Source organism: Macaca fascicularis, chromosome 8 (genome assembly GCF_037993035.2).
Source record: "Macaca fascicularis isolate 582-1 chromosome 8, T2T-MFA8v1.1".
Lineage (NCBI taxonomy): Eukaryota > Metazoa > Chordata > Mammalia > Primates > Cercopithecidae > Macaca > Macaca fascicularis.
This window is the reverse complement of record NC_088382.1, coordinates 31168952-31445783: the sequence shown is the minus strand read 5'-3', so window position 1 is coordinate 31445783 and position 276832 is coordinate 31168952. Positions and strand designations below refer to the sequence as shown.

General features: G+C 42.6%; 2 protein-coding genes and 1 long non-coding RNA gene across 14 annotated transcripts; 1 reads left to right on the top strand and 2 right to left on the bottom strand.

The window, feature by feature from the left end:
• Positions 1–78091: 78091 nt before the first annotated feature.
• On the bottom strand, positions 78092–182408 carry ELP3 (elongator acetyltransferase complex subunit 3). Of its 3 annotated transcripts, none has more exons than XM_005562939.5 (15): positions 182175–182408; positions 178274–178373; positions 175894–176032; positions 169099–169169; positions 167904–167967; positions 165479–165547; positions 162764–162918; positions 146370–146531; positions 143663–143789; positions 138163–138356; positions 113526–113616; positions 110903–110968; positions 109075–109302; positions 107463–107544; positions 78092–79546 (listed from the first exon to the last, which is right to left on the bottom strand). In XM_005562939.5, the coding sequence occupies exons 2-15, from the start codon at positions 178348–178350 to the stop codon at positions 79470–79472; spliced, it is 1602 nt and encodes a 533-aa protein (XP_005562996.1). In that variant the 5' UTR covers positions 178351–178373; positions 182175–182408; the 3' UTR covers positions 78092–79469. The 3 variants fall into 3 exon arrangements, with proteins under 3 accessions (XP_005562996.1, XP_005562995.1, XP_073856672.1); XM_005562938.5 differs by having other exon boundaries at positions 182301–182408; XM_074000571.1 differs by lacking the exon at positions 178274–178373 and having other exon boundaries at positions 182301–182408.
• An 80-nt stretch (positions 182409–182488) lies between these two features.
• On the top strand, positions 182489–248534 carry NUGGC (nuclear GTPase, germinal center associated). 10 transcript variants are annotated; one of them, XM_074000566.1, is made up of 20 exons: positions 182489–182531; positions 183364–183499; positions 198042–198130; positions 202253–202357; positions 202959–203067; positions 204206–204428; positions 204945–205175; positions 207638–207847; positions 211770–211945; positions 214088–214106; positions 215900–215989; positions 221627–221732; positions 223854–223987; positions 228312–228476; positions 235835–235992; positions 237847–237985; positions 238806–238914; positions 239852–239988; positions 242523–242613; positions 246084–247895. In XM_074000566.1, exons 3-20 carry the CDS (start codon positions 198088–198090, stop codon positions 246227–246229), a joined length of 2391 nt encoding a protein of 796 aa, XP_073856667.1. In that variant the 5' UTR covers positions 182489–182531; positions 183364–183499; positions 198042–198087; the 3' UTR covers positions 246230–247895. The 10 variants fall into 10 exon arrangements, 9 of the variants coding, with proteins under 9 accessions (XP_073856667.1, XP_065375089.1, XP_073856668.1 ...); XM_065519017.2 differs by having other exon boundaries at positions 207437–207847; XM_074000567.1 differs by lacking the exon at positions 183364–183499.
• On the bottom strand, positions 205469–207669 carry LOC123575171 (uncharacterized). Its single transcript, XR_006700324.3, has 2 exons — positions 207557–207669; positions 205469–205645 (listed from the first exon to the last, which is right to left on the bottom strand). It is a non-coding gene; the product is annotated as an uncharacterized lncRNA (long non-coding RNA).
• Positions 248535–276832: the final 28298 nt, after the last annotated feature.

Here is a 276832-nt window from a genome sequence, read left to right as displayed (position 1 = left end):
GTGCTCAGCTCTCCAGATGGAAGGCTCTGCCCTGGCCCCTCCAGGCCTTGCATCTCCAGGCCCAGGGAGTCTCCTCCATTAGCTCCTTGGCCTCAGACACCCTCTCCATGCTGGGGACCGGGGCTATTTTATTAAACTGGAAAGCACAGGGGTTTACAGGAATGTGCCTTGTCCCATCTTAGATCTGAATGAAAGCTCCAAAGATGTTCATCTTCCATTCAATGGCCCCAAGAAGTAGGATCTGGATGGAGAGTACAGGATTTCACCTTATCAAAAAGAAATTTCCAACAGAGCCAGCCAAAGATAGAATGGCCACACCTGAGGGAGGCTAATGTTGGCAAGGGGCAAGAGTTCATTGGGAAAGTTGTTGGAAGGACTCTGGCATTAAGTAAACAATAGGGCAAGGTGTCTTTAAGATTGCATTCTATTCTAAGACTCTGTGTCTGTGAAAGCCATGTGGCTCAGTGGGGCACCATTGTTTATTTTGTTTACTTGTTTTTTACACCTTTAAATAAGTTATAGTAGTCTTTTCCCATCTTAGAGCACAAAACCACAAACAATAGCATGAGCAATCTGTGCCTTAAGGACATTCTCCTGCTGCAGATAACTAGCCAGACCCATCCCTTTATTTTGGCCCATTCCTTCTTTTCCCATAACAGATACTTTTAGTTAATCTAATATCTATAGAAACAATGCTAATGACTGGTTTGCTGTTAATAAACACATGGGTAAATCTCTGTTCAGGGCTCTCAGCTCTGAAGTCTGTGAGACCCCTGAGCACGTTTGAGTTTTATGGCAGCAAAGCCCAGTAAGGATTCTGATTCTTGGTCCCTCCCTCCTGCCTGATTACCTCCTTCCTCACTACATTAGCCTTTCTTCTGAAGGACCCATCATTCATTCACCCATCATTCATTCAGCAGACACCAATCATCTGCTGTGAGTCAGGGCAGGGCTAGGCTCAGAGGAGGAAATAATCTGGATGAGATGTGCTTCCTGCCTTCAAGGATATTTCATTCTGGGATAGGCAGACAGACACACAGAACAGAGAAAAGAATTTCGTCTGTAAAAGAATTCATTCTTTGTTTGGAAATTTAATTTTCTTAATTTGTAAGCATTCAAATGCTATTAAAAGTACCTAATAAAGAAAATAGACATCATCTGAAATCCTGGCCACTCTGAGATAACCAACTTTGTGTACATAAAAAGTAAAGTAGAGGTTCCTCTTCAAAGAGACTTTCCTCCCGTCTAATTAGGAATAAATAGTAACTTCTCTTAGAAGCAAAATTTATTCAGAGACCTGTGCTAACATTCTTAGATATCTGCTAGCCATAATAAAAAAATCAATGTGCTTTGTGTTCTTAGCTCCCACAATGTAGCCTAAATATTTGCCCTGGCATGCTTTTACTGGTCCAAGCAAGCATTAGGTCATAGCCTATTCCTCTTCCTTATTTGAAGGTGTTTTTACCTTTTTATCTTCCTCAGCATTCCACAAGTTACTCCCTCCTGCCAAGACCAGCTCGGTCGGGGAGACCCTAACCCAGTGGTGCTAGAGGAATTAAAGACACACACATGGAAATATAGAGGTGTGAAGTGAGAAATCAGGGGTCTCACAGACTTCAGAGCTGAGAGCCCTGAACAGAGATTTACCCATGTATTGTTTCTATAGATATTAGATTAACTAAAAGTATCCGTTATGGGAAACGAAGGGATGGGCCAAAATCAAGGGATGGATCTGGCTAGTTATCTGCAGCAGCAGAATGTCCTTAAGGCACAGATCACTCATGCTATTGTTTATGGTTTAAGAATGCCTTTAAGCGGTTTTCCATCCTGGGTGGGCCAGGTGTTCCTTGCCCTCATTCCGGTAAACCCACAACCTTCCAGTGTGGGCATTATGGCCATCACGAACATGTCACAGTGCTGCAGAGATTTTGTTTATGGCCAGTTTTGGGGCCAGTTTATGGCCAGATTTTGGGGAGCCTGTTCCCAACACCCTCCTCCCTTTGTTCTCCTCTACGTTTGCCTCTTTTAAAAAGTTCCAATTGCTAGCCAATCAGGACAAATACAGAATGTGAGGTCCCATTCTAGCCAGTGGAAGCCGGACACAGCAGTAGGGTGGATGTGTCAGGTTATAAATAACCCTGTCTCCTTTGTTCAGTGTACTCTCATGGCAAAACTGCTGGTGAGTGTACCCTTTCTGCAGAAAGTAAAGATGGCCTTGCTGAGAAAATTAAATTTATGTTCAAGTGCTATTTCTTTGCAGCACCGGGGAACAAGCATTTAAAACATGTATCAATTATATAAACATATGACAAAATAGATATAAGCAAAATGATGGGGTGATGCTGAGTACTGAAAACAGAAGATTTCTATTGGATATGGAAAGAGTAGTGATAGATAAAAACATAGGGTATTATGGGAGTCCAGAATTAGATTGGGGGTGGGATGTGTCCTTTCAGAATCTGAAAACATTCTAGATCCTTTTTCTTCCCTCTTTCTGCCATCCCAGTGCTTTTTTCTTTTTTTCTTTTTTTGAGACAGGATGTCACTCTGTCACCCTGGCTTGAGTGCAGTGGCATGATCTTGATGTCCTGGGCTCAGGTGATCCTCCTGCCTCGGCCTCTAGAGTAGCTGGGATCACAGGCACACACCACCACATCCAGCTAATTTTTTAAATTATCTGTAGAGGTGGGGTCTTGCTATATTGCCCAGGCTGCATCCCAGTTCTGCAGTTTCCAGCCTAGTTATTCTGGTTCCCTCATTGCTGTTTCTATTGTCCCTGCTTAGAAAAATGAACTTGCCTTTTCCCACTCAAATCAAAGAGGAAATTTATTGCTTGAAGCAATAAATGTTTGAAACATACAGATAAAAGTAAAGAATAAAGCAATAAATGTTTGAAACAAACAGATAAGAATAAAGAATAAAAACTCACATACCCATTATCCAGCTTCATCAAATCTTAATATTAAGCCATATTTGCCAGAGAATTCTTGAAAAGAAATTACACATGACAGATACAATTGAGGCCTCCTGTATACCCTTCTTGGATCTTTTCCTCTCCCTCCCTCTCCCGCCAGAGGGGATCATTCTCATAAATTCAGCCTTCATCATTTCCATTCACATTTTTATATTTTTGCCACATAGGCTGTATATCCGTAAAAATTATAAAGCAGTGTTTTGCCTGTTTAAAAAATTTATATAAATGGTATCTTTGTTGTAAATATGTCCCACTGTATCTTGGTGTTTTTTTGTTTTTGTTTTTTGGGTTTTTTTCTCACCATTCTTTCTGGGATTTATTCAAAGTTGATAGATGTAGCTCTCGTTCTTTCATTTTAAAATGCCATATGGTGTTCCAATGTCTGAATATAACACAGTTGACTTATCCATTCTTCTGAGGTGGGCATTAGGTTATTTCCATTTGGGGGGACTTGTTTTGTTCTGTTTCTGTTATGTACAATCAACATTCTTGTACATGTCTTTTTAGGCTTACATGTAATAATTTCTTCAGGCCATTTACAGATTTTAAACTGGCAGATCAGAGTATGCACATTTGCAGCTGAACTGGATGTTGCCAACTTGCTTTGCAAAGTCCTACAAATTTATACTCTGATATGCAGTATGGGATTTCCTGTTTCTCTTCATCTTTCCCAATCTTTGCCTGATGAGTGTTTTGATGTTTTGCCAATCTGATGGGTCTGAGTGTGTCCAGAGCTGGTTCCTTCCGGTGGTCTCGCTGACTTCAAGAATGAAGCCGTGGACCTTCACAGTGAATATTACATCCCTTAAAGATGGCACAGACCCATAGAGTGAGCAGTAGCAAGGTTTATTGTGAAGAGTGAAAGAACAAAGCTTCCACAGCGTGGAAGGGGACCCACGAAGGTTGCTGCTGCTGGCTGGGGTTGCCAGCTTTTATTCCCCTTATTTGTCCCCACTCATGTTCCATTTTTGTCCTATCAGAGTGCGATTTTTTCAATCCTCCCTGCGATTGGCTACTTTTAGGATCCTACTGATGGGTACATTTTACGGAGCGCTGATTGGTGCATTTTACGATGCCCTTGCTAGCTACAGAGTGCTGATTGCTGCATTTTTACAGAGCACTGATTGGTGCATTTTACAATCCTCTTGTAAGGTAGAAAAGTTCTCAAAGTCCCCACTCAACCCAGGACGTCCAATTGGCCTCACCTCTCATAAGAACATCTCATTGTTGTTTTACTTTGTATTTTGCTCATTGCCAGAGACATTGCACATCTTTTCATGTGTCTGTTAGCTACCTGCGTTTTCTCTCCTGGGAACTGCTCTTCCTGTTGAGACAGCCAGGTGGGAGACGGTTCCTGGAGAAAATCCAACCAGCCTGCCCACTGGGGTGGAGATTTGGGAAGTTTGATCCATTTGCAGCAGGGAGGAGCCTGGTCCCTCCTCTTCCTGTGTAGAACCTGGAATTCAAGCTGCATCAGGAAGTGTTCTAGCAGGGACTCTGGCCTTGCACAGTCCCTGTTCCCCACCCCTTTTTTTTTCTCCTTTTCACCCAATAAAACCCTGCCTTACTCACCATTCAAATTGTCTGCAAGCCTGAATTTTCATGGCCATGGGACAAAGAACCCCATCTTTAGCTGAACTAAGGAAAAGTCCTGCAACACTGTCTCTGCCCATTTTTCCTACAAATGTCACTGGCATCTTTCCCGTGAGAAGGAGAGAGCAGTCCCTGACATCCGAGAGCTGGCTTGGGACTGTCAGCAAGGCCTGTTGAACAACAAATTTCATACAGCATCAACATCAGATAAGGCCACGCTGGGACCACTACAGATTAAGACAAAAACAAGACCCCTCCCTAATCATGCTGGAACATAGATGATACAGGAACATTGCCCAAGTCACAGAATACCAGGCATACCCCTGTGGTAGGTAGAATTGTAAGCTGCCCGCAAGATTCCTGGCCGCTGGTGTACCCGCACCTACCCCTAGTTACTTAGCAAACATTACTCTAGCTACTGCTGTGAAGGGAATTGACAGATATAATTAACATCCCAAATCAATTGACCTTAACACAGGGAAATTAGGCCAGGTATGGTGGCCCATGCCTGTAATCCTAGCACGTTGGGAGGCTGAGTGGGAGGATTGCTTGAGCCCAGGAGTCCGAGACCAGCCTGAGCAGCAAAAGAATACAAAGAAAAAACTAGCCAGGCATGGTGGCACTTGCCTGTAGTCCCAGCTACTGGGTAGGCTGAAGTGGGAGGATCACCTGAGTCCAGCAAGGTTGAGGCTGCAGTGAGCTGTAATGAGCCACTGGGCGGCAGCAAAAAAAAAAAAAAAAAAAAAAAAAAGGGAAATTATCCAGGTGGGCCTGACCTAATTATATGAGCCCTTTAAAAACACAGTTTTCTCCAGCTGGCCACAGAAGAGGAAGTTAGAGAGACACACGCGGGCTGGCCCGAAAGAAAGCAAACTCCATCCTGGGAACTGTTAACGGGGGCCAAGCAGCAACAACTGCAGGGAGCTTCTAGGAGCTGACAGCAGGCCCTGGCCTTCAGCTAGAAGGAAAATGGGGACATCATCAGTCCCATAGCTGCTAGGAAATGAATTCTGCCAGCAGCCAGTGTGCCTGGAAAAGGATCCAGGGCCCAGAAGACAATGGCAGCCCCAGCCCAGTGAGAGCCTGAGAGAGAATCCAGCCATGCCACTGCTAGACTTCAGTCCTGTAGTATCTTCAGAAATGGAGCGAACACTTCGGTGGTGTTTTATGGCACTAAGTTTGTGGTCATTTGCTACAAAGCAATAGAGGACGAATCAGCTTTCTCCCAGACAACGGGGCTGTGTCTTGGCCACTTACAGCTTTAGCCTGAGTGCAGTTTCCCTCCTCCTAGGTAAGAGGTATTAAGATAGCGAGTCACAGTGTTCCCCTTGCTTCCTGACAGCATCCAATCTGGAGCATCGCCTTCCTCAAACCACCTAACACATGCCCAAACCCTTGACTAAGTCCTTTAGAACACCTTCTTACTGGGACACTCCACGCTCCCCGATGGAGTGTGCTTTCCTTGGCTGCAATGCGTGATAAACCGGACTTGTCCAGCTGCAGGTGTGTTCCTGTGGTCTCTGACTGGAGGATGAGGACATCCTACAAGGTGGGTAACGCAGGCCCCGGGAGACAAATAATTGAACTGGTGATTTGAGCTTTACAACTAGCTTCGGCACTCACTGGCCATGTTATACAACGGAGTCACCTACTTTTTGGGATCTTAGTTTTGTCATCAGTAGAATGAGAAGGTGGGGCTGGGTGATCTTTAAGGAAGCTGCGTGGTGGAGTGGAAAGACTTCCGGAGTCAGCCAGTCCTGGTTTAATCTCCGTTCTGCCCTCACCAGCAACGTGGCTTTGGGTAAACATTCCTTTTCCCGAGTCTCAGTTGCTTCGTCTCTTAATTGGGACCAAGGAACCAAACAGGTTTAGTGTGAGGATTAAATATCCATTTCTTGAATTATACAAATGGTCCTAATAATATCTAAATAAGCAATTTAAAGACACACAAATTCATAACTTAAAAAATATTTTGACCAGAGTGTGCTAATGCTAACTAGTGCTTGTTTATTTTGTTTGTTTTGTTTTTCTTTTTTTTTTTTTTTTGAGACAGTATCTTGCTCTGTCAGCCAGGCTGTAGTGCAGTGGCCCAGTCATAATTCACTATAACCTGGAACTCCTGGGCTCAAAACATCCTCCTGCTTCAGCTTCTGGAGTAGCTGGGACTATAGGTGTGTGCTACCATGCCTCCAATATTTTATTTTTTTTTGTAGAGATGGGGTCTTGCTATGTTGCCCAGGCTGGTCTCAGACTCCTGGCCTCACGTGATCCTTCTGCCTTAGCTTCCCAAAGCGTTGGAATTACAGACACAAGCCACTATGCCCTGTCCTAATGCTTGCTTTGATTACCTTAAGGCATCAACAGTTCAAAATATGTACCACCGGCATGACATTACCCATGATGTGACGGTGGCAGCTGATATGAATTATCACCACCTAAAGGTCAACACATCTCTTTCCATCAGGACACTCTGTAGAAGATTCTCAGCGAATGTTTCTTCTCTCCCTTTTTCTTCCCCAAGGATTCCAGCTCTTAGGTTTAGGATTCTACACCATCACCCTTGTGGGTATGCATTCAAGTGACTGCGAAATTTTACATCACCAATATCATGCAAACACATACAGAAGCTCACCAGCCTCCAAACTCCAGGGGATCTCATTAGCATTAATACCTACACCTCCATCAGCTGCGGTGGCTCACACCTGTAATCCCAGCACTCTGGGAGGCCGAGGTGGGCGGATCACCTGAGGTCAGTTTAAGACCAGCCTGGCCAACATGGTGAAAGCTCATCTCCACTGAAAATACAAAAATTAGCTGGGCATGGTGGTGCATGCCTGTAGTCCCAGCTACTCCGGAGGCTGAGGCAGGAGAATTGCTTGAACCTGGGAGGCAGAAGTTGCAGTGAGCTGAGATCTCACCACTGTACTCTAGACTGGGCAACAGAGCGAGAGTCCATCTTAAAAAAAAAAAAAAAAACTTACACCTCATTAACCTCCACTTGTTGGCTTCCCCTTCATAAGTCCCCTTTCCTTCAGGTCTTTCTGGGAATTCCCAGTGAGTGTCTTGGGGCTCTCACATGAGTAGAGAGGCTTCCCGCCCGTGCTGGACTGTGACTTCCAGTCCTGTAGCCCTGGGCTGGAGCCTGCCGCTCAGAGCTCTGCCTGGCTGGCTGTTCCGCCGTCTTTCTCAGATCAAAGCAGTACTTCTCCCAGGCCTCAGTTTTACACGTGCCTTGTGTTGTCTGTGAAAGAAGACTAACAGGAGGGTCTCCTAGCAATGCTGTTGGGATCTCAAGGGGTGACAGCAATTGCAACTGCAATCCTGCAGTTCACCCATACCCCTTTCTCCCAGGTGGCCCACTTCAGCTGGACTTGAGGAGAAGTCCCACCACTCCTCTCCACCCTTTAGTTCTGTACCTGTGCCAAGTTCAACTCATCTTGTCTAAACTTGTATTCGCTAGTTTCTCCAGAGCAACGGAATGAGGTTTCTGAGGAGTCAGAGATTGATTGATTGGAATTAGCTTACACAACTAGGGAAACTAAGAAGTCACAGGATCTGTGGTTGGCAAGATAAAGACCCAGGAGAGCTGATGGTTTAGTTCTAGTACAAGTCTGAAGGTTTGAGAAGCAGGAGAGCTGATGGTGTAAATCCTGTAAACTCTAGTCCAGTGGCTGGAGAAGACTCATGTTCCAGCTCAAGTGGTCAGGCAGAGAGAGCGAAAGCAAGCGAGAGAGAGAGAGAGAGACAGAGAGAGAGAGAGATTCTCTGTTTCCTACTTTGTGTTCCACTGAGACCCTCGGTGGATTGGATGATGCCATCCACACCGGGGAGGGCTGTCCACTCCACTCAGTCTCCTGTCTCAAATGTTCATCTCTTCCAGAAACATCTTCACAGAAACACCCAGAGTAATATTTAACCAAATATCTGTCTGTCCTGTGGCCCAGTCAAGTTGACACATAGAATTAACCACCACACAGCTCTTCTTCAGGGACGACATTTCTGTCTGGCCCTGAAATCTCTCTGCTCCCCCAAAAGTTGCCTTCAGTTGAGCCATTGTAGTTCTCTAGACATATTTATACATATTTGAATCTAAATCACCAGTAACTCGTTATCTTGACACCTGTCCTTGAGCACCCCACTGCGTCATGCCTGATGCCATGTGCTGGTGATAGGATGGGGATGAAGGGAGTGAACTCTGCTGCTGCCAGGAGACCCTCATGACAGAGGCCACCAGTGAGTGAGTACAAGGATAAATAATAATAGAATCACAGAGTGTGACTGATGCCAGGAAGGAAATAAACAGAGGTAGAAGGGGAGTGGTGGTGGGGCACTCACTATAGAGCTGTGGGCCAGGTGGGACCTTCTGGAAAGCAGGCAGCTGCAGGGACAGCAGGGGTGCCCCACTCGCAGAAACTGCGTCATACGGTATCCTTGTATTCATCCACTTGGCTGCCATCACAAAGTACCACAGCCTGGGCAGCTTCACCAACAATTTACTTTCTCACTGTTCTGGAGGCTGGAAGTTCAAGATCAAGGTGCCAGCAGGGCTGGTTTCTCCTGAGGCCTCTCTGCCTGGCTTGTGGATGGCTGTCTTCTCCGCATGTCCTCACCTGGCCTTTCCTCTATGTGTGTCTGTGTCTTCGTAGGAGGACACCAGTCCTCTTGGGTAAAGATCCACCCTAACAGCCTCCTTTTAACTTAATCACCTCTTTAAAAAGCCTGTATCCAAATGAGATAGGTTAGATAGACTGGCGATAGACTCCCTTAAAGGAGAAAAAAAACTTGCCAAATAGGAGGAGGGAACAAACCACCTGACAGTGTGCAAACTGCAGCCTGGGCTCAGATCCCAGCAATGTTGGGATCTCAAGGGGTGATAGCTAGAACATCCTGCAACAAGGAGGGAGAAGGACAGAGGGGAAAATCCTCGAATTTATTTATTTATTTATTTATTTATTTATTTATTTATTTAGGGACAGAGTCTTGCTCTGCTGCCCAGACTGGATTGCAATGGCGTGATCTCAGCTCACTGCAACCTCCACCTCTTGGGTTCAAATTATTCTCCCACCTCAGTCTCCCAAGTAGCTGGGATTACAGGCATTCGCCATCACGCCTGGCTAATTTTTATATTTTGAGTAGTGATGGGGTCTCATTATGTTGGCCAGGCTGGTCTTGAACGCCTGACCTCAGGTGATCCACCTGCCTCAGCCTCCCAAAGTGCTGGGATTATAGGAATGAGCCACTGAGCCGGGCTGAAAATCCCCAAATTCACGCAAGCACAGAAACCCATGCTCAGTGTCCTTGGGCTGATCTATGCTTGTTATAATAGCAACAAACACGCCCCAGATGGAGAGTTAAGATGCAAATGAGACGTGATGTATGTACTAGCATGTACAACAATAGCACATGTGCATCCAGGGGACCACCTAAAACATGCTTCACGGCAATGCCTGTTCCTGCCCCTTCATGAATAACCTTGTAAGCCTCCCATGAAGGGATTTCCCCATGTCAGTCAGTGTTGTCTCGCCTTTGCGGGGCCCACTCTCATCAGCTGTCAGAGGGAACTTTCACATTGCAAGAAACTCTCTTGCCGACTTTGACTTTGGTCTTGTTCTCAAATTCTTTTGTGAGGTGAAGTCAAGAATCTGTACCGACCCACTGGCAACACAAATACTGTCCTATCCTGAGGTCCTGGGGGTTAGGGCTTCACCATAGGAATATTCCAGAAAACACAATTCCTCCTATAACAGCCCTGTAGGGCTTGGTCTAGATGGTGCTGGAGTTCATCCTAAGCATAACTGATCTGAGAAAATTGAGCTCTGTAGATTAACTGAGCTATGAGGAGTAAAGGCTAGGCCAATGTAACAAGGTGACCCAATGACATTTAGTGACTTTAAGAACACAGAAGTTTATTCTTTTTTTTTTTTTTTTTTGAGACATGGTCTTGCTCTGTTGTCCAGGCTAGAGTATAGTGGTGCCGTCATAACTCACTGCAGCCTCCACTTCCCAGATTCAAGTAATCCTCCCACCTCAGCCTCCTGAGTGCCTGGGATTACAGGTGCACATCACCATGCCTGACTAATTTTTTTTTTTTATTGTTTTGTACAGACAGGGTTTCACCATAGTGCCCAGGCTAGTCTCAAACTCCTGAGCTCAAGTGATCCGCTTTGGCATCTCAGTGCTAGGATTACAGGTGTGAGCCACTGTGCCTGGCCAGAAGTGCTAGGATTACAGGTGTGAGCCACTGCGCCTGGCCAGAAGTTTATTCTCTCAAATTTATTTCCAGGCTTCTGTCTTATGACCTCACCCAGGAGCCCGGACTAGTGGGTGCCATCCTCAACAAGTGACCTGAGAGTTGCACATGTCACTTTCAACTACAACCCATAGGTTAGAGCTGAGTCCCACAGACACACCTGGCTGTAGGAAAATTTGAGAGATTTTGCCTCTAGTTGTTCAATCCTGCATCCAAAAAGCAGGAAGAAGAAACTGGAGTCCATCTGACTTGGCAGAGTCTGCCCTGAGTAGCTGGGATTACAGACACGTGCCACCATGCCCAGCTAATTTTTGTATTTTTAGTAGAGACAGGGTTTCACCGCGTTGGCCAGGCTGGTCTGGATCTCCTGACCTTGTGATCCACCCGCCTCGGCCTCCCAAAGTGCTGGGATTACAGGGGTGAGCCACCGTGTCCGGCCGCCATCTGATTCTTTAGCAATCCTAGAGAAAAGTACACCTTGGTTAAGTTTCATATGATTTCCTCTACTAATTTATTAACTTTTTCATTTGCTCCCAGGAGTCAGCTATGAAAGATAAATGTATCCCATTCTTCGAGGAGAGCCTTGGTTGGAGATTGAGGCTATCGGTGGGAGGGGACTTGCCAGGAGACAGAGCTGAAAACCCTGGCTCTGCTACCGAGGGCTGGAAGTTAATTGAGCAGAAACATGAGTTAGTCAATTGTCATTCGAGTCAGACCACGCGGCGGCCACACTATATCATCAAAGCCGAGGCATTCTGGGAAAGACTATGATTACCTCCATTCATTATGCTGGGAGTCTTTAGACACTTCAAACACGCTAGATTACAAAGTTGCTGGGGCGGAACCTGGAAAAGATAAAGTTATAATTGAAAGCTACTTACGTGATATATTTTAAATGACTTCGACTTTCTACTTCTAGGCATGTTAAGAAATCTCAAATAATTGTTTTTGGCCACAGCTAAATTTAGACCCTCTGAGATGGATGGCTGTGTCGTGCTCTTGCTCAAGGAATGTTAATGGTTTCCTGTTGTTTCCTAAGTGCTGTCACTTAGAAAACATGGCACCTACTGTGTGCGTGCCTCTGACAGGCCCTTGGAATCATTTTCTTTAATCCCCGTGATACCCTCAGATAAGGCTGTCAGATTTAGCAAATAAAATACAGGATGCTCCATTACATTTGAATTTCATATAAACAATACATTTGTAAAGTAAAAGTAATCCCAGTGCTTTGGGAGGCTGAGGAAGGAGGATCACTTGAGGCCAGGAGTTTGAGACCTGCCTGGGCATCACAGCAAGACCCCATCTCTACAACAATAAAATAAAATAAAATAAAATAAAATAAAATAAAATAAAATAAATAAAAGCCAGGCATGACGGCAGGCACCTGTAGTCCCAGCTACTCAGGAGGCTGAGCAGGGAGGATCTTGTAAGCCCAGGAGGTCGAGGTTGCAGTGAGCTGTGATCATGCCACTGTACTCCAGCCTGGGCATCAGAGTGAGACTCTGTTTCTCTAAAGAAACAACAACAAAAAGTAAAAGTATGTCATGAATATTGCACTGGACTTGGGCTAAAAAAAATTATTTGTCTGAAATTCAGACCCATCTGGGTATCCTGCATTTCATCTGGCACCCCTACCTGGGAAGTAGGTGGTACCATCCGCGTTTTTCAGACGAGGAAATGGAGAGTCAGGGAGTCTTACCTGGGGTCATGCAGCCAGTAATGGCACAGCAGAGTGAAACATGGTCTTTTGGATCTGGAAGGCCGTGGTCTCGCCAGCATACTGTGCTGCCACTCAGTGGCATGTGCAGACCATACCATCGTCTCCAGCCTGCGCTTCTCAACCCTCCTGACCTGGCCCTAACATGCCTCCCCAATTTCCTCTCCTTTGCTCTGCTCACCTCATCCAGGACGCTTTGCTGGCAGTGAAGGTGGCGTTCTGATTCTCAAGAAGCTTCTGACCCACACTTTGGGTCCATATGTGCTGACCCAATGTGGAAACACCATTCACCAAAACTAAGACTTGCCGAGTGCCTGCTGTATACTTACAGCCAGCTCAGCCTTTGCCACGTGATATCTGGCCACCAGCAAGTGATGCAAAAATTTTAGGTAGAACAAGGTCGAATGTTCTTAAAATAGCAGTGTGTTTGTCTTAATGAGTCATAGGAAAATCATAAGTTCCCTACCGGCCTGCACGCATCGGGGTTCGTGGCTGATTGCTCAGGAGGAGGAACTGATTGAGTCTGGCAGAATCAGACGGATGGCCCACAGGTGACCCAAGCTGGTAGAAAATCCTGCATTCCTGCCCTTGAGGCCTCTGGACCTCAGCATTATCCTCTATAGAATAAGGGGGCTGAACTCATGGTAATGAGGTGCCTGGCTCATGTTTATGGAGCATTTTCGTGGCTCCAGACACTCTTATACGTGACACTCATGTACCCGTTTTGCAGCAGAGAAAATGGAATGGATGGGTGTAGCAGCAAGTCCAACCTGCTGGATTTGGCCTTAGCTCTGTTTGATTTCACACCTCCCACTCCAAAACAGTGCTCTCACCAGAAGGGGATCCTTGGTAATGTCTCAAGATATGTTTGGTGTTCCAAACCGGGAGGTGCTACTGGCATCTAGTGTGTGGCAGCCAGGAATGCTGTTTAATATACTATAATGCCTGGAATGGCCCCCACTACAGAGAATAATCCAGTCCCAGATGTTGTTCATGCAAGGCAGAGAACCCCACTCTAAACCTGAGAGAGGAAGAGGGGCAACTGCCCCAGGACACAGTGCCTTCTTCCAGCCACCCACCATCCTGCTCTCACATAGGCATGCCCTGCTCAAGAACACTCAATGGATCCCTAGTACCCATGGTCTGACCTTATGTTCAAATTCAGGGCTTTGGAGAAGGGTGTGGCTGGTGCTGTCCCACAGGCCAGAGACACTGGGCTTGAGCTTCCTATTCCCATCACTCCTGACCTCCAGATCACCTTAAGAAATTAAAAATCTACTTTTCATTAAAAAAGCACAAGGTCCTGTTCAATAGAGATCAGACAGGTATGCAAGTTATTATAGTTGTATATATATCAAGTGATAAGCGTGGGGAGTTGAGGAAATAATTGACTCTTCCTGCGAGGGCTGGCGATGCCTCATGGGACAGCTGACGGTCGAGCTAGGTCTAGGAAAACACGCAGGCATCAGCAGGCTTGTTCCAGGCAGAGGGCAGGAAATGACGTGCTCCGTTGAGGAATGGTGAGCCTCCGGGGGCTCTGAAGCTGTGGTGCTCAGGCTTTTGTGAACCTGAACATCACCTGGTGAATGTGTTTTCAATTCTGTCTAGATCTGTGTGTGGGTTCGGGAGTTTACACTTAAAGCAGTGTGCAGGGTGATCTTCATTCTCTGTTTCTCTCTTTTCCTTCCTTCCCTCCCTCCCTCCCTCCCTCTCTCCTCCCTCCCTCCCTCCCTTCCTTCCTTCCTTCCTTCCTTCCTTCCTTCCTTCCTTCCTTCCTTCCTTCCTTCCTTCCTTCCTTCCTCCCTCCCTCCCTCCCTCCCTTCCTCCCTTCCTTCCTTTTCCTCCCTACTTCCCCCTCTCCTCTTCCTCTCCTCTCCCCTCCCCTCTCTTCCCCTCTCTTTCCTCTCTCTCTCTCCTCTCTTTCCTCTCTCTCCTCTCTTTCCTCTCTTTCTCCCCACCCCCATTTTTTTCTGAGGCAGGCCCTCATTCTGTTGCCCAGGCTGGAGTGCAGTGGCATGAACATGGCTCACTGAAGCCTCGACCTGGGCTCAGTTGATCCTCCCGCCTTAGCCCCCTGGGTAGCTGGGACTACAGGCTCACACCATCATGCCTGCCGAATTTTTGTATTTTTGGTAGAGATGGGGTTTTGCCATGTTGTCCAGGCTGGCCTATGAACTCCTGGGCTCAAGTAGTCTTTCCGCCTTCGCCTCTCAAAATGCTGGGATTACAGGTGTGAGCCACCGCACCCGGCCCTCAGGTGATTCTGATGCAGGTGCTCTACCGACAACTCTGAGAAACAGGCTTCCAGGGAACACCCAGATAAGAAGCTGAAAGTGCAGGCTAGACGAGGGGAACGGTTTGTATGCTCGGTTGAGGAGTTATGATCTTATTTTAACTTAAAGACAACCTTAGACTCTCTTAAGGAAAGGTCAAGACATAGTCTCCCAAAATAGAAATAGAGGTGTTTCTGGAAGTTTAACTTTGAAAAGATTTCAAATAATGAAATTAGAGCGATTTTAGCTGGATCGCCTGAGCCCAGGAGTTTGACACAAGCCTGGGCAGCATGATAAAACTCCATCTATACAAAAAATACAAAAAAAAAAAAAAAAAAAAAAAAAAGCCGGGTGTGGTGGCACACACCTGTGGTCCCAGCTACTTGAGGGGCTGAGGCAGGAAGATTGCTTGAGCCCAGGCATTCGATGATGCAATGAGCTATGATTGTGCCACTGCACTACAGACTGGGCGACAGAGCAAGACCCTGTCAAAGAGAACAAAATTAGAGTCATTTTGACAATTCAACTAGATGGGATGTGATGGGAGAATTTCATCTATAAATTTGGGACTGAGATTAAATTCCAAGGATCAGCTGGAGACAAGGAAGCTGGTCAGCTGGGCGTGTGGGTTGATGGGCTTTCAGATGCTTAACTTCCATCTATCGCAGAGCTGGACCAAGCATCATTTTTCCCTCTTCGGCGGAATACTTAGCTGATAGCATCAGGAAACTGGTAAATGATTCAGGCTGAAGAAACAAGTATATCTGCTTTCAGAGCACTTTGAAAGAAAGTATCCAGTGGACATAATGTCATAAATGATAATATGATTTCTGTTTTCTGAGTTACTCATGTAAAAATTTATTGTTATTGTAAAATGAGCACACATTTATTTACAAAATATAGGAAAACACTGAAGAGTAGAAGGAAAAACATCATTCCTATCCTTATTTTCCAGACAAAATCCATTACTTTTCTAGTTTTGAAATAGAAAATTATTTGTCATTTGATGTTACTTTCAGTTTGGACTGACTTGATATGCAAGTGACCCCAGCTTATCTCAGAAAAGGTGACTTTTTTTTTTTTTTTTCCTGGCACAGACCTGAATGAATGACCTAGTTTAAATTACATTCAATTTGACAAATATCATTGAATGCCTGCCATGTGCGTGGTGCTGAGTTAGAGCCTGTGGTGGTTAAAAAGATTAATAAGACCCAGCACTTGACGCGAGCAGGTTATAAACTAGCAAGAGAGGCAGACCTGTGTAGAACAAGATAGGAGGATAACCCCAAGGTCAGCAAAGACAGAAGCTCATTCCATGGGCTGTTGATATGGAGGGTGGGAGTGAGAAGCATGAAAAAAATGTTTTGAGAATGTGGCATTTGAGCTGGAACAGAAAGGGCTCCTTGGCGTTGGACCGTAGAATCTGCAGGGAAAAAAAATGAAGAGGGGAAATACATGGAACTTGGCAAGGGTGGCTATTGTGGTTTGAATATGTAATAAATGGAGAATTGATTCATCAGAATTCCAAGTAGCTGCTCTCCACAAAGGAAGAGGACTTAGAGAAGAAGAGGGGGCTTTAGGAAATAAGGAGGGTCACTGCAACACAGATGACAGTCAGTGATGGAAGAGGAAGTGTGGGTAGAGCAACATGGCAGGGAGGTAGGGAATTGTGTGTGTGCATACATGCACGTGTATGTGCATAGGCACATGAGTACGTGTGGATGCATGTTCGTGTGTGGATGCATGTACATGAGTGTACGTGTGTGCATGTGGATGCACGTATGTGAGTGTATGTGCGTGCGTGTGTGTATGTGTGCATTTGTATATATGTGAACATGTGTATATGCATGTCTCTGTGTGTGTGCAAGTGCATTTGTATATGTGTGATATGATTTGGATATCTATTCCCGTAAATCTCATGTTGAAATGTAATCTCCAGTGTTGGAGGTGGGGCCTGGTGGGAGGTGATTGGATCATAGGGGTGGATTGCTCATGAATGTCTTAGCACTATGTCCTTGGTGCCGCCTTTGTGATAGTGAGTGAATTGTCATGAGATCTGGTAGTTTAAAAGTGTGTAGCATGCCCCCCGCCCAACCTCTTGTTCTTGCTCTGGTCATGTGAAGTGCCTGCTCCCGTTTCACCTTCCACCACAAGTAAAATCTCCCTGAGGCCTCCCCAAAAGCTAAGCAGATGCCTGTACCATGCTTGCTGTACAGCCTGCAGAACCATGAGCCAATTTAACCTCTTTTCTTTATATATTAACCAGGCTCAGGTATTTCTGTATAGCAGTGCAAGAACAGCCTAATATGATGTGTGTACATGTGCACCTGTGTGTGTCTGTGTGCTCATGCATGTGTGCATATGTGTATATGTGTGAAGACAGAGAAGGGGAGAGACTGATTTTGGAAGTTGCTGTTACTGACAAGTAATTGATAAAGAGAGAGTGCAAAGAGGATTCTAGAAAGCCCTTTGTATGACACACCTTGTAAAATTCATAAGCCGTTCTCTCTCATCTTTAAGATTATCCTTCAAGAATTTGCTGTTGGATTTTGCTTTTTTTTTTTTTTTTTTGAGATGGAGTCTCACTCTGTCACCAGGCTGGAGTGCAGTGGTGTGATCTCGGCTTACTGCAACCTCTGCCTCCTGGGTTCAAGCAATTCTCCTGCCTCAGCCTCCCAAGTAGCTGGGACTACAGACACACACCACCATGCCCAACTAATTTTTTTTTTTTGTATTTTTAGTAGAGACTGGGTTTCAGCATATTCACCAGGATGGTCTCGATCTCTTGACCTTGTGATCTGCCTGCCTCGGCCTCCCAAAGTGCTGGGATTACAGGTGTGAGCCACCATGCCCAGCTGGATTTTGCTTTTTTTTGGATGAGTTGACAGACAGAGTCAGATGGCCCAATTATAGTCTGACTTCCTGTCTAATTTTTAATAGTGGGTCCTGCAAACTTTTCAATTAATTGAGATGTATTTTTGTTTCCTTGTTCTATCAGCCTGTATCAGTTATCTGTTGCTGGGTCCAAAGCACCCGGAACTCTAGCTAATCAGAACTATTTTATGGCTTATGACTCTATGGGTCAGGCATTTAGGCAGGGCTCAGTGGGTTCAGCTCTCCGCTCCAAGTGTTATCAGCAGGATCAACTGGGTCGGAGGACCTAGTATGACCTCACTCACATAGATGGAGCCTTGGTACTGACTGTCCGCTGCGGTGTCATGCATGGGTCTCTTTCCTATGGCGTCTTCCTCCCTACGGTCTCTCATCCTGCAGGTCTCACTCTCCGTGTGGCTCTTCCCTCCAGCAGGAGAGCCTGGACCTCTTTACAAGGTAGTTGGGTAAAAAAGGATGAGGAAATGGAAGGTGCAGTCCTCTTAGTTCTGGAACACAGACAATGCTGCTTGTACCACATTCAGGAGACCACAGCGAGTATCAAGACCTGCCCAGACTAAAGAGGCAGAGAACTAGATACCTCCTCCTGGCAGGAGATGCTTGAGAATGTTGTAGCCATGATTTCTAATCTACCAAACATCCCAATGACATTCCCAGGGTTCTTTTAGGTCCCTGACCCTGCCCTCTCTGGGCAAGTCTCCCTGCCCTAAAACACCCAGCCTTTCTGGGCTCCATGCCTGCACCACAGCCAGCCTGAGTCCCCTGTGGATGGGCTAGGGCACAGGGTTGGGGCCATGCATTATCAGTCTCCATGGACCGCCTCTCTCCATCCAGGTAAAAATTCAATTTCCCAGAGAATTGAAGTATTCACTGGGGTGTAGTTCAACGGTAACTTCCTTCCAGTCTGAGACTGGAAATGAGAAAAGTGCTCCAAGTACATGAAACACAGCAGGTGGAGAGATTCGAAAGCCAAAACTACAGAGGATCTTCAGGTCTCTAAACACATCAGTAGAAAAATCATCCATGACTCTTCTTCTTAAATGGGAAAGGTCTTCACATTTCCATTTTTAATTTGCCAATATACATTTTTCTCATATATTTTACAAAGTTTATGTTTTCTGATTCTAGAAATAATCTGTTATTGTTTGAAAAGAACTTAGAACATTCAGAAACTTATATGGGAGAAGGAAATCATGCCTAAATCTTACTACCTTGAAATGGCCACTGTTACTATTGAAACTATCAGATGGAATATTAGATAACAGGAAGTGATATTTTAAACTACATATTGGCTATGACACATAATAAAACAAACACTTGTGAGACTACCACCCAACTTAACAACTAGGACATTGTTACATATTATGTGCTCTGTATTAGGAGTCCCCAGCCCCGGGCCACAGACCGGTATTGGTCTGTGGCCTGTTAGTTACCAGGCTACACAGAAAGAGGTAAGCGTGTGAGCACAACTTTTTGGCATTTACAGCCACTCCCCATCGCTTGTATTACTGCCCAAGCTCCGCCTCCTGTCAGATCAGGGGCGGGGTTAGATTCTCATAGGAGCGAAAACCCTGTTGTGAACTGTGTGTGCGAGGCATCTAGCTTGCATACTCCTTCTAAGAATCTAACTAATGACTGTTGATCTGTCACTGTCTCTCATCACTCCCAGATGGGACCGTCTAGCTGCAGGAAAACAAGCTCAGGGCTCCCACTGATTCTATATTATGATGAGTTATATAATTATTTCATTACATATCACAATGTAATAAGAACAGAAATAAAGTACATAATAAATGTAATGTGCTTGAATCATCTGGAAACCATCACACTCCGCTGTCCATAGAAAAATTGTCTTTCTGCCGGGCACGGTGGCTCACGCCTGTAATCCCAGCACTTTCGGAGGGTAAGGCAGTTGGATCACCTGAGGTCAGGAGCTCGAGATCAGCCTGGCCAACACGGTGAAACCCTGTCTCTACTAAAAGTACAAAACATTAGCCAGGCATGGTGGCGGGTGCCTGTAATCTCAGTTACTCAGGAGGCTGAGGCAGGAGAATCCCTTGAACTCGGGAGGCAGAGGTTGCAGTGAGTCGAGATCGCATCATTGCATTCCAGTCTGGGCCACAGGAGCAAAACTCCATCTCAAAAAAAGAAAAGAAAAAAAAAAGAAAAGAAAAATTGTCTTCCATGAAACTGGTCACTGGTGCCAAAAAGGTTGGGGACCACTTGTGTATATTATATGTGTATAAACATATGTGTGATATATATTAATAATATAGATGACATATAATATGTATATATTATCTACAATGGATATGTAGATTATATATTACTATGTTATCATATTCCTATATTACATATACTATGTATATATTACATAATACATGGTATATACAGTAGATTGTCTTTTATGCATATACAGGTGTCGAGGTGGGACTAACCCAGGAAGATGCTACCAACATAAGATGGTCAAGTGTGGCGTCTCTCAGTTGAGAGTCCACGGGTATCAGCTGGCAGAAGCATACCCAATGGCATGGAAACTTTCAGCGGCTTCTCACAGATTCCATCCCCTGGCCTCCCTGCAAGAGGCTGACGTCATTGTGAATTTTGTGTTTGTTACTCCCTATGTACAGGCATCCTAAATACCATTTTGCTCGGTTGATATTTATATTTGCTATTTTAAGTTTCATAAATCACAGGCAGCAAGCCTGCCTGTCCTTCGTTCCAGGAGATGTGGTTTTCATGATAGTGGACAGCACGTGCACCTGACTTGCTCTGGAAGGAGATACTCTGTCTACCACAGGTTTTCACCATACAGACATCCTTGAAAAGATACCCCAGAAGTAACAGCTCTTTCTCAAGATGTGCAGGAACTTGAGCAGCTCATGGGTAAGTGTCTCTCAACAGGAATTCATCAGCGAGCTACAAAGGCCTGACCTCTTCTGCTCTCTGCAACCTGACATTTTAGTTGGGGAGACAGGACTTTGCATAAACAAACACATTTGTTTTGAGGGTTTGGTTTGGATCAGACCTATAGGTTTTGTGGCGGATGAAGGTCAACAGGTCATGATGGGGCCACTCCCAAGCTGGGAATTTCTTGGAGGGCTCCCATTGAACTCAAAATATGTACCAAAACTGTCTTTGGTGCACTGAAGGAGATACACAAGCATCAAGGTGAGACTAATCCAGGAAAACATGACTGAGATGGGATGGTTGAGTGAGGCCTCTCTCAGTGGAGAGGTAAGCAAAAGTTACCAGCAGGCAGAAGCATGCCTCAGGCAGTGGGAACCGCCCGCAGCTGTTCAAAGGCACAGGAAGTGTGGTGTGTGTGGGAGCTGAAAGGCTGATGGGTCTGGAAAGCAGCGAGCTGGGGTAAAAAGAGGCTTGAGGCCCAGAAGCCATGGTGAGCAGTCTGAGGTTTATTGTGAGTGGGTATGGAAGGGTTTTACACAGGGGACTGATAACAATCTGATTTGCATTTTTGCCAGGCTCACTTTGCTGCCCACGCAGAAGGGATTAGAGGGGCATTTGAAATCATTGACAAGTCTCTACTGTTGCTGATTGAATTTTTAATCTATTCATTCAATCTGACGTCAGATGGGCTTTGACTTCCACATTCTCAGAATTAAAACTGACTTTTAAATGTTATCACGGGTTTGTCTGTAGCTTCTCATACAAGCACTTCACTTTTACTTATCTCCCTCTGCTCTCTTCTTGGCACTTACGTGCACTCCCTCTAGTTGGTTCAGAGAGGTGCAAAGACCCCAGCCAATGTGGGGCTGCAGCTTCCTTTAGGATGGAAAGAAAAGGGAAGGAAGTGGCAGCAGTTTGAACTTCCTCACGGTATGCAGCCTTCACCCAAGGGAACGGGAGATGGCATTCAGCTTGAAAGCTGTATTGAGCAGGTAGCCTCTGGGGAAAACAGCCAATGATTTCATGCTTTGAAATCAAGCAGACTGAAGTCCGTGTGCCTGGATCCTACACATTTGCTTTGAGGGCTGCGTTGGGATCAGACCGACAGGATTTGTGGCGGATGAAGGTGAACAGGTCATAATGGGGCCAGTCCCAAGCAGGGGATTTCTTGGAGGGCTCCTATTGAATTCCAAATATGTACAGATTTCCACACTTTGAGCCATAGCGTGTCCATGTTTTAATATCAGCATGGTTTAAGCCGGGTCTCTGGAGTACAATTGGTCCTGTTGGCCTTTGGCTTTGTGTACATGGACTCAGGGTCGTGTATGCCCCGGCCTGGACTTCTGTCGGTTCTCGGCTTAACCTCACATCTTCCCTGAAGCCTTTGCTTCACCCCAACCCACTCCTGCCTCTCACAAGTTCCTGGGATCTCCTGCACTTCTCCTTCATAAGACGACACAGTCCTGCTGGTTTATCTTATTCTATTCTATTTTATCTTACTATTTTTTCAGGGATTGACAGTAGATGGAAATTGTGCTGATATAATGTCTGTCTTCCTCACTAGGAAAAGCTCCGGGAGGGCGGGAAGTTTTGTTCATCTTGATCATTCTCTGAAGGTGCCCTTTCCTAAAACAAAAGTATTGACCTGTTTACCTTTATCTTTGTGTATTGTCTTAGAGCCTTGTCTGTCTCACTGATCTTCAGACCCCAGCATGGAGTCGTCACCTCATGACCTTGTGAACAAGGGCACAGGTGTCATGGAAGGGGCAGGTGAGGGACTCATGTGCTTGTGCGTGGGTCTCAGCTCCCCCTCTCACAATGGGGGGGACCTTGGCCGAGTCTCTTGGAGCCTTAGTTTCTTTATGTGTAAAAAATAAAGATAGTCTAATGATGCTTTGGGGCATCAATGTGGGAATGAAGCATGTTAGTAATTTTGAAGTGCATGGTTGCTTTCATTGTCTTGCAGCAGCCGAGGCTCTCCTTCTCCCATCTTAAGGTTTGTGGGGCTCCTTGTTTGGAGGGTGTAATAGCAATACTCCTGTCCTCGTCCTGCAGAGAGGCGTCACCTGCCAGAATCCAATTCCTTCTTCATCAGGGACCTCACGATTGGCCACTGTCTCTCAGCCCGTATTTTCCCCTGAGGGGTCTAATTTTCATATCTTTCAAAGACGTGAAAATTACTTCCCTACGATTTGGGCGACCCCTACATGAAGTCCTGTGTTTTCACAACCAAAGAGGATTATTTTCCCTGTGGGAGGTGTCCTAGGAGCTGCCTTGAAAATAGCACTGAGCTAGTTGGGCACGGTGGCTCATGCCTGTAATCCCAGCACTTTGGGAGGCTGAGACAGGTGGATCCCTTGAGGTCAGGAGTTTGAGACCAGCCTGGCCAAAATGGCGAAACGCTGTCTCTACTAAAAATACAAAAATTAACTGGGCATGGTGGCGTGGGCCTGTAATCCCAGCTACTCGTGAGGCTGAGGCAGGAGAATCGCTTGAACCCTGAGGGCAGAGGTTGCAGTGAGCCGAGATCATGCCACTGCACTGCAGCCTGGGTGACAGAGCGAGACTCTGTCTCAAAAAAAAAAAGAAAAGAAAAAAGAAAATCAGAAAATAGCTCTGAGCTATAAAGAGCCACTGGCTTCAGTATTTATTCATTTAGTATTCTGGCTCAGGAAGCACGTGGCGGTCGATATAGTGCTTACATTCACCCTGTGAGCCTCGGGTCAAAATTATCTTCATTTTACAAATGAGAACATATGTTGTCCTTGTTCTTTCCAGAGGCCAGAAATCGAGGGAACCAGGCCTTCTGCCCCCAAAGCCCTGGCTCTACGCTAAACAATGTTTCATTGATCGTGAAACATTGGCCTGATGACCCCTGGGGCTCACAAAGGTGAACTGGCCTCATTCCAAATTCATTGATTGACCCACAAAAAGCGTCCATGGTTTCATTCTGGACTTTTGATGCCCTGCCTGATTTTTTTCTGATAGTTTGCTTGGGCAGTGATTCTGGTGGATGGCTCCTACTTCTGAAAAGCCTGGTGTTCAGGGCCATCCCATGAACTCAGAAGGCTCCTATTGCCTTTGGGAAAGTGAGGCAGGGATGGAGTGAACTGGAGTTCTCAGCCACAGTTTTCCTCATCTGTTGGAGCTTCTCTGCTGTCCAGGCCACTCTATGCACAACTGTTTCCTTCTTGGCTCAAGATGCTAGAAGATTGTATCAGTCAGGGTTCTCTAAAGAAACAACCAACAAAAGATACTTATCTTTCTCTCTCTTTTCCTCTCGCATCTATCCGTCTATCATCTATCATCCGTCTATCTATATATTTATCACCTATCTCTCTACCTGCCTACCTATCTACCTGCCTACATTTATTTTAAGGAATTGGCTCCCACAGTTGTGGTGCTGGCAAGTCTGAAGCCGGCAGGGGAGATTGACAGGCTGCAAATTCAGATAAGAGTTGATGTTGCAGTCCTGAGCATGAATTCTGCAAAACAGGTTGGCAACTCAGGTAAGGTTTCTCTGCTGCAATCTTCAGGAGAATTTCTTCTTCTCTGGGAAACCTTGATCTTTGCACTTAAGGTCTCCAAGTGATTGGATGAGACCCACCCACATCGTGACAGGTAGTCTGCTTTACTGGAAGTTTACTGACTTAAATGTAATCACATCTAAGAAATAACTTCATGGCAACATCTAGACTGGTGTTTGGTCAAACAACTGGGCACCGGGACCCAGCCAGGTTGACGTGTCACATTAACCATCTCACAGCGAATGTGGGACTCAGCCACCTCAGTATCTGTGGCCACTGCCCATGTTGGTCCTCCTGTCCCCCTGCCACCTGCCAAAAAATTCACTAATGTTTGGATGACTCTTTACTTTCTCTTCTCCTTCCAGAATAATTCTGGGCACTGTCTCAGGCTTCCATGCTTTTCTTGCCACCTCTACTTGCCCACCTGTCACCTATGAGGCTCCGAGGCTGTTCTAAGTTGGACCAAGTATTCTAAGATGAATCACTCTCTTTGCTACATCTGTTCAAACTTTCTCTGTGGACGTTTTTAGAAAACCTGGACCTTGCAAATCATCCTCACAAAACTTGTCCAAATGCCAAGAAGGCAAGGAAAATAAGTATTCACTCAATGTTTACAATGATAGCTAATGTGTTCATAGTAGATAACATTTATGATAGTACATTTGATAGTAGAATTGTACATTCATGTGTTTATTAGTATACAATGGAACCTCTCTTTTAATTAACAGGTATGGTATATTTATGCCAATTCTTGCATAGGTTTTTCTTGTAAGTAATTTAAGAACTGATTTATAGATGGTGATATGGTTTGGATTTGTGTCCCCACCCAAATCTCCTGTTGAATTGGAGGAGGGGCCTGGTGGTGTTACCAGATGGAAGGTCTTGACTGTGAGTTGTCCAGGTTCTTGGCGTGTTGAACAAATAATCGAACAAAAAGCACAAACAGAGCAACAAAAGAATAAAGCAAAGAAAGCACAGATTTATGAAGTACAAGTGCACTCCACAGAGTGGGAACAGGCTGGAGCAAGCAGATGAAGAGCCCCCGAGTTGCATTGTTGTTTAGGGTTTGTATTAGGCTAAAAGAATTTGGTAACACTCCGAGGTGCCCTTGAGAGGCCTTCAATTGGTTACACCCTGTGAAGGATTGGCCCATGACCAATCAGAGGCTGAAGTGGAAACTCCTGTCTTGTTATCATAGGCGCCAGGATGTGGCCTGTGTGCTGCCCAATCTTGCCTGGAACTGGCTGCACCTGCGTCTGCCTTAACACATGGTTACCCTAATTCCCTATTCTCCTGCCTCAGTGGGAGGTGATTGGATCATGGGAACGGATTTCCCCCTTGCTGTTCTCACGATAATGAGTGAGCTCTCACGAGATCTGCACATTTAACAATGTGTGGCGCCTCCCGCTTCGCTCTTCTGCTGCCATGGGAAGATGTGCTCGCTTCCCCTTTGCCTTCTGCCATGATTGTGAGTTTCCTGAGACCTCCTAGTCATACTTCCTGTTGAGCCTGCAGAACTGTGAGTCAATTAAACCTCTTTTCTTTATAAATTACCCAGTCTCAGGTAGTCGTTTATAGCAGTGGGAAAATAGACTAATACAGATGGGATGTCTTTGCTTTCAGTATATTTATGGTGCTGAATCGGTTTCCAGTTACAATATTATTTCCATGAGGGAACCAAAGGCTGTTTTATGATCTGCTTTTATGAAATAGTTCTCCAGAGTTCATCTTGGCCAGTGTGAAGGTGCCTAGTGACCTTTGACCCCTGACCTTTCCCCTCCCCTCCGCCTTTTGCTCAGCTGTGCCCCAGTGTTGCTGGAGGGTGGCACCCAGTTACCTCTGGTGTTGAGAGAGAAGTACAGATGTCTATTCTTAGGTCTACATCCTGAGGATCTGATTAGATCCAATAAAACGGAATGTTTGCCTTGTAAGAAGGAATTTGTGTGTGTGTGTGTGTGTGTGTGTCTTGAGCTAACATCCCTGCTTATTTTTGAATGAAAAAGAGTCTTCAAACATATTCTGTCATTTGACTTTCCAGCAAAAGCCCCAGGTCCTGGCTTACTGATTTATTTGGAAAGTTTTCCAGGGGGAAGTGATTGTGGCAGGGTGGGAGCTGCTGAGTCCTGGGGGGTGGGGGCAGGGCGGGGGACCAGTTGAGGTCAATTGATTAATGAAATAGGGGCACAGAGGGTTGGGAAATGGGGGAGTTGCTGTTGTCTGGGAGGCTTCGGAGTGGAATAAAATTGGCCTTGAATAGGCAAGGTGGTTATAGAACTGAACTGGGGTCCGCTTGCCCCGTGCAGAAAGTCCAGAAATCCCCACTGAGGTCGTAGGGATAGAAAGGAAGGCGTTTATTTGCGGGGCGCCAAGCAAGGCAGACCAGGGAGCTATTGCTTAAACCCTGACCTAGGGCTTAATTTCAGGAAAATTCAGGGTTTAATTTCAGGAAAACAAAAGCTATAGGCAAAATTGCAAATCAATACCTGGAGTTTACACGTTGGATTTGGCCTAAATGGGTGAGATGTCTTTAAGTGGGGGCTTTCAGGTCGTAGAGTCAAAGATTATCTGATTTACAATTGGTTAAGGAAGAAAAGCTTTGTTTAAAAATTTGTGGCCAGATTAAAAAAATGTTAACTGGCTCCAGATGTGACTCCCTCCAAGCCCCTCAGGAAGAAATTAGAGCAAAGAATGACGGTCAGAGTTGAGTCCTCAGTTTCCCTGTATCTGAGGTCTACATGTCAGCGGGTCTGTACATACATGGGGTTCCTTGGTGGGGGGATCCAGGGACATTTGTTAAGATATATCTTGGTTCATCTAGGGAAAACAAACATCTCTGAATTCCAAATTCCCTTGCCTATAATTTTAGGCTACTATGATCTTCTTATAAAGTTGCATATTTGCCTCTGGGCTAGTGAGCTGCTTGGAGCTTCCCTTTGAAGGAACTTAGAATTTTCCTTTTTTTCCCATGGTTGGGGCAATAGAGGTCGGGGCATGGGCCCTAAAAAAGGGGGTCCTTGGCTGGGCACAGTGGCTCACACCTGTAATCCCAGCACTTTGGGTGAGGCGGGTAGATCACGAGGTCAGGAGTTTGAGACCAGCCTGGCCAAGATGGTGAAACCTCATCTCTACTAAAAATACAAAAAGTAGCCAGGTGTGGTGGTGCGTGCCTGTAATCCCAGCTACTCAGGAGGCTGAGGCAGAAGAATTGTTTGAACCTGGGAGGCGGAGGTTGTGATGAGCCAAGATCATGCCATTGCATTCCAGCCTGGGTAACAAGAGCGAAAACTTCCTCAAAAAAAAATAAAGAGGGGGTTGGGCAGTCCCTGCTGGTCTCAAGCTTAGTTTGCATGGAGAGGAGGGGAGGGAGGGAGGGTGAGAGCAGAGGCCTGAAGGTGAAAGTGAGTGTGGCCAAAGGGTGAGCTGGGAGGTGAGCCCCGCAAGGTGGAGGGGGGTTGTTAGAAGGGCTGGACAAGGAGCTGGAGGCTGACCACGTGGGGAGGTGATGGTCAGACGGAACAAGTTGGATGCAATTTCTTTCCAACATCAGGGAAGAAGAGTAAGAGAAGGATCTTAGATAGCAAAGGAACAGAATGAAGTTTGTGTTTGGGAAGAACGAATCTGGATGGATTTGGGGGGCAGGGATACCCTTTATTTAAATTAGAAAAATTACTTCTGTCCCTTCCATACACATTGTTGATGAAAAGAGCCACACTCTGTAAAATACCTGAAGAGATTTATTAGCCAAATATGAGTGACCGTGGCCTGTGACACAGCCTCCAACAAGAGAAGTTCTTATCCTGCATGGGGTTAGCCTCTTTCCACTCTAGGAGTTTCCATATTTCTGGTCAAAGAAAAGCCAGGAAGCCTGGATTTTGGACTCTTCTACCATTTAGCTCTGTATTTTGTCCAAATCATTTAGGTTTCTCTGTTTACCAGTTTTTTTGTTTGTTTGGTTGGTTTTATTTTGAGACAGGGTCTGGCTCTGTTGCCCAGGCTGGAGTACAGTGGCACAATCACAGCTCACTGAAGCCTTGACCTCCCAGGCCCAAGCTGTCCTCCCAGCTAAGCTCCCCAAGTAGCTAGGGCTACAGGCATGTGCCACCATGCCTGGTTAATTTTATTTTTTTGTAGAGAAGGAGTCTCACTATGTTGTCCAGGCTGGTCTTGAGCTCCTGGGCTCAAGCAATCCTCCTGCCTTAGTTTCCCAATGTGCTGGGATTGCAGGCATGAACCACAGCACTCAGCCCACTCTTCTTATCTAAACCAAAGACTGGTTAAGTTGAAAATCATATGAAAATGTGAACATGTGTAAAAGTACCAGGGACTCTATGAGTGAAGATGGTATCGATTTATCTGGGGATGCACAATCCTTAAGATAAGGAAGGAAAGCTAATACACACAGTGCCTTGTATGGGTAAGGCCTTCATAAGCATCCCCTCATTTAATCCAGTCTCACTGCATCCTTATTTAACCCTGGGAGGAAGGAACCACCTTTAATACGTGATGAACCTAAAGTCCAGAGGCGGAAGTCATTTCCCCAAGTCACACAGCTCACAAGTGGCAGACACAGAATTGTAGCCAAGGGAGATTTGATTCCAAGGCCAGGTTACATCCATGTTAGTATGCTGTGGGACCCTTTGTTGGACATAGCTCGCTAACAGTCAAACCTTTAATGGAGGATTCAAGGTCGATGTATTAGTTTGCCTGGCTGCCATCACAAAGTACCACGTACTGGATGGCTTCGACAATAGATACTTATCCTTGCACAGCTCTGGAGACTGAAGTCCAAGACCAATGAGCCATCAGGGTTGGTTTCTCCTGAGGCCTCTCTCCTTGACTTGGAAATGGCCATCTCCTCCCTGTGTCCTTACATGGTTGTGCATGTCTATGTCGTAATCTTCCTATAAGGACACCAGTCATATTGGATTAGGGCCCACCCTAATAAATTTGTTTAACCTCAGTTACCTCTTTAAGAACCCTGTGTTCAAGCACAATCCCATTCTGAGGAACTAAAGGTCAGGGCTTAAACACATGAATTTCAGGGAGACGCAACTTGGCCCATAACACTAGATAAATTTAATTCCTTGCTTCAGTCAATTTTAGTTGATGAAACTCTGCACATTGGCTATCTAACACGGGGGACCACTTTGCAGTTGCGTACTACCTTGGCTTTACAATGGCTTTTCAGATTGGAAGCACCTTACCATTTTGAGCCTCATTTAACAATGCGGTGAGGCAGATGGAAGAGATGTTATTGATCTTCCAAAGAAACCAAGGCTTAGAGATTTTATATGACTCATTGATGGACAGATTAAGTTGGGTGTACTTTTTGTTCCCTTGGCAACAAAAATTGAAACCTGGTATTGTACATGTTGGTAAAAAAATATTGAAACAGTCGGCACAATGCTGTCCCAAAGACCTTAGACAAATTATAAAAGACGCAATGAAAGAATAATGGTTTTAAATTTTAGGAAACTAAATTCTCTATAATTATACTCTAAAGAATTTTCAGTTTGTATGCTCTTTCCCTACTGTGCCCATATTTTTACATAGTTGCAATTATTGTATATATCCTCTTGTAGTCCGTTTCTACTGTATTTTTTTTATTTTGAGATAATTGTGATTGACAGGCAGTTGTAAATAATACAGAAGGATCCCATGTTCCCTTTACTTAGTTTCCCCCAATGGTCACATTTTATGAAACTGCAATATTACAGTACAATATTAGAAGTGCAATATTACAACCAGAATATTGACACTGAAATAGTCCAGATACAGAACATTTCCATCACTACAAGGATCCCTCATGTACCCCTTTTATAACCACCCCCATCCTCACTAATCTCCATTTCTATAGTTTTTATGATTTCAAGAATATTATATAAATAGAACTATACAGTACATAAGCCTTTGAGTTAGCTTCTTCCACTTAGCATCATGCTCTGATGATTTATCCAGATTGTTATTGATATCTATCAATTGTTATTAATAGTTTGTTCCTTTTCATTGTTGAGTAGAATTCCATTGTGTAGATGTACCACAGTGTGTTTAACCATTCGCCTCCTGAAAGACATCTGAGTTGTTTGAAATTTTGTGCTGTTACAAATAAAGCTGCTTATAAACATTGCGTGCAAATTTTTGTGCACATATGTTTCATTTCCCTGGGGTAAGTGCCCAGGAATGTAGTTGTTGAGTTGTATGGTGGTCGTGTGTTTAGTTTTTTTAAGAAACTACCAAGCTGTCTGCTAGAATAGCTGTGTTACTTTTCATTCCCACCAGTAATGTATGAATGATCCAATTTCTCTACATCCTTATTAGCATTTGGTATTGTGACTACTATTTTTAAGTCATTCTCATAGGTATGTAGGGATATCTCACTGTGGTTTTAGTTTGCATTTCCCTAATGACTAATGTTGATGAACATCTTTTCATGTGCATATTTGCCACGTGTACATCCTCTTCAGTGAAATGTCTTTTTATGTCTTTTACCCATTTTCTAATTGGATTGCTTGGTTTTTACTGTTGAGTTTTAAGAATTCTTTATGTATTCTAGTTACTAGTTCTTTGTTGGATATATGGTTTGCAAACATTTTCTCCCATCCTCTTAATGGGATCTTTTGCAAGTGCAAGTTTTACATTTTGATGAAGTTCAATTTACAATTTTTGTAAATAGATTGTGGTTTTGGTGTCAAGCCTAAAATCTTTGTCTAGATCCTGATGATTTTCTTATATTTTTCTAAAAGTTTAATAGTTTTGTGTCTTATATTTAAGTCCGTGATCCACTTTAAATAAACTTTGTATGAAATGTGAGGCTTTGGTCAAGGTTCTTTTTTTTTTTTTTTTTTTTTTTTTAACCTATGGTTGTCCAATTGCTCCAGCACCATTTGTTGAAAAAGCTGTCTTTTCTCCATTATATTGCTTTTGCACTTTTGTCAAAAAATAGTTGGGCATATGTGGGTTTATTTCTGAGTTCTCTATTCTGTTTCAGTCATCTGTGTGTCTATTCCTCCACTAATACCATACAGTCTTGATTACAGTTGCTGAATAATAATCTGACTCCTTCAAATTTATTCTTTTTTTCAAAATTGTTTTAGCTCCTTTGCCTTTTATATATAAATTTTAGATTGTTCTCTAAAAAAGTCTTACTGGGATTTTAATAGGAAGTACATTAAACCTGCATATTAATTTGGGGATAATTGATAGTTTCATTATGTTGAGTCTTACAATCCACAAACATAGTATTCTTGGATTATTGGTATGTATCTTCATTTATTTAGATCTTTGATTTCTTTTTTCGGCATTTTGGAATTTTCAGCATATAAAACCTGAATGTGTTTTGTTAAATCTATACCTAAGCATTTCCTTTTTTTTTTTTTGAGTGATTGCAATGGTATTGTAATTTAAATTTTTGTGACGCTGTGTTTGTTGATTGCCATGGACAGAAGGAATAGAAAGAGGTAGACAGAGGGCAGGCAGTTGGAGAGGGCTAAGCTACAACTATACATTGCGCATGTGGGCAGAGTTCTGGTGGTGCCAATCCTGGAGGCAGGTTAGCGTGGACTCTATAGCCCTAGGACATACTTTTCCCTTGATTTCTTCAGGTGCTCCTCATCCAGGTCTTGTATGAACTCGGCGTCTATGAGGTGGACAAGGATGCTGAAGGAACGTGACTGGCCTGTCCCAAGCTGTGGTGGCCAGTCCTTGGTGTTCTCCATCAGCCACTGCTTGCTGGCATCTGGGACCAGCAGTTGGAGCAGCTGTCCATTCTGCTGTGGTGCACTGCCAGCAGGTGGGGGTGACCTGAAGGGCCAGGCTGTCTTGTTGAGGAAGGTGCTGGGTGCAAGCGTGAACTGCAGGGGGTTTGTGGCAGGAGCCAGAACCTCCTGTGGTTTGCTGTGAACTGGCTGAGACCTGCTGAGACTCAGCTGAGGCACTTTATGCAGGTTCAGATCATTCGCATCCAGGAGTGAGCCAGGAAATGGAGAAGGGCACATTGAGGTCCTTGCCCCCTTGCGCTGGAAGCCTCAAGGTGCTGACCTCTCCAGCAGTGCTTTGAAGAAATCCATGATGCCAGCCCCTGCTTAGCCCACTGGGGAGCTGCTTGGCATCAGGCTCCAGGGAGCCGCATCAGGATTGGCTACTATGTTCTTAAATTATTTTAGATTTGCTGAAGTTTGTTTTATGGCCCATGATATGATCTATCTTGGTATATGTTCTATGGGCACATGAAAAGAATGTGTATTCTATTGAATATAGTGCTCTACAAATGTTAGATCCTGTATTGTCTGATATTTCTATCTCCTTCCCGATTTTCTGTGTAGTTCTATCAATTTTTGAGAGAAGAGTGTAATTATGAATTTATCTATTTCAATTTTCAGTTTTTGCTTCATACGTTTTGAAGCTCTGGTGTATTCACTTTCAAGGTGCTATGTCTTGGTAGATTGACACTTATTATGTAATGTTTCTCTCTGCATCTAATAATTTTCTTGCTCTAAAACCTATTTTATCTGATGTTAATACAGCAAATCCTGCTTTCTTTTGATTAATATTTGTATCATATATTGTTTTTCATCTTTTTACTTTCAACCTGCTTACATTATTATATGTATATAGATGGATAGAATTTTTTTTTTTTTTTTTTTTTTTTTGAGACGGAGTCTCGCTCTGTCTCCCAGGCTGGAGTGCAGTGGTGTGATCTTGGCTCACTGCAACCTCTGCCTCTTGGGTTCAAGCAATTCTCCCTGCCTCAGCCTCCTGAATAACTGGGATTACAGGGGCCTGCCACCATGCCCAGCTAATTTTTGTATTTTTAGTAGACCCAGGGTTTCACCATTACATCGTTATATTTGATGTGAGTATCCTGTAGACATCATATAATTGGATCATTTTTTAAATTAACTCTGACAATCCCTGTCTTTTGATTGGTGCATCTAGATCATTTATATTTAATGTAATTATTGCACTAATTAGGGCTTACATCTTTCATTTTATTTTTTGTTTTCTGTTCTGTTTTTGGTTTCTCTGTTATTTTTCCTTCCTTCATGTGGGTCACTTGAACTTTTTTTAGAATTTCATTTTGATTTATCTATATCATTTGGAGTATATTTATATCATTTCTTTAGTGATTGCTTAGCTATTATATTGTATATATACAACTTACCACAGTCTTTTGCCATCCACATTTTACCAGTTCATGAATTGTAGAAATAATCTCCCTTTATAGTCCTTTACCCTCTCTGTTTACAACATAATTCTTTAATATTTCCTCTACATACATGCAGAACCACAGCAGATGGTGGTTTTTTTTTTGAGATGGAGTCTTGCTCTGTCGCCTAGGCTGAGATGATGTTATTTTTGCTTCAACCCCATTGAACGTAATTTAGAAAACTTAAGTAGAGTCTATTATATTTAATCCTATTTTTGTTTATCATGTTCTTTACTTCCTGATGTTCCAAAGTTTAAGTTGTTTCCTTTCTGTCTAGAGAACTTCATTTAGCTATGAGAAATCCCTTGTAATTTGAATTGTTTCTCATTAAAGTAAGGTGTCATATTTTTCTTGTTGCTTTCAAGATTTTAAGTTCTTAGAAATTTGGCTATGATACTCTTTGGTGAGGATTCTTCTGAGTTTATCCTATTTGGGGTTTCTTAGGTTCTTGAATCTGTAGGCTGTCTTTTGCCAAATTTGGAAAGTTTTCAGCTAGTATTTCTTCAAGTAGTTTTTTAATCCAATCCTTTTTCTCTTCTCCTTCTGAGACCCCAGTGATACAAATGGTTAATTTGTTTTAGTACCATAGGTTCCTGAGGCTCTGTTCATTTTTATTTTCAGTTGAATTTCTCTTTGTTGTTCAGACTGGGTAGCTTCTGTTGTCCTATCTTCAAGTTCACAGATTCTTTCCTCTGTCCCCTCTCTTCTGTTGTTGAGCCCATCCATTGAGTTTTAAATTTGGTTATTTCATTTTCAGTTCTAAAAGTTTTGTTTTTATTCTTCTTTATATCTCCTATTTTTTGCTGAGATTTTCTATATTTTCATTTTTCTAATGTGTATTCATAATCACTAGTTGAATCATTTTCACCATGATTGTTTCAAAATCTTTTTTTTTTTTTTTTTTTTTTTGAGACGGAGTCTCGCTCTGTCACCTGGGCTGGAGTGCAGTGGCCGGATCTCAGCTCACTGCAAGCTCCGCCTCCCGGGTTTACACCATTCTCCTGCCTCAGCCTCCCAAGTAGCTGGGACTACAGGCGCCTGCCACCTCGCCGGGCTAGTTTTTTTGTAGTTTTTTTTAGTAGAGATGGGGTTTCACCGTGTCAGCCAGGATGGTCTCGATCTCCTGACCTCGTGATCCGCCCGTCTTGGCCTCCCAAAGTGCTGGGATTACAGGCTTGAGCCACCGTGCCTGGCCAATTTCAACATCTTTGTCAGGTAATTGTAACATCCCTGTTATCTCAGTGTTGTCATCTATTTTCTTTTTAAAGTCAGTTTGAGATCTTCATAGTTCTTGGTATGATGAATGGTTTTTTTAGCTGAAAGTTGGACATTTTGGACATTATGTTATGAGACTCTGAATTTTTGTAAACCTTCTGTTTTAGCTGGCTTTGTCTGACACCCCCACAGCAGAAGAAGGGAGGATACTGTGTTGCTATTGCCAGGTGAAGGTAAAGGTCCAGGTTCCTCTCTCAGCCTCTGTTGATACCTCAGTGGGGAGTGGAAGGGGTTCCTTGTTACTGCTGGATAGATGTAAGAATTACTAAGCTTCCACTAATGCCAACTTGACTGGGAGGGGATTGAGTAGCCTGTTGTTGCTCCTCATGTAGTCGCCACTAATACTTTTTATTTTCTGGGGGAGGGGAAGCTGGTTTTGTTACTGCTGCTTGGTGGTGAAAGACTTTTCATCAGGCAACCTCTGACACCACCCCACTGGGGTGAGGAAAGGCTACCTCATGACTACCCCAGGTGGGGGTAGAAGTCCAGGCTCCCCATGTGGTCTCCACTGACACTACAGGGAGGTGGTGGTGATAAAAAATCATTATCACCTGGAAGGTGCTTAAAATCTTGATCTGTCCTCAGCTTTCTCTGACACCATCTGGTTTGGAGGGCATTGGGGGCACGTTGTGGTAGCTTGATGAGCTCTCCACTTGGCCCTTGCTGTCATGGGTGAGGTTGGAGTCATAGTGTCTTTCTTTGGTGTTTGACTGGAGTAGAGTGGTTACTGTCTTCTTGGCTATCCCGTTCCTGTCGTTTTGCCCCAGAGCAGGCTTTGGTTGGGGCTTTCTTGGTTGACATCCATTTGTGTTTCTGGGTTGGCAGTTTCTTCAGTCCCAAGTCAGCAACGTGTGGAGCAAAAAAAAAAAAAAAAAAAAAACCCAGGGAGCTCACCACCAGGTTACTTGGAAACCACAGTCCCTAGTTGGTCTTCTTTTCTCCAACTCCTAGTGTCTTCTGTTTATTTTACCTTCACTGTCCAGAGTTTAGTAGTACCTAGCAGAGGGATAAGGAAAAGTGTGTCTACTCCATCAGCACAGAAGTAGAGGTGCCCACTGCACATTATATCACATAATAGTTTATCTTTCCATGTGTCTTCATAACCTGAACTTATCTATTCCCTAATTTTCAGTTCTGATTATACTTATTTCACTGTAATTGTTTCAATACACTAAACTAAGGCATTACATATTACAGTAGTCCCCCCTTATCTTCAGTTTTGGTCTTTGTGGTTTCAGTTATTCATAGTCAACTTCAGTCTGAAAGCATAAGTGGAAAATTCTAGAAATAATTCACAAGTTTTAAGTTGCACATTGTTCTGAGTAGCACGATGAAATCCATGCCATCCTGCTCTACCCCTTCTTCCTCACAGAAAGAAGGGTGACTATCGTACAATAAGATAGTTTGAGAGGGGGAGAAGAGATAGAGACCACATTCATATACATTTTATTACAGTATATCGTTATAATTGTCTTATTTTATTATTATTATTGTTTATCTCTTACTGTGCCTAATTTATAAATTAAACATTATCACAGATGTGTATATATAGGAAAAAAAGTAGGATATATGAGGGTTTGGTGCTATCTGCAGTTTCAGGCACCTGCTAGAAGTCTTAGCATGTATCCCCTACGGATAAGGGGGACTACTGTAATGAAAACTTAGTTATAACATAGTTATGGTTCTAAAGAATCCTTTTCAACTTCAGATTTATAATGGTCTGAGGAGCTGAGATAAGTTAATTCTGTTCTGGGGACTGACCCTGGATGTTACAAAAGCTGAAGTCTGTCCAGTGTGAATTTCCGTACGGACTTCTCCTCAAATAATTCTTTACATTTTATACATTTTACAAGCATTTTTATATCCCATCTCGCCTCTCTTTGTATATGCTTTCTTTAGCATGAAAGTTTCTTTCTCACAATTGGGTTAAAGTTTCTCCTGCCACCTGTCCCTGGCAGTCGCCTCTTCCTGCTGGGCTGCCGTGTGGGTCTGCATCTGTGTCCTGTTGCGCCCACTGTTCCTGCTTTGTCATTTCTGTAATTCACATTTCTCCTTCTAGACTTCATGCCCCTTCAAGGTAGAGACAACTGTGCCCTATTTGTCTCCCTGTGCCCCATATATATTACTGGTTAAACATAGACATAACCTGATTTTTTTTTTTTTTTTTTTTTTTTGAGATGGATTCTCACTCTGCCAGCTAGGCTGGAGAGCAGTATGCGCTCTCGGCTCACTGCAACCTCTGTCTCTCAGGTTCGAGCAATTCTTCTGCCTCAGCCTCCCAAGTAGCTGGGATTACAGGCACCCGCCACCATGCCTGGCAAATTTTTGTATTTTTAGTAGAGACGGGGTTTCGCCATGTTGGTCAGGCTGGTCTCGAACTCCTGACCTCAGCTGATCCACCTGCCTCGGCCTCCCAAAGTGCTGAGATTACTTGTGTGAGCCACTACTCCCGGCCTAACCTGATATATGAACAAATTAATTATTTTATTTGACTGCCCCCCATATCTCACGGGTTGTGAGGTAATACGGCTTTCTCTCCCAAGGGGGTGCCTACACACTCCTTATTATTTACATATCTATTTGACTTTGGGGAAATGTGGTAGAGTTCAAGGGGCAGGACATTAGGAGTCAGGTTTGTTTTCCAGTCCTCGCTTTGTGTCTTACTGTGACCTCAAGTCCTTCAACTTCTTGGAACCTCACTTGCCTCATCTATAAAATGGGAACAATAACACTCAACCCTCAGGATTGTTCAGAGGGTTAAGTGGTATATCATTTATTCCTTTCTGCCTGTTCACTTTTCAACCTTCACACTGAATACTTTGCCATCACTTGGGAGATTTCTGGAAGACTTTAAAAAACTAATTCTTTATTCATTTCTTCCACTTTCCCCCAAACTCCCCAGAGAGGAGATGGTGAGATTTGGGGCTCCTAAATAGCCCCCATGAGGTTCCTGAGCCTGACAGATAAGGCAGAGTCTTTCTATATATTCCCAGAGGGCAGAGATAACAATGGCTCTGTTCACAATGCTACTGTCAAAACGGTGTGTTGTGAAATGAATTTCCTTGTTACTCTAAGAGAAAGAACAGTGCCTCTCCTTGACTTTCTAAGTGTCCCCTTCCCTATTCCGACATCCTTGCCAAGTGTATCAGCACATTTTTTTACAGTGGAAAACAGGATTTCTTCTCTTTAGAGGATTTGATTCCCAGCTTGGTGCTAACCAGTTGCATGTCATCCTGATAAATGGGTTACTTTTTATTTTATTAGCAAAATGCAAGTGAGATCAATTCTTTGCTCTAAGACTGTCTATTGGATTTTAAGTTGTTTGACCTTGAGCATAGCTCTGGCTGAAATAGGCTCAAGATGTAAATATCCACACACCCGCTGCCTCTGCGCTCTCTCAGGAGAGAAGCTGTAATTCATATCCACAGGCAGATCAATACTCCTGTGTCCACAGCCGCGGGCAATGTTTCCACAACATGGTACCCGCAGTGCTTATACACGGGGAAGTCTGGTTATTGCCACTGTCTCTTTGGCTAGTTGAGGATTGTAAAGCTGTATACTTTCAAAACGGTCCTGGATGTGTTCTGATGCTGAAGGTGTGATGACATATTAGTGACTGCTGCAACAAATTATCATAAACTTGGTGGTTTAACACTACAGAAGTTTATCCTTTCACAGTTCTGGAGGCCAGAGGTCTGAGATCCAGTGACCTGCAGTCCCTGTGGGGGCGTTAGGGGAGAACCCCTTCCCTGCCTCTCCCAGCGTCTTCTCCTGGCATTCCTGGGCCTAAGGCTGCATGGCTCCACTCTCTACCTCTTCACATCGCCTCCTCTCCTGTGTGTGGGTGTCTTCTCTTCTGTCTCAAATCTCCCTCACCTCTCTCTTACAAGGACATTTGTCACTGAATTTAGGGCTGACCTGGATAATCCTTCTCTCAAGAACTTTAACTCAGTCACATCTGCAAAAAGCCTTTTCCAAATAAGGTCACATCCGCAGGTTCCAGAGATTTGATGTGGATATCATTTTTGGGGAGGGTGCCTTTTGGTCTACTACCAGAGGAATAAGAATGACTTCTAATGGGATGACTTGCAGATATGTTCTCTCTAGTTCCATGCCTTGATGTTTGGAAACACAGAAAGATTTTTGTAGACTGGCATATTAGACGGTTTTAGGGAACAATATAGAAATGGTTATGTGCCTATATGGGTGCTATAATTCTGATGATTTAATTCCAATAATGAAATCTCACTGATTTTAGATATTTTGCAGTGGATCTGATTTCTAAGACTCAGATACACAAAAACAAAGCCCTTAATTGTGTCCCTATAATTTCTATCTCAAGCTTCATTTGCTTGAATAAGTAAAAAAAAAAAAAAAAAAAAGTGAGTAAAAAAAGTCACTTTTTTTTTTGAGTGGGGGACAGAGTTCACTCTTTTGCCCAGGCTGGAGTGCAGTAGCATGATCTCAGCTCAATGCAACCTCCGCCTCCTGGGTTCAAGCGATTCTCCTGCTTCAGCCTCCCAAGTAACTGGGATTACAGGCATGTGCCACCACCAGCTAATTTTTGTATTTCTAGTAGAGACGGGGTTTCACCATGTTGCCCAGGCTAGTCTCGAACTCCTGATGTCAGGTGATCCACCCGCCTCAGCCTTCCAAAATGCTGGGATTACAGGTGTGAGCCACTGTGCCTGGCCTCAAGTCACTTTTAAGCAGTCTTTAATAATTCGAGTCCTGGGCCTGGCGCGGTGGCTCACGCCTGAAATGCCAGCACTTTGGGAGGCCAAGGCTGTTGGATCACAAGGTCAGGAGATCGAGACTGTCCTGGCTAATATGGTGAAACCCCATCTCTACTAAAAATATGAAAAATTAGCTGGGTGTGGTGGCAGGCACCTGTAATCCCAGCTACTCAGGAGGCTGAGGCAGGGGAATTGCTTGAACCTAGGAGGTGGAGGTTACAGTGAGCTGAGATCACGTCACTGCACTCCAGCCTGGGCAACAGAGTGAGATTTCGTCTCAAAAAAAAAAAAAATTTTTTTTTTTTTTTTTTTTTTTTTTTTTTTTAGGTTTAGGGTCAGAGATTTCCCCTATGCCTCAACCTTTTCATGGAGTTCTAAGCTCCCGGTTTAAGTGGACTGCATAGTGCAATGGTTACAAGTGAGCCCTCCAACCTACGTGGCTTGCATTGAAAACCACCTCCTCTACTTTTTACTTCCTAATGGGTGATCTTAGCATTGCAAGTTGCCTTCTTAGGAAGCAGAGTATGAAATGCAGCATGTTGGCCAAGGAGTGTCCTTGGGATCAGCTCCTGCAGAAGGAGCAGGAAGGCGTCCAACTGTGATGCAGGTCCAGTGACAGCCTTGGCCCACCCGACGGGAGCTCTGGAGCTAGGATGACCCTTCGGAGTTGTCCCACGTTGGGTTGCCCTGAGAACTGATGTGATCTTGGCAAGGCAGTTCTCTGCCTTGAGGCAATCCCTTAAGGGACTGACAGCTGGAGGCCATCTGCTAATAGCCCCTGGCAGCAGTGGATCTGGGTGGTGCATCCCTGTGTCCACTACACTGTACCGTCACGCTGTTTGGATTCGCTCCTTCATCTTATGTTCTGGGAGCAGCGACTCCAGGATTTTTGTAGAACAGGCCAGTGCCCCTGTTCTTCCGGGGGGAAATGTGGAAGAGGAGGGTTTGTGGGATGAGCTGCAGTGCTCACTTCTGCAGCTGTTCTCCTGGCTACCCGAGGACTCATCTTCCTCTTCCAGTCCCCATTCAGGATCTCTTTCCGCCTCGGCTAGCACCTTTGCTGGTCCCGGTGGCTAACGTGGCCTAACACAGGCTGTCACCTCTGAGGCGGTCTGAATCCTGAGCACCACCCCCTGCTCAGGCTGACACTCCTGCCATTCCTGGTCCATTTGCTGTCAAACTGGATAAGGGAGTGCCGAGAGGTGACCCCCGTCCTATCCCCATTTTGTCACAGCAGCCCTACCTCCTCCTGATGACCCAGGTCAATTGGCCCTGCTGGGTTGGTATCTCTCCTTATTGCCTCCTGGTCCCTTGGCACGAGATGCTAAAGTACCCAGGAGGCAGTCACAGCTTAAACTTCAATGGAAGTTGCTGTGTCCACTGGAAGAAGGGTTCTTCATCTGGGAGCCATGAGTTGCAGAGCCCAGAGCTGTGATAACAGAAAACATAAATTCCCCATTGGCCGCTGAGAGGGATGGCACACGGGACACCCCTTGGCTCCAGGTCATGAATCCTTCCCTTCTGGTCTAGCACCATATAACAGTTTCCATTCAAAATGGAAATGCACTGGGGTACCCATCATCTGAAAGGATTACTGTCAAGCTTTGATGTCTTAGTTGTTATTGATCCTGGCGCTATTCCCAGCCCTGTGTGATCCTGGCCTGTGTTCCCTTTAATCCTCTCCGTGGTTCTTCCCCTAGCCCTGGATAGTTTTATCACAGGTGTGTATTGACTAATGCGTGCTGAATACTGAAATCCAGAGTTCTCCTGCTGTGCAGTTCTCCTTCAAACCCCAGCCGCCTTGGTACCTCCAAAGTCTGGGATTTATCTCCCCAACTTAAGGGGTTTACCAGGTTCCTTCTGTTGCCATGCGACTCTCCTAGACACCCTCCCCAGGCCTTGCCTGAGGCCAGCACAGGCTGGCTCTGTTTGCTTCTCATCTCTCAGGGATCAAGTCCTTCACCACTTTACTGCCAGTCTCCTGAAAACCACTTCCCATATATTTTGTCCAGTCGTTGATTCTTTCAGCATAGAGGGTAAATCCCTGTGGCAAAGCAGCATTTGTGCTGGGGCTTTTGAAACCTAAAGGTAATTTTTTTTTTTCTCCTCCTTCAGTTTCTCCCTGACCTCTTTCCTTTTGGGGCAATGACAGCCTGGAACTTCCTGGCCTGAAAAGCAAAGGGTCACAGGTTGAAGTAACGACAGGAAAAGCAAAACCAAAAATAAATATTCCTTCGCAATGTCCCTTTCGTTCTGCCAACATTGCAAGTCGCACCATTTCTTTCACCCTGATCAAGTTTTATTGTCTTGACTGAGGAAGAAACACAGAAGGTTCTGTTGGTGTCTGAAGTTTATTCTTGATTTTATTTTGTGGGGAAATTGCCCACCTAAGCACATGAGTCCTCTGAAAAACAAAAGTGCCCCATTTCAGAAACTTTAAAAGCAGCTTAAGTCAAGCCCAGTGTGCCCCACAGACTTCTCCCCACGGTGGCTAAGATCCATTTCTGCTCGCTTTAATGTTGATGGACTTTGCTTTCGCTGGTGCATCTGGGTCTCTAAAGCCAAGCCTCCGTCTCTGCACTAGCGCAGGTTCTTGGCCGACACGCCTTGCTGGTTGCGGGGGTGGCGGCAGGGAGAGAAACATGGTCTCTCCCTGCAGGGTCCCCATAAATCCTGTTCGCTGTGGGCACCCTGGGGAAAGTGGAGGCAAGAACTCGGGGATTTAGACCCCTTTCAGCATCTAGCTCTGTAGTGTCTGACTTAGGAAGGAAGGTCTCAGCTGCTCTAAATTAACTTTGGAGGCGTGTGGGGACTTGGGTTAAGTGGTCTCCACTGAGGTACGCTGAATATTTATTGCGGCTGATCTCCAAATGGCAAAATGTTAACATTTAACATTCAGCTGAAGCTGAATTGAAGGTCAATTATCACCATCAAAGGAAAAACAGGTACAAGAATGAATCTGACATTTTATTAAGAACTAAATTTGTTGCTGTTACTTACAGTGGAAAACACACCTTTACTATGCATGGCCTCCAACACAGCCATATAAAAAGTCTTGGCATCTTGGTTAGACATGTATATACTTTCTACACAATTATAATTGTGTATAACATAATTTAGCTTTTGAGAGTACATTTTTAAAAATTCAACAAGTATGAGTAAGACTGTATAGGATTCAGCACTGTCTAATTCAGGTAAAACAGTACCTAATTTAGGTACAACAGTAAAAATTAAAAATGAGTAATCCAGCTTGTAGTGATAGTTCTATTTCATCCTTTTATACTGTGATCACCCAGGGCTGCTTTTTTTGATGGTGAAATTTTAAAGCAAGCTCACCTCAGTACCCAGGTATCTCCTGATATAAAGACAATGAAAAACAAAAACATGATAAATACTATCAGTGTGATTAATGGCTTAGTTTATTAGCTGTTTTAAGAACATACTTTATAGTGAAAATAATATACTGGAAATAGCTTTTTATTTTTTGAGACGGAGTCTTGCCCTGTTGCCAGGCTGGAGTATGGTGGTGCGATCTCAGCTCACTGCAACCTCTGCCTCCTGGGTTCAAGCGATTCTCCTGCCTCAGCCTCCCAAGTAGCTGGGACCACAGGCACACACCACCATGCCCAGAATTTTTGTATTTTTAGTGGATACAGGGTTTCACCATGTTGGCCAGGATGGTCTCAATCTCTTGACCTCATGATCTGCCTGCCTTGGCCTCCCAAAGTTCTGGGATTACAGGCATGGGCCATCATGCCCGGCTGGAAGTAGCTTTTAAAAAGCATTTTTAATGGTATGCTTACAAAATGACAGATGTAGGTGAAAAAAAAACTTCAGCAATGACAATATAATGAACCAGTCTCCTGGGAGCAAAGCTGAACACTACAGAGACAGGCTGGCTGCTTAAAGTCAAATTAGTTTCTTAATACCATGGAAATCCTACTTGGAGATTGTACCAAGGTGGTTTCTAAGTATCACTGGTCTTAGTTTAATAATGTAAAAATTTCACCTTATCAGCTCTTTTAAAGTTTCTGAGAAAAATTCCTTTGGTTCTAATGGCGTTGACTCTAGTACTACCTCCCCTTTCTGATGGACCTTCCTTCTCAAGGAAGGTCTTATTGTATCACCCAATGTAAAACCACACAGTTCTTTCATCCAATAATTGTCATGGAGGAAGTTGTCATCTTCCTCACTAGTAAAAGGCTCTTCCCAGGAATGTTGGGGAAATCTTGATGTTCATTCTGAGAAACCACATCGAGGGTAAGTAAATTCAGGGGCCCACAATACCAGTATGTTTCATGTTAATACAGAAATTTTCTTGGTCACTTTCTCAGCTGGGGACCTCTGGCTGGCAATGCCCCTACCTGGGCCTTGCTGGGGCATGCTACCTGCTATAGGAGGCATCCCCAACCCGACTCAGCTCACCCAGGCTGGCTCTGGCTTGTGCACTGGCTCAGCCCTTGGCCGGGCTGGGTGTGGTGCCCTAGACCATCTGTGTTATAGCTTGTACCTGCATTCGGGAGTTCCTGAGCTCTTGTCCCACATCCAAGAAGGAGGAGAGGATATGCCAACAGCTGAAGGATGAGGAGGGTGGAGAAGAATTTTATTGAACAATGGAACAGTTCTCAGCAGAGAGGGGATGTAGGGGTGGTCCCCTATCCCCACAATCAGGTGGTTTCTTCCTCAGTGTGACTGAGTCTGGGGCTTTTACGGGCTCAGAATAGGGGAGTGCATGCTAATTGGTTTGTGAGTGTGCAAAGAAAGGCTGAAGCAAAGGCACCACTCAAAGGTGGGCATAGCAGTGTAGAAAACCAATTAGGAAAGGGTAGGGATCAGTTGGAGGAAAGCATGCCAAATGTGAAGACAGGTTCTCAATCTGGTCCGTGGATTTGACTTGTAGCTTGATTTTCAGGCTTTAAGTTGTCTTCATCTTTGGACCTGGGGTTTCACTGGGGACCCGCCCCATCTGCCTAGGCATTTGGCTACCTCCTGTCACTCCCAATGTCCCTTTAAGAGCATGTAAAGTTCAACTATAAGATGTCCAGAAATCGGATGCAAATCTAGAACAGGTAAGGATACTAGTAATGTGTAAACTAAAGATTGAATTTCCAAACATAGTAAGTTGTGTCAAAAGTGACTTGGGTCACAGTATTGATAATTTTTAGATAAGAGATTGGTTTGGGGTTCATGAGCAGAGGTTGAAAGGCATAAAAGAGAGGCTGAAAAATAACCCATATTAACTCTCTGAAAATGGTACAAATGGCTAGACCTCAAAATCAGTAGGAATATCTACATGAATGCCATCACCTCTGAGCTATCAGTGATTGTTCCATGTGATACCTCTTAATGGAAATCAAATGTAGAACCCCAAGAGGAAGACTGGCAAACATTTTAAACCGTAATTCCACATAGCTTTGTAGTAGCCAAAGGTGTTATTTTGGGAAACCTCATGAATAGCCAGAGTCATAGAGTGGTTAATGTAGCTATCAAAGGCATTTGCCCAAAATATGACCCATTTCCAGTCCAAGTTTTTTATTAAATAAAACACAACCAGCTGGGTGAGAACCATCGTAATTACAGTTCACACCAGGTTGGGATCAGGTTTCATTTAGGATTTTATCTCTGGGTACCTTGCCAGGACCAATTAATGTGGGCTGTGGGTATAGATAGTCCCTATAGAAGTCTTCTGTGTGACCTGGTTCCCCATAAGAGTGGTGGCTCACAGCTTCTGATTAGATGTTGTTTAGATGCATCATGAGTTCTATTAAACATAAGCATGCATTTTCAAATCCAACACTTGAGATGTACAATGTCCCTGTACACAGCCGAGCTGATGATGCCAAGATGGGCTTTAGTAAAAGGTGTTAGAACCGTTGCTGAAATTCTGGATTTTGTACAGTGGTTCCATCTTCTACTTTGACACCTACAAAGCCGTTAAGACACTGAAATTTAGGAAGTAAAGGCCAGGTCACATTCATTTAGCTGCTGAATCAAATGTGTAATACCACTATAGTACAAAAAACCTGTAAGTGTTCCAAAATACGCCTCAATACAGAATTTTCCAGCCTTGGGAACAGAAAGGAGAAAGATCCCTGCTGAGTATATTTGTTTTTCTTTGTGAGTTTCATATGAGGAAAATCACTAAATTATTTTGCCTGTTCTCCCTAATGATGATAATTTCAGAAAGCCCCAAAATAAACAGAGCTTCCCATTTACTGGCTCCAGGTGATATTTGATCCTCGTGGGTGCTGGTTCAGGCTATGTGTGGTGGCAACAGCATGGATCTTTGTGCAAAACACATTTGTGTGCTCTGATCAAGGTCTTCTATGCAAGCTCTACTAGGCATTTACAAACACATTTTTGGCTACATTTCATTCCAAAAAGAGATTTTGGCCGGGCGCGGGTAGCTCACACCTGTATTCCCAGCAATTTGGGAGACCGAGGTGGAAGGATGGCTTGAACTCAGGAGTTCAAGACCAGTCTGAGCAACATAGTGAGACCTTGTCTCTACTAAAAAAAAAGAAAATTAGTGGGGTGTGGTGCATATTTGTAGTCCCAGCTACTCAGGAAACTGAGGCAGGAAGATCACTTGAGCCTGAGAGATGGAGGCTGCAGTGAGCTATGATCTGGCCACTGCACTCCAGCCTGTGTGACAGAGTGAGACCTTGTCACGAAAACAAAAACAAAAGTAACCCCAGAGAGATTTTATGTGACTGCAGCTTTAAATTATACTTAGTAGTAAAATGAACTATACTCCTGCAGCTAAATACCTGATTGAAACACCTCTTTCAATTATCTGAGTAAACTATATAATACAAATGAAAGTTATTTCTATGAAAATATCTGGAGGGCAAAGAAAAACAATCAAACTATATTCCCAAATAAATATTTTAAAGGGAAATAAGTTGACCAACCTCTGAAGGTCAGACAATGTTTGCTAGCTGTAATCCTGTTCCCCACGAGGCTGGAGTTGGGCCACAACATTGTTTTTGTTTCCTGTGTCAGCACTGTCAGAATGTTCCCCATGGGCTGAGGACTTTTTCTTGTTCTGATGAGAGAAGGATTCCCACAGAGACCCAAATGACTAGTGTGTTAATCTGCTAGGGTTGCCATAACAAAGTACAGATATTGTAACAAATACAGAGATTTTAAACAACAGAATGTATTGTTTCACATCCTAAAGGCTAGAAGTCCAAGATCAAGGTGTCAGATTTCTTCTGAAGCCTCTCCTTGACTTGTAGACAGCCACTTTCTCCCTGGGTCCTCATATGATCTTCCCTCTGTGTGTGTCCCAAAACAATAGAATATACATTCTTCTTATCTGCACATGGCACATATTATAAAATCAACCACACAATTGTCCGTAAAACATTTCTCAACTAATTCAAAGAACCTGAAATCATGTCAAACATACTCTCAGACCACAGCATAATAAAAATATAAATTAATACTAAGAAAATCATTCAAAATCATACAGTTACATGGTAATTAAATAACCTGCTCCTGAATGACTTTTGGGTAAACAATGAAATTAAGGCAGAAATCAAGACATTCTTTGAAATGAATGAGAACAAAGATACAACATACTAGAATCTCTGTGACACAGCTAAAGCAGTGTTAAGAGGAAAGTTTATAGCACTAAATACCCACATCAAAAAGTTAGAAATATATCAAATTAACAACCAAACAAAACACCTAGAGGAACTATAGGAACAAATGCAAATCAACCTCAAAGCTAGAAGACAAGAAATAACCAAAATCAGAGCTGAACTAGAGGAAATTGAAATGCAAAAAACCATGCAAAAGATCAACAAATCCAGGAGTTTGAGAGAAAAAATAAGATTGATAGACTGCTAGACTAATAAAAAGACCCAAATAAACACAATCAGAAATGACAAAGGGGACATTACCACTGACTCCTCAGAAATACAAAAAACCCTCAGAGACTACTACAGACACTTCTATGCCTGCAAACTAGAAAACCTAGAAGAAATGGACAAATTCCTAGAAACATACAATCTCCCAAGATTGAGCCAGGGGCAAATTTAATCCCTGAACAGACCAATAATGACTTCTGAAATGGAATCAGTAACAAAAAGCCTACCAACCAGAAAAAGTCTAGGACTGGACAATTCACAGTTGAATTCCACCAGTTGTGTAAAAAAGAGCTGATATCATTCCTATTGAAACTATTCCAAAACATTGAGAAGGAGGTACTCCTTCCTAACTCATTCTATGAGGCCAGAATTATCCTGATACCAAAACCTGGCAGAGACAAAATTTAAAGAAGGCTTAAGGCCAATATCCTTGATGAACGTAGATGCAAAAAATCCTCAGTAAAATACTAACAAATCATATCCAGCAGTGCATCAAAAATCTAATCTACCACAATCAAGTAGGCTTTATTCCTGGAATGCAAGGTTGGTTCCACATACTCATATCAATAATTGTAATTCACTACATAAACAGAACTAAAACAAAAAAGCATATAGTCATCTCGATGCCAAAAATACTTTGATAAAATTCAGTATCTTTTCACGTTAGCCCTCAAAAAACTAGGCATTGAAGGAACATACCTCAAAATAATAGCGCCATGGCCAACATCATACTGAATGTACAAAAACTGGAAACATTCCCCTTGAGAACCAGAGTAAGATGAGGATGCCCACTCTCGCCACTCCTATTCAACATTGTATTGGAAGTCCTAGCCAGACCAATCAGGCAAGAGAAAGAAATAAAAGGCATTCAAACAGGAAGAGAAGTCAAACTATCTCTCTTTGTAGATGATTTTATACCTAGAAAACCCCATAAACTCTGCCCAAAAGCTCCTAGAACTAATGAACAACTTCAGCAAAGTTTCAAGATACAAAATCAATGTATGGAAATCAGTAGCATTTCTATACACCATTAACATCCAAGCTGAGAGTCAAATCAAGAACACAATCCCATTTACCATAGTCATACACAAAAAATAAAATACCTAGGAATAGAGCTAACCAAGCAGGTGAAAGATCTCTACAATGACAATTACAAAACACTGCTCAAAGAAATCAAAGATGACATAAATCAATAGGAAGAATCAGTATTGTTAAAATGCCCGTACTTCCCAAAGCAGTCTACAGATTCAGTGCTATTACTATCGAACTACCAGTGACATTCTTCACAGAATTAGAAAAAACTATTTTAAAATTCATATGGAAGCAAAAAGGAGTTCAGATAGCCAAGGCAATCCTAAGCAAAAAAGAACAAAGCTAGAGGCATAACGTTACCTAACTTCAAACTATACAAGGCTACAGTAACAAAAGCAGCATGGGACTGGCACAAAAACAGGCATATAAACCAATGGAACAAAATAGAGAGCCCAGAAATAAAGCCATACACCTACAACCATCCGATCTTTGACAAAGTTGACAAAAACAAGCAATGGGGAAAGAACTTCCTATTCAATAAATGGTGCTGAGATAACTAACTAGTCACATGCAGAAGACTGAAGATGGATCCCTTCCTTATACCATATACAAAAATCAATGCAGGATGGATTACAGACTTAAACGTAAAACCTAAAGCTATAAAAACCCTAGAAGATAACCTAGGAAATATCATTCTGGACATAGGAACTGGCAAAAGCTTCATGATGAAGACGCCAAAAGCAATTGCAACAAAAGCAAAAATTGACAAATGGAACCTAATTAAACTAAAGAGCTTCTGCACAGCAAAAGAAACTATCAACAGAGTAAACAGATGACCTACAGAATGGGAGAAAATTTTTCAAACTACGCATCTGACAAAGTCCTAATATTCAGAATCTATAAGGAACTTAAATTAACAAGCAAAAAACCCTATTAAAAAGTGGGCAAAGGACATAAATAGACACTTCTCAAAAGAAGACATACATGTTACTAACAAGCATATGAAAAAATGCTCAGTATCGCTAATCATCAGAGAAATGCAAATCAAAGCCACAATGAGATACCATCTCACACCAGTCGGGATGATTATTACTAAAAAGTGAAGAACAGATGCTGGCGAGGTTGTGGAGAAAAAGGAATGCCTATACACTGTTGGTGGGAGTGTAAATCATTCACCATTGTGGAAGACAGCGTGGCAATTTCTCAAAGACTTAAAAACAGAACTGCTATTTGACCCAGCAATCCCATTACTGGGTATATACCCAAAGGAATAGAAGTCATTCTATCATAAAGTTACATACACACGTCTGTTCATTGCAGAACTATTCACAATAGCAAAGACATGGAATCAACCCAAAAGCCATCTATGGTAGACTGGATGAAGAAAATGTGGTACATACACACCATGGAATATTATGGAGCCATTAAAAAGAATGAAATTCTGTCCTTTGCAGGGACATGGATGGGGCTGGAAGCCATAATCCCAAGCGACCTGACAAAGGAACAGAAAATCAAATACTGCAAGTTCTAACTTATAAGTGGGAGCTAAACATTGAGTACACATGGACACAAAGAAGGGAACAATAGACAATGGGGCTTACTGAAGGATGGAGGTTGGGAGAAAGGAGAGGATCAAAAATACTACCTACTGGGGCAGGGTGCAGTGGCTCATGGCTGTAATCCCAGCACTTCGGGAGGCCAAGAGGTTAGGAGTTCAAGATCAGGCTGGCCAACGTGGCGTAACCCCGTCTCTACTAAAAATACAAAAATTACCCAGGTGTGGCGGCTCACGCCTGTAGTCCCAGCTACTTGAGAGGCTGAGGCAGGAGAATCGCTTGAACTTGGGAGGCAGAGGTTGCAGTGAGTGGAGATTGCGCCATTGCACTCTAGCCTGGGTGACAGAGCAAGACTCTGTCTCAAAACAAAAAACAAAAAACAAAACAAAAAAAAAACAAAACTACCTATTGGGTGCCATGCTTATTACCTAGGCGACAAAATAATCTGTGCACCAAACCCCTGTGACATCCAATTTACCCATATAACAAGCCTGCACATGTACCCCTAAACCTAAAATGAAAGAAAGAAAAGAAAATTTAGAACATTTTACGAGTATGCCACTTTCATAAAGGAATAATATTGCCACATGCTCAGCAATTAGATTGTTCTTGCTATTGCTATATTGTACATGTGCAATACCAAATAGTGCTTGCTTTTAATGGTACACTAAAGAAATATAATTAATTCTCTGTGCAGAGCACAAAATAGTATTTTAACTAGCATGTATTCTAGATGTACCTGGGTACCAAGGTTTCAAAGCCTGGGCAGATCTGAAAGCCCTTTCAGCAATCTTTAATTGCTGCAAACAGCATTCTACAACAAACATATCTACATGCTCTTTGTTTAAACTTTAAGCTCCTTATAGATTCAAAAGTATAAGGAATTATCTTAAAGTATTCTTAAGTCTATTGTTTTGAATTTGATTAGTAAAAACGAAATGTGTTTTGGGTATCTCATTTTTCTCTGTCACGTTCCTAATGTCTTATGTTTTACATGCTTTATGTCTGAATTGAAGGTGATTTATCATAAATATTTAGTACAGAATGTGTTGGTTTTTTAAATACATAAGGTCTCGCTCTGTGGCCCAGGCTATAGTGCAGAGGCACGATCACAGTTCACTGTAGCCTGAACTCCTGGGCTCAAGCGATCCTCCTGCCTCAGCCTCCCAAGAAGCTAGGACTACAGGTGTGCACCACTGTGCCCAATGAACTTTTTATTTTTTGTTTTTACAGATGTAGGATCTCGCCATGCTTCCCAGGCTGGTCTCAAACTCCTGGCCTCAAGTGAGCCTCCCACCTCAGCCTCCCAAAGTGTTGGGATTACAAGCATGAGTCACCATGCCTGGCCCAAGTATTTGGTTTTGAAGTTTGCCTTCTTAAGAAGTTTTGAGAGCCCAGAATCTGAACCACGTATGTGTGGAAATTTCTTGCAGACTCAGGTTTGGGAGTCTAAATTTGTTTTTACAGTCATAGGCTCTTAAGGCTAGGCCTGAATTTTTTTTCTCCTGGTGGCAATACAATCCAAAATTATTGATGAGCTATTTTACATTCGTTTCATACCAAGTCTTTGAAACCTGGTGTTGATTTTACTCTTAGAGCACGTTGAAATTCAGGCTAGCCGCAGCTCTGCTGCTCAACCACCACCTGAATTGGACGGCGTAGTTCTGGACATAATTCTCAAACCTGCCTTCTTTGTTTCCTTCCTCACACTCAAGGGTTTCTTTTTCAATTGAATGAGAGCTACCTTGTGAACAGCATTCTCATCCCATCCTTGTTGCAGTGCTGAATCCCTGAGTAATTAAGAAACTGATGGATCGTTTAAACTCCTATCCCCAACTTTTATGCTCTATTTCCTTGTCTCTGTTTTCAAACCAGGCGTTTTTGTCTGTGCCCAGTTCTGTGTAATACCTGCTAGATGCTGCAAATCAAAACTGACACACACTAACACTCTGGCTAGCCCCCCATTTTCCTTAGAACTATGGGGTCAAGCAAGTCTTCCTGCCAAGTTATCACGTGTGACAGTTTTACCTAACGATTTGCCACATGCTGGTTTCGCCTACAAAAATCTATTTTCTTACAGCTTGCCACTGCCAAGCTATGGTCACTTTTTGGATTTTCTTATGGCAGCAACACACTTCAAAATATCAGTCTCTGAGGAAGGATAATCCTAGCTTCCGTAACAAAATAAACCCTCCAAATTTCCATGGTTTTCCACAACTGGAGTTTATTTTCTGCCCATCAAATAATCCAGTTGGTGGTGATCAGGTTCCTTCTGTCTTGTGGATCTTGCAACCCTCTGCATCCAGCCAGTGGACAGGGAAAAAGAGTGTAAGGGAAATTTGAGGGCTCATTAAAAAAGCATTGGACTGAACTTGCACACATCACCTCTGCTCACATTTCATTAGTTAGATGTGGTCCTCCGGTCACACAAACCACAAGCAGGGCTGAGAAATATAATTTATGTGCCCAGGAAAAAAGGGGAGTATGAATTTTGTTGAACAGCACACATTCCTACCATATATATATATATATATATTTTTCTTTTTAGACGGAGTCTCACTCTGTTGTCGCCCAGGCTGGAGTGCAGTGGCGCAATCTCGGCTCACCATAAGCTCTGCCTCTCCGGTTCACACCATTCTCCTGCCTCAGCCTCCTGAGTAGCTGGGACTGCAGGCGCCCGCCACCACACCCAGTTATTTTTTTTGTATTTTTTTTTAGTAGAGATGGGGTTTCACCGTGTTAGGCAGAATGGTCTCAATCTCCTGACCTTGCGTTCCACCCATCTCAGCCTCCCAATGTGTTGGGATTATAGCCGTGAGCTACTGCGCCCAGCCCCTGCCATAGTTTGTAGTAATATTAATATCAATATTTGAGTGGGATTGGCCTGTAACTTTCCTTTTGAATATATTTCTTGTCTGATGTTTGATATTAATGTTAAACTCGGTTACGCTAGTTACAAAAAGATATAAATTGGGGAGTATTTCTCCTTTTACCTTCTTGGAAGTGTTTGGGTAAGACTGAAATTTATTCCTGAAATGATGAGTAGATTTTTCCATTAAAGTTGTATGACTGCTTCTTCGTGGAAAGATTTTTAACCGTTGATTCAGTTTGTTCAGCAGTTATGAGATGATTCAGCTGTTCTATTTATTTTCATTTTGGTAGACTCCACTTTTTAAGGAAATTGATCCATTTCAAGTAAGTTTTCAAATTTAGCAAACTTATTTATAATATAGTCCCCGTATCTTTTTTATTTCTGCATTGGCAGTTATGTTCCCTTTTTTGTTTCTAATATTATCTACCTTTCTTAGGAAGTTACTTGAGGATGTTTTCCAGCAAATCCAGAGGGTAAGCCAGGAAAGGGGAAAACATGGAAATCATAGATTTCAGCTCTAGAAGACAGGGCAGGAAAGTTCTGAGAGACAACTGTGTGGGAGACTTTGAAAGTCCCAGCTGACAAGGCAGAAGACAACCAGAGGTAGAATGAGAGTATGACTACAAGGTTGGGAAATAATTGAGAATATAAAGACAAATAATTAAAGAAAGAAAGGAAAGGAAATCAGAAATTTCAGGGAAAAAAAACTACACAAGAAACATATAAGCCAACATAAAATGTGACTTTTTATAAGGAGCCTTATAAGGTGGCATTTTAAGGAGCTGATGGGATGTCAAAGCAGAGAATATGTTTGTCCTTGATGCTAGAGATATTCTCTTTAAAGTGGTCTAGTGTTGTGAAATTGAATCCATAGAGAAATGTAATTCCAATACATTATGCAGCCCAGCATGGAATACTATTTGCATAGTCAAAGTAATAAAATATTTTCTATTGGTTTTAAATTTCAGAGTGATCATATGAGTGGAAAACATTTAGTTGAAGGACAGAGGTGAAATTTAATAAGCCTTGAAAATATAAAAACATGAACATACAACCATCATCATAACATATATCTTTATACAGCTTTCAAAAAGGCACAGAGATATGAAAATCCCAACCCGACCAGCCTGCCCTATAGAGAGTAAGTTAGGAGCCTTTTGGAAACTCATCTGCCAGGACTGAGAAACAGAAATGAAACAACCCCTTTCTCCTTGTTTGCCAAATATATTAAGAGACAAGGATCATCCTTATTTGCTTTGTAATGTTCCCAAATGAAGCAGCAAGGTTTTGTTTGGATATTTTTGTGTTGTCATTGATGCTCTTAAATTTCACTTTAACATCTTTCTTTAGCCTCACTTTTGCTGAACAATCAGTTGATAACCCAGAACCCCCACTGGCCGTGCCTGTTCCTTCATGCAGTGAGAGCATTCAGCTGGTTAATTTAGAACTGTTAATGACTTAAAAATCTATATGAAACATATGCTCCATCAGTCTATGCTACCCGATTGCCCCCAGCATGGGGAAAAAAGGAACTCTGTAAAGCCATTTAGATCTAGGCTTGACACGTCAACACCGGATATCACCAGGGGCTCCGGCACCCCTGGAAGTCTGGCTGAACTTAACCCAAACTCCTTTCCACCGCCTGAGACATTAAGCTTCCTCATTCTGGCTGCCCTGGCTTTTCTGGTCTTTCCCATGTTCCTACTTCCATATCAGCAGCTCTGATCCACAGGCCTCTGGTCAATTTGGTGACTAAAAATTCATGGGGAGCAATCATCTCAGGCCCTGGCTCGCTTTCTGACCTGGCTGTTGTCTCCTCTACTTCCTGCCACCTTCTCCCGCTCACACAAGTGATCCCCCATCATCAGGGCTTGGAAAGGGCACCCCCTCCAGGCTCTTGCAGGATCTCTTGCCAGGAACAACCCTTCATTCTATCAGTCTGCCTATCCCATCCTTGCCGAGATCCTGGTGGATTAAAATGTCTCCATCTTGGATTAAAGACTTAAATGTAAAACCCAAAACTATAAAAACCCTGGATGATCACCTAGACAATACCATCCTGGACACAGGAACAGGCAAAGATTTCATGACGAAGATGCCAAAAGCAATTGCAACAAAAGCAGGAATTGACAAATGCAATCTAATTAAATTAAAGAGCTTCTGCGCAGCACAAGAAACTACCAACAGGGTAAACAGACAACCTACAGAATGGGAAAAAACTTTTTCAAACTATGTATCTGACAAAGGTCTAATACCTAGCATCTATAAGGAATGTAAACATTTACAAGAAAAAAACCAAACAACCTCATTAAAAAGTAGGCAAAGGACATGAACACTTTTCAAAAGAAGATATACATGTGGCCAAAAAGGGTATGAAAAGAAATCTCAACATCGCTGATCATTAGAGAAATGCAAATTAAAACCACAATGAGATACCGTCTCCCACCAGTCAGAATGGCTATTAATAAAAAGTCACAAAAGAACAGATGTTGGTGAGGTTGCAGAGAAAAAGGAAAGCTTACACATTGTTGGTAGGAGTGGAAATTAGTTCAACCATTGTGGAAAACAGTGTGGCAATTCCTCAAAAACCTAAAACCAGAACTACCATTTGACCCAGCAATCCTATTCCTGGGGTATATACCCAAAGGAATACAAATTGTTCTATCATAAAGATACTTGCACACATATGTTCACTGCAGCACTATTCACAATAGCAAAGTCATAGAATCAACCTAAATGCCCATCAGTGGTAGAATGGATAAAGAAAGTGTGGTACATTTACACTACGGAATACTATGCAGCCATATAAAAGAAAGGGAGCATGTCCTTTGCAGCAACATAGACGAAACTAGAGGCCATTATTTTTAGCAAACTAATGCAGGAACAGAAAATAAAATCCTGCATGTTCTCACTTATGAGTGAGAGCTAAATGCTGAGAACATGGACACATAGAAGGGAACAACACACACTGGGGCCTGTCAGGGTGGAGGGTGGGAGGAGGGAGAGGATCAGGAGAAATAACTAATGGGTACTAGGCTTCATACCTGGGTGATGAAATAATCTGTACAACAAAACATGCATGACACAAATTTACCTATATAACCTGCAAATGTACCCTTTAACTTAAAAGTTAAAGTCTCCATCTTGTTATTGTATCTCATTATTTGATCAGAAATCACCTGAGTGATGGTTTCTTCTGTATTTCAGCTTGGCAAGCTGTGGCACCCAGTTATTTGATCAGCTATGAATTTAGGTGTTGCTGGGAGGGTACTTTGTAGATGTAGTTAACACCTACAGTCAGGTGACTTTATAAGTAAACGAAATTACCTTAGATAATCCCGGGGGTTGGGGGGGGGGGGTCTTATCCATTCAGTTGAAGGCCTTAAGATGAGAAACAGGTTCCTCTGGGCAGAAGAAATTCTGCCTCAAGACTGCCTGAGCTTCCAGGCTGCTGTCTTGTTATGTGAATTGCAGATTGGCTAGCCCCGCAATCAGTTTAGCCTGATATATATCTGCACATATATATACACACACACACGCACGCACACACACATACTCACATGTATATATACACATAATACACATATAAATATACAGGTATATATCCTGTTGGTTCTGTTTATATATATCTACACAGGTTGAGTATCTCTAATCTGAAAACTGCAATGCTTCAAAACCTGAAGCTTTCTGAGCATTAACATGCCACAAGTGGAACATTTCACACCTGACCTCATGTGGTGCATCACTGTCAAAAATGCGGGGGTACAACCCACAGTCCCCAAGGGAATAAAGGCCCTTCCAGCCCCCTTCATCTGAGCTTTGTCTTTTCCTCAAATGCCCAGGCTCAGTGACGCAAGCACACCCACAAAGGGCAATACAATGGCCCATGTGCAGGCTGGATATGCACAAAATTATTTAAAATATTGTATAAAATTACCTTCAGGCTATGTGTATAAGATGTATATGAAACATAAATGAATTTTCCATTTAGACTTGGGTCCCACTCCCAACTTATCTACTTGTTATGTATATGCAAATATTGCAAAATTCCCCAAAATATGAAATCCAAAACACTTCTGGTCCCAAGCATTTCAGGCAAGAGGTATCCAACCTGTATATCCCATTGTCTCTCTGTGTAAGTGTGTGTCTCTGTGTGTGTGTGTGTGTCTATCTGTCTGTCTCTTACTGGCTCTGTTTCTCTGGAGAACCTTGACTTACATATCCTATATATTTGTTTGAATTATACAAATAAGGCATGCATATTATAGAAAATTAGAAATTGCCAGCCAAAAGAAAAATCTTAAGAGCAATTTCACCACCATAAAATAATCACTATTAACCTTTCAAGAGGTGTGTGTAGGTATATATATTTCAAAAAGATACACTCAAATGTTTTTGTAAGTAGATGTTCCACTTAAGGTGTTATTAATAGCTGTGTCAGTCAGAACAGATCTGCATAATTTTACCCTTTTCTTTTTTTTCTTTTTTTTTTGAGACAGTGTTTCATTCTGTTGCCCAGGCTGGAGTGCAGTGGCGTCATGATCATGGCTCACCGTAGCCTCGAATTCATGGGCTCAAGGGATCCTCCCGCCTCAGCCTCCCAAGTAGCTGGGACTACAGGTGCATGCCATCATGTCGGGCTGATTTTTGTATTTTTTGTAGAGATGAGTTTGGGCTCAAGCAATCCTCCTGCTTTGACCTCCCACAGTGCTGAGATTCCAGGCATGAGCCACTGCGCCTGGCCAGATCTGCATAATTTTAAATGACTACCAAATATTACATCCTTTGATTATGCCATAATTTGTATAATCCTTCCCCTACTGTTGGAAAATCACATTGTTTCTGTATTTCATGACTGTAAGCAATGCTACAAAGAACATCCTAGCCCACGTCTTTGTGCCTGTGTCAATTGTTTCATGGGGATAAGTTCTGCCTCCCTCATACAATCTCTCACTCTCCTACACACAAAAGATATTTTCCACAAAACAGTAATTTCCTTGGGCTGTTAGCCTCTGTAAGTGGGGTTCCTGGATTGCTAAAGCTGGAAAGACTAAGGTTCTAATCAAATCTTATCATTCTACACATAAATGCAGGCAGGAGAGGGAAAGTAATTTTCCCAACTTAGCCAATTGAGAGCAGATCAAGGCTGAGAACCTAGCACTCATGACTGTGCTTTCAGATGAATAGATTCCACTTTATTTAATTGCTGATTTTATCTCAAGAAAGCATTACACCCTGCCCAGGTAATATCCTTCAGTTTGGTGAAAGTTGACAGTAAATGCTGGTAGCATTTTTGCCCCTCTGAAGTCAGCCCAGTGATAGATGAAAGAGAACAATCTGAGCCCGCAATTTCTTTGACTTTTTGATGAGGTGAGCTATCCTCATCAGGCAAGATAGCTGGTTGCTGCTAAACCAATATTTAGAGAAATTGAACGGAGAAGTTATAATTATTCACGGCAATGAAATGTCTCTTTTATTTAAAAAAAGGTTTTACATTATGAAAGTAATATATAGTCTTTAAAGCTGGACATTTTGAACAGTAGGAAGAGAAACTATTCATAGTTGTATTATGCGAAGATGGCCACTGTCCATTGCTTTATTGAAAGGGAAGGATTGAACCCTTTAAGTCACAAAAAGAACAATCCTCCTTGCATCAAACTCTATTAAAGACACGATGATGCTTTGACTGGATGTCTGACAGTGGTGCCCAGAGAGAATCTCAGTCTTTTTTTTTTAAGTGAAGAATGTTTCTAGTTGGCTGTTGCTTCATAGCAAACCCAGAATCTCCATGGTATACAACAACAAACATTACTTTTTCTCCCTTCTGGGTCTGTGAATCAGCTTGGGTAGCTGTGCTTCAGGTCTGCAGGTGTTGAACTGGGCTCTGGACTGTCGGTTGGAATCAGTTCTGCTCCATGTGTATTTTCATCTTCCTTGGACCAGCGGCTACCTGGAGTTTGTTCTTTGTTTTTTTCTTAATCTTACTTTTTCAACTTTTATTTTACATTCTGGGGTCCCTGTGCAGGATACGTAGGTTTGTTCATAGGTAAACGTGTGCCATGGTGGTTTGCTGCACAGATCAATGCATCACCTAGGTATTAAGCCCAGCATCCATTAGCTATTCTTCCTGTTGTTCTCTCTCCCCCTGCCCTCCCACAACTGGCCCCAGTGTGTGTTGTTCCCCACCATGTGTTCGCATCATTTAGTTCCCACTTATAAGTGAGAACATGCAGTATTTGGGTTTCTGTTCCTATATAAGTTTGCTGAGGATAACGGCCATGTCCCAGCAAAAACATGATCTCATTCCTTTTCATGGCTGCATAGTATTCCATGGTATATATGTACCACATTTGCTTTATCTGGTCTATCATTGATGGACATTTGGGTTGTTTCCACTTTGTTGTTGTGGATAGTGCTGCAATGAACATACACGTGCATCTCTAATAGAATGATTTCTATTCCTTTGGGTACATACCCAGTAATGGGTTTGCTGGTTGAATGGTATTTCTGCCTCTAGATCTTTGAGGACTCACCACACTGCCTTCCACAACGGCTGAACTAATTTACACTCCCACCAACAGTGTAAAAGTGTTCCTTTTTCTCTGAAACCTCGCTAGCATCTGTTGTTTCTTGACTCTTTAATAATCACCATTCTGACTGGTGTGAGATGGTATCTTATTGTGGTTTTGATTTGCATTTCTTTAATCAGTAATGTTGAGCTTCTTTTCATATGTTTGTTGACTGCATGAATGTCATCTTCTGAGAAGTGTCTGTTCATGCGTTCATGTCCTTTGCCTACTTCTTAATTTTTTTTCTTGTATATTTAAGTTCCTTGTCAGCTTTGGATATTAGACCTTTGTCAGATGGATAGGTTGCAAACATTTTCTGTAGGTTGTTTCTTTTGCTGTGCAGAGGCTCTTAAGTTTAATCAGATCCCATTTGTCAATTTTTGCTTTTGTTGCAATAGCTTTTGGTGTTTTCATCATAAAATGTTTGCCCATGCCTATGTCCTGAATGATATTGCCTAGATTTTCTTCTAGGGTTTTTATAGTTGGGGGTTTTACATTTAAGTATTTAATCCATCTTGGATTAGTTTTTGTATAAGGTGTAAGGAAGGGGTCCAGTTTCAATTTCCTGCATATGACTGGCCAGTTCTTCCAGCACCATTTATTAAGTAGGGAATCCTTTTTCCATTGCTTGTTTTTGTTATATTTGTCAAAGATCAGATGGTTGTAGGTGTGTAGTCTTATTTCTGAGTTCTCTATTCTGTTCCATTGGTCTGTGTGTCTGCTTTTGTACCAGTACTGTGCTGTTTTGGTTACCGTAGGCTTATAGTAGATTATAGTTTAAAGTCAACATAGCATGATGCCTCCAGCTTTGTTCTTTTGGTTTAGGATCACCTTGGCTATTCAGGTTCTTTTTTGCTTCCATATGAATTAAAATTTTTTTTTCTAGTTCTGTGAAGAATGTCAATGGTAGTTTAATGGGAATAGCATTGAATCTATAAATTACTTTGGGCAGTATGACCATTTTCCTATTCATGAGCATGAAATGCTTTTCCATTTGTTTGTGTCCTCTCTGATTTTTTTGAGAAGTGGTTTGTAGTTCTCCTTAAAGACGTCCTTCTCTTCCCTTGTTAGCTGTATTCCTAGGTATTTTATTCTCTTTGTAGCGATTGTGAATGGGAGTTCATTCATAATTTGGCTCTCTGCTTGCTTGTTGTTTGTTTGTAGGAATGCTGGCGATTTTTGCACATTGATTTGGTATCCTGAGACTGCTGAAATTGCTTACCAGCTTAAGAAGCTTTTGAACTGAGACAATGGGGTTTTCTAGTTACAGGATCATGTCATCTGCAAACAACAATAATTTGACTTCCTCTCTTCCTATTTGAATATCCTTTATTTCTTTCTCTTGCCTGATTGCTCTGGCTGGAACTTCCAACACTATGTTAGGTTGTTGATTTGAGATCTTTCTAGCTTTTTCATGTGGGCACTTAGTGCTATAAATTTCCCTCTTAACACTGCTTTAGCTGCATCCCAGAGATTCTGGTACATTGTCTCTTTGTTCTCATTAGTTTCAAAGAACTTCTCGATTTCTGTGTTAATTTCATTATTTACCCAGGAGTCATTCAGGAGCAGGTTGTTCAATTTCCACATAGTTGTGTGACTTTGAGTGAGTTTCTTAATCTTGAGTTCTAATTTGATTGTGCTGTGGTCTGAAAGACGGTTATGATTTCAGTTCCTTTGCATTTGCTGAGTGTTTTACTTCTGATTATGTGATTCAATATTAGAGTAAGTGTCATGTGGTGATGAGAAGAATGTATATTCTGTTGTTTTGGGGTGGAGCATTCTATAGATGTCTATCAGGTCTGCTGGATCCAGAGCTGAGTTCAGGTTCTGGAATCTCAGTCTTTACTCTGAGTCTTCAAATGACATAAGAACGACAGAACTTGTAGTTAAGGACAACAGAGCAATGCAAGGCAGCAGCACAGTCCAAAATAGGCATGTCTTCTTGCTGAAGTCACTGTAGTGGGGGACATAAAATTTAAGGAACCTCTGGGTCTTACTAACTGATGTGGCCAATTGGACTAAAAACAATAACCATTAAGAAAAAATGGACTCAACCACAAGCAACTCAGTTAAAAAATAGGCAAAGAACTTGAAGAGGCATTTTTCTAAAGAAGCCAACAGGCATATGAAAAGATGCTCAACATCATTAGACATCAGGGAAACACGGATCAAAATCAAAATGAGATACCAGTTTATACCGACTAAGGTGGCTATAATAAACATCATAATAATGAAGGATATTAACAAGTATTGGTGAGGATGTGGAGAAATGGAACCCATTGCTAGTAGGAATATAAAATAGTTCAGCCACTGTGGAAAACAGTTTGGTGGTTCCCCAGAAAGCTAAGCATAGAGTTACCAGAGAACCTAGCAATTCAACTTCTAGGTACATACCTCAAAGAATTGAAAACGTAGATTCTAGCAGATACTTGTACACCAATATTCATTGTGGCATTATTCATGATAGCCAAAAGGAAAAACAACTCAAGTGTCCATCAAACTATAAATGTATAAACAATGTGGTATATTCCTAGAGGGGAATATTATTCAGCCTTAAAAAGGAATGAAGTACTGGCACATGCTACAAAGGTGGATGAGCCTCAGAAACATGCTGAGTGAAAGAAGCCAATAATAAAAGACCATGTATTACATGATTCCATTATATGAAATGTCCAGGACATTCAAATCTATAGAGACAGAAAGTAGATTAGTGATTGCTTATGGCTGGCAGGGATAAGGGGATGATGGCTAAAGGGTTTTTGTTTGTGGAGGTGAAAAATTTTAAAACTTGTGATGGTTGCACAAGCCTATGAAGATACTGAAAACCATTGAATTGTGTACTTTAAATGGATGAATTGTATGGTGTTTGGATTATATCCCAATAAAGCTGTTTTTTTTTTTTAAAAAAAGACAAAGTTAGTATAAATATATTTATAGCTTACATTCCAGATTCAGATGTCTAGAACAAATCCAGGATAATTATTAGTGTGGAACTCTGTGTATAATTTTACAAGAATAAGTAACAACAATAAGGAAACAGAACAAAAAGTTATGTTCACAACTTGTCATCCAAAAAAGCATACCACCTGGCATTACATTGCAATCATTTTTCTTATTAATATTAATATGATAATGATGAAAACTTAAAATTTTATTTTGCATTTTGGCTAAAGGTACATACCCTAGAGGCCTTTTTCTGATCATTTCCTGTATACATGTGTGTCCATGAGTATGTATCTACATGTATTATGCATATACTTTATGCATAATAAATACCTGAGATGCATGCAAATATGTACACACATGTTTGACTGCATATTTTAGTTATTCACATGCAGAGATCTGTGCAAGTTGCTGGTCAGGTCCTTGTTCATTCTGTGATGGCTGCACTTGCTCTCTTCACTTAGCCTTGGATGTGTGAGTAATCTGTGCCTGATCCTGTCGAGATGTGTGGCTGCCCAGGTGATTCAAATGTGCAGCTGGAGTTGGGAGCCTCTGACCCCGGGTGCCCATCAAGACATGAGCAACTGATGGACCTGGTGCGGAGCCTTCTTCGGCTCAGCATCTAACTCCTGGGTTTCATCTTCTGTCTCCCTGATGTCTTTTACAGTCTAGCCAATCCACTTGTTAATTCAAGCAAAAAAAACTTGTGATAAAAGTTTACATCCTGAGACTAAGCATGGAGCCTATTAGAATGGGGAAAGAACAAGAGAAAAATACAAGCAGATGGCCCATTTTTTTAAAAAAGCACTGACTGTGCTACATGTTGATGGTTTGGTCTCAAAGGCTGAGGCAGAACATATGTACATTCCAACAGGGGCAAAGACAGAGTCCAGACTAGAGCCTGGTCTGCATGGGGGATGGCTTCACTGGGCCTGGACCTGGGCCTGAGGGAGCCCTGTGGTCATCTATTGCTGGGATGTGCATTTGGGGTTTTGTTGGAAATACCAAGGACTGCTCAGGAACTCTCATTCTCATAAACCTGGCAATTTTGCTGTTAAATTAATTGAACATGGTAAAGCAAACAGGAATCTTGATCAGCCCCTCCTGCACCTGTATCAGCCCCTCCCCTTTCCAACTCCTTTATCCACTGAGTATCTTATTTTTTTTTTCCCACATGACCTTGAGTATTAATTTATTCTTCTTTTTTTTTTTTTGGAGATGGAGTTTTGCTCTTATTGCCCAGGCCGAAGTATAATGGCGTGATTTTGGCTCAGTGCAACCTCTGCCTCCTGGGTTCACGTGATTCTTCTGCCTCAGCCTTCCTGAGTAACTGGGATTACTGGCATGCACCACCACACCTGGCTAATTTTGTATTTTTAGTAGAGACAGGGTTTCTCCATGTTGGTCCGGTTGGTCTCGAACTCCTGACCTCAGGTCATCTGCCCTCCTCGGCCTCCCAAATTGCTGGAATTATAGGCATAAGCCACTGCGCCCAGCCTTTATTCTTTTTTTTTTTTTTTTTTGAGACAGGATCTTGCTCTGTTACTCAGACTGGAATGTAGTGATGCACAGATAAGGGGGCAAGCATAAGGGGGTGATGACAAAAGGGAATAGGATTTCTAACTCACCACAGCCTCTGTCTACTGGGCTCAAGTCATCCTCCCACCTCAGCCTCCTGAGTACCTGGGACTACAGGTGCGTGTGCCACCACACCGGGCTAATTGTTTTGACTTTTAGTAAAGATGAGATCTCCTTATGTTGCTCAGGCTGGTCCCAAACTCCTGAGCTCAAGTGATCCTCCCACTTGGGGCCCCCAAAGTGCTGGGATTACAGGTGTAAGCCACTGTACCCAGCCTAATTTATTCCTAAAATATTTTCCCTTAGGATTTTAAAAATAGATTTCATTTTTTAGAGCAGCTTTAGGTTCACAGCAAAATTGAGCAGAAAGTACAGAGAGTTTCCATGTTTCCCCAGCCCTACACCCCGGCAGCCTTCCGCATTATCAGCATCCCGCACCAGAGTGGTGCATTTGCTGTAAATGATGAATCTACATTGACACATTATCACCAGATTCCATGGTTTACATTAGGAATCACACGTGGTGTTGCAGATTCTATGAGTTTAGACAAATATATAATGACCTGTTTCCACCACTGCAGTATCATACAGAGGAGTTTCCCTACCTTAAAAAGCCTCTGTGCTCCACCTGTTCATCCCTCTCTTCCTGGTAACTTTTGGCAACCACTGATCTTTTCACTGTCTCCATACTTTTGCTTTCTCCAGAATATCATACAGTTGGAATAATACTATGTAGCCTTTTCAGATTGGCTTCTTCTACTCAGCAATATGCATTGAAGTTTCCTCCATGTCTTCTCATCGCTTGATAGCTCATTTCTTTTTAGCACTGAATAATATTCCACTGTCAGATATACTGCAGTTTATTTATCCATTCACCTACTGAAGGACATTTTGGTAGCTTCCAGTTTTTGGCAACAATAAAGAAAGGTGCTATAAGTATTCATGAGCAGACTTTTGTATGGACATAAGTTTTCATCTCATTTGGGTAAATACCAAGGGTACGACTGCGGGGAAGGTATGGTCAGAATGATGTTTGGTTTTGCATTCCCACCAGCAATGAATGGGAGTTCCCGCTGCTCCACATCCTCATCAGCATTCGGTGCTGTTCACGTCCTGGACTTCAGCCATTCTAATAGGTAGAGATCTTATGGCTGTAAATTTCATTTCTCTAAAGACGTCATGTGGAGCGTCTTTCCACATGCTTGCTTATCATGTATATCTCTTCTTTAATGACGTGTCTGTTTAGGTTTTTGGCCCCCTTTTATTCAAGACAGGGTCTCACTGTCACCCATGCTGGAGTGCAGTGGTGCGATCATGGCTCATTGCAACCTTGACCTTCCAGGCTCAGGTGATCCTCCCACCTCAGCCTCCTGAGTAACTGGGACTACAGGCATGTGCCATTATACCTGGCTAGTTTTTCATAATTTTTTGTAGAGATGGGGTTTCACCGTATTGCCCAGGCTGGTCTCAAACTCCTGGGCTCAAGTGATTCACCTACCTTGGCCTATTAAAGTACTGGGATTACAGGTGTAAGCCACCATGTGCAGCCTGGCCCATTTTAAAAATCAGGTTGTTTATTTTCTTACCGTTGAGTTTTAAGAGCTCTTTGTATGTTTTGAATATACATCTTTTATCAGGTATGTCTTTTGCAATATTTTCTTCCAGTCTGTGGCTTTTCTTCTTACTCTCTTGATAGTGTCTTTCACAGAGCTCAAGTTTTTTATTTTAATCAAGTTCAGTTAATCAATGGGTTCTTTCATGGATCTTTGTCTTTGGTATTGTGTCTAAAAAGTCTTTGCCATTCTCAGTCATCAAAATGTTCTCCTGTGTCATCTTCTAGGAGGTTTACAGTTGTGTTTTACATTTAGGTCTGTGATCTATTTTGAGTTAATTTTTGTGACAGGTGTAAGGTCTGTCTCTAGTTTCTAGTTTCAATTTCTTTCTTTCTTTCTTTTTTTTTTTTTTGCATGTCAATTGCTGGGCATTTCTTTCAGACAAAAACATTCATATGTCTTAAAGGAGTGTTGCATTTTCCCTTTGTGGTGGCCTTTTCAAAGTCACACTATTCATAATTATTCTTAAACAATTTTCAAAACCCATTAGAGAAAGGTTTCCTCACAGCCTCAGTCAGGGGCATGAACTTCTTATCATTTGGAAACAGCGTGGGCTTCAGCCAAGCACAAATCTGTTCTCTTGTTGATCTGATTTTCTTTTCTTTTTCACCGTGGTTAGTAGCCAGGCAAGGCAAGGCATTTATCAGTGACAGCCAGTCTCAGGTAAACAATGAGTTGGGGAAAAGGTTACTGCTAACTTCGGTTTAGCCGGCAGCCATCGTATGGGGCCACGGCCACAGAAACAGATCCAAAATTGTCTCTGGAAGGGAAAACACAAGCTGAAACTACTAAGCGGGGTAGGAGGGGGCATCGGTGATTCAGTGCTTTATGGCTCCTTCCCTGTGAGTCATCAGAGAAGCAATTTTCTCTCAGGGATGGTAAGGACGGTTAGAGACCCGGGCCTGGTAAGTCGAGCTGAGTCTAATTCTGTAAAGTGAATAAACCACAGGGAAAGTGAGCTAAGCTGCAGCCCCTTGGCCTCGGGTGGTCAGGCTTGGATGAATGGGTACCCCAGCAGCAGGTGGATTGGGGACTTTCCCCACAGTGGGCTGTCAAGGGCTGATCAGTGCCTTGGTGGATAGGGGAGGAGAGTGCCAGGTAAGCATTGCCATTCCCTCTTCCCCATTGCTTCCACTTTTCCCTCCTGGGCTCACTCCATGTCTCCCCTCTCTACTCCCAGCTCTTCCCTCTCCACCACTCACTTGGTTCCTGCCCTCATTCTAGACCAGGGTTTTGTCTGAGCTTTCTTCAAATCATATCATTGAGTGTCTGCTCTGAGCCCAGACCCTGGACCAGTACTGGGCCCGGGGGGCATGGAGAGATTGGAGAGCAGAGGCACAGGATGTGTAAGACTTCATCCCTTTTACAAAGAGCTGGAGGGGAAGCGCAGGACACGTCAATGTCGCCATGTTAACATCAGGATACTTTTTAATATTTGTGTCTCGATCATCATCATGTCACAAAACACGAGTGCACTTTCACCTTTAAAAGTATCAGGCATCTGTACTGATATGCCTGACATTCACTGGATATGTACGCTCTGAAAACATGAGTGGTTGCCTTTGGGAGGGGCTGGGTGGCAGGGGATGGGTATAAAGGAGACTTATTTTTCATGATATACCCTTTGTCCCTTCAGAATTTTGTCCCACATGGATGCATATCCTAGTTGAAAAACCAGAATAGAGAAAGAAAAGATCAAGCGATGCGCAACACAGACTGCTCCTCTATCCCCTGAGCATCTGCGGGGCTGAGAGCACTTGAGGGATAGGGTGAGGGTTAAGGAAGTCTATTATGGACATTTTATGCCAATTAAACATAAAATAAAACCTAAAAGGCAGTAGTGCATTTACATTTTGATATGACTGTTTGGATCCTGCCACCTTAAAACGTCTTCCATGCCGAAATAGTCCCATCAAGTCCATGTCCTATGTCAGCACATACACCCCCCCAAAAACAGGTACCCCTGTGGTGCTAAGGGGTAGCGTCGGCAATGCTCACAAGACCATGGTGAGCTCAGATGGCCCCGGAAGGGAGGTGGGAAGGGGGTAACTGAGTTGTGTTTTGGGGCACAGAAGAGGCGTGCACTGGGCATCTTGCTGACCTCAGTGTAGCTGAGCAGAGAGAGGGAGGTGGGGACATGGGAAGATGCAGTTCATTTTGTAGGCAATGCAGACCTCCTGGGTCATCCTCCGATGCCACATCCTAGCTGTGTGTTGTTGAGCAAGCTACTTAACCTATCTGTACCTCACGTTTTCTTATCTATAAAATAAGAGTAGGCCAGGCGTGGTGTCTCAGGCTTGTAATCCCAGCACTTTGGGAGGCCAAGGCAGGCGGATCGCTTGAGGTCACGAGTTTGAGACCAGCCTGGCCAACATGGGGAAACCCCGTCTTTACTGAAAATATAAAAATTAGCCAGGCGTGGTGGCGTGCTCCTGTAATCCCAGAGACTCGGGAGGCTGAGGCAGGAGAATCACTTGAACTGGGGAGGCGGAGGTTGCAGTGAGCTGGGATTGTACCACCGCACTCTAGCCTAGGTGACAGAGCAAGCCTTTGTCTCAAAAAAAAAAAAAAAAAAGTAACACGATGAGATTGATGTGAGTTTTGAACATATGCCTATATGTAGAGCTCTTAGAACTGGCTCGTAGCAAGTTTTGATAAATGCTAGCTCTTGTTGCTTTTATGATTGTTACAGGAAGGTTAATCTGACAAGTCGGATTAAAGGAGGGAGAAAATAGAGGCAGACAGATCAGTTAGGAAGAGCAGGGAGATATTTGTTAAAGCATACAGAATCCAGCTAGATAGGAGGAATGGCGTATTGTTCTGTAGCACTGTGGGATGACTTAGTTAACAATAATATATAGTTTGAAGTAGCTAGGAGGAGGATATTCAACACTCCCAACACAAAGAAATGATAGATGTTTGGGATGATGAATATGCTAATTACCCTCATCTGATCACTTACATTGTACGTATGGAAGCATCACTGTGTACCTCTAAATATTTTGACTATTGTGTGTCAAAGTGATCAAGGCAGTGAAAACTCAGATGAATGCTAGAGAAAAATTGAGGAAAGAGCTTAGTAATTAGCTACATATGCAGGGTGAGGAAGGGAGCAAAGTCCAAAGTAACTAAAAGCTTGGAGTCTGGGTGGTTAGGAGGATGCTGATGCCATTAACAGTGGTCCAAGTCAAGAAGGGCAGTGGTTTTGTGGGGGTGGAGGGAGAGGAGTTTAATTTTAGATGACTTTGAGGCAACAGTGGGACATGACAGCAGAAATGTCAACAGCGCAAGTGGAAATGGGTGACTGGTGCCCATGCAGAGGGGATACGGTTGTCACAACTCAGAGTGGAGTGTGTCTATGTAGGAAGGGGAGACGGGGAGGGAGGCTGGAGTGCGTAATGTTATACAAGCCAAAGGGAGGGAGGCGCCGTCACACCCCTGGGCAAAGGGGCCCAGGAGAATAAGCACTGGGAACAAGACCTGGAGGGTGAAGCAGGAGGTCGATATTGACATTTTAAAGCACAGAAAACTTTCTAGTTATGACATTTCAAGTAAAATATTAAAAGCAAGTTAGACAATATGAAGCTGCTTTGCTTACTTTTGTGTTGGGCAGGATAAATCATAAAGAGAAACAACACACAAGAAAACAACATGCCGGGCGTGGCGGCTCACGCCTGTAATCCCAGAACTTTGGGAGGCCGAGGAGGGCAGATCACAAGGTCAGAAGTTCAAGACCAGTCTGGCCAGCATAGTGAAACCCCATCTCTACTAAAAATACAAAAAATTAGCCAGGTGTGGTGGTGTGCACCTGTAATCCCAGCTACTCAGGAGGCTGAGGCAGGAGAATCACGTGAACCCAGGAGGCGGAAGTGGAGGTTGCAGTGAGCCGAAATCGTGCCATTGCACTCTAGCCCTGGTGACAGTGCAAGACTCTGTCTCAAAAAAAGAAAAAGGAAAAGAAAACATCAGTTGAACCACAGTATGTGCTGAATCAGTGTCTCTCAACTTCATTCCAATAGTTCCCCCATCTTAGACATTTTCTTCCGATCCTTCCCTTCTTGTCATTCTTCCAACAAAGATTTATGGAACACCTTCTGGGTGCCAGGCTCTGGGAACACAAGAACAGGTGAGGTCCCAGGCCTGGGGCAGCTCACAGGAGGAGAGTCCCAGGACCCTACCTCTTTATGCCACTGTGTCACTGTGGGATACTATCTTTGTTTAAAGGATATTGCGTTTGTTGCTGTTCCCCACTCCCCCACCCTTCCAGTCCACTTGCTGCTATAGTTTGAATCCTGATACTGAGTTCTCAGATGTTCTCTTGCCTTCACTCTTTTTTTTTTTTTTTTTTTTTTTGAGATAGGGTCTTGCTCTGTTGCCCAGGCTGGGGTGCAGTGGTGCAATCACAGCTCACTGCCTCAACCTCCCAAGCTCAAGTGATCCTCCTGCCTCAGCCTCCCAAGTAGCTGGGACTGAAGGCATGTACCACCACACCCAGCTAATTTTAAAATTTTTTGTAGACACAGGGTCTTGCTATGTTGGCCAGGCTAATCTGGAATTCCTGGGCTCAAGCAATCCTCCTGTGTCAGCCTGCTAAAGTTTTGGATTACAAGCATGAGTCACTGTGCCTGACTTGACTTCACTCTTATTTAGCCTATTTCTTTCTAGAACTGGTCTTTCCAACCTGATGTTGAGACACCTTCCCAGGCTGGGGCCTCCCTGCTACTCTGCCTGAAATTCTCTTTCCATGCCTGCTCCCCTGTTCCACTCCCACTCATCCGTCACAGCCCTTCCCCTAGGAAGTTTCCTGGATTCTTCTGACTGAGCAGGCTCCACTAGCACTCTGTGGATTTCCCTACTATCGTGGATTCTTGGTGATAAATGAATAGAGTCAATGAACCAGCTCACACAGTTACAGAATGTGGCTGAACTTGCTGTGCAACTTCCAGAGTCCATGAGTGACAAGAGGATTGAGATTTCAGGATGTGCCATGTGTGATTCACTGCCCTTCTCCATGCCTGGTGTGAGTTAAGCATGCATCTTCCAAATCAGTCCTATTTTCAAGTCGGTTAAGATTTTTTGAGTTCGGGTGTGGTGGTTCACGCCTGTCATCCCAGCACTTTGGGAGGCCGAGGTGGGAGGATCATTTGAGGCCAAGAATTTGACACCAGCCTGGGCAACATGGTGAGACCCTGTCTCTATTATATATATACATATATATATATATATATTTTTTTTTTTTTAAAAAAAGCTTTTAAAAATAAAATTTTCTTCAATGTTTTAAAACCACATTAATAAATTTATATAAATTCAATATCTTTATTTTCTTTTTATGTACTTTAAGTGCCCGACTAGGCAATTTATGACTTCAGCAAGCAAAAACCCTTCCAAGTAATTTTTTTTTTTTCTTCCTGAGACAGGGTCTCATTCTGTCATCTAGGCTGAAGTGCAGTGGCATGATCATGGCTCACAGCAGCCTCAACCTCCTGCTGGGCTCAAGCTATCCTCCCACCTCAGCTTCCTGAGTAGCCGGGACTACAGGTGCACGCCACCACACCCAGCTACATTTTGTATTTTTTGCAGAGATACGGTTTCACCATGTTGCCCAGGCTGGTCTTGAACTCCTAAGCTCAAATGATCTGCCCTCCTTGACCTCCTCAAGTGTGGGATTACAGGTGTGAGCTACGGTGCCCAGCCCCAAGTAACTTTACAAAAGTCTTACAAATCTAACACATTAAAAATTTAAATATAGCAAATCTCAAGATTTCTTAAACATTCTAGCATTGTTTGCAAATTTATTCAAATTCTCTCACATCTTTCCATTTAAAATCCTAAGTTTAAAAATCAACTGCCTGTTTTAGGTTGGAATCACAGCTGATCTGTCAAATAATCTGAAATGTCAAATTCTCTGAAAAGTGACACTTTAAACTCCAAATACAGAAAGGATCTCTAATCTTAACCCCAGAGTACTGACACTATGGGTTTCATTTCACTATAAACTCACCTGTGGCTGAAAACGGCCTCACCCTGTAAATAATCCCAGGCAGAAAAATCAAGGCTAAATCCTTTAGTTCCAGAGAAAGGTCAAACTCCACCTGTGGCGCCGACATCTTGGTACAGAAGAAAAAGTTTCTGTTTTCCAAGGGGGTAATAACTTATTAAAACAAAAGCGATCATTAAATATTTGTTTTGTTTTGTTTTGTTTCAATTTAAAATGGAAATCCAGTGTTGTCCACGTGCCTGCTAATTGAACAGACTGAGCTGGGAACACAATCAGAATGTTGCTGTTATTTGAACAAGCCCAGCTGATGGGAGGTTCTCAAAGGCCAACTATTATTTTCTTTCCCCAGCCCTGGGATGAAAACCTCAGCCTACCCTGACTTTTATGACTTGTCTTAGGTAACAGGTGTCCTTCCTTCTCTCTGAGCCTCTCAACACGACCTCAGTTCAACAATGAGAATGGCCCAGGCCATATGACATCCACATTTCCAGGGTGGAACTTCCATTCTTCCAGGGAGGGCCTGCCACAGGGGCACCAGCACTTCTTCCCTATTTCCTGGAGGAGGAAGGGCTGGGGTGCTGGGGGCAGAGGTGAAATAAGGGAGGCAGGGGCCTTATGAGCCTACATTGGCTCTGTGCCCACTGGGTCCCCACAGGGTTGAGTGGGGAAGGAGACTGCTCCCACCTGTAGTCTTGGCCACTTATTCCTCTGCAGCCCTAGGGATGTGGGGTAAGAGGGGACTTTCAGTTTCTCTGTGCTGGGACCTCTCTGCCCCTCTGTCAAGGCCTTTTGGACAAACCCTAGACACCCCATTCTGGCTTCCTCTCCTGCATGGCTCACTTGTCTCTTTTTCCACATCTGTAAGCATCAGGCAAACTTAGTCTTTTTTTTGTTTGTTTGTTTTGTTTTGGTGACAGATCTCACATTGTCACCCAGGTTGGAATGCAGTGGCTCAATCATAGCTCACTGCAGCCTCAAACTTCTGGGCTCCAGTGGTTCTCCTGCCTCAACCTCTCCCAAATCACTGGGACTACAGGTGTGTGCCATCACAGCCAGGTGTGAACCTGTCTGATTTTTAAAAACTTTTTGTAGCGATAGGGTCTTGCTATGTTGCCCAGGCTGGTCTCAAACTCCTGGGTTCAAGCAATCCTCCCATCTTGGCTTCCCCAAGTGTAGGGAGTCACTGTGAGTCACCGTGCTAGGCCCTCACCTCTCTTTAACATCAGTTAAAAGGGAGGATGGAATGCACACATCTAGCTCCAGGTGGAAGCAATACTAGGTGTGTGTGTTCCATCCTCCATTTTAACCCAGAAACTTCCATTCTTTTCTGTAACAGTAACTCCCAGAGTTACTTAGTTTCAATTTTCTATTTAAGCAGATTGATTTCCTGCTACTAGTTCATTCTTTCCATATTGTCCCTATTTACCAGTTTTTATTTGGATGTATCTGTTGTCTGTATATTTCAATCAAGGGGGTCTTTCAAGAGCCCATTGGCAGTTGTTGTGCTAAGAAGTGGCCTGGAACAGGGGGTGGGGGGCAAACGATGTCTGCCAGGCCACGTAGCTTCAAGATAAACCCTTCTTCAACCCAACTGCCAGCCAGAAACTTTGTTTTAGAAATTCTAGAGGAACCACTGCTCGTAAGTATGAATCTCTGCAAGTCTGCAAATGTCAATTTGTTGTGTGTGTGTGTGTGTTTTTTTTTTTGTTGTTGTTGTTGTTGTTGTTGTTGTTGTTTTTTTTTTTGAGACAGTGTCTTGCTGTCACCCAGGCTGGAGTACAGTGGCACAATCATGGCTCACTGCAGCCTCCAACGCCTGGGCTCAAGCGATCCTCCTGCCTCAGCCTCTGTAGCAGGTAGAACTGTAGGTGTGCACCACTACACCTGGCTAATTTTTTATAGAGAATCAAATTGCAGGGATTACAGGCACGAGCCACTGTATTGGGCCAGTCTGTCATCTTCACACTCATTTCTCTGACTAGCTCTGTGGCCTTGGTTAATTTACTGAGCTGTTTTGAGCCTGAGTTTCTCATTTGTAAAATGGGGACCTTAATTCCACCCTCAGAGGACCACTGTGGGGCAATACCAGGCATGACTGCTCAACACATTACTTCCCTTTCTTCCTCTCGCCAAAATGTTCCTGTACTTTCTTTCCTTCAGGTAGATGCAGGTGATCTTTGCTTGCTGCCTCAGCACCCTAGATATATGGTGACCCAGACCCTGTCCCTGCAGAGCTGGACAGAGGCGGAAGCAAGCCTGGCACCCAGGCATCTGCATGTCCTGCCATTCTTTTTGCGGGGGGGTCCAAGCGCTGAGAGCCCCTCTGCTGCCTGCCCTGATGGTGACAGCAGGTACCGTCAAGTCTCTCTGGTGGTCACATTTTCTAGCCTTGCAGACAAGATGACGAGCATCTCTGCAGGGCTACAGCTGGTGCAGGGATCTGACTTGACGCAGTCCCTTACATCAGGGGAAAAAAGATAAGGTACAGTCACCTCTCACTTCAGTAAAGGGTGTCACGCTCCAGTGCCTTCCAGTGAGCAGGCATCTTGACATTTCGTGTGATGGGACTTGTTCTTGATGGAATGTGCTGCTGCCCTCTGGATGAGAAAGGCCACACGCCAGCCAGGGAGGCCTTCCCCATTGTGAGTGAAGGACTGAAAGGCTTGGTGGCAGGACAACCAAAGTGGCGGGGGGTGGGGGCACAAAGGGGGCCAGCCATGAATGAGTGAGTGTTTGTAGAAAATAAAGAAGTAAATCTTGGTATTGAGTCAACAGATTGGTGCTTCTAGGTACTGTGATGATGAGAGTGTGAGATTAGAAAGGCCCACTGAAGGAGCCTGCAGTGAGCTGAGATCCGGCCACTGCACTCCAGCCTGGGCGGCAGAGCGAGACTCCATCTCAAAAAAAAAAAAAAAAAAAAGAAAGGCCCGCTGAAATCAACCGTGCACCTGCAGACAGGGGACCACTAGGTACTCACTGCAAAGGATAGAGTAGCTTGAGCCAGGGGTTTGAGAACCAGCATGGGCAACACAGGGAGACCTTGGCTCTACAAAAAAATAAATCAGCTGGGTGTGATGGTGTGCACCTGTAGTTCCAGCTACTTGGGAGGCTGAGGCAGGAGGATCATATGAACCCAAAAGTTGGAGGTTGCAGTGAGCCGAGATAGTACCACTGCACTCCAGCTTGGGTGACAGAGGGAGACCTTGTCTCAAAAGCAAAAAAAAAAAAAAAAAAAAAAAAAAATTCAAGTAGATCCATATTGAAATGGAAAGATGCTTACTTTACATCTTGTAGAGTAAAAAAGAAGCAACATGTACAATATGACTCTTTTATGTAAAACTGATTGTGTGTCTGTGTGTGTCTGTGTGTGTGTGTACAGAGAGGTGGCTGGAAGGACATTCATCACAACGTTAGCCACGGCTGGCACTGATGGTGGGATTTCAGGTTATTTTGTGCTTTTCTGTCTCATTTCCATTTGTTATAATGAGCATATATAATTTTTAGAGCCCCCAAGCGCTATTTTCATTTAAATGAAAAGAGTAGACTCTTTCTGTACTTTGCATTATCTCTTAAGGAAATCATCCACTTCCACTCCTGCCAGTTGGAACTGCTGGGATGCTGATAATAGGGCTTCTCTCACAGGCTGCCGTGAGGGTGAAATTCACATCTGAAGGCACAGGCTCGGTGCCCAGGTCTAACATAAGCTGACTGGCAACGCTTTCCTCTAAAAGAGGAAGAGTGGGGCTGGGTGGGGTGGGGAGGGCTGAGTCACTGGCTCAGTCTCGAAGCCTGCATCTTAGTATTTAGTGGCTGAGACCAGGGCCGCTGCACTGGGCCACGCCAGGGTCCCATTCAGAGTATAGTATACGCGATCCCCAGACATTTGGGGGATGGCACTGTGACTGCACCTGGGTGCCACAGTGGCTTCCTGTGATGCCAGGCTCAGAGGTGAAGACACCAGCCTGCCTTCCTTACTTAAGTAATGGAGACAAGGTCAGACGCAGTGGCTCACGCCTGTAATCCCAACACTTTGGGAGGCTGAGGAGGAAGGATCGCTTGAGCCCAGGAGTTCAAGACCAGCCTGGGCAACACGGCGAGACCCCTCCCGCCTCTATAAAAAATACAAAAATTAGCTGGGTGTAGTGGTGCATGCCTGTAGTCCCAGCTACTTGAGAGACTGAAATGGGAGGAGTGCTTGGGCCTGGGAGTTTGCACGGCTACAGTGAGCCATGACTACACCACTGCACTCCAGCCTGGACAACAGAGTGAGATCCTGTTTCAAAAACAAAAAAAAAAGTAGTGGAGACTCTTCACCTTACCTTATTAACCTTGAGGACGGCGGGGGTTGGAGGGATTTCCCAAGACGAAGAAGGTGAAAGGACCTGAGGCAGAGTCCAGGGCCTGGTGGAGGCTCAACAAATAGTCGTTTGTTCCCCTGAATGATGAGAAATTTTCCAGGTGGACAAGGTGGGAATCAGGCGTGTAGAGACAAAGGAGATAAAGCTGCACATCTGGGTAACGGCAATGAAGGCAGGATAGAGAAAAGCAGCCGAGTGGCAACTTTTTCACAGGCATGGATTTGTCTACATTAAAATAGGTTTCTTGAAACATCATTTTTGGAAATGCCTTCACAGAACGAAACACAAACGTATTGCTGGTGTACACAACTCCAATATATAGAAAGGTGTCCCCTCCCCGTCCCAACCCCTGCCACAAATGGCTGCCAGACTCCCTAGGTGGACACAGCCACCAGCTCACACAGGGGTCGGCAATGTGTGCTGATACTGGACACCTTTCCAGGAAGCCACTCCAAAGACAGCAGCATTTCAAAATGCTTTTTGCTGTTGCAATCTCAGCTAGGATCTTGGCCCTCAAGGAATGGATTTGACAATGTGCAACCCTAGACTTGTGTGAATAAAATAGACCAGAGGAGAAGGAGATAGGGTCTTAGAGCATTAGAGATACTATTCTTCTGACATGGGCTTCTAAGAAAAACTTAGATTGTAGCAAAGAATCAGAAATTCTATTGTCAGCAGAGAAGCTCCCTCATTGAAGAAAAAAATGGGCGGATGATTGCACTTGTTAGGTATTAGTAATCAGAGCTAGTGCTTCTATAGTACGCTTCCTGTTCTAAGAACCCTGCCTACACCTCACTCCCATTTTACAGATGAAACTTTGGAGGGTTGACTTGCCCAAGGTTACACATCAGCAGAGAAGCCACTTCACTGGGGGCAGCAACAACTATCGGTGTATGTCCTGGTTTATGCAGTGTCTCTCAAATGCCACATGTGATTCCTACGCTTGCCCCGAGCGACACACGTTTACAAATAGGGAAATGGTAGCTCAGAAACAGGGAGGGGCCTTGCTCAAAGCTTCATGGTTAATGAGGAAACCAGGTTTTCAGATGCCAGATCTTGTTTTTTTTTTTTTTTTTTCTTTGTAAACTCAGGGGTCTGTGAGTTCTAAAGGAACAAGATTTCCTTTTTTCAATGTGATAATCTTGAAAACAAAAAAGCGAAAAACGCACTGGCAATGAAAATTTGCAATCTGAAAGACGTTTTAGGGGAACAGGCGTTGGTTTTTGAGTTGTCTTTGTGGTACTTTTGGGTCTGCAGAGATGGAAAATGGAAAAGGGGTTTGCTTGTTCCCAAATGGAACAATGAGTTTTACCAGGCCCTTTCGCTTGGTGATAATGTATTTTAAAAATCTCATTTTCTGTTCAAATTTATTTTAGTCTGTTTTTGATATGACTTGAATTAAAAAAAGAAGAAGAAAAAAAAAACTCTTCAGGTGATGTCCCAGAAGTGGAGCTAAATGCAGAGCTTTCTGGGTTGGAGGTGGTTGCTAAGGAGTCCTTCCGTTCAGGTGGGATCAGGCTGCAGCTGTGATGGTTTCACACCGAGGCCAGCAGGATCGTGCCCAACTGAGCTTTCTTATGAAGTGGCCCCACAGGCCTCAGAGCAGCCAGACCAGCCGGACAGTGGAGGCGCCAAGCACCATCCATGCCGGAACAAGCCCTGGCAGTCACAAGAGAAGCGGAAGCTTCTGGTGGCAGAGGGAGGAGGCAGGAGCCCTGACACCCGGGGGAAGCTCCCCAACTGCTGCCATTTTGCACAGGCCACAAGATACGGCAAGGAAGGCCAGGGATGAGCTAGAAAGAGGGATTCTCGTGAATCCTGAGCAAAGGCTGACAGCCATCAGAAAGGTGCAAGTTCCTGTCATTTCGTTTCAAATTCCCTAAATTGTCATCTTTTGAAGTGAACTTTCCATGTGCAGGCCTTTTTACCATTTCACAAAAGCCCTTCTTGTAAGTTATGTGTGTCCATTTGGGCACCTAGCACAGATGAGAAGGTTGAGGCCCGCAGACTTTGTGCTCCAGGGCTGTGCGGCTGGTTCTGTCTCCAGCAACGCAGCTCTGACAGCCAGCGGGAGTATGCTTTATTAGTTTTATTTTTATAGGGTAAAAAAGCATAATTGAGAAGTAGCTAAGTCCCTAAACGACACTCATGGAAAGCCATGGTAGTTCCACAGTGAGCCCATAACAAAGCCACTGCCATTTGCCTCGTAGCAGTTTAATGAAATGGCAAACAGCACCCAGGAGGAAATGAACAGTGCCATAGGTTGGAAACTGAAACCTGCACATTCGTGGCAAATGTCACTGCATTTACAGGGAGAGAAAAAAAAAAACCACATGACTCTTCTTTGTATGTTAAGGACTTTTTATTTTCAGGCCCTTTCAGAGGAATCAATTCCTTTAAACCTTTGTAAAATGCCACAGGAGCCAAGGTTAAGCAATGCTCTTAACTTAGGAACTGACCCTCTCCAGGCAGTCTCCAAAGTAGATTACCTCGAAATCTCAAAAAGGTAGTTCTACAAGAGGAGCCTTTGAAGAAGCCAATCCTGTTTTCCATTGTTTTGCTTTCACACAAGTTGAACTTGAACTCTTACCTTTCTCCATTTATAACAACCAAAATCCACCTTAAAAAATTAAAGGCTGGGTGCAGTGGCTCATGCCTGTAATCCCAGCATTTAGGGAGGCCGAGGTGGATGGATCACCTGAGGTCAGGAGTTTGAGACCAGCCTGACCAATATGGTGAAACCCCATCTCTACTAAAAATAGAAAAATTAGCCAGGTGCAGTGGCGGGTGCCTGTAATCCCAGCTACTTGGGAGGCTGAGGATGCAGTGAGATCACACCACTGCACTCCAGCTTGGGTGACAGGGCGAGACTCTATCAAAAAAAAAAAAAAAAAAATGCAAGTAATGGCTTCTGTGGAAGCAAATCTTGATTTAGGGGCACACAATCTCAGACGCTCGGGATAGACAAACAGGAAAGCCAGACGCTCTCTGGGGACCACACTTGTGGCTGCCCACACTGCTCTGTAGTTGCCAAGAGGGTGGGAAGTCGAGACAACAAAGAACATGAAATGAAGCTCTTTGTCATTGCCGTCTCGGATGGTGGACTCCCGCCTGGGAGAGGCTGGTGGCCGGCTGCTGCCAGCTCACTCCCCCACAACTGCAATTCCTCTTTCCCGGTCACACTGCTATTTCTAAACATCGGCACTGTAATCAGAATGATTTCCATGAAAACAAAAGCTCATTTTCCTAACTTGCGCTCCAATGCGTACGTCGTTAGAGGCCTGAGATCAGAGTCTGGTGGTTTTCCTGTTTCAACCTGACTTTCTGTCCCTAGGGTATATAAATAACCTACTCCTAAGTTTGCTCCTCGAATGACAAGCAGTTTTATTTCATGAGTTATGGTGTCCAAATGAGTTAATTTGCTTTTGTCACCGTCTGAGTCAAAATAGGCCACCTGCAGGCCTCATGCAAAATTTAGAAACTGGATAGACGATTTAAGCCTCAAAAATGCAATGATTTTCTTTGGGTGCACACAGGAGAGGACGGATCTGGGGTGTGGTCAGCAGATGACCAGCCGTGGCCTTGAAGGTCTCTGCAGCTGCGGGATGAGGGTGAAGTCCCCTATTTGCTCTGCTCAGCCTCTCTGTTGAGTATTTAAGAAATCCTGATTCTCCGTGTTCTGCCAGGGAGGATACTGCAGAAAGGTGGACTGGTGTGGCCATTATTTCAGCATCTTCACCATGTACGGGCCTTGTAATCTGTAGCCGATCTTTCTATAATAATTCCTGGTGCCGACCCCTGCAGAAAAATTGAAGTAAAAAAAGGAGCATTCACTTTAGTAATTCTCAAAAGTCGGCATGTGCTTCCCTCAGCCTTATACCCTTCCCCCACCCAGAGACCAAATTCTCTCCCACATAAAATCTCAGTTTAATAAGTTTAGAACATTATTACTTTGAATTCAGGCTGCATTAAAATACAGAAACTGCTAAGTGGAGAGAAGTTACTCTTTCCCTGATTTTTAACATAAGCTCAGGATATGTGACACACACACTCACAGGCAACAGCAAATGTGCTCACCCATATGTTGGAGCCTGTGTATTCACTATCCTACAGGCAGCTCCAAGCACTACCTTAGGTGCTACAGGTGAACGGGAAGAGGGAGATTTACTGTCTGAGCTGCCTATGCTTCAGATGAGGCCAAACGACGGATGGTTTCCCAGAAGTTTTAAAGAGAGAAGAGTGGGGGGGAAATGGAATCTCCACTCAAGTAGCGAAGGTATCTTCCCCCAGTAGCGAAGGTACACTCGTGGCTACTGTCAGAAGTGTTGGGAGTATACAAGGCTTAACAGGAAAAAGTGTTTTCCTCATTAGTTGGCGTCAAAGAAGCAGGTTTGCTGGAATGGCCCTGGCTCATGAAGTGTGGTTTGTGAAGAGAAGTGTAGCTTTTTCACACCAAGCAACTGTCCAGTTCTCTGTTGACACCAACTGGGTGTTCTACAATTTAACTCAATTTGAACACGACCTACTCTGATGAGCACAAGGCCCCCTAGTTCCGAGCTCAGTCCAGATACTGCCCCGCAACTTCAGACACCAATTGCAAGCAGAGAGTCTGCAGGTTGCCTACAACTGCTGTCCGACTGGGCTACAAATGGAGGGTTCCTACAAGCCCCTCTTCAGATTTGATAATTTGTCATAATGGCTCATAGAGCTCAGGGCAACATTTACTTACGTTTACCAGTTTATTCCAGGATATGATAAAAGACACAAGTGAACGGCCAGGTGAAGAGGCACACAGGGTGAGGTCTGGGAGGGTCCTGAGCACAGGACTGTCTGTCCCCACTGTGCTGGGGTGCACCATGCTCCCAGAAAGTGGATGTGTTTGCCAAAATCAAAAGTTCTCTGAACGCCATCTTTTAGGGATTTTTATGGAGTTTCACCGTGTAGGTATGATCAATTACTAACTCCATTTCCAGCCCCCTTCCCTCCCTGGAGGATGAAGGGTGGGGCTGAAAGTCCAACCCTCTCATCATAGCTTGATCTTTCTGGTGACAGGTCCCCACCAAGAGTCACCATATTAGAACAAAAGATGCCCCCTGAACCCCTACAGCTCAGGAAATTACAAGGGTTTTAGAAGCTCTATGTCAGGAACCAGGAACAGAGACCAAATTATATTTTTTATGATGTCTCAGCATTCAAGGAACATGAACTAGTTGAAGTTGGTACGAAAGGTCCATTACCCCTGCATATTGGACGCATTCCTCAAAGAGCACGGCTGTCTGTATCTGGGAGTGAGACAGCTGAGGCTGGGCGGGGAGAGCTATCAGCAGCACCTGCCGCAGGCACTCCCTCACTCCCTCTCTGCATGTCCCTGCACTGGGCTTTGGAGAAGTGCATCTCCTGATTCTTCTCTAGCTCGCTGGCTGCTCTTCCTCAGTCTCCTTTGCTGGTTCCTCCTCGTATCCCTAACTGAAATCACTGCAATATGCAGCTCTTCTGTGCACGTGCTTCCTGTGACACAGCGTAAACCTGCGTATATACTGGCGACCCCTAAATCTGTCACTCAGAGCCGCAGATTCGTCCACAGGTGCTGCACGACCCACTTGAATGTCTAAATCGGCATGGGAGGTGTAGCAAGTCAAAAACCCAACTCCTGGTGCCCTGCCCCCACAAGCTCCCTCCCTCAGGAAGCTCCCTCTCTGTAAATGGCCACTCCACTGCCAGTTGTTCAGGCCAACTGATTGCCATCTTTCCTTCAAATTCCACATCAAGAGACTTGAAGAAAATGAAAGAGGAAGCCCTGAGGCTACAGGGGTGGGGACAGGATTCTAGGGAGCAGGAAAAACAAATGTGAAAGCCCTGAGATGGGCGTGCGTTCGTCCTTACTCAAGGAACAAAGAGGCACCATCATGCAGGTCTCCTAAGGAATCTGGCTTTTATTCTGAGTGGGATGGAAGAACGAGAGGATGCTGGTCAAAGGAGGGACACGATCTGATTGCTGTTTTGAGAACAGAATGAAGGCTCCAGGAGGGCAGGGGTTTTGTTTTGTTCACTGTAGAGCTGCGAGCACCCAGAGCGATGCGTGGCACATGTGAGGTACATGGTCAATATTTGCTCACTGAATGGATATGTGACCAAGGGCAGAAACAGGGAGACCAGATAGGAATCGATGACAATAATCCAGGTGGGAGATGGTGGTGGCTCAGGCTGAGTCACAGTGGTGAAAAGTAGCCGGAGCCTGGGCACATGTGGAAGGCAGAGCGAAAAGAATCTGCCGATGGATGTGGGGTGTGACAGGGGCCAAGGTGACGCCAAGGTCACCTTTAGCCTGAGTAAAGGAAAAGTCTGGAGAAATAGGAGCCACTGTTGCCTGGGAGTGAGGAGATGGTGGGAAGAGCTGCAAGGGGCATCAGGAGTGGGGCTCCAGTCAGGCTGCATGTGGAATGGCTGCTAGACATTCATGCCAAGATGCTGAACACTGATTTTGGAAGTGTTTCTTGTTCTTAAAGAGACACAGGGAGTGCTATGGGTTAGGTATTTGTCTGCTCTGAAACTCATGTTGAAACTTAATCCCTATTACTGAGAGGTGGGGCTATGAAGAGGTGACTAGAGTGTGAGGGCTCTGCTCTCATGAAAGGATTAATCTATTCATGGACTAATAGGATAATGAGTTCTGGTGGTTTTACAACAAGAGGAACAGGGTGCTGAGCTGGCATGTGCAGCCCTGCCACTGTGTGATGCCATGTGCTACCCTGTGCCACCGCAGGACTCCACAGAAAGTCCCCACCCTCAGGAAGGCCCTCACAAGATCCAGCCCTTCAACCTTGGACTTTTCAGCCTCCAAAACTGTAAGAAATAAATTCCTTTTCAGGTATTCTGTTAAAAGCAATTGAAAATGGACTTAGAGAGGGATGGTCTCTTTTCCTGGATGTTGCTTTGCAAGGTAATTTCGGAGTGGGGCAGTTGTCTTGCAAGGGGCTGAAGTGGCTGATGCAGAGTGAGAAGGCATAGCCACCTAGCTTCTTTTGGAAACTGTTGAACCCTAAATTAACCAGTCCCAAAGCTTCTCTATATATTTCTTATGAAATATTTTCCATTTGGTTTAAGCCATTTTGAGGATATTTTTGATTTTAGGTATACAGCTCAATGTTGCTAAATACATTCACATTGTGGTAAAACCATCACCCATCCATCTCCAGAACTCTTTATCTTGTAAAGCTGAAACTCCGTACTCACTAAACATCAACCCTACTCCCCCTCTTCCAGCCCCTGACAACCCCCATTCTACTTTCTGTCTGCATGAATTTGACTCCTGTAGATACCACATGGAAGTGGAATTATGCAGTGTTTGTCCTTTTATAACTGGCTTATTTCACTTAGCACAATGTCTTCAAGGTTCATGCATGTTGGGTACAAGCCACTGAGTTGAGTTTTCTGTGACTTGTAACTAAAAATATCATAACTGACAAGTAAGCTTGAGGACAGGAAGAGAAAAACAAACGAGGTCAAGCCACTATTTAAAATCAGAATTCAGAGTAATTCTGAACACACTGCTCTCCTGCTTAGAATCACTAATGATGGGTCCCAAGATAAAGTTCAAATTCCTTAGCCTGACCCACAAAGTCTTTCCTGCCCAGACTCTTCGACTTTAGTTCCTGGCACAGTTGACTAGGTCCAGAATCAGCAAACCAGGCCTGGCATCACCACCCGGGCTCAGCCACTGCCTCTGGGCGCTTCCCTCAGCAGCCGCCTACAAGGGCACTCCCAGCCACCCTCCCACTCATCCCCGAGGTCCCACCAGGAGACCTTTGCAGATACTTCCCCTATCTACAAAGCCAGAATTCACAGCACCCTCTCTCCAGGCTGGCTGTGTGCCTTAATTAGAGTTCCATTGTTTTACTAATCACACTGCACAGGTCTGTCTCCCTCCCTAGGATGTCAGCTCTTTAAAGTCAATGGCTTCTATCATCAGTGTCTGGCATATAAGCAAGATGCAATAAATGTTTGCAGATCTCTCATATGCTGGTCAGCTATTCTTATGTTGTGTATATACAAAGAAATGTGTTCCTGGAGGATGTACGTGAAAAAAAAAATGGCTCTATGTTGGGTGTTGGGTAATGGAATGATTCAATATACAAGAGCTGAAGGGCAGGACAACTTCTTAACCTAGGTACAAATTTCCTACCTTGTTGGCTGAGAGATTAAGAGGCACCTTCCTGACTTATATTATTATCTCTATCTAACAAAAACTGCCCCAAATCTTTCAGAAATATTTCTGGCTTTTTATATTTCTATTTTACTTTTACAAAACAGATACTGTTTTCCATGGACTTAAAACAATGTATCTTGGAGAATGTCAAACACACAAAAGTGCAGAAGACAGTGCACTGAACCTCCCTGCACCTATCACTCAGCTTTAGCAGGGACAATTCACCTACGAGACCTCTTTTTTTTTTTTTTGAGATGGACTCTTGTCACCCAGGCTGGAGTGCAATGGCACGGTCTTGGCTCACTGCAACCTCCGCCTCCCACCCAGGAGACTTCTAAGCTTCGAGCTTTCTACTCAGGTGAACTTAGAAAACATCTCTAACATTTCCTTTTGGTTCTGCTCAGCTCAGTTCTTGGAGACATGTTTAGTTTTGCTCTTTTATATGTCCTCTGTCAAATGAAAATGATGGCCTAATTTTCAGAAGAAAGATGTGTAATTGTTGGTCCAAGAGCTTCACTTCCAAAAATATGCATCAACCTATATTTGTCTACCATAAATGGCTGCAGAGGTGAGAGAGAAGAGTTCCTTACATCTAACACAGGACCAGACAGTCCTTGGATAACCAGAAAGTTCAACAATCAAGAGTGCCCTGATTTCTTAGGCATGCTGGTTGAAAGAGCTGCTTTACTGGGGTACATCTAAGCATTTCTCATCATGATTCCCACGGAGCTACAGGCTCCTTGGGCCTTCTACTTTTTCCTTTCAACAGGAGGTGTGCCCTAGAAATGATTACCACCTTGGGCAGGGGCACTCAGGCCTCACGATGGGCCTTTTGGAGGAAAGCTGTATATTGAAGCTCTTGTCCTTATTTTCAATAAGACGCGGCAGGCCTGAGATGGCGAGCTCAGCCCTGAGATGGAACACTGGCTCCGGGTCTTCTGAGAAGTGCTGGCATCCAGGGGAGGGAGCTTCACCTCTAGCCAGTCTGGACTCTAACCTCTGCTCACCTAAAGAGCTAAATTTCTTTCTGCCTCTTGTTTTTTGAAAGAAAAATTTCCTCCTGTTTCTATAACCTGCAGAACAGGTTGGGAAAGGCATTAGCCCTGCACTTAACTACCAGGGTTGGGGTGAGGGCCTTGCTCTGCTCTGATCCCCTCTCCATGTTCAGCAGGGCTCCCAGAAAGTCCTCTGTCATAGTAACTTTCCTTTTGTTAGCCAGCCAAGAAAAAGCAATCATCCTTCAGAGCTGACGTCAGCCACCCTCCTGGACTGACGTGCAGGCTGCCTGGACCGTCTCCGAGTCCTCAGCCTAACTGCTCTGCCTCCCCTAGAGAAGAGGCGCCCACAGGCTGTATGAGGAGCCAAGTGCTCCACCCGATGGCCTGCGTGGGGTTCTGCCAAATCCCTGGGATGGGGAATGAGCAGGAACTCACTCCATGTAGCAGCCTCAGGGTGCCCTGCTACAGAGCCAGCATTAAGAACAGCAGGAGTGGGGAGAGTCCAAATGCAGGCTTTGTTTTGTAGCACTTCGGAAGGCCGAGCAGGGTAGATCACCTGAGCTCAGGAGTTCGAGACCAGCCTGGGCAACATGGCAAAACCCTGTCTCTACTAAAAATACAAAAAATTAGCTGGGTGTGGTGGTGAGTGCCTGTAATCCCGGCTACTTAGGAGGCTGAGGTGTGAGAATTGCTTGAACCTAGGAGGCAGAGGTTGCAGTGAGCTGAGATCGCGCCACTGTACTCCAGCCTGGGGGACACAGTGAGATTCTATCTCAAGAAAGAATGGCAGGAGTTGGGGGAGTCCAAACACTGGCTTTGTTTTATCCTCCCAAGTTCTCTCATCTACACCCTGAGCTTTACTACATGACCTTTTTCCTACTCTGTAGGCAGGATAAATATTTTTATCTTCCCCACTCTACCAGCAATGATGATGAGATGAGTTAGGTGAAAAAAGAATACTTTGCAAAGTGCCTAGAGTGAACAGCTTCTGTGGTGGCCTCCCCTCTGCCTCTGCCCCAGGACATCCACCCCCTTTGGGAGAAGAAAAGCAGCCTGCTTATTTGTACATGAGTTTTACTATATATAAGTTATTAAAATGACTTCCACTGCACACTTCAGATCAATTACAGATAGACCCATGGAAAGGGGTTACATTAAAGGCAGAGGACACTGCTTGCTCTGGGATGGGCTGAGAGGAGTAGAGTCATTCAGCACTCAGTGGGAAAGCCCCTCTCCCAAGGATGACCTCTGGCTACTGCTCCAAGGTGGGCTGGCAAGAGCCCCTGGCCTCCCTGTGAATCTCCAACCCGGAGGAGACCCAGGGGTACCACGTCTCTCTGATCCTTTTCTGAACCAAATGTCCTCAAGCCCCTGATGATGAGAAAGAAATCCTCTGCTTTGATTCCATGTCCCTCTCCAAAAGATACGCACCATGTGGCTTAATCTGCTAACTCGAAGGATTTGGGAAAAGGGGGAATCACAGGCAATGCCTATGCTGGAGCCTGGGCCCCTGGCTACAGGAGCACGCTCATCCTGGGCTGCTCAATGCTCTTTAGTAAAAATGGGAAATCAAACCACACCACCTTAGACTAACCAAAGGCCAAAAAAAAAGAAAGAAAAGAAAAAAAAAATGCGGGGGTGGGGGGCAACAAACCCAGATGTGTTTTTCTTGTTTCTTTGTTTTTGAGACAAAGTCTCACTCTTGTCGCCCAGGCTGGAGTGCAATGGCACAATCTCAGCTCACTGCAACCTCTGCCTCCCAGGTTCAAAGGATTCTCCTGCCTCAGCCTCCAGAGTACCTGGGATTACAGACACCTGCCACCACGCCCAGCTAATTTTTGTATTTTTAGTGAAGATGGGGTTTCAACATGTTGGCCAGGCTGGTCTCGATCTCCTGACCTCAGGTGATTCACGCACCTCGGCCTCCCAACATGCTGGGATTACAGGCCTGGCCACAAACCCAGATGTTTACTTAAATTCTGCTGTGATTCTATTTTAGAGAGAAATTGTAGGGGAAAGAGTGGGGAGATGGAGTAAGCCAGTCTGTGTGGTACTTGAGTTTGTTGAAAACCAACTCTTTGTTCCTCCAAGTTACTGCAGCCTTTTGTTCTAAGGGGATAAATGCAATACCAGAGTAATGTCTTTGGACACTAAAAATAAGTACACCTTTCCTCTAAAAGGGAAAATAAATCACAAATCAAGAGTAGGAAATGAACTTAAGTGCTACCTAGCTTGTGATTCTAATTCCATCTCAAAACAAACAAACAAAAAAAACCACTTGGTAGAAGTTAGAGGGAGATTTAAATACCTGCCAGGCATTGGATTGCTAGAGGCTCTCCATGCACTAATTTCTTTAAAATGTAACAAGATTGCAATTATTGTCTTAGGAGAAAGGTGAGTTTCAGAATGGGTCATAACTCAAGGCCACAGGATAGGGAAGTAGAACTGTAACTGAGACCCAGCCTGCCCGACCCCATGGCCCAGAGCGTTTCTAATGCGCCTGGCACCTATGTGATGGGGTAGGCCCACCCAAATCCCCCGACTCTGGTCTTGGACCTTGAGTCAGAGTGGGTAAGCACATCCCTTCTTTTCTGGTAAAGAAAGGACTTGCCATTTGTCTTAATCACCTCACCTCCTGTATCTGTGTCCAGTTTTTCAATGTCCTTTTATAACTCATGAGATGAAACAAACATGGTGGCTATTTCCATTTTTAACAATATGGCTTAGTAAGAAACTGAAGAATAAATCACAGAAAAGGGTCTGATAACAGGCAATAAGAAACTTTGTACACAGATTCAGCTTACAAATGTGAGAATGGGAAGGGGGAAACTTTTCAGTAACAACTTGGTAAACTGCAGTCACCATTTCTAAAATGATAAGCACTACAACACAGAGTTTGGAGGAAAACAACAAAGAAGGCTCAATGATGGAAGCTAGAGCAGGGCAGAAGAGTCAGGAGTATTTAAGCTTAGCGAACAGATGACTTCAGGCTTGATTATGGCAGACAAAATTAAGAATAATACTCCAGCCAAAGACAATGAAAATATTGTGACAAAATTTAAAATGTTTCTGCTAGGAAAATATCAGAGACTATTAAGAGCTCTTAATTGTCAGGTCAAGAATAAGGAGAAAATGTGAGCTTCTAGAAGGGAGTAGAAGTGTTTGTGTCTCAGGGTGTGTGATCTAGGAAGGGCAGCTGAGATACCGGGGGCGCGGGGGCAGTGTCTCGTGGCCACCAGAAACAGAGAAGCAGTCATAACACTCCCCCAGCGCCCTGCTGTTTAGGAGGTGTGGAAGCAACTCTGCCTCTCAGTTGCTTCCACACCTCGAGGAGGCTTGAAGAGATGGAACATGGGTCTGAATTCAGAGCCTGGCACAGACAGGGACCCAAGCATAGCACCCTCTCTTCTGGATTGTATTCTGAAAGGCTCTGAATTGGGAGGAGGGACTGGTGTGGTGGGGATAGGAATCTTCTAGATAAACTACAGTCTTGGTCCTAGACAACTATGACTCTGAGATGCCTGGCTAAAGGAAACAGGTCTTCCTTGGAGGAAGCGAGCATCACCTAGGTCTTCGAGTATTCCCGAAAGCAAATTCTCATATCAAATGCCCAGCAAATGATGAGGTGCACTTTGAGACAGGACATGACAACAGCAGAAACTCCAGATGTCACATCACTAGACACAGACACAGACTGCAAACAGGTATGCTTACTATGTTCAATGTCTGAAAACAACTGGAAACATTAAAACATGACATCACAGAATGGAAAAAGATACCAGAAATTTAGGAAATGTTAAAGTGTGGGACCAATGCATCAATGGATGGGTCTAGCAGATCAGACAGAGCTAAATCAGTAACCTGAAAGATTAAGTCAGAAGAAATTATGGACAACAAAGCAACATTGGTGGGGAAGAGGGTATTAGACATAGTGGATACAATAAATAGGTCTAAAATATGTTTAACTGGAGTCCTAGGAAGAGAGGTGAGGGAGAATGGGAAAGAATCAATATGCATGTGTTAGAGGCTGCAAATCACACAGAACTGATTTTAAAACCCAGTTCACTGATTAAAGAAGCCCAAGGAAGCCCAAACGGGAAATCCATACCTAGAAATATCCTAGTAAAACTAGAGAAAAACCAAGACAGTGAAGACAGTCTGAAAGAATAAAAATAATATATATTTAAAAAAAAAACTACAGAAGTAGCCTGAGGGAATATCCTCAAAGACAGCTGATTTCTTACCTGCAACATTAAAAGCCAGAAAATAAGGGAAAGATAGATACAAAGTACTGAAAGAAAATACCTGCAAACCCAGAATTCTATACCTAGTAAAGACGACCTTTAAGACAAGGGTCCCCAACCGCCAGGCCACACAACATTTACAGCCACGCCCCATTGCTCGCGTTACTGCCTGACGAGCAGTAACCACCTCCCGTCAGATCAGCAGTGGCATTAGATTCTCAAAGGAGCACAAATCCTATTGTGAACTATGCATGCGAGGGACCTACGTTGTGTGCTCCTTTTAAGAATCTAATGCCTGATGATCTCTCACTGCCTCCCACCATCCCCAAATGGGATTGCTGAGTTGCAGGAAAATAAGCTTGGAGCTCCCACTGATTCATATAATTATTTCATTATATATTACAATGTAATAATAGAAATAAAGTGCATAATAAATGTAACACACTTGAATCCTGAAACCATCACCCCAACCCCTTTACTATCAGTGGAAAAACTGTCTTCCACAAAACCAGTCCCTGGTGCCGAAAAGGTTGGGGACCACTGCTTTAATAATAATGCAAAATAAAGACATTTGTATACAATCAAAACTGGAACAACTTGCTACCAACAGATAATAAATTCATAATAAAGGTATAAAGAAAATGTGTGCAAACTACCGAAATATCCATCAACAGTAAAACAGATAAGCTGTAGTACATCATGGAATCCTACATGTCAATGAAAATGAAGAAAATACTTTAAAGATATAGCAAAGATAGAAGAGCAAAGAAAGTGGTAAATATACAGTTGCCCTTGGTATATGTGGGGGGCTGGTTCCAGGACCACCTACCAAACTCTGCACATGTCTTGCAGTTGGCCCTGCAGAAGCTGCATCTATGAAAAGTCAGCCTTCTGTATACGCAGGTTTCACAGCCCACAAATACTGTGTTTTCAATCTGTGTTTGGTTGAAAGAAATTCGAGTATAAGTGGACCTGTGTTGTTTAAGGGTCACTTTTATCAGTAAATCTAAGTGAATACTAACTGTACATAATAATAATATCTTGGGGATTTTAGAAAAACTTGCACAGACATGTGCACACAGCAACTTCAGAAAGAGGATCTCCAAATGGCCAGTAAACACATGAAAAGGTAGTCAAAATCATCAGTTATCAGGTAATGCAAATTAAAACCACAAAGAAATGCCACTCATTTATCAGCATGGAACAAATGAAACTCATACATTTCCTGTAATAGTGAAAAATTGTAGAAGCACTTTAGAAAGCCACTTGGCAGAATCCTCAGCTAAATCTATGTACTCTCTACAACCCAGCAACTCTTAGGTGTACATTCTACAGAAATATGTCCTTATGTGTCCCAAAATACATATACAAGAATATTCATAAGTCTAACCTGGAAACCCAGCAAGAGTTAAGACAGATAAATTGTGAACTATCAGCATAATGGAATCCCATATATCAATGAAAAGGAATGAAATGCTGCTACTACAACGTTGGCTCAATCTCACAGCAATGTTGAGCAAAAGTAACCAGAACAAAAATATGCAACAACAAAACTAGACTATGTAGTTAAGGGATACATACTTAGGAAGAAAATACCAAAAAAGTTAGGATACTGGGAAGGAAGAGGGAGGGGCCAACAGAGGCACTTCTTGTATGCTAGTTATTGACCTGAGTGGGGGTTATAGAGTGCTATGGTCTGAATGTGTATCCCCCACAAAATTCGTATGTTGAAACTTAATCCCCAATGCAATAGTATTAAGAGGTGAGGTCTTTGGGTGACAATTAGGTCACGAGGCCTCTAGAACTATGAGAAGTTTCTCATTTATAAATTACCCAGTTTTGTTATAGTAGCCTGAGTGAGCTAAGACATATAGGTGTTATTTGACATTTTATAAACTCTGCTATTTGTTACAGCTTCCAGTAAACTTTTAAAACGAAAAAGAAGGCAAGATTAAATAATCTCAACTATGTGACTGCTTAAATGGGGAATGAAATAAATTCTTCACGTCTATAGAAAAACAAGTGAGCCAGGGTTGTGATTCCAACTGGACAAAGAATGAACATGGAATTATTAATGTGATTTAATAGAAGAAGAAATAATGAAGTTTAATTGATCAAGTATTTGCTTAGTATGTACTAGGAGCCTGGAAATTGAAGAGTTTTATCTCTTGGAATTCCTTAAGAAAAACCTTGGCTTAATAATTTAAATGTTTTCATGTCTGAAGCAGGAAAATGAATCAGTTATTACAGGCGCATTCTTGTTTTCTGATGCTTACTTGTTAGGACACAGGCCACCCTTCACTGCTAGTAATGTGTTCTTAGATGGAATTAAAATTGTGGCCACATCATATTCTCATAGCCAAACTTGTAAATCTATCCTTTAAAGTTTAAATTTCTGCTTTGATTAGATGCAAAACATTCAGTTGATTTATGATAGTTTAATTATAAGAAATCAGTGAAATAAAAACAAATTAAACTGTTTTAATTGCTTTTGGGTTCAATTAATCAACTATTGCCTACTTGATATGTCTACCAACATTAATACCAGGAAATATATTCATTAGTTTCATTCACTTGTTATTGAAATGAGACTTTATTATTTCTCATTGATCTCCTGCCAAGATGGCAATATTTTACTCTTCAACAATGCACACTGATATGAAAGTTGGGAAAAGGTTTTTATCCTGAATGTTTGAAAATGAACCAATTAACTATACGACCCTAAACCTTTCAGAATTTTCCCCCCATTCTATTAAAAAAAAATCATACAAAGGTTACCCATGAATAATCTTAGTTCTTCAAATTGGTTATTGCAGCTAACATAGTACACATTATTCTCCATCACTGTGGAAATACAGAGTATCTCAAGAGAGTCTCCTACCCAGCAGCCTAAAGGTTCTTCTACACATTTTGAAAAGACTACCAAGATAAGAACAAAGAAAAAAAACAGGTAATTTACAAAGGTTTTTTTTAATACACAAACTTTTTAAATTACAAACTGTAATTTATTTACAGAATCTAAATAGATACTACCATGGTAACTTACAGTTGGGTGATGCTGATGGGTCATCTCACAGCTTTAGAAAGTTTTTTTCTTTCAGGGAGTCTGGCCCATGATGTGACATAGGATGGCCCACAATCATCTGATTCAAAAATAGAGTGTCTCTGTTCCTATCAGTGCAGGATGTTTGCTATGTCACACATCATTCTCACTTCTTTACTCATGTCAGACTGTACCATCTTATAACCTGGTAGGAAGAGGGACCCCTTCAATTTATAGTCTCTTTAAATACAGACTTCAAAAGGGAAAATGGCAAGGTAGGAATTTTCAGAGATTCATCCTTCTGCTAATTAGACGATTAAGCTGGAAAAAAATAATTGGAACCAACTGTTTTGGAATGCTGGAATTTGGTAAGATATTTATAGCAACTAGGGGAGGTGAGGGGAGAGGATATAAAACTTCACTCAGGGAACAGCATGCTCAAGCCATCAACCATCCCCCCATTCCTTAGCTCCACCGTAGCCACAGGAACGGTAACTTATTTTCCTGGAGCAGCTGGCTGGAACTGGAGTGGGCAATAAGGACCTAGTCCTCCAAAAATTTGGGGCTGTGTATTGTGTTCACTTTGGAGGTTCCTGGAAGGACCAGTGCAGACCCTTGTCTTTGTTTTGACCCCATCTCGCTTCCTTCGTGGAGTGTATCAAAAGATTTGAAGAGATACATATCCTTTTTTTTTGAACCAGACATTTAAGAAAATCCCTCTCAGGTCACAGGCTGATCATAGAGATAAGGACAGAAATTTCAGTGACTACACACACAATGAAGAATACAGACTTTGCAAAAATAGTTTGGAAAAGTCACTAGACAGGGCCAGGTGCAGTGGCTCCTGCCTGTAATCCTAGCACTTTGGGAGGCTGAGGCGGGTAGATCACTTGAGGTCAGGAGTTTGAGACTAGCTTGGTCAACAAGATGAAACCCCGTCTCTAATGAAAATACAAAAAAATTAGCCAGACGTGGTGGCACGTGCCTGTAATCCCAGCTACTCAGGAGGCTGATGCAGGAGAATAGCTTGAACCCAGGAGGCGGAGGTTGCAGTGAGCTGAGATCATGCCACTGTACTCCAGCCTGGGTAACAGAGCAAGATTGACTCCATCTCAAGGAGGAAAAAAAAAAAAAAAAAAAAAAAAGTCACTAGACAAATGCATGATTACAGACCTCAAAAGCAATTCCTCAGAAAGAGAAGGATGATTTCCAGAGTTACCACATTACACTAATTGTGTAGTTCTCAGTAGTTCAATATAAAATTCTAAAGCATACAAAGAACAGGGAAGAATGGCTCATTCACAGAAAAAAAGAATTTAACAGGAATTATTCCTGAGGAAATCCAGACATTGAGATTACTACTCAAAGACATTAAATCAACTGCATTAAATATGCCTAAGGAGTTACAAGAAACCATGGAAAAAGAAAGGATATCAGGAGGATACTATTAAAAAGAAGGAATGTCAATAGACAGGAATTATATTAAAAAATAGAAATTCTGGTACAGAGATGTATGATAGTAAAAATAAAAAATTCACTAGAGGTGTTCAATGGCAGTTATGAGGAGACAGCAGACAGAATCAGTGAACTTTAAGATAACGCAATTGAATTTATCTAGTCTGAGGAGCAGAAAGAAAAAATGTAGAAAAATAAAAGACCTGGGGGATACCATCAAACATACCAATATATGCCTCACTGGAGTCTCAGAGGGAGATGAGATACATAAAGGGTAAAAAAAATTTAAAATGGCTGAATGCTTCCCAAATTTGACGAAAGACATGAATCTATACATTTAAGAAGCTCAGCAAATTCCAAGCAGGATAGACTCAAAGAGATCCACAATGATCACAATATGAGTCAAACTGTTGAAAACCTGAGAGAATCTTGAAAGCAGCAAGAGGGAAATGAGTCATCACATACAAGGAATTCTCAATTAGACTAGAAACTATGGAGGTCAGAAGGCAATGGGATGGCACATTTAAAGTACTGGCTGAAAGAAAAAAGTAAACCTGTCAATCATAAATTCTATATTCAACAAAACTATCCTTCAAGGATAAAACAGAAATTAGTACATTCCCAGATTAAGAAAAGCTAAAGAAGCTTATTACTACTAGAGCTGCCCTATAAGAAATGCTAAAGGAAGTCTTCAACCTGAAATGAAAGAATAGGCAGTAACTTGGAACCATATGAAGAAATAAAGAACACTAATAAAGATAATTACATAGGTAAACATAAAAGCTAGCATTATTGCACTTTTGGTTTGTAACTCCTCTTTTCTTCCTATATTATTTAAAAGGAAAATTCATTAAATAATAATTTTAAGTCTAGGTTAATGGATACCTAAGTATAAAGATGTAATCTGTGACAATAACAATACAAAGGGGAGGGACAGAGATGTATAGGAGCAGAGTGTTTGCATACTATTAAAACTAAGTTGGTATTATTCAAACTGAGTGACTGGAGGCTTAAAATGTTAATTATGATCCCCAAGGTAACCACTAAGAAAACAACTAATAACCAAAAGAATCATAGAGTGACTACATTAACAGACAAAACAAATTTTAAGTCAAAACGAGTTACAAGAGACAGAAGACCATTATATGGTGATAAATGTTCAATTTTCAGGAAGATTTATACAATTACCAACATATATGCACCTAACAACAGAGCTCTAAAATATATGAAGCAAAACTTGAGAGGACTTAAGAGAGAAATAAATAGTTCTACATTAAGACTTGGATACTTCAATATCCACTTTCAACAATTAATTTAAAAATTAAGATAAAAGATCAATAAGGAAAGAGAGAACTAGAACAACACTTTAAACCACTTAAATCTAACAGACATATATAGAACATGCTACCACTAATAGCAGAATGCACATTTTCCACAAGTGCACATGGAACATTTTCCAGGATAGATCATATGTCAGGTCAAGAAAACATGTCTTAATAAATTTAAAAAGAACTGAAATTATACAAAATGCCTTTTCTGATCACAAAGAAATGAAACTAGAATAACAGATGGAAACTGGAAAACTCATAAATATGCAGAAATTAACACATTCTTAAACAACCAATGGGCTAAAGAAGAAATCACAAGGAAAATTGGAAAACACCTTTAGCAAATGAAAGACAAAATGCAACATTCCAAAACTTATAGGATGCAGCAAAAACAGTGCTCAGAGGGAAACTTATAGCTGTAAATGCTCACATTAAAAAAGCAGATACATATGATCACATTTGGGATTTTAAAAGCAGATATATCTGAAATCAGTAACCTACTCTACACCTTAAGGAACTAGAGGGGAAAAAAAAAAAGAGCAAACAAAACCCAATGCTAGCAGAAGGAAGAAAAGAATAGAGTGAAGATAGAGAATTTAAAAAAAAGATCCAGGCATGGTGGCTTATGCCTGCAATCCCAGCACTTTGGGAGGCTGAGGCAGGCGGATCACGAGGTCAGATCGAGACAATCCTGGCTAACAAGGTGAAACCCTGTCTCTACTAAAAATACAAAAAAAAAAAAAAAAAAAAAAAAAAAAAAAAAAATTAGCCAGGCGTGGTGGCAGGTGCCAGTAGTTCCAGCTACTCCAAAGGCTGAGGCAGGAGAATGGCATGAACCCGGGAGGCGGAGCTTGCAGTGAGCTGAGATCGCACCACTGCACTCCAACCTGGGTGACAAAGCAAGACTCCATCTCAGTAAAAAAAAAAAAAGAGAAAAAAAAGAATAAAAAAAAAAAGTAAAAACCAAAAGTTCATTCTTCGAAAAGCTCAACTAGCAATGTTTACCTTTGATTGGGTTAAAAAAGAGAAGACTCAAATCACAAAAACAGAAATAAAGATGGGGCATAACTACTCACTGTACAGAAATAAGAATTCTATAAGAAAATACTGTGAACAACTGTATGCCAACATGTTGGATAACCTAGATGAAACAAATTTCTAGAAACATATAAAAACTGACTCATAAACAGAAAGTCTACATAAATCTGTAACAAGAAACTGAATCAGTAATAAAAAATGTCCCAATAAGAGAAAGCCCAAAATCAGATGGCTTTACTGGTAAATTCTATCAAACAATTGAAGAATTAATACTGACCCTTCTCAAATACTTGCAAAAAACTGAAGAGGAAGGACACTTTATAATTCATTTTATAAAGCCAGCATTACTCTGTTAGCAAGGCCAGATAAAGACACTACAAAGAAAACTTTAGACCATCATCCCCTTAAGAATACAGATGCCAAACTCCTCAACAAAATACTAGCAAACTGAATTCAGCAGCATATTAAAAGGATTATATACCAAAACCAAGTGGGATTTATCCCTGGAATGCCAAGATAGTTCAACACACAAAAATCAATGTAATACACCATAACAGAATTAAGTGGGGGAAAAAAAAATCATACAATCAGCTCAAATGCAGAAAAAGCCTTTGACAAAACCCACAAACCATTCATGATAAAAACACCCAATAAATTAGCATAGAAGGGAACTTCCTTAACATTGTAAAGGTCATATGTGAAAAACTCACAGATAATAATATGCTCAATGGTGAAAAACAGAAACCTCTCCCCCTACGATCAGAAGCCAGATAAGGTTGCCCTTTTTCACCACAGTACTTAAAGGTTCTAGTCAGAGAAATTAGGCAAGAATAAGAAATAAAAGGCACCCAAATTGGATAGGAATAAGTAAAACTATCTCTATTCAAGATGACATGATCTTATATGTAGACAATGCTAAAGAATCCACACACATACAAAATTATTGGAGCTAATAAATCTAGCAAAATTGCATAACACAAAATCAATATGGAAGAAAAATCAGTTTATTTCTATATGCTAATAATGAACAATTCAAAAACAAAAATTTAAAAATCTCACAATAGCATCAAAAGAATAAAATATCTAGGAATAAGTTTAAGCAAGGAGGTGCAAGACTGGCACATTGAAAACTACAAAACATTGCTAAAAGAAATTTAAAAAGACTAAATAAATGGAAGGCTATCCTGTGTTCATGGCCTGGAAAACTTAACGTTGTTAGATGATGATACCATCCAAAGCCATATAACGATTCAATGCAATCCTTATCAAAATCCCAATGGTGACTTTTGCTGAAATAAAAACAGCCATGTGAAAAATAATATGGAATTTCAAGGAACCCAGGATTGTCAAAAACAATCTTGAAAAAGAAGCACAAAGGTGGAGACTCATACTTCCCAATTACTACAAAGCTACAGTGATTCAAACAGTACAGTACTGATGTAAAGATGGACATATAGGCCAGCAAAATAGAACTGAGAGCCCAGAAATAAACTTTCACTTCTCTTTTCGACTGATTTCTGATAAGGGTGTCAAGAGCATTCAATGGAGAAAGAAAAGTCTCTCTCACAAGTGGTGCTAGAAAAACTGGATATCCACATGCAAAAGAATTAAATTAGACTCTTACCTTATATCGTATACAAAAATGAACTCAAAATAGGTCAAAGATCTAAATTTGAGAGCTACAACTTTATATAAAGCCCTTAGAAGAAAACATAGAGGAAAATCTTCATGTCCTTGACTTTGGCAATGGTTTTTTAAATATAACACCAAAGACACAAATAACAAAAGTAAGATAAACTGGACTTCATTAAAATTACAAACTTTTGTGCATCAAAGGAAAGTAGCAAGAAAGTGAAAAGGCAACCCACAGAATGGAAGAAAACATTTGCAAATCACATATTTTATGAAGGTCTAATATTCAGAAAATATGAAGAACCCCTACAACTCAACAACAAAAAGACAAACAATCCAATTAAAAAATGGGCAACAGACCCGAATAGACATCTCTCTAAAGAAGATAAAAATGACAAAGACATTCAACATCAGTAATCATTACAGAAATATAAGTCAAACCTCCTACAGAATGCCACTAGGCTGGCTATAAAAAAAAAAAAAAGGAAAAATCTTAAGTGTTGGCAAAGATGTAGAGAAACTGAAATCCTTGTGCACTGTGGCCACCGTGGAAATGAAAAACAGGGCAGTTACTGTGGAAAATAGTTTGGTGTTTCCTCAAAAAGTTAAACATAGAGTTACAATTTGACTTAGCAATTACACTTCTGGGTATATGTGCAAAAGAAATGAAAGTAGAACTCAAACAGGTATTTGTCCACCCTGCAATATTATTGACAATAGCCAAAAGGTAGAAACAACCGAAATGTCTATCGGACTGATGGATGATAAGCAAAATGTGGTATATACATGTAACGGAATATTACCGTGCCATAACAAGGAAGCAAATTCTGAGACATGCTACAGCACGGATGAGCACTGAAGACATCATGGTAAGTGAAATAACCCAGACATAAAAGAACAGATATTCTATGATTCCATTTCACAGAGACAGAAAATAGATTAGAGGACTGTGGGGGGAACTGGGAGTTACTGCTTAATGGATTCACAGTTTGTTTAGGGTGTTAAAAATTTTAGAAATAATGGTGATGGTCATACAACATTGCAAATGTAAATAATGCCACTGATTTATACACCTAAAAATGGTTAAAATGGCAAATTCTGCTTTACATATGATTTATCAATTCCCCAAATGAAAAAAAGTTTTCTTACAGTGCATAAAATTTCTCCATGTGTTTGTAGGGGGAGAATCAATATCTAAGGGTAGGAAAGCTCCAGAGGGAAACCATGTATCCTCAGCCCAAAAACAGGCTTCTATGTTCCATCATCTGGAACAAAAATATAAATGGCCAGCATGTGCACCTAAAGCATCAGGTATAAAATAGGGTTGCAAGGGGAAACAGAGAGGCATGTCCTCATGGAAGAGAGATGGCACACAAAGGGTCAGGTGCAGGCTGAGTTTTGTTGGGCCTGCCAAGCTCTGCCTAGGAAAGTGTGAGGTGTGATTGTGTTGCCATGCCTGACTATATGAAAATCTGATACTAGGGTTGGGACAAGAACTCTTGAATTTAGGTCTACCCAAAGGGTCTGTCTTTGGAGAAGGCATTAGAGGTACTGGATGCCTACTAATCACAAAGCAATGGAGATGTATTCCACCACTACAGTTGACAGCATCCAAAGATGGCTGCCTTCTCCCTTACAGAGATAGAATTCACTTCCTTTCCCCTTAAATCTGGCCTGGCCCAGTGATTCCAACCAACAGAACAGGGTAGAAGATACACTGTGGTAGGCGGTCTCTAAAATGACTCCCAAAGTTCACCCCCTAGGGTATTCACAGACTTGTGTAATCCCTTCCCCCTGAGGGTGAGCTGGACTCATTAACACTCTTCTGAGATTAGGTTATAAAAATACCATGGCTGCCATCTTGAATGGGCTCTCTCTCTGATCACTCCCACTGAGAGAGCAAGCTGTCACATCATGCGATAAGCAGCCCTACAAAGGGGCCCACGAAGCATGGCGAGGAACCACAGCCCCAAGACAAACAGCTTGTGAGGAACCGATGCCTGCCAAAAACTGCACAGTGAACTTGGGAGGGGATCCTTCAGCTGCAATGGACTCTTGAGATGATTATGGCCCCAGCTGACACCTTGACTGCAGCCTTGTGAGAGATGTTGAGCCAGAGGCACCCAGCTCAGTCACTCTCAGATTCCTGATCTACAGAAACCATGAGATAAGAAATGCTTGTTGTTTCAGCCACTAAGTTTTTGGGTAATTTATTACACAATGACAGATAACTAATATAGACATTCTAGGACTTCTAAGACCAGGCCTTTGCTCCTTCCTCTTAGAACCCAAGCTATTGTGCTATTAAGAAGCCCAAGCCACATGGAGCAGACACGTGGACAAGAACCAAGCTGCTCATGTGGACAGCCTCAGTCAGAACGGAAACTTCAGACACACCATCCCAGCCAACTGACTGCCATTTAAGCCACCCCAGCTGAGGCCCCTGACATCACAGAACAGAGATCCCCTCTATGCCCTGCTGAATTTCTGACCCACAGAATCATTAAGCAAATAAAATGGCTGTTGTTTGAAGCCACTAAAATTTGGGGTGGTATGTTATATAATAATAATCAGAACAAACACTAATTATTAGGATTTGCAGTGAGGCAACAGATCATACATGTAGAGATCTGGGGCATGTGGACTGCTTTACTGAACCCCAGCAATTTATTCATGAATAGTGGACAAGTGGACAGTGGTCTGCTTAGGGACTAGAGGATGGGGTGCATAAGGAAATGATCCCATGGCCACAAACTACCATTCGAAGTCTAACAGGCACTGTCTTAGAAATGTGAGTTGTTGGTCAGAGACAACAGCTTAAGGCAGGCCAACTAAAGAATAAGAAATTCCTTGCATGTGTTCTGTTGGAATCAGAAATCTCTAAACTAAAAGGCTCCACAAAACTAGTATCTTGGTTACTGCTAAGGAAGGCAGCACCAATACTTTCCAGCATTATTCAATAATACCTGTTCACCCAAAGAAGAACCTGCCAAATCCCTGCCTCTAACAGATCTAAAACAGAAAAGCTTTATCAAACTGAATGAATTAAGACAATGTCAAATATTTAGAGAAAAGAACAGTACTATTCATATTAAAGTTACATGGATAAGAAATCAACATTGCAACAAAATATTAAAACAGACTTTCTGAGAGACAGCTAGTAGTGTAGGGTAGGCTGCTTTTGGAGAGGGCTTGCTTCCTCAGAAAAAAGCCTGTGAAGTGTCTAATTTTAAATAAAGGTAGTCATTCATCTCAAAGCTCCCAGACCTTTCAGGAATGTTATTAGGAATCACATGATATAACCCTATTCCTCCTAAGCAAAAGCATAAGACCGTCATTCCCTATATCCATAAACTAAGAGGAACAAGAATGGGGAGAAAGTCTACAAATGTGTTGTGTGTCTACACTGGCAAGGCTGGACTACAAGATCTCAATGTACACACTCTGAAACGTAAGAGGATGGACTGCATGAACCTGGGATTAGCAACGGCATTTGCCAAATGCTGTTCTTCAAATGCCAATCAGCCACTCCAAATCAGTATCACTAGCTTCTGCCTGGGAAACGTCACAAAAATTCAGTTGCCTCCAAGATCCAAACAGTAGAAACTCGTTAGTGGCCTAGTCAATAATATTCAAAACATGTGTACTAATTAACATAGTCTGTGATGCCAAGTGAGAGATGGTCTGATGCACTTGATGTGTGGTGTACTACAAACTGGTACCTGACTCACCTTCAAATGAGTAAATGTCAAGTCATGGAATACAGATTCCTGGGCGGAGCTACGCAACAATGCTGCCACAGTGTGGCTGCAAGACACCAACTAGCAAACATCTGGCTAATTCATTATCTAGCAAAATAGCATTCCATGTCATCAATTCCAGTCTGATTAATAATGATGCTGAACTTGAGTTATTATAGTAAAGAAATACTTCATATTGTATCTATTGTCTTTAAAAAGATATTAATAATGATTTTAAAAATACTACTGGAACGTACACCAAAAAAGAAACATATGATCATTGTTAGAATACCGAAATGGAACGGAGGAATATACAAAACCCAGAAAATGTACATTTAATTAGGGGACATTTAGGGGATAATTTGTCACAAAGATAAATGATGTAAAGGACTAAAGCACAGAGTACAAAAGGGCAAACACTCTTTCCCTTCCTTTCTGAGAAGCCCTAGACTAACACGTGCAGGTGCCACAAACTGGTCTGCATTTGGCCGGCTTCCTGCGTCCATTAGCAAATAGATACACTACAATGAAGAAATGCTTTTCCGGGCATTTTGGTAAGGATTATGAGTCCATTTTCAGACAAACCTAGTTACAAATGTACCCTTCTTGTCAACCAGATTATAATGCAAGGAATAAAACTACCTTCACCTGAAACTGAGGGAGATGTGTAGTAGCCTGGGAGACAGGTGAAGATCTAATAAGTAGATCTCAACCATTTATAGTTTAAATGTTTCAACAAAACAACTGCTATTTTCTGCCCACATATGATTTTATTAATCAGTGGCTCTGGCAAACAAGACCATTAACTGCAGCCCTAGAAAGCCATATTGGATTGTATAAGGCACAAGTACATTTATTTTCTGACCAGGAGGCACTGTGATGTAGTTTTAGGATGATATAACTAAGACCTTCATGATTAAGGATGATTTCATCTCCATAGTGACTCGTTTAATCACTCTATATTTAAATTCTTCTCTCCTCTCCCCTTCTCTGGCTTTTTAATAGATTTAAACAAAATGGCTATCAGTCTCTGACTTCAGTGATTTCTGTCATCGACCATTCAGACATTTTCCTCATTTCTCACCATCACTGTGCGATCCATTGGCCTTGTACGATTCTTGGCCAATGGCCATATTAATTTTCTACTTGAAAGGACACAAATAGAATAGTGCTTATGATGAAGGTAGTCAGAGGAGCTTGGGGAATAGTTGGTCATCTTGCTGCATAGCAATTAGCTTGGCAAACTGAAAGAGTCACACGATTGGATCTGATACCTAGCCAAAATTGCCAGAAGAAAAAAACTCATTCTGTTGGGGGTGTTAAATGGCTTTTTAAATAGTGACTATCACAGTTATATTTGCCCTTTTGGAAATGGTACAGGCAGTGTGACATCAGAGATCTCCGTTTCCATGGTGATTATTAGTGATGGCATTTCAGATGTTGTGGTTAGCTTCTCTAGTATAATTCCTTGTACTTTACATCGTAAGAGAGGAGACACAAAAACTGCTCATGTTAACATTTTTAAAGGAAAGAATACTGATCATCCAAGTAGATAAACATCATGGTTTCTGAGTAAATATAATTTGTTAACCTTGAACAGATGTGTGTTGACAGAAGATATAGGGGTTAAGCTGGCAAATGATATCACTTGGAATTAATAGGGACTAATTAATTGCTTAGATATTTGGCAGCAATTAGCTGTTATTTTTTGCCTACACATTATTTTATAAACTGGTGGTTCTCATAACACTGATTTGTCCATTTTAATATGTAAAAAAAGAATATTTTCTTACTGTGAAGTAATTATTCTTAGTTACGAACTAATCTGCAGTCTAAGTAAGGAGAAAACTTATCTTCCTCTGCAGTCAAAGACAATCAATGAGGGGAAGGTGGGTGAGTTTCCTACAGCCCAACACGAACATTCACACAGGGCAGGGTGACATTTCACACGTCTTCTTTTTTCATATGTCTCTTCATTTCATATGTGACCCCTCAACACACGGTGATTTTGATGCTGATGAAACTGAACATTTCATTTTTACTTTAATTTTCACATTTAGAGTTGATGGTTCACTTTAAAACACAGTTCACTAAGAAAAAAACAGAATAAACCTAAAGGCCTCTCTTTCAAGAAATTGCTTTGTTTGATTTTGATACACGAGAAAGTTTTCCATTTTCTCATGTAGCCATAAAGGTAGTCATCTTTTTAAAAAGATAATCTGCTATAAAATACACAGTGTATACCTATAAACAAAGTCTATTGAAGTAGCACAGATAAAAAACCAATTTGTTTTTAAATACAGAAAAAAGAATACCCAGAGTCTTTCTATAGTGACTCAAATCAGATCTACTGTGTAGCTCATAATATTGTTTAGAGGCTGAATCCAAGATTATAAACCCAAGTTACAGAGACAATCTGCTGGCAAGATGAAGGGAAGTCATAATGAATCAAAATGCAATTAAAAAAAATTCTACCTAAATGCGTTACTCTTACACAAGAATAACCAAAATGATAAATGATTCTGTCTTTCCCTTACTCAAGCTTACTATTTATGCCAGGACAGAACATCTAGGCCACCACTGTGTACAACTTATACAAAAGCCTACATACCTGGAACAAGGATGGATTTACAAACTGAGGACAAGGTTGGGAAAAAAGTAAACACTTAGGTCAAACAGTATTGCCAGTTGTGACCTAAGTTAATAGGCATTCACAAAGCCTAGGATTAATTACCTATGGGAAACTATCAACATCTTTATCAGCAAACACCCAACTTACAATGAGACTGATATCTATTACTGATGAAATCAGAGTCTCTTAATATGGCACAGAAAAGGTCCTACCTACAATTTAATCAGGAAAACATAATTGGTCATGTTGAGAACTAAAGAAGATACTAAGGGGTAGAATTCTAGAGTCAGAACTGTAAAAGATAACCACATCCATTTTTTTAAAATAAGGAAATAAAGGCCCATGGAGAGCAAGTAAAATTATCCTAGATCACAAGAAGAGCTACTGGCAAAGCAGGAATGGAATCCTGGCCACCTGTCCTCCCCACCCCCATCCCCCCACCCAAATCAGTGCCTCTTCTCAGCTAATCCAATGAGGTAACATTGACAAAATGCAGCCCACAGACACCAGCACTATCATAAAGAGATTTTCATTCTAAGGATTAATTTATGGAGAATAACTGACTATTTACAAAAAACTAAAACACATGTATACACAACACTGTACTCATATCAGAGAAACCAAAGTCAAAATGCAAAAACCGGAAAAACACAACATTAAAAGCATGATATAATAACAAGCTCTTCACATTTGCCCTCCTTGAAGTTCTGAATAATGGACTAACTTCTCCAGCATCTGATTCAGAAACTTACACAGAACAGTAATAGATTACTCAATTGGAGAAATAAAAATGCATCATCCAGACAGCAAGTGTTCTTAGTTCTTTCATTTGAAGGGTGACCAGTGCTTAAGTCAAACAGAAAGTCCAGGCTTACATAGTTTTCCCTATAGAGAGCAATGGTGGGGCTTCCAGGCAGGGTGACAGGAAGTAATGCTTATGGCATCCTTCCTCCTGAACTCACTAGAGTCCCAAGAAGGCATTCCAGAACTGTTCCTACAGAAACCCACTGGCCAAAAGAAACCCCTTGTATAGAAATGAAGTAGATCGATCATACCAGCCAACAAGAGAAAGGTTCTTCCCTGTTAATTTGAGCAAGTCTCTTCTTGTTATTTGAGAAACTCTACATGCAGATGATCTGAAATTGAGCTATTATTTAGACTATGATAAAAAGCTAGGGAGATAGATATGCCAGAAAGAGGACAGATGCCGATTTCCACTTAGAAAATGGAAATCACCCTGCTCATAAAAAGCAGAAACTGAGGCTCTTATGAACAATTGGATATGACCTCAGGCAAGTCAGGGGTCCTCTCTGCATGCAACATTGTAAAAAGACACAGATGTCATGAAGGCAGATGAAATAATGCAGAGCAGTGATAGAATATGCCTGCTCTTCAGTTTTAACGTTGATTAGGTTCCCACAGACACCAGAAAGTTGCATGACTATTATCAGACTCCAGGAGTGCAGCACTGCCAGAATCGCAGAGCGTTATGATTATCTCAGTGACTGAAAAGAGAATACACTTGAAAGAGACTAAAGCCTTGCTTGTGTATAAAGTGTGGTCTGAAGACGGCGTAGGTATCACCTGGGAGCACAGGCCCCACCCAGGCCCACTGAGTCAGAGTCTGCATTTTAGCAAGATCTCCAGGTGATTTGTAAGCACACTGAAGTTTCACAAGCACTTTACTAGAACACTGACAGTGCTCTGACAAAAGGGGCCATGGAAATTTCAGGTGTTATCAACTCTACACAGATGCATGTGCAGAGGGGTTCCAAGTCAGTCTGGCCCTTGCCTGCTACATCTGATCAACCACAGGTTAAACAGTTGAGAAGTAAACCTTTTTTTATTACAGGTAACAGTACCAATCAAGTGAGCCTGGTTTAGTTACCTCTTCTTTCTGTGAAAGATAACAGAAAATAAATAAATAAATAAATAAAGCTGGACATGTTTTTAAAAAAAAAAAAAAAAAAAGCTTTTAGGAATCTGTCTGGATAATGCCAAAAACCTCAACCACACTAAATGATTATAAGTGAGCCTGAGTTACTACATTTTCATAATTAAAATCATTAAAACCCGAGCATGGGTATTGATTTACTGATTGGCAATGACTTATTATTATTTTTTAAAAAAAACCTAATTTCAACTTTCATTTTCAGAAGAGATGATGTTCTCAGAAGGCGTATTTGAGCTTTAGGAACGTTGTAGTATTCGAGTGGGAAAACAAACATGCTGGGTGAAAAATAACCTACATTTTGATCATGGCTCTTACCCTGTTAGCTTCTACTGGGAACAGTGATTTCTGTAAGGGTTCACTACGGAACAGCAGATGTGAAAGGGGTCTACGTCATTTCTTGCTCCACTCACACACGCTGTACTGGGTTTTCCTTTTCATGCCCACTTCCCCAGTGACCTGCTGTCCTAGATAAGAAATGGGGAAGCTCCTGATGGGGTTCAGAACACACTACCCCAAAAGACGGTGCCTTGGCATACTGAGTATCTTAAGGTGAAGGAATCAGAAAATGGCGTATGCAGGAAGGACCCTCTGGCTTTCCCCTTTCTTCTCCCGACACAGGTCATGAGATGCTTATGAGGGAGGTGCCCTCACACCACCTGGAGCAAACAAACATCTTCACCGCTGAAGGCAGAGGGGGTACCTTGAGGAATCTAAATGTACAGGCCTTGCTAAACATCCCCATTTCTCACCCTTAGCTCTTACTCCTGTGTCCTGTCATATTTTTTCATGACTTTGCACTCGTATAAAAACACTCAGGTTCAGCCATTTCTTAGGGTCTTTATTTCCTTATGAAGGCTTTCCTGTTCCATAAAATTTATATGCAATAAATGTGTATGCTTTTCCCCTGTTAATCTGCCTTTGTCAGTTTAATTTTCAGACCCAGCCAGGGACCCTAAGAGGGCTGGGGAAAATTTTTTTACTCCCAAACAGGGGAAAGCTGTTCCCCAGGATCGAAGTTACTGAGAAGAAAATTGAAAGAGCAAGAATTTGGCCTTTAAACAGCTTGTACTGGCAACTGAGGTTCTATTTTAATTTCTGAACAATAGTGATAATCTCCACAATAGTGAAAAACACTCAAATTCCATTTCCTTAGATAGAGTAACTAGGCACAGCACAGGGAGGAGGCAACCATGCTGACCAGTGTGACAGAGTGCAGAAGAGGGGTTATGGGTCACAGGTCCTGACTCTCAGAGTGCTCGGAAAGCTCTATTCCACTAAACTGCTTTTGTAAATTTTGTTTGAGCACAAGTCCTTCGCCAGTCAGCTCAGCTCCATTTTGAACGTAATAACCATCAACAGGGGCAAGAGGGTACCAACATAGTTTTCACTGTGGTGCCAAGTTCAAAATGGGAAGGAATCATGAACTTCACCCTCCCCCAGTTACCTGATATCACAGCGATTTTCCCAGATCCATGTTCTTCTCTAGCTATTCTTTCTGCTTCCTCCATCAGCAGCATGCCAAATCCCTGCACAGAGCAACAAAGAGGAGTGGGAATTAAAAAGGAAGGCAGTTCATTAAGAGGGGTCCATGAAACAAGAAGGCTATATACTTTAGTAGTTGCTAAAATCTGTTAAAATAAGAGTGAAAAAGCCCACTTATGGGAGTAAGGAATAAGAAACCATTCACTCATACCAAAGGTATACTGTAGTAGACAACTGAAAAAGGCGTAACTTTTGAACAAGAGCTACCAAAAGGCATTTTGTGAATGATGTAATCCATTCACAGGAAGACAGTAATTCCCTCTCAAATTCTGTCTCTTTTTAGGTAAGTTCTAGGCAATCTCTAAATGATGGAAGTCTGGGGCAATATGTCTTTAATTTCTTAGTCACCTTTCTACTTTTTTTTTTTTTTAAGATGGAATCTCCCGCTGTTGTCCAGCCTGGAGTGCAGTGGCTCACTGCACTGGGCAAGATCACTCTGACTCAATCTTGGCTTACTGCAACCTCTGCCTCCCAGGTTCAAGCGATTCTCCTGCCTCAGCCTCCCGAGTAGCTGCGACTACAGGCACGTGCCACCATGCCCAGCTAATTTTTGTATTTTTAGTAGAGACGGGGTTTCACCATGTTGGCCAGACTGGTCTTGAACTTGACCTCAGGTGATCCACCTGCCTCAGCCTCCCAAAGTACTGGAATTACAGGTGTGAGCCACCACTCCCGGCCACCTCTCTACTTTCTAAGAGTTGAGAAACCAGGCAAAATTCTTAAATCATCAATTTTGGAGCTTATATCATATCCACCATTAGATTTTAACACATTTTCTGGAAATTTTAAGAACTGAGTTATTAAGGTAGGTTGTCTGGGGTTAGAATAGGGTTCCCCTATGTATAATATGGCTTAACCTTAGGAAGTGTTTCATAAGTGCTTTCCCATCACCATCTAACCTGATTCCACAATAAGCTGACCCATATGAGACTGCCAGTATTAGACAATTTCTTACTTTCAAAAATACCAACTGCAGGCCGGGCACAGTAGCTCATGCCTGTAATCTCAGCACTTTGGGAGGTCAAAGTGGGTGGATCCCCTGAGGTCAGGAGTTCAAGACCAGCCTGGCCAACATGGTGAAACCCCGTCTCTACTAAAAATATAAAAATTAGTCAGGTATGGTGGTGCACACCTGTAATCGCAGCTACTAGGGAGGCTGAGGCAGGAGAATCACTTGAACCAGGGAGGCGGAGGTTGCAGTGAGCCAAGATCATGCCACTGCACTCCAGCATGGCTGACAAAGTGAGACTCTATCTCAAAAAAATACCAATTCCATGTGGTTCAATTTGTTATGTTCCAACTGACTGAATCTCAGTTTGTCCTTTCCTCCCAAAAGGATACAATCTGGGGAGAAAACATCTCTGAACAACTAAAACACTGGCTCGTCTGTTTCTATGCTTTTCTTTCCCCTCTCCTCCTCCTCTGGCTCTTCCTCCTCTCTTCACCCCATTCCTTTTCTCTTTTCCTACTTAGGCAGTTTCTTACAAGCCAAATAGAAATGGAATACAGGATACCTGATGCTGAAATTTGGTAGGATCCCGGCTGCTCACAGGGACCACACTTCCATACACATGCAGCTCTCGTACTATGGAGACACCTCCACCCAATTCGAAACGGAAAGTTTCTTCTGAACACTTGCGTAATCGTAGGAGGCCAATCAAAATGTCTTGATCTGGGTCTTCGTATGACAAGAATGTTTCCCAGCCACCATTTGCAACATAATCTCTCCTTACCAGTTCAACCTGTTTAGTAAAAAGCCACAAAAAATATTATTCAAAATTAAAGAACCAAATTCATTTTGTAATTGTATGTATTTATTTAGGTTAATATCTAGTTAGGGATAAGGAATGAATAATCACTAATTACATTTCTTTTTACTTGTCTACTCTCAAATAGCACCAAGATTAAAGTTCATACCTTGTTCATGGACTATTATAAAAGGAAAACAACTGTATAATTTCGCAAATACTTGAACTTCATTAACCTTGAGACTCTTACAGAGATCCAGCTCAGTAAAGGCTTCCACGCATTTGACTCCCCATGAAGAGTCTCTAATGTAAAATTTCAAAATCCGTCACATGCGTAGCTCTCAGGAGCACCCCTTTGTCTCAAAACTGTCAGGTGCTCAATGGTTTGGGTTTCACCTTCTAATCTTATCGCCTCCACTGAAACCTACCTTTGGGGAAGAAAAATGTGATGCTGGTCACTGGCACCGTGATGAAATTTCAAGGAAGTATGGCCTCCCACAGGGCACTTAAAATATTATGCATAATTTATGGGATAAAAATGTTAAAGAAAATTCAATCACGGAGGGTAGCTTTTGGGGGGAAGCTTTGTGGTAGCAGTCTGCACAGGCTTTTGGCTCTTCAGCTCATTGTACAAATGGCTCTTGTACTTTTCCTAAATAGAAGCCATATGTAACAATATGCATGCACAGAGAAAAGTATACACATGGACATGGCCACATGCAGAAACACTCGGTAGATGAGCAGATTGTACCCAGAGCAAGATGAACAATTCAGACTAACACATATTCCTTCTCAACAATGTTTGCTAAATAACTGAACTGCACAAGAATTTGGCAAATTGTGTTGGGTCTGCTTTTTCTCTCAAAAGGTCCTACATGTGAAAAATGTCAATTAACTAATTCATGCTGAGAACAGAAACATCAATGCAGAGATCATCTATTCCAGCCTTTCGCAAATGGGGCTCCACAAGAGAATCAAATCCTGCAGAAAAGTTGGCATACAGTTAGACATTATACAAGTATAAGAGAGAAGTTAATTCATTACATACCATGAATGCCTTAAGGCATTATGCTTAATTTTTGTGGAGCCTGTGGATAAGGGCTGATCTATTCATTTGCTTATCACCATTGGGCAACAGCTGAATAGTTACACACAAAGAGAGAAGCAGATCATACTACATTCTTCCCAAATGTAGCTTGTAGTCACAGGGGACTATTTACAATTGAATTAATCAAAATTAAATAAAATTAAAAATTTAGTTCCTCATTTGTACAAGCCACATTTCAAGGGCTCAACAGTCACCACCATATGGGATATTGGATAGCCCAGATCATAGAACATTTCCAACACTGCAGAAAGTTCCATTGAACAGTGCTAATCTAGAATGAGGTTCAGACTTTGTTTTCCTAACCTGGCTCTTCTAGAATTCTCCTATTTGGCTTTCATGGTTTGACACCGGTATCTAATCCTTGATTAGTCTCTGCTCTTAGTTATTCACTTCTGGGGCTCTGTCCTTGGTTAAGAACATGTGGGCGCAGGGTTGGCAAAGATCTAAGGACAGTACCTAGGCCCTCTGCGACATGAAGAGACTAACCTGGTATGGCCGTACTTTGTGATGAATTTCTTGGATTCCAACTTCTCTGGTTCTCACATCTCGACACTGTCAAGAAAAGTGGCGGGGCAGGGGGAGGGCACAAATATAAAACTGGTAACTCATTCAATCTTTATTTTTATTTAAACCTCTCCACCAAACCCTGGGCTCGAAATTAAGTTTGTACATAACTTATAATGAGATAAAAGAGCTGAATTTCAAAATAAAACCACCTTTAATCAATCTGAGGATAGGGGAAACCAGAGTAGGAATGTATGAAGTAGTACAGTATTGCTTTTAAAATAAATTTAGAATTCAAAAAAGATCAGTATACAATATAATCTTAGCAGTAAAGAATGTAAGTCATAAGAGTAAGAAACAGGTTTGCCTGGGGGATATAACTATCTGAAAGTACAATCCAGAAGTATGTATATAAAGAGTAAAAAGTAAATTCCTAAATGTTTAAAACCTTCTCCATTTTATGGCAGTTAACATTTTTAGCATCACCGTATTTGTATCATTTTAGGAATATCCAAAAAGTACATGTTGAAGATGGCTTTTTTTTTTTTTTTTTTTGTAAGAAGGGCGCTGTGGAAGAAAGGCAGGGAAAGAAGAAGAAAGGGAAGGAGGGAGGGAGAGATGGAGGGAAGGAAGGAATGAAGGAAGGAAGGAAGGGAGGGAGGGAGAAGGAACCTAGAGTCGTGTATTACATACTCTGAAGCACAACCACAAATGGCTCTTTGAATATCTGAGGAGGCATGGAGCTGCCTACAGACAATGCCAATGCAATGCCTGGTCTGCATGGCCAAGCATCTGTGATGTGGCTCTCACTTCTATTCTACGACCCACAGTGCATGCTACGCTACCAGACATTTACAATTACACAGTCCTTTTCATTATTATAAATCCTTGTAATTATTCAATTATATATCCTATGGTGTATTTCCCCCTTACAGAACAAACCATAAACATTTTCTTCCAGTGAGAAAAGATCACTGTGGGAAATTTGATGATGTCACGTAAGCTTTTCTACTAATAGTATATTTATGAAGGACTGCTATACATGTATATAATTCCAAGAGAAAAATAAGAGCTCATTATTCAGTTGTAGAAAATTAAAGCTACTTCCACAACCCAGGAACTAGCTCAAGATAATACTTTGCTAATGTGGAGTCCATGAATTCCAGTAAACAAAAACTGTATAGCAGACGAAGATGATCGATCTCTGTAATTATTAATCTACTGAATGTAGCTGCTGTCCTTTCACTACAGTAGTTCTATATAGTAGCTAGCATGGGAATGTATTACTGTTCCATGTTCTTAATGAACACCTGCATGCTGTTTCTTTATTTTTTTTTTTGGCATGCTTTTTTAAAGGCAGAGTTTGGTGTGTGCTTATTTTCTGCTCAAGATGTTGCCTCTAGGAACTAGATATATTTTGGCTATGACTGAATTCCAGCCTTTGGACTCAATCCTAGCTTACTTTAACAGAGGCTAACAAGGCTTATGAGGGGTGAGGGTTAAAGAAGATGGATGGACAACGAGATTGTTGGGATAACCAGGCCAGGTCAGTCAGCTTGACCTTCTTGAAGGTCAGTGGCCTTCTTGGAGGCGAGAAGAGATGGAGAACATGAACAGCTGGAGTCTGGGAGGCAAAGCAGGCACACAATTTTGTTTGGTGCCATTAATTACTATAAATGCATTTGCTATTTTTCTGGAACATAAAATTCTTCACTTTTTTTTTTTTGGTAGAATATGCCAATAATGTTCACAAACTCTCCCTTGAACAATCTGAAAAATTTTCTCCATAATAATTTGAGTGAGAGAATAAAATGTCTTAGGTAAGTCCACAAACACCATAGGCAATCCTTGGAATAATGTCTTTCAAAGTGTGGCCCACATCTGAACTGTGCATGAGAACCATGTACCTAGTGCTGGATAACAGATTGGTCCCATCCCAACCTACTGATCCAGAATCTCTGAAGGCAGAGCCCAGGAGTCGGCCCTTGGTCTCAACACCACTCTTGGTTTATTGCTTTAGCAGCTCTAAGAAGTTCCTGAGTACTGGAGTTTCAAACCTTCCTGTGACTTAAGAATTTCCCACAGAGACTGTTAAGTTGCAGGTTCTTGGGCTCTTTTTACATCCTGGGCCAGCACAGAGGGGATGCTTAGTAAATACCTGTGACCAAAGAAGGGATTTCAATGGCCAGAGGGATGGGAGACTGGTATATGTGGGGCAATAGCAGTTTTGGCAATTATTTCATGCCCATAATCCTTGTCTTTTCAAATGATTATACTTTCTTCTCAGGAATCACATCTTTTTCTTCAGTCTATAACTGAATTCCTAATACTTCAAAAGAAAAACTGTTTTTAAAAACTGGAATGGAGCACGCAGTTGGCAATCTGAGCAGGCAGAAGAGAGCAGAAGGGAATGAAGGAACAGGAGGCAGCCTCTGCACCACTGGCTTCAGCTCCGACATGGTCCAGTGACTATGCCTTCAACATCTGGGGACTTTCTGACCTGACCCGCATGTCTGGTTTTAGGGGTGATAGCAGCAAAGTCGTCTGCGTTTCAGATTCCTCTTTTTCTCAACAGCTGTGGCCTGACCACCATATTTGCTCTTACCTGTATTCCGAGGTCTTTCATTCTTGCAAGTGCCAGCTCTCTCAGGTTACCATGCTCTACTCCTGAGCTGACTAAAGGCATTGGAATATCCCTGTACACAGGAGAAAAACATAAGCTGTTGCAAAATAGAAATCATTCTCCACAGCAGTAAGGCAAGGATATTAAAAAAATAAAAAAGAACAAAAACAAAAAAGCAAGAAACTTATGAATCTGACCAGGAAATCAGAGGCAACGCCTCCGAACAAGGAGCTTCTCTACGCCTCAGCCTTCTCATCAAGGAAATTATGATTTCCCCTGACCTTCAGGGTTTCTGTGAAAGGCACCTGATTGAAATCACTTTATAAGACTACAGAGTGCTAAACAAATGTCTGAATGCCCAATAACCATTTGTAAAGATTTTTTGAGTAAAGAGACATTTGTACCAAATAAATCAAGACATAAATTTTTTCCTTTATGAAATTTGTTCAACAATGTAGCTTACACTTTCCCACACAGCTGCTGAATGACAAGTAACTGGGATGCTCAAAAGCCTGCCTTAGCCAACAACTGGTCTCAAAGAATAAATCTTTTTTCCTTGTTTCTCAAAAATCTAAGTTAAAAGTGACTATGTATTAGAGGAATAACAGCTTGCCTAAAGATACGAGGACATAAAATTTGTTTCCTGGCATTAATACAGCATAAAGTGCCAGGCATCAAGGAAACTTCCATCAAGAGCTGAAGTTATGAGTTCCATTTTAGTTGCTCCAACACTCTCCTCTAGACAAAAATCAGTATCTAAAGATAAAACAGTTAACAAAATCTGAAGTAAGAATATGCTCCGCACATCTGCTTCCTATTCAAAGACAAGTCTCTAATTTGTTTTGTCTCCTATGTGGTTGATCAGAGGAAAGATGTGGAGAATATGCCAATTATTTTTTCTTCTCATTCTGCTTTTGAATCAACTTGAGTCTTTTCCTCCTCTTTTCACTTATCCCTTCAAATGTTAAATGCAATTAGCTAATTCATCCATTTGATTTTAATAAGATATTCCTCCAGCAAAAGTATCAAAAGCCAATCAATTAGCTTTAAAAGCTATACAAATAAGTCTGTTAGGCTCTGGAAGCCAGGAGAGTTGCCATAAATATAAATCAAAGATAAGTCAAAATTCTTTAAGGCAAAGACACACTGGAGGGTTCAAAGTGAGAGTGACATAAAATGTATATATTACAGTGACCAGAGTTTGCATATATGGCTTACTTACAGTTTTTGGTCAAATAAATTTCTATCTTTGGAACTATAATTTTCTTAAAACCAAATACATTTTAAAATTAGTAATCAGGTGACGCTAAATGAAGGCTATTAAAGTAAAAAATATGGTTGATTTTGGCAAGGAACGTATGTATATTTTAAAAATTTTACTGTTTCAGATTGTACAAGCCAAACATAAAGTCTTCCAAATGCCCTTTTTTACCCTAAAACAATTTATAAAGAACTCACAAATATATAAATTATTAGATATATGGCTATACATTATATATATATACACATATAAGAAATACATAAAACTTAAAATTTAAAACATTATCATACATGGCACAAAATTAATCTGATAAAGTCACTGGCAACCAGTGTTAGTGCCCATTACATGACAAATACATTTAATTCTTGTTATCCATGATAGTTATGCTGTTGTGAATACTGAATTAGTGAATACTAAAGCATTGTCCACAGGGGATATACAGGGTTAGGTTCCTGTGAGCCCCTAAAACATCTTCAACTGATCAATGCATAACATTGTTTAATGCATGTTTCTGTTTAAAGGCACCTTATTTAACATATAGCTGATTCATTAACATTAAACTCATGGCCACAGCACTATAACTCATGGACAGCGCTATAACTCAAAGCAGCTTAACACATGCAATTTGTTTAAGGCACACAACAGCCTTCTTGCATTTAGGAACATGAGATAGCATCTCAGGACTACACCTGGGGCAGTGCTCCTCTCTATGTCCTTAGTTAATTAAGAAGAAAATGAATGAAGAGGTGTGGGATACCATGGATGGCTGGACATGGGAAGAGAGCAGAGGCCTAAGGTAGGGCCTCTGTGGGTTGAAGGATGACTGTATGCAGAAAACTGATCACTGAGAAGTTAATTACCCAATGCACCAAAAACCAATTAAAAAATCTCAAACCCTTAAAAGAAGCATCGATTAAACTCTCATCAGCTCTGTTACCATAGGTAGAAAACATGGTTTTAAAGAGTCTCCTTTGTAGAACGGACTCAGAGGAGATAATCCAGGACAACGATGTGTAAGAGACTTGCCCATGGAGCCTACCCAGCCCACAGAAGGGGCTGCAGAACCCATCTCTCAACCAACAGGACAACTTCCCTCCATTATTTCCCCAATCATAAACGATGCTCTGTTGTCCTGCTCTTATCCTATTGCCGTTTCCCTACATCCAAATTAAACTTCCCTCCCTACCTATAAAGAAACTGATTTGCTTATTAATCCATATGCACAACTTTATGCTTGCTCTTTGCACTAGCACACAGAATTCAAAGAACTGTTCTAATTTCTAAAAAGCATACTTTGAAACTTGATAGGGACAAATGTGGACAGGTATTAAACACACAGAATTCATTAATCTGATAAGTGGCAAAGGTAGAAAACGTTAATTAAAATTCATCTAGATAGACGATAATTTACAATCATAAAAAGATGAGGCACTTTGGAGCTTTAATTTGACATCAGGGAAAAAAATTAGGCCCTTCTTTGGTACTTTAAGTTCTCTGCTGGCAAATGACAATTTGGTTAGGCAGACCCTGAGTATGCCTCATTATGGAAATAACTAAAGCTTGCAAATGACATGTGAACTCCACAAGGATTTTCTAGGATATGACATCTGGTAAATCACCATAGTTGGAGCTACCTGGATGTTCAGTAATGGTTTCAAAACTAGGATCTAAGACCTACACATCAAAAATCATTTATGGTGCCAAGACAATTCTGTGAGAAAATAATGGTATTTTCAACAAATAGGCAAAAGAATGAAACTGGACCCCTACCTCATACCATATACAAAATTTATTCAAAATGGATCACAGACCTAAATGTAGTAAGAGCTAAAACTACACAACTGTTAGAATAAAACACAGAAGTAAACTTCATGCTGCTGAGCTTTTTTTTTTTTTTTTTTTTTTTTTTAGATGGAGTCTCGCTCTGTCACCCAGGCTGGAGTGCAGTGGCATGATCTCGGCTCACTGCAACCTCCACCTCCCAGATTCAAGTGATTCTCCTACCTCAGCCTCCCGAGTAGCTGGGATTACAGGTGCCTGCCACCACAACCGGCTAATTTTTGTATTTTTAGTAGAGAGATAGTTTTGTGATGTTGGCCAGGCTAGTCTTGAACTCCTGACCTCAGGTGATCTGCCCGCCTTGGCCTCCCAAAGTGCTGGGATTACAGGCAAGAGCCACTGTGCCCAGCCACTGCTGAGCTTCTTACACATGACGTCAAAGCACAAGTGACAAAGGAAAAAGATAGACTTCATCAAAATTAAAGACGTCTGTGCTGCAAATCATACCAATAAAAAAGTGAAAAAACTCACAGAATGAGAGAAAATATACGCACATCATATATCTGATAAGGGACTTGTATCTAGCATATATAACGAACTCTTACAACTCAGCAACAAAAAAACCTAAGTGAAAAGCAGGCAGAGGAGAAACTTCCAGTTTCTGGTTCTGCATTTAAGGAGCTTGAAAGTTGCTACTCCACTCGAACAAGTAAAAGGTCAACAGTCTGAAAAGTCAACAACTCTTATTGGACCTATAAGAGGGGAAGATACAAGGTAAACTACTGCCCCAGGGCTGGAGAGACAGACAGGAAAAAAGAGGGAGCTGTAGCTTCCCAGAGCAGAGACCACAGACTCCCTACTTGAAGGCATGGCTTAACAGAGCAGAGACTCCTGAGTGGAAACTGCTGTGAGAAACCAACTCTAAAGTAAGAAAACCTGAACTCTAACTGATGAACTGCTGGAGGCTCAGACAAGTCTGAGAGTTAAAAACTCCAGATGGACCCAGTCACAGGCCAACTCCTACAATATTGTGAGATTTACCTCCAGTAGCTTGGCCAGGTCCCCACATTAAATATCAGAGAAATAAACCCTTCTGCTTCTGGCTGGCAGAGGAGAAAAGAAACCATTTTGAAAAATGACCTAGCACTACTTTTCTTAACAAGGCCTTCCCGTAGGAGAAACTAGTTAACCAGAGCCTAACTGACCTGGGGGAAGGAAATATCCAACTCCTGCCCACTCTAGTCATCCTGTCCCATCTAACAGGGAAGGAAAAAACGAGAAACCCTTGTGAAGTTCACAGTCCAGGGGCATAGGCTCACTGAAAGACTAAGACCTAATCACAGGACTAGCGAACACTTCTCCTCCCCTGTCATCTTACCATCAGGTTACTATAAGCCTATTTACAGCAATTCCTTTTACCTAGAACATTACATGTCCGACTATGAAGAAAAAATTAGACGGCATACCAAAAGGCAAAAGACAGCTTGAAGAGACAGAGCAAGAATAAGGAACAGACATGGCAGGGATGTTGGAATGATCAGACCAGGAAGTTAAAACAACTATAATTAACACGCCGAAGGCTCAATAGAAAGGTAACTAGCATTTAAGGACAGAGGGGAATGTAAGCAGAAAGATGGAAATCCAAAGAAAAACTAAAAAGAAATGCTAGAGATCAAAAAATCACTGAAACAGAAATAAAGAATGCCTGTGATGGACTTATTAGTAGATAGACACAGCTGAGAAAAGAATCTCTAGGCTTGAGATATTATCAAGAGAAACTTCGAAAATGGAAAAGCAGACAACAAAGACTGAAAGAAATAGAACAGAATTTCCAAGAACTGTGAGACAATTACAAAATGTGTCACACAGGCCGGGTACGGTGGCTCACGCCTATAATCTCAGTACTCTGGAAGGCCGAGGCCCAGAAGTTCGTGAACAGCCTAGGCAACATAATAAGACCACATACCCTCAAAAAATGGAGGCACACGCCTGTAGTCCCGATTATGTGGGAGGCTGAGGTGGTAGAATGGCTTGGGCAAGAGTGAGACCCTGTCTCTAAAATAAATAAAAGGTGTAACATATGTATAATAAGAACATCAGAAAGAGAAGAAACAAAATAACATAGGAAATATTTGAAACAACAGTAACTGAGAAATTCCCAGAATTAATATCAGACATCAAACCACAGATCCAGGAAGCTCAGAGAACACCAAACAGGGTGAATGCCCCCAAAACCTACACGTAGGCATTTCATTTTCAAACTACAGAATATAAAAAGATAAAGAACATTCCTGAAAGAAGCTGGGGATGGGGGAAACACCTTATGTACAGAGAAAAATAAAAATTATATCCAACTTCCCCTAAGAAACCATGTAAGCAAGAAGAGAGTACAGTGAAGTATTTAAAGTGCTGATAGGAAAAAAAACACCCGCCACCAACCTAGAATGCTGTATCCTATGAAAGTATTCTTTCAAAGGATAATAAAGGAGAAAAAAAGGCTTTCTCAGACAAAAATTGAGGGTATTAGTTGCTAATAGATCTGCCTTGCAAGAAACGTTAAAGGAAATTCTTTAGAGAGAAGGAAAATGATACAGGTCAGAAACTCAGACCTACATAAAGAAAAATGTTGAACAAAAATAAAGGCAAAATAAAACCTTTCATTTTTCTTATTTTAAAATGATCCAACAGAGTTCATTCAATATAATAGCAAGGTATTCAATTATGTATGCTGCTATAGATAGCTTATGTGTGTGTATATACACACATATATACAAATGCTTACTTATGCATGTATTTAAGTGAAATGAATGACAGCAATGATACATGGGACAGGAAGGAGGAATTAGGATTATTTTGTTATTATAAGGTATCACATTACCTGTGAAGTGGTACAGTGTTATTTGAAAGTGAATTTAGATTAGTAGTAAATGCACATTGCAAATTCTAGGGCAACCACTGGAAAAAAAAAAAGTAAAAAAAGAAGAATAACTGATATGCTAAGAAAGGAGAGAAAACTGAATAATATATAATGCTTAATTAAAACCACAAAGAGCAGAAAAAGAATGGAAAACAAAAATAGAAACAAAGAACAAGGGCAACAAAAGCAGTGCTTAGAGGAAAATTTATAGCACTGAATGCCTATATTAGCAGAAAAATCTAAACTAAAAAAATCCAAATTTCCATCTTAGGAAACTATAAAATGAGTGAATTAAATCCAAAGTAAGCAGGAGAACATAAATAATAAGAATTAGAGTGGAAATTAATGAATTGAAACAGGAAATCAACAGAGAAACAAATCAATGACACCAAAAACTGGTTCTTTGAAAAGACCAATAGGCCGGGCGCGGTGGCTCAAGCCTGTAATCCCAGCACTTTGGGAGGCCGAGATAGGTGGATCACGAGGTCAGGAGATCGAGACCATCCTGACTAACACGGTGAAACCCCGTCTCTACTAAAAAATACAAAAAACTAGCCGGGTGAGGTGGCGGGCGCCTGCAGTCCCAGCTACTGGGGAGGCTGAGGCAGGAGAATGGCCTAAACCTGGGAGGCAGAGCTTGCAGTGAGCTGAGATCCAGCCACTGCACTCCAGCCTGGGCGACAGAGCGAGACTCTGTCTCAAAAACAAAAACAAAACAAAACAAACAAACAAAAAAAACCAATAAAGAGTTGATTAGCCCCAGCCAAGCTAACAAAAAAGAGAGGACGGAAATGCCTAGTACCAGAAGTGAAAGAGGAGACATCACTACAGAGCCCATGAACATTAAAAGGATAACAACGGCAGACTATGAACAACTCTATGCCCACAAATTTGATAACCTAGATGAAATGGACAAAGTCATTGAAAGATACAATCTGCCAAAACTCACAAGAAGAAATACACAATCTGAATAAGACTATATCACTACTGAATTCTACCAAACATTTAAGCAAGATTATACCAATTCTCTACAATCTCTTTCAGAGGACAGAAGCAGAGGGAATACTTCTTAGCACTTCTTAACTCATTCTATGAGGCCAGCATCCTTAATACCAAAACCAGACAAATAACTTACAAGAAAACTACTGTCTGAGTCTGTTTGAGCTGCTCTAACAAAATACCATAAACTGTTTAGCTTATGAACAACAGAAATTTATTTCTTTCAGTTCTGGTGGCCAAGATCAAGGTACTGGCATATTCAGTGTCTGGTGAGGGCCCACTTTCTCACAGATGGTGCCTTCTTGCTGTGTTTCATATGATGGAAGGAATGAGGCAGTTCTCTGGGGCCTCTTTTCTTGAGTAACTAATCCTATTCATGAGGGCTCTGCCTTATTAACCTAATCACATCCCAGAAGGTCCCACCTCCTGATGGTAAGGATTTCAACACATGAATTTTTATTTTTTCGTGGAGGAGGAACACTCAGATCACAGCAACTACAGACAACATCTGTCATGAACATAGATGGAAAAATTCTCAACAAAATATTAGCAAATTAAATCCAATGTATCAAATGCATAAAAAGAATATGTTGAAACCAAGTGTAATTTATCATAATTCATCACAACAGTGAGCTAAAGTAGAAAATCTCATGATATTAGTCGATGCAGAAAGTGCATGTGACAAAATCCAACACCCATTCATGATAAAAGCTCTCAGTAAACTAGGAATAAAAGGGAACTTCCACAACTTGATAAACAGTATCTAAAAATGCCTATCGCTAACACCATACTTAATGGTATCCAGTGAGAAAGTCTGTATTCTCACTGGAAGTGTCCAGTGTTTCCTTATGACCAGAGTCCATGAATTCTTGGCAGGAATACCACAGAAATGATGCCCCGTCTCAGTGAATCACATAGGCATGCTATATTGACCTGTTTCATCACAGGATGCCCTGATCAAGACTGTGTCTGCTGGTTATCTCCACCATGGTCACCATTTCCCCCTTTACATCTGAGTAATATTTCATGGGGAGAAATGTCAATGTCATGACAACACCCTGTTCCTCATCAAACCTACAACTACTAGTCTCACATTGACTGATGACTCCTGTTTCTATCACCTTTCCTATAATGGTTGCCAAATAGTGACTATTTCTACCATCCCTCCTGTATTTACTAGTTGACCTTGTATGTATTTTTGTATGTATGTATCTTTCGTATGTATATATCTTTCCTATTTATCTATTCATTTATGTATATCAGTATAAACTTATAGATTCCTATTTTATACAAGTTTTTAACTAATAATAACATTATTTATTTTGTTGCTGACATTAGATTTTGCCAGTGGGTACCTATTCAGGCTGGTTTCTGGGTCCTTCTGAATGACCCCATCATTCTTTGGTTATTTACTTACTCTCTGGAACAACAAGATGTTCTATGTTCATCCTGTATGTTTGCTGCCCCAGCCCTGGAAATGGTCATTTTTCCAAGCCCCGATTTCTTTTAGTGGAGAGTGGTATTTAGAAACTATGATCAGATCTGGAGCAAGATGGCCGAATAGGAACAGCTCCAGTCTCCAGCTCCCAGTGTGAGGGACACAGAAGACGGGTGATTTCTACATTTTCAACTGAGGTACCAGGTTCATCTCACTGGGGAGTGCCGGACAATTGGTGCTGGTCAGCTGGTGCAGCCTGACCAGCGATAGCTGAAGCAGGGCAAGGCATTGCCTCACCTGGGAAGCACAAGGGGTAAGGGAATCCCTTTAGAAACTGAGACACACAACACCTGGAAAATTGGGTAACTCCCACCCTAATACTGTACTTTACCAAGGGTCTTAGCAAACGGCACACCAGGAGATTATATACCACACCTGGCTGGGAGGGTCCCACACCCATGGAGCCTCCCTCATTCCTAGCACAGCAGTCTGAGATCTAACTGCAAGGCAGCAGCGAGGCTGGGGGAGGGGCACCCGCCATTGCTGAGACTTAAGTAAGTAAACAAAACCTCCGGGAAGCTTGAACTGGGTAGAGCCCACCACAGCTCAAGGAGGCCTGCCTGTCTCTGTAGACTCCACCTCTGGGGACAGGGCACAGCTAAACAAAAAGCAGCAGAAACCTCTGCAGATGTTAATGACCCTGTCTGACAGCTTTGAAGACAGCAGTGGATCTCCCAGCACGGAGGTTGAGATCTGAGAACGGACAGACTGCCTGCTCAAATGGGACCCTGACCCCTGAATAGCCTAACTGGGGGACATCCCCCAATAGATGCAGACCGACACCTCACACCTCACATGGCAGGGTACACCCCTGAGACGAAGCTTCCAGAGCAAGAATCAGACAGCAGCACTCGCTGTTCAGCAATATTCTATCTTCTGCAGCCTCTGCTGCTGATACTCAGGCAAACAGGGTCTGGAGTAGACCTCAAGCAATCTCCAACAGACCTACAGCTGAGGGTCCTGACTGTTAGAAGGACAACTAACAAACAGAAAGGACACCCACACCAAAACCCCATCAGTACGTCAGCAGCATCAAAGACCAAAGGCAGATAAAACCACAAAGATGGGAAAAAGCAGGGCAGAAAAGATGGAAATTCAAAAAATCAGAGCGCATCTCCCCCTCCAAAGTAACGCAGCTCATCGCCAGCAACGGATCAAAGCTGGACAGAGAATGACTTTGACAAGTTGAGAGAAGAAGGCTTCAGTCGATCAAACTTCTCAGAGCTAATGGAGGAACTACGTACCCAGTGCAAAGAAACTAAAAATCTTGAAAAAAGAATGGAATAAAGGAAAACTAGAATAATCAATGCAGAGAAGGCCATAAATGAACTGACAGAGATAAAAACCATGACATGAGAAATACGTGACAAATGCACAAGCTTCAGTAACTGACTCAATCAACTGGAAGAAAGAGTATCAATGACTGAAGATCAAATGAATGAAATGAAGCGAGAAGAGAAGTCTAGAGAAAAAAAAGGAAAAAGAAATGAACAAAGCCTCCAAGAAGTATGGGATTATGTGAAAAGACCAAATCTACATCTGATTGGTGTGCCTGAAAGTGACAGGGAAAATGGAACCAAGTTGGAAAACACTCTTCAGCATATCATCCAGGAGAACTTCCCCAACCATCATTAAACCAACATTCAAATTCAGGAAATACAAAGAACACCACAAAGATACTCCTCGAGAAGAGCAACTCCAAGACACATAATTGTCAGATTCACCAAAGTTGAAATGAAGGAAAAAATGTTAAGGGCAGCCAGAGAGAAAGGTTGGGTTACCCACAAAGGGAAGCCCATCAGACTAACAGCAGATCTCTTGGCAGAAACTCTCCAAGCCAGAAGAGAGTGGGGGCCAATATTCAACATTCTTAAAGAAAAGAACTTTCAACCCAGAATTTCATATCCAGCCAAACTAAGTTTCACCAGTGAAGGAGAAATAAAATCCTTTACAGACAAGCAAATGCTTAGAGATTTTGTCACCACCAGGCCTGCCCTACAAGAGATCCTGAAGGAAGCACTAAACATGGAAAGGAACAACCGGTATCAGCCATTGCAAAAACATGACAAAATGTAAAGACCATCGATGCTAGGAAGAAACTGCATCAACTAATGAGCAAAATAACCAGCTAATATCACAATGACAGGATCAAGTTCACACATACCAATATTAACCTTAAATGTAAATGGGCTAAATGGTCCAATTAAAAGACACAGACTGGCAAATCGGATAAAGAGTCAAGACCCATCAGTTTGCTGTATTCAGGAGACCCATCTCACATGCAGAGACACACATAGGCTCAAAATAGAGGGATGGAGGAAGATCTACCAAGCAAATGGAGAACAAAAAAAAGCTGGGGTTGCAATCCTAGTCTCTGATAAAACAGACTTTAAACCATCAAAGATCAAAAGAGACAAAGAAGGCCATTACATAATGGTAAAGGGATCAATTCAAGAGGAAGAGCTAACTATCCTAAATATATATGCGCCCAATACAGGAGCACCCAGATTCATAAAGCAAGTCCTTAGAGACTTACAAAGAGACTTAGACTCCCATACAATAATAATGGGAGACTTCAACACCCCACTGTCAACATTAGACAGATCAACGAGACAGAAAGTTAACAAGGATATCCAGGAATTGAACTCAACTCTGCACCAAACGGACCTAATAGACATCTACAGAACTCTCCACCCCAAATCAACAGAATATACATTCTTCTCAGCACCACATCGCACTTATTCGAAAATTGACCACCTAGTTGGAAGTAAAGCACTCCTCAGCAAATGTAAAAGAACAGAAACTATAACAAACTGTCTCTCAGACCACAGTGCAATCAAACTAGAACTCAGTACTAAGAAAATCAATCAAAACCGCTCAACTACATGGAAACTGAATAACCTGCTCCTGAATGACTACTGGGTACATAATGAAATGAAGGCAGAAATAAAGATGTTATTTGAAACCGATGAGAACAAAGATACAACATACCAGAATCTCTGGGACACATTTAAAGCAGTGTGTAGAGGGAAATTTATAGCACTAAATGCCCACAAGAGAAAGCAGGAAAGATCTAAAATTGACACCTAACATCACAATTAAAAGAACTAGAGAATCAAGAGCAAACACATTCAAAAGCTAGCAGAAGGCAACAAATAACTAAGATCAGAGCAGAACTGAAGGAGATAGAGACACAAAAAACCCTTCAAAAAATCAATGAATCCAGGGGCTGGTTTTTTGAAAAGATAACAAAATTGACAGACCACTAGCAAGACTAATAAAGAAGAAAAGAGAGAAGAATCAAATAGATGCAATAAAAAATGATAAAGGGGATATCACCACCGACCCCACAGAAATACAAACTACCATCAGAGAATACTATAAACACCTCTATGCAAATAAACTAGAAAACCTAGAAGAAATGGAAAATTTCCTGGACACTTATACTCTCCCAAGACTAAACCAGGAAGAAGTTGAATCCCTGAATAGACCAATAGCAGGTTCTGAAATTGAGGCAATAATTAACAGCCTACCAACCAAAAAAAGTCCAGGACCAGACAGATTCACAGTCGAATTCTACCAGAGGTACAAGGAGGAGCTGGTACCATTCCTTCTGAAACTATTCCAATCAATAGAAAAAGAGGGAATCCTCCCTAACTCATTTTATGAGGCCAACATCATCCTGATACCAAAGCCTGGCAGAGACACAACAAAAAAAGAGAATTTTAGACCAATATCCCTGATGAACATCGATGCAAAAATCTTCAATAAAATACTGGCAAATCGAATCCAGCAGCACATCAAAAAGTTTATCCATCATGATCAAGTGGGCTTCATCCCTCAATAAAATACTGGCAAATCGAATCCAGCAGCACATCAAAAAGCTTATCCATCATGATCAAGTGGGCTTCATCCCTGGGATGCACGGCTGGTTCAACATATGCAAATCAATAAACGTAATCCAGCATATAAAGAGAACCAAAGACAAAAACCACATGATTATCTCAATAGATGCAGAAAAGGCCTTTGACAAAATTCAGCAGCCCTTCATGCTAAAAACTCTCAATAAATTCGGTATTGATGGAACGTATCTCAAAATAATAAGAGCTATTTATGACAAACCCACAGCCAATATCATACTGAATGGGCAAAAACTGGAAGCATTCCCTTTGAAAACTGGCACAAGACAGGGATGCCCTCTTTCACCACTCCTATTCAACATAGTGTTGGAAGTTCTGGCTAGGGCAATCAGGCAAGAGAAAGAAATAAAGGGTATTCAGTTAGGAAAAGAAGAAGTCAAGTCCCTGTTTGCAGATGACATGATTGTATATTTAGAAAACCCCATCATCTCAGCCCAAAATCTCCTTAAGCTGATAAGCAACTTCAGCAAAGTCTCAGGATACAAAATCAATGTGCAAAAATCACAAGCATTCTTATATACCAGTAACAGACAAACAGAGCGCCAAATCATGAATGAACTTCCATTCACAATTGCTTCAAAGAGAATAAAATACCTAGGAATCCAACTTACAAGGGATGTAAAGGACCTCTTCAAGGAGAACTACAAACCACTGCTCTGTGAAATAAAAGAGGACACAAACAAATGGAAGAACATACCATGCTCATGGATAGGAAGAATCAGTATCGTGAAAATGGCCATACTGCCCAAGGTAATTTATAGATTCAATGCCATTCCCATCAAGCTACCAATGAGTTTCTTCACAGAATTGGAAAAAACTGCTTTAAAGTTCATATGGAACCAAAAAAGAGCCCGCATTGCCAAGACAATCCTAAGTCAAAAGAACAAAGCTGGAGGCATCATGCTACCTGACTTCAAACTGTACTACAAGGCTACAGTAACCAAAACAGCATGGTACTGGTACCAAAACAGATATAGACCAATGGAACAGAACAGAGCCCTCAGAAATAATCCCACACATCTACAGCCATCTGATCTTTGACAAACCTGACAAAAACAATAAATAGGGAAAGGATTCCCTATTTAATAAATGGTGCTGGGAAAATAGCCATAAGTAGAAAGCTGAAACTGGATCCTTTCCTTACTCCTTATACGAAAATTAATTCAAGATGGATTAGAGACTTAAATGTTAGACCTAAAACCATAAAAACCCTAGAAGAAAATCTAGGTAATACCATTCAGGACATAGGCATGGGCAGGGACTTCATGTCTAAAACACCAAAAGCAATGGCAGCAAAAGCCAAAATTGACAAATGGGATCTAATTAAACTAAAGAGCTTCTGCACAGCAAAAGAAACTACCATCAGAGTGAACAGGCAACCTACAGAATGGGAAAAATTTTTTGCAATCTACTCATCTGACAAAGGGCTAATATCCAGAACCTACAAAGAACTCAAACAAATTTACAAGAAAAAAACAAACAACCCCATCAAAAAGTGGGTAAAGGATATAAACCGACATTTCTCAAAAGAAGACATGCATACAGCCAACAGACACATGAAAAAATGCTCATCATCACTGGCCATCAGAGACATGCAAATCAAAACCACAATGAGATACCATCTCACACCAGTTAGAATGGCAATCATTAAAAAGTCAGGAAACAACAGGTGCTGGAGAGGATGTGGAGAAACAGGAACACTTTTACACTGTTGGTGGGATTGTAAACTGGTTCAACCATTGTGGAAAACAGTATGGCAATTCCTCAAGGATCTAGAACTAGAAGTACCATATGACCCAGCCATCCCATTACTGGATATATACCCAAAGGATTATAAATCATGCTGCTATAAAGACACATGCACACGTATGTTTATTGCGGCACTATTCACAATAGCAAAGACTTGGAATCAACCCAAATGTCCATCAGTGACAGACTGGATTAAGAAAATGTGGCACATATACACCATGGAATACTATGCAGCCATAAAAAAGGATGAGTTTGTGTCCTTTGTAGGGACATGGATGCAGCTGGAAACCATCATTCTCAGCAAACTATCACAAGAACAGAAAACCAAACACTGCATGTTCTCACTCATAGGTGGGAATTGAACAATGAGATCACTTGGACTCTGGAAGGGGAACATCACACACCAGGGCCTGTCATGGGGAGGGGGAAGGGGGGAGGGGGGATGAATGGCATTGGGAGTTATACCTGATGTAAATGACGAGTTGATGGGTGCTGACGAGTTGATGGGTGCAGCACACCAACATGGCACAAGTATACACATGTAACAAACCTGCACGTTGTGCACATGTACCCTAGAACTTAAAGTATTAAAAAAAAAAAAACAAAAAACTATGGTCTTGGAACTCACTGTGTTCATTACTGCTGGGGTGTCATTGCCTCTAGAACCTCTCAGTATACACTACTAAGAAAAATATGCATGCATACACACATACACACACACACACAGATATTTATATATATAGACATACATGCTATAACTCTCTCTCTCTATATATATATGTGTGTGTGTATATAAAACATTTTTAAACCCGTAAGTTCATACTGATAATTCCAATACTAACATGGTACCTTGGTGTTCTTTTCAGTTTTCACCTTTTAAATGTTTGTAAATCCCTTCAGGGAGTGAAAAAACTGCCTCTCCTTATCTTTAGGACATCTACCCGTTTGCTAAATCAAGTAACTTCTTTGCTCAATGTAACTAATCTCCCAAAAACTGCAGCTGCCATCTCTGCACTCCCTCCCCTTACCTTTGCATCAGTCAGGTGCCAGACATGCTTCTGGCCATACTTCGGGGGCAGTCTCCACAGGCAGTGGGAAGGGGAGATGGGAAGGCAAGGGGAGATGATCTCTACAAATACTTTTAATAACAAACTGGTACTTTTAAAAGACATTAAAATTTCAATAGATGTAAACTATCTATGGAAGGTTTTACATACAGTGTTGGTAGGCAGAAGTGCATGATAAAAAGACCCAGGAGGCTGCTACACAATCTGTGGGGCCCGGTGCAAAATGAGAACACGAGAGTCCTTGTGAAAAAAATTATTAATAATTTCAAGATGGTGAGAGCAGAGCATTAAGCCAAGTGCAAGACCCTATGAGACTGCATGGGTCACATATCCTTGAAGCTGGCCCTGATTACCAGAGAGCACACGTCAGTGAGGACCTGGTAACACAAGCATTTATGCTGATGCTAACAATTCACAAATGTCCTTAAATTTACGTCTGCCACTACAGGAATGCAACATGGATTCAATGGTCTTCGGTAGTATCGTGCCAGGAGTATACCAGATGTAAGTTCTTCCTCATTAAGGAACAGAAATGTGGTAATTGCCAGTTTCAGTGACAAAGTCTTTTTCACTGAAAATGAAAAGAGATAATTCTATGTATGCTGAGCATGTTCAATGGACAGAGTACTGCAGTTAGCAATCTGGACTATATAAGCAGGCATTGTTACAGTCTTCTAGGAGTTGAAAACCTAGATGAGATTACTGACCATCAGAGCTTGCTACATTCATCTAGGTAGGAGTTAAAATTATTTTTAGGTTTCTCCAATTTGATTCAATCGAGTTCCACTTTCTTGGCCTGAAGACTGATTACATACAAGAATATTCACTGTTCTATTTCAACAGGTAAGATTTCAAGATTAGAGGTGCTGATACTTGCAATTTGCTCATCAAAAACCTTTCAAGTGATGTCTAGGCCTTTTTTTGTCTGCAGTTGCTCATATTTCAGAAACATGTTTGGCTTGTGAATTGGTATTCCTATTCTACTGTTTCATCATGATTTAAATATCACATCAGCAGACAGCTGTCAAATAGCCTGAGGGCAGCAACAGTTTAATGTGGCTTCATCATGTGTCTGGACAGAATTTTACATTTAATCATTGACTGCACCCTTCAGGGCTAGAACAGAATCTTCTATTAGGATGCTGCTTCATAAAAACCCCCTGGAAGATGTTACTGACTCAACTGTCATAAAACTAAAAAATATAAATAGTTTTTTTTTTAAAAAGGTAATGGGTAGGGAGGGGTGGGGAAAATAACCAATTAAAAACATCAAGTAATGTATCAGTAAAATACAGTACAATTTTAAAAGTGTGAAACATTGTGTTCTCACTTAAATTATCTTCCTTTCCACCATTCTCCCTTCTGATACCTGCCTAAAAAGAGTTCCTTCTCGGCTGGGCATGGTGGCTCACACCTGTAATCCCAGCATTTTGGGAGGCCGAGGCAGGCGGATCACCTGAGGTCAGGAGTTCGAAACCAGCCTGGCCAACATGGCGAAACCCTGTGTCTACTAAAAGTATAAAAATTAGCTGGGCACGGTGATGGGAGCCTGTAATCCCAGCTACTCAAGAGGCTGAGGCAGGAGGATCGCTTGAACCTGTGAGGCGGAGGTTGCAGTGAGCTGAGATTGCGCCACTGCACTCCAGCCTGGGTGACAAGGGTTAGACTCCATCTCAGAAAAAAAAAAAGTTCCTTCTCCACATAAACCTTGTAAGTTCAGCTTCACCAGTCAACAGTGTGTTGCCTGTAATTGGTGGAAGCTGCCACTAGGTGAACCTCCATAGAGGCTAGGCATATTTTCTAAAGGCACAGAACAGAAAGACACAAATGATTTTCCTTTACTATGGTTTAAAACAAAAATAAATAATCTATAATTATTAAAAATCATCTGAACTAAATATCCTGGGAGACTTTTCTCCTTTGCCAATGGTTTCTTCCTAGCAAGACATCACTAATATCAAATTAAACACGTTGAGTCAGGGTGCTTAACTGCAGTCTTAGACTAACACCAATTTTCTACAGTCTCAGAATTGCTCTAAAACTTTAAGGCTGAAGCTAGACAAAAAACACTGCTGAGTAAAATCCCCATGAATCTCTCTTCCAAAATCAGAAAGTTTCTCAGCCACTTGATGCTGTATAAACACTTAGCCTTCTCATACACATTTGGCTATAATGTTTAAGTTAGCAATTAACATTTTTCTGAGCATTTTTATATCAAAATTTTACTATCTAGCTTTTGATACAGGTTTCTTTTTTATTTTTTTCTTTTCTTTTTTGAGATGGAGTCTCGCTCTGTCACTCAGGCTGAGTGCAGTGGCATCATCTCAGCTCACTGCAACTTCCACCTCCCAGGTTCAGGCAATTCTCCTGCCTCAGCCTCCCAAGTAGCTGGGATTATAGGTGCCCGCCACCACGCTCGGCTAATTTTTTTGTATTTTTAGTAGAGACAGGGTTTTGCCATGTTGGCCAGGCTGGTCTTGAACTCCTGACTTCAGGTGATCTGCCCGCCTCAGCCTCCCAGAGTGCTGGGAAGACAGGCGTGAGCCACTGCGCCCAGCCTGATACAAGTTTCTTTCTAAAAGTCCAGACATAGCAAATTCTAGTTAAATCTGAATATAAAATTTAAAACACTTTGAAATGGAATTTCAGGTTTTTTTTTTTTTTTTTGGAGACAGGGTCTTACTCTGTTGCCTAGGCTGGAGCACAATGGAGCAATTACATCTTACTGCAGCCACGACCTCCCAGGCTCAAGTGATTCTCCCACCTCAGACTCCTGAGCAGCTGGGACTATAGGCATGTGCCACTTTGCCTGGCTAATTTTTAAAGTGTTTTTATTTTTTGGTAGAGATGGGGGTTTCACCATGTTTCCCAGGCTGGTCTTGAACTCCTAGGTTCAAGCAATCTACCTGCCATGGCCTCCCAAAGTGCTGGGATTATACACGTGAGCCACTGTGCTGGCTGAATTAAAGGTTTTCGAATAAATATAGGAAGCTGTTTTACTAGAACACAGCTATTAGACTGTTGTTATGTGCTAAGTGTCCTATACGAACATAAATGTGGCCTCTTGGTTTCCCAGTCTCCCATTCGTCTGGGTGAGAGGAAAGAATTCAAAATGAGGCAACATTTATGAACTTTTTTGAGCTTTCTCAATAAAAAGACAATATTTATAATCCAAATTTCATGACTGGCAAATTAAATATAAACAGACAACTGACGTAAGAAGAAACACAAATAATAACCAGTTACAAGGGAAACTAGGAAAATGCAAATTAATACCCTTAATTAAATAAAATAAAAATACTACAAAGCACCCAATTCTGTAGAGGTTGTGATAAAACCAGTAAATGTTTACTCTAAACTGGTATAATCCCTTTGGAAAGCCATATCAATATTCACAGCAAAAGCTGTAACATTTATTTATTTTCCCCTTGTTCCAGAAAGGATTTAGGAAGTATAATAATAATGAAAAAAATGCTTAGATCCTTTACCACGGGAAATCCTTCGCCCAGATTATACTACTCTAAGAGATTACTTCACCAGCAGTAGAAAATTCTATGTACGTGAATTTTAGCTGTAGTGGAGGCCAGGATAATTACATTTAAAAAAGGAAGAAGAAATCAAAGAAACCTGGAAGCAATCTAAACGTCTAACAAGGCGAACAGTTTACTGAAAAATACAAATTAAAATTGCAGAGTACTGTTCTGCCATTAAGTTTATAACCATGAAGATTATTCTAAATCCTTAAGAAATGCAACATGAAAGTGCCAATGGCAAATTTGCCAGTGTATAAAATATACTGGTATGTAAAGATGCACTCCAACTTTGTAAGGAAATTTCTGGAAAAATAATGTTAACTTGTTATTAATACATATATTGAAAGTGGTTTAGTTCTACAGAGAAAACATTATTTTGCTCATGTAAATAGAATATTTTATGGCTAGAAATCAGGAAGAAACATAAGATCTGGATAATTAGTAATATTCTACAGACCGTTGGTGGGGGGGGGAGTATAAAATCACATGATCAAAAGGGAAGTGTATGAGATCATGGAGTGGTGGTACACAGCAGAAACACAAGATGTAATACATTGACTAGAACGTGAAATCTCATATGCTACCTCAGCACTGCATAAGCCTAGTCTAAAATTTCAGTAGTTTCAGTGGCTGTTGAGAATAAAAAGCAAGTTTCAATACAAAATAAATCTGAATCATTTTTCAGTGTGGTATATACAAAGAAAATGTGGAGATAAAAATGGGTAAAAAGGAAGTAGCAAAATATAATAAATATGAATGAGGTCTTATGCAGGCAGTCACAGTAATAGTTTAGTAAACACTCAATGCAAAACATAAAGTAACATAATGCATCTCAAGGAATTCTCCCCATGCTTACAAAAAAGTAAATGCTTTATTGAACCTCAGTCCACAGTAAGCTGCATTTAAAAAAAAAATGAATTCTAACAGAAACATGTTTAACAACAAGTATCATAGTTACATATCAAAAGCACCAAAACTACATAACAAATAAGAATAAAACAAAATGGAAAATACTATGAAGATATTAGTCTTTGTGCTAAAAAAAATCTAGCAAACGATCATATTCACAGTTACCTACATTATCAGTCCTAAAGCATAAAAACCTGACATCACAGCTAGACTCTGGATGACTCTCTTCACCAATGGCATTACTATGTTAGGAGCTGAGTCACCACAATCTTCAAACAATAAACTGCCCTCAGACTCATTGAGGACATTACTAATTCCACATTTTGAAAGAGATTGCACTACTGCCTCTTGTTTTACATTATTCCATTACATTTTAATCCACCCACCTATGTGTGAAGTAAGAGTGTCACTTCGAAATTGTAAGCCTACATCCACCTGTGCCACTCCTCACTCATAAGCTCCGTAAGTGATGTATTGATAGAGGAATATATGTGACAGTTGGGCCTCCTGAAATCAGAGCTTGTGGACTCTCCTATGGGCCAATTCTCCCTAGGAGAAGTGTAACGGGGTCGTATCAGAAGAACTGAGAACAGCCAGGTTTCCTTAACAGGCCTTATATGTTGCTTATTAATAATGTCATGGCTTTCTTATCATATGACCTTTTGGTTGTATCATGTAAGTGTTCTCCACTCTTCCTGTCATCACTCCTTTACATTTTTCCTATAGAGACTATATCTGCTGCCCTCGTTTTCTTCAAGTCTTTATTTTCTCAGTTGTTGGTAGGCCAGGATAATGTCCCATAGTGGTATTTAAAAGTCTATAAAATTAAGCTTTTAATGGTATAGCAATGTCTCCGCTGCTTTTGACTCACTGGTTACAGCAGAAAGAAATTTAAGCTGAAAATGAAGGGAGAAAATGCAAATTCTTCATCTGATTGCCTGTGAGATCCATGCCTTGTTACTTTTGGTATTTCTGGATGTGAAATTGCTAACTATTTTGTGCTATCTGTTGCCATGCTCTGCGGCTGAGAAGCCGCAGCTTTACTGCTCTCTGGTTGCTTGAGTCAGTTATAACACATGCAAATCATCTTTTTCTTTTGTCTCTGTGAATGCTATTTACTGCATCTTTGTTGTCTATTGTATTAATTTGGATTCTGAAACAATCAAAGTTACACAAAAAGTCCCAAGTGCAGTACAAATAATTATTTTCCTGAACTATTTGAAAGTTAATTTGCAAATAAGATGTCCCAACGCCCTGAGAATACTTTAAATATTTCCTACAAGGATATTCTCTTATACAACTACAAAAGAACCATCAAAATGAGGAAGTTAACATGGATACTTCACCAGTGTCTAATCCTAGACCCCATGTGAGTTTCACCAGTGTCCCAATAAAGTCCTTTACAGTCAAAGGACCCAGTTCAGAACCTTGTATTTAATTGTCATGTCTGCATAGTCTCCTTCAGGTTGGAACTCTTTTCTTGATCCTGATACTTTTGAAGATTACGGGCCAGTTATGTTTTAGAATGTTCCTCAATTTTGTTTTGTCTAAGGTTTCCTGACTATTGGATTCAGATCGTGAAGTTCTGGCTGAGTAACAGAGAAGTGATGCTATGTTCTCATACCCTCTATCAGGCGGCCCAGAACTGAGATTTGTCCTATTACTGATAATGTTCACTTTGATCAGCTGCCAGGTTTTCCCACTATTAGGTTATTTTCTTTCACTCTGTAATTGTTACGTATGGTGGGGCAGATATTCTCAAACTATGTACAGTCGGTAGTCGGTTCTAGTTCTGTTAGCAGGCAGTAAGTAGTTACATTCTACAAAGTGTCACCAACACACTTTGCAATTGAACACTGAGCAACTGCTCCTAGGGAAAATACCAGGTTAGGTTCCTGTGAGGTCCTGGTCACAATATTTTTGTCGACTCATTAATACATAACCTTGTTGTATGTGTGTTTCTGTTTAAACACAACTTACATATACTGTTGATTCATGAACACTGAACTCATGGCCAACAGCACATCACTCATGCCTGAACAAAGCTTACATAACATGTATTCTCACCAGAAGGCACGTCACGGCCTTCCTGCACTCAGGAGCAATAGCCAGCACTTCAGTACTATGCTTGGGGGCCACACTAAACAGCAAATCCTCAACAAACTGCATAAAACTTTGAAAAACATGGCATGAAACAGACTGCAAAAAGGACACTGGCTCTCAGTGTGAGCGCTGAAATGAGAAGGCAGAGCGCCACCTGTTTGACCTCAGCTGGTGATATGCTGGGCAACTCAAATTTTTCACTGCTAAGCATGCCCAAGAATGACTGTGAAAATGCCAGTATTGGAGTTGAGTCACAAATGAATTTTAGTGAGTAGGAAAATTTGCAAATAAGGAATCTGAGAATGATGAAGACTGACTGCAAATATTATGTTTCTGAATCACACAATTTATTAATTATGTATATTGGTATAAACTTGTGGATTCCTATTTTATTCAGCTGGTTACAATCTGTTAGTATCAATATTTATTTTGATGCTCAAATTGTCCCAGATTTGGCCAATGGGAGCCCTTTAAGCCAGCTTCCCCTTTCTTCTTTGAACATTTCCTTACTTTTTGGCACAAGATGCTCCTTTTAGTAATGGAGAGCATTTAGAGACCAAGATCTGGAAATCAGCTGTGCTCACTCGAAACTAGGTGCACTCACTTCTATAAACACAAACACACATACACACACACACACACACACACACACACACACACTCTATATTTACAGTTGTCCCTCAGTATCCAAAGGAGATTGGTTCCAGGACTCCCAAAGATACCAAAACCCATGGATGCTCAAGTCCCTCATATAAAATGGTGTAGTATTTGCATATAACCTATGCACATCCTCCTGTATACTTTAAATCACTTCTAGATTACTTTTTTTTTGAGATGGAGTTTCACTCTTGTCACCCAGGTTGGAGTGCAATGGCATGATCTCTGCTCATTGCAACCTCCGCCTCCCGAGTTCAAGTGATTCTCCTGCCTCAGCCTCCCGAGTAGCTGGGATTACAGGCACCTGCCACCATGCCCAGCTAATTTTGGTATTTTTAGTAGAGACAGGGTTTCACCATCTTGGCCAGGCTGGTCTCGAACTCTTGACCTCAGGTAATCCACCCACCTTGGCCTCCCAAAATGCTGTCATTGCAGGTGTGAGCCATCGCGCCTGGCCTCTAGATTACTTACTGATATCTAATACACTGTAAGTACTATAACTAGTTGTTATACTGTATTGTTTAGGGAGTAATGACCAGAAAAAAAATCTGTACATGTTCAGTACAGATGCAACAACCACTCACTGTTTTTTCTGAGTATTTTCCATCTGCAGTTGGTTGAATATGAAGAATGCAGAATCTGAGGATATGGAGGGCTGACTGTGTTGTTATTCATTACATTTACACTTATTTCTACAACTTCCTAAACGTTGGAAACTATGAGTTCACACCAATATCTTCAATTCCAAAACACCACAATGCTCACAGTAATTTTCTCCTTTTTCAACATTTGTAATTGACTTCTAAGATAACAAAAAAACCTAGCACCCATTATTAATATATCTGCCAAATAGATTAACTCCCCACAAGTAACTGGCCTTTTCTTGCTGTCTCCTCTTCTGCATATACCCCCAACCCACCCCTAGAGGATGTACAGCTCTGACATCCTGTACCAGATCTGCCCTTGGTGGGAATGAACGCCCTTTTCGTCACATTCTGACTTCAACAGCCTGCACCACGCCTCTGCCTCCTGCATGTGAATGAGTGACCTTCTCACCCTGCTCTGGACCGCTGTGGCTCCCTGCCTCCTGTACGTGGACACCTACACTGCTCTGCGCCACCTAATGTCTTTTGGACTCAATTGCTTCAGAAGGGTTGAACAACAAGGGGAAGGGCCACGCAAGCAATTTCAACAGTTGATTTTTCTATTAAAATCTCCTTAGTATTCTTAGGTGTATTTTTAAAAATAAAGATCATATAGGCAATTTAGATCCTGGAGTTTGGCCAATGATTTTAAAACTGTGAGAAATCAGTATGCAGCAGAAGTATCATGTAAATGTCCTTTGACCTGCAAGTAAGTCTGTTACTTTATATCCTTGATAATTTTCCTTAAGTAGTTAATTCTGCTTGTTTCCAGTGTTCACTGCTTTACATGATCAGTCACACAGTTTCTGTGCTCAGTGGAGTCCTGCTCTAGCAGCTGACTGTAATGCATTTGCAGTCTCCTTCTGGCCTTGCATTTGTAATACTGGAGCCTGGGTAGCTTTTGGCAGGGTGGTGAGAACGTGTGTGTGGGAATCGGCTTTGTTAGGATTGTAGGTACACAGAAAATTTTACGGCTTCTAAAATTTTTCTGTGAAGTTATGTTATGTTTCTAGTATGTACATATGTATGTATGTATAAATAGGCAAATAAGGTTCCTGATTGTAAATGAGATCTTACTTTCTCTTTCCTAGGAAGAAGGCAGTTCAGATTATTTTATTTTCTTCATGCCATCAGAAATACGTCACTTTTCCTCTATATTTACATTAATATCTGTAAAGAGTGATCGTTGCTACTCTTTTTCTTTCAGAGGCTCTAGAACACAGATTGCACACATGGCCACACTTCTTATGCTCACACCCATTACTGCATCTAGACAGAAGCAGACCTGGAAGAGGAAACACTGAACTAGACCATAAGCTGCTGGGAAGCAAGCACCATGCCGACTGACCGTCATGGCTCCATCTCCAGGCTCATGAATGAATGGGTAGATAAATAAATATGATATTGGCAAAGTGGCTTAGACATGCTATGATTTCCATCCCTCTCTATTTACAGATAGCATTCCAGTTACCTTATTTCCATTAAAAAATCCAAAACCCTTAATATGAAATCAGACTATTTCCATGAGAAATGATGAACAGACTAGTCACCAACTATTTTAGGAATAAAAGATAACACACTACCTCTGCACTCGGTACACTCGAGTCCATGGAGGCACGAGGGCTAGGATCCGAGCCACCAATTCCACCAGGTCACTAGGAGAGTAACTCTTATATCTTCCTGATTTCCAAAGCTCATAAAGCCCGGTCCCACGAATCACCAGGGTAGGATAGAGTTTCAGACCATCGGGACGAAAAGCAGGGTTCTCAAAAAACTCCTGTGAATAGAGAACAGAAAATGACTTCTCCATTAGCTATGCAGAGATCACCCAGGGTGAAATCTCAACCCTTGGACAGCTTCTCTGGCACACCCTGTAGGCCCCGGGGCAGCCTTTGCTTCTGACCAGGTAGGGCATAAGACAGAACAGAAACTCCTTGTTTCTGTAGCCTCACTGGGGCAAAGCAAGTGTGTGCTGGACTGCACCAGGCCCTCACCATTCCAGCCTGTCTCCTGCACAATCTCATCTCATGCCACCCCTCACCATCTTGCCTTTCCAGCCCTGCAAAGGCAATTTCCTTTGCCTGGAAAATTCATCAATTTTTCTTTATCTAGCGAATCTTCAGGTCTCAGTTTGAACACCACTTCTTCAGAGAGGCCCTTCTGACCTTCAAATACTAGCTGTCCCACTCAAAAAAAAAAAAAAAAAAATCCCATTGAACCCAGTATTACCTCTTTCTTATCACCACATGACAATCTATTCAATGTCTGCCTTCACTTCTAGAGTATATCTTCCTTTAATAATGGAATATACTTAATTGTTTAAACATTTCAAAAGTTGTGACAGAGATCATCTGGCTTACAAAATTTAAAATGTTTACTATAGGGTCCTTTAGAGGAAAAGTTTGCTGATCCCTGAATATGACTACTTTGTCCCTAAGCCAACTGGCACCATTCCTATCCTGGCCTACACGTCGTCCATTTGTTATCCGGACACTGAGCAATACATCTAACTCATCTACTTTTGCCACATTCATTTCTTATATTGTATCACCCCAGCTGGCTGCTTTCTTTCTTTATTTTGGGATGTAGCAATGAGACACCAGGCATTCTCCTTTCCATGACTTGGCAATGATAATTTGTTCTAATCTTGTTTTGCATAATATATTTTGGAGAAATGAAAGTGGACTCAACACAGTCCCCTCTCACTCCCACCTTGGCAGGAGTATCTACTCAGCTGGCAGAGCTCTATCTTGTAAACTGGAAAAAATCCTTTTTATCTTTGCCACATCATTCTTACAAAGCTCTTCATTGTTAAACTTGCTTTACAAAGAAATGTAACGATAGACCTTTCCATCTCTCATTGACATCTATCATGTTCTTAAATGCTGTATTCTTTATGTACTATTCAGTTTCAGAGATCTTCTTCTGTAATTGTGTGATTTTCCTATAATATTTGTATTTTAAAGAATCATCGGGTCTTTAATAAATATTCTGCAGCCTTTCCACAAAGAGCACATATGGAAGCCATTGTCCACCCAGTCTGAATCCACATTTGAACATGGGATTTAGAAAGGTACTTCTGGTGCTTGTATAATAAGTTTCGGAGACATATGGACTGATACATTCCTTTGGAAAGAATGAAAATTGATTGGTTCTCAATTTTTGGTTACACTAGAGAATTAAAACAAGTGTTTCTTTTCTTTCCCTCCAAAACCACACTAAAGTAACAGGGGCCAGGCGCGGTGGCTCACACCTGTAATCCCAGCACTTTGGGAGGCTGGGGCAGGCGAATCACCTGAAGTCAGGAGTTCGAGACCAGCCTGGCCAACATGGTGAAACCCCGTCTCTACCAAAAATACAAAAATTAGCTGGATGTGGTGGTGCGTGCCTATAATCCCAGCTATTCAGGAGGCTGAGGCACAAGAATCGCTAGAACACAGGAGGCGGAGGTTGCAGTGAGCCAAGATCTCGCCACTGCACTCCAGCCTGGGTGACAGAGCGAGACTCCGTCTCAAAAGAAAAAAAAAGAAAAGGAACAGGAAAGAATTTTTTAAAAAGTATAAACCCAGAATAACAAAGAGGACTAGAAAGGAGGCAAGGATGAGACCCAAGATGGCAACAAATTCTTCAAAGACAGAAACTAGGAAGGCTTGTGAATGACTTTGCAAGTAAAGAAAACAGCAAAAGGAGACAGAAACGAAAGCCCTGTTCAATTGCACTGCCGAGTCTCAGAAAGGCTCACGGATCAGAGGTACCAAGAACTGGGCAGGACAGAGGAGAGACATGGAAATAAAAACGGGTACTGGATCAAGTGTGTACATAGAGGGAATTATCTGTTAACCCTTAGCCTTTCCTGAACAGGGAGATGAGAACGTTTAGTCCCTGGAGAAACTGGAAAGCCTCCGGGCTCTGAGATTCCAAGTACAAAGGAAAGTCTAGATGAAGACCAAGGCTGAAAACAGGGAAAAGCCAGCACATAGACTGGTGGACTCTCCGCCCCACTCTCTGGATGTCAGCAACCAACTTCCTGAGATATACCCAGGCCACCCAGCCCAAAGCAGGAAGTTGGAGAGTTCATCTCTGGATGAATCAAATGGCTCTACATAAGAGTTCACCATACTGACATTTAGGAATAACCTAAAGAAAGGACAGCTTATTGCTAAAAGAACGTTCTTCAGTGAAACATGCCTGCAAGCTAGGCACACAGGCCTTGCCATCCAGTTTTTCAATCCCCTACTCTTAAAAGCATAAGAAATTGCTTTAGGCCAGGCGCAGTAGCTCATGCCTGTAATCCCGGCGCTTTGGGAGGCTGAGGCGGGTGGATAATGAGGTCAGGAGTTCGAGACCAGCCTGGTCAACATGGTGAAACCACGTCTCTACTAAAAATACAAAAAATTATCCAGGTGTGATGGCAGTCACCTGTAATCCCAGCTACTTAGGAGGCTGAGGCAGGAGAATTGCTTGAATCCGGGAGGCAGAGGCTGCAGTGAGCTGATATTGCGCCATTGTACTCCAGCCAGGCGACAGTGCGAGACTCCGTCTCAAAAAAAAAAAAGGGGGGGGGGCATAAGAAATTGACTGAAGATCATCATAAACTTGGGGAAAGCCTAGGACATTAAGGGGCCAACCAAAACAAAAAGGAAAAAAGGAAACAGAGGCATTGCATAAAGAAAAATAAAATGTATAAAAAATATCTGTAATAAATTTCTTCAGAGATAAGATAAATTACAGCCACAATACAAGACCAAGGTGCTATAGAAAACTGAGAAACCAATTGTAGTTTTAAATTTCACTTCTTTGAAGATTAATTACTTTGAGAACTTTTTGACAGGTCTATTGGCTATTTGAATATTCTCTTTTGTGAAATGCTTGTTCAAGTTTTTTGCCCATTTTCCTACTGAGCTATTTGTCTCTTATCAATTTCTAAAAATTATTTATTTTAAAACAATTTAATTTGTAGAGAATTCTTCTCTAGAAAGAACTCATATTTTTCATTTTAGCTCCCTTCTGTTACTCTTTACTAGGACGCAGTTAGAAAAGAAATATGATCCACTCATATTCCCTGTGTGTTTCCCTGCAAAGATTACAAACAAGCAAATAAATGTTTACAGGAAGGGTAGTCTTTGCAATATTATTACTGAACTATTCCTTATGTTGAAGACACCAAGGAAAATACATAGCAAGACTCAGCTGTTTGCTATGGCTTGCTACAGTATGAAACATACTATATTTTTCAGGAGCACTTACACTTTATGAGTTCTGGCTATCCTACTGGTCCACCTAGGAGCTGTGCTAAAGAAAAGTGTGTTTCACACTTGGACATAGGGCAGGGAACATCATACCCTGGGGCCTGTCATGGGATGGGGGGCAGGCAGAGGGATAGCATTAGGAGAAATACCTAATGTAAATGACAAGTTGACGGGTGCAGCACACCAACATGGCACATGTATACATATATAACAAACCTGCATGTTGTGCACATGTACCATAGAACTTAAAAGTATACTACTAATAATAATAATAATAATAATAATAATAATAATATGTGTTTCAGGTGCCTTTTTGGCCTGGAGTCTGAGCACCTGGCTATTAGTTACTGAGGGGAGGATACCAGACTCACAATCTATTACACAGCCAGTGTGGGGGAATTACGAAGAGGGATATCTTTGAATTAATGTTATCTCATAAACAGGTCCTCAGGTGCAGTTCACCAACTTAAAAAATAATAAAAGTAAACTTCTTGAGAGGAAAGAATTATTAACTTCACAAATAAGACATGGTGAACTGCATTTTTCTAAACAGAGCAAATTAAAAGTACTTTTATAGATGAAATAACTTGACAAATATTGTCATCGCCTTCAATAAAAGGATATCCCTAAAACACACTTGCCCTATCTGAGAATCTGAAGAAAAACTAAAGGCCTGACCAATCTCATTTCCCACAACAAAGTTAACATGGATCAAGAAACTGTGAGGGTTAAAATAACAACAATAAAACAACCTAGAGTGAAAATTCAAAGAACAGAAAGGCAGTTCTAAGCTTAGAAGCATTTGAAGAAAAAACAAAAAAAAAGATCGACTTAATGGAAGCACAACTAAAAGGTTAATAATAGGTTAAGTAAAATATTTAAAACAAATATAAAAAACAATGAGTCCATAATCTCCTTACCTAAAAAGTTCACATAAACTATTATTAAAAATATTCTTATCCCAATAGAGTAACGAGTCAGAGGATAAAAACACACAACTCCAAAAAGATGAAAGAAATGTAATTAGTAAATACAAACTTGAAAAATGTATTATCACAATTTCAAAATGCAAGTTAAAATGGCACTTTTCTCGATCAGACTAGCAAAGAGTAAAATATATGTACATATGTATGTGTGCATGTATAAGCATACATAGAAAATAAACAGGAGAGAATTATTTGTGAAGAAAAACTCTGCTGAAATGAGTGTAAATTGTTATAACTCTCTGCAAAGCAACTTATTAATAGAGTGAGAGTCTTAAAATGTTTCTACCTTTACCTGATAATTCTACTCCATGGAATTTATCATAAACAGATAAACCTAAATACGACAAAAAATTATACACATAAACTCATTTACCTGCAGTGTTTTTTAAATAATATTAAAAAACCAGTAATACCCTATTCTGAAAAACTTGCAAGGGGTTAAGCAAGATATAGCATATTAAATTAAAAAGCCATTTAAATATGTTAACATGTTAACAGAGACCATGCTACAACATGGATAAACATTTGTTATAATGTTAAGTGAAAAAACTTTTACAATAATTTCCTATGTCATACATATTTGTATGTCTGTGTTATATTTGCAGAGACAACCTCACCCTCAAAAAAGCCTAAGCATAGAAAAATCTTGGAAAGAACCCATTAAAATGTTAAGAGTTTTGTCTGATGGGGCTGTGGGTGATGTCCCTTACCCTACTGTGTTTCCAGTATTCTATAATAAGGATGCATTTCTTTAACAATGGAAAACATCAGTAAACAGGCAACAAGAGCAGATGGGATAAGAAACATGCAGAGGCATTCTGAATGCGCCTGGCTAAAGCCACACTTACTGTGAACTGTTCAATGTCTCTTTCTAGTCCCACATTTGGCAGGTCAGGCATCATATGGGCCACCACTTTGAAACCGGAATCTTTGGCCAGGTGAAATGACTCACACACTGCCTTCACAGTGTGGCCCCTAAGGAAAGAAAATCACTACCTGTGAAAATCACTACCTATTTGTGTAAATGGGTGACAAAGTTAACACAAGGAACAGGGGGAAAACAATCTCTGAGACAGGTAACAGAAATTCCATAACCAAAATCATATGGCTGGGGGAAAAGACACCTCAGAAAGTTATTTTTTACATCCCCACCTCTCAGGAGGCCTGGAAGTAAATAACTTTATTTCTGAGATATTTCTCAGAAATTCCCTTACGCATCTACTCAAAGTCTTGAAAGTAAAGCATTGGGGTAGCAAAAGTTAATGTGTATTAAAATTGTTTGGTTTAGCATCACCCGTCAAAATAAGCTTATGAATGTAAGTATCTGTATTAAAAATTAAAAGCTCAAAACCATGCAGAAGCAGCAAGCTGCTATGTTCTTTCCTTTAAAGATCTTGTGAAATTATTTGTAGACAGAGAGGAAGACTGAAACCTATAATACACAATAGATTTCACTGGTGGGTTTGGAGGAGCCTTAAAAAAACAGTAGAAAGAGAGAATGACTTAGTGAGAAGGCAGAGTCATTTGGGGTCACGTGGATAAATCATCTTAATTTAGCATTCTAGAGCCACATCCAGCAGGAAACAAGTCCTAATAATAGTTTTGGGCAACTAGACTGAAGCCTTGTGGCAATCCTTCTGCCACAAAGGTGTTCCCATTCACGGCAGAAGGATCCTAAAAACCACAGACTCCATCTCACTCTCTCAGAATGCTCCCATCCATTTCCATGACTTCAATTTCTAATCTCTTTTTGCTAATGACTTCCCAATTCCTAGGACAAGGCCAGGCCTGTCTCCTGAATTCCAAACCCAAATAACCAATACTTTAAAGCAGCACTATTTAAAATGACAGCCACTAGGCACATGTGGTTATTAAAATTTATATTTAGAAGAATTAAAATGGAAAACTTGGTTGCAAGCACAGAACATTTTGATCACTGCTGAATTGTCTATTGCCTAGTCCTGCTCTAAAGCAAACCTTCACTTGGCTATTCTACAGGTACCTGAAACTTAGTGTAGCCAAATGAAACACATGTTCTCTCCAAGCCTCCTTGACTTCCCATTCTCTCTTATCCTCACTTCCAGTCAGTCACCAGCACCACCACTCACTTCTTTCCAGGACATCGGTATTTCCTGCTTAATTTCTGTAACAGCCTCGTACCCGATCTCCCTTCCAACTTGCTCTTCTCTGACCTGCCCCTTTCACTGTAACTAAGGCATCTTTCTAAGCCACAGATATGCTACATCACATTGTAGCTTTAAGCCTGCTGGTGGCTTGCTCCGCTGGATTAATGTCCAGCCTCCCTGGGCTGACTCTTCAGGCCCCTAATAACCAGGCCCTCTGTTTGCTTTTCAGCCTTATCTCTTTATCATTCTCCTATCTCACATTCTAACCAAACTAAGCCACTCCAATTTCCCCAAATGTGCCACACACTCCCATCTCCAGGAGTTTGTTCATATGTTCCTTCTGCCTCAATCTTCCTCTTCTGCACCTGACCAACTCAGACTCTTCCATGAAGTCTCAACTCAGATGTCGTATTCTTCAGAAAGCTTCACCTTCCCCTCCATCTGCCCAGGTGTCTCTCTAGCACAGCCCTTGAAGGCTACACCACTCCATAGTTTCCCTGGTTGAAGCCTTTTCCCACATAAAAGCATCCTATTCAGTTACTCTTTCTTAAACATGATATCCATGAGATTCTTCCCCATGCTAAAAAATATTCAACAGATCTCTATTCCTTAAGGGAAAATTCCATCCTCCTCGGCCTGGCATTCCTCTTGGTTGTTTCTAAGACGCTGATCAGTGCTTGTCTCCCTAGTTCCCCTCTGCTTCCTTCTCCTGGCACAACACCAATCACATCTACCGAAACCCTACAGAATAAAGGGGCCTTTAACATCCAACTCAACACATCCTTCCTCCGAAGCCCACCGTTACAATTCTTAGTCAATCATCTCAGCTGCCTAATAAACTCTCAATTGTCTCCCCTACTCCACTAATTTAGCAATTAACTGTGAAGTTCCTTATACAGTTAACCTTTCACGGGCATTTTCTTTTCAACTAAAAGACATATTTCTAGAGGGAGCATAATAAAGCTCTAACAACTCTTATTTCCTTCTTTCCTTGCATTCCCGAATTTCTCAAAGTTTACAACCATGGCATCACCATACTTTTTGCTAGTTGGTATCTGCTCCACAGAAATGAATTTCTTCAACATTAGTCACTCTTTTCTTTGTTCTTGGCCTTCTCTCCTGCTTTAAACTACTAACCCTGAGTCCTCTCCCCTGCTTTCTGTATGGACAAGGCTGTGTAGGACAAGAAGAGGGAGAGAGATGAGCATGTTTACAGGCTGCTAGAAAAGAGTCACTAGAGAAAAACTGAAAATGAGGGAAGGAGGAGATGGAAGTAAGAGGATAGACAGACGAAAGAACTTCGAAAAGGAGGAATATCCATACTTCTTTCCCTAAGACTGGTCAGAATGAAGAAAGGCTGGGTGTGAATGTAGAGAAAACTGGTGAAGCTGGAGGAAGGCTTGTGCAAGATCACCTGCCACCATCTTACCTGTTGGTGTCTCTAGCCACATCTTCATAAACGCTCTGCACCCCAATCTCCAGCCTTGTGCAGCCATAGGTCAACATGTCACTTAAATGCCGCTTCATGCAGTAATCTGGTCTGGTCTCTATAGTAATTCCAATACACTTTGTGAGGCTTCTCTCAGAATACCTGTAGAGCAAATCTAAAATAATTAACCTGTTGCAGGTTTCAAGACATTACTCCCTCTCAAAAAAACTGCCTTCTCTCTGTCCTCCTAGCATGAGATAGTGGTAAAGAGTGTAGGCTCTGGAACCAGGCTGTCTAAGTTCAAATCCTGGCTCTGCTACTTCCTAACTATGCACATGAGGATGCTATTAACCTCTTTGTGCTTCGGTTCCTTTATCTGCAAAATGAGGATAATATACTATCTACACCTCATAGGATTGATGTGACTGAGCTAGCATAGTAATGTTATTATCATCATTATCATTATTATTCTCCTGCAGTAAGCTGCAACCATAATCTCCTTGAAAGCAGTGATTTTAACTGTGAAAACCTATTTTTCAATTCCTAGCAACCATTTTTCACATAAGTGAAAACCATCTGCATTATTTATTTCCCACTCTATATTTTTGAGTCATTTTAAATGAAAGAAAAAAAGGGGGGAGGGTATATGTAATGATTACAGGAATATTTTAGATGAAATGTCTTCTATATACACAAAAGTCTTTTCACCGAGTCTATTAATCTTAGCAATGATTTACAAAATTACCAATCACTTTTGTCTTTTACTAAAATCACGTATCAGAGTAGCAAGCACCACTTTAGATTCATGCTGTTTGAGTTAGTGGCCTTAATGCTGGCCAAAGAGGCAGAGAAGTAAGTCTCTTGCTAGCAGGGCTAGTGAAGTGAGGGGATAGGAGCTCACATTTACAGTCTTTTGTGGGCCAAGCTCTGTGCCACACACTCTAGTACTGAATCCTCCCACCAGCTCTATGAAGTGTGTCCTATTATCTCCATTTCACAAGTGGTGAAACTGAAGTTGAAAGGGAGTAAACAGCGCGTTCAAGGACACAGAGCTAATAAAATTGGAGTCAGGATCCGAAGTTGGGTCCACCTGACTTCAAAGTCCTTGCTCTGTATTCCAGTTACCACACTGTTTAGACAACTCAGCATGGACCCCAGACTTCTCTGCTTTTCAACATCTCTCAATTTTTTTTTTTTTTTTTTTTTTTATTTGGAGTTTCACTGTGTTGCCCAGGCTGGAGTACAGTGGCACGATCTTGGCTCACTGCAACCTTCACCTCCTGGGTTCAAGCATTTCTCGTACTTCAGCCTCCCAAGTAACTAGGATTACAGGCATGTGCCACCACACTCCGCTAATTTTTTTGTATTTTTAGTAGACACGGGGTTTCACTATGTTGGCCAGGCTGGTCTCGAACTCCTGACCTCAAGTGATCCGCCTGCCTCAGCCCCCCAAAGTGCTGGGATTATGGGCATGAGCCACTGCGCCCGGCCAACATCTCTCAATTCTTAGAACCCAACCATTTTTCTTAATGCACCCTTCTACAATGTTCTCAATTTTGGGGGGAGGATGAGAGAAGCCTTAAAAAAAATTGCCATTTATTTTCCTTCTTTCTGAAGAAGTTCATTGCTCTTTATTGAAAAGTAAAAATCATAACATTTCTGTAATTTTTGTAACTAATTCTGTGAGGTTCACTGTTTCATTCTTAATTGTCAATAAAAACGGGCTTATTTATTGGTAATAATAACTAAGAAAGCTAAGAATCACCAATCTAGAGAACAAATTCTCAAGTCTTTCATTCTGGACATCTGAACTCTTTTGCATTGTTTATTTCTGTATTCCGCGAGGTTTTAGGTAGGATTACCAGAGGCAACAGGACTAAAGGTAAACGAGTAGTTCAAAGTCACTAAAAGATGAAACATGAGACAGAAAAAAGGCTCAGACCTTATCAAATCTTGCCTAAGACAGGATTCAAACTAATTTGGCTTCTCTGAAACAATAGAATCATCAGGTCCTGTGCCTCTTAAACAGGTGGGTACTAAGGCACGCAGTAACAGGAGTACATGATGCCACAGAAGAGACGTAACGCACCTTTCTCTAGCATCAAGTATTGGGTTTGAGGGAAAACATTTTTCAAATAAAAATAAATATTCATATACTATGAAGAAGGCACACAATACAAAGGTTGGAAAAAGAAAAAAAAAAACCAGAAAGCAAAAAGTTCTAAATGACTACGTTTTTAAAGGTAAATGAGAATATCCTAGAATGAGGCATTCCAATTGGTATTTTTTAAAAACTTGCAGTTATTTCTTAACAGTGATACCATTAAGTTAGCAAGCGTAGTGGCATAATAGTAGCTTACATCACTGGGAAAAACTAGAGGGCAGGCAATTACACAAATGGGAATCTGTGTAGAGGAAAGAGAAAATTTATTAGCTAGTCTTCCTATTGCACAGAATGTCAAAGGCCCCACCAAGGACATATAGAGGACACTGCTATACAAGGTCTCTTTATAAGTCATCAGAATATAGTACAGGCCATAGAAGGAAACCTTATTCTCAAATAATAATTTAACTCCATTTCAAAAATGTCTTTCCTCAGGCAGGAAATGTCATTACCTTTTGCAGTAACAGAAATAGAGGAAGAAAAAAACAACTCAGGTTTTAAAAAGTCAATATTTTATATTTATAAAAAGGCTTTCACTACATTTCCTCTTTCCAGAATTATAGTTTCATCCGAAAAGCAATTAAACAGAAATTTGTATCAAATTTGAATGACAAAACAATGAATTTTTCCCATAGGCTTACTGTATTCTCATGAAAATTTTTGGATAATACTATATCTAATCCTACATCTCACTAAATCTAATTATTCATTTAACAGAGATGTAAACATATCAACATAACTATTCTTTAATATGCAAATATGCACATACAGGCTTTCAACCAATCTAAGCTGATATTTTATGGCCTGCTATTAATGTGATCCCCCTGTATCACCAAGGTAGCTATCCAACAGTATGTGCCATTTAGACAGCCATCCAAAAGCATGGCTCTCCTTCAGTACCCAGTCCAACTCCCATACTCTTGGAGGCTACAAGTTCTTCCGCATGCAGCAACTCTGTCAACTTCTTGAGAGACAAAGCCAAGACTCAAAAGGGATCCTCTGATTCCAATTCTACTGCTCTTTTTGTGGTATTACAGATTCATTTTAAGCCTGTACAGCCCAACAATATGGGGCTATGTTGAATCCTACGCTTTTCTGTATGCCATAGGAATGGCACCAGCGATAAAAGATGCTAATGTTCTCTGTGAAGCATAGCTTAAGCCAAAACCTTATGCTGACAGAATTTTTAAAAATTGTGGAGCAGGGGTGAAGAGAAATGGGACAATAACCCAGGAATTTAAAAGCAAACAAAAACCAAAAGCTACCAGCCTTCAAAACAGAGCTCCAATACATTTCTCCCCCGATGACATCTTCCCAGAACCCCTCCGCCCCCAGTGAGATCTCAGCGCTCCCATTCTCAAAGCACCCTGCCCACACTACAAGTAGTCTGCCTTGTTATGTGTGGATATGTCTGTCTCTCCATCTGGACAGGAAGCCTCTGAAAGCTGGCAGTCTCAAACACGTCTAGAGGCTAAAAGGCTTCAACACTAAAAATTCTCCGTCAATTAAAAAAAATTACAAATTTGAGGAAGGAATAAATGAATTAGGCATAATTGGGAACACAGGAGGTCTCTCTTCACTCCAACAGCAGCCTCCAGATACATCTACAGTTCATCTTTCCTCTTGCAAAAAGTTAACCTTAGAAGGTGCCTAGCAGCAGGCCAGGTATTCTTCAGAAAGTAAAACTATAATAGTTCTTGTCCCAGACATGCTTAAGGATCTAGCTGGGGGGATAAGACTTACAGAAAAAAAAAAAAAGAAAGAGAGAAACGACTACAGAACAAAAAGCTAGAAGTGGCAGAAATATAAATAGATTTAGATTGTTTCTTGGGAAGCATATTTCTATTTCTGGAAAGAAGAAAGCGACCTTTTGACAAAAGCACTATCTATCATCGCCATCTCCTTGCACTAAGGGCCCAACCAGGCGGACACTGATGGAAGGGAGATAGCACACTGATTTTAAAGTCTCTTCATTATCTTCTGGAAACTATCTTTTGTTTCACTCCAAGAAGCTGTGTTATCAGACAGGGCACCTCTCATTATGAATAATTCGTGGCAGCTCCTCTTTCAAAACCTCTGTCCTTACTGCAACTGGATGTGCCTGAATCTAGTCTTGCTTAAACTCTCACAAGAACTCAAGGCTCAAGTTCCTGAAAGGCTTACAGAACATTCCCTCTGTGGACATCCTGCAACCTCATAGTCAACCTGCTCAAACCAGACTGCACAGTAAAAAATGGTACAGAGATGAAATATTCATTTTCATTAGTCACAACATATAATCTCTTCTCCATCTATGGTCCCAAAACAAGTCAGTGGAGTATACCCACTTCTTTGAACAGCCAGATTTGTTTGAATTGTTGATAACACCTCGAGTTATTGGTGTAACTCCTTGGCAGCAGCACCATGAACAAATTCCTCTTCTTAACTATCACCGTATCTTGAAAATATCTCAATAAAATTTGAAGTTCTGCCCAATGCTCTGTTAGTGATACTCTAGACTTAAATGAGTTGTTTGATGTGCTTGAGGATTTAAAAATAACTATTCCGCCCAATCTTTTTTTGAGATGGTAGTCAAGTCTGCTTCCTCGATATTGGTGGTTTTGTCATGAGGTTCTATAAATTAACCACTGCCCAACACAAAATGAAGTAACAAAGAAAAGAATTTTGATTTAAAAATGAGTACTACCTATGAAAAACCAACCTGGTGGCACTGTAGCTTACAGATTAATCAAAGACCGTTGTGCCCTATCATATTAGCTGGCAGGGCTTAAGATATATAAAAACAACCTATAACATTTTGTTTGAGGTTTGATTCTGTTCATGGCTGACAAAAACTATCATTTTGTAGTCCCCTCGTCTAGCTAAAGAACGAGCAGCAACACATTATTAATAGAAAAGAAAAAAAGAATCACAGATATTATATTCTTTTAATATTATATCCACATTGAAATTTAAGGGTTATATACATAAAAACATAGAAAATGATTGTCAGAAAGTGGTTGCTAAATGAAGAATAACTTGTGAACATATCTTTTAGATAAAAATTCTCATTCCATTAGAAAGCTTCAAATCATAGATGACAGATATAATTTTAGAGATAATACAGTCCTACACCTCCTCATTTTTATAGATGAGGAAACTAAATCACACACACAAAATAGTGAATTAAACTAGATAATAATGCAAAATAATAATATAAATAAGTCTGGAGGCTATGTCTCCTGATTCTTAATGGAAAGTTCTTTCCACTGCATTCACTTAGCATTTACTAAGTACCAGAATTCTATGCTTAAGGCATTGTACTAGATATAAGGAGTCTTCTCCCTTTCTCTTAAGAAGACATTCCCTATTAAAGGATATAGAAAAAATACATTATAAAGAATTAGACCACAATAGTATTCATTACAACTATTATTCTTGGCTACTGAAAACCAAAGTGAGGAGATGATTAAACTGGTAGATACGAATCAAACCATCAGCTTAAATTGATGTATCAATAATTACAACAAATGTTAACAGACTAAACACTCCAATTAAAAGGCAGACATGAGCAAAATGGATTAAAAAAAAAAAAGACCCAATTACTGTAGACTTCTGTCTAAAGAAATGCATTTTCAAGATAAAGAAACATACGGGTGGAAAGCAAATGGATGGCAAAGGATAATACACAGGGCAAACAGTAAGCACATGAGGCTGTGACAGCTAAATTAATGCCAAGTAAACTGCAAGACCAGGGATGCAGAAGGACATCTCATGATGATAAAGAGGTAATTTCATAATGGTGAAAAGCTCATACATCAGGAAAACACAGCAATCATAGATGTGTATGCACCTAACAACAGATTTTCAAAATAATTACATTAAGTAAAAATTAATATAACTGAAGAGAGACATAGACAGTTCCTCAATCATTGTTGGAGATTTCAATCTCTTAGCAATTGACAGAACTACAAAAGAATAAAAAATAAAATCTACCTGAACACCACTACCAACCATCTTGGTTTAACTGATATTCATAGAACATGACACCCAGCAACTGAGAATATACATTCTTTACAAACATACATGGCATGTTCACCAAGAGAGACCACATATGCTGGGCCATAAAACAAGTCTCAATAAATTTTAAAACACCAAAATTATATAGAGTAGGTTCTTTGGCCAAAATGAAAATAAATTAGAAATTAATAAGATATCAAGAAAAACCTCATTGTCTGGAAATTTGTAAATTAAACACCCCATTCCTATACATTCCATGGATCAAAAATATATATATACATATAAAGGGTATTAAGAAATATTTTGAATTGAATAATTAAAATACAACACATCAAAATGTGTGGGATTCAGCTAAAGCAGTGATTTGAGGAAAAGGTCTAAAATGATGGCCAATCTTTTTGTTTTTTTTGAGAAGGAGTCTCATTCTGTTACCCAGCCTGGAGGGCAGTGGCGTGATCTTAGCTCACTGCAACCTCCGCCTCCCAGGTTCAAGCAATTCTCCTGCCTCAGCTTCCCCAGTAGCTGGGATTACAGGTGCGTGCCACCACACATGGCTAATTTTTGTATTTTTAGTAGAGATAGGGTTTCGCCATGTTGGCCAGATCTGCCCGCTTCACCTCCCAAAGTGCTGGGATTACAGGCGCAAGCCACTGTGCCCGGTCACAGTGACCTTATTTAAGTCACTAGAGAAAGAAGAGTAATTAAACCAAAAGAAAGTAGAATAAAAATAAAAGTAGAAGTCTACAGAGTAGAGGAAATAAACAAAACCAAAAGCTACTTCTTTGAAAAGAACAACAAAATTGATAAGCCCCTAACTAGGGTAAACAAGAAAAATAGAGAGAACACAGATGATGAGTATCAGGGTTGAAACAGGGGTGATCACTAAGATTCCACAGACATTAAAAGCCTAATAAGGCAACATAATACCAAAATATTTGACAAAATGAATGAAACAAATTCCTTGAAAAACATAACTTATTAAAATGGACACAGATGAAACAGAAAATATGAATAGCTCCATATCTATTAAACGAACTGAATTAATTATCTAAAACCTTCCCATAAAGAAAATTCCAGCCCTAGATAGTTTCACTGGTGAGTTCTAGCAAACATTTATGGAAGAAATCACATTCATGTTTCAGAAAATAGGGGAGTTTCAGAAAATAGGGGAGGGAACAACACATCCTTACTTGTTTTGTGAAGCCAGAATTATACTAATACCAACAACTAATACCTGACAACAAAACTATAAAAATTATAGGCTGCCACCCCGTATAAACGTAGACACAAAAATCCTCTACAAAGGATCAGTAAGTTGAATCCAACAATATGTAAAGATGATGATATAATAGGGTTTATCCTAGAACTGTAAGGTTTAATGTTAAAAAAAATCAAAATAATTCATATTATCACAATAAAGGAGGAAAATCATATGACCATTTAAATAGATGCAGAGAAAGCATTAGACAAATGAGTTAATGATAAACCCTCTCAATAAATGTATTCAATCTAATACAGGTAACTATAAAAAACCCATAGGCTGCACTTAATACTGAAATAAAAATGTTTTCCCTGTATCACTGGGAACAAGATAGAGAGGCCCACTCTTACCACTTCTGTTTAACACTGTACCGAAGGTCCTAGGCAGTACAGTAAGGCAAGAGAAAGAAAAGCATGCAAATCCAAAAGGGAAAAGTAAAAGGCACATTTGCAGATGACATGATTGTTTAGGAAGTAAATATTAATGGATTTACAAAAATAGCTTTTAGAATTAAGTAGTGAATTTAGTAAGGTCTTATGATATAACATTAATATATAAAAATCAATTGTATGTATATATATATTAGCAGCAAAAATTTGAAAAAAATGAAATTTATGGCTGGGCATGGTGGCTCACACCTGTAATCCCAGCACTTTGGGAGGCCAAGGTGGGCGGATCACTTGAGGCTGGGAGTTTGAGACCAGCCTGGCCAACGTGGTGAAACCCCATCTCTACTAAAAATACAAAAATTAGCCAGAGATGGTGGTGGATGCCTGTAATCCCAGCTACTCGGGAGGCTGAGGCAGGAGAATGGCTTGAGCCCAGAAGGTGAAGGTTGCAGTGAGCTGAGATGGTGTCACTGCATTCCAGCCTGGGTGACAGAGTGAGACTCCCACTCAAAAATAATAATAATAAAATTTTAAAATGAAATTTACATTTCATTTACTGTAGCACCAAAACACATACAAATATTTTGAAAAAATTTGTTTACAAAAGGCTTACAAAATCTCAACAACGAAGATTGCTAAGAGAATTTAAAAACCTAAGTATACAAGGAGATAGACTATGTTCGTAATTGGAAGAAGCAATAAATTGTCAATTCTTTCCATTTGTTCTATAGTTTTAACACAATTCTAAATCCATTATACTTTTTAATAGACTTTGGCCAGCTGATTCTAAATTTTACATAGAAATGCAAAGGACCTAGAATTTCTAAAGCAATTTTGAAAAACAATTACAAAGTTAGAAGACTCACATTACTTGACTTCAAGACATACTAAAAAGCCACAGTAATCAAAACAGTGTAGCACTGGCATAAGGATCGAAAACAGATCGATGAAACAGAAAAGAGTCCAGCCCACATCTACTGAGTCCTTTGATTTTTAACAAAAGTGAAATATAATCCAAATGGGGAAGGAAAGTCTTTAAAGAAGTAATGTTAAAGCAACTAGATGTCTATATGGGGAAAAAGAAACTGTGATCCCCACCTCATACTACACATAAGAATTAATTCAAGATGGAACATAAACCTGCAAGTGAAAGCTCAAACTGTAATTAGAAGAAAACACAGGAGAATATCTTTGTGTCTTGGGAATGTGCAATGGTTTATTAGAGACAATACAGAAAAGCAATAACCACGAAAGAAAAAACTGCTAAATTCTACTTTATCAAAATTAAAAACTGGCTAAAAGATATCATTAATATAACAAATAGCCAAACTGCAGACTGGGTTTTCATATTTGCAAAATATAGAGCTGACAAAGGACTGGCAGCTAGCATATACAACCACCCAATCAAAAACGGGCAAAAGATTTTAACAGATACTTCACAAAGGAAATATACAAATAGCATAAGCACATAAGTGTTCAACATCATTAGTCATCAGGAAAAAGCAAACTAAAACCACGAGACACCATTATACACCCACTAGAATGGCTAAAATTAAAAAGACTGACAACACCATATGTTGGTGAAGATGTGGTACAACCAAATGCTCATACATTATTGGTGGGAGTACAAATAGTAGAGCCATTTTGGGAAAATGACTGGCAGTTTCTTGTAAAACTAAACTTATATAGCAATTCCATGTCTATTTATTCCCCAAGAGAAATAAATACATATAGCCACAAAAAGACTTATACAAGAATGTACACTGAAGTTTTATTCATAATGGCCACAAACAAAACAGCTCAGGCATCTATCAATAGAAGGATGGTAAACAAACTGTGATCTCTGCATACAATAGAATAACTCACCATTAAATAGGTAACAACAAATGAATCACCCAACAACATAGATAAATCTCAAAATATTATGCTCAGTGAGAGAGGCCTACAAGAGTATGCTACATGGTTCCATTTATACGAAGTTCTAGAAGAGACAAAACTAATCTGTGATGAGGGAAAAAATCAGAAGAATGGCCGCCTCTGGGAGGCGCAGGGGAGGATTTACTAGGAAGAGGGATGTGAGAACTTTCTCCCGAAACATTCTGGGATGACAGTGACATTCTGTATCTTAATATGACTTTGTAGTACAGGTAAACATAATCAAATGGTATACTTAATATATGTGTTTCTCATATATATATTATGCCACACGTTGTTTTGTACTGTATGTAAATTTACTTCAAAAGAAAAACACTGCCAACAGTGAACACCAGTCAGTGATATGCACGATGAAGTATCTGGGGAGAAGCATACTGAAGCATACAACTTACTATGAAATGCATCAAAAAAGAGAGCGCAAGCATGCATGAAAGAGACTGATGAATGGATAGTGGAACTGACAGATATGTGATAAAGCCAGTATTATAGAATCTAGATGATGGGTATGTGGATGCTCATTGAAAACTGTTTAATTTTTATTTGTTTCAAATAAAATGCTGAAAGAAAAACAATATCAACTCCTTAAAGTGACTAAGATTGTATCCTACGTTCTCTGGCCAATGTTAAGGATCCTGGTCACCATGTATGGAAATCTGGGTGACCAAAAGAGAAAGTAAAATGGTCAACAGAATAAGTGCGAGGTAGGGAGTATCAGTGTCAAAGCCCAGAAATGCAGAAGGTCCTGAGGGCTGCCAGAAATGAGGCCCAGGGCAGCAGGGCCACAGTCAGTCACTCTCAGGCCTCTGTAGGCTCCTTTTGCTTCTGTCGCAGCTCTGCAAGTCTATGAAACTGTCTTCTGGGCCTGGTACCTAGCATTACCTAGCACTTCAGCTTTTCTAAGACAGGTAAGAACACAGTTGGAGGATTTAAAGTCATTAATGGGAGGAAAAAGAGGAAGGAACGGAAATGAATTTAAAATTCCACAGGGAGAAAGTATGACTCACCCACTTTTTAATGGGTAACTACCCTTTTAAATTGCATCTTGTGAAAACAGCCAAAGAGCCTTAAAGTTGAATGTAAAACTGCTTCTGGGCAAAGCTGATTAAAAAGGAATAAAACCATTTTAAAAGGTTGTTCGAGTTATTTGGCAACATTTGCATTCTAGTGAATGGGTGACTCAGATCCCACTACCGGTCTTTTTCATCTCTAGAGCCTGATTGTTACACGATGACAGTCACCAGTAATTGTTGCTCTCTGGAGACTACTGAAGAATCTCAGTCCAGCTGATAGTACTGAGTGATTAGCACTTCGCTTGATTTAATGAGCCTTCAGAAAAGCCATACCTGTTTTGTCCTTGAACTCTCTGTTCACTCAACTTTCGAATTTTTCCATACGCAAGAATATGTAACACACGGCTTGCTACTAGCTTGCCATAAATAATAACCAGGCTCTCTGCTTGCTGGAGCTTTTCTTTACCTTAACTCCTATTCTTTTAAGAAGCAAAACTTTAATCAGGTTCAACATATGAAAACACAGCAGGGACACCTGAGCTAACACAGCAGTAAAACTTGACCCTAATGTGAACAGACTGTTAACCTTAAACACTGCTTGCTGACTCATCGGTCTCAATATATCATCTTTAACCTAATTTAATATTAATCTTTAAAAAAAACCCTGCTAAGCTAATGAAAGTCAGTTTACATCTATGTAGTCCAGCAAGCAAAAACCAAAGTAAAATAAACAAAGTTCATCACCTTACATCTAAGAGCGGTGGGCTACGCTGTGCAAACCAACCAGTTTTCACATATACACTCTGTGCAGGATAAGAGAGAAGAGCAAGGTCAAATCCAAACATTTCCAAGGGCCACATTATGTCAAAACCACAACTTCTCTGGGCTGCTTTTTATTTCATGATTATGCCAACACTTGAAAATACTTTCTGTCTCTAGTTCTATAGCACGAACGAGACTATTATTTCTTCAAATACAAAGTCTCCCTCAAAACAAATACAAACTCTATTATGAGGGGTCTGTAGTAAAATTCTACCCCAACAAAGAAACAAAATGCCACAAATCGGGTTTTTTTTTTTTCAGATTATCTCCCAAAAATATAGAGACTAAGAGAAAAGAGCAAAACATTTAAAGTGTGTGTTGGCAGAATTCAGTGTAATTTATTGATGGTTTTATGGCTCCCAGATTGTACTTTTATTACTTCTCAAGAGCCATTCATGACATGTGTTGCAATGAAAACCCAAATCGTATATAAATTTTTATCTGAAAATAAAGTGTTTGTTGCCCTCTTGAGGTAAATTCAAGAACAGAAACAAAACAACACTGGCACTGCCTAGAATATTACTGAAAGAGGCTTTCTCTTCCACAGGGCTTTTTTCTACAAACACTGAGTTCGCTGTACTAGACAACCCTATTTTCAACCCAATGATGGACAACTTACATTCAAGCACCACTAGCACTAGAACATTTCTGCAAAAATGAAACGTTACACCAAGAATAAAGCAAAATTTTTAGTTTCAATCGATGAAAATGTCAAACTAGATACATCCTAAAAGTTCACTATGCAGATCTTAGTTGGCCTGCTTCATATAGACCCAAACTGTAGGTGATGAAAAGCTTAGTGGCAAATTTGTATGGGGGAGACAGGCAAGTCTAAGATATTTACAGCTCCATTCCACTTAATATGTAAGGTCTTCAAGATAAGAAGACCTTACATATTAAGGTCTTGAAGACCTCACACATTAAGGTCCAAGAAAGGAGTATAGAAGTATATAAGCGTGCATAGAAAAACTAATCTTGATAGATGTCCCTGCCAGGGAATTTTCAGAGCTGAATAAATTGTGGTCAGTAACCCTCTGAGAGAACATTCTGCTGCCATTCCCGTCTCCTGGCTTTGAACTAATAAAGGTTGGTTTTCCTCAATTGCATTTTATCTAAGGTATAGTTTGATTTTTCAGTATTATTAAGAGTAATTAGCTAGATGATATCATTACTCCTCTAAAGTTTGAAGACTTCAGCGTTTACTAAGCATGACTCATTAATGATCAGTTTTTGTTTTTTTTTTTGAGACACTGTCTCACTCTGTCGCCCAGGCTGGAGTGCAGTAGTGCAATCTCAGCTCGCTGCAACCTCCAGCTCCTGGGTTCAAGTGTTTCTGTGCCTCGGCCTCCCGAGTAGCTGGGACTAGAGGCACCAGCCTCCACGCCCGGCTAATTTTTACATTTTTAGTAGAGAGGAAGTTTTGCCATGTTGGCCAGGCTGGTCTCGAACTCCTGGCCTCAAGCAATCTGCCTGCCTCGGCCTCCCAAAGGGCTGGGATTATAGGCGTGAGCCACCATGCCCGGCCTCTTGATCAGTTTTGAATGAGCAGTAACAACACAGTCACCATCTCATCTGCTGTTAAAGCCCCTGCTGGAGGAAGAGATCATAATGCTACAGGTCCAGGTTCACGGACACAGAATTCACCTGTTACATTCCCTAGAGTCAATTGAACAGAAGTGGGATGCTGTGCACACAACTCTCTCAGCTGCCAGATCTTTCACATGGGCTCTTTGAGCTACCCTTGGTATTAAATTTTATGAAAAAGCTCCTCTCTTCTTTTCAATTTTACAAACCCAAGGAGAACAAAGGAAGTTAAGCGGGTAAGGGGAGTAGGGAGGGCACAAAAAGATGTGACTGCCCCCAATTCCAAGAGGCAACCATACCCAGGTCATAAGGTAACTGATCATTCATTTGAAATTCATTCACGCATTTACTTGTGCTTACTATGTGCCAAGAACTGCTTTACTTACAGGGTAATAAAAACCACTCTTAAGTCTACTCAAAATTTGGTCCTACACAAAAAATCTTAAGAGGTGGCACTATTTGAACAACCTTATAATTAGCTATATGAAACCCCCACCCCACATAAAAGAGAAGCCAGAGAAAAGCCTGAGGGTGGTAGGGAAGGGGGGCAAGGAAAAACAGGCCATATTCCTCCCAAGACTGTCAAGCTCTGACGATGTGCACACACATGCACATACATACAGACACACTCACATTCTGACACCTAGCACAGCTTGCAGTTAGGCTCTGAAAGCAAAGCTACCTGGGGTTTACATCCCACTCTACCATCAACCACCTCTGCAACTTTGGGCAAACTGCTTCATCTCTCTGTGCCTCAGCTTCCTCACCTGAAAAACAGGGATAATCTGAACACTTAACTCAAAGGCTTACTATGAGTATTAAATAAGTGAATATTAAACACCATGACAACATGGCCCACTGTACATGCAGCAAAGGGAAATATCCCCCTTTGCTCCCATTTCCCATGTCCCTTCCTCCTCAGCTCTAAGATCTATGATGACCATTATTCTGCCACCTTTTCTATGCATTTATATACAGATGTGTATGTGTGTATGTACATGAACACACAAATGATGGGATTGTACTGTAAGAATTGCTCTAAAAATTGCTTTTCACTTAGTATACTTTGGAGATCCACAACTCTCCCATGAGGTGGTCTCCTCCATTTACATGGTTGGCAACATTACCTATGAGCTGATAATCCCCAGTTTCGTACCATCAGCTCAGACTTCTCTTGTATTCAGAGCCCACTGACATCTCCACTTGAATGTATCACAGGCACCTCAAACTTCACACACCCAAAACAGAACTCTTGATTTTTCTCCCACTGAGACTTTCTCTGCTTTTCCCGCTATCTTTTCCACCTCAGTATACAGCCCTACCCTACCTTCCTACCATTTCTGACAGCCAGAACCTTAGTGTCAGGCTTGATCCCTTCCTCTATCTCAATCTCCTCTCCATCACCACTGCTGCTGCCCCCAACTGAGCAGGGATGGATGTAATCAGATGGCCTTCTATCTGGTTTCCCACTTTCACCCTGGTACTCCTCTAATCCATTAGCCAGACAGTAGCCAGAATGACCCTACCTGTTAACCAGAACATGCCACTTCCCCTTCATCTGCTTCCTACTGCATTTCAAATAAAATTTCAACTCCTCAAAAGCATGTATCTTGGTCCTTACCTAACACTTCAACCCCATCTCATGATGTTCTTTCTCTTGTTCACTGGGATCTGACATGGTTTGAGTGTTTGTCCCCTCCACATCTCATGTTGAAATGTGATCCCCAATGTCGGAGGTATGGCCTTGTGGGAGGTGTTTGGGTCCTAGGGCTGGATTCCTCATAAATAAATGGCTTACCACTGTCTCCCTGGTGATAAGTGAGTTCTCGCTCAGTTGTTTCACGTGAGATCTGTTGTTTAAAAGAGTGTGCCACCTCCCCCACCCGTGATGTGATGTACTGGCTCCCCCTTCACCTTCCACCATGATTGGAAGCTTCCTGAAGCCTCACCAGAAGCAGATTCCAGCACTATGCTTCATGTGAAGCCTATAGAACTGGAGTCAATTAAACCTCTTTTCTTTGTAACTTACCTAGTCTTAAGTGTTCCTTTATAGTGACACAAATGGATTAACACAGGATCTAGCCATGCTGGCTTCCTCTCTGTCCCCAGAACACCCAAGCTGTTTCCCATTTCAGGCCCTTTATCTTATCCTTTCTGCTGTTGGCCTAACTCCTCCTTGTGCTTCAGGCTCAGCCTAAATATCACCACTTTCCAGGATCTAAAACAGCACACAGTATCTAGTGGGCCCTCAAGAAGGATTTGTTAAATAAGGAAAATAGTAACTATCCAGGTGTTCCCACAACTCCTGAAAACAAAAACTATTTTAAGACTTTCACTTCTTAAATCACTGAACTACATACTAACCTGTAGTATTCTTCTTGCTAAAATCAAGGTGTCAAAATAATGCATAATTTTGTCAACTGGAACTCAAAATGAGTAAATTAACTTGTGGTTTGAATAACACATGATTTGACAAACATGAGTTTGTCCCCTCTAAAACTCAGGTTGAAATTGTCATTGTAACAGTATTAACAGGTGGGGCCTTTGAGAAGCGATCTGACTTGTGGGTAAGATTAATGCCATTATAAAAGGATGAATTAGCCCACTTTTTGTTTTTCTTGCCTTTTGCCATGTGATGACGTACCCTTGCCAGACGCCAGGACCTTGACATTGGACTTCCCAACTTCCAAAGCTGTGAGCCAATAAATTTCTGTTCATTAAATTACCCAGTCTCAGATATTTTGTTACAGCAGCACAAGACAGACTAAATCCCAATCACAAACAGTTATTATTTAATAATTATGAAATATTTACTCTAAATTAAGTTTTTAACTACCAGTACCTTGTTTTGCTGATTTTACAGCAGTTAAATGTTTCAAATAAAGCACACTCCCAGTCCCCTTCTTAGGTGGGCTGAAAAACTTAATTAGGCCAATCAAAACTACTGTTGTTTAGACGAGCCTAAGGCTGAAAAGACCTTCATGGACCATATTTGGTGAATCTGTCTGTTTGAGAACACTACTATGTCAACAAACTCTATTCATTTTTTCTTTAAAAGGATTATTTCAGTGAAAGGATTATTTCCGTGAAAATGAGAACTTTCCATGAAACGAGAAAGACTATGAGAAGTAAGAATGTGGATGCAGGGCAGAAGGCATTCTCGTAAGCTAATGCTAGGAGCATAAACTGAAAATCACTCTGGAGACTATGATAAAATAAGAATTTCTTACTTGACTGCCTCGTAAATATTGTTGGAAGTATGTCCTGATAAGGCATCATGTAAATTTCGAATAAAATAATCTCTGTATTCTTCTGGAAGGGCCATAAACGTTCCACCCATCACAATAAACTCCACTTTATCCACACTATGACCAAGTTGTTTTAACTGAAAGACAAATTCATCAGCATTAGAATGATGTAAGCAAAAGCAACTACCCTAAGAAGGCATTGCAAATCTCTTATTTTGCAGTGTTTTCATCAGTAGTTTAAAAATCAGAAGTAATGAAACACATTCAGCTAATTCTGTGGATAAAAAATAGGCTCATCTAAAAGAAAAAAAGTGAGTACAACTCAAATAAGGAGAATGAGAACATAAAATAACAAATAAGAGGCGTGACTTTAATATGTACAAAGTGGAAATTTAAAAACACGAAGAATATAAACTAGAAACCAGTAAAGACAAATATAATACAAAATGCAGAATAATAAGTATTTATTGATCATGTATTTTATGTCAGACTTGGTGGTAAGCCTAGGGGACAAAAAGGTGGCATTTATGGTCAACAATGATACATGAATGATTATGTAACATAATAAGAATTTGATGTAATGGAAGAAAACAAGAATAAATTAGAAAGAAAAATGAAGACAGCAGTCTAAAATTGATGGATGATTCTGAGCACAGGAGGCACTTCAAGTCTGCTTTCTAAAAAAAAAGTGAAAGTCTAATTAAAAATGAAATATTCAGGCCAGGTGCAGTGGCTCATGCCTGTAATCCCAGCACTTAGGAGGACCAGGCTGGCAGATCACCTGAGGTCAGGAGTTTGAGACCAGCCTAGTCAACAAAGTGAAACCCCATCTCTACTAACAATACAAAAATTAGCCAGACGTGCTTGTAATCCCAGCTCCTCTGGAGGCTGAGACAAGAGAATGGTTTGAACCAGGAGGTGGAGGGTGCAGTGACCCGAGATTGCAATTGTGCCACTGCACTCCAGCCTGGGCAATAAGAGTGACACACTGTTTCAAAAAAAAAATTAATTAATAAATATTAGGTCTCCTCTACTAGGGAAGAGAATGATACCAATCTTTCATTTTGTTGACTACAATAAGCCAAGATTCTAATTTTTAAAAATAGGTATTGAAATTCACACTAATTTCTGAAAATGGCAAAAAAATTTATACAGAAAAACTATATATATGCATGTGTATACATATATCAACACTAAAAGAATATTTCTATATCTATCGTTGTTTCCAAGAGATACTCATCAAAATTACCCTGGTAGCTTTTTAAAATATCTTGCTAGAACCTTAAAGCTGACTTAATCAGAACATCCAGAGGCGAAGATCTGACACATGTTTTGGAGAAGTTACTCAGGTAATTCTAGTGCATTTAAGAAAAGAATCACTGCTCTATGTTCATTTCTAAATCTTGTAAATTATGCTCCTTTTTTGGTAAACATAAACATTTCATGCTCAACAGTTTTACATTTTAAAAGAATTAACTATCATAGCTCAAAAAGAAATTGAAGCAAAGGTCAGTTTAGAACCCACTTTTTGGAAAAATGCAGGCTCCCCCAGGTGGGGTCCTCTCCTGTCACTGACAATCCTGTTCCTCATACGCTTGGGTGACAGCAAAGTGGATATGAAAACTGAACAGTATTCATCAATAAGCCAATAAATAAACTCAGACACAACTTATCCACTATAGTATGTATTACTATCTACTTTAGACTTGGATGTGCCTACTATACATTACTGTTACAACTATGGACAGTGCTTTACATTCTTTAAATTGGACAAGTTTAAAATAAACTTGTAAATAAAGAAAATCTGTATTAATGCTCAGATTTCTTGAACAGTGCAAGGTCATGTACGTAGTACTTGTTTTTGGTCAGCTACACTAAGGTATAATTTACATACGATAAAATCCACTAACTTTAAGTGTACAATGGATGAGAGCATTTAGAGTTATCTACCCACCACCATGATCATGATATAGAATAATGCCATACCCCCACACGTTTCTTTGTATTCCTTTGTAGGAAATTTCCTATTTCCACCCAACAAATCTGCAATAATACTTCTTTTTGAGACAGGCTCTTGCTCAGTCACCCAGGCTGAAGTGCAGTGGTATGACCACAGCTCACTGCAGCCTTGACCTTTTGGGCTCAAGGGATCCTTCCACCTCAGCCTTCTAGGTAGCTAAGACTTCAGGTGCACACAACCACGCCATGCTAATTTTTTAATTTTTTGTAGATGGGGTTTTGCTATGTTGCCCAGGCTGGTCTCAAACTCTCAGGCTCAAGTGATCTGCTGTCACAGCCTTCCAAAGTGTTGGGATTATAGGCATAAGCCACTGGGCCTGGCCAGTCAAAATTCTTATTCTGACTTTTGGAAGTTAAAAGTCAACACATCCACCTATTGCTTAAGAACTTTCATACATTTTTATTCCACAAATTTCATACTACTACTAACTTTCTACAAATACAAAAAAACTTAGAGAATATAAAACCCTTAAACAATAAATACAGTCTTTAAAGAAAGCAGTGTTTTTCACCTTGCTAGGCATGGCAAATTCTCCCTCCCTCAGACGGATACTGAAAACTTACAAAGGGGAAAAACACATTTTTCGTTATTTCAGGTTCAATTTGACTCAACCAACAATGCCTTCTTAGTAAGTATAAACAGCTAATTTTTTAAAAACATGTTTTTTAAAAATGTACCTGCTCTATTCGGTGTCTTGTCTGTAGGAAAGGGTCATATCTGGCACGGATAGCTCTCATGGAGGTTGGCTAGAAGAGAAAAATATTGTTATGCTCACATTGAATTAAAAATAAAAAGTAGTTTCAAAAGGATTATATTAAAAAAAACAAAAAACAAAAAACAACTCTCCATGGTTCAGAACACTGAAACATGGCTTGTACCCCCATTATTTTTCTCAGTCTTGTCAGGGTTCAAAACAATGTCCTAAATTACATCCGGCAGGTGTCCACCCGCACTGTCATAAGCACCTCAACAGCAGAGTGTCTCCTTGGATCACATCTGTCTTTTGTATAAACACTTCTGGAATCCCAGGGTCGCCAAAGTGTTCTGCTCACAGACACAGACGTGCATACATATTCTAGAGTCATGTAATAAAGTAACTTTTAAATAAGCTTCTAAAATACCACACAATTTTTAATGGCTACCATCATACAGTGGAAAACTCTACAGCCACAAAACAATGTATTGACATAAAATGTTCACTAAGATATTGTAAAATAAAAGGCAAAGTGAAAGAGGACTCTGATACGCAACCTTATATGGAATCAGTCGAACAAAGAATATGTCCAGGTTGAGCATCCCTAATCCAAAAATCAAAAATGCTCCAAAACTCAAAATGTTTTGAGTTAATTTTTTAAAACTTAACACAAACTTTGCTTCATGCACAAAATTATTACAAATACTGTATAAAATTAATTCAGACTAGGTGTATCAGGTGTACATAAACCAAAAATGAATCTCATGTTCCGACTCGGGTTCCACTCTCAAGATTTCTCATTATGCATATGCAAATATTCCAAAATCCAGAAAAATCCAAAATCCGAAACATTTCTGGTCCCAAGCATTTCACATAAGGGATAGGCAATCTGTGTATGCTGTATTCCCTAAAATATCCCTGAAGGATGGGGAGGAAATAATAGATAACACTAAGTGGTAGGGGGAGGAGCAAAAAGAATGGCTAGGGGATAGGAATGAGAGGAAGCCTTTTCACAAAATCATTCCTCTTGTATTTTAAAAAATTTGAACCCTAGAAAACAGAAAAAAAAAATGAAAACACATATGAGAAAAAGTCACAAGGTTTCCTGGCTTCTGAGCTCTTCTGAGGAGGGTGACTCGTTCAAAAGTGCCTCACTGGCCTCCTGCCTTCCTTCTGGTCCCCACTCTAACCCTTTCTCTACATGGCCATCAAAATGATCTTTAAAAAAAACTAAACTGGATTGTATCATTCCCCTGCCTTAAATCCTAATAGTTTCTCATGACTCCTACACTAATATGGAAACTCTTTAACTTTGCTTACAAACCCCAGCTCATTTGCCTCCCAGCCTCATGCTTCCCTCACTCTCTGCACTGCACAACACCCCCATGTCTTTCCTTCCTTGGGTCTTATTCTAGTGATTTCTGTGCTAGAAATGCCCCTTCCACATATTCTTAGGACTAGCTCCTTGTCATTCAGACTCCGCTTCAATCTTACCTCCTCACAGAATCCCTTCCTAACCACCACAGCTAAACCATCTCAGCTGCCATCACCTTACTCGATTTTACATCTCTGCTTAGCGTTTTTTGAGTGCCTGATAGTTTTTCTTGTGTCTTTACTGTCTACCTTCCATTATTAGAATGCAAATTCCAGGCTGGGTGCAGTGGCTAATGCCTGTAATCCCAGCATTTTGGGAGGCCGAGGCGGGCGATCACTTGAGGTCAGCAGTTGGAGACCAGACTGGCCAACATGATGAAACCTTGTCTCTACTAAAAATACAAAAATTAGCTGGGCGTGGTGGTGCTTGCCTGCAGTCCCAGCTACTTGGGAGGCTGAGGCAGGAGAATCGCTTGAACCCAGGAGGTGGAAGTTGCAGTGAAGGAGATTGTGCTACTGCACTCCAGCCTGGGTAACAGAGCGAGACTCCATCTCAAAAAAAAGAAGAAAAAAACATGTAAATTCTGGAAGATAAAGGGACCCTCTCCATTTTCCACTGCTAAAGCAACAGTACAATGTAGTGGTGAGCAGCAGAGTTCGAAACCTGCTTGTCTCTTACTAATAGTGTGTCTCTGGGCCAGCTGTTTAAGCCCACTATGCCCTAGTTTACTGATTGGCAAACTGGGATAATGATAGCGTCTATCTTCAAAACACTGCAATAAGGTTTACAGTTACAAAGCACTTAGAACAGCGTTTGGGATAAGAAGTGCTTAGGTAAGTATTTCTCTAGTGGCTAGAACAATTTAGGACACTAGTAGACACTGGTAAATATTTGGTGAATGAACAGCTTTCATAATCAGAAAAAAAAGCAAAAACAAAAACAAAAAATTATCAGAAAGCCAGTACTGGTAAAACCATACTACAAGCAAAGCATGATGCAACACTTCATCAGGATGGCCTCAAAGTTACTGTACCTCATAGCCAGTGTAAGACTGGGTGGAATACTCAAAATCGGAATCAGGTCCACCAGGGCAGTATCTGCCAAAACAACAAAAGAATAAGAATGTCAGATGCAAAACTGAGTTCAACCAGCTAGTTCCAAGCATCTACCGTCTCCATAGAATCCTGATAACAAACGAGCTTCCTTTTCAAATCCTAACAGAAGAATCTACCTTTGCAGTATCTGTAAATAACGTTATTTTCTACCAACAAGTAAATAAGATAAATATGTAAAGGGACACTATTACACCCATTTTCAAAATACTACCGTTGTGGTTATTTCAGAGGTTTAAGCTTTTAGGGACAAATAACAGAAATGAAGTTTTCCTAAGTTTGAATCAATACTCAGTGTTCTCTTGGGAACCACACTCAAGAAAATCTTTCCTCCTTTTTATCTTCCTACCCAGAATCATGCAAACTTTTCTGCTAATTCTTTCCAATAGGTGAGTTTGAGAAATCTAAAGGTTACGTATAAGGATAATTTTTTATTTTGATACGTTTCTGATCCAAATTCATTTTAAATTTCTGACGTGGAATTTAGGCAGCTCATATTCCCATGTTTCATTTATGAGTTAAACAGAATGTGCTGTTTTGAGTTGCATATCCCAATGTCTACTATTTTGAGTTTCATAACCTACATTTTTAAAATTGTATATTGCAACAAATTAAAATATTCATATGTTCCAATTTTATTTATTTTGATATGCAGTCTCACTCTATCACCCAGGCTGGAGTACAGTGGTGTGATCTCGGCTCACTGCAACCTCCACCTCCCAGGTTCAAGGGATTCTCCTGCCTCAGCCTCCCAAGTAGCTGGGACTAGAAGCACATGCCACCATGCTCAGCTAAATTTTTGTATTTTTAGTAGAGATGGGGTCTCACGGTGCTGGCCAGGCTGGTCTTAAACTCCTGACCTCAGGTGATCCACCTGCCTCAGCCTCCCAAAGTGCTGGGACTGTAGGCGTGAGCCTCTGTGCCCGGCCCCATATATTCCAATTTTAAAGCACTAAAATATCTACCAATGGTTGCTTGTTTGAAAGGAGTAATCTATAAATCTATTAAGTCGAAGTTTTAAATATTACCAGCATGTACTGACTAAGGGCTCGAGGGGGCATACTTAGTTTAAATAAAACACACACACATACAATTTAACAAAATCACCATACTTACACACATATATTTCCTGTAAAACTGATGTGTGGACATCTGTGGGGTTTGCACATCACAGCCACAACAGCAATCTATAAAAGAAAGATGAATAAAAAAGCTATTATAGGATAATTAATACAAAACGCCACAGAGTGGTTATCCCTTGGAAGGAAGGAGAGGAATGCAACCAGAGAGTGGCAAGACCGGGCTTCAAAGGTATTGACGAGGCTGTATTTCTTAAGCTGGGCACTGGGTACAAGAGTGATCTCTATTTAATATTAATTATCTTTAAATTGTCCATATGTATTATATATGTGAATTTATATTCCATTTTACAATAAATTAAGTACAAAATAATTAATTGTTAAAGCCACAGTGATTCTTAGTCTTTCTCTCTCTGATTATCTTACTAAATAGCCTGTAAGAAAAAAATTACTTTATGCAATTCTATGAAGTTATATATAAACCTAACCTTTGTGACTCAAATGCCTCATGAACACACTGGATCTCAATATTTGCAGCAGGGACTATTAAACTAACAGCTTCATGTTTCAGGGTCTGGGTGTAAATAACTTCAGAGGGGTCTGACAGAGCCTCAGTGAGGTGAGGACAGGAGGCAGTGGCAGAGATGCGAGATTGGTTACATCCGGGGCACTTGGTCAAATCTAGCCATTTATGAAAGTGAATGCAAGCCAGGCTTCTCACTGTCAGAGAAGTAGCTACAAACATGGAAAGACAGAAAAGCAGAATGAACTCTATGGGCTGGGTGGAATTAAAGGTATTGTGGTCAATCAGAGTGTTCAACATATGGTAGACTAATAAATAAATACAAATGGAAATGTGTTACATATATATGTGTGCATATATGTATGCAGCTATACATATATATGTCCTTGCTTGATTCACTGAGAGTGTCTGGCGGCATAACACCCTAATAGCAGTAAGCACACCTAGTACTCAGGTCTTAGTTTCTAAATATTCTTCTCCACTAAAAGAAATCAGGGCTCCTTGGGGAAATGGCTGATTCCAGGGCTGGAACAAAGAAAGTCTAAGATGAGCCTGGGACATTTTTCTTTCCTTTCTTTTCTTTTTTTTTGGTGACAGAGTCTCACTCTGTTGTCCAGGCTGGAGTGCAAGGGCGCAATCTTGGCTCACTGCAACCTCCACCTCCTGGGTTCAAGCAATTCCCCTGCCTCAGTCTCCCAAGTAGCTGGGATAACAGGCATGTCCCACCATGCCTGGCTAATTTTTTGTATTTTTTTTAGTAGAGACAATTTTTGCCCTGTTGGCCAGACTGGTCGCGAACTCCTGACCTTAGGCGATCCACCCAGCTCAGCCTCCCAAAGTGCTGGGATTACAGGCGTGAGCCACCATGTCTGGCTGAGCCTGCAACATTTTATTGTGCCAGAAAGCTAGAAACTGCTCAAAGAATGATGAGGACATTTTAAAAAGACATAGAAATCACCTTGAAAAGGCTCTCACTGGTCAAGTCTGCAATAATTTGTGCATCAAAATAAATAGTAACAGACGACAACCCACCAAAGGAGGAAACCATTTATTCCTTCACACAAATAAAGGTGTGAACTGGGTATGTGATGAGGAACAAGATATTTACCTAGTTTCTAAGTATTTCTCCATACAGCACTTCTTCATACAAAGTGGGAAAAAATAATTTGACAGAGGGTAAGTCTGGTGGATAGCACCTTCATCAAAATAAGAAATGTCAGTGATAGGAAAGCTGAACCTAGGCACTACCGGATGGAAGATGATGAGAAGAACGCAGTGCCACTTCTGTGATGCACAGGCCGAAGACGCATAAGCTGAATCTCATGATGAGGAAACAGCTGATGAACCCACATTGAAGGACATGCTACAAAATAACTTGCCTGAAATCTTCAAAAGTGTTAAGGTAATGGAGTCCAAAAAAGACAAAGGAAATGTCCAGACTAAAGAGATATGACAATGAAAAGCAATAGGTGATTCTGAACTAGGTTCTGTGGGACGTTATGGAAACAGTTGGTGAAACTTATGTGAGGTCTGAGGCTTAGATGACAGTAATGTATCCAAGTTAACAACCATGGTGTTTCAAGGAAAACACAAACACGAACTCAAATACAAACTCAAAATGGGTTACAAACCTACTTGTCTATATTTAAAAGTTGTGCTCTAAGAAAGACAATGAAAAGCCACAGACTGCGAGAAAATATCTGCATAATAGGTACCTGATAAACCATTTCCAGCTAAAATATACAAAGAACTCTTGAAACCTAATAAAAAACACCCAATTAAGAACAGGGCAAAAGATGTGAATAGATATCTCACTAAAGAAGATATATAGCGGCAAATAAGTGTACGGAAAGATGCTCAATATCATGTCATTAGGGAATTACAAACTAAACAAAGAGATACCACTGTTCAACTGTGAGAATACCTAAAATCCAAAACACTGGCTGGGCACCACAATTCACACCTATAATCACAGCACTTTGGGAGACCAAGGTGGGAGGATCCCTTAAGCCCAGGAGTTCAAGACCATCCTAGGTAACATGGTGAAACCCTGTATCTACAAAAAAACTCACAAAAATTAGCTGGTGTGGTGGTGCATGCCTGTTGTCCCAGCTACTTGGGAGGCTGAGGTGGGAGGATAGCTTGAACCTGGGAGGTTGAGGCTGCAGTGAGCTGTGATCATGCCACCACACGCTAGCCTCAGTGACAGGACAAAACCCTGTCTCAAAATAAATTAATTAAATAAAATCCAAAACACTGACATCTTCAAGTGTTAGCAAGGATGTGGAGCATCACAGCGTTCATTCACGGCTGGTGGGAATGCAAAATGGTGCAGCCACACCGGAAGAGTTTGCAGTCTTTTACAAAGTGAAACACAGTCTTACTATATGATCTACCAGTTGCGCTTCTTGACAGTTACTCAAGTAAGCTGAAAATGCAGGCGGACACAAAAACCTTCACACAGCTTTGTTTAAAACTGCCAAAAATTGGAAGCAACCAAGATGTCTTTCAACAGGTGAATGAATAAGCAAATAGTGGTACATCCGTACAATGGAATATCATTCAGCAACTAAAAAGAAGGAATGACCTGCCAAGCCACAAAAAGACATGGCAGACTTAAACGCATATTGCTAAGTGGAAAGGCTGTATGATTCCAATTACTGTACATGAAACTCTGGAAAAAGTGAACTTTATTAAAGACAGTAAAACACTCAGTGGTAGTCAAGTTACGTCTGGAGCATGCAGAGGGAGAGGGACAAATAGGAGCTGGTTTTTTGTTTGTTTGTTTGTTTTTGAGACAGAATCTCACTCTGTCACCCAGGCTGGAGTGCAATGGCATGATCTCAGCTCACTGCAACCTCTGCCTCCTGGTTCAAACTATTCTCCTGCCTCAGCCTCCCAAGTAGCTGGGATTACAGGCGCCTGCCACCACGCCCGGCTAATTTTTGTGTTTTTAGTAAATATGGGGTTTCACCATGTTGGCCAGGCTGTTCTTGAACTCCTGACTTCAGCTGATCTGCCCACCTCAGCCTCCCTAAGTGCTAGGATTACAGTCATGAGCCACCGCGCCCGGCCACAAATAGGAGATTTTAGGGCAGTGAAACTATTTCATACGACACTGTAATAGTGGATACATGACATTATGCATTGGTGAAACCTACAGAATGTAGAACACCATGGGTATTCTAATGTAACTACAGGCTTTGGTTAATAATAGTGCAGCAATATTGGTTCATCAATTATAACAAATGTACCAAACAATGCAAGATATTAATAATAGGGAAACTGGAGTAGGTGTGAAGGCACTAGAGGAAGTATATAATTTTTTTTTCTCTGTAAACCTAAAACTACTGCATAAAATAAACAAAACATCATCAGAGAAACAGCAAGAATAAAGGCATTGAGGTGAGAATGGCAGTAGATAAGGAATGGCCACCAGCTGTGTGTTTCTGATACTTTCAATAGATCACTCTGTGACACTGTCAAAGATGAATTTCATGCAGGTAGGACAAAGTAGACAAGTAAGGAAATGACTGAAATAATCTAAACAAGAAATAATAAACGTCAAAGCATTCCTACCAGTGGCAGTAGGAAAGGAAAATGCATTTCACATTTTTTGGAAACTGAGTGCACAGTGGTACCATGAACTAACATGGACAGGAAAGGTGAATAAGCACGTTTGGTATTAGTTTGGGTTATGTTATACTTGAGGAGGTTCTTAGGCAGTCAAAAGACAGATACCTAACTGACAATCTGACAGGAGGCTGAAGTTCAGGGAATGGTTCATGCTGGGAGTCAGCATACAGTAACAGTAAAATCATCAAATGGATGAGGTTACCAAAGCATGTAAAGTACCAAACACAATGGGCCCAGGACAAATGAAAACACGAACTTTTAGAGGCAAGCACAACAAGGGTAGCCCTCAAAGAAAGGACAGAAATGATCAGAGATAGAAGGAAAAACAGAGAGGGTGGTATCACAGAAGCCTCGGTTTACCAGGCAGGCTGAAAGGTTGCTAAGTTTCTGTCTTCTTTAGTGGCAAGCCCACACATAATGCTTAACCCTAAAAAGTCGGCCAGGCACAGTGGCTCATGTCTGTAATCCCAGCACTTTGGGAGGCTGAGGCGGGCAGATCACCTGAAGTCAAGAGTTCGAGACCAGCCTGGCCAACATGGTGAAACCCTGTCTCTACTAAAAATACAAAAATCAGTTGGGCATTGTGGCACATGCCTGTAATCCCAGCTCCCTGGGAGGCTGAGGCACAAGAATCTCTTGAACCTGGGAGGTGGAGGTTGTAGTGAGCCAAGATTGTGCCACTGCACTCCATCCAGCCTGGGCGACAGAACAAGTCTCTGTCTCACGGAAAAAAAAGAAAGTCAAGACTTATCTATTATATAAAGAATGTTATTGGCTGGGCACGGTGGCTCAAGCCTGTAATCCCAGCACTTTGGGAGGCCGAGACGGGTGGATCACGAGGTCAGGAGATCGAGACCATCCTGGCGAACACGGTGAAACCCCGTCTCTACTAAAAAATACAAAAAACTAGCTGGGCGAAGTGGCGGGCGCCTGTAGTCCCAGCTACTCGGGAGGCTGAGGCAGGAGAATGGCATGAACCCGGGAGGCGGAGCTTGCAGTGAGCTGAGATCCGGCCACTGCACTCCAGCCTGGGCGACAGACCATGACTCTGTCTCAAAAAAAAAAAAAAAAAAAGAATGTTATTTTATTTAGGGATATGGAAGTTAATGCTAAAGAAATTGGCTAAGAGTTAAAAATGGTTGTTCTAGGGTAGAAAAAGGGAGGTGAGAGGGGCATGGACTATTAGTTTTTCTTAACAAGCTCTTTTTTTTTTTTTTTTTTGAGACGGAGTCTTGCTCTGTCACCCAGGCTGGAGCGCAGTGGCACAATCTCCGCTCACTGCAAGCTCCACCTCCCAGGTTCATGCCATTCTCCTGCCTCAGTCTCCAGAGTAGCTGGGACTACAGGCGCCCGCCACCACGCCCAGCTAATTGGTTTTTTTTTTTGTATTTTTAGTAAAGATGGGGTTTCATGTTAGCCAGGATGGTCTCGATCTGACCTCGTGATCCGCCCACCTCGGCCTCCCAAGGTGCTGGGATTACAAGCGTGAGCCACTGTGCCCGGTCAACAAACTTTTTACACTAGATGCAAACAAACGAAACAAAACAAAAACATTTAAGTACAAAGAAGAAGATATGAGGTTTGGTGGTACATTGTATGTTAAAGTCTTAGGGTTTAATTAGCCACAAACGTAACGTGATCCAGGAGACATGGTCACTAAGTCAACACAAGCTGCTTGGAATATAATATCCCAGTTCAAATAACAGAATGAACTTGTGGGATCATATCAGGAAAAATTTGGTTCTGGGGACCATATGTTAAGAGGGTCTTAATTCTATCAATTTCCACGCATGTATCTCACACTCATCTTTTTTCATCCTAGAGTCTCCCTCCTAACTCAAGTCCTTAACACTGTATACTGAGATCATACCAAGAGCTTCTAAACTAGTCTTTTTGTCTCCGAACTACCCTGCACGTTGTATCCAAATAAATTTTCTGAAAATCTGCTTTGTTCATATTACTCCCTTTTTCAAAACTTTTGTTTCCTATTATCTAGCTGCTTTGCCAGACATTTAAGATTTTTATAAGCTGATCCCAAACTACCTGTTCAATGCACAGTCCTACTCTCCTGAACTGTTAACGCCCTTCGGTCTGGCATACTCGCTATTCCCTGCGTGCACTACACCCTTCCTGTCATTCTCTACCTCTGTGCTTTAGCCCCTCTGTCCTAGATTCCATGATGCTTCGAGCCTGCTCTTCTCGGCTTATGGGTCAAGCAAGCTCTGCGCTTTCTACTGGGCCTTCCCCAGCCCCTTTTGCTGCAGGGACACCGCTGTCCTCTGGACTTCCACAGTACTCATAATGACCATATATAGAACTACTTTGCACCATTAACTGCCTTTCAAAAGTACCTTTCATAAGCATCAATTATACTGAAAGCTACCCGCTTAAGATGACCAACATTTATCCTATTGTGATTGTCACCAAGCCTGAATCCATACTTTTAAAGAAGTCAAAATGTCTTCTACTCCTTTAATCAAAATTATACTTTTCTCCTCTTTCTGCTCTCCTTGCATTCAGCACAGGTCTCCATTCCAGCACATATCCTAATATGGGGACTTCATTAGTCAGAATCCCCAACCTCCACCTCACTACACGGGTGTTACATGAGGCAGGGACTTCTGCCAGAACAGATACCCAGTGTGTCGACACTTCATGAGTAGAATCACTCACCCCACTGGCAGTTCTGATGGGTTTCGCCTTTAACTTGGGAATCAAGACCTTGTGATATTGAGGAGGGACGGCAGCAATGATATCCACCAGCCGGGGCTGGGCAGAAAGGCCATATTTGGCAGCTGTCTTGGTTTTCACCCTGAAAGTAAAGCATCTCACATTATCAAGATCACGGTATTTTAAGGACATGCTATCAAGAGGATGATCTATAAACAATATCATTAACAACTGTCACTCTCTAATCCCTTCATCATGTGACAAGAATAGTTTTAAGATCTGTGACTATCAGGGAAATAGAAGAACAAAATTCACGAGTGAATGACTACTTCCCACCCTCGAGTACCAGAAAGAAAACCAGGACCATGGAGGGAGGACGACAATGACACAATACAGATCTAGTTCAGAATAGTGCTGCAGCTTCAAATGACTATTCTGACTCCACCTTTCTCAACCTCAGCACTACTGATGTTTGGGACCACACAGTTCTTTGCTGTGGCAGGTGGCCAGTGAATTGAGGGATGTTCAGCAGCATCCTTGGCCTCTACGCATTACCAGCCTTCTTCCTGTCTTCCTGTTGTAACACTCAAAAATGTCCCTAGACATTGCCAAATGTCCTGAGGAGGAAATCACCCCTGGTTGACAACTACTGTCTTAGGCAAAACAATTTAAAAAAAAAAAAAAATCAAGGATGGCTACACAGAACCAAATAGGAAATAAAGTACATATTTTTGAAAGTTTAAAAAAACTTTTACCAGCTTTTCCTTGTGCCTGCTAGCCAAACTCTAACAGTCACCCTGTCTTCTAACTTTAATCCATCTAGAAATATCTGTGAAGTGCTCATATCATTGTCAACAAATACTGAGTACCTAACGTGTACAAGAGGTTGCCTGAATATTGAATACTTGGTATGTTCAAATGTGCAAGGCACAGTCCTTTCATGTTCTATGTTTACATGTTTGCAGCAGGCATGCCGAAAAAATTAATGTATAAATGATTAAAACATACGTCATAAAACACACACACATACCAACAATGAGTGTTTCCAGAATTCAGGGAATCTGATGTGTGCCGGGGAGATATTTATGGAAAATGAGCACAGAACAAAGAGTAGGTCTCAGTCAGTAAAGACACAAAGATGACATGGAGGGCAGAGAGGCTGATTTATGTGCAGATGCAAAAACAGGAATGCATATATTTTAAGAAATACAAGTAGACCAACTTGACAGAAAGCAGATTTTCAATGTAAAGGTACAGAAGTTTAAAAACTTGGAAAAGCAGGTTGAAGCCAGACTGAGAGACCTTCCAGTAATAGGCTGGTGATATCTGAGGAGGGGCGAGTTTTAAGGAAGATGGCAGCTTTAGCTTTAGATGTGCTAAATTAAAGAGAACAACAAATATATGTAAGATGTAGAAATGTTCACTAGAAATTAAAGATTTGTATAATCGGGGTATAACAAAAAAAGGAAGAAAAACTGCTAAAGACATGGTAGAAAAATCAGTAAAATATAATAACTGTATAGTCAGAAGAGGATAATTATTTACTTATTTATTCCTGTAGCAAATATTTACCAAGCATGAGGATTCAAGGAAGGGGTAAAATATTGCAGCATCTCAAGTATCAGAGAATAGCATCTCAAAAAAGGTCATTCCTGTACGTGGTGATTAGATGACCTAGGGTTGGGGAGAGAACCCTTTCATTCGGGAAGATCTACACAGAGCGAATATATATTATAGTTTTTTAAAAAAATAGATGCAGAGATGAAAGACAACTCTTATTTGAGACTGTAGGAAAGTCCAAGCTGAATATGATTATGGAGAGGAAGTGGATGAATGTGTCAAAGAGGTTCCACAGCAGGGGAGGGTTGGATTAGATCAGGGGCCCCAAAGCGAGGGTTTTCCTGACAGAAAGCTGCTGCTTCAGCTGAGACAGTAGGGAAGGAAAGTAGGATGTGCAGCAATGCAGCACAGAAGAACATGGGCTCTGGAGATGGCTGACCTAATTCCAAATCCTAGCTCTGCCAATTACTAGTTACTTACCCATGGACAAATTATTTAACCACTCTCTGGCTCAGATTACCCACCTGTCAAGTGTGGCTGATATCAGTACTCACAGAATTTTGAGAGGATTAACTGAGCTAATACATATAATGCACTAGCAACAGTGTCTGGAATACAGTAAGTGCCCAATAAATGTTAGAAGCTATTAGTATTCTTAAGCTGAGACAATTTTGCCATTAAGAAATGAATGACAAGGCAAGGCAGAAAGCTAAAATTCTCAACTGAAACAAAACTTGAGCTGGAAAACAAGTAGTACTAGATAATTTCATAAAAGAGATCTGCTACCTAAGAACAAGCTTGCTGTCTTTTTATATCCACTTACTTATTTAGATCGATGTCTTTCCCCTGCTCGTGGGCTTCAATCAGTTGTTTAATAACATCTCCTATAGTCAGCATCATCAGCTCAGCAGGGCTGAGATCTCCTGGAAAGTTAATATTCAACAATGTCAAAAATCGTATCATTCAATCAAGATTCTAAAATCTGATTTAGTAGCAGTTTTCCTTCCAAAACCATACAAATATGCCAAATGAATAGCTCAAATTCAGAAGATGCTAAACCTCTATTGTTTATGATTTGATCATATCTTTGGTATCTTTAATTTAAAACAAACCTGGCTTTATATAGATATGGGAAAAGCTCCCTTTAGAAGCACATACTCTATGAGATGATTACAAATAAATACAGGAAAGGATACAAGAAGGAGTAGAAACAATGTGAGGAGAAAGAACCTAATCACACACGAAAGGACCAAAGTAATTCTCTTCCCTTTATCTCCAGAGTTGTAATTACTAATATTTGCATAATACTTTAGCGTTCATAAAGAACATTTAGATGCGTGAATTCAGGTGATTCTCAGAACAGAGGCAGACAGAACAAGAATATGTGCCTATTACATAAAGATGCTATCAAGGAGTAAAGCTGAAACTCAAACCCAGGTATCTGCCTAAGAATCTTACTGCATTTCTAAAATATTGTCTGCCCACCATCATGAGCTTCTGGCAACTGGAGCTCCCGCTCTCATCCAAAGGCAACAGCAGAAGCTGACAGGTTCTTGTACGACTTCATCTACTCAAGCACAGTTCAAAAATTGGTTCAAGGATGGGCATATCTCTAAGCCAGGCCAATCTGAGCTCTTTTCTTCAAGGTAAAAAATGCCAGTCGTTTTCCAGGGACAAAAGTTGTGGGATATCACCTTGGAAGCTGTTGGCAAGCAAGCTTCTTGCCTGTAGAGCAGTGGTTCCCAACCTTTTTGATCAAAGGGAATGGTTTTGTGGAAGACAATTTTTCCACAGGCCAGGGGAGCAGGGTGGTTCTGGGATGATTCAAGCGTATTATACTTATTGTGCACTTTATTATTATTACTGCATTGTTATATATAATGAAATAATTATACAATTCACCATAATAAAGTCTATTCCCATAGAATCAGTGGGAACCCTGAGCTTGTTTTCCTGCAACTAGACAGTCCCATCTGGGGGTGATGGGAGACAGTGACAGATCATGAGGCATTAGATTCTTATAAGGAGCACACAACACAGATCCACTGCAGGCCCTGTTCACAACAGGGTTCAGGCTCCTTTGAGAATCTAATGCCACTGCTGATGTGACAGGAGGCAGAGCGTAGGCAGTAACGTGAGTGATGGGAAGTGGCTGCAAATACTGATGGAGCTTCACTTGTTCGCCTGCTGCTCACCTTCTTCTGTGTGGCTCAGCTCCTAACTGGCCACAAATTGGTACTGGTCCGCAGCCCAGGGGGTTGAGAACTCATATTGTAGAGAAAGCTAAAAGATAATGAAAAGTGTGGATGGAAGGCCCGGGCAGTTATGGAGGCCTCACATTTACTTTATCTCATTTGAACCCTTAGAATAACACGGAAGGTAGGTACTGTTATCCCATTTTATAGATGTGAAAAATGAGGCTAAGGCAAGTTAACAAGCCATCGTAAATAGCAGAGCCAAGACTCAAATCCAGCTCTTTTCACCACACCTTCCATGCTTTTTTTCACTGTAGCACACTGCATCTAATTTAATGAGGCAAGGCTAACATATACACAATTTTTGAGAGAAATAAAGTCCATCTATAATCAAAGGCTAAATGTTTTCCAAACCATGTAACTCAGCACTTTCAGAGTTCTACAAAGGTGCCTCAGGGGCCATGTAACAGAGGTGGTCATGGCAGAGGAAGGGAGAAGGGAAGAGAAAAATAAGGCAGGGGGGGAAAAAAAGAGGGGGTCTCTTTACTTTCACCACAGCAGCTCTGCTTTCAGCTGTTTATATATTGAGGTTCTGTAGAAGAATTTATTTGGAGGGTAAAAGGGGATCGGCCGATAAGAAGAGAAAAATATTTGGAAACCACTTGTATAGCTCTTGAGTGTATCAAGAACTGGAAGAGTAAATGAGTAGGAAAAGGCTTCATGGAGGAAATGGCACAGGGATCTTTAAAGATAGGGCAAGATTTGGACATGCAAAACAGAAGGCAATCCAGAACAAATAATGTCAGGCATAGGAATTATCTATCTTTATGTGAAAGAGCACAGTCTAACTAGAATCCACCTTTCTAACAGGGTTTAGTAAAGAACAGATTACAGGGGACCCTGGCCACTAGGCAAAGGCATTAAAATGGAATGCAGTAGACAGTGAAGAATTACATATTCTCAACTTTGGAAATAAAAAGATAAAAGTAATGTTTAAGGAAGGTAAGAATATGTATTGGTACAAAGAATGATTCAGAAAGTAAAAAAGAACACATATAATCTGGGTACTATGCAAATGGCTCTTGAAAGGCAACATTGTTTTAAAAAACCCACAAAATCTAAAACAGAATCCAGTCCCAATCCCTACTAGGTGTGTGGTAAAGTAAAAGATCGACCTTTTTTTTTTTTTTTTTTGAGACAGAGTCTTGCTTGGTCACCCAGGCTGAAGTGGGTGCGATCTCGGCTCACTGCAACCTCCACCTCCCAGGTTCAAGCGATTCTCCTGCCTCAGCCTCAGCCTCCCAAGTAGCTGGAATTACAGGCGCCTGCCATCACGCCCGGCTAATTTTTGTATTTTTAGTAGAGACGGGGTTTCACCATGTTGGCCAGGCTGGTCTCCAATTCCTGACCTCAAGTGATCCACCCGCCTTGGCCTCCCAAAGTGCTGGGATTACTGGCATGAGCCACAGCGCCTGGCCGAGATCAACTTTTGAGCGCCCATTTCCTTGTCTGTAAAATTAGGATAATACATCCAAATGTCACAAAACCATTCTAAGATTCACATAAATAATGTATATGAAAGCTAAAATACCATTCAAATATTAGTTAGTGATGAAGGTGGGTTAGGAGGTTGGCGGTCAAAATGTAGAGGAATAAACTATTTCAAGAGGTAATTTCTAAGTAAGAACCAACATGACTTGGTGACAGAAGACGCTAAAAGAATCCTGACAGATTGAGAAGGAGCAAGTTAGAGTGAGATAACAAATAATTTAGGGCATGCAAATATGACAAGACCCAAACGAAGGTAACTTGGACACTTAGAATTGTTGCTTGCAATAAAGAAAAATAGCAGTTAATGTCAAGAAGCATAGTGACTAACGATGTATTTATTTTTCATTTTATGTTTTTTGAGGTCATAGATACAGCCTGGCCAACCAGCTCCATACCTAAGTACAATTTTGGTCTGGGAAAGTTACTTAACTCTTTGAATCTCAGCTTCATCTGTGAAACGGAAATGATACCGACTTCAAAATACAGGCTCAATAAATGGTAGCTATTATTCTGACAACCATTACCATGATTAGACCAGCTGGTCAAACGAGTGTATAGAAATAGAACCTGTGAGAGAATATTTCAAATTTGAATCCGTTCTGTTGAAAAACCAAAGGTGGAATTGTTCCATGCTAACTCAGGAGGTAATAAAAATGAGAATAATTGCATGCACACCTGTTACACTGAATCCAAGAATAATTAAGGCTTTTTTTCATATCTTAACATAAGGCTTTAAAAGAAACTCTCAAACTAACACGTCAAATGTGTCGTGAAACAAATCTTAACAAATGAAAAGTCCCACAACCCGTTAAATCGACGTTAACTCCTCGGAGGACATATCTTGGAATAAAGGTTTCCCTGCCATTCAAACAAAAGACACCAAGTGACTGCCAAAGAGGAAAAGAGGAAAGGTAGGGTGCTTCCAAAAGCAAAACAGAAGAAACGGGAAGGCTCTGGGGCTGGAATGGAGAGACTGACCCTAGGTGGCGGGGCGACTGGACTGGGTAGCGGATTCTCGCGGGAGAAGTCTGGTTCAGCATTTGATTGCCTGGGCGTTCGCCCCTTTCGGACCACCCCTTTTCCCCATATCCTTCCCTTTCGCACCTTTCCGCTTCTGCCTCATTTCTGCGCCGCCGTAGCAGAGCCACCAGGTATAAAAATGCAGCCACAAACTCAGACCTCGGGGAAAGCTCACAGCCACAAAGCAACCCCGCCTGTCGTAAAATGTCGGTCAATGTATCGTAAAGCTCTTGCCGAAAAGCCGACGTGCAGAAAGCCACGCCCCGCCCCTTGTTGCAACTAGAGGGGTAGCTTGCGGCACCAGAGGCCTCTCAGGTGCGATCCTGACCCGGGTCTCAGGGATGGAGGATGGGAGCGTCTGAACAGAGTGGTATCTTGGGGTTAGAAAGGTCGACCTGGGCAGTACAAATGTAAGACAGAGCTCTTGGATAGAGGCTACGTCAGGAAGTCTAAGTAAAAGGGTGGAAGTGGGTAGTCTCTCATGAGGGGGAGTGGGAGCCCAGGGTCGTCACATCCGGGGCGGGGGAGGGGGTGGGAACGTGAATGGGCGAGACCACGGAGGAGGAACTTGGGGAAACTAACCGAGGGCCTGGAAGAGACCCGGCCGGAATCGAGTAACAATCCAAGGTGCAGGCTTTGGGACCACGTGGTCACCTTGGTCTTAGATGAATGGCACATATGATCGGTAACCATCATGAAAGCTGTGAATGTCTCTTGTGGAAGGAAAATAACATCTCGGGACCCTAAACTCTGCCAAAGAAAAAAGTTAAGCTTGGGGTCGGGCGCAGTGGCTCACGCCTGTAATACCAGCGCTATGCCCACCTCGGGAGGCCGAGGCCAGCAGATCACCTGAGGTCAGGCATTCAAGACCACCCTGGCCAACATGGTGAAACCGTGTCTCTACTAAAAGTACAAAAATTAGCCACGCGTGGTGGTGCGCGCCTGTAATCCCAGCTACTTGGGAGGCTGAGGCAGGAGAATCTCTTGAACCTAGAGGTGGAGGTTGCAGTGAGTGGAGATTGTGCTCTGTTGTCCAGTGCACTGCAGCCTGGACAGTGGAGTGAGACCCTGTCTCAACAACGATAACAAAAAGTTAAGTTTGGGAACTGAGTCACGCAAAAACTGCTTTTCTTCTGTTCCTAAACAGCTGCACAGGCAGAAGCCCACATATCTCCCCAGGTATCCTCCCAGAGGAGTTGTTCACAGGGAAATTCCTTGTGAGCGGCAAGAACTTCACCTTACAACAGTTCTGTTGAATTCAACCTTGACGTGTAAATTAACAGGTAGGGGACAAAGACAAGACTAGAAATCACCCTTTAGCCCACCCCAAGAAAAATGCATATTTGACTCCTTCCTCTATGTTTACTTTGTCTTCTGTAAAAGGCAGATTTACTGAGTGTGAAATGAATGCGTTATTGTTTCTCTTTCCCCTCCTGCCTGCTCTTTCCCCTTTATATATTGAAGTCCTCAAAACTCCCTTTGGAAAAACCACAGGCCACAGATTCCACCACAACTTATGTCTCTTTTTCCTGCGTGTGTCCTCAACCTTGGCAGAATAAACCTCCAGATTGAGACCTGTCTCAGACACTGGTTTACGTTCTCCAGAAAAACAGGCACAAAATTTTGCAAAATTTGGAGGCAGGACTTGGGATGTTTTCCTGAAATCCATCTATAATCTCCCTTGTCCATGGGCTGGAGATTAAGAACCTCTCCCGTTAATAAAGACAGGAACATATACCCTACTAGAATTGCATGTAGAGCATGTCTATTTGCTGCATTAAGAATAGACTGCGGGAGGGGGTTGGTGTAGAAGTGGGGAGATCAGGTGGGTGGCGGTTACCATAGCCAGGCCAATGATTCCCAAACTTTGCTGCAATTGGAATCACCTGGAGAACAGTGAAAAATCCCAGTGCCCAGATCCCATCCCACACCTATTAAATCAGAATATCAAGGGGTGGGAATCAGGCATTAGCACGTTTAAAAGATCCTGGGTTATTCCAACGTGCATCAACGTTTAGGAACCACTGAACGAGGCCAGAGATTATTGTGACTCAAATCGGGGTAGTCAGCAGTGAAAGTGGTGAGAAGTGTTCAGATTCTGAATATAATTTGAAGATTTCAACAAGACTTTCTGACAGATCAGATGTGGCATATGAAAGGCAGACAGCAACATCAAGTGTGACACCAAAGCTTTTGGACCAAGGGACTGGAACAATGTGGTTAGAATTAGCTGAAATGGAGAAGATTAGGTGGAGAGGTGTTTCAAGGGACTGGCGGGGATTGGTTTGAACCGGTTGTATTTTCTGATGACTAGTGAACAGGAAGACATGAAAGAGGTTGACACTGGATATCAGTCGAGAGCCATCAGCGTGTGAGCAAAATGGAAAGCTATGAAACAGGTGGCTGTGGAAAGGAAAGAGACCAACGATGAAGCCTTGGGGTATTTTATTATTAACAGGTTGAGGAGCAGGGGAATAACCAACGAAGGAGACTGAGGGGCACTTCCAGGAAGATGGGATGGAAACTAGGGCAGTGTTTATCTGAAAGCCAAGTGTAGGAAGTTTGTCAAACAGGAGGGGATGATCAACCAGGTCAAATGCTCCTGATGGCTCAAGGAAGATAAAGGTTGAAAATTGACCAGGATCATTGTGGACTTTGACAAGAACAGTTTTAATGGAATGGGAAGGGTGAAGGATTGGCTGGAGTAGGTTTATATTAGCTTGAGAGGAAAAGAATTTGAGACAGTAAGTAGAGACAACTCTTTTGAAGAGTTGTGGGGTTTTGTTTGTTTGTTTGTTTTTGGAGACAAGGTCTTGCTCTGTCACCCAGGCTGGAGTGCAGTGGTGCAATCACAGCTTATTGCAGCCTCGACCTCCTAGGCTCAAGTGATCCTTCCATCTCAGCCCCGCAAGTAACTGGAACTACAGGCATATGCCACCATGCCTGGCTAATTTTTATTTTTATTTTTTGTAGAGATGGGGGTCTCCTTATGTTGCCCAGACTGGTCTTGAACTCCTGGGTTCAAGTGATCCTCCCGCCTCAGCCTCCCAAAGTGCTGACACCATGCCTGGCTAGGAGTTTTGTCATAAAGAAGTGCAGAGAAATGTACTAATACCTGGCAGGGAAATGGAGGTTCAGGGGAGTGTTTATTAAGGTGGAATAAATGACATCAAGTCTGTTCACAGATGGGAATAATCCAGTGGAGAGTGAAAGTTTGGTGAATTAGAGAATAGGAGGAGGTACTCTACGTGGTTCTTCAGTTAGAGAGAGGAATGGAATTTGGTGCACAGAGAAGGGATTGGCCTTTAATGGGTGCATGGATAGTTCATCTAGTAACAGGCTGGAGGGCAGAGCACTGGATAGGTGGTTGGGTGTGATGATGAGGCTCTGTGGACATTCTCATTGCTTCTGTGAGTTCAATGGAAATTCAGCCTGAGAGAATAGAGAAACATCTAACAGGCCTAGCATTCAGGTGTCCAATAGCAGGTGCCAAGGACTACCATAAAGAACCCCAGAGGCTGGGCCCGGTGGCTTACACCTGTAATCCCAACACTTTGGGAGGCTGAGATGGGAGGATCGCTTGAGCTCAGGAGTTTGAGACCAGCGTGGATAACATAAGGAGACCTCATCTCTACTAAAGGTTTTTTGTTTTGTTTTGTTTTTTTAAGCCAAGTGTGGTGGCATATGTAGTCCCAGCTGCTTGGGAGGCTGAGGCGGGAGGATCACTTGAGCCCAGGAGGTCAAGGTTGCAGTGAGCCGTGATCACGCCACTACACTTCAGTCTGGGTGACAGAGTGAGATCCTGTCTAAAACAAACAAACAAGCAAACAAACAAAGGAACCCAGGAAGCTTTAATTTTTATTTTTTGAGATGGAGTCTCGCTCTGTCACCCAGGCTGGAGTGCAGTGGTCTGATCTTCGCTCACTGCAACCTCTGCTTCCCGGGTTCAAGCAACTCTCCTGCCTCAGCCTCCTGAGTAGCTGGGACTACAGGTGTGTGCCGCCATGCCTGGTTAATTTTTGTATTTTTAGTAGAGATGGGGTTTCACCCCGTTGGCTAGGCTGGTCTTGAGCTCCTCACCTCAGGTGATCCGTCCACCTCGGCCTCCCAAAATGTTGGGATTACAGGCGTGAGCCCCTGTGCCTGGCCCCAGGAAGCTTTAAACATGCTCAAAATTAATTTTAGTAATTAAGTAATTTAGTAGCATTTGTGGTGAACTGTTGAAGCTAAGAAATAGCCAGTAGAGGGAGAGCTGAGCACGCGTGACATGAATGTTAAGTGTAAGGTGTGATTTTGCCTAGAGATCAGTATAAGACTCAGCACCCAGGGTGGCGTTTGTGCTGACTTTCTTTGCTCTGAACTTTAGCTTGCTGTTTCTGTGGTTTTCTTATGGAGGAGGGACGTCATCTTGCCAAAAGTTCAAAGCAGTTTTTCAGACCACAGTCTAAACATTTATCTTCAATTCTTTCCCTGTTCTGACCTCTTTACATTCTGAATCCCCTCTTTGGACTAAATACATAGCTAGAGTACTGAGGGTTTTCTTGGTAATGACTGAGTTGGCTTTTAAAGGTACCATACACCCTTGGCCCAGCACAGTAGCTCACGCCTGTGATCCCAGCACTTTGGGAGGCCAAGGTGGGCGGATCACATGAGGTCAGGAGTTCAAGACCAGTCTGGCCAACATGGTGAAACCCTGTCTCTACTAAAATTAAAAAAAAAAAAAAAATTAGCCAGGCATGGTGGCGCACCTCTGTAATCCCAGCTACTCAGGAGGGTGAGACAGGAGAATCTCTTGAACCCAGAAGGCAGAGGTTGCAGTAAGCTGAGATCATGCCACTGCACTCTAGCCTGGGTGACAGAGCGAGACTTTGTCTCACCAAAAAAAAGAAAAAAGTTACACCCTGAAGCTGAGGGTTCAAGGAACAGCTTTTTCTCTGTATTTGGAGTGGGTTTTAGTTTCTTCTCTCCTGGACAGTACTTTAAAATTTTTGTTTTCTGGGTTTATTAAAAATATGAATTTAAAATTAGACGGGCATGCTGGCACATGGCTGTGGTCCCAGCTGCCCAGGAGGTTGAAGTGGGAGGATGGCTTGAGCCTGGGAGGTTGAGGCTGCAGTGAGCTATGATCGCGCCACTGCACTCCAGCCTGGGGGTGACAGAGCAAGACCTTGTCCCTAAGTAAATAAAGAAATAAAATAAAAATATACAGATTTAAAATTTAAGTTCCAGAAAGAGATGTAAAGCAGTATATCACTCATTTCTACACTCAAATAATCCAGTGTTGTTTTATTTCTGGCAGATGTTATTTTTGGTGAATTTTAAGACTTTGGGTCAAGAATAAGTTTATATTTATTATCTCATATCCTCCATCTCTCCCAGTCATGTCTTATAGTTGGGTGTCTGGGAGCCAGTGCTTTGTCTCTCTCGGAACTGGGGCATTTTTCCTATCTGCTCCAGTGAGCCAGTCATCTGAATAGTGTTCACCCTCAGAGAAAGGATGCTGTGGAGGGACGCAGCAATGCATCTGGAAAGGAAAAAAGACAGATCTGCCTACTTGTAGGAACATGGCAGAGAAGGATGCAAGATCCCCATTTCATGTACCATTTAGATTTTTTTTTTTTTTTTGAGATGGAGTCTTGCTCGGTCACCCAGGCTGGAGTGCAGTGGTGCAATCTCGGCTTACTGCAACCTCTACCTCCCAGGCTCAAGTGATTCTCTCGCCTCAGTCTCCTGAGTAGCTGGGATTACAGGGTCCCACCACCACACCTGGCTAATTTTTTTTTTTTGTTTTTTTGTATTTTTAGTAGAGATGGGGTTTCACCATGTTGGCCAGGCTGCTCTTGTACTCCTGACCTCAAGTGATCTGCCTGCCTTGGCCTCCCAAAGTGCTGGGATTACAGGAGTGAGCCACCGCCCCTGGCAAATGTAGATTTCAGTGAAAGAAGACGGCATAGATCAGTATCTGTGGGAGGAGACCGTGGTAAATAGCTCCCTGTTGGCAAGTCAGTTTCACTTCTGCTGTGTAAACGTGGCTTTGCGATTGTGGCCCAAAGGGCTGCGTACCCCAGCTGGTTCCAAATACCTGAACCAAGGAGAAGCTGCCACCATCTCCTCTGTGGACTCCTATAACCAAAGCAGAACTTTGTTTTTGTTTTTGTTTTCAGTGACATCTGGTAAGTTGTTTCTTTTATGTAATTTATACTGTAACTTGTGGTTGATTTTTTAAAAATGGACCTTAATTTTTAGAACAGTTTTGAGTTTACAGAAATATTGAGAAGATAGTTTAGAGCATTCGTATGTAATTCCCACCCAACTTCCCCTATTATCTTATATTAGTGTGGTACATTTGTTACAACTGATGAACACATACTGATATGTTATTGTTAAATTAAAGTCTGTACTTAATTCAGATTCTTGGTTTTTATCTAACGTCTGCTTTCTACTGTAGAATCCTATTCAGGATAGCACATTACATTAGTTATGTTCCCTTAGGCTTCTCTTAGCTGTAATGTTGTTTCTCAGACTTTTTGGCAGTTTTGAGGAGTACTCGTTGGGTATTTTGTAGGCTTCTCTTATTGACATTTGTCTGAGGTTATTCTCATGATTAGACTGGAGTTACGGGTTTTGGGGAAGGAGTCACAGGGTTTAAGTGCTGTTCTCATCACATCATATCAAGGGACAATATAGTCAACATGATTTAGGACTGTTGGTGTTGACCTTGACCACCTGGTGGAGGCAGTGCTTGTCTGGTTTCTCTGCTATAAAGTGACCCTTTCCCTGCTCTAATCTCTGCCCTGTTCTCTTTGGAAAGAAGTTGCTATGCACAGCACGTACTTAAGGAGCAGGGAGTTTTGTTTTACCTCCTTGAGGATGGAGTAGCTATGTAAATTATTTGGAATTCTTCTGTATGGGACATTTATCTCTTCTCTCTCATTTGATTTTCTTAAAGCAAGTTATTTCTTGAGGGAAAATAAATTCTACTTTTCTGTTTGCTTAAGTGAATTTTGGGGGTTTTGTTTGTTTGTTTTTAAGGCCTCACTCTGTTACCCAGGCTGGAGTGCAGTGGTGTGAACATGGCTCACTGCAATCTTGACCTTCTGGCTCAAGTAATCCTTCTGCCTCAGCCTCCTGAATAGCTGGGACTACAGATGCATGCTACCATGCCCAGCTAATTTTTTTAAAAAAATGTTGTAGAGATGAGGGTCTCGCTTTTTTGCCAAGGCTGATCTCAAACTTCTGGTCCCAAGGGATCCTCTCATCTCAGCCTCCCAAAGTGCTAGGATTACAGGCATGAGCCACCATGCCCAGGCTGTTTAAGTGAATTTTAAGGCTATGTAAAAAGGCCAGTGGGCTAGAAATGGGGGAATCAGGTTTTAGTTTGAATTTTACTGAACAGTGTGATCTTAGGCAAGTCATTAATCATTCCTCCCAAAAGAAAACAGCTATTGCAGAAATTACTGGCAGGTGTATGAATTCCTGATAAGGAGGGAAGTGTCATCTTATGCCTCATTAGCTTTAACAAGCTTGGGAGAGCAATATGAGAAGATTCAAATTCGTTTCGCTAGAATCTGCTAAAATACGTTATGAAAATATCTGCTTATTTTGCTTACCTCTTTACCTAGGGAAGAAAGATGGAGAAAAACATGTCATCCCAAAGCCTCCCTTCTACTATGACTGCTTCTGGTGGCCACACTTCTAATGCTGAACACATTAGCCGATGTGTTAATGCTGAAAACATGTCTCTTTTCCTTTAGAGATTTGGAGGCCCTTGTTTCACTTTTGCTTCTGAGCTAATGTGTTTAAATTGCTCCCCTGGGACGTCACTATTTGGAAGAGCAGTGCAGTGGCCAACAAGGTGGTTAGGAAATCTTGCCAACACCAAAGTTACTTAAACCTAAACTCAAACTCAAAGAGAAAGGAAATAAATTCTAAATTTCATCAACATTCTATCATTTCATTAATAGTCTCCTCCTCTTCATTCTTTCATTCTTTAGCTTGCTTTCTTGTGAGAGCACGAAAAAACTTGACGGAAGATTCTTTTTTTTTTTTTGAGACAGAGTCTCACTCGGTCGCCCAGGCTGGAGTGCAGTGGCATGATCTCGGCTTATTGCAACCTCTGCCTCCCGGGTTCAAGCTACTCCTCTGCCTTAGCCTCCAGAGTAGCAGGGACTACAGGTGTGTGCCACAACGCCTGGCTAATTTTTTGTATTTTTAGTAAAGACGGCATTTCATCGTGTTAGCTAGGATGGTCTCGAACTCCTGACTTTGCAATCTGCCTGACTTGGCCTCCCAAACTGTTGGGATTACAGGCATGAGCCACTGCACCCAGCTAATCAAAGATTCTTTAAGGAAGATGGTAGAGCATCCTCAATGTGCTTGATCAGTGGCGACAAGAATGGGAGTCAGGATCTCAGCTAAGGTGGCATTTGTTCCCCAAAGACTAACAGATGTGGCATGGATGATACTGGTACTGATTTCTAGTTTAACTACTTTCACAAAATATTTAAAAAATAACATTTTTACAGATGCATAAGTGCCTGTAGAGCAATTTTGCATTCATTATCACATTTGATTCTCACAACAAACTCTTTTTATTTTTATTTTTGAGATGGAGTCTTGCTCTATTGCCTAGGCTAGAGTGCAGTGGTGCTATCTTGACTCACTGCAACCTCTGTTTCCTGGCTTCAAGCAACTCTCCAGCCTCAGCCTCCCAAGTAGCTGGGATTACGGGATTACAGGCATGCAGCACCATACTCGGCTAATTTATAAATATATATATATATATATTTATTTTTGAGATGGAGTCTGGCTCTGTTGCCCAGGCTGGAGTGCAGTGGCGTGATCTCGGCTCGCTGCAAGCTCCGCCTCCTGGGTTCATGCCATTCTCCCGCCTCAGCCTCCCAAGTAACTGGGACTACAGGCGCCCACCACCACACCATGCCTGGCTAATTTTTTGTATTTTTAGTAGAGATGGGCTTTCACCGTGTTAGCCAGGATGGTCTCAATCTCCTGACCTCATGATCCGCCTGCCTTGGCCTCCCAAAGTGCTGGAATTACAGGCGTGAGCCACTGTGCCCGGCCCTAATTTTTGTATTTTTAGTAGAGACAGGGTTTCATCATGTTGGCCAGGCTGGTCTCAAACTCCTGACCTCAAGTGAGCTGCCCACCTTGGCCTCCCAAGGTGCTGGGATTACAGGCATGAGCTACCGCGCCCGGCCAATTAACTCTTGATAAAGGTATTTTTTTTTTAACCAATTCTATCCTATATGTGGAGAAATAGAGGCTCAGAGAGATCAGCTGATTTGCTCTGTGTTGTACTGAAGTTTGGGAGCAGGAGCAAAAATCCAGGCATTCTGACTCCAAATCCCTAGTAATTTTCACTCCACCATTCACATCTGGAATATGGAAGCCCTTTGTTTGCAGATACCGTGCCCATATTGTTCCCTGCTATATCCCCAGTATCTAGAACGATGCCTGGTGCACCATAGGTACTCACAAATATTTGTTGAATGAATGGATGAATAAATAAAATAATAAATATAATTCCTGCTATTCTTAATCTTACCATCTAAGATATATATCTATATCTAGATATAGACAGATCTCAAAAAATTATATCTACCATCATTCATTCAACAATTTATTTAGTGCTTGCTATGTACCAAGCACTTCCCATATTTATTAAAAGTAGAGAGTAAACCAATGTTAATGACCAAAATGCCCCTTTGAGAAACTGTGCTAATTTAAGTATTTAAATTTAAGTAAGTAAATAGTTTTGGCAAGGGTTAATGATGCGAGGCAAGGTAGGGTGAAATGAGATTCTGCCTAAGGAGAATAACTAGGGGAAAAGAAAAGGACATTTGTCATTTGTAATAAACACATTGAATTTTGCATTGAACACAGAAAAAATGCAGTGAAAATGTACTCCTCTGATAGTCTGTCTCTCTCTCTCTCTCTCTCTCTCTCTCTCTCTCTCTCTCTCTGTCTCTCTCTGGCTTGTTTTACTTCTGAGGGTGTCTTTGAGTTTTCAGGCAGTAAGACTGGTTGTGGTGGCTCACGCCTGTAATCACAGCACTTTGGGAGGCCAAGGTGGGCAGATCACCTGAGGTCAGGAGTTCGAGACCAACCTGGCCAACATGGTGAAACCTCATCTCTACTAAAGATACAAAAATTAGCCAGGCATGATGGCAGTTGCCTGTAATCCCAGCTACTCAGGAGGCTGAGGCAGGAGAATCGCTTGAACCTGGGAGGTGGAGGTTGCAGTGAGCTGAGATCATGTGTCACTATACTCTAGCCTGGGCGATAGAGCAAAAACTCCATCTCAAAACAAAAAACAAAAAAAACCCCAAAGAACAAAACAAACAAAAAACAAAAAAGCAGTTTGCAGGCAGTGGCTTCAGCTTGAGTTCCTGCTTACAGTTCTATCAAGTTGCTACTCTCTCTCCCCACTCAACAGCCTTCCTTCTCATGAAATGCCTTTGCCATGCGTTTGAGGGAACCCTCCTTTGTAGGCACCACTGCCTCCATTCCCCTATGCCTGAGCTCCAGGGGGCTTGTTTAAATAGTGCCTATTAGAGGTTGCTGAATGTGATGAAAAGAACATTGAACTTGGAGTCAGGAAACCTGAGTTTCAGTCCTCGTTGCCATAACCTTACTATGTGACCTTGGACAAGTTTCTTCCCCTTCCTGGTCCTCAGGGTCTGGATCTGTAGAAGAAGGGGCCCTCGCATTCTTTTTTTTTTTTTTTTTTTTTTTGATACAGAGTCTCACTTTTTTGCCCAGGCTGGCAGTGGCTTGATCTCAGCTCACAGCAACCTCTGCTTCCCGGATTCAAGCAATTCTCCTGCATCAGCCTCCTGAGTAGCTGGGATTACAGGCACGTGCCATCACACCTGGCTAATTTTTGTATTTTTAGTAGAGACGGGGTTTCACCATGCTGGTCATGCTGGTCTCAAACTCCTGACCTCATGATCCACCTGCCTCAGCCTCCCAAAGTGCTGGGATTACCGGCGTGAGCCACTGCACCCAGCCCGCATTCTTTATTCAATGCCATGATATGCAGCTGTTCTAGTACAGGAATGACCTGCATTTGTGTTGCCTCTGTGATTTTCCTGTAAGAAAAAGACAATAAGCAAACACAAACAGAAGAAAAGGAGAGGGAGAGAAGCAAGAGTAATTGTAAAAAGTTACAGTTATATATCAGGAAACCAGTTCTATGCGACCTTCCTATATCTAGCTGAATGTCCACAATCTTATTTAAAAGATGCTATTCTTAGGTTCAGTGCACAGGAATGTAAATAAGCACTAAAAGCAAAACTTCAGTGCTAACCACATAGCTGAAATACAAGCAAAATAAACCACACAGGCAGAACTTTGCCTATCTGAGCAATACATTTGGACTGTTATCAATTGCTTCTCCACAGAAACCAAATTTTCACAGTGAACACCACCATTCCTTCCCTTTGCGGGGAAACAGACTGCAGGATGATTTGAAGAAGGACTATACTCCCATGGCTCATTTTCTCCTTAATACAATGCACTTGCAATCACAGTGCTCTCGGTGTACTGCCTTTGGCCACATGGAAGCCCTAATCATTGGTATGGTCTTGGTTTCAATGACAAGTGACATTTTCAAAATGAGAATTTTCATCTTTTTACCACTCATCTAAATCAGAGAACACTCACACTTTAAGGACTAGTTCAGTCTTTGCCTTACACGTGGGAAACCTGAGGTCAGGGTGATAAAACGACTTGTCTGAAATTCTCCTGCTTTATTGATTGGCGGCAGAGCCGGAGCTGGAAACTTCCACACCTGATTTCCAGCCTAATGTTTTTCCCACCTCATCATTTAGTTCAACCCAACAACTATATACTGAACGTCTGTACCAAACTACCCCCATTTGTTTATCGCTTTTCCTTTTTAAGTACTTGGTGTTTATTTTCTTCTGTCCACTTAGCCTTTTTGCAAATGATCCCTTTCCACTTGCCAGTGTTTTTGTTTGGTCATCAAATGATCCCTTCACGCTAGTCTTTGAACATTGGCCAAAGGAATTTGAAGCCCAGTCCACTACAACCAAATCCACATAATTTCCAGTTATTCCAGATTTCAGTTAGAGTTCACAAATCACTTGTATACGGAAACCATAGATGCTGCTACGGAGGAAGGTGTGTGGTTTTCTGTCTTCGTTGCATGCAGCTAAACCCAACCCAACCCCAGCTAGTTACATGCTAACGGCCCTTGCCGGACTTTGTGTACTGTTGATATAGTAAATAAAGTCAAATGAACTAAAGTTCCTGTGATTCCAAAAGAAGCCAGAACCACCACCCGTATTCCAGAATTCAGTGACCACAACTGCTTCTGCTCTAAACTCAAAGCCCTTTGATTTTTTGCCCTTTAATCCACAGCTCTCTCAATTGAAGGACCCTAATCTTAGTGTCTGTATGACCACGCCTCTTATCAACTTGGCCTGTCAGTTCTTTTGTACTTTATCTGGCTCCACAGTTTCCTCCGAGAATTTGAATTCCAGCACACCAGCTGTCCTGGAGGTCGACCATGGATTTATCCACTGGTTGGATCATACATTTTGTTTTGCTTCCAGTGCTCACTGTGATAATATGATGCCTAACCTTTCATATGATTTGCTCCTTGAGCTGCTCTCTTCAGAAAACAACATATATTTTTCCTAGGGGTAATCCTAGTTCTGTATCCAGCTTTTTTTTTTTTTCCTTTGAGACAGGGTCTTGCTGTCACACAGGCTGGAGTGCAGTGGCGCAATCATAGCTCACTGCAACCTTGACCTCCAGGGCTCAAGGGATCCTCCCACCTCAGCCTCCCAAATAGTAGGTGCTACAGGTGTGTGTCACCCCAACCAGCTAATTTTTTTTGGTAGTGTCAAGGTCTCACTTGGTTGCCCAGGCTGGTCTCAAACTCCAGGGCTCAGTCGATCCTCCCTCCTCAGCCTCTCAAAGTGCTGGGATTATAGATGTGAGACATCACACCCTGCCTAAAATTATTGACATGCATTATGGTATGTTTACCCGTGTTATAGCCCATCTGTCTTTTTTTCTCATAATGCACCTAGGTTTTGATGTGTGTCAGCATTTCTGACTCAGTATTCCAAACTGGAAATTGCTTGTGCCTCTTGTGAAATTTGGTGACCTCATTAGCACACTTCTACCAGCTTTCCTGGTGAAAATTCAAGTAAGAACGTAGAATCTTGGGATTTGAAGAAGGTTTAAAATTTATCTATCCCAATGTCATTATTAGGTGGTCATATCAATATAGGTTTAGACACCTCTAGAGGCAGAAAACTCACTTATTCCTAAGGGAGCTCATTCTATTTTGGACGACTCTGATTACTTGAGAATGTTAAGCCAAAATCTTTCTTGTGCCTTCCACCTAGTGGATCTATTCCTACCCTCTGGGAACCCTAGAAAATATGCAGGATGTCTCTTTTATTTGCAGCTGTAAGGTAATGCATTTGAAGACCACCATGAAGCCCCCCACCACCATCATCTGCCTTTACCTGTGTCTTCCCTTCCTCACATCAAATATTCCTCATCCCCGTGGAGCAGTCCTCACTGTGAGTGCTGCTTCCTTTGCATACTTGACTATTGATTTCTACTCTTTGCTTTATTCTTTAAGCAAGGACTTTAACATATCAAAAATGAATTCAGGGCCAGGCATGGTGGCTCACACCTGTAATCCCATCACTTTGGGAGGCTGAGGCGGGTGGATCACTTGAGTCCAGGAGTTCAAGACCGGCCTGGCCAACATGGCGAAATCCCATCTCTACTAAAATTACAAAAATTAGCCAGGCACGATGGTGCAATGCCTCTAATCCCAGCTACTCTGGAGGCTGAGGCAGGAAAATTGCTTGAACCCAAGAGGTGGAGGTTGCAGTAAACTGAGATCATGCCACTGCACTCCAGCCTGGACAACAGAGCAAGACTCTGTCACAAGCAAACAAACCACCAGACAAAAACAACAAATTTAGCTTTTAAACATCCTTTGGTGTGGAATCTCATCAAAAGCTTCCCATCCATTATGTTATCCATTCATTCAGCTAACATTTAGTTAGTCATTGCCCTTCTTGATAGAAATGCAGCACTGAAAAAAACGCAGTCCTCTGACCTCGAGTGGTTCAACCAGGAGGAAGAGATGTAAGCACAGTACAATCAGTGTTATAACACAGGTGTGTATGGAGCAGCGGGGACACAGGAGGGGAATGAGTGAGTATCAGACACCGTTTCATAGAGGAAACACTAAAACAGGATTTTGAAGCAAGAGCAGGAATTCACCTGGGAGAAGAAGGGAAGGGCATCCCACATGTGCTAAAATGCTCAAGAGTTCAATAGGATACCCTGCTTTGGAGAACTGTAAAGAGTGTGAGATGGTGTGAAAGTGGGCTGCAGAGAGGAGGAAGGGAGAGGGAAAGAGGTCTACCTAAGACTCAGAATCTCACACTTAATAGGGGCTCTCACCCCATTCACCCAGCACCCGCCAAATACAGAAGCCGTTTAGTCAGTTAATATCTGCAAACCAAACTAAGAGTAACTGATGATGGTGATTTTAATTTGGGGTTAATGTGTAAATGAGACATAGTTTCCCTAAATAACAGCCTGTAGGTCTAGTAGGACAGATCAGGGGTGATTTTTGCATATTTCAGAAGGGCTGGTGACTCTGCTTTGGAAATACACGGCTGAGTGATCCAAACAGAAACATCAGATAACGGCAAGTAAGCACGTTGGGTGTTTCCCACTCACGTTCTTCTAATTCTTTATGGGTGGAGATGAAGCAGCTCCAGGCTAGCAGATTCTACCCTATCTGGGCAGTGCCCTCTGTTCTGAGCCTCCATGGGTCGAGTTCTCCCTCTGTGTCCAAGCCCTATCTGCCAGTGGACTGGAGACCAGCTGAATCTGTCCCTTCTTCTTTCGGATGTGCCTCTCCTCTCCCTCCTGCAGACGCTCTATGCTGCAAGCTGCAAGGAGAGCCCAGGAGGGGTGTCCTCTTGGTGGAAGTTGCGCTTGGTGAGGAAGGTCCAGGGAACCAAGTCACTGCATCTCCTTCCCCAGTCAGCAGCACCCCAAAGCAACTCAAGGGAACTCTAGGAATATCTAATGTTCCATCCACCTCCCAGATTCCTGCTGAGACTTACTGGAACTAAATATCACTGGCACAGGGTTCAAGGCTTGCCCCAGTGGAGCACCGATGCCACCCAAAGCAGCGAAGCTATATAAACTCACCTTCACAGCTCTGGTCACCAGAGGCTTATTCTCATTTTAGCATGAGTTATCCTAAAGCTCTCAGGTACTATTGGTTTAGACTTTTTTTTTTTCCCCTCAAGACAGAGTCTCACTTTGTCATCCAGGCTGGAGTGCGGTGGTTCCATCTTGGCTCACTGCAACCTCTGCCTCCAAGGTTCAAGCGATTCTCCTGCCTCAGCCTCCCGAGTAGCTGGGATTACAGGCACCCACCACCACACCAGCTAATTTTTGTATTTTTGGTAGAGATGGGGTTTCACCGTGTTGGTCAGGCTGGTCTTGAACTCCTGACCTCAAGTGATTTGCCTCCCCTTGGCCTCCCAAAGAGCTGAGATTACAGGTGTGAGCCACCGTACCTGGCCTAAATATTATTGGAAATCAGTGTTCAAACACTAATCTTGTTATATTTCCATCAAGTACTGTACTAGATGTTGTGAGGGATTCAGAGATAAGTTGGAATGGGCAGAAACACCACACAAGCAGATTGACACATCCTTAGGTTTTGCTTTCTGTATTTTCAAATTCTGCTGCCCCATCTGTCTTTGTACTTTGTCTTCATAGGCTGATTCTCCTAAGCGGAGAAGAGCAGGAGTTCACGTAAAAAGGAATGGCAGAAATGAAGGATGTTTTTGGCCAGCAACCACATCCAGGTAACACCTCTGCAGTATCTTCTAATGGAGGATATAGGAACTGATTACTGTTATAGGATAAAAGGCAAATAGGTTGGGACTATATTTAACTGTTGTCATTGTTCCTTACTCTTTTTTCAGAAGGTGCTTTCTCCTTACTCTTTATTCAGAAGGTGCTTTCTCATGACAAGTTTAAATAGTGAATGAAGATCAGATATTTCAACAGTAACTGAAATAGCCTATTCATAATGAAGTGAACTGTTTGGCCAGTAGTTAAATAAGTGGGGCTTTTTTCTTTAAAAAAAATAATGTTCCAGGCTGGGCACGGTGGCTCACGCCTGTAATCCCAGCAATTTGGGAGGCCGAGGTGGGTGGATCACCTGAGGTCAGGAGTTCGTGACCAGCCTGACCAACATGGCGAAATCCTGTCTCTACTAAAAATACAAAAATTAGTTGGGTGTGGTGGTGCGTGCCTGTAATACCGGCTACTTGGGAGGCTGAGGCAGGAGAATCACTTGAACCCGGGAGCGGAGGTCGCAGTGAGCCAAGATTGTGCCACTACACTCCAGCCTGGGCGACAGAGTGAGACTCCATCTCGATGATAATAATAATGTTCCAGAAAGTCACCTTGAACGCTCTGAAGGTAGCCTCTCTTGCAAGACCCCTGGAACGACATTAGGCGGCTTTCCTTAGAAGGAGAGATGTAGGTGCCTTGGAGTGGCTCCTGGAAGGGTGACTCACATTGGAGTCAGTATGGGTGGCTTCCCTTCCTCAGAAGGCAGATACAGGGCCCCTGGAGCCAATGAGGGAGCCTTCCCTATAGGACGATGACAGGGATGTAACCCCCAGTTGCAGAAAACAGTCGTGTATCATATCCTTTGTGTTTTGAGGACTGAAGAGGGAACGTTTCCTCACTCCGAGGGGATGGATTTCCTTAGGGGCAAGGTGAAGCAGTGTTTCTGGGCTAGTGGGGTGATGCTAGCATCTGAAGCAAGCCTGAACAGGCATATAGGAAGAACTGCCACTTTGGGGTTCCCTCAGTTGAGCTTAGCCTTGAGGAATGGGATCGTTTTGCTCGGAAGATTTCTGGCAGTTTCTGGCAATGGTCTGAATCATGTCTGTAATCCCAGGACTCTGGGAGGCCAAGGTAGGAGGATCTCTTGAGCCCAGGAGTTCAAGACCAGCCTAGGCAACACAGCAAGACCTCATCGCTGAAAAAGAAAAAAAAAATTAGCCAGGTGTGGTGGTGAGTGCTTGTAGTTCTAGCTACCTGGGAGCTGAGGTCGGAGGATTGCTTGAGCCAAGGAGGTTGAGGCTGCAGTGAGCTGTGACCCTGCCACTGCACTCCAGCCTGGGCGACAGTGGAGACCCCGTCTCAAAAAAAAAAAAAGTTCAACAGTCAATAATGAAACCGCTTCTCAGCTCAGGCTGTGAGGGGATCAGTTTTCAAAAGTGACACCTTGTGGCAGCAGGAAGGAACAGCAGCGGTATACTACGCTTTTTGGACTGCTGCTATCCACCGCAACCGCTGGCTCCTAGGAGGATTTGATGGAGAGTGCTGGAAAGGGCAAGGAAGGGCTTGAGTGATGAACAAGAATAATAAGATCTGTGATCTAAGTTCAGACTAGTTTATTTTTGTTACAATCTAATATAAAAATACTACCCTTACATGGTATAAATCCAAGATGGAATATTTTCTCCTTTCCGGATAGTTTTGCATTTTAGAAATTGAAGAAACAGTTTTAAACCCTGCTGTATTGGACTTCCTAGCCTTTGCTTTAGTTGAGAAATAAACTTCCAAACTCTTATCAGATTCGTTGCCAGTCCTTACAATGTTGAAATAAGGGCCCTGGATGTGTGGACTTGGCCCTTGTTTTATACACATGGCTAAGAGATTAGGCAAACATTGTTTACCCAAAAGAGTTCCTGAGTTACAAAGTCTACATCCCTTTCCACTCTTTCCACAGACAGGTCGTGGACACATCCTGGAGTTCTGAGATGCTTTTTGGAGCACAGATTAAAGTGTTCTTCAGTCGGTAACTGGCCTGGGGCCTGACCAGCAGACTCTTCTTTCTTTGCCCCTTCCTCTCCAGCTCCAGCCACGGAGCCAGCAACCACTTGGTATTTTGTTCTAAGGCAGTCCTCAAACTGAGCCAGGGCGAATTCTTGAATTTGAGCTCAATCATCAGTTAGAATGTCTGAGATGGAAGGGTTGAAGTGTAACCTCTCTCAACTCTCAGTTGCGGCATGAGTGTGGAGCATGAGGTGGCAGAGATTCAGGCCTTGGCAAATAGCATGACTTGCACTAGAATATTCTACGGGGTGTGCGTTGGCTTCCATTTGTGCTGGAAGATGCAAGGTTGAACAGAGAGGGAAGGCTGCCTGAATTGTCGGGGAGTTCTGTGTCTGGAGCCCAGGGGCAGAGACTGGGCCTTCTGTGTGGGCTGCCATTCTCGGGTGCCATGTGACATTTCTTCTCTGTGGTTCTTCAGGGAATGACCTCAGAATGCCATACTCAGTTGTGGAGCCTCATGTCATCCCTGTGATTCTTGGGGATCAACTCTTTCGGTTCACCTCATGGCCATTTTCTAAGGCATGGGCCAGCCCCAGGAGCCCTGGGTTAGAACCATTTTCAACAACCTTCACCCCAAAGATCCACCTCTTGCCCCTTTCTAGCCAGGTAAACATGACCAAGGGGTGTTTTCTAAAATCTATCTAAAACACAACATTTTGGTTATACCCCTTCTTTAGGATTATGGGCCGAACCAGCCCTTCACTTCATAACCAAGGGAAACCACTTAAATGCATGAATCTCCACAGAGCTACAAAGATCTGCTTCTAGGTGATTTCTGTTCTTGCTTATATAAGGAAGCAGCTGCTGATGTCTTCAAGCGAAGAAGGGAAAAAAATTCCCCAAATTTTTAAGGATCTCTGAAGGGCATCCATCCAAACTCTTGTAATGCATGTGTATTTTGTTGTTGTTGTTGTTGTCAGTTCTCTCATTTTCCAGATGAATAAATTCAGGCTCAAGAAGATGTGATTTTTCCTGGTCACATGGCCCCTGTTTTCCTTTGCATTCTGCTTCTAGTTGATTTCTTTTTCTTCTCTTTTCTTTTCTTTTTTTTTTTTTTTGAGACGGAGTCTTGCTCTGTCGCCCAGGCTGGAGTGCGGTGGCGCGATCTCGGCTCACTACAAACTCCGCCTCCGGGATTCATGCCATTCTCCTGCCTCAGTCTCCTGAGTAGCTGGGATTACAGGTGCCCGCCACCATGCCCGGGTAATTTTTTGTATTTTTAGTAGAGATGGGGTTTCACCTTGTTAGCCAGGATGGTCTCCATCTCCTGACCTCGTGATCCACCTGCCTCAGCCTCCCAAAGACCTGGGATTACAGGCATGAGCCACTGCACCAGGTCGATTTCTTTCCTAGTCTGAAAAGACCTCCCAGAGGCCTTTCCTCACCGCACACTTAACCCTGTCTTCAACTTTTCTCTACACAGTTGGTTGATTTCCTAAAACTTGGCATTTGGTGAAGAATGTCTAGCCACTTTGGCTTCTGAGGAGTTGCAAATAGAAACTTTTTATCTGGGGAGATAGATTGGACTCTACATTTTGGAACTAAATGCAGACAGTCTTGTGACTCTGGGAAGTAGGAACCAAACTGGAATGATCCAACAGTGTTTTTTCCCAAATAAGTTTATGGGCAGACAGAGCTGGAAGCAGTTCCTCTTTTTTTATATATATATATATATATACACACACACACACATACACACACACACACACACACACGCACACACACACACATATATATTTGAGACAGGGTCTTGCTGTGTCACCCAGGTTGGAGTGCAGTGGCAAAATCATAGCCCACTGCAGCCTACAACTCCTGGGCTCAAGTGACCCTCCCACCTCAGCCTCCTGAGTAGCTAGGACTACAGGTGCGCACCACCACACCTGGCTAATCCAAAAAATTTTGTGTTTTTGGTAAGTTCGAGACCAGCCTGGGCAACATGGTGAAACACTGTCTCTACAAAAATTTGCCAGGTGTGATGGTATGTGCCTATAGTCCCAGCTACTCTAGAGGCTGAGGTGAATACCATGCCCCAACACCTATAATCTTATATATCCTCTGTTTATCTCTAGTTGAAGATGATTTATATAAAGAACCAATGAGAAAAAGAAGGAAATCAGATCGAGACCAGCGTTTCCGAGCATTTCCCTCTGTGGAGCAGAGCGCTCTTAAGGAATGTGAGTGTCCTGAAACTGTTGTTTTAACATGGTTCTGTTCTGTTCCAAGTATGTTAAAATGGTCAAAGGAAGAGGAAGTTAAATTCTGAAGCTGGATGAAACATCTTGAAATGAACCTGTTTTGGAAAGAGAGGGCTGGAAGTTTCTGCAGCAGTATGCAGTTAGGCAATTTGTCTCCAGGCATCTCTGGACAGGAGGATTGTTATCAAAATAACTTCTTCCTGCTTAGAACAAAGCCTGTGAAGATGATTAGGTTGGTGCTTCAGTGGGTGTCAACATGGTGTCCTTGCACTTTTTTTTTCTTTTTATGACCACAGGAGGGAAGAATCTAGAATGGGCTGAAGCCCATGGCAAAGCATACCATAACTTCTGTTACCAGAGTTTCAGAGCAGCCTGGCTCTTTGGAGATTTTCAGAACCAATGATCGCTATCTCCAGTGAGCCACCATCCCTAGTGTGAGATAACCTGCTATCTTGTTTAATCGGCTTTTCATTTCATTTTTTTTTTCCTTCTCTGCGATGTTCAGCAGACACCTCCTTTGGAGACCTAGTACTTTATCCCTGCCAGGTACCTACAGGTGACCTCTCTCTGTTAATTCCAGATGAAAAATTGGAATCACGGACCAGAAGAGTTTTGAGCAACACTTATCAGAAACTTATTCAGTCTGTCTTCCTGGACGATAGCATCCCTAATGGAGTCAAATATCTCATGTGAGTCTGAAATCTGCAACCCTGAAATCTTATGTCAGTGTCTTTCCTTAGGTTATTATAGGTGCTTTCCCCCAACAAGGACAGGGACTATTTAATTAGAAACTAAGAAAGAAGGATACAAATTTCTGTTGCTATGGGATAGTTGCCATTCATTGAGCTGTCACCGTTAGGTAATCTGCTAAGTGCTTTATATATATACATATGTGTGTGTGTGTGTGTGTGTATATATATGAAATATAATTTAATCCATCCAACACTCCTATAAAGTAGGAACTATTATGATTACTTCCATTTTACTGAAAGTAAGGCTCAGAGAGGCCCAGACTTGAACGAAGTCACACCAGTGGTCAGTGAGAGGGTCCAGAGTTCACGCCAGGCTGCGTGGCTCTGAGCTTATGTCCCCAACTATTTGTACTCTGCTGACTTGAAGGACTTGAGTGGTACCGAGGCTGTAACTTCTCCTGTTCAGTAAGACTCTGTGTTGCTCCTAACACTATTAATACTTCACCTCTGTATACACTGTATTTCCAGGGTCAAGAATATGAAATTTCTGTCCAGGTGCAGTGGCTAACACCTGTAATCTCAGCACTTTGGGAGGCTGAGGCAGGTGGACCACTTGAGACCAGCCTGAGCAATATGGCAAAACCCTGTCTCTACACAAAATACAAAAAAATTAGTCAGGTGTCATGGGGCACGCCTGTAGTTCCGGCTACTTCAGAGGCTGAGGCGAGAGTTTCTTGAGCCCAGGAGATTGAGGCTTCTGTGAGCCATGATTGCATCACTGCACTCCAGTCTAGGTGACAAAGCGAGACCCTGTCTCGGACACATAAACAAACAAACAAAGAATACGCGATTTCCAGTGAATACAAATAAACATGCCTCACATCTATATAGACATTATTGGGATTGCGTGGCATTATCATTACCAAATATTTTTGCATAATCTCATTTGATCCCCAGGCCAGCTCTGTGTAGCAAATAGAGATTGATATTCTCCATTGACAGAAGAGAGAACAGAGACTCAGAAGATTTTAGTGACGTGCCCAGGATTAGAATTCAGTTCCTTTGCATTCTGTTTCAATGCTCTTCACTCTAAACTTTGATGATCCTGACAATGTACATTTTAAAATACACCCAGAAATAGGCTCCTTGTCTTGATTGAAAAGCCGACAGTAGACCCAATCTACATTGGATTATTTGGAAGCACCGGGGCTGGGAAGAGCTCCCTGATCAATGCCATCATCCAGCAAGCCATGTTTCTACCGGTGTCTGGAGAAAGCATATGTACTTCCTGCATTGTACAAGTGAGCTCCGGCTGCTGTGCACAGTATGAGGCCAAAATCCACCTTCTGTCTGACCAGGTAAGTGTTCTCTTCCTCCCTCCTTCCGTTCCTTCCTTCTTTTTCTCCCTCCCTCCCTCCCTCCCTCCCTCCCTTCCTTCCTTCCTTCCTTCCTTCCTTCCTTCCTTCCTTCCTTCCTTCCTTCCTTTTTTCCTTCCTTCCTTCCTCTTCCCTCCATCTTTCCCTCCTTTCTTTCTTGTTTCCCTTCCTTTTGTTCTTCCTTTTCTTTCTTTCCTTCTCACTATCTCTCAGAGATAACATTATATTCCTTGCAAATATAGCTCGTGCCTTTGTTTAATGAAAAGAGCCCATCCCAGGAGAAAGTTCAATCAAGTGAGCTGGGGGTGTCTAGCCTGGTCCTTGCATTGTTATGAGACTTTGGGCAAGCCATTTCCCTCTTCGAGACCCCAGATAGATGACCTAGATTTTCTGAATATGCAGCCCCCTGGCCCTTCACAGGGGGAAGTGGACGCCTCTGTTTGTCGGTGTTCTCTGTGTCTGTGTCAAGAGGGGCTTGGCCCTACTCTGCCTTGGCAGGAGTGGAGGGAGGAGCTGAAGAACCTGACTAAACTCCTGCACAGGACGGAGGAGCTGGGCAGAGAAGAGGCAGATGCATGGAACAGGGATGAGGCAGTGGAGGAAGCCACCTGGAAGCTACAAATGATTTATGGAAATGGGGCAGAAAGTAAGAACTATGAGGAGTTACTGAGGGCAAAGCCCAAAAGGAAGATCCCCACCTCCAGAGTCATCACCCTCAAGGCGGAAGAGGTAGCGTCAAGTTCGTTTTTTCCTTCATTTCATTCTGGGTCTGCTGTCTAACAGTTGAATCTGTTTCAGGGGACGGGCTCGTGGTACAGTGTTTGTGTGAAATAAGAAATAAGTTGCTACCCAAGTCAGAAGTATCCATAGCCCAAGTTATCCTCATTATTTATGGCTATCAAATGGGAATTTTTAGTATGTGAATGGAGGAGCTCTTGTGCACAAAAGAAGACTATTTACAGTTATTTGAGAATAATTAGGGATAGTTTGGGCTGCCAGTGATTTTTGAAGAAGACTTATAGTGGCTTAAACAAACAGGGATTTATTCTTTTTCTCATGTAAGAGGTTTGGGGGCAATAGGGGTGGGGTTGGTTTAGTGGCTCAGCAATGTCAAGATCAGCATCTCTGGTTCCCTTGGCCTTCCGTCGACCCCATTGTCATGAGATGGCTCCCGAGGTGCTAGACTTCATGCTAGCCTCCTGGAAGGAAGAAGTGGAGAAAAAGTTGGCATCAGCCACATCTCCCCTTTCATGAGAAAGTAAAAACTTTCCCAGAAATACCTCTGACAAATTTCTGTGTAGATTTCAGAGTTCAGAACTGAGCCACATGGCCCTTCTTGGCTGAAAGGGGGTCCAGAAAAAGTGAAAAGCAGACTTGTCATGATTTGCTTAGACCAGTCTCACTCCACTGCCTTTCCAATCAGACAGAAAATCAGGATTCTGCTGGCATAAAGGAGGAACAGGATGGACATTGGATAGGCAACTAGTAGTATTCTTGCTTTTATAAACAATGTTTATTTTAAGTTAAAATTCAATTTCTAAATTAAAATAAAATATTTGTGGAATCAACATTCAATTTAGGAAAGCTATCCATTTAAAAACCTAGTTTTTCTTGTATCTCTCACCTTTAAATACACCTTTAAAATATTGCTATTCTATTTATAAATCTAGTGACTGTTGGTAAAATGGGTACAATTTTTATATGTGTCCTAAAGTTTAATGTTCAATTATCTCCTGATTAACAAAGCAAACCTTCCTTAAATATTCCATGATACTTACATAATTAATCACATTTCCTTAGGCTTTTTGCATACGGTTAAAGTTCAGTATATTTGAGTCTCTTAAAATGTTTAAATACTTGACTAGGCACACTTAAAAATCAAATGAATGAAACCTTTTCAAAGCACTTTGCTATCTCTTGTATATCTGGAAAATCAGACATAGTGCCCATTTCTTATAGTTTTAAGATGAATATTACTATTAAAATGATTATACTTCTAATATCTAAAACATAAACTGAGCATGTCTGAGAAACACAATGATTACAAAACTAGTGACTTTATCTGAATACACACAGCTTACACAAGGATATCCATGTCTTCACCAACTCTATATTTAGAAATACTCCTTCCCAGCATCATACATTTACCCACAGAAACAAGGTGAACAGAATTACCATCTCAATGAGTGAGCTTACAAATTCAGGCTTTCCACTGGAGATCCTAGAATCCGAGTTTGCCTTCTATAATGATGTTTGCCTGGAACCAGTTTATTGGGCTTAGCCCTCTAGTAGAAAGAGACTTTTCAAGCCCATGCCTTTTCCTGGACTTCTCTCTTACGGTATCTGCTCTATTTTAAAATCACAATATCTTAAAGAACTTTTATTATCTCCTCTTTCGCTGTTTATCATTTGGTTGAAATTGATGAAATCTCTTACTCCTTACCCAGACTGCAACAAATCCAGCGATTTAATTTAAACTCTCTTAAGAATTGACATTCTTATCTTTCTTTCAGGACTATTCTATAGAAATTTGTTTAACAATGACCACCATACATCCCAAATCCTCTGTCCTCTGAAGTACCCCAGTTGAGATTTACTGTCATAGTTGCTGGCATGGATGTGTCATTGTCCCAAGACATGTTTAAGCAGAAACTGTGGTTTAAGAACTATTTCCTCTCTCACCCACCATCATTAAAATATCCTAGAAATGCCCACATATCAAGGTATTTTTTGTAATGGGAAGATAAATTTTAAAAACTGTTTTTAAGATCCATTTTCAGGTCAATTTTCAATTTGGAAAATATGGTTACCGTATCACTGTTAATTTTCTATAGTCATTGCTAGCTTTCTGATAATGAAAATGTTAATTACATATTACCTTAATTTCAGAATTGAATGCAGTTTAGAAGATAAACCTATTATTCAGCAATGCTATAACTTCCCTAACATCACATTTTAGCTGACTTTGTTTTTTTTTTTTCATCTGTAAGGTAAGGAGCTTGAACTTCCTCATCTCCAGGGTCCTTCCTGGCTCTCAGGTTCTAGGTCCTACAGACCTGATTTCAGGCCTTCTGTCGGATACACTTCTTACCCTTACTAAGCATACTTACCATGAACCTGCATCACAGCCAACCAGGATGAACAGAGCTGGGAACATGGCTGGCGTGTGTGATTCTGTCCTTCTTCTTCAGGCAGAAGAGCTGTCCATCAAGCTGGACCCCTACATCCGCACACACAGGAGAGACTGGGATGGAGAGGCCACTGAGATGCACATCTGGCCCTTGATCAAACATGTGGAAGTGACTCTTCCCAAATCCGACCTGATCCCAGAAGGGGTCGTGCTGGTGGACATCCCAGGCACAGGCGACTTCAACAGCAAGAGGGATGAGATGTGGAAAAAGGTGACTGTCTTTCATAGGTTTAGTTCTCTCTTCCCTCAACTCCTCTACCCTTTCTCAAGCGACAAAGAATGCTCTGCTTTCAACTTCAGGGATTTTATGAGCTCATTGGAATTAAATTCTTCTAATTTCTATGTTCTAAGTCTCAGGGCCCTGGCAGGATATGGTGGCCAGAGAAAGTAGGGAGGGAGGAATTATAGGACGTGACTGTTGGAGCCGGGACAAGTGTGTGTGATGTATGAGAAAGATCAGCAATAGAGTGGCTTAAGAGGAATCAGAGTGACCAAGGACAGAGTGGAACTGGGAGGCCAAGTGTTGGGGACAAAGCAGAGAAGCTGCAGCCAGTCACCCAGAACCCAAGAGACTGCAACTGTGTTGACTGTAAGCAGCATCAGCACAGAGCTGGAGGGCTGAGGAAGCTGGTGTGGCCGGGGCAGGGTGAGTCTTCCTGGGTGAATGGGAGAAGGAGCAGGGGGTCGGTGGAGGAGGGAGACTATGGAAGACATGCCTGGAGAAGTTCCAGGTCTTTAGTATTACTGCTCCAGAGTTTGGCTTCCTGGGAAAACTTGCAGGAAGAGAGGGACTGGGGCATGTGATTGAGAAAGGGCACGGTAACAGAGGCACTCTGGAGCAGAGGGTGGGAGGAACACAGAAGCCCAGGAGCTGGAAGGGGACTGGGAGCGAGGACCTGCATCAGTGAGTTGTGAGCAGCACAGCGGCTGCTGAAGAATTCAGTTCTTTAAACTCCACAGGTTTGTTTAGATGAATGACTATGCGCCAGGGGAGCTTGCTGACCACGGCTTCCAGTCACAATCTAGAGCAAGCTCTACCCTCTGCCCTGATTGTACAGATGAAGACATGAAGGCTCAGAGAGGGGAAGTCACTTGTCCAGGACCACACAGCCTTGAACTGGAGAGCAGGTTTCTTAACTTCCCTGCTGGGGCTCTGTCTACCCCACCTCCCCCAGGGCACACTGTACTTTATCCACCTCCTGTAGGAGGAAGGCAGTCCCTGTGTCCTTCCCCTTGGTCGGTGGCTCAGGCCTGGCCTTGTGAGCCTTAGTTTCTGTAAGACCTCGGGTCCTGGGGTGGAAGTCGTGAACCTTGGCTAGTTCCAGGCCTGGCCAAGAGAGCAACAGCCCAGGAAGGCTGCCAGGGCCTCTCCCTGGACGGAGCCGCGGCTGCAGCCAGTTCAGATACACTGGGCAGCTTATCAAAGCCGGCAGCTCTGGCTCAGAAAATGTGCTCTGAAGAGGTCAGGCTGAAGCGAGGGATGGTTCCCAGCGTGCTCTGCCTGGCCCGGCTCTCCTGCATTCTTGTGGGTTTTTTTGACCTCCTCTCACAAGAAGTTACTCAAGACCCCACTCTTTGCAGGGAGAACAAGACAGTCGCCCTCCCTATGTCTGTCAGGCTGCCAGCCTTGCCTTCCCTAAAACCCATTATGAATTCAGATGTCCCTGAATCTGATCTGCCACTTAGAAGTCATGTGACTTGAGGCATGTCTCTGAAGCCCTCTGAGTCCCATTCTCATCGCGGGGGCCTGGGGAGATGCAGGTGGCGGCGGTGGGGTGCCATCTCATCTACTCCTACGTCTGGCAGTTCTGGTTTTATAGAAAAACTTTTTTGTATCTTCTGCGACACTAACTTTACCAAACCCTGGCAGTGGGGAGCTTTGTGTGGGGTCTGAAATTTAACCACTCCACCCTTTATGGTTGCTGTCCTTTTCTCATGTTAGTGAACACTAAGCACCTGTGGCTTACCAGGACCAAGGGGAATATGAAGGTGATGGGGGCCCTGCCCTTGAGGAGCACCCAGCCTGGCATCCTTATGGCCTTCCACTGGCTGGACCGTTCTCTGCCCACTGTTGACACTGCAGAGCTGGAACCTGCTTCTACTTTTGTTTTGTTTTGTTTTGTTTTGTTTTGTTTGTGACAGCATCTTGCTCTGTTGCCCAGACTGAAGTGCAGTGGCACAATCATGGTTCACTGCCACCTCGACTTCCTGGGCTTGAACAATCCTGCTGTCCCAGCCTCCCGAGGATCTGGGCTACAGGTGCCCACCACCACACTTGGCTATTTTTTTTTTTTTTTTTTGTAGAGATGAGATTTTACCATATTGCCCAGGTTGGCCTTGAACTCCTGAGCTCAAGTGATCTGCCTGCTTTAGCCTCCTGAAGTGTTGGGATTACAGATGTGAGCACCACATCTGGCCCAGAGCCCAAAGCTTTTCTAAGTTGATTATAGTTTGGGAAGCAAAAGGACTGTAATGGTTTTTATTTTCTTGCCTAAGTCAAAGTCCATTCACGTATAAAGGAGAGACAGGATCCATCGTCGTGTGGCCCTATACGAGTCTCTTTACCACTTGGGCCTCATTTACTTCCCTATAATCCAAGGGATTTGCCTAACTCGAGAAACTGATGCTTTTTAAGCAATGATTTATGGAGCCAAAAGGTTCATGGACAGAGGGTAGAGGGTATTATGCAGATGGTGGTTCTGGGTCCTCCACTCCCAATTCAACCACAACAGTTCTGCTTTTTAAAAATCAAGTTTATGTGTTGGAATTCTAACTAAGATTTCATTTGAAAAAGTTTCCCCTGCCAAAAGCAAGCTGAAACCCACTGCCCTGGATCAAGGTTTCTCAACCTCTTGACATTTTGGGCTGCCAGATAATTCTCTGTGGGATGGGGGCGGGAGTGGGACTGTCCTGGGCATTGAAGAGTGTTTAGCAGCATCCTCGGCCTTTACGTGCAAGTACCCCCCAAGTTGTCAGTAGTAAAAATGTCTCCAGACATTGCCAAATACAGATACTCATTGACGTACCATAGAATTGCATCCTGATAAGCCCACTGTAAGCTGGAATCATAACCATCATTAGTCCCGATTGTCCTGGACTTACCAATCGTTCAGTAAACTCATTGTAAAGTTGAAAAGAAAAATTGTACGCTGAATCATCATAAGTTGGAGACTGTTTATATCTTCTGGGGCACAAAAACTCTACCAGTTAAATACTACTGGTATAAAGCAAAATGATGATTTAATTATCAAGTCACAAACTTGTCACCCCTTCGTATGCAAAGCACTGAGGAACCACAAATGAACTCAATCCCTGAGTTGAACCACATTTTCATTTATGTAGAGGTAAGACAAGAATAACAATGCAATTAGAGAAATGTCACAAGGCTATGCATGATTATCACGTGAAAGTTGCATATTTAATAAAGCAGCATTTATGTCATTAATATGTTGTTATTTCATGTTCTTTGCAACTTGTCATATGGTTTCTGGCTCCCTGCTGCCATCTGGTGGCATTGTACTAAACATGCAGGGGCAGTCAAACATCAAAAATGATGCCGTCAGGTGACAGCTTGGGGGTATGTGCGCCACCAAACTTAGCTCTGGAAAAACAAGAATTTTCCCCAGGGGACAACTGAGATAAAGCAAGCCAGTGATGGATCTGGGACTGGGACTGGAGGACTGATTTAGGGAATTCTGTCAATCTCTAATGGCATAAACTACTATGAAGCCTCTCCTATGTGCTAAGCACTGGGCTTGAGGTGAGGTGGATCCCAAGAGGAAAGTTGCAGATAGTCACTTCCCATCAGGGGGCAGAGAGCAGACCTGGTGCAGTCACTGTGTCTCAGAGGCGATGCGGGAGGTAAGTCCAGGTGTTATAGGATGCAGAGACTAGCCCATGCTTGAGGGGTCCTTCACAGTCTTGAGGGACAGGTGGGGGCTAGGCAGAGACTGTGGCCAGGTAATTAACAGAACAAGGCACATATGAGAAATGGCACGTAGCTCAGTCCAGCTAGTGCACAGAGTGTGGTGGGGAGCGGTGAGGGAGAGGCTTAAGGGATACATTAGGGAATCGGTCCTCAGGAACTGTGACTCCATTCCTGTGCTGACACATGCTGTGGTCATGTTTTGCAGACTATTGACAAGTGCTCAGTGATCTGGGTGATCAGCGACATAGAGCGAGTTTCTGGGGGACGAGCCCACGAAGACCTTCTGAATGAGAGCATCAAAGCCTGCCAGCGGGGCTTCTGTAGGGACGTGGCCCTTGTGGTCACCAAGGCGGACAAACTCCACTTGCCAGAATACCTACGGTATTGTTCTGGGTTCACGGGGATGTGGGCTTCAGTCAGGGGCTTTCCTCTGTGGGTCCCGACTACAGTAGCATGGAGCTTGACTGTGTAACGTGGTTACGGGGCTTCAGGAAGTGACTGTTGGGGAGGAAACAAAAGACTGGGTGACTTCCTGGGACATCAGGACCCTTGGTTGGGTTGTCTCGGGAATCTGAACTTTCCAGGGTAGCTGCTTAGTGCCAAGCTGGTGTCCCCTACACAGCTCTGGGGGTGCTACTCACATGTACCAGATGCAGATGGTACCTCCTGCACTGTGCGATTTGATGATCCCACCTGCTCCACAGATGTAGAAAGTGTAGACACCCCTGTAACTAAGAGGTACAGCCCCATAATCCTACCTGGCAGGGTACAGCTTTTTTTTTTTTTCTTTTTTCTTTTTTTGAGACGGAGTCTTGCTGTGCCGCCCAGGCTAGAGTACAGTGGCACGATCTCAGCTCACTGCAACCTCCATTTCCCGGGTTCAAGCGATTCTCCTGCCTCAGCCTCCCGAATAGCTGGGATTACAGATGCCGGCCAGTATACCTGGCCAAGTTTTGTATTTTTAGTAGAGATGGGGTTTCACCATGTTGGCCGGGGTGGTCTTGAACTCCAGACCTCAGGGGATCTGCGTGCCTTGGCCTCTGAAAGTGCTGGGATTACAGGAGTGAGCTACCGCACCCAACCCAGGGTACAGCTTTGATGTTTCAGGTTTTTGTACTCCTGAGCTTTTTAGAAATCATTAAAAATTATTTTTATTTTTATTTTAAGTGCCAGGGTACATGTGCAGGATCCGCAGGTTTGTTACCTAGGTAAATGTGTGCCGTGGAGGTTTGCTGCACAGATCAACCCATCACCTAGGTATTAAGCCCAGCATCCCCACCCAGAGACTCCTGAGCTTTTTAACTCACTTGGAACAAGTCCTCAAAGTTTTAGAACTTTAGGCGAAGGTAGATGCGTTTTCTAAGAGCTGTATTCTAACAAATAAAAGGTAAGCATTTGTGGGCTTAATAGATGTTGATTTCCATGGAGAGCTCTGCTGTCGCTATAGCTAGGAAGACTATAACTAACCTTCTATATTGGGACAATTTTGAGAGTGAGAGGGGGTGTGATTAGTCCTTAGAGGGGATCAGCGGGCATAAACTGGGGTTTCCTGTATCCATGGGGTGTGTGCTCACGGGATGTAATGTCACGGATGCGTCTCACCTCCAACAGGAGCTCCTTTACCACCCCTCCACCATTTCCTCCACACTCACTGAAGCTTAGGTCTGACTGCCGTCTTCAGGAATTCACTTGCTGTCATGGTCTGGGTTGGAATTGCAGCTTCATTTTTTTCTCCTGCATTTCTCCTCATCTCACCCCACCAGAGAATATCTCTAGCCCTCCCTTTCCAATGCCAACATTAAAATTAACACAATTAGGCTGGGTGTGGTGGCTCACACCTGTAATCCTAGCACTTTGGGAGGCTGAGGTGGGCAGATCACAAGGTCAGGAGATCAAGACCATCCTGGCCAACATGGTGAAACCCCATCTCTACTAAAAAATACAAACTAAATTAGCCGGGCGTGGTGGTATGTGCCTGTAGTCCCAGCTACTCAGGAGGCTGAGGCAGGGGAATCGCTTGGACCCAGGATGCGGAGGTTGCAGTGAGCTGAGATCGTACCACTGCACTCCAGCCTGGGTGACAGAGCGAGATTCCATCTCAAAATAATAATAATAATAATAAAATCTAATTTATTAATAATAAGCATTTATCGAACATGGGTAGGGGCTGTGGATTCAGAGGCACATTGCCCAGTCTTTGAGCTCACCATCTAAAAGAGGGTTAAAGGTTATACATGAAGGAACAAGCCAGGTGCTATGGGAACCCAGGGTGAGAGGGCTGCATTTTTGACTGGGACCGGGAGTGAGGTCACAGAAAATGTTCCAGCTGGCCATTGAGAAATGAAGGCATTTTTTTCAAGTGGACGCTGGAGGTGGGTCAGAGGAGAGAGCATCGGGTCAAAGAAAGAGCTTATGAAAAGGCACGACACAGAGCAGTATGTGCTGCTTTTAGGGAAAGTCAAAGACTGCAGTGACACATCGTAAAAGTTAAGTAATTGTTACATTTTCCTAATTTCATTTCAGAGAAAGAAAGGCGGGAAATGTAAGTATGAACTAGTTTTTAATTTTTTATTACCCCTGCTCAGTCAAAAATCCACACATAATTTTTGCTTCTCCAAAAACTTAACTACTAATAACCACAGTTGATTGGAAGTCTTACCGTTAGCATAAACAGTCAGTTAATACGTATTTTGTATATGTATTATGTTCTGTATTCTTACAATAAAGTAAGCTAGAGAAAAGAAAACGTCATTAAGAAAATCATGGCTGGGAGTGGTGGCTTATGCCTGTAATCCCAGCGCTTTGGAAGGCCGAGGTGGGCAGATCACGAGGTCAGGAGTTCAAGACCAGCCTGACCAACATGGTGAAACCCCGTCTCTACTAAAAACACAAAAATAAGCTGGGCGTGGTGGTGCGCACCTGTAATCCCAGCTGCTCAGTAGGCTGCGGCAGGATAATCACTTGAACCTGGGAGGCGGAGGTTGCAGTGAGCCGAGATGATGCCATTTCACTCCAGCCTGGGCAACAGTGAGACTCTGTCTCAAAAAGAAAAAAAAGAAAGAAAATCATAAGGAAGAGAAAATACATTTACAATACGGCACTGTATTTATCAGTAGAGTAAGTTTACTTCATCTGTTTACAAGATGAATTGTACATCTGAAATGACAGGCAACAGCAGCTGCAGACCTCAATCTACGGCACATATGAAGCGGTTCAACTTTTTCTTGCAATGTCATGACTTTTCTCTGCTACTTGGGAGCTGCTCCAGGATCATTGGACTTCAGATGGGTCCCATGGTGTTATTCAAGATTTAGGGTATTGCACTAAACAGGCTGCAAAATACATGAGAACTGCAAGAGATCACTTTTTATTGCCATATGCAATTTACTGGAGTGATGAACTGCTTTCGTGGAGATGATTAACATCACGTGGCGTTGGGCGTTTTAAGTAGATAGTTGCAACACTTGAGCTACCACAACAGCAACAGGAGGTGGCTCTGAAGTTATTACAGTAGTATAGTGTGTACTACAGTTAATTTTACACAGTTATGATTTAATACTGCATCTTAATGCTTGTTTACATTTCTCTTGACTGCAAATGGTGCCATGTACAGTCTATAGGTGTTTATAGAAGTTTCGATAAATTTTAACTTTTCATAATAGAATCGTTCATTTCATGGTAGTACATGATCAAATATAAACTGGGATCTACATCTATTTTATACATTCATGACATACCTTTTTCTTAACTTTTTGTTATTTCTAGGCTACAGGGTTTGTCTGTGAGTTTTTTCAGATTGTCGCAAATCTTCAAAATGTTTTTCAATTATTGAAAAAGAATCCACGTATAAATGGACCCACGCAGTTCAAACCCATGTTGTCCAAGGGTCAACTGTGGTTTTTTTCCTTTTGAAACGGAGTCTCTCATTCTGTCGCCCAGGCTGTAGTGCAGTGACACAATCTCGACTCACTGCAACCTCTGCCTCCTGGGTTCAAGCGATTCTCCTGCCTCAGCCTCCTGAGTAGCTGGGACTATAGGCATGTGCCACCATACCTGGCTAATTTTTTGTATTCTTAGTAGAGATGGGGTTTCACTGGATTAGCCAGGATAGTCTCGATCTCCTGACCTTGTGATCCACCTACCTTGGCCTCCCGAAGTGCTGGGATTATAGGCATGAGCCAACATGCCCGGCAACTGTGTTTAATTCTAATACAGTGCATGCATATTTGACTGTCTGGACCAAATGAAGATCTGCCAAAAAAATGTGCATCTTGCCACCTCATTACTGTTGATAACACTGCTCTCTGCATGCTTCTATTTCCTTTCACAACCTAGCAAGCTATTCAGAGTCAGCGAGAGGCTGTTTTAGAAAGAAATGAAATGATAAAACTACAAAGGACTAGAATTCTCAAGGAAAAACTGAAGGTGAGTTAACAGGTTTCCCTATGTGTTTTTCTGTATCCCAGCGACTAGATTTTGAGATACAAATGTATACCTGGTATTGTGTAGTTGCAAGGGCAAAAGCTTTGGAATAGACAGTTTGTTCGTTTGGTTTGTTTTGTTTTTGAGACAGGGTCTCACTCTGTTGGCCAGGCTGGAGTGCAGAGGTGTGATCTCGGCTCGCTGCAACCTCTGCCTCCCAGGTGCAAGAGATCCTCCCACCTCAGCCTCTCAAGTAGCTGGGACTATAGGCATGCACCACCATGTCTGGTCAATTTTTGTAGTTTTTGTAGAGATGGGGTTTCACCATGTTGGCCAGGCTGGTCTCGAACTCCTGACCTCAGGTGATCTGCCTACCTCGGCCTCCCAAAGTGCTGGAATTACAGGCATGAGCCACCACGTCTGGCCTATAACAGTCTTATACAACTATAAAACTAAAACCAAGTTTAAGATAAAATATAAACAAAATAACATAAGGGATATATCAGAGTAAGTACAATGTGACAGATGATATGTTTGGCTGAAACAAAATCTTCGGTATTGGATTCAGTAGTAAAAACATCTGGCCAATGTCCAGCTCTATATTCAATTTCTTTCTGTATTTTGTCTTCAATGATGTTGATACAGAAAACATTTGCTGTACAACATGGAACTGAAAATTTCAAAGCTTTTGTTTCTAGCGCAGTATCATTAGGCCTCATGCTTAAGCCAGAATATTGTACCAGGCAATTATTGAATGCCAGTTTTAATGAGGCAAAACTTAGTAAAGCTGGTTGTGGTCTCCTGAATTGTTCTTGTTGGTATTAAAGAAATATGCATTGTATGAGTGCCTGATCATATTATCCCTGGAAATGGAAACATGGAATACTTCAATACACAATTTACAACTATGCCAGTAAACATGCCAAATTGGTTTGTATAAGTTAGGGCCTGGGCGGCAGTACATCAGCTTGCAGGGTGACTATAGATGTCACTGCTATGGTGCAAGTTCTTCTGAGGCCTCCAACACACACCTCTGATGGCAAGGTGATACCTTCATTCTCCAACCACTTTATTTCAGTTTGAAATATTGTGAAACCTTGACTTGTGCTACATGCCATCGTTTGGAACTTTTTTTTTTTTTTTCCCCAGACGGGTCTCACTCTGTCACCCAGGCTGGAGTATAGTGGCGCAATCATAGCTCACTGCAACCTTGAATTCCTGGGCTCAAGCTATCTTTCTGCCTGCCCTCCACTCCCCCCGACCCCCACCAGCCTCCCAAGGGGTTAGGACTACCGGTATACCAGTATGCACCACCACATCCAGCTAATTTTTAAATTTTTTGTAGAGACAGGGTATGTTGCCCAGGCTGATCTCTAATTCCTGGGCTCAAACAGTTCTGCTTGGGCCTCCCAAAGCACTGGGATTACAGGTGTGAGCCACAGTGCCTGGCCTTGGAGCAAATTTAGTTTTAATCACAGGAAACATGAGATGGAAGTTCTTTATAAGGCGTTCCTTGAGTTTCCGTCACTTTTTTTCTTTTTTTTTTTTTTTGATGCATTTGAGATAGGCAGTCACTTTGCACATACCTCAGTATCAAAACACAACCCACCTTCATCTACATGTGGATGTCTCCCTTTCCTAGGTCCCATGAAGCACTTAAGTGTTGCTTTGCAAGAAAATCTGGAATTACTGTCTACTCCACCAACCACGAGCATTTTTTCCACTAACATCAAATATATGCCCCACGTTTCCATTTCCAGGCCTTTTGATGTAAAGGCCTGGAAAATGCTGACCTTTCAATGCTGAATCATAACATAATCTTTTAAAAGGCATATTAAATGGCAGTTAAGTAATGCACACAACTCAGTAGAAGGAAGGGCAATGTGAACAGCTGTGACCACGTTTGCCATGTGCAGTGTATGAGCCTCCTAAGCACCACAGCTAGGTGGCTTGGAACAACAGAAAATTATTCTCTCCCAGTTCTGGAGGCTGGAAGTCCAAAATCAAGGTGTTAGCAGCACCATGCTCCCTCTGAAGCTGTGGGAAGGATCTGGTCCAGTTCTCTCTCTGCTTCTGGTAATTCCTGGCTTGTGGCAGCACAACTCCAGTCTTCATGTGCCATTCTTCTTATGTGTGTGTCTCTTTATCCAAATTTCCTCTTTTTTTAAATACACCAGTCATTGGATTAGGGGTCCACCCTACTCCAGTATGACTTCATCTTAATACATTTTATCCTCAATGACCCAATTTCCATATAAGGTCACATTTTTAGGTAATGGAGACTAGGACCTCAACATGTGAATTTTGGAGGGGAATATATTTCAACCCATAACACCCAGGCAGTGACAACCACCTTGTGACTGCCACCTGCCCTACGGCAGTTGCAACATACATCTCAATTTCAAAAATATTAAACGGGAAACAATGTGCCTCTTAGTATTGATAAGCTGTGGTCACATGTCAGCTGAAATTATGTGGTTGAAGATTGGGGATCACAATGTAGTTATGGATTTGGGTTATTAGTTTGAGATTCAAGACTGAGACACAGGCACATAGATCCTTCCAAGATGTGTGATTTGGGCCCCATCCTATAGTAATGCAACTTTTCAGCTCCACATCTTTTCTTATTACCTGGTATGTTACGGGTCACTTGACCTCCCCTTAAATTTTGCCTTGACCCAGTTTTTTGTTTGTTTTGTTTTTTTGTTTTGTTCCCGTTGCCCAAGCTGGAGTGCAATGGTGCGATCTTGGCTCACCACAACTTCCAACTCCCGGGTTCAAGCAATTCTCTTGCCTCAGCCTCCCGAGTAGCTAGGATTATAGGCATGTGCCACCACGCCTGGCTAATTTTGTACTTTTAGTAGTAGAGACAGGGTTTCTCCAGGTTGGTCAGGTTGGTCTGGAACTCCTGACCTTAGGTGATTTGCCCACCTTGGCCTGCCAAAGTACTGGGATTACTGTGGTATGAGCCACTGTGCCTGCCCGCCCTTCCTTCCTCCCTCCCTCCCTCCCTCCCTTCCTTCCTTCCTTCCTTCCTTCCTTCCTTCCTTCCTTCCTTCCTTCCTTCCTTCCTTCCTTCTTTCCTTCCTTCCTTCCTTCCTTCTTTCCTTCCTTCCTTCCTTCTTTCCTTCCTTCCTTCCTTCTTTCCTTCCTTCCTTCCTTTCCAGCATCTTCCTCTGTTGTCCCAGCTACAGTTCAATGGCACAATCTTGGCTCACTGCAGCCTCCAGCTCCCAGGCTAAAGTGATTCTCCTACCTCAGCCTCCTGAGTAGTTGGGACTACAAGTGTGTGCCTCCATGCCCGGCTAATTTTTTGTATTTTTAGTAGAGATGGGGTTTCACCATGTTGGCCAGGCTGGTCCTGAATTCCTGAGCTTATGCAATCTGCCTGCCTCGGCCTCCCAAAGTGCTGGGATTACAGGTGTGAGGTACCGTGCCTGGCCTCCCTTTTGGTTTGAGTTTCCCCATTTTCTCCTCTTTCACATACAGTATCTTTCTACAAACTTTAATATATTGTGTTACGTTTTATTATGATAAGCCATGTGTTTAAATTAGAGCAGTGTCTAATGTTTCTGTGGTGTAATTTAATAAATATCTACTAACATCTTGGATCCTACCTCCAACTATAGCTGTTTCTACTTATCTTTTACAATAATATGAACACTTTATACTAGAGTCACTTCATTGACACTATAAAAACATTTCTTTTTGCTACAATAAAAAGCATAAATGTTAACTAATCTTCAATAATTTTTAGAAAAGTTATACAAGGTTTACGTCCAGATTTTAAATAATGCAAACATCTGGGCACAGCTAAGCACATGCCTTTCTTGGAACTGTTTTAAAACCCTACTTAAACTTAATTCTACATTAATTTCATCTCCCAGTAGAAAATAGTTTCAGCTTTCCCTAAACTTTTTCCTAGAGTGAAAACTCTATCAAAGCAAATTCTCAGCAGATAGATTCTTTATGCAACTTCAGCTGACTCTATAAGAGGGTTGGTGGGGGTGGGCCTCTGGCAGTCTACACAGATATCTGTGTTCCAGCCTTAACTACATGTGCTTCCAGGTTGCCAGGGACACGGCTTCTCACCAGTCTCAGTGGACTGCAGGGCGTCTACTCACTCAGCTCTTTTATATCTTTACATCAGAAAGAGATTGACAACTCTCCACTGGTTTCTACCTCCCTCAAATACCCACACCCACACATATACATTCTATAGGTGAATGTTTTTCTCTTTTTTTTTAAGTGAGAAGAATGAAAGAATATGGAATGCTATTTATGTATGACTTCTCCATAACAATGTTTTTCTAAGCATAAAAAAAGACCTTCTCAAATAATTCTTAATTGCTTGACTTTTTTTTTTTTTTTTTCCCCGAGATGGAGTCTCTCTCTGTCACCCAGGCTGGAGTGCAGTGACACGATCTCAGCTCACTGCAACCTCCACCTCTCGGGTTCAAACAATTATCTTGCCTCAGCCTTTCGAGTAGCTGCGACTACAGGTGCACACCACCACACCTGGCTAATTTTTGTATTTTTTAGTAGAGGTGGGGTTTCACCTATTGGCCAGGCTGGTCTCGAACTCCTGACCTTGTGATCCGCCCACCTCGGCCTCCCAAAGTGCTAGGATTACAGGTGTGAACCACCACGCCCAGCCAATTGCTTGACATTTAACATCATAATTTGTTTCAACATTAGTCTGCATTAAAATGTGTATGATCACTCACTACCTAAGAAATTGTTGCTTTTATAGGACTTTAGTCAGGTTTGTGTTGTGTTGCACTTGGAAATATTTAACAACTAGCTCTTTGTTTAAAAAAAATCCCTCAAAACAAACAAATGATAAAAAAACAAAGGGCTGATGTGTACCATTTGCCAATTCCTGTGGTGTAAATAGGAGTTAGTGGAGATTAGGACCTCAACATGTGAATTTTGGAGGGGGATACATTTCAGCTCATAACATGCAGGCAGTGACAACCACCTTGTGACTGCTACCTGGCCTACAGCAGTTGCAAGATGCATCTCAATTTCAGAAATATTAAACAGGGAAACAATGTGCCTCTTAGTATTGATAAGCTATGGTCACATGTCAGCTGAAATTACTTGATTGAAATTTGGGGATCACAATGTGGTTACGGATTTGGGTTATCAGTTTGAGATTCAGGATTGAAACAGTCCCACTATTGTCAATTTCAAACTACCAGTGTGACGTCACGGAATGCAGAGTAGGAAAGTGATGTGTGCTGTTGGCTTTCAGGAACTGGTACGAGCTGGCTGCAGCACGCCACTGCCCATTCCAGACATGTGCTTCTTTTTTGAGAAATGATCCTGGTATTATTACCCCTCTGAACATTTAAATACACCTTTGAACTATTATCTCTACACATTTTCTTCTAGAATTGATATTTAACTCCCAAGACAATAGTTTCTATGCAGCAGTTCCCTCATAACTTCTGACCTTGTTAGGACTGGACAGATGGCAACACCAGACCTTGAGAACATTGTCTGTTCCCAGAGGGGGCCATGGAGAACTGAAAGTGAGTGAGCTGAAATTGGCTGAAGGCTCTTGTGGGTCCTGTGCATGATTGCCTTTGCTGTGGTTTGAGTTATTCTGTTTTCTGTGTGACTCTTTCACTTCAGAGAAAACTGCCAGCTGACTTCAAGGTTCTGGAAGCCTCAGATCTGGTGTATACAGTCAGCGCCCAGGAGTACTGGCAGCAGGCTCTCCTCACCGAGGAGGAAACGGGTAATTTATGATTTTTTTTAATCTCCAGCACTAAAATTCTCAAGATCAAGTGGCACTTAAAATTTCCTGTTCTAGAACTTTTTGTGCAACACAATTTTTTCCAGCTTGCCACGGTTTCAATATCAATTGCAAATAAAGATATTTTCTTGTTTGCATTTTTTTTTTTTTTTTTTTTTTTTTTTTTGAGACAGTCTCGCTCTGTCACCCAGGCTGGAGTGCAGTGGCCGGATCTCAGCTCACTGCAAGTTCTGCATCCCAGGTTTACGCCATTCTCCTGCCTCAGCCTCCCGAGTAGCTGGGACTACAGGCGCCCGCCACCGCGCCTGGCTAGTTCTTTGTATTTTTTAGTAGAGACGGAGTTTCACCGTGTTAGCCAGGATGGTCTCGATCTCCTGACCCCGTGATCCGCGCGTCTCGGCCTCCCAAAGTGCTGGGATTACAGGCTTGAGCCACCGCGCCTGGCCCTTCTTTGCATTGTTACGGTGTCAGAGACCACAATTCCTCTGGCCTCCAAATCTTACCATGGGTTGGTAAAGGTCAAATAATTGGGTTGCTGGATGTGGTGGCTCACCCCTGTAATCCCAGCACTTTGGGAGGCCAAGGTGGGTAGATCACCTGAGGTCAGGAGTTTGAGATCAGCCTGACCAACATGGTGAAACCCCATCTATACTAAAAATAGAAAATTAGCCAGGCGTGGTGGTGCATGCCTATAATCTCATCTACTTGGAAGGCTGAGGCAGGAGAATTGCTTGAACCCAGGAGGCAGAGGTTGCAGTGAGCTGAGATTGCGCCATTACACTCCAGTCTGGGCAACAAGAGCAAAACTCTGTCTCAAAAAAACAACAAAAAGCCAGGGGCAGTGGCTCATGCCTGTAGTCACAGCACTTTGGGAGACTGAGGCAGGTGGATCACCTAAGGTCAGGAGTTCAAGACCAACCTGGCCAACATGGTGAAACCCTGTTTCTACTAAAAAATATAAAAAATTAGCCAGGCATGGTGGCGGGCACCTGTAATCCCAGCTACTCAGGAGGCTGAGGCAGGAGAATTGCTTGAACCTGGGAGGCGGAGGTTGCAGTGAGCTGAGATCGCGCCATTGCACTCCAGCCTGGGTGACAAGAGCAGAACTCCATCTCAAAAAAAAAAAAAACTGGGTTATTTCCTTAGTCCCCTCCCACCCAGCTATGGGCATTTTTAGAATTATTTTGTGAGGGACTATTGTATATTTTGTCTGCGAGGCAGGGAAAGCATAAGGCATGGCTCTTTCTTCACAGAACTTGAAATATGGATGAGGAGCTAATACTAACCCAAGTGCAGAAATTGAAGTAAAACTGAGGCTTCGTTAGTTGCTGCTGACGGTTGAGTGCAACAGCAGCCCGGGGAATCTAGAGCTCTGTGTGCATTAGACACTCAGTGGAAAGTGGGTGGGCAGGCAGGGTCAGGACTGCATTGTCATCTGAACTTGACAAGGCTTGCGACGTGCATGCATTTTAGTAGACGTGTAGGTATGTGCATGGAGGTTAAGGAGTAGAAGGTGTGAAATGTTCCCAGAGATGGGGGAACTGCTTGATTAAGGGTATAAAAGACAAAATTAGCATGGTATATGGAAGGAATAATATAGAGAAATTGCTACATATGGGAATAATGGGAAAAAGGACAGGAATCCTGTCACATCTAGAATCCTGCATGTCAGAGGTTCTTCTTCCTTTCTACAGCAAGCATGGGCTATTCCGGTGTTAAGGGCTAGTTGACATAGAAAAGTCTAGGGGGACTGAAGGGCTGAGACTCTAGACTTGTGAGCACTTTGCTTTACCTCTGTAAGTGATAGCTGTCCAAAGGAAAGACCCCATGTTTTCAACCAGCCTATTCTTTTCCATGTGGTTTTTTTTATACGGCTAAGTAAAATGAATATGCAGTATTGCTGATCTACGATTCATCACTGTCATTGATCCTAGACACGGGAAAAGTGCTTTTCAGAAAGGTTGATTCTGTAGGCATCCAGCCCACTCGGGATCTCAACTCTAGTTCATTCAGACCGCCATCTTGGTCTTTCAACTTTTATGAATTCTATTGACCACAAACTTGTGGCCTTTTACAATTATTTGTACTGTCTGTGAATTCCAGAAATCCCTAAGTTAAGAGAATACGTCAGGAAGAGGCTCTTGGACAAGAAGAGGAGGACGGTGACCAAGTATGTGACTGAAGCCTTTGGCCTGTTGCTCCTCACAGATAGTTTCAGCTCCACACAAAACCTGCCGGTATGGAAGACATTGGGTTTTCATATTCTCCCTGTACCTGGGCAGGACATTTCCTTTTACCAAGTTAGAAAATTAACTTATGATATTTTTTCTTTTCATGTTAAAGGAAGATACGAAGTTCAGAGAGTCTAAAAGGACAAAAAGATAATTAGAAGGTTAAAATCATAACGTTTGGGTAAAAGATAAAGGAATAATATTTTACCTGGGACAGATGGGCTGAGAGAAAAATGTCAAAATAGTAGCTATTTTCCATCTCTCCTGAGACTCGAACAAGGTGGAGCATGCATGTTTAAGCGATGGCAGGCGTGATTTGGCTTGCTTCTAGTGGAATACAGACTCTTCTTGGTTATCCTGGAGAGGCGTGCTTATGTACACAGTCCAAAAATATTTCATCTGTTTCTGGTGCTGTCAGAATCTCAAGCTCAGAGGAGCGTAGGAAAATAATGTGAGAGGATGGAAGCTCGGAGGGAATTTCAGTAGAGTTTTGATAGTTATCTTCACTGGCAAGAATGCAGGCCTTCTGAAAAACTAGTTAAAATTACTTTTCTCATAGTAATTGACATATTTATCTCTTCATGGATGATTTCTTTTTAACCCTAAAATAAGAGGGATAAGCTACTAGATTAGAGACTTGGGGGGTTTTGGAGAAAAACCTCTTACCATCATCAGTCACCAGCTGTGTTGTCTCCTTATGAGAGATGGAATATACAAAGACAGTGGCTGGACCATGTGTAAAAGTAGATCTCTGACCCACAACCTGCAGCAATCTGCCCAGAAACCAACCTCTTATCTACAATAAACAGCCCAGGAAGCCTTCTGTCTGTAAGTCAGACTTGCAGGAAGTCAAACTGCTATCTCTAATAACAATCCAGGAGGTTGAAGAATAACTCTGTTAAACAATCAGCACTAGATGGCCAGGACTTGATGAATAACTTCCCTAATCTCTTTCCCTGCTTCCAACTTACTACCAACCGGAAAAGTCAAATGTCTATAGCTAACCAACCACATTGGCTGCTCTGCTTTTAGCTAGCCCGTCTCTAGTGTCCCCAGGCCAACAACCTCCAATCAGGGCACCCCTGAAGCCTTTCCTTTTGTCCACCATGAAGCTTTTCCACTCCCCTGCCTGCTTTTGAGTCTCTGCTAAACTCAAATAATGGTGCCGACTCCATTGCTGTAGTGAGCTCTCAATAAACAGCCTCTGCCTATTCTTATTTGGTTGGTCCTCACTTACTTCCACGCTTGCCTTCACCCGTCAGATGTGCACAGTCAAGGTGTTTGTCTCCTTGTTATGCCGGAACAGGGAAGAGGCAGAGGAAGTACATGAATAGGGCTCTGTGAGGGGTCGAGGAGCTGATCCTGAGGATGGGGAAGGTGGGCCAATGGTGACCCTGTGGGGTGGCAAGGGGAGGCAGACACTCGAGACTTGACTTCCACGTGGGAGTAAGCAGTGCCACCTGGAGCCTTTGGTTGTGTATAAAGGCTTGTAAAAAGGCTTTAGTGGTGTGGGATCTTTCTTCTGCATAAAAGGGGCATATAGAGCAAAATTCAATCTTTTTTTAATCATATTTCTTATGGTTTGTTTTGGTCTAGTTATACAAGACAGAAACAAAACCAAACTCTTGGAATGTGATATTTTCTCATTTGACTTTTGTCTGCTGAAATCGTTGGGGAAGGATTTGACCTTCCAATTTCCCAAAGCAGTTCTTCAGGGTGAAATTTGTCTCTCAGCCCAGCACAAGATTGCTTTTGGAAGTGCTGATGGAAAATGAATCCGAGGTGGGCTGTGTGTGGTTGGTGTATTTTACAAACATAAGGACAAGGCATTTTGCCATCAAGGCCGGAAGTGCCCACCCCACATGCTTTTCTTTGCTAATATGGAAGTGCAGTGCTCAGAGGGGCTCAGATTCACCCTTGCAGCCAGACTCTAAGCAGCAGAAAACACAGAGGAGAAGGGGGCTGACTGGCAATTCTGCAATAGCTATGTTAGGGAGTTGCTGGAACTTTGCTCAAAATTCCTTGGCCTTAGATATTGGTCTTACTCTTAGCTCTTTGATAGAAAGTTGGAAGGCAAGAATTTGTCAGTTCCTTTGAATTTTGAAAAATCAAATCTAAATATGTGTGTGATTGATTTTTTTTTCAAAGATGATCACTGAAACCAAAAATTTAGAGTTTGAGTAGTGATTTTAAATAAACAATCATTATTTTTAAGAATTCATAGGAAGTTGATGATCACATCTCAATGTCAAATGAAGTCTGCGTTTATTCACACTAAGGGCCAGCTTCTCTGTTTCTTATTGTTCTTTTGTTCTCCACTCTTCCCTTTCTTATCATTCTTTTGTTTATTCAAGAGAGATTTATTGACAGTGAGGCATTGTGAGAATCATGCCCATAGTTTTTGTTTTCATGACTTCTTTCTTCTTTCATTTTCATCACTGGTGACAACACAAATTCAAAAGAATCTAAAGGATGTCCTGGGAAAAATGCTTTGTAGAATTCTTAATGGTGAAAATGAGGAAAATTCCTGGGGTGCACCGAATTCTAAACAGTCTCCATAAACTCTAAAACGTATTTACTCCAAGATTCACCAAGTTTTAGAGTGTGAGGTTGTTTTCAAGATCATTCAACCCAGTTCACTTACTTTAAAGATGATACCGTTGAGAACCAGAGAAGTTAAATTACCTATATCATGTCACACATCGATTCGAGAGCTATTTCTGTCTATTTGGAATAGAATTTAAAAGCCCAAATTATCTCGCAGTTTCTCTGGGCCCTGCATTTAATCCAGAAATGTCTGTGGGTTTTGCTGTCTGTGCTGTGCCCTAGAATAAAAGAACATGACTAAGAGCCTGTTCCTTTGGCAAGTTTCTATCCAGGGAAGGAGACACAGAGAATGAGAGAGAAGTCATATGACAGGAGACGTGCTATGGTGCAGGACTGTGGGAAGTGCAGTGGGAGAACAGGACAGAGAGCCCCACCTCTACCTGGGCACTCAGGGAAGGTGCCTCATGGGAAGGACCTTTGAGCTTTGTCTCGGGAAGAAACAAAGATGAAATCAGCAAGGCCCACAGGGCACAAGATGAACAGCACACTTGCGGAATAGCAGCAAGTCCGGGGGTAGCTACTTGGCAGGACATGTCGGGCAAACAGGGATGGTGGTGCTAGAGAGGTGGGGTGAGTTCTGGCTGTGAAGTGCCTTAAGGACCAAGCTGGGGAGTGTGGCTCTGTCTGCTGCAGGCACTGTGGGGCCCACCAAGGTTCCCATGCAGGGAACAACACTATGGGTTACCAGTTTGGCACTGTATTAGTCTGTTTTCATGCTGCTGATAAAGACATACCTGAGACTGGGTAATTTATAGAGAAAAAGAGGTTTAATGAACTCATAATTCCACGTGGCTGGGGAGGCCTCACAATAAGGTGGAAGGCAAAAGGCACGTCTTACATGGCGGCAGATGAGAGAAATGAGAGCCAAGCAAAGAGTGTTTCCCCTTATAAAACCATAAGATCTCATGAGACTCATTGACTACCATGAGAACAGTATGGGGGAAGCCAACCCCATGATTCAGTTATCTCCCACCAGGTCCCTCCCACAACACGTGGAATTATGGGAGCTACAATTCAAAATGATATTTGGGTGGGTATACAACAAACCATATCAGGCACCTAGGAGTCAAGGCTTTCTCTGGTGGTCACTTCCTTGTATTATTTGAATATATGTTTTCTCCCTGATTAGACTGTATTCTTTGAAGAAGGAAGCATGGATTTATTTTTGTGGTCCTGTAGCTTTGCTATGCAAAGTGTGGTCCATAGCTCAGAAGACCAGCATTACCTGAGGACTGGCTAGAAATGCAGAATCCCAGGGTCTTGGATTTCGGATTTTAAGATCTCCTGTTGATTTGTATGCACATTAAAATTTGAGAAGTATTATCCTTAAAAACTGCTTGGTGCAGAGTCAAAGCTTGTGAAATGTTTGTTGAATCAGATGTCATTGGAAAAACCTGTTTTAATAACAATTGGATTTATATGTGGATAGCTACTTCCCCAAATAGCTTGATGGATTATACATCTGAAATAAGTTGCTGAATAAGCAGAGACTGTGATTTTTAAGAAATGAAATAAGTTGCACCAGGCAGGTATTTGTTCTATCCTCTAGCCCCACAAAGGGGTCTGTGCACTGAGTAAGGTCTTATGGGGACAGTAAAGAGAAGTCAGCTCTGAGTGATAAGCTGAATCTTGAGCTGGTGACAAGCTTAAAGGAAGCAAAGCTGGAGGAGAAGGTGCCCTTAGGGAGGGGGTGGCCTGATGCTTTTATGGTCCTTGTCCCTAGAATGAACACTTGCACATGAGTGTCCTGCGGAGATTTGCGGAAGAGAAGGTTGAGCTGCTGGAGAAGGCCATCGGGCACTGCTTCGCCTGCATGGAGCAACCTCTACAAGAAGGGGTCAGGACCGCCAGGACTTCTTACCGCTGCATCCTCAGGGCATGCTTGGTGGTGAGTGACCCCTCCAGGAAAAACTCGGATATTCCGGGAGGCCTGCCCAATCCCCAAGCTCCTTTTGCATCATCCCATTCCCTTCAAAAGAGATAAAGAGCTAGAGGGCCAGGCACGGTGGCTCATGCCTGTAATCCCAGCACTTTGGGAGGCCGAGGTGGGCAGATCACAAGGTCAGGAGATCAAGACCATCCTGGCCAACATGGTGAAACCCCATTTCTACTAAAAATACAAAAATTAGCCAGGCGTGGTGGCATGTGCCTGTCATCCCAGCTGCTCGGGAGGCTGAGGCAGAAGAATTGCTTGAACCAGGGAGGCAGAGGTTGCCGTGAGCCGAGATCGCACTACTATGCTCCAGCCTGGTGAGAGAGTGAGACTCCATCTCAAAAAAAAAAAAAGGGCTAGAGGAGGGTAGCAGAGAGTGAAAATTGTAAATAACAGTTGTTCATCTGTGTCTCGAAAGGACCAACGAAGGTGCACAGTTCAGCAAAGACAGAGTGGGAATCTGGGATCTGAGGATCTGAGGGTCTTTGTTGGAGTACCAGCTCCACCAAACATCCACCCTGTAGCTCCGGGCAAAGCCCTAGACCCATTTTAAAAATTTCTTGGTTTTCTTCTGTAAAATGAGGATGCTCAATGCTTGCCCTACCTATCCGGTAGCGTTGATGTCTATCAATTAGCTTACACAATAAGGAAACATCTTGTAACCTCTCACTTGGCATTCAAATTGTTTTATTTCTCAATTAGTTGTATAGAGTTTCTGAAGGATGAAAATATAAGTGCAAGTTAGTATTTATCTAAGACTAAGGGGTGAAAAAAGAGGCCCATTGTATTAGTCTGCTTGGGCTGCCATAACAAAATCCTATAGACTGGGTGGCCTGAACCACAGACATTGATTTTCCCATAGTTCTGAAGGCTGGAAGTCCAAGATCAAGGCGTCAGCAGGGTGAGTTCTGAGGCCTCTCTCCTCTTCTGGAGATAGTAGATGGCCACCTTCTTGCTGCGTCCTCACATGGCCTCTTCACTGTGCACGCACACTCCTGAGATCTCTTTCTCTTCTCAGAGGGACACCACACCTGTCAGATCAGGGGCCCACCTTTATGACCCCATTTAACCTTAATTACCTCATTACCAGCTGTGTCTCCAAACACAGTCACCCTGGGGGTTAGGGCTTCGCATATGAACCTCAAGGGTCACACTTTAGTCCGTGGCACCCATTAAGGGGAAGATGTGATGTACAACACTGCTCATGTAACAAAGATGACTTGGTGTCCCCTGTGCTGGGAGAAGGGCATGGATGGTGTGTGGTTGTAGTTTTTAATGGGCCTTGGAAAGTTGGAATGTAAGCAGTAGAAAATGTGTGAAAAGGTGAGTGTGATGGGGTGGTTAGCTTCCTGGAGGCTTTTCCATGTGCACCAATGATACCGGCTTTCTAGCACCTGGCCTCTTCTGGGTGTTATTATCTGTGTGCTTTGTGTAAAAGCTTGTTTAAATGTCTACATGAGCCTGAGTGTGGTGGATCATGCCTGTATTCCCAGCACTTTGGGAAGCTAAGGTGGGTGGATCACCTGAGGTCAGGAGTTCGAGACCAGCCTGGCCAACATGGTGAAACCTGGTCTCTGCTAAAAATATAAAAACTAGCCGGGTGTGGTGGTAGCACCTATAATTGCAGCTACTGGGGAGGCTGAGATAGGAAAATCGCTTGAACCTGAGAGGCAGAAGTTGCAGTGAGCTGAGATGGCGCCATTGCAGTCCAGCCTAGGTGAGAGAGACTCCATCTCAAAAAAAAAAAAAAAAAAAAAATCTAGATAAGTAGGTGCATGTGCTGCAATTTGGATGAAAGGAAAGGAGGAGATTCCTCTAGCACAAGACAAAGAATAAATGCTGAAAGAACCAAGAGTAAAGGAGGAGATAAATTGGGATGATTCTGGGGTCACTGGGGAGAGTGTCAGTGTGTGGACACAGGAGGATGACAGCTGGAGTGTCTTCCATGCAGTAGGGCATGGATAGCCAAGTATCCGTGCGTATAATATGTACGCGTGCGTGCACTCAGTCAGCAAATGTGAGCAAAATGCTGACTGTGGAACCAGATACTGCAAGTTACCTTATCTGATCCTCACAACCATTCTCTGAGGCAGATGCCCTTATTATTATTTTAATTTTACAGCCTTAGAGAGACTAAATACCTTCTCCACAGCCATGCATGGACTCCACATCTAACCCAGGCCTGCCTAACTTCATAATTGGACACCCAACCCTTGCTGCACTCGCCTGTTGCGTCTCCTAAACTACTCTGCAAACGATTGCAGCAGCTTGTAGTTGCCAACCAGTTATGTAGTTTAACATCCATAAATCCCCGTAAAAGTACACTTTGCTGCATTCATTCATTCATTCATTCATTTCGGCAAGTAACAAGGACTTTGGAATACAAGGCACGGTTGCCAAGAGGCTTGGTATCCCACATGGGCCCTGGTTTGTACCTCAGTTTCCCCATCTGCCAGGTGTATGACCGGGGACAAGTTACTCAACCTCTCTGTGCCTCAGGTTACTCTATGTAAGTTGAGGACCATGGTACCTATGTTATAGGGTTGCTGTAAAGATAACTTGAAAGAATGACCATAGCGGGATAATGCTGGGTTGACCAACGCACTCAGCGTAAAGAGAGTGTCTAACAAGTCAACTGTTTTTCTTATTAGGTTTCAGGGATAGAAGGATACATCCCTGCTTAAAATAGTTAAGAGAGCATTTGGGGAACTATAATAAAAAGGAGCATGCTGGTAAGGACCACAGGACAGTCAGAAAGTTCTCCAAATGTTTAGAGAAGGGAGAGCATTCTGGTGGGGGCTGTGGCAGTCTGGAATCTTTTGGCTGCAAATCAGAGTCCCTAACTGAAACCATTCTTAGCCATGAGGAAGTGTATTGGCCCACGTGCCCAAAAGCCACGGGAAGAGAGGGCCTGGGGGATGAGCTGAATCCAGTGCCTCTGTGGGCCCCATTCTCAGGCTGCTTCTCTCATGATGGCAAAATGGCTGCAGCTGTTCTGGCACCCACATCTGAACACCATGAGCTCTGGAGCAGGGTTTGTTAACCTCAGCATGATTGACAGCTGGGACCGGATCATGCTTTGTTGTGAGGGGCTGTCCTGTGAATTGCAGGTTGTTTCGTCCCTGGACTCTACCCCCTAGGTGCTGGTAACAGCCCCCATTCTTCAGCTGTGACAAAATCAGTCCTGGTTGAGAATCACTGGTCTAGAGGAACAAGGGAATGGCCGTTTCCGGGCCCACTTTCAGAAGAGTGGAGAACCTTTTTGAGAAACCTCAGCAAAGCTCTTACTGTGTTTCTTTGGCTCTAAATGGGTCACATACCTATTTATAAAATGACCCCTGAAAAAAGGGAATGTCTTGTGCTGAATAGCTCAGGCCTGTGTGTGTGTCCCATCCTGGGGGCAGGAATAGAGTTCATTTTCTCCATAACAGAAGGACTAGGGAGGTGACACTGGAGAAGGAAGGGTGGATATTGGAAAAGAAATCGCAGGCCAGGTTAGAGGACAGTTCAATAAACCTTCTAGAGAGGAGGTTGTTGGAACTTGGCCCTGGAGGATGGTGGTGTGTCTTTGGGCAGAGGAGTGGAGGGGCAGGGAAGGCATTTCAGGGGAGGAAGGCCGGAGCTCATGTGGGAGCCAGAAGGTACCACCTAACTGCAGCGTAAGTACACAGGGCAGGGTTTTGGGGCATTAGGCTGACAGTCAGTTTGCTGCAGACTTTAGACCAGGTTGAAGAGTTGGAACATAGTGAAGTTTTGAGCAGAAGAATAGCTTCATCAGAACTAATGCTTTGGGAAGCGTAATGCTTGGGGAAAAGCTGGAGGCAGAAAGCCTGGTTAGGAAGTGTCAGGGTCTAACTGAGGTCTGAGGGGAGTCAGTGGGCAAGTGGCGGATAGCTGGAAAAATGAGGAATCATAGACAGTTTTGACATGGCTTTACGCTTTCTCTGGGCATGAGCAAGTTGCATGTACAGCATTAGCAGGGTAATTATATCTTTTATAGACAATAGTGATTCTGAGCCAAGCACGAGCTCATGTGGGTGATCATCTAATGCGCCTCATGTGGCGTGGTTACATCATGTACAGGGCTGTGCACCTGTACTCCAAACCTGCTGAGTCATGCTGTGCCAGAAGACTGCCTCGGCCTGCTCCTGACTAAAGTGCAGCCATTTCCCTTACAGTAGCTGCTTCGTTGAGATGAGACACAGTAAAGTCTCAACAAAGGTCGTGGCAGACGGAGTAGGAAGGAAGAGGTGACTGGGAGAGCAAATCTGAAGGACATCTCAATCAGGATTGTCAATAGTTCAGACATGGGGGTGTATGGGAAAGCAAGGTGGCAACATTTTGGGGAAGATTTGCACCCAAGAGAAAGCAAATCACCTCAATTTAAAGAAGATCTAAGGAGATATGGTAGGGAGGAACTTATCCGTTGGTTGGGGAAGCAATATGATCACTACTGAAGATCATGTATTTAGTGTTTCATGGAGGTGGAATGTCTAATGCAATGATGGAAATGTGGAACTGAAGCCTGGAGAGAGGTGGGGCTGGAGGATGTAGCTGTCACTTGCATGGAGTTGATGCACGTATACCAGTGAATGGGATTGAGGAGGAGTGGAGGGAAGGACAGTGATAGGACATTGCCTCATACAAAGGCCACGTTAAGGAAGCAAAAGAATAAAGAGGGGCAGGGGAGGGGCAGAGACGGAAAAGCCTGAGAGGTAGCAGAAGGAAATCGTGTAATGCCTATTTTCTTATTTTTATGCTTATTTTTAGTGTAATGCTTAATTTCTTATTTTCCAATCAGAAAACTGAAGTAATAAAGTTTGTTAAGGCTGAGTGCAATGGCTTATGCCTGCCTGTCATCCCAGCACTTTGGGAGGCTGAGGCAGAAGGATTGCTTGAGGCCAGGAGTTCAAGACCACCCAGGCAACATAGCAAGAACCTATCTCAAAAAGGAAAAAGAAAAAAAGTTGGGCATGGTGGCATGCCTCTGTAGTCCCAGCTTCTCAGGAAGCTGAGGCAGGAGGATCACCTGAGCCCAGGTGTGAGCTATGGTCGTGCCACTGCACTCTAGCCTGGGTAACAGAGAGAGGCCCTGTCTCTTAAAAGAGAAAAAAAAAAGTTTGTTAAGAAGAACATCACATGCTCCTGAGAGGTAAAAACAAACCAACCAACCCACCAGGGCCATTGGATTGGGCCACTGAGGGTTTCACTGGTGACTGTGCTAGGCAGCCACCAAGGGTCCTCACCAGTGGCCCCAAGGGTCCTCACCTCTGGGTATTTATGCCCTCATGGAGTCTCCCCCACATTGAATCTGGGCTGATTTCTGAGCAGGAGAATGCTGCAGAGGTGACGGTGTGTGGCTTCTGAGGCTAGGCCATCAAGGGCCATGGAAGCTTCCATGGTGGCTCTTGGGTCACTTTCTCAGGGCGACGCCTTTGTGTACTGAAATTGAGCCACTGTGTGCAGAGGTCACATGGAGAGCAACTAAGGCCCCCACCTGAGGCCAGGAGCCAGCACCAGCATGCAGCCGGGTATCTTTGGAAGCAGATCCGCCAGCCTCACCCAGATGACTATGCCCCCAGCCACACCTGACCAAACCTCAGGAGAATCCTGAGCCAGAGTGGCCAGCCCAGCCATCCCAGTCCTGACCCACAGAATCCCCGAGAGATGACAGGTGTTTGTGTTTGTTTTTAAACCACTGCACCGCTATGTCCGGGGTAATTTGTTTCAGAGCAATAGATAACGAAGTTACCTTGGATAGAGCTGTTTCTATCCCATAGTTGAAGAACGCAGATCACAGAAAGTGAATGAGTGAGTGGGAGCTGAGAGGACGAAGGCCTGAGGCAGAGACCACCCTGTTGAGAGTTTGCTGTGAGCGGAAGAAGCCACTGCAGACATTTTCGGGCATCTCCAGGACTTTACCCCCCAACTGTCCCCTCTCATCACCCTTTTAATGACTTCTTCCTCTGTGACTACAAACATTCCCAAGGTGCTCCTATCAGATAAACAATGTTTCTTTGAGATCAGAAATTTGGGAAGACATTTATATACTAACACCATATCATTATTTAACATAGGAAAATAACCGTAATGTCTAAGAACAAGAGAGAGGTAAAATGAATTATTTTTCATCCATACGATACTATATTAAATGGTTATTAGTGCCATTTTTGGAACCTTTTTTTTTTTTGAGATGGAGTTTCGCTCTTGTTGCCCAGACTGGAGTGCAGTGGCGCGATCTTGGCTCACTGCAACCTCTGTCTCCCAGGTTCAAGCGATTCTCCTGCCGCAGCCTCCTGAGTAGCTGGGATTACAGGTATGCGCCACCTTGCCCAGCTAATTTTTGTATTTTTAGTAGAGGTGGAGTTTCACCATGTGGGCCAGGATGATCTTGAACTCCTAACCTCAGATGATCCACCTGCCTTGACCTCCCGAATTGCTGAGATTACCGGTGTGAGCCACTGCACCTAGCCTGGAACATATTTACAATGATTTGGGGATATTCTCATATTGTAATACTAAGTAAAAAGAGCAGAGAAAAAAAAAAGAATTATATCAATTATACAATGCTATGTGGTCATTCCCTTAAAACATATACCATTGATTAAAAATCACAGAGCTCTCTACTGAAATTTTAGCAAACACATTTTTACTCTCTTTACTAATGATTACCATCTGGCTGAAATTATTAATGTCTGTCATAGGTCTAGCTTTATATTTTTCTTTCCTCTCATTTGTGTATTTATTTCCCTGGGAAAAAAATATCGCCAAGACATACAAATCAAATTGTATTTCATTAAAAGTTTAACAAAAAGTTTATGAAATCTGGACTCTCCTTAGAAAATTCAAGACATGCACTTATTGTCGGGTCATAGCACATTGGCATTCATTCGTTTATTTATTCATTCGATAATTGCTCATTTAGCAAATATTTCTCAAACACTACTTATGTTATTGCCAGAAGTTGAGGACGTAAAGATGGATGAGACACTGTGCCTAATCTCAGTGAGCTGATGGCCAAGCACAGGAGCCGGACAAATGAGTAAACTAACACAAACAGAATCGCTTGAGAACGGTTGTGATCAAAGTGAGCACAGGGACCTTAGGAAGCCCATGGCAGGGGCACGCAGACAACCTAGAGGCGTGACCACTGTCCTCCTTCATTTAGTTTAATCATATGTTTAAAGAGCATGTTGTCTCAACCCTTTCCTGTGATTCTTGGTAATGATCTTTGGCCAGGGCAATGCAATTCTAATCCAGTGACCTTCCAGTTAATGCCTGCTAACTCTGCTAATTTACTGTTGATTATCTAGAGGAGTAAAGGAAACCAAGGTTTTCATCAGACCCTGAAAGCTGTTTGCCTGAAAAATGGCATCTATGCCTCCAGGACTCTGGCAAGAATTGATCTAAACGAAGCCCTCACTCAGCCCATCTATGACCAGATCGACCCTGTTTTTGGAAGCATTTTTAGGTAAAGGATCTTTCATCTTGCCCCTTCGGGAACAAACATCAGAAGAACGTTGAGCCAGTCTTTAAGAATTTAGACTTTGGATCTGTAAGTGTAAAGAGTAGCTTGTAACTGGAGAAGGAAAGCTTAGTCTTCGGCAAAACACAAACAAACGCCTTCTTGGTTTGGTTTACTTAAAAATTTCCCATGATGACCTGGACACAGATTAAGATGCTGCTTTCAAACTAATATTATGGTTCCCATTATTTTTCAAATATCTCATACATGCAGCAAGGGATACATTTTCTTAGGAATCTGAGCCCAGGACAGGGTATTTTGATTGGAGAGAGTGGAATTAAGCAAACACATGGCCTTCAGAACTTACTTTCTTCCTTTTTTTAAAAAAATGAGACAGGGTCTTGCTCTGTTGCCCAGGCTGGAGTGCAATGGCACAATCCTAGCTCACTGCAGCCTTAGATTCCTGGACTCAGGCAATCCTCCCATCTCAGCCTCCCAAGTAGCTGAGACCACAGGCATATGCCACCATGCCTGGCTAACTTTTAAAAAATTTTTTTTGTAGAGACAGAGTCTCTCTGTGTTGACCAGTTTGGTCTTGAAATCCTGACCTTAAGTGATCCTCCCCCATCGTCCTCCCAAAGTGCTGGGATTACTGGCGTGAGCCACCACACCCAGCCTCGGAGCTTTCCCTGAATGCACTGAAGATGCTGTGTCTGTTTCTCTCACACTCTGCCTGCTCACATACATGGTGTGGGTTTGGGGACCATACCTCCTCGGTGCTTCCTCCTTCCCTCCTTCCTTGACCTCTAATTCTTTACTCCATCGACAGAAACAGAATCTCCCAGTCCCCAAGTACAGCTGCCCATCCCTAGTCTCTGTCGTTCCCACTGGCATCTCATGTGGTTGCCCATTGGTGGCTGCTCGAACCATTCTCCAGCCTTTGCTTGTGTCTTACTCAGAGCCCCTGTCCCTGCCCCACCTTTCTTTAAGCACGTCTTGGATTGTGTCATTCCACCAATTGCACCCCCGCCCTGTTTACAATTCTGTGGGCTAAACTTCAAATTCCTTAGAATGCATTCAAGACATTCCACCTGCCTCCAGCTTGCCTTTCCAACCTCTGCCTGCACCGCTGCCTGGTTGCAGCCTTCCGCTGTAGCCCACCCAGCAGGTGGCAAAGAGAGAGCAGCTACCTGTCCCGGGCATCAGTGCTAAGCACTTGGCATGCATTAGCTCATCGGATGTTCCCAGCAACTCTAAGGAGTAGCTTCTGTCTTTTTACATCTGAACAAACTGAGATTCAGAAAATTGTGCATCTTTCCCAATGGCACCCAGCTCATGAGCAGAGAGCGAGGATTTAAAGCTTGTGCTCTCTCCTCTGCAACCTCTCACTTCCTATTTCTGAGCTATTCTGAAACCACTGTGCTTACCATGTTGTCTCATGGGGAGTAATCCCTTCTTTCCACTTCCTCAGATCTTACCCAACTTTTAGGTATAGTTCAAGTTCCACCCTTTCAAGTGGCCGCACGTTGGCAGTGGAAAGACTGTGCGTCCTGCAGTCTAAAGCAGCGTTCCAAACCTGGCTCTGCCTCTTGCTAGCCGTGTGACCTTGGACACATCAGCAATCCTCTCTGAACCTCAATTTTCTCACCTGTTAAATGGGCATTATCTCACAAACTTCATAGGTTTTTATGTCAAAGGCCTGGCACATCACAGTGCCTGGCACGTTATAGGACTATGATAACTGTTAGATCTCATCTTCCTTCTCCTAAATGAATAAAAGGACACCAGCTAGTTTCATGTTTGTTTCAGCCTCACCACAGCCACCATTCTCTTAAACTTTTTTGTCACTTTCTTCTGTAGGACGGGGAAGCCCACTGGTTCGGCTCTGATGCCTCACATTGATGCTTTTAAGCACTCCCTGCAGGAGAAAATGACAGAAATTGGGATAAGAAGTGGCTGGAAATATGATAGCTGCAAAAAAAATTTCCTGATCCAGGAGGTAAGTTCCATATAAAGTGGGGAGAGCAGTGAGGTTGGGCATGGCTTTGTTCCCAGGCTGGTTTTGTAGGTTGCCTGTCTGTTCCCGCTTATTCCCTGGAGTGTCCAGGGTCTGGGAGTATCTCCTCAGAGGCGCTGTGAAATACAGAACCCAATGGGATGTGGGGAGAGCAGCGGGCATGACTGCCTCAGAGGAAGTGTGGGACAGTTTGTTCCACTGTGAAGTAACTGAAAGCACACGCCAAGGTTGCAAAGTTGACTCAGTTTCCAGGAAGAATCTTTAAAGAAGCCTTAATTGTATGAAAATTTGCATCAACTGGAACCGTTTTCACTAATCTATCATTTTTGCCAATGTTATAAAGTAGCATCCAATGCATTGAAACTTAAAGAAGTCAATCTTTTTGTTGTTGTTGTTCAATTTTAGGTCAGTTTTTAGTTTTGAGGCCTCAAGACTCTTGTCTGTGACTCACTTTCTTCCAGTGCCACCCCCAAATTACATGGCGATGCTAGGGAAAGAGCTTGTATCTCCTCTGCCCCCCAGGGAGGGCCCATTCCAGGACCTTGCCTGTGCCTGAGCTCAACTCAGCAAATATTTATTGAGTAGTTTGTAGGTGCCAGGCACCAAGGGAAGCAGTTAGGGTATAAAGATGCTTAGAACAAAGTTCCTGCCTACGAGAAGCTCACAGCCTAATTGTGGAGATGGCAGACAAACAGCCAGGCATCATATAAGGTGGAGGGAATGGTGGCCACGCACTGGGATACCTGACCTGCTTTCATTGAGGGAATTGTCACCAACGGCCTCTTTTGCCACATCTTCCCAGATAAGTGCCATCCTCGGGGGCCTGGAGGACCACATCCTCAGAAGGAAGAGGAGGGTCTATGAGTCCCTCACCGCCTCTGTCCAGAGCGACCTGAAGCTGTGTTACGAAGGTGGGGGCCGCGGGGGACAGCATTGCCGCCTGCACTGGGACTTCCTGTCAGCACCTTTCACGTCCTTTTCTGCGGCTCCCTCAAAGGCCCTGTTCTCTTGCACCCTAAGTCTTTGCAGCTCTCTCAGTCTACACATTGCAACCACATGACTGCAGGGCGTGAGGACCCTTCTCTGTGTGTTTTCCAGCTCTTTCTGTCCACCCTTGGTCCAGACGCCCTGCTTTTTTCCATACAACATCCCAGCTGATTTAGCTGTAGAATCCAGTGTCCAGGTTCTCATTCTTGTTTGCAAGTATTCACAAATACTTGAACTCACTCACTTGTGAACTCACTTTCAGACTCTTTCCTGTTTTGGTGACTCCATTGTTTGGGGGTAGGGAGTGATTTTGCAAGTTTCAGCTGAATTCAGTCATTAGGTTTTCTGAATGCTGGTTATTATCTAAATATTGAAAGTGTCATTTTTATATAAGTGCATATATATACATACATATATATATATACTTTTTTGTTGTTTGTTTGTTTGCTTGGCTTGCTTTTCTTTCTAATGCCAAAGATTTCTTTCTTTCTGTTTCTTTTTTTTTTTTTTTTTTGAGATGGAATCTCGCTCTGTTGCCCAGGCTGGAGTGCAGTGGCAGTGATCTCAACTCACTCCAACCTCTGCCTAGTGGGTTGAAGCAATTCTTGTGCCTCAGCCTCCCAAGTAGGTGGGATTGCAGATGTGCACACAGCACCCAGCTAATTTTTGTATTTTTAGTAGAGACGGGTGTTTCACCATGTTGGGCAGGCTGGTCTTGAACTCCTGACCTCAGGTGATCTGCCCACCTCAGCCTCCCACAGTGCTGGGATTACTGGTGTGAGCCACCATGCCCAGCCATGATGCCAAAGATTTCTAAGCAGGTCCTTGTCGTGGTGTGACTGTGGCTATCATTTTTGCCAGAGGCAGCTCAGATCACGGGCAAAAAAGCGTGTGAGCGGATGAAAGATGCCATCAGAAGAGGAGTGGACCGGCAGGTGGCTGAGGGCATGTTTGAAAGGGCCCAGGAAAGGATGCAGCACCAGTTTCAGCAGCTGAAGGTACTCTACGCCCACAGCCTAGATCCTAGACCCCGAGAGGCCCTGGGAGAGGACAGGAAGCGGGCGCAGAAGGTGGAAGACGTCGTAGGCATTTGGGCCCAAATGGAACAGATGGTTTCTGGGGCTTCGACCTGAGAGCTGCAGCTCTTCCAGCACTCTCTTGCGCCCCTCCTCTTTCCTGAGTCACCAGTAGCACAGCCACTGTAATAGCTAGATATGTGCTCAGCTATTTATAGACGTTAGCTCATTTACTCCCCAGCAAGTCTGTGAGGTAGGTACTATCATTGTTACCATTTTATAGAGAAGAAAATTCCAGCATCGAGAGTTGTATCAACCAGCCACACAGCCAGGGAGATGCACAGCTGGATTTGGGATAAGGAAGCCTGGCTCCAGCATGTCCAACAATAGCATGATCTCAAAACAGATTGTTTAAATAGGGAAATGTCTTGTCTACATAAAATGTCAATAAGTAAATATTGACACACTACTCAAGGCCAGTCAGTTATGGTACCTAGCACACATTCAGCTTTAATTTTATCTACCCCCAAAGACAGTTCCTGATGGTTTCCTTGGACCTAAATGCTTCTGCCAAGCCTACCTGGACCATCTTGCCTCTGCTCTGGGCCTCATGGCTTGCCACCCCCTGTCCCCCAAGTAGTAGAGATCCTTGAAGTCCATACCACTGTGGGCTTCCTCCCTGGCCATGTGAGGCTCCAGGTTTTCTGCCTCAACCCAGGCTGGCTGATCCTGTCTCCCAAGCCCTCAAGGAAGCTGGCCCATTTCTATCTCGGTCCACCTCAGAACCAGCCTTCTGGAAACATCTCCAACCTGTTTCTGCCCAATCTCCTCTCCTCCATCACTTCTGCAGTTTTGGAAAATAGTTCAAGTTCTTTACAATTCAACACATGTAATTTCCCTTGGAGTAGGCTAAGAGGCATCTTGTTCACCAGCAGCAGTTTAGTTTCAATCCTTTAACATGTTATCACAGTCTACAAATTCATGGACAAGAACTTGGCCGAACTCCACAAAGCCGGTTCCCATTTCCCCATTGCGTACATAGACACTGGATCTTAAGACACCCAGGAAACAATGTCGCTTAAAAAACGTGTATATTGACTATGTACAAATGTATCTGAAATTACAGAAACATAGGAAGTTAAAACTGGGCAGGACCATAGAGTGTTGCCATTCTGTGATTTTTTTTTTTTTTTCAGAATGCCAGTTAACTTTTAATTGTTTAAAATATTTTAGTTCTATATAGTGGATGAAATTTCTTTTTATACATAATGTTTGAAGATTTACTGTTTTTTTAAATTACCTCTTTGCAATAGTCCTGTAAATTAAACAATGGAATAGTATTTTGTTGAATATCCAGATTAGTCTCTGATATATTGATCAGTAATGTGGCTTGCTGCTTCGTTTTCACTCTAGTGTGAGGTGACTGCTTCTCCTGGTTTAGGAGCTGTGAATCCCTCATTCCCTAATCTTCAAGGAAGTGGGAACCTAGAGGCCTTGAGTTACAGGTTCCAGGCCCATGCCTAGAGCTGAGATGTACACTTGGGGCTCTTGATCTAGAATCTAGAATGTTAAAGAAAAAGCGGCCGGGCGCGGTGGCTCAAGCCTGTAATCCCAGTACTTTGGGAGACCGAGGCGGGTGGATCACGAAGTCAGAAGATCGAGACCATCCTGGCTAACATGGTGAAACCCCGTCTCTACTAAAAATACAAAAAAACTAGCCGGGCGTGGTGGCGGGCGCCTGTAGTCCCAGCTACTCGGAGGCTGAGGCAGGAGAATGGCGTAAACCCGGGAGGCGGAGCTTGCAGTGAGCCGAGATCGCGCCACTGCACTCCAGCCTGGGTGACACAGCGAGACTCCGTCTCAAAAAAAAAAAAAAAAAAAAGAAAAAGAAAAAGCATAGGAGATCCAACATCAAAACTAGGCTCTGCCAGGCTAGAGGAAGGAGCCTGACATTTTTTCAAAGGAAGACAAGAAACAGAAGAGGGAAGAAAGGAGTTTTAGTTGATAAGAGGACTAAGAGTAGCAAGAAGACAGTTCTCAGGCAGTTGGGAAGAATCAGACATGTACGGTAAGGTGAGTGGCACAGAGCAAGTGTCCAGCAAACATCTCCCCAGTGAGCAGATGCATGGAGGAGAGGACAGCGGGAGAGCAACCAGCTCTTTCCCTCTTTTCCCATCTCTGCGATTGCCGTTCTCTCCCCCATGCCTTCATGCTTCCTTCCCCATTAGCTCCTGATTTGATCCGCTGGCACCAGAGCTTCAGCCCCCCATGAGTCTGTAGGTGGGGAGAGAGATGCTATACAGATGGGAGCCCACAGAAATATTGTCTTGCTGCCTCCTGGGCCATTTAATGTCCTCGAAAGTGTTTCACCATTTTGCAACTGGGTTGCAAAGCCTTACTTTGACAGCCCCAGTCTGTACCTTCTGTGGCTGGGGGACTGGGTGGGGTCCCTTTTATAAGATTCACTTTTCCTTGGGCTGCACCGTCCTAACATACTGAATGTCCTTGTCACGTAGACTGGGATCGTGGAGAAGGTGAAGGGCAGCATCACCACCATGCTAACCCTTGCTTCGTCCCAGGGGGATGGCCTCTACAAGGAGCTTGCAGGTAAATACGCCAAAGCTTTGCATACAGGGTGATTGTGCAGACAGCCCTGGCTGTGGTTGCTTCTTCCTGAATTTAAAGGTATTAAGTTAGGAAGAATTAGCAGGGCAAGGAATGGAGATGATGATGATGATGGAGATGATGATGATGATGATGATGATGATGATGATGATAATGATAACGACAGCCCCACCCTTTGCCCAGCACCCAACTGAGAGCAGGCATCATACTCACGCTTTGTGCTCATGGTTTCACTGAATTCTCACATTAGCTCCCAGGGATGGATGTTGTTGCTCCATTTTGCAAAGGCAGAAATAGAGACTCACATTAGGAAATGCGCCCAGGGTCCCATAGCTGGAAAGAGGTGAATTTAAATCCACAGCTGTGCCCTACCGTCTCCATAAGGCCTTTCTTTTAAGTTGATGCCTCCTTATGAAGAACTTCATGGTCTGGTGATGGTGGAGAAAGACTTCTCTCAATCCACCTGCAGCCTGGGGATGCGGCCCCAGCTGTGGACCTTGGTGTAGGCAACCGTGTCGCTTTCTGGCCATGGGCTCCATCAGGCCCCCGGTATAAACTGGAAGGGGTAAACTGGCAGAAAAAGCAAGTAAGTAATTTCTAGCCAAATTTAAAATGCACATATCATTTGGCGCAGCAACCCTACAGATATCCTTATATGGGGGTAGAGTGGCATATAGACAAGGTTATTCGGGGTAACATTCTAATGTCAAAAATGGGGACAACTCAAATATCTGTAAGTAAAGCACTGCTTAAATTAAATTAAATACACAACGAGTGGAGGACTGTGCAACTGTTAGAAAAAATAAAGCAGCTCTGTAGGTAGTGGTATGAAATGATCTCCAAAGATATTACAAAGTGGAAAATAGTAAAGTCAGTAAATGTGCACGATATGTTGCCATTTGTGAGTGGGGAAAAAAGGAAATACATATGTATATGTTTGTATGTGCATAAAAATCTCCATGGGCTACAGAGAACACTGACAGTACTCGTTGCCTCTAAAGAGGGGAACCGGAAGGCTGGAGAGGGTGGGAGCCTTGCTCTGCACCCTGTATATATTGTACCTTTTATATTTTATACCACATCCATAGTTGCCTGCTGAAATGAATAGATCTGATACCACTGAGTTTGCCAGGGTGAAAGTAGACAGAGCTGTTCCCAAAATCAAAGCCACAATGGCTGCTTCTAAAGATCTGTTCTGCACTTCTCCATCTCCATTTATGGCTGGTTAGATGGACCTGTAACCTGATCCTAACGGACTCCAGGGAAGGAGATACAACACCCTCACACTATAATGTAGTGGACTCTCACGACCTTCTGTCCAGGCCTCTATAGGAATCTAAGTTTTAAGATGCTAGTTATTCCAATGTGCCTTCTTTAAAGAACTCCCGCTTGCCAGAGATCTTGACCAGGTCTCACAGAGACCTTGACCAGGTGCTCCCTTCAGTTTGATGTCAATTGCACCTATAATTTAAGCCTATTTCCTTCTCTTCACCATCGACAACAAATATACATCATGTCGAGGGTGGGGGGCATGCTTTATAAAGAAATCTAAAAGGCAGTCCCTGTTGTCGGGGCCTTACCTGGTTGGTAAGACAAGATGTGTAAGAATGTGATCATTGGACTGGGGAGTTTGCATTCGCTCAGCAAACAATTCTGATCACCTCCTGGGTGCCAGGCAGTGTTCTGGGTGCTGAGGACACAGTGGTGACCAAGACAGGCAAGAGTCCCCACCCTCATGGAGCTCACAGCCCAGTGGTGGAAGGCAGGCAGTAAGCAAACTAATAAGTGAGATATGTGGCAGGGAGGCGAAACAGAGAAACGGAAGAAGGGATGCTGGGGTAGGAGACAGGGTGGTAAAGGAAGGTCTCCCTGGGAATGTGACACTTAAGCAAAGCCCTGAGGGAGAGAACCCAGTCAGACTTCAGATCGTTATTCCTGAAGTTCAGAGACAGAGTGGTTATTCAGGGCTGGGACATGGGGAAACTTCAGTGAAGCTGGGTCCTGGGGGAAACCTCAAAGGTTAGGTTGATTTCAGAGGCAGCAGGGAGAAGGGAGGCCTTCCAGATATGGGACAGAACAAAAAGACTCCAGGTCCTTACTCCCCTCTGCTCATGAGGCCCATCCCTGGCCAGGCTCAGGGCCAGTCAGCCTGAGTCACCCTCTGGGGTACAGAAAGCCAGGGGGGATTAGAAGGGCATTCAGGGCTCAGTCTGAAGTGTCCCTTCAAAGGGGACTGCATTAGTCAGTGTCCTCCAGATAAACAGAACCAGTAGGATGCATGGATAGATGAAGGAAGAGATTTATTTTAAGAAGTTGGCTCACACAATGGTGGAGGCTTGGTGAGCCCAAAATCTGATACAGGGAGGCCCACAGGACAGAGACGCCAGAAAGAGAGGCAGTTCGAGTCCAGAGGCCATCCCTGCAGAACCAGGCAGAGCCAATGTTGCAGACAAAGGCCCAACCAAGGCTTGGCCAGGCGCAGTGGCTCACGCCTGTAATCCCAACACTTTGGGAGGCTGAGGTGGGTGGGTCACCTGAGGTCAGGAGTTCAGGACCAGCCCCGCCAACATGGTGAAACCCTGTCTCTACTAAAAATACAAAAAAAAAAAAAAAAAAAAATTAGCTAGGCGAGCTGGTGGGCACCTGTAATCCCAGCTAGCTGGGAATCTGAGGCAGGAGAAGCACTTGAGCCTGGGAGGCGGAGGTTGCAGTGATTCAAGATCATGCCATTGCACAGCAGGCTTGGTGACAAGAGCAAAACTCCATCTCAAAGGCCCAAGGCTGTCACTGGATCATCCCTTCCTGCTTGGGGGAGGCTGGCCTTTGGCTCCTTGCATGCCTTCAGCTGGCTGTTTGAGGTCCACCCACACTGGGGAGGGCCATCTGCTTTACTTGAGGTCTACTGAGTTAAATGTAAATCTCATCCAAAAACACCCTCCCAGAGGCATCCAGACTCACATTTAACCGAGTATCTGGGCCCTGTGACCTGGACAAGTTGACACATAAAACTAACCATTGTGAGAACATGATCTGATTGAAGATCATGGGATGAAAACCTGAGATGCCAGAGAGAGAACATTCACTGAGAATGGGTTGTGCTGGGAGGATAGGGATTGGGGTGGGGGGAAGAGGGGGAGCCGCCTGGTGAGGAGTTAGGGGAGGTGTTATTGTGCAATGTGCTTTGTATATCACATGGCTGTGAGGCCTTAATACAGACTCAGTGACTTCTCAGGGTTTTTCTTATGGGTAGGTTTGTATTTCTTTTGAGGGTGACCCCATGCTGAGACAGCATTCTGGTAAGAGGAGGAATACCTGCTTTGATGTCTGATCTGTAAGCACTACACCAGATCCATATTCTGGGACAAGTGACAGGATTGTTGGGGGATTTGCTTTTTGGAGACGTTTCTACAATGGTCACCAAGTCCTGATGTGAGCTTTCTGCTCTCCTGTAGATGTCGGGAGTGAATACAAGGAGATGGAGAAGCTGCACAGAAGCCTGAGGGAGGTTGCGGAGAATGCACGGCTGAGGAAGGGCATGCAAGAGTTCCTCCTAAGGGCATCCCCCAGCAAGGCTGGCCCCCCTGGGACATCACTATAACTCCTGGGGCTTAGTCTCAATGGATGAAAAATAAGCCCAGAGCCAGAGAATTAGAATTACTTTTTTTGTTCTTAAGAGACAGGGTCTACCTCTGTTGCCCAGGCTGGAGTGCAGTGGCACCATCACAGCTCACTGCAGCCTTGAACTCCTGGGCTCAAGCAATCCTCCAGCCTCAGCCTCCAGAGCAGCTGGGGCTACAGGTACAGGCCACCAGCCTGGTAATTTTTTTTTTTTTTTTTCTGAGACAGAGTCTTGCTCTGTCACACAGGCTGGAGTGCAGTGGCGTGATCTCGGCTCACTGAAACCTCCGCCTCCCAGGTTCAAGCAGTTCTCTGCCTCAGCCTCCCAAGTAGCTAGGATTACAGGCATGCACCACCACATCTGGCTAATTTTTGTATTTTTAGTAGAGACGGGGTTTTACCATCTTGGCCAGGCTGGTCTTGAACTTTTGATCTCGTGATCCACCTGCCTCGGCCTCTCAAAGTGCTGGGATTACAGGCATGAGCCACGGTGCCCGGCCCACACCTAGGTGATTTTAAAATTTTTTGTGGAGATGGCGTCTTGCTCTGTGGCCCAGGCTGGTCTCAAACTCTTGGCCTCAAGTGATTCTCCCACCTCAGTCTCTTGCGCTAGGATTGCAGGCATGAGCCGTCATGCCTGGCTCAGAATTTTTTCTGTTTTGTGAAATCTAATAGAGGACTTCTGTCCACTATTTGGACTTTGTATGCGATATAAAACTAGTATGTTTACTACATTTTATTTTATAGCCCAAAAAGAGTCATCTTCAATACCTAATGGAGTTCTAAAGCTTTAGGACAAGAAACTTTTGCTTCCTCAAAAATATCTAAACATCGCTGGGCACGGTGGCTCATTCCCATAATCCCAGCACTTTGGGAGGCCGAGGCAGGCAGATCATGAGGTCAAGAGATGAGACCATCCTGGCTAACACAGTGAAACTCCATTTCTACTAAAAATACAAAAAATTAGCCGGGCTTGGTAGCATGTGCCTGTAGTCCCAACTACTTGGGAGGCTGAGGCAGGAGAATTGCTTGAACCCAGGAGGTGGAGGTTGCAGTGAGCCAAGGTAGCGCCACAGCACTCCAGCCTGGACGACAGAGCGAGACTACGACTCAAAAAAACAAAACAAAACAAACAAACAAAAATATATATATACACACACACACATACACACACACATAAAAACTTAAGCATTATAGAAAAAACATTTCTAGATATAAAACAAGCCATAAAAAGAAATTCATCCTTCAAAGAAGAAAAACATCTAAACATTGAAAAACTTAAGTATTATGGAAAACATTGCAAAATAAAGCTTTTAGGAATCCAATTCTGTTTTTCATTTTAATACTGATGAGACTTTGGGTAAGGAGGCAGACAACATTGTATCCTGGAAAAAAAATGGGTTTGGGAGCCAGATGAACATAGACCCGGCTTCACCACTTCTCAGATGTGTTATCTAAGACCAGCACTTCCTAAACATGTTGATCTCAGGACCCTTCACTTTTAAAGGACCCTGAGGAGCATTTGTTTATGTGGGTTATGTCTGTTGATATCGACTATTCAAAATTAAATAGGAGAGAATGTAAGTAAGTAATTACTAAGTTTTTTAGGAGTAACAATAATAAACCCATTACCTGTTAACAAAAAATAACACATTGTTATGTAAAAAGCTATTTTCAAAAAAAAAAAAATGTACTGAGAAGAGTAACGTTGTTTTACACTTTTGCAAATCTCTTTATTCCCTGGCTTAACAGAACACAGCTGGATTCTCACATCAGTTTCTTCATCCACTCTGGTGCAATATGTCATTTTGGTTGATGTATATGAAAAAAATTCAGTCTCACACAGATATACAGTTGGAATATAAGGAAGTATTTTAATAGCTTTTTCAGGTAATTTTGGGATTTTTTTGATTCTACAAAGGCAGATGGCAGTTTCTTTGTCCGGAGCTGCGCGCCCCGGCCATAGCGAATGATAGCTGACGATTGGGAACGCCTGAGCTCTATTCATTTCCACCCCACGCCTTCTCCCTATCTTTGCCTTTTCTCCCTGTATTAATACCTCATAAAAGATGGCGCTCTTCCTGCTTCTTCTTCACCTATTTTTCCCGCGCCCGCGAAAATTACTACCTGACAGCGCAGGTGCAACATGACGTTCGACCAGAGAAACCAATACCTACTTGGTCACGCCCTCTGCGATGAGATCATCTCCGCCTCTGGCCCAACCCCTTTCCCTCCAAGTGTATATAAGGCACTGCATTACCGCCATTAAAAGAGACTTGATCAGAGCACTGTCTTGTCTCCATTTCTCGTATCTCTTGTTCCCCAAATTCCCACCCCCTCCTCCAGGGCCTGCTTCGACTATCCCGCAGGCCGGGATATTTCTTAAAAGTTATTTGCAGTGTGGAATCTGAAAGCATTATCAGTGAACATTTTTCAAATGCTATTACATTAAAATGCATTGGTTGATTTTGTACTTTGAATGAATTTTTTTACTAATGCATGATTTTGGGGTATCAGGCATTGCTCATCTTGAAAATATTTATTCACTGAGTTAAGCAGATATTCCAAATGTTGGTGCATTTTATTGTATAACACCACGAGATCATTTTGTTAGTGTCTTCGCCAATCTCATCAGGAAAGTCTTGAAGTATTGGGAAGCTGTCAAGCTCACAGTGAAAAATATAAGTTTTACAAAATTCCATTTTCCCCCCAAAAGCTCATCTTATCATTGATGACAAATATTGTCAGTTGTTTTGTTTGAGGTGATAGATTCACTTTCCTCATTTTTGGGAAAGTGTTTACTATGTAACTGCATACGACGAACCATAGTTTGTCAGTCATTATTTCAAATAAAAATGATGTTCCAAGAAAAAAGTGTCAAGTTCATCCTGAAACTCAAACACTCAAGGAAATGCTTTTCTTTGCAGAAGTGCTTTCAGTGTATTTCCCATTTTGTCCTACAGAATAATAAAATGACAGCTACATAGGTGTCCATAATTAATACAATTAATAACATACTGTTTCATTTAGAACATTGTAAAGTTCCAACTGGCTTTTTAAAAGCCCTGCAAGTTCATGATGGTGAAAAATACAAGAGTTTTTAATGTAGTTTGGTGCCACTGCTTTGGTTCATGCCAAGGTGCAAGTGGTTTTACCCACCTTTGCTTTTACACCTTTAGTACAAGTGTCAACATGGTAGAAAAGGCAAATAACATCTTAGTATTATTATAAAGATAGTTTAATCCAGCAGACCCCACAGAAGAGTTTCAGGGACCATACTTTGAAAGCAGCTGTGTTAGACAAATCATTTAAACCCCCTGAGCTTCAGGTAATTTGTCTGTAAAATGGTGACAATGGTAGTACCTACCCTGATAGTACTAGGGTTGTCAGGAAGTTTAGGATAATGCTTACAAAATATGGACACATTGTACTTAATAGTACTTGATAAATGGTCAGTATTATTTATGGGCAGAATGGAAATAACATGGTTTGGTGGTTTGTCTGTTGGGAAACTTGGGTTCTGATTCCAGCTCTGACCAATACTAATATGGCAATTCCTTAACACCTCTGAGATTTTATTTCCTCATATGCAAAAGGAAAGAGATGAACTGGATGATTAAAACATCTTTTGCTCCTTTGAAATTCTAGGATTTTAAGTTATTTTCTTTTGGTTGTAGTATCTTTTGCCTAAGTAGGAGAAAAAGGGATTTAGCCATGCAGTTAGGTCTCAGTGGTTCCTTTTCATATTAAACTTCTAAACACATAGCATTCCATTGCAATTTGTATAGTTCACTTTTCATATTTCACGAGAGGGATGTAGAGGACTTCCACCTCCCGCCATGGTGGAGTAACAGGACCAGATTTACCCTCTGGCTAAACAACAACAACAACACACAAACGAAAATTATGAAACAACAATTTTTAGATATGGGAAAATAGTGCAACACAGTTATCCCTGAAAGAGGGGAGAGCGATAAAGTGATGCCTACAATGCCCTATCTTATGCCTTGGTTGAGTTTCCAGGCCACAGCATAGGGAGGGGAAGCCCCAAAGGAACTGAGTGGTCTCCCTGAGTTTAGCAGACAGACATCAGAGTTTGAAGAGTCAGGCGATTAGAATTCACAGGGAAGATTACATGGAGAAGAGAGCTGGACAGAGAGCTACAGAGAAGTGAAGTGGGTCTCCTTTGATTCTTTATCTGAGTACTGATTAGCATATGCCCGTGAGGAAACTATCAAAAATGAGGAAAGAACCACTGGAATGAAGCAGGCAGAAAAGTCCCCAAAGCTCACTTCAAGCTAGATTAGCGATAGTGGAAGACCTTACACGTGAGGCATCAAGTAGACTGATCAGAAGAGTATTGCCTTAGTAGTGGGGACAAAATAGTCCTAGATGAAAGGCTGTTATGCATCCACCTAATAACGGTTTCAAAAAACTTCAGAAGAATCATACTGTTTCCAAGTAACTTAGCTGCATCCCAGAACAGAATATGAAAACATTTAGGAATAAAAAATTCCAGCACTCAACAATGGAAAACTGACAATGTATGGCATCAAAACAAAAACTTCCAGGCATATGAAGAAGCAGGAAAATATGAACAATGATGAGAAAAGTCAATAGAAAGAGACCCAGAAATAACTCAGGTGATAGAATTACTAGACAAGGTTATTAAAATTGCTGTAAGAAATTTACTCCAGATGCTCAAGAAGATAGAATACAGTGTAAACACGATGAGAAGAGAAATGGAAGAAATTTAAGACTCAAAAAGAACTTGGAGAAATTTAAAAAGTCTCAGTGTCTATATGGGATTAACAGCAGACTAGGTAGGGTAGAAGAAAGGATAAGTAAACTTGAAGACAGAGCAATAGAACTTATCCAAAATGAAACATAAGGAGGAAAAAAATGAACAGTGCATCAATAAAACATCAAGCACCCTAAAATAAGTTACTAGAACCACAGAAGAACAGTAAAGAGGTGGGGATATAAGAAAAGATATTTAAGAGAATAATGTCTGAGGTTTTCCCAAACTTGATAAAAATTATAAACCTATAGATCCAAAATGCTCAATGACTCTGAAGCAAAAGAAAAATAAGAAAAAATTACACCAAGACACATCATAATCAAATTGCTGAAAACCAGTGGTGAAGAGAAAATCTTAAAACCAGCTGGGTGTGTGGAGGGTGGGTGAGGGGGAGGCTGCAAAGGCAGTGGTGGATAATACATCCAAAGGAATAAAAACAATGACAGCAGACTTTTCCTCAGAAACAATGTAAGCCAAAAGTCAGTGGAATAACCTCTTTAAAAATTGAAGGAAAAAAATGTTCATCTAGCAAAAAACATTTTTCAAAAATGAAGTGAAATAGACTTTTCAGACATACCAAAGCAAGTACCAAAAATAGTAAATATGTGGGCAAATATAAAATACTTTTTCTTATTTTTCTCAAATCTATTTAAAAGATTGTTTAAAACAAAACCAATAACAATGCATTGTGGAATTTATAACGTAGAATTTAAATGTGTGATGAAAGCACAAAGGGCAAGAAGGGGGAAATGGAAGTATGTGGTTGCAAGATTTTTATACAGTATACACAGTTATATAATGTATAAGGTAAACTGTGATAAGCTAAAGATATATACTAGAAACTCTAGAGCCACCATTAGAAAAACAAGAGAGTTGTATCTAGCAAACAAAGAGATAAAATGTATATTTAAAATGATCAAATAATTCAAGAAAAGAGAGGAAAGAATAGGAAATAAAAAAATGATAGAAGGTACAAATAGAAGACAAATAGCCAGGTAGTAGATTTAAGCCCAATCATATAAATAAACACATTAAATGTAATTGATCTAAAACACTAAGTAAATAAGGCAGAAGTTACCAAGTTAGATTTTTAAAAAAGAAGCCCTCAGTATATGTTGTCTAGTGGAAACCCACTTTAAATATAAAGACATAAATATGTTAAAAGTAAAAGGATGGAAGATAGATATTTGCAAATACTAATCTAAAGACAGAGTTTCTATATCAATATTAGACAAAGTAAATTTCAGAGCAAGGAATATTACTAATGATAAGGAGGATCATCATTGCATAGTGATAAAGTGGTTAATTCATCAAGAGGACATAATAATCCTAGTTATGCACCTAATAACAAAGTTTCAAAATGCACAAAGCAAAAACTAATAAAACTCAAAGGAGAAATAGCCAAATCCACAATTATAGTGGGAAATCTCAATACTCCCTCTTGATAACTGATAGAACAAGTAGAAAAACTCAGTAAGGATATTAAAGACTTGAACAGCATATCAACCAACTTTGCCTAATTGAGATTTATAGAATACTCTGTAATCAGCATCAGAGTGCACATTGATTTCTAGTGTACATGGAACATTTACCAAGATAGACCATATCCTGAGTCATAAAATAAGTCTCAATAAATTTTAAAATATGGAACTCATACAAAGTATGTTCTCTGACCACAGTGGAATTAAATTAGAAGTCAATAACAAAAAGAAATCTGGAAAAGTCTTCAAATATTTGGAAACCAAACAACACACTTCTAAATAACCCATGAGACAAGTGAGGGCTGTGGACTAAGATCGTGTTAGATTTACATCTCTCTGCTCCAAATCTTAGTTTTCACCAAATAAAATTAACTCCTTGGTATCAGAAGCCAAGGAGTTAACTCCAGCCAGAGCTTAGAAAGTCAGAGCTGGCACTGGTAGTGGGGCTATGTGTTAACTGCCTGAAGAATGCAACGAAGAGCTGTCAGTCAGGAAGGCTGCACTGGCAGAGTGAAACAAAAGGGGAAGAACTGACATAAATCCAGGTTAAAAGCCAAGGGTAGAATCAAGAGGATTCAGGAACCAGAAGCAGGAGATTCAGGAAAAAGGGCTGCTGGATCAATAGGTTAAAATTACGAGCAAAAGTCTTTTGTTGTGATTCTTAGTGTGCCCCAAGGGCTCCGTGGTGAGTTTGAAGTCCTAGCAGGTTCATCTCCCCAGGAAAGAGAAGACTGGCTACAGTGAGAGAAGGTTGGGAGGTGGCAGGATTGTGCCAGGGAAAACAATGTTTTTTTTTGAAACACAGCTCTAAATGACTACACAGTATTTTCCTATATACACGTATTATTTATTTATCCTTTGTGCTGTTTTTGTACACTTAAATCATGCTGTTTTTCTCCGTTGTAAATAACATCACAGAGAATATGCTTAGATATAAATCTCTGTCCCTATCAATGATTTTTTTTCTTTTGGATACGTTTTTAAGAATTCTATTCAAGGTCTGAGTCTAAAAGCGTTTTAAAGTCTCGAGTTCTTTTTCAGAAACACTGTCCATTAACAAGCAGGGATGAGAGTTGCTGTGTCACTGATCCCTCACCAAAAGTGGTTGTTACCCTTTTCTGCAGCAGGTTAATGGGATGAGATTTTAAAAAGTACCACCTTGCACTGCTTGGGTTGTTAGTGTCGTTGAACATTTTTCATATGTATTCGAATTGCTTCCATTGACTTATTTCTTTTTCTTTTTCTTTTTTTGAACTCCTCTAGTTTCTATATGAATTGCTTCTATTTAAATGGTCCTTCCATGATCTTTTGAGACAGAGTCTCGCTCTGTCGCCCAGGCTGGAGTGCAGTGGCCGGATCTCAGCTCACTGCAAGCCCCGCCTCCTGGGTTTACGCCATTCTCCTGCCTCAGCCTCCCGAGTAGCTGGGACTACAGGCGCCCACCACCTCGCCCGGCTAGTTTTTTGTATTTTTTAGTAGAGACGGGGTTTCACCGGGTGAGCCAGGATGGTCTTGATCTCCTGACCTCGTGATCCATCCGTCTCGGCCTCCCAAAGTGCTGGGATTACAGGCTTGAGCCACCGCGCCCGGCCCATGATCTTTTCTTTTGGAGTTCCCCATCACTTTCTTTTGATATTTTTCTTTTTTCTTCAAAAGAATTTCAAACTTACAGAAAAATTGCAATAATAGTACAAAGAACTCCTATATACACTGTATCAACTTGTTGACATTTTGCTACATTTGCTTTGCTGTATCATTCTTTGCCTGTCTGTGTGTGTCTATTTGTGCATACTTTTTCTGAATGATTTCAGAGTAGGTTGCATATGTCATGTTCCTGTATCCCTTAACATTTTTGCATATTCCCCAAAAACAAGTACACTTTCTCACATAACCCCAGTATGATGATCAAATTCAGAAAATTGAACGTTGATTATGAGTAAGATACTATCATTTTATCTGTAATCTGCATTCAAATCTCATCAGTTGTCCTAGTTATAGCCGGTATGCCAACATTTTCCAGTAGAGTATCCAGCCCAGGATGCTGTGTTACATGTATTTATCACGTCTGTTTGATTCCTTTAATCTGGAACATTTCCTCAGTCTTTCCTTACCTTTCACAACATGGACATTTTCGAGAGGTACAGGTCAGCTGTTTCATAATATGTGGGTTTGTCTGATGTCTCTTCGTGATTGGGTTTAGAATATGCATCTTTGGCTAAAACAACCACATCAGTGCCCCGTGTCTCTTTTTAATAATAATAATAAAAACAACACTGACAGCTTGACAATGAGGGAGGAAACTAGAAACTAAAGACCGACACAGTCTAGCATGGGTGCAGAGAAGGGTCCCTCACTTTCTGCTCTGAGGGGCAATCTTTTGTAGCCCGGGAGGTGAGTATGCAGGGCAGGGAGGTTGAGGACCATCAGTGACAAGTCTCTCAGCCATTTGGCCTGGAATATCGCCTATTTATGGCTGCCAGGGATCAGGTGGCACGACCAGAGATATTTTTTAAGTGTGGGTGGAGGAGGGGAGAAAGGGGGGTTGAGCCTTAACTGCATTTCAGCCTGTGGCAATCAGGAGGCAAATACCTTCCCGTCTCAAGCTTCTCTGTCTCCCTAGTCTGGCTGAACCACCGGAGGGCCAGGTGGCTGTTTCCCTGCACAGCAGGGGAGGACAAGAGCCTGAGCCTTTGTGGCTAAGGAGAGGAGTCTCCCAGGCTGAGACCTTCCAAGGCTACCTTTCTCCCAATTTCTCACTGTCTCTGCTCCTAAGAGCCCCTCTGCAGGTCTCCTGCCCAGGACCTCTATGCCCCTTCCTTTGGGAACTCTACCCTTTTCCACCTCTCAGTGGAAAACTCCAGAGCTCAGACTTTGGCCAAAAGTCAATGGAGACCCTCCTCTGTCCGGGTTTGTCAACTGTGACTTGGGAGAAATGGATTCTGATCCCATGGCTTCGGCGTCTTCAGCAGGAACTGTGGCTTTGCAGCTTATCGGTGGGCGAGCACATCTCTCCAAAGCAATTCCTATTATCATTTAGGACACAACACTGCCTTGTCCTGTATGAGGAGGGCTTACTCTTGGACTCTGTTTCTCAGCATGATCGTGCTAAGGGGCCTCTTCTCCACCCTGTTCCGGGCTGATATCACCAAAGCCACCACTTAAACAGAGACGGCTCCTGTCTGGGGTGGTGCAGCTTAGATAAAGAACAGCTTAGAGTGGCTCCTTTCTGATCCCCAGTCTCTCCCTTGGGAGATGCCACTTTCATCCTGCACAAGTACCTTACAATCATCATAAATGGTGACTCTTGCTCATTTCCAATGTTAAATTATAACCAATAAGCTCTGCTTAAGAAAGGAGAGAAATGATCCTTGTTGAGGATACATCATCCAAACTGTAATAATAAAAAGCGCCAGATGACATAAAGGAATGTGTTGTCTGTGGAGCACGGCTGCAAGGCTGGTTAATTGAAATGTTATTATATTATTAAAATACAACATCAGCATCTCCATACCAGGGAGAGCATTGAAAAGGGAGCCGTGTTTTCATTTGCTCTGAAGGCGTCACACCGTGTGCAGGCAGCGTTATCAGCTGACCGTGGATTCTTCCTTCATTCCTTTTCCCTTTCTTTCCATTCCAATTGAATTACCCAGAATAAGATGAGTCTGTGTCTGTTTATTTTCTTCTGTCTGAATACCACCCCATAACTCAATACACCCCCCTTATCTCAACCACATACTGTGATCTGATTAGGGACAAAAAGAAAATTGATAGTGATCCCTGAAGTCTGGATGGGACTGCATTCTAGATACCCTCTATGATCAAAACCATGTTAAGTCTATATTTTCAAATCTTGCTGCATAGTGTCTATAAAAGTTCTTTCTTTTATTTTTCCCTCTGGAAGAAACATGTGAATTCTTGATGCTAGAAAGAGGACAGACAAGTTGACAGGTTATGTGACCAAGAGCTTTTCTTATGGCACCACTGCGGAGGAAAGGCAGATGTTGCCTCGAGCTAGAAGACAAGTAAAGGCCCTGTTTAGCTGGTGGGGAGGAAGCTGTCACTGCTGCCTGAGATTTGGGGTCCAAGGCAACTGCTTACTCTCTCTCTCTCACTCTCTCTCTCTCTCTCCTTGCCCCTTTCCCCCTCCCATTTTTTCCTTCCTTCTCATTCTCCCTCCCCCTCCCTCTTCCCCATCTCTCCCTTTCTCTCCCTCTCTCTTCCCTCTTTGTCCTCTCTCTTCCCCCTCTCTCCCTCCTTTCTCTTTTCTTTCTTCTCTCTCTCCCCCATCCTTTCTCTTTCTCTCCCCATCTCTCCTGTCTCTCTCTGTGCCCTTTCTCTCCCCTTCCCCCTTTCTCTTTTCCTTCTCCATTCCTCCCTCCCTCTCTCACTTTCTCTGTCTCTCACTCTCTCAGATCAATCAAAACCTGTGATAAGAGAAAGAAGTTTACAAAAACCTGGCAGAATTGTTGAAAACTCTGGAACTACCAGTGTCTTAGAAAGAGTTCAAGATGAGTCAAAGATTCCTACTCAAGCCCAGCTGGGTGGAGCCAACATCAGAAAGCGGGGATTGATGACAATGGAGGATTGTGCTTAGCCACACGTTTCTTTACACCTCCCCGAGACTGCTCCATTCTTAAAATTTTGACAATGGCATTTATTTGCTCTATTTGTGTGTATCTTAGGGCATAGTTCTCAACCTTGGTTGCACTTTTAAAGTGGTTGGGAAGCTTTTTGAAATCCTCATGCCCAAGTGGTTCCCACTCCAGACACCAACATCAGAATGTCTGGGAGTAGAGCTCAGACTCGGAGCATTTTTTTTTTTTAATCACTGCTTTGTGGTAACATAAATTCAAGTTCTTCAACTCCATGGGCTCTATGCTTTGGAGACATTATAATTCAGTACCCTAAAACTTGAGAAGTTCTCCTGTAAGCAGCAGACTGTGTATGTGGATCAGGGATGTGCAGTTACGTTTTTAACGGCGCACTGAGAACAGAGAGACACTGAGCACTTCCATCCTTACGGGCAACCTTTCAGGCCATGAGAGAAGAGAGAGCGGTTGGTGCCCAGGCAGGGCAGGGGCATAAAAGCAGAGAGAATGGAGAGGTGGGAAGAAGGAAAATGGGACAAAAGAGAAACCCCAGCTGGAGAATTTCCCTCAAGCCCCCTTAACCCAGCGCTCACCTTTCACTGGTTCTGAAACTGCCTTTGCAAAATTATAACTGAGGAAATTATGACAGTGAAAGAGATCAGACCTAACCAACTCTTTCTTGCTTCTAGCTCTTAAGCTCTCCTTGTTCATTCCTGGGCAGAAGCTGAACCATAACTTTGGGAAGGAATTTAGTTCATGGTTTGACTGTGGAACAAAATTGATAACAACCGTTTCCTGAAAAGACCCTCTTCTTGCCTGGGGTCCAATCTGCCTTTGCAGGACTCACAAATTAGCTACAAGATTAGAAATTACAATTTAGGGGTCATGCAGCCTCTGGCTCCAAGAGTCTGAACCTCCCCAAATTGCTCCTGGGGATAACATCACTATTGCAAAAACCTGAGATGAGTGCCTGAGATATTTGACAGACCCTGCACTGGATGGATCAGTTGACACCACCCAGACCAGTAATCTGGCCCAACCAGTTCTGCCATTGCACCCAGGAACAGAAGACATTAAGTAAACCTCACTTCGACGCCTATGATTTCATCTCCAACCTGACCAATCAGCACTCCCCACTTCCCAAGCCCCTACCCACTAAATTATCTTTAAAAACTCTGACCCCTGAATGCTCAGGGAGACTGATTTGAGTAATAATAAAACTTCAATCTCTCACACAACCGGCTCCGTGTGAATTACTCTTTCTTCATTGCAGTTCCCCTGTCTTGATAAATTGGTTCTGTCTAGGCATCGGGCAAGGTGAACCCATTTGGTGGTTACAGTTCAAAATCTCTCCTCAAAGATTAACCCTGAAGCAGTTTCCAGTGATGGGGGCAGAGGCCAGGCTTGGCTCAGGCTTTCTTAGAGATTGAAGTGGAAGCAGAGAGAGGGGACAGGGACTCCTTTGCTCTGCCCCACAGACCTTCAGAGAAGTGGGGCACATCCCTCTTCCATCACTAGCCACTGGCAAGAGGTCTCCTCTTTTCCCTTCCTTTTACCTCGTTACCAACTTCATACCTAGTCAGCAAACCTTTAATTTAAATTCTCTCTGTTAAAATAACTGGTGAGATTTATGGCTCCCCAGGGACACTGACTGATTCCTTGGGTAACTGGGGCATGTAGGAGATTTGGCATATGAGGGAGGTTGCTGGGTGTGGACCCTGCCCCCATGGCCTGATGGGAAGACACCCTGTAACTGCCTGGTGGGTTCTTCCTGCCTGCTGTGCAAACAAAGACCACAGCATTACAGTAGAGAAAGAGTTAATTGACATGAGTCTGGGCATGCCACACGGGAGATGGCGTTATTACTCAAATCAATCTCATCTCATGGAAGGCTTGTAGTTTAGGAGTTAAGGACGGTTTGAGGGAAGGAGTGGGGGTGGCTAGGCAATAGGTGCTTACTGCTGATTGGTTGGGACAGAGATGAAATCATAGAGGGTTGAAGCTGTCCTCTTGAGCTGAATTGCTCCTGGGTGGGGTCACAGGAGCCATTGGTTGGTGGGTCCAAATAGAGCCATGGGTGTCAGACACGTAAAAAACCTGAAAAGATATCTCAAAAGGCCAATCTACAGGAGTGACACTATCTGTAGCACCTCCGGAATAATGGCTGGCAATCATTTATGTCTATGCCTTGGCAGAATTCAGGCTCCTCTCCTCGCCCTAGCTTGGTGGTCTCTCATTAGCTTTTCAAAGGCTGTCGAGTTTGGGAGGAGGGCTATTATTTAGGGCTATTATTTAAACTATAACCTAAATGTCTTCCAAAGTTAGCTTGGCCTAAGCCCAGGAGTAATGAAGGCAGCTTGAAAGCTAAAGGCAAGAGAGTGGGGGTTGCCTAGATCAGATTTCCCTCATTGCTATAATTTTCTCACGGACGTAATTTTGCAAAGGCAGTTTTCATCCTGCTTACCCATGTGTGTGGGTGAGGGTTCTCCTCCTCAGTGATGAAGGCAGAGGCTCACTTTGAGCCTGTCCCATTTGGGGACATTGGGAGGAGAAGAGGGGAAACTTATAACCTCAGGTCTGGAAAGAAACTAAAGGTAACCCCCCATTTCCTTAGAATCACACCTGATCTCTAAAAGAGATAGTTAAGGAGGGGCCATGAATGTGCTTACCACCAGCTACAGGGGAGCAGGGGCAGATTGCCCAGGACAGGGACAGGCCATCCCTTGACTAACATGGATCATGATTGAAAAAACAAAAACAAAACTAGGGAGGGGAATGCAGAGAAATAAGAAGGAGCCACAAAACAGAGTAATAACTTGGTAATACAAACAAGACCCTTATGGTTGAGTGTAGCCATGTAGCCATGCACGTGGTGATTATAGGCACCATGATCGCCATTTTGTTTGTTTGTTTGTTTGTTTTGTGAAAAGTACTGTTCTTCTTCTATTGGCAGTGGGCTGATGGGCAACAGACCAAATCAGAACCTTAGACTAGGTTCTCTAGCTGTAAAGGAAATCTAATTATGCCTGAGAGAAGGAGTTTACAATACTGCTGATTGAAAAACATGCTAATAAAGAGCTCAACACATGGACACAGGGAGGGGAACATCACATACCAGGGCATGCCAGGGGGTGGGGCACAAGGGGAGAGACAGCATTAGGACAAATACCTAATGCATGTGGGGCTTAAAACCTAGATGATGAATTGATAGGTGCAGCAAACCACCATGACACATGTATACCTATGTAACAAACCTGCACGTTCTGCACATGTATCCCAGAACTCAAAGTAAAATAATAAAAAAAAAAAGACCTCAATCATAAGACAATTGGATGCATTGCAGATTCTTTTCCAGTGGGGAAAAAAACTACTTAGGTTTTGTGCACAAACTCCTACATCTTTCTATCACGTGTTTATAATAAATCAAAAGAAGTCTTTCCATCCAGTTCCTCACAGGAACGGATAACAATGGGTAACTCCCAGAGAAGGAGTTGCTGTGAAGTCAGAATTGGGTTCATCTTGCTTACTCATGAGTGCTTTAGTCAGCTCGGCTGCCGTGACCAAGTGCCACAGGCTGGGAGGCTTCAGTTACAGAACTTTGTTTTCTCACAGTTCTGGAGGCTGGAAGTATGAGGTCCAAGTGTTGGCAGCATTGGTTTCTCCTGCGGCCTCTATCCTTGACTTGTGGACGGCCGCCTTCTCCCTGTCCTCACACGGTCGTCCCTCTACATGTATGTGTGTGTGTGTGTGTGTGTGTGTGTGCACGCGAATGCGCACACGCGCCTGGTGACCTTCTGTGTGTCCTAATCTCTTGTCATGAGGACACCAATCCTATTGATTAAGGTCTACCCAAATGGCTTCATTTTACCCTAATTACCTCTTTAAAGACACTGTTTCCAAATACAGTCACATTCTGAGGAACTGGGGGGAATTTCAACATATGACTTTTGGGGGTGCAAAATTCAGCCCCTAACAACCGCTTGCTGTTCCTAGAACCAGGGGAGGCCTAGGGCAGAGGTGAACAAGGACCTGCTGCTGGCCCCTGGGAAGAAGCAGCAGCCTGCACTCTAGCAGGGATGAGGAAATGACATCTGTCAACCAAAGCCAAACCAAGAGCGGCACGAAGAGCAAAGGGGCGTCTGTGGGGAGAGGGTCTGGTTGCCCAGGAGCTGAGCCTCTTCCTGCAGAACGATGCCTCTGGGAGGCAAGGAGTGAGTCCAGCTGTTGGCTCTGTGGGATTCAAGTTCAAGGCCTCTTCAAGACTCTTCTGAGGTCTCCTCTCTCTGCAAAGGGTTGTATTCTTGACGTCAATAGGGTGAAAAGTGAAGAGGCTATGTTTGTGTCAGTCAAGAGTCCAAACAAACAATTGCATAAGTCAGAGAGGGAACTGCAGAGTCACATTTCCCCAGACTTTCGTGAGCCCGTACCACAGACGTTCCTTCTGAGCTCATCCACCTGGAGGGCAGGGTTCTCCACATGAGCAGCTTTGCAAAATGAACACACCTTAGTCCCTCCCTCTCTTTTCCATACTTGATATGTCCTTTTCCTTCCAGAGTGCAGGAAATGCGGGTTATTTTGGAAACAAGAGTGTGTTTAGAGGGCTCTATCCTTTCTTCCTGGGTGTGGGTAAGGATCGGTCCTTCTAGAACTTTTACATGCATGTGCTAGTCACCAGGGTGTCTTGATCAAAGGCTGGTTCTGATTCAGCAGGTCTGGGGCTGGAGCTGGAGGAGCTGTGTTTCCAGCAGGCTCCCAGGTCTGCAGCCACACACAGGGTAGTGCTGCAGAAGAGGAAGTCAGGAGCGCTGGATCTGGGCCTTGCCTCTGCCTAGGATGCCTGGACAAGTTACCTCTTCAGGCCAGAGCCTCCCTATCTCCAAAGTGGAGGAATGGATGCCATAAACCCAATGGTCCCTCTGGCTCTCACATTCTAAGAGACTAACTTGAAATTTGCCAAAAGTGTAGGGCACTATGTCCCAAATGACCACGGACTGGATGAAGAAATGGGAAGGAAAGAGCAGGTAGAAAGCTGCGCAGCCCCAGGGGGAGCAGTTCCCAGCAAACACAGTATGAGTGGCGCCCCCTGGATTTGTGTGATGGAGCGTTCCTGGGTTATCGGACAAACCTTCTTAACTCTGTTCATTCCTTTACCTCTTGACTTCCTGCAAAAGCTCCTTTCCATGTAGAATACAGTGACAACTCTTAGGAAAACTGCTGTATACTTGAAGTATCACTATTCCTCTAACATCCTGCTAGTGGCAGGTCTCCTGACTCCCTGGGAAGTGCTCTCTCTGCTTCATCAGGAAGCGTGAGGTGTAAAGAAGGCCTGGTGCCTGGAAGGGGAGCCCCCATGCGGTCTTTGCTTGTGTGCCAAGCTATTTTAGTAACATGAGACTGCAGGCTCGGGTGTGCTGGTCTGAATGCTGGAACATTAGCTCCAAAGGGGCTTGGGAAGCCTGCAGGGCTCAGGGAAGCCAAGGGTGTGGGCTTGGCATGTTGGCACCTGGATGCTTGGGTTCAACCCTCAGCGACAGGCCTATGGTCTCCCAAGATTCTGCCGCCAGCCTGCAGATCAACCGTGCCCTGGAACTGTGCACACCCAATTTTAGGAGATGTGGTAGGGAGAGAGTCCCTCAGAGAAGAAAACAGGAAAACAGCCCTTGCTTCCAGGGAGGATGGTTTCCAAAGGAGGGGTCCATCCATCAACCTGCGGGCGGGGACACCTAAGAGTTGGAAGGGACTGGCGAGTTTTTCTTACTGGCTCTTACTGATCCAGAACGCGCATGCTGGGATCACAGCACGTGTGGAGGGCTATGGAGGGAGAGGAGCCTGGAGAGGCTTTCTCTTTCCATCTGCTGTGGCAGCGGATGGCCATCCAAGGAAGGGGACCAACTGGAGATTCAGCAATGCTCCCATGCTCATGGCACCTGCTGGCTGCATTGGTGACACATGGGGACGTGGGGACACCAGGGCGGAAGGGCCATTGTTACTCAGGTGCAGTTTTTGGGACTCAGCCCCTGCCTCCAGCTGAGAACTGGTTGCTGGGTCCCTGGCAGCTGCTCTGTACTCATTCAAGGAACTGGCAGTTTCCAGGTGGAGACATTGAGATTCACGAGCCTGCTCCTGACACGTGCTAAAATCCCGGTGCATGCAGCCTGCTCTGTCAGGCACATGTTGGCATGTGTGTGGCAGACAGCCAGTGCCTGCTGAGGAGGTGGCCAAATGTACCCACCCAGAGAGAGAGAAATGTGACCTACAGCACAGGATGGTCACTCACTCTTGCCAGTGGCCCCTTTTAGCTTATCTCAGTGGTTCATAGGAGACAGACACTTAATTCCAGCAGTTCTTCATTCTAACTCAGTCTTGAATTTTGATTTGGGGTTTTCATGCATAAGAAGTTGCAATAGGAATTAGGAGACTAGGAAACTATTGTTCTAGGAACGGATCTACCCTGAGAAGTATACACACATGCACACACTTCCCAAGGAACATACCGAGGAATATAGGGATGCAATAATTGAATGCTGACCATCCCTTCTGTGCTAAATCTCTACTGCCTCCCCAGGGGAACCTCCAGTGCTCATGAGCAGAGAGGGCTTATAGGAATGGCCTGTGAAAATAGTAGCCATGCTTTTCCTTTCTTTTTTCTTTTTCTTTTTTTTTTGAGACAGAGTCTCCCTCTGTCACCCAGGCTGGAGTATAGTGATGCAATCATGGCTCATTGCAGCTTCAACTTCCTGGGCTCAAGTGATCCTCCCACCTCAGCCTCCCCAGTAGCTGAAACCACAGGTGTGTGCCACCATGCCTGGCTAATTTATTTTTGTATTTTGTCTATATTGCCCAGACTGATCTGCAACTCCTGGGCTCAAGCAACTGTTTCACTTCAGCTTCCCAATGTTCTGGGGTTACAGGTGTGAGTCACCATGCCTGGGCAAGGCCAGATTATTCTGACACTTTCTTCTCTTCTTCTTTTGGGTGAGCGAGAGATCAGACCTGCAGTGTCACGAACAGTGAGGCAGAATTTCTCTGAGAGTCTCACAGGCCTGCCTTGAATCAACATTAGCTGAAGGATAAGTATGCTATATTTGTGTTTTAACCATGTCTTTTATCTTACGTGTTTTGATGCCTTGACATCTAGGGCTTTGCTACCCTGAAAGGACTGCTCCTGATAGGGCTAACCAGTTCCTAGAGATAGTAAGTAACTTGCCTTATTTGAACATGGTTTGAGCAGTTGGCCCCCTTTGATTGGCCAAAACTCAGTGATTGGCGTAAGAGTTGGTTACAATCTGTTTACATCTCTATTTAGGTTATAGTTTGCTTTGTACAGAGAAAGCTTTAGGCTAAACTTAAAACTTCATTTAATACCAGTCAACTCCAAAGTTGCTCACCCTGCCTCACCCACTCTTTCTGGCTCTTGACTGTAGCTCCCCCATCTCCCACTGCCTCCTGACCACCTCTGGTGCTTTCCCATGTGGTCCCCTGTGGTGTGACATGCTCCCTTCTCTAGGGAACTGTGAGTAACAAACCACCTTTTCAATGGAAGTTGTCTCCTGCTCTATTGGCTTTACCATAGATCACATTTTCTATTAATGTAGTATGTTTTGAAACAATTTCCATACACACAGAGAAGCAACAAGACTCATGCCATTCCTGTGGTCATGATGAAGAAATATAGGCTGAATGCCAAGTAGCTACAAGTGGGATTATAAGAGCTGGGCACAGTGCCCAGGGAATCAGCACCTAGCTGGGGAGAGGCGGCTGATGGGGTTGCCCAGATCTTCAGTCCTGAGCTTTACAGAGTATCACCAGTGGCTTGGTTGTAGCAGATGGCTGGCTGATCAGAATTATAAATGACACAAAGCTGGGATTAGCTAGTACTAAGAAAGCACAATCAGAATTCAAATGATATCAACAAGCTGGAATCATGAATGGAAGCCGTATTAGTGTGTTTTCATACTGCTATGAAGAACTGCCTGAGATTGGGTAAGTTATAAAGGAAAGAGTTTTAATTGACTCATAGCTCAGCGTGGCTGGGGAGGCCTCAGGAAACTTACAATCATGGCAGAAGGTGAAGGGGAAGCAAGGCAACTTCCTCACAAGGCGGCAGGAAGGAGGAGTGCCGAGCAAAGGGGAAAGAGCCTCTTATAAAACCATCACATCTCATGAGAATCAACTCGCTATCATGAGACCAGCATGGGGGCAACTGCCCCCATGATTCAATTACCTCCACCTGGTCTCTCCCTTGATACATGGGGATTATGGGGATTACAATTGAAGATAAGATTTGGTTGGGGATACAAAGCCTAAGTGTATCAGAAGCTAACAAGATGAAATGTAGCTGGGGATAAATGTAAAGTATTCCCTTCAGGGTCCACAAGCTCCCTGCACAAGAACAAGATTGGAATAACAACAACAAAAATCCAACTGGTTTACTAGTAGCCGGTGAGTAAAGGTGGCTTGGGTAACGGGCTCAGTGTGTCAACAGTGTAGAGATGCAGTTAGCAATGCCATTCAGCCTCAGGCTGTGACAGCAAAGAATTTCCTTCAGAACAAGGGGGCAATTGCCTCACAGTGCCATATATCCATAGACCTGGGTTCAATGTCAAGTGGTCCATTTTAACAAGTTTTTTGAAAGAGAATAGACTGTCCAGAAAAGGGTGGCCAGCCTGGTGAAGGGTCTAGATACAGTCATATACAGAATGATATAAAAATTAATTTAAAACAATCATGGATGACACAATCATAGTAACAAATTAGTGTAAAATTATATGACCAAAACATTTTTAAAATGAAGGAAGTAAATGGAACTTTGGGTTAAATGTGAAAATCAAATACAGCCAGTTATCTCTTCTGCCTTTAGAACCCCACTAAAACAACTGTAAACTTGGTCAAAGAGAACGGGTGAGACAAGGCAACAAAATTCTAGATGCTGAAAAGCAGAAAAACAAGTGCTAACTGACTTGACAGACTCAAGAAAAATTGAATCCTAATTTGGGAGCTGGCAAAGCGGAGAGATTGGAGAACAATCTAATTTGAAAACTAACCTGACAGTTGTAAAACATAGCCCCCGAATTCTTTGACACCTCCCCCCCCCCCGCCACGTAATAGGTGACATCTATGTCCTCTCCCCTTGGATGTGGGCATCCTGGGACTTCCTCCATCCATAGAGTGCAGTGGGAAGGATGCTGTAGAACTTCCAGAGCTAGTTCAGAAGAGACCACACATCCTCTGCCCAGTGGTCCAGAAATGCTTGCTCTGAGGATGCTTCCTCTCAGATCCCAGTCATCCTGCTGGGAGAAATCCAGCCACACGGAAAGCCCATGTGCAGGTGCTCCAGTAGACAGTCCCAGTTGAGTCCAGCCTTCACATCATAGCTGAAAAATGATCTAAACAAAAGGATGATCTAACTCTATGAGGAGGATGGGGGAAGGTGTGTGTATGGGTGCGAGATAGAGTAAAAGAGAGAACTCTTTTCCTTACAGTTGGAATGGATAATCACAAGACTGAAAAAAAGAGAAAGAATAGCACTATAATTGTGTTATTTAGAAAAGTGGAGATAAATATAAAAAGTAAGATTTGAAGGCCTGGAAATTGGTGCCTATGGGAAACAGGATATGGGTTTGGGAGACTGGGGAGCTGTTGCTTTCATGATATGCCTCGTAGAACTATACGATGGTGATGATGATGACGACGATGGCGATGATGATTAGAGATGAGATCTTGCTGGAGTGCAGTGGTGCAATCATAGCTCATTGCAGCCTTGAACTCCTGGGCTCAAGTGATCCTGCTGCTTCAGCCTTCCTAGTAGCTGGGACTACAGGCACAAACCACCCCACCCAGCTATGGTTATTTTTTTTTTCTTTTTTTTTTTTTTTTTTTTTTTTGAGACGGAGTCTCGCTCTGTTGCCCAGGCTGGAGTGCAGTGGCCGGATCTCAGCTCACTGCAAGCTCCGCCTCCCGGGTTCACGCCATTCTCCTGCCTCAGCCTCCAGAGTAGCTGGGACTACAGGCGCCCGCCACCGCGCCCGGCTAGTTTTTTGTATTTTTTAGTAGAGACGGGGTTTCACCGTGTTAGCCAGGATGGTCTCGATCTCCTGACCTCGTGATCCGCCCATCTCGGCCTCCCACAGTGCTGGGATTACAGACTTGAGCCACCGCGCCCGGCCTTATTTTTTAAATTATTAAAAGTACATGCATATCTTTGATAAACATAAGATCTAAATTAAACAAAGAAAACCTTCACTTTGCACTAGCCATGATATGTGTCATGTTTCAGGAAGGAAGAGAAGGAAATAAATTATATCACTTTATATTCTAATTCCTCACTCTTTTCCTCCATTTCTTCTTTCCTCTCTCCCTCTCCCTCTTTGTCTGTTTTTCCATTTATTTGCCTTATTTTCCTCTCTTTTATCTCCATCATTCCTTTTCAATTTTTCTTCATCTTTATTTCTTTTTTTTTCTCATTTCTCTCTTTCTGGCATAATATGCAACCAAAATACATTTATTAGTATTACTTATTATGTTTATTGAATATAATGTTTCCGGTTTTAGTTCTTACTATTAAAAACATGCATGGAATGTTCTTTCTTTTCCCCAACCTAAGCAAACTAAACACAAAGTCAGTTGTAAGCTACTTTTTATCAAGGTGGAAAAAGTTTTCTTCTAACGGCCTTCTTTGACCTGGGAGAGGTATCAGGGGTTACTGGGTGCAGGCAGCCATCCAGTGCGGGAAACTCCTCTGTGAGACTTCTATGCAGTACAGATTACCCAAGCTCTGATTAAGCAATGCCGTTGGTGGGGAATTTCCAGGCATCAGCCAGGGTTCTGGGGTCCAGACAGCTCCGTGGTAAACAAGAATTTCTGTACATTTGGTGGCATTCCCCCTCTCCCTCTAGGATAGTTCCGAGAACACTTACATCTCTGCATGACAGCTCTTCATGTATCTGAGAACACAGTCATGCCCCCTTGCATAGATTCTTCTCTGGGTTAAGCACTGCACTTTGCTTTTGGTCTCTAGACTCTTCACCACCCTAGTCACCCTAGTGGGTGCCCTCTAAGTTTTGACTAAATCTTTCAGAAGTATACTACACCAACTGTGGGCTCATTAATGCAGGGCTCAAAGGCTCTGTATCCTCAATCTTTCTGCTCATCCTGCTTTTACTAATGCAGCTTAAGTTTTGAAATGCAAGTTGAGTATCCAAATCTGAAAATCCAAAATCTGAAATGCTCCAAAATTCGAAACTTTTTGAGTGTCAACATGACACTTAAATGAAATGCTCACTGCAGCATGTAGGATTTAGAATTTTCAAATTAGGGATGTTGAGCTGGAATCCAAAAAAATCTGAAATCCAGGCCAGGCACAGTGGTCCAGGCCTGCAATCCCAGCACTTTGGGAGGCTGAGGCGGAAGGATTGTTTGAGCCCAGGAGTCTGAGACCAGCCTAAGCATCATAGCAAGACCCTGTCTCTACAAAAGATAAAATAATTAGTTGGGCGTGGTGTTGAGTGCCAGTTTTCCCAGGCTGCGGTGAGTGGATTGCTTAAGCCCGAGAGGTCAAGGCTTCAGGGAACTGTGATCAAGCCACTGTATTCTAGCCTGGGCAACAGAGCAAGACCCCGTCTCAGAAAAACAAACAAACAAACACCCTGAAATCTAAAACACTTCTGGTCCCAAGCATTTTAGATAAAGGTTACTCAGCTGGTAGCTGTTTTCCCCAACTGTTTCTGACTTCCATCAATCTCAAAGCCATCTCCAATATAAGATTTTTTTCTTATGTGCCTGGAGAAGCCTGGTGTTCCATATCCTGTATGTGAGAGGTGCATTTTTCCAACATAGTTGTCTATTTTGCCCTGTCCCACTAAATTCCTTCTTACAAGTTTTGGCCCCAAATCTTACCCTGTTTCGAGAAGTTTCATATGATTCACTTGAATAAACATGTTTGGCTACCAATTACAAATTACCCCCATTAAAATGATATCATAATCTAATTCTCAAATTTTACATCATCTCAGCTCCAAGAGAGATCCCTTAAAGGGTACCCTGGGTCATTGAGTCTGACAAAATAAGCAGCTCCAGGTAAGGCTGGCTCTTGGGTCTCTGCGCTATGAATGTGACATGGGAGAAGCTCATTGTCTTTGCTGTGTACAACCCTGGACCGGTGTCAGAAAACCTGGGCTGTCTCATGGAATCCATCATCTCCACACTCTGGGAAAAGAATTAAAATGAGCCAAGCACATCGAGACGAAGCAGATGGTTGGGTGGATTCCATGACTGCGCAGGGAACTCCACAAGGCAGAGAACCTTGTTCCCGCTGTCTTGGACTCAGCGCCAGCTGTCAGCAGCTGGACTCTGGAGAGAGAGCTCCATCATCGTGATTAATACTCCATTTGTCAGGGGCTGCTAACTCTGAAAAATAATAGGAAGGCTGACATTGGAGAAGTGCTTCAGCATTTTCAAAGCGCCTTTCCCTCATAACCACCCTTGGGATGGATGGTAAGGCCGGGAAATAGTAACCCTGTATTGCAGACGTGAAAACTCAGGTTCAAAGAAGTTTTGTGACTTACCTACCTCACAGGGCTGAGGAGGGTGGATATGGGAGTCAAGACCCTGCCTCATGGCTCAGAATCTAGTGTTTGTTCCACGAAGCTTCTCTGAGGTCTTCCATCCATGTCACCAACTATTCTGTGGTAAGCAGGTCTATGCAAACCTACTGCCATGTCCTAGGTGGCCACAAGATGAGATGGTGGAACCCCACACCAACACCCCCTATCCCAGGGCTTATACGCCATAGGGAAGGGGTATAATGTGGATTTGCTAAGGGCAGGATTTACGTCAAGGTTGTTTTGACCCAAGGGCAGGATTCACGGTAAGTATGTGAAAGTAGAAATCTTAGAGGCATTCCTGGAACTGGGGTGAATCAGAAGTCAACATGGCGGGTCAAGATGGAGTTGCTTCAGCCGCCACACCAACTGGTCAGAATGGGCTCATTATCTGCTGTGGGCCTGTCACTGGGCTAGATGCTGAAGAAGGACCCACAAAGGTAGAACATATGGACCAGGCCCTTAATGAGCTCAGCACAACCAGAGGCGTGTTGTTCAGGCCCTTGAGCAGGTGGTCAGCCCTTAGTGCTGGAATTATCTAGGAAAGCTGAGGCCCAGCTGGCAGAGGAGGCTCCAGAGGAGAGGCAGAGTCTGAGCTGGCCTTGAAGGGTGAGCTGTGCTGGGGAGTCTGGAAGGTGTTGAAGGGCAGGTAGTGGCAGAGGCTCAGCAGATGGGCGTGGCGGTGAGAGGGACAAAAGAAGGAGTGTGGGTGTCATGGTGGCAGAGGACAGGATGGAGGGGGCTAGCAGGCAAGGGTGGCCCCTGGCCTTGAGCAAGGTGTTCAGGTCACTCGCATTTATAGGGCTGAGCTGCAGGATGGGAGACAATGACAAACGGGACATGGCCCCTTCCTCAGGAAGTGGACAGGTAAGATGGTCTTACTGTCCTCTCAGGACTGATGGCTCCTCTTTACACTCCACTAGTGTGGGCGTCTTTTATGATGTGGCACTTGCAGCGGTAAGCCTTAACATTTTCCTAAAATTATTTTCAATGATTGAGAAAGTCATCTCTACTACCGATTTCAGCTCAGTGCTGTGGAACACTAGCCTTATTCTCTGTGTTCAAGTGAGAATGGAGAAGCCTTAACACTACATTCCCCTCTTGGAGGATTACCAGGCTCAAGAGCACCTTAAAGGCTCTGATAAGTCCTGCAATAAAGGCATGCTTTTGGTTTTCACCAGAGAATCCTTTTTCAAGGGACTCCTAGGATCATCACATGAGGTTTCTCAGTGGCCTCTTAGCCACTCTCTAATTCCACTGTCTATTCTGTGACATGGAGTTATTATTTGTATGTCCCATGACAACACAGAGACCAAGAAGCTTAGTGATTGCCCGATGACGTGCATCTAGGAATGGTCAGATTGAAGTCCAAGACTTGACACTGTAAGTGTAGGGATTTACCCCCAATTCAGCACTTTGTGACAGTGGCATTTATTGCTGACATGCCTGCTTTCCTAGCTAAGCATATAAATTAGTGTGCTGAGGATAAATAATCTCTGAGATATCTTTTTATGGGGTTACTGTATTTTTTTTTCTTTTTTCTTTTCTTTTTTTTTTTTTTTTGAGACAGATCTCACTCTGTAGCCCAAATTGGAGTGCAATGGTGCGATCTCGGCTCACTTCAATCTCTGCCTCCCAGATTCAAGCAATTCTCCTGCCTCAGCCTCCTGAGTAGCGGGATTACAGGTGCCCACCACTATGCCCAGCTAATTTTTGTATTTTTAGTAGAGATGGGGTTTTGCCATGTTGGCCAGGCTGGTCTCGAACTCCTGGCCTCAAGCAATCCTCCCGCCTCGGCCTCTCAAAGTGTCGGGATTACAGGCATGAGCCGCCGTGCCTGGCCATTTTTTCTAATTAATAAAGTACTCATAATTTTGGGGGAGTGGAATACAGAAAATTATAGAGGAGGAAATCCAGATAAAAATGTTAAAAGCTGGGCTGCTTTCTAACTCGGAGGTCACTTTTCTCAGATCTGTTTTCCTCCCTGAGATCTAGCTACTGCTGACTGGGGTTAGGGACGTTGTGGGTCAGGGTGGTTGACGGATTTCAGTTCAGACTGGATGGACAGACTTCAGTTCAGACTGGATGGATGCTTTGAGATAAACAATAAGATGACAAATCAGAAAGCGTTTATGTTATTGATTGAATACAATTTTACAAATGCTAAATTCTTATTTCATATGTACAATCATTTTCACCAAAATGAACTCCTAAACAAGATCATGTTCATTATACAATGAAGTGTTACTTTTAAAAAATGATAAATACAAATTCTGAGTTTTGAAAGATTACATACTTGTTTTTTAAGACAGAGTCTCACTCTGTTGCCCAAGCTGGAGTGCAGTGGCGTAATCTCAGCTCACTGCAACCTCCGCTTCCAGGGTTCAAGTGATTCTCCTGCCTCAGCCTACCAAGTAGCTGGGATTACAGGCGTGAGCCACCATGCTCAGCTAATTTTTGTATTTTTAGTAGAGTCAGGGTTTCATCATGTTGGCCATGGCTGGTCTCCAACTCCTGGCCTCAAGTGATCCGCTTGCTTTGGCCTCCCAAAGTGCTGGGATTACAGGCATAAGCCACCACACCCAGCTGATTACATACTTCTCACCAAGATATTTTTACAAAGCTGAACAATAATAAAAGATAAGCACTGGTTTGTAAACAATGGACAAAAATTGCTTTTGAAAAGCACTTATATTTCATGTGAACCAGGTTAAAAACTAACTGAAAAGAAAATCCTAAAGGTAAACATTTTAGAGTTTATTTTTGTAGAGGTGGCCACAGATATAGAAATAGCAAGGTCCCTGGGGTAGTCAAATTCAAAGAGACAGAAAGGAGAATGAGTGCTGCCAGGGGCTGGAGGACAGCTGACGGGGAGTTGTTGAATGAGTAGAGTTTCAGTATTGAAAGATGAAAAGAGTTCTGGAGACTGGTTGAACATCAATGCAAATGTACTTAACACTACTGAACTATGTATTTTAAAGCAGTTAGGGCTGAGCATGGTGGCTCATACCTGTGATCCCAGCTCTTTGGGAGGCTGAGGCAGGTGGATCATTTGAGTTTGAGATCAGCCTGGCCAACATGGCGAACCTCCCGTCTCTACTAAAAATACAAAACTTAGCTGGGTGTGGTGGTGCACCCCTGTAAGCCCAGCTACTTGGGAGGCTGAGGCAGAAGAATTGCTTAAGCCCAGGAGGTGGAGGTTGCAGTGAGCCGAGATCACACCACCGCACTCCAGCCTGGGCCACAGAGTAAGACCCTGTCTCAATAAATAAATAAATAAATAAATAAATAAATAAATAAAAGTTAGGATGGCAAATTTTTTGCAATGTGCATTTTACCACAATTAAAATTTTTTAAAAGTTTAAACAAGAAATAGCATGAAGAAATATGTTTAAAAAATAAAAAAGAGAAGAAGAAACAAATAAAAATATAAACAGTACAGGATTGTTGTGCTCCCTGGGAGAAGAGAGAGACAAAAAAGAAGGGCGTGGCCTCAGCCCCACTCTGTGCTCAGGGCGAGACCCAGGCCTCCCTCTCCCCTTACCTCCTGTCTCTGGGCGCTGCATCCTCCGTGCTCCGGCCACCGGGCCTTTCTCTGCCCCTCCAGGGCAGTGTATTTCCATACTGAGGCCTCTGAGCCTTCTATTCCCTGTACCTGATGCTGTTTCCTCAGATTGTCACACAACCAATATTTCTTGAGCGTGTACTGTGCGCCAGGCACCCTGCTAGGCATTTTGAAGCACTCAAGTGAGCTGCCTTTTTGGAGCTGCTGTTCTAGCAGACAGTAAGCAAAACCAAGCAGGGTGAGGGGGACTGAGAGTGGCAAGGGGTGCGTAGCAATTTTATTTATTTGTTTGAGATGGGGTCTCTCTCTGTCACCCAGGCTGGAGTGCAGGGGCGCCATCTCGGCTCACTGCAGCCTCTGCCTCCCTGGTTCAAGTGATTCTCCCACCTCAGCCTCCCAAGTAGCTGAGACTACAGGCACCTTCTACCGCACCCAGCTAATTTTTATATTTTCAGTAGAGATGGGGTTTCACTATGTTGGCCAGGCTGGTCTCAAACTCCTGACCTTAAGTGATCCTCCCACCTTGACCTCCCAAAGTGCTGGGATTGCAGGCATGAGCCACCATGCCTGGCCTGTGGGTAGCATTTTAAAATAGAATCACTGGGCTCAGCAGCATGAAGAAGGTGACCTTTGAGATGGGAAGCAGGCAAAGAAGTTAGTTGTGCAAACATCTGGGGGAACCACTCCAGGCAGATGGAACCGTCAACCCCAAGCCATAGGGCAGGACCTGCTGTGTAACCGGCCCAGAGTTCAAGTCAACAATCAGACCTAATGAAATAATTAAAGGTGCTCAACTTCATGAGTCATCAGGAATATGCAAATTAAAACCACAATATGGCACCTCTACAATGCACCAGAGCAGGGAAAATGGAATAAACATCACTGACACTGACGAGGACAAGGAATAAGTGTAGTTTCAGCCCCTGCTGGATATAAACTGGTATAAACCACCATGGGAGACTCTTTGGCAATGTCCACTGAAGCTGAACACAGGGCCACCCTATGCCCTAGCGATTCCATGCCCAGGAATACGCCCAAGAGAATGGCATCCATATGTTCCCCAGAAGACACGCACATGAATGTTCATAGCAGCACCATTTATAAGACTCAAAAATGGAGGCTGGGCATGGTGGCTCACACCTGTAATCCCAGCACTTTGGCAGGTGGAGCGGGGAGGATCACTCGAGGTCAGAAGTTTGAGACCAGCCTGGGCAAGATAGCGAGACCTCATCTCTACAAAGGATTTTAAAAAATTGGCTGGGTGTGGTGGCACATGCCTGTAGCCCCAGCTACTTAGGAGGTTGAGGTGGGAGGATCTCTTGAGTCTGGGAGGTTGAGACTGCAGTGAGCTATGATTGTGCCTCTGTACTCCGACCTGGGTGACAAAACGACATCCTACCTCTAGAAAAAACAAATTGAAAAAGCTTGGTCCCTCCATTTTAAACACTGAGATGTCATCGATGAAACTACTTTAGAAGTCTATTCAGCCCTCCTCTATCAAGGCAATCACATTTTCATGATAGCTCGTTGGGGGGTGGAAATGCCTACTACAAATGCCATCTGTGATTGAATGGAAGCAAATCATTTTGGGGACAATTCTGATTTTAGTGGCAAGGAGGTATCTGAGCTAAGAGCTGCCAGGAGGACTCTCACCCACGAGAAAACTAGCCCTCCAGGTCATTCCAATACTTCACTGTCAAATCTCCCTTTGCCTGTTCCAGCAGCTTTATTCATAATAGGTAAAGATTGGAAACATCCCAAATCCCCGTCAGCAGGAGACCGATATACACATTGTGTGTGGTATGTGCTTATCATGCAATACGACTCAGTGCTTCTAACAGGGCGGGAGGTGGGAAGACAAGCGAGGACAAGCGTGGAGTCCCCACATGGCAGAAAGGCAGAGGATCAAACAAGCCCACTCCTGCAAGCCCTTTCTACAGCATCCCGAATACATTCATGACTCAGATACCCTCATAAAGGCCCCACCTCCCAACATTGTTGCAATGGAGATTACGTTTCCAATGCCTGAATTTTGGGTGACACATTTAGTCCGTAGCACTAACTACCACATTTCTTGCTAATATACACATCCTTTTAGGGAAGATCTTTGGACATCACCTTTTTTTTTTTTTAAAGACAGGGTCTTGTTCTGTCACCCAGTCTGGAGTGCAGTGATGTGATCACAGCTCACTGCAGCCTCAAACTCCTGGGCTCAATTGATCCTCCCGTCTCAGCCTCCCAAGCACCTGGGACTACAGGTGTGCATCACCACACCCAGCTATTGTTTTGTTTTTGTTTTTGTTTTTGTTTTTGTTTTTGTAGAGACAGGGTTTTGTCCTGTTGCCCAGGCTGGTTGGACATCATGTTTTGATCACATTTCTGGCAGTTTTTAAGATTACATTCCTAGAAATGTTGGTGAATTGATGGGGGACAAAAACATTTGTTTCCCCTTGAGAGGCAGTGGTACAGGAGAGAGGTTAAGGGCATAGACCCTAGAGTCACACTGCCTAGGGTTGAATCCTGGCTCTGCCACTCACTGGCTACAAGACCCTGGACAAGTCACGTCCTCTGTCTCTGTACATGAGCATAATAGCAGTACCTGCCTCACGGGGTTGTTGAATAGGTTCAATGAGCTAATATATAAGAAGCACATGGTATATGCTATAAAGTGTTTTCTTCTTCTTTTGCTTCTCCTCCTCCGCTCCTGGTATTATTATCATAATGATACAATTCTCATTTGTTCTTTCTGTAAAATGGAGTTTGATGTTGGAGCTGCTTCCCAGGCAGTCAGGCGGGGCAGTCACTGAGAATGAGGAAGGTGTTTCTGACTCAGCTGTGGGCGGGCAGCTGCAGTGACACAGCCGAGTTTTGGCAAACACTTCTCATGTACGAAGTCTGACCCTGGAGTCTTGAGGCTGAACTTTTCACCAACAAACAGGAACACATTCATGAACATTACCTCAGAGTGCTGTCCTCTGGAGGCCATCTGCATAGCCTAACTATGCCACCCGGGCTGGACCATTATGGGGATTTCTCTGATGTCCCTGATACTACCACCCCAATTTGAATTTAGCAGCTCCCTTCACATCTGGTTAGATCGTCTTTAAAAAGAATTTTTTTTTTTTTTTTTTTAGAGATGGGGTCTCACTGTGTTGCCCAGGCTGGTCTTGAACTTGCAGGTGGGCTCAAGCGATCCTCCCACCTCAGCTTCCCAAAGTGCTGGGATCACAGGTGTGAGTCACTGCACCCGGCCTAGATCTCCTTTTTCAAACGTAAGCAATTATGCTCCGGTTCAGGGTTATTCGTGCCTGGGTCCCCCTCCCAGACCTAGTTGCTATGGACAGCCAGCTAGTCTACATCCTGCATCCCGCAGCCCCTGTGCAGCGTTAACGAGCCAGAAACGCTGTTTGCTGCTGAGTTCCGTGGAACCCCCTGGGGCATTTTCCTGACTACCCCCAGTGTGGCCAATCCGTGTCCTTTGGGGACGAACGTGACTCCAGGAAAATACATAAAGTAACTCTGTGCCAAGTTTGGTGAATGAATTGAGC

Excerpts from the sequence above, each read along its gene's own strand:
- ELP3 (XM_005562938.5), bottom strand. Across the intron at positions 113,617-138,162 it reads CGAGTGTACCGAGTGCAGAG|GGATATTCCAATGCCTTTAG; the intron begins GTAGTGTGTTAT and ends TCCTGTGTACAG. Across the intron at positions 107,545-109,074 it reads CTACCAAATTTCAGCATCAG|GGATTTGGCATGCTGCTGAT; the intron begins GTATCCTGTATT and ends TGCTCTGTGCAG.
- NUGGC (XM_065519018.2), top strand. The coding sequence starts at position 198,088 with ATGGCAGAAATGAAGGATGTTTTTGGCCAGCAACCACATCCAG. Across the intron at positions 221,733-223,853 it reads CCTCACCGAGGAGGAAACGG|AAATCCCTAAGTTAAGAGAA; the intron begins GTAATTTATGAT and ends TGTGAATTCCAG. Across the intron at positions 239,989-242,522 it reads ACCAGTTTCAGCAGCTGAAG|ACTGGGATCGTGGAGAAGGT; the intron begins GTACTCTACGCC and ends CTTGTCACGTAG.